This window comes from Carassius auratus, chromosome 21, assembly GCF_003368295.1.
Source record: "Carassius auratus strain Wakin chromosome 21, ASM336829v1, whole genome shotgun sequence".
Lineage (NCBI taxonomy): Eukaryota > Metazoa > Chordata > Actinopteri > Cypriniformes > Cyprinidae > Carassius > Carassius auratus.
In genome coordinates this window covers 18,894,420-19,182,777 of record NC_039263.1, presented here as the reverse complement: position 1 = coordinate 19,182,777, position 288,358 = coordinate 18,894,420, and the positions used below count along the sequence as shown (strand labels likewise).

The 288,358-nt window shown below is 36.9% G+C and overlaps 14 protein-coding genes across 27 annotated transcripts; 7 read left to right on the top strand and 7 right to left on the bottom strand.

The window, feature by feature from the left end:
- Nucleotides 1-54,304: 54,304 nt before the first annotated feature.
- myorg (myogenesis regulating glycosidase) lies at nucleotides 54,305-61,792 on the bottom strand. Its single transcript, XM_026196512.1, has 4 exons — nucleotides 61,644-61,792; nucleotides 59,682-59,764; nucleotides 59,304-59,573; nucleotides 54,305-58,702 (listed from the first exon to the last, which is right to left on the bottom strand). Exons 3-4 carry the CDS (start codon nucleotides 59,564-59,566, stop codon nucleotides 56,908-56,910), a joined length of 2,058 nt encoding a protein of 685 aa, XP_026052297.1. The 5' UTR covers nucleotides 59,567-59,573; nucleotides 59,682-59,764; nucleotides 61,644-61,792; the 3' UTR covers nucleotides 54,305-56,907.
- A 575-nt stretch (nucleotides 61,793-62,367) lies between these two features.
- Nucleotides 62,368-66,178, bottom strand: LOC113038821 (uncharacterized). 2 transcript variants are annotated; one of them, XM_026196511.1, is made up of 5 exons: nucleotides 65,203-66,178; nucleotides 63,951-64,068; nucleotides 63,631-63,790; nucleotides 63,288-63,372; nucleotides 62,368-62,652 (listed from the first exon to the last, which is right to left on the bottom strand). In XM_026196511.1, the coding sequence occupies exons 1-5, from the start codon at nucleotides 65,323-65,325 to the stop codon at nucleotides 62,650-62,652; spliced, it is 489 nt and encodes a 162-aa protein (XP_026052296.1). In that variant the 5' UTR covers nucleotides 65,326-66,178; the 3' UTR covers nucleotides 62,368-62,649. The 2 variants fall into 2 exon arrangements, with proteins under 2 accessions (XP_026052296.1, XP_026052294.1); XM_026196509.1 differs by having other exon boundaries at nucleotides 63,241-63,372; nucleotides 65,203-66,177.
- A 908-nt stretch (nucleotides 66,179-67,086) lies between these two features.
- LOC113039213 (nicalin-1) lies at nucleotides 67,087-76,078 on the bottom strand. Its single transcript, XM_026197099.1, has 16 exons — nucleotides 75,862-76,078; nucleotides 75,005-75,179; nucleotides 73,614-73,804; nucleotides 73,287-73,431; nucleotides 72,374-72,471; nucleotides 72,183-72,260; nucleotides 70,944-71,047; nucleotides 70,726-70,814; nucleotides 70,237-70,376; nucleotides 69,958-70,136; nucleotides 69,339-69,426; nucleotides 69,180-69,218; nucleotides 68,817-68,989; nucleotides 68,498-68,551; nucleotides 67,898-67,976; nucleotides 67,087-67,731 (listed from the first exon to the last, which is right to left on the bottom strand). The coding sequence occupies exons 2-16, from the start codon at nucleotides 75,159-75,161 to the stop codon at nucleotides 67,675-67,677; spliced, it is 1,671 nt and encodes a 556-aa protein (XP_026052884.1). The 5' UTR covers nucleotides 75,162-75,179; nucleotides 75,862-76,078; the 3' UTR covers nucleotides 67,087-67,674.
- A 472-nt stretch (nucleotides 76,079-76,550) lies between these two features.
- Nucleotides 76,551-91,483, bottom strand: LOC113038820 (protein FAM219A-like). The gene is made up of 6 exons (XM_026196508.1): nucleotides 91,241-91,483; nucleotides 84,560-84,659; nucleotides 83,069-83,171; nucleotides 82,862-82,942; nucleotides 80,857-80,911; nucleotides 76,551-79,703 (listed from the first exon to the last, which is right to left on the bottom strand). The coding sequence occupies exons 1-6, from the start codon at nucleotides 91,298-91,300 to the stop codon at nucleotides 79,545-79,547; spliced, it is 558 nt and encodes a 185-aa protein (XP_026052293.1). The 5' UTR covers nucleotides 91,301-91,483; the 3' UTR covers nucleotides 76,551-79,544.
- An 853-nt stretch (nucleotides 91,484-92,336) lies between these two features.
- odf2a (outer dense fiber of sperm tails 2a) lies at nucleotides 92,337-100,817 on the top strand. Its single transcript, XM_026196506.1, has 19 exons — nucleotides 92,337-92,906; nucleotides 93,764-93,883; nucleotides 94,038-94,142; nucleotides 94,270-94,443; nucleotides 95,269-95,456; nucleotides 95,543-95,681; nucleotides 95,790-95,921; nucleotides 96,009-96,083; nucleotides 96,181-96,252; nucleotides 96,356-96,472; nucleotides 96,633-96,818; nucleotides 97,479-97,588; nucleotides 97,681-97,816; nucleotides 97,971-98,081; nucleotides 98,251-98,514; nucleotides 99,449-99,549; nucleotides 99,920-100,082; nucleotides 100,170-100,295; nucleotides 100,378-100,817. Exons 1-19 carry the CDS (start codon nucleotides 92,904-92,906, stop codon nucleotides 100,549-100,551), a joined length of 2,496 nt encoding a protein of 831 aa, XP_026052291.1. The 5' UTR covers nucleotides 92,337-92,903; the 3' UTR covers nucleotides 100,552-100,817.
- Nucleotides 100,818-101,143: 326 nt separating this feature from the next.
- Nucleotides 101,144-102,882, bottom strand: LOC113038819 (THAP domain-containing protein 4). Its single transcript, XM_026196507.1, has 4 exons — nucleotides 102,866-102,882; nucleotides 102,271-102,464; nucleotides 102,014-102,197; nucleotides 101,144-101,852 (listed from the first exon to the last, which is right to left on the bottom strand). Exons 2-4 carry the CDS (start codon nucleotides 102,459-102,461, stop codon nucleotides 101,538-101,540), a joined length of 690 nt encoding a protein of 229 aa, XP_026052292.1. The 5' UTR covers nucleotides 102,462-102,464; nucleotides 102,866-102,882; the 3' UTR covers nucleotides 101,144-101,537.
- Nucleotides 102,883-107,752: 4,870 nt separating this feature from the next.
- Nucleotides 107,753-135,801, top strand: sptan1 (spectrin alpha, non-erythrocytic 1). Of its 5 annotated transcripts, XM_026196501.1 has the most exons (57): nucleotides 107,753-107,777; nucleotides 113,433-113,672; nucleotides 114,056-114,181; nucleotides 114,553-114,693; nucleotides 114,793-115,073; nucleotides 115,165-115,309; nucleotides 115,491-115,645; nucleotides 115,760-115,895; nucleotides 116,073-116,174; nucleotides 116,289-116,426; nucleotides 116,526-116,636; nucleotides 116,733-116,810; nucleotides 116,944-117,099; nucleotides 117,184-117,388; nucleotides 117,529-117,710; nucleotides 117,838-118,081; nucleotides 118,170-118,292; nucleotides 118,432-118,649; nucleotides 118,887-118,979; nucleotides 119,080-119,214; nucleotides 119,318-119,466; nucleotides 120,019-120,078; nucleotides 120,493-120,691; nucleotides 120,795-120,899; nucleotides 121,418-121,450; nucleotides 121,581-121,616; nucleotides 121,792-121,839; nucleotides 122,515-122,606; nucleotides 122,720-122,864; nucleotides 123,280-123,461; nucleotides 123,581-123,680; nucleotides 124,194-124,391; nucleotides 124,476-124,622; nucleotides 124,729-124,832; nucleotides 124,926-125,088; nucleotides 125,338-125,352; nucleotides 127,338-127,469; nucleotides 127,560-127,697; nucleotides 127,806-127,910; nucleotides 128,006-128,214; nucleotides 128,310-128,430; nucleotides 128,501-128,622; nucleotides 128,787-128,919; nucleotides 129,030-129,128; nucleotides 129,268-129,427; nucleotides 129,539-129,615; nucleotides 129,705-129,914; nucleotides 129,998-130,294; nucleotides 130,382-130,494; nucleotides 130,992-131,009; nucleotides 131,330-131,392; nucleotides 132,392-132,446; nucleotides 134,349-134,545; nucleotides 134,734-134,787; nucleotides 134,873-135,019; nucleotides 135,100-135,247; nucleotides 135,345-135,801. In XM_026196501.1, the coding sequence occupies exons 2-57, from the start codon at nucleotides 113,436-113,438 to the stop codon at nucleotides 135,468-135,470; spliced, it is 7,506 nt and encodes a 2,501-aa protein (XP_026052286.1). In that variant the 5' UTR covers nucleotides 107,753-107,777; nucleotides 113,433-113,435; the 3' UTR covers nucleotides 135,471-135,801. The 5 variants fall into 5 exon arrangements, with proteins under 5 accessions (XP_026052286.1, XP_026052287.1, XP_026052289.1 ...); XM_026196502.1 differs by lacking the exon at nucleotides 131,330-131,392 and having other exon boundaries at nucleotides 107,757-107,777; XM_026196504.1 differs by lacking the exons at nucleotides 120,019-120,078; nucleotides 131,330-131,392 and having other exon boundaries at nucleotides 107,757-107,777.
- Nucleotides 135,802-139,392: 3,591 nt separating this feature from the next.
- Nucleotides 139,393-142,727, bottom strand: setb (SET nuclear proto-oncogene b). Of its 2 annotated transcripts, none has more exons than XM_026196499.1 (8): nucleotides 142,465-142,727; nucleotides 141,429-141,486; nucleotides 141,202-141,344; nucleotides 140,997-141,100; nucleotides 140,799-140,912; nucleotides 140,552-140,722; nucleotides 140,331-140,471; nucleotides 139,393-140,168 (listed from the first exon to the last, which is right to left on the bottom strand). In XM_026196499.1, the coding sequence occupies exons 1-8, from the start codon at nucleotides 142,535-142,537 to the stop codon at nucleotides 140,148-140,150; spliced, it is 825 nt and encodes a 274-aa protein (XP_026052284.1). In that variant the 5' UTR covers nucleotides 142,538-142,727; the 3' UTR covers nucleotides 139,393-140,147. The 2 variants fall into 2 exon arrangements, with proteins under 2 accessions (XP_026052284.1, XP_026052285.1); XM_026196500.1 differs by having other exon boundaries at nucleotides 140,336-140,471.
- A 1,946-nt stretch (nucleotides 142,728-144,673) lies between these two features.
- Nucleotides 144,674-174,028, top strand: specc1lb (sperm antigen with calponin homology and coiled-coil domains 1-like b). 2 transcript variants are annotated; one of them, XM_026196498.1, is made up of 16 exons: nucleotides 144,674-144,862; nucleotides 152,335-152,515; nucleotides 152,668-152,812; nucleotides 152,976-154,618; nucleotides 155,508-155,715; nucleotides 155,996-156,069; nucleotides 156,160-156,335; nucleotides 156,459-156,622; nucleotides 156,873-156,988; nucleotides 159,767-159,845; nucleotides 160,137-160,226; nucleotides 161,149-161,314; nucleotides 162,335-162,437; nucleotides 170,273-170,389; nucleotides 170,591-170,650; nucleotides 171,939-174,028. In XM_026196498.1, the coding sequence occupies exons 2-16, from the start codon at nucleotides 152,372-152,374 to the stop codon at nucleotides 172,026-172,028; spliced, it is 3,375 nt and encodes a 1,124-aa protein (XP_026052283.1). In that variant the 5' UTR covers nucleotides 144,674-144,862; nucleotides 152,335-152,371; the 3' UTR covers nucleotides 172,029-174,028. The 2 variants fall into 2 exon arrangements, with proteins under 2 accessions (XP_026052283.1, XP_026052281.1); XM_026196496.1 differs by lacking the exon at nucleotides 144,674-144,862 and adding an exon at nucleotides 151,875-152,069.
- Nucleotides 174,029-176,084: 2,056 nt separating this feature from the next.
- Nucleotides 176,085-183,472, top strand: adora2ab (adenosine A2a receptor b). The gene is made up of 3 exons (XM_026196495.1): nucleotides 176,085-176,444; nucleotides 178,699-179,407; nucleotides 181,887-183,472. The coding sequence occupies exons 2-3, from the start codon at nucleotides 179,085-179,087 to the stop codon at nucleotides 182,902-182,904; spliced, it is 1,341 nt and encodes a 446-aa protein (XP_026052280.1). The 5' UTR covers nucleotides 176,085-176,444; nucleotides 178,699-179,084; the 3' UTR covers nucleotides 182,905-183,472.
- A 3,056-nt stretch (nucleotides 183,473-186,528) lies between these two features.
- snrpd3l (small nuclear ribonucleoprotein D3 polypeptide, like) lies at nucleotides 186,529-188,300 on the top strand. Its single transcript, XM_026197098.1, has 4 exons — nucleotides 186,529-186,628; nucleotides 187,268-187,401; nucleotides 187,533-187,725; nucleotides 188,058-188,300. The coding sequence occupies exons 2-4, from the start codon at nucleotides 187,276-187,278 to the stop codon at nucleotides 188,123-188,125; spliced, it is 387 nt and encodes a 128-aa protein (XP_026052883.1). The 5' UTR covers nucleotides 186,529-186,628; nucleotides 187,268-187,275; the 3' UTR covers nucleotides 188,126-188,300.
- Nucleotides 188,301-188,975: 675 nt separating this feature from the next.
- On the top strand, nucleotides 188,976-210,779 carry LOC113038812 (calcium/calmodulin-dependent protein kinase kinase 2-like). 2 transcript variants are annotated; one of them, XM_026196493.1, is made up of 17 exons: nucleotides 188,976-189,114; nucleotides 195,404-196,025; nucleotides 197,618-197,665; nucleotides 199,277-199,330; nucleotides 200,398-200,449; nucleotides 200,599-200,732; nucleotides 201,765-201,801; nucleotides 201,948-201,969; nucleotides 202,067-202,155; nucleotides 203,046-203,245; nucleotides 203,324-203,377; nucleotides 203,517-203,590; nucleotides 203,669-203,756; nucleotides 204,598-204,729; nucleotides 204,911-205,011; nucleotides 207,103-207,153; nucleotides 207,793-210,779. In XM_026196493.1, exons 2-17 carry the CDS (start codon nucleotides 195,447-195,449, stop codon nucleotides 207,863-207,865), a joined length of 1,788 nt encoding a protein of 595 aa, XP_026052278.1. In that variant the 5' UTR covers nucleotides 188,976-189,114; nucleotides 195,404-195,446; the 3' UTR covers nucleotides 207,866-210,779. The 2 variants fall into 2 exon arrangements, with proteins under 2 accessions (XP_026052278.1, XP_026052279.1); XM_026196494.1 differs by lacking the exon at nucleotides 207,103-207,153.
- Nucleotides 210,780-211,681: 902 nt separating this feature from the next.
- On the top strand, nucleotides 211,682-230,153 carry LOC113038811 (dual specificity testis-specific protein kinase 2-like). Its single transcript, XM_026196492.1, has 10 exons — nucleotides 211,682-211,861; nucleotides 212,464-212,530; nucleotides 219,241-219,434; nucleotides 220,579-220,700; nucleotides 221,994-222,042; nucleotides 222,307-222,456; nucleotides 226,469-226,642; nucleotides 226,984-227,067; nucleotides 228,554-228,640; nucleotides 228,840-230,153. Exons 2-10 carry the CDS (start codon nucleotides 212,497-212,499, stop codon nucleotides 228,939-228,941), a joined length of 996 nt encoding a protein of 331 aa, XP_026052277.1. The 5' UTR covers nucleotides 211,682-211,861; nucleotides 212,464-212,496; the 3' UTR covers nucleotides 228,942-230,153.
- Nucleotides 230,154-242,910: 12,757 nt separating this feature from the next.
- nsmfa (NMDA receptor synaptonuclear signaling and neuronal migration factor a) lies at nucleotides 242,911-274,082 on the bottom strand. Of its 6 annotated transcripts, none has more exons than XM_026196485.1 (16): nucleotides 273,708-274,082; nucleotides 260,465-260,523; nucleotides 259,428-260,237; nucleotides 257,187-257,253; nucleotides 256,957-256,962; nucleotides 255,760-255,828; nucleotides 252,139-252,191; nucleotides 251,317-251,406; nucleotides 249,648-249,775; nucleotides 249,223-249,306; nucleotides 248,782-248,815; nucleotides 247,912-247,982; nucleotides 247,570-247,649; nucleotides 247,375-247,477; nucleotides 245,135-245,210; nucleotides 242,911-244,046 (listed from the first exon to the last, which is right to left on the bottom strand). In XM_026196485.1, exons 1-16 carry the CDS (start codon nucleotides 273,776-273,778, stop codon nucleotides 243,949-243,951), a joined length of 1,899 nt encoding a protein of 632 aa, XP_026052270.1. In that variant the 5' UTR covers nucleotides 273,779-274,082; the 3' UTR covers nucleotides 242,911-243,948. The 6 variants fall into 6 exon arrangements, with proteins under 6 accessions (XP_026052270.1, XP_026052272.1, XP_026052271.1 ...); XM_026196487.1 differs by having other exon boundaries at nucleotides 259,428-260,189; XM_026196486.1 differs by having other exon boundaries at nucleotides 260,465-260,518.
- Between the last annotated feature and the right edge of the window lie 14,276 nt (nucleotides 274,083-288,358).

Below are 288,358 nucleotides of genomic sequence, written 5' to 3'. Positions count from 1 at the left end.
CTGGTTTAACTGACTGTGTAAATGTAACTTCTATGTGTTTTTGACATAACCTTGTGTGTATTTAACAGTTTATGCGCAATAAGACATGAAAGAGAAACTTAGTTTAGTGCTCACATGCCGAGTGACAGCTGTGTCTGTGTACGTGCTTCAGATGCGTGCAGAAAACCGTTTATCAGAAATGTAAACTGATGTGGCTTTAATACGCATTTTTCATCGTGATAGACATAAATCAAACCAAACAGATGACTTCTTTCAGCAGAGTATCCCAGGTACAGCTATAAAGACATAGCCCTACTCTGGAAAAGGGGGCGTGGAACAGTGGATCATTTCATTTTAAAATACAGTCATGAAAAAACGGTGTGTTCCTGTTTTCACTCAAATTATATATAAATGATCTGTGGGGTATTTTGAGCTGAACTTCACAGACACATTCTATGGAACACCAGAGGACTTGTAAAAAGGACAATAATAAGTGTCCCTTCAAGAAAAAAAAAGGCCTAATCCAATTTGCTGGTCTGAGATGGTTACCAGCCTAAAACCCTTTTTAAAACCATCAAAATTCAGATCAGTCTGAGCAGCTTGGAGACCAGCAACCCAGACTGGTTTACACTTTTTTTTTAAGCAGGAAACATGTACACCCGAGTCTACAGTGGATGAAAGAAAATTGGAGCATTAAATCTGGTGGATAATAATGATAAGTCCAATAGTTATAATGCAGTGTTTGTTGAAGATAAACCTCCTTCAAGTCTCAATAAAGCATTAGCATGTGAGTGAGAGTGAGAGCAAGTTATGGCACAGAAGAAATGGAGAACCGAGAGGATGGGGTATGAGTAAAGATAGAAGACTAAAAATGATATCAGTGAACGTCTCCAGGGCCAGCACAATGCCACCGTGATCGAGGATGACAGCTTCCTGCTTTTTAATCTGCCATGGTTGCGTGCTTAGCACCTAGGGGGACGGAATGAGGCTGATACAGATGTCTCTAATGAGTATTAATCTAATCATGCACAGACACAAACACAGCCAACACTCATAATCACGTAAAACCCCCAAACTCTGACATTTAGGTAGGGGGGTTATTAACGGATAGTAAAAATCACACACCGCTAAAAAAAAGTTTCACTTTGAAGTGTGGAGAAAGAGAAAAAAACGAGTTGAAAAAGACAATATTTACCTAACTCAGCTCCAAAACATCCAATAATTGCAGTTTCATCAAACCGAGGCGACTAATGTTTCGCTGTTGCTGCGCAACCAGTTCACAACGTTGTCAGGTGAGGAAAAAGTCTGAATGTCGAAGCATAATCCAAAACATAAGTCACCAAAATGCCATCCTCAAATCCGCCAGTGCAATATCTAAATCAAGTGGAGACACTACAGCATCCCATATTAAAAAATAAACAGCGATAGATGTGAGGTATTCGGTGTTCTGCAGCGGCCTTTCAGGTCTTTTCACATTCGCCGTTACTCTAGCCAGGAGTCTGGAGACTGTAAATATCCCTTCACAGCCACATGATCTAACGAACGCGGTCCTCCAGCTTGAGCGCAGTAGTGCATGCTGGGGTTTTTATTTCTTTATAAGTCTCATTTACCAGTGTTGGTTTATTCATAAACTTTCACTCTCTTGATTTTTATGAGAGGACAAAAAGCCAAACAACCAAGAGGAATAGCACCCCAAATACCCGCCGTGTGTTATTGAATTGTAAATAAACCAGGAAAAAGCACATCTTTCTGAAACACGGAGGTGAGTAAAGCACTGGCTTCTGAAAGCGAGCCTCCATTATCGACCTGTCAGGATTGTTTGGTGTTTTTTCACACTGTTAATTCATTTACAATGCAGATGGAGAGTCTGGTCATTAAGGTGCTGGCTATACAAGAGTAATGCACCGCATCTGTACCTGTTTCCCAGTGTCACAGAACTTTGGAAACAAGCCGTCTAATTATAGCGATTAGTATTTTGGAAGCAGTTCCGAGCTCACGGTCCGGCCTTAACAAATGAAGGCTGGGATTATCCAAACAAATAGGATGTCTGCCATCTTGTTGTACATGTTGATGCTTTTAGAATCACATTACAGAGTGCTGGTATCTGGTTGTGAAGTTTTAAAAAATGAGAAAATACATTGACATTGGACCTTTGTTTTAGGGTCAAAAAACATATAGTGCAACAATATACTGGAATATTTAAATACATAATAATTCTATGCTACATATGACAGTAATACTTTGATAGACATTTTAATAAATCTACCTTTACACACACACACACACACACACACACACACACACACACACACACACACACACACACACACACATATATATATATATATATATATATATATATAATAAGTATTTCTTGAGCAGCAAATAAGCTTATTAGATTGGTTTCAGTATGATTATGTGACACTGAACAATGGACTAAAGGCTGTTGAAAATTAAGCTTTGCCATCACAGAAATAATTTTGATCCAATAAATGCAGCCTAAGTTGGAGAGCATAGGAAACAGATCTTTTGAATGATAGTAAGTGTAGCTCAACTGTAGCTGTCTCTGTACTAGACTGAAAAAGGATAACACATTTTAACAAACACACAATTGGTAACACTGTATATCTGCATTGTTTTTAACATCTGACTGGATACTAACCTAAGCCAACAAGAACAGCCTTCATTTTTGTGCAGCCAGCAAAATCCATGGATGCTACTATTAGCGCTAACTATTTGGCAGTTAGCAACTGCATCGTCACTTGTTTATTGCCTCTCATTTTGCTTCATTTCCGAATGTGTCATTTACCTCGCATTAAATAGAAGCCTACCTCCCTTCCCCTGGCATGAAAGCTCACTTTTTCATCCTTACGCCCCACCATCATGAGGGAGTGGCTAATTGGTAAAAAGCACCAATACAGAGGCTAATCTTAGCAGTGTTTAGCGTGAAACAAAAGGCCCCATTAAAGAATGATTGCTTAAAATAATAGTCGCACAAAGTGCCCAGCTTGCTTAACAGGTGTATTTATATTGATTGTGCAGCCTCAATTTCCTGCAGTGAAAAGAAAGAAGTAAACAATAATTGCTAGTGCTTTTTAGCGTTTGCCGCGCAGGCAATTATTAAATAGCACTTTAGCCATTCCGTTAGTAGGAAAATAGCACTTAGGACATCTGCTTGGTCATTGCCAATGGCCCCTATACGGTTGGGATTATCTCTCCGATGAGCCTTGTCTATGCGTGTAGTTTCATTCCGTGGTCATTTCAGTGATGTGGACCATCCATTTGCCTCTTTTCATTTCCATAATTGTTTTCAGAGCGCAAGGCTGTCCCGCTCTTTGCAGAGGACTAGGTGTGGACTAATGGATGCTAGATTGGATTCTGCCTTTATACATGGTGAAATGATTTCTTCTTCATTCTCTGTGCTAGATCACGTCTCTCTTTTGGACTCATGAATAATGGATGGGTTTAAAGTGTTGCCCTGCCCAGGCTCTCTCTTATTGAAATCTGTGCTCAGAGAGGTGCTTATTTACTGAGACTGATCCCACATCATTTGAGTCAGTTTCTATGCTCCTCTGCTCTGGCTTTCTCGCGCTCTTTCTCTCACTATCTCAATGCTGCCCTCCATCTCTTTCTGTGACACTCTTTCTGTTTATGACCCCATTCATACCCTTACAGTCTCCTCGTAGGTCGCTCTTGCTCATCTCTCTCTTATTAAAGAGCCACAAGTCTTTCAAATGTATCCTATCCTTGGTAGCACTAATAAGACCGCATGAAATCAAAAGAGCTTTGTGGCTTTTAGTCCAATTCTATTTTCTTTGAAGCCTCTATACTGTACATGCACGGCTTTCATAGTCAGTTCACACTGACTGTCTTAATGTTTGGAGTCCATATGTGCATACATATTACATGTTTAGTCTAGAGGAGAGGGTATATGTGCAGGCATGTAATGTTTTTTATAAAGTTACATTGCCAACTACTGGCCTGGCATGAGGGGAAAAAAAACACACCAATAAAGCAAATTCTGTAATGGAATCTTTAGCTGCTGCAAAGAATACGCTTTTTCACAATGACCTAAGTCTCGCATTGGATTTCTTCTAAGCAACATAAGTCAACTGAGGTTCTACAGCAGCATGACGCACAATGAACACTACAATTACCCTTTGCTCATTGTTGCTTTTTGCATAACCACATCCAGCATTTTATGTGACAGTCCCTGCATTGCCTTCACTGAAGAGCTTCTGCGTCAAAGCCTAACATGTCCTTTCTAATCATGCGACTGCGCATTTCATGCTCTATAAACATTTACCACACTGACTGAGCCATAAAAGCAGAGAGCATATCAATGAATGGAACTAGACATGTTCCCCTGAGAAGCCATTGTTATAAAGTCACCTTCCCTGGGCATCTCCCCTTGAACTTTTAGCGAAAATGCACCACGCAAACCTGGGAATTATCTTCAGAAATACCACAAATCCTATCTCTTCATGGCTAATGCTTTTACAGCTTTTTTCTTCCTTTCTTTTATCTTGTCCCCTTTATTTTCCATGGAAATAACAGCTTCCATTTAGGCTGCCCTGCTCTTATGCAGAGTCGATCAGACCCAGCCTTAATGAAATGCTGCTACCCAGAATCCCTCTCACTGGTGGAATCGGGACCCAGGGCCATTACTTGGCTGTCTTCGGGAAAAAGGCACATCTACATAAGTTATTTCATTATCTCCCTAGGCTGTGAATGAGGCAGCGGCGTACTCACTCGCTCTATCTCTCCGTGTGGATTGCACCATGGGGAGGTCACTGGAAAGCCGGTGGAATAATCTGCAAAATAAGGGGAGGCATTCTTTAATGACATCCCAGTCCAAATATTTAAAATGATCACCTAAACTTCCATTGGCTCTTCCATTTCGGCTGATAGAGCTCAAGTGAGTTTGTCTTCATCTTGCCAGCAGCTTACAGAAAAATTGGAGGGAGTGTGTGTGTGTGTGTGTGTGTGTGTGTTTTGCACATCATACTGCCAGCAAGAAAATAAGGAATAAAAGTCTGCTTTGCCTTTCTCATGAGACTCAGCCATAACATCACAATGGAAATCAGCAGCCAGAGTAGCCTGTTGAGAAATTAAAAAAAATTACAAATGTACAAAATGTAAAAAATGCTAACATTTCTTCTTGATTTAGGAATGCAAAGGGATGCATAATTGCATAGATAGAATATCTCTTCAATTAAATTGAATTTTATTTTTGTTAACTCCACTGCCAATGTATTTTAGTTTCAAACAAGTCAGAATGAGAGATTTTTTAAAAGAGGAACTTAAAAACGCAAAGCTCAAGGAATAAGGCGATGAAAAACACTTCAAGATACAGCATAACAAAGCCACACAAATATCGGTAGCACTTTATTTTACTATGTACTTATTATAGTAATTACAATAACTATGTAATAACTAGGTACTAACCCTGAACCTACCCCTAAACCTAACCCTACCCCATGTAGTTACCCTGTGTTACCAGAACTTTCTTAGATAAATACACTGTAAGTAAACTATAAGTACATGTTAGTACACGTACCGTAAAATAAAGTGCAACCCAAATATCTATAAAACACTTTTGCACATTCAACTTGAAATCTAAAAGATATTATCTCTAAATTTATTATTGAAAGTGTTACATTTTTTACAAAACCATTGCTTTGATAGCTGTTAACAGTGGAGCGCTAAAGTAGAGAAGATCAAAAACAAAACATCTCCAAATTTCTCCTTTAAAAAGCACCACCAATATCAAGCTAAAACCAAAATTACAAAAACTCTTGATAAACTAGCCCTCACTAATCAGCCAATCAGCCATCCAGACCCTTTGCTAACAGTAGCTAATTGGCTAATCGAACTAGAACATGCAATGTTGATCAAAATACCAACTAAGTCATAGCTAAATCTCTCCAGGAGGACTGAGCCAAGCATGGAGCTAAAAGACAATCCTCCTGGTAGCAGAGAGAAACAGCATGTTTTGCACTACGAAGCGTGGAGGCTGGCTCCGCGCTGCAGTTGGCTTTACAGATAAGTGAGAACAGACCCATCAGATACCAACTGCCAAGAGCAAGTTCTGCCGTGAAGCTGGCACTTTCTACATGTACGCCCGAGGAAAGACATAGAAGGCACAACCTATGCAAATGAGGATTCATTAGTCAGTGTATGGGGAAGTGTTTGTGTATGTAGAACAAGCAAAGGGTTTGTACCAAGGTAAACGCATGCAAGAGTGGGTAATCTTTCTTGCCTGAGTGAGTCTGTGCATCCTCGCATGCGTACGTCTTCCTCTTCCTCTGATCTGTGGCCATTCCCTTTGATTCGGGCACGGTGATCCGGCTTAAACGTGAAGCAAACACAGGATTAGGTCTCAGCCGTGCAGATAACGCGCTGATCAAAGTGCCCTCTGAGCGCCTACAGAGGGAGCGAAAATATGTTAAAGAAAGCAGCATGCTAGCCTCAATCCGCATTTTATCTCCACTCAGACAGGTGGAGATCACCCTCCACCCCCTTCATTCCAGAACTTTCCATGGCTGGCGGAGGATACTTCCGCAATCAATCTTTTCATGCCAACTCTCTGGCAGCTCGAGATGAAACAAAACAAATGTGATTTCTGATGAGCTTCTATTTTAGCCTTGTTGTCTGTGCTTTTCTCGCACTCTCCAAAACATGGAATCACACATTCAACTGCGTTAAACGGCCCTGTACAATACGGAGTGCATTTCATGCTGGGTGGTTTATTTCAAGACGTGCGGCTAACACGCCAACTCGTGTGGTTATGGAGGGGGGTCTTGGCTCAGGCACAAAATTGCACACTTTATATTGGACGTGCAGTCCAGAGGCATTCATTCTATGACTCAAAAGGGTCTTGTGTGCCTTCATCGGAAGCCTGCATTTGTGAGAACTAACAATAATTCACTAATCGATTCACTTGTCAATTAATTATTTGATTTTATTGAAAGAAGCCACATGTAAATGTAAATGTATGAATGTTAAGAGGAATAATTTTAACCTAAATTTAACTTCTGATAATAATTATATTATGGGCCAGATTTACCAATAGCTTGTGCCAGCACAAACCACTTTTTGGCGTTAAAATAGTACTGTCAAGACATGCAATGAAGAATTAGAGCTGAAATTTATGGGAGAAGACTATTAAAATGAATCACGCAATGCGATTAACTAACACTCACACTCGTCAAATTACTAGTATTTGCACCAAATAAAGCAAGATAGTAATTTGCGCTGCTCTTGGTAGATTTTGCTGGTTGATTGTGTAAATGATCTGTCTGCGCTGTTAATGTGCGCATTGTTAGTAAATTACCCGCAGAATTTCTTCCCTCTCATCGGCGCTTTTATGGAATTTCGCTCTAGTGCTAATTTGCCCTGCTTTGTAAACCTGGCCCTGTAAGTGAATTTCTGTTAGATACATACGTACATTATGCACACACATGCTTCAAAAAGTATTTGACTTGTTTGCCATTAGGACCAGTAGCCTAGTTTTGTAAAATGGAAATACTTTGCTTCAAATATATAACATTTACTGCTCAGAAAGCTATGCACTGTGGTAAAACACCTCTAAAACATCATAAAAACCATAACCACTCTTTCAAAGCACTAAGTGAGTCAAACTGGCCATATAAAACTATATTCTTATGACCTTCTTTAAAGTGTTGGATATAAAGTGCTCGTATCGTTGGACTTTCTGGGTCATGCACTTTTTCCTCTGCAACTCATTGCATGGCTATGGAGGATTTTTAAGATTTCCTTCTTACAGATATTCAGTTTTCAATACTGTAATATGAAAAAGTAGCGCCAACTAACTAATTTTTTTACTTTTTTTTTTTTGTGACTATCCCTGATTTTACAGTTGTTGCCCTAATATAAACCTTACAGTAGCTTATTACCTACAGTCTACGTGACATTGCATCACCAAAGTGAAATCAGAAATGGACTGCAAGGGTTTTGTGCCCTTCAGCACCCTTGATGATTCACTTCAGGAAGCCACTGATTGAATGACAATATTTTAACAGAATAATACCTAACCACCATCCCGCATGCACCAACAAGAGTTGACACAACCGAATGAGTCAGAGAGAAGAGTAAAAAAATATAATATATGTAACTTTTACAATTAATTTCTCATTCTCATGTTGATCCAAACATGAATGACTTAATTTGAATAAAAGGAATCAAATTATCTTTCTGACTAAAGAAACTGATACTGGTTTAGATCACCATGATGGTGAGGAATTAATAACACAATGTTACTTTTTCCATAAACTACCCTTTAAAATGAATTTTATCCAACTGTATGGACAGAGTACCAGATCATGATATGGGCAGTCCTTCTCCACCTTCTCAACTGGTCGTCATTTACGCTGGTCGAGTTGAGTCTAATTAAAATACTTCCTTCGCACGGCTTAAACGCGTTTGTCGATGTGCAGAAGGGGAAGTGGTGCGTGACAACATGCTCCGCAAGTGCTTGTGACGTTTTGACAGGGAGCCTTGAATTCATCCATGCAATGCTAACTTTAGCTGAGTTCTTTGCCTACCTTAACTTCGCTACTTCTTGGCGCAGCGGCAGGAGGCTCAGTCGAAAATCAACTCCATTCTGCATCAACCTAGAGTTTTGAGTTTTAACAAGAGGAAGGTCTGAGATTTAAATCCTCCTGGTAATATTATATTAATCTCTGTTAAACATTTGCATTGCAGAATATAAACAACTGCAAGCATGATTATTTAGAGGTTAAGATTGTCTATTCTTATCCCAGTGGTCTTGGACTTTATACTTGCTGTGGAGATTGTTTAGAAAGTTAGTAACCGCTGCTACTTTATTTAATTTCTTTGTCTTGTTTCTCTTTCCCCTGTTTTTAAAAGTGCTACTCGTCTCTTTAAACTTTGTAAACAGCAAAAAAGGCTGAGTGAAACTTTAAAATTACAGGTAGATGAAACCTTCTGAATTTGCCAAACTGAGGATATAAAGTACAAGCTAGAACAAGGGTACTGAGATATGAAAACTTGGATCTTTTGTTGAAAACAAAAAACATAACATTTTGAACTCGTCTCAGTGGCACACATACAAAAAGCTCAGTCTGTGCGCTGACTGCACAATGCATTTTGCACACAAAATTGAAAAGCAAAAAGGTTTTTCTCAGTCTGTCTGGTGACAAATGTGTGTCCATGAAAAACAGGTTAGGTACATTTACTAAAGTTTGCCAGGTTATTTGTTACCAGAGTTTTATTTCTTAGTTTGCAAGATAATCACAACCTGTCGCCAGTGTTACTTTTAAAAGTAAAGCATTATAATATTGTGTTAATCCATAAAAATAAGAAATTGCTTTTTTAAAAAGTAACTCAGATATTTTGTTGTAAATTTAAAAAGTAATGCATTACTCGTTACTGGGTACGTAACTCCTATAAGCCCTAACAATGCCTGTAACTAGATATAATCACTAAATATCACAATAAAATGAAATAAATTCTAATACGTCAGTTTCCATGTCAGTGGGCGGTTCCCAGCTAGAATAAGCTACAATGTGGAAGTTCAGAATTCTGGACAAATGAGAGTGCATTTCCTCTAAACTTTGGTAAACCACCATAGAGAAAGAATCATTTGAAAGCTTACGGGAAGCAAAGCCCACAAACATTGTTTATCACCAGAGGAGCTGGATATTTATAACTGTATTCAATGCTGGTCACATCTTTACTGTTCCGACCAATTCAGTTCTCAGTATAAGCAATAAGAGGCATAGCAGGAGACATGGAGAGAGAAAGAGAGAAAGAGCTGTGAGATATCTTGGGTTGCAGAGCCACTTAGCAGACAGAGAGGGAATAGCAGAGGCAGAATCAGAAGAAAGATGCAGGTGATCATCATTTTGGGACCCCAGCGGTTCTCTTAGAGGTGATTTCAGTGTTTATACCCATCATCAACCACTTTGTTGCTCTTTTTATGAACAAGTGCTCAGAAGTAAATCTCTCCCTCTCCATCTGTCAGGATGGATATTTGATGGTTACAGAATAGGACACTTCTTTGATTTTCGTCAAACCTTTCCCTGTCAGTCCCAAAAAAGTGTATAAAGAAAACCTAGCAGTCATTATAACCCTCCCTCCCCAACTTTTAGCAATTTCTATTTCGTTCCCTCACTTTTCTAACCAGGCCTACAATGGTGCTTTCAGATGAATCACCAAATCCTAATTCCAGAAAGCATCACTATAATTATGACACATATTATTATCGTTCTGCACAGTCCCTAGGAGTAGTTTTTTGCTAAGGACGAGGATGATACCTAAATCGTGTACCCTACTTTTTGCGGAAACTAATTTTAACATTAATAATGAGAATTTAAAAAATGTTTCTCGGGCACCAAATCAGCATATTCGAAAGATTTCTGATGGATCATGTGACCCTGAAGACTGGAGTAATGGCTGCTGAACATTCACCTTTTCCATCAAGGAATAAATTACATTTTAAAACACAATCCAACAGAAAACAGTTATTTTTAAATGGTAATATTATTTCATAGTATTACTGGTTTTACTGGAAGTTCTGTGTACATATATTGAACATCTTATACAGTATATAAAATATGGCTATGAACAAGGTCTTTATCATGACACCAACACCATGACAATCATTTTAGCTGTCTAGACCCAATCATCGTTCTGCATGTACTGGTTTTAGCTAGGACCCCTCCAGGCCTCTTAACTATGTTTCTGACCTGGTTTGCTTTGCAAATCAAGCGCTGACTCAACCTGATGAGTCAGACTGTGCACCAGCACAGTGTATTTATTTGTGACTGCTGCTGCGCTGCAGGGGCGATGCAGAGTGGTTGAGAACGTGGGTGTTGTTTGTGCATATTTGTTTATAATTCATAATCACTCTGTCCCACCGAGTTGTTCACGGGTACTGTACTCCCCGAGGGTCTGCACTACTGGTCAGGAGAGGACGTGACCCTGACAGCACTCCCTAAATTAGGAATCAATAGGATCACATTAAGGATCAGCCGGGCAATAGAAAATTAAGTCTTGTATTGGAGATTAGTTTTACTGCCTATGTGATCAATCGCAAGAGAAAAAGGATTATAGTTAAAGGAATGGTTCTCACAAAAAGATCTGTAGTTTACTCACCCTCATGTCATTGCAAACCCTCTTCTGTGAAACACAAAAAGAGAAGATTTAGGTGAATATCTTGGCCACTCTTTTTAATTTAATGAAAGAGTTCCAAAATGAACAAAAATGAATGATGAAAGTATCATAAAAGCAGTCCATGCAACTTGTGCAGTATAATCCAAATCATTTTAAGCCAGAAATGTTATTCGCTAATCACAGAAAATAAAAATCTCATTATATATAACTGGTTTCTGCAAAAAATGCATGCAGACGGCCTGAAAGTTTTTAAAATCTTTTTTAGCCTGTTCATTAGAGAATTAACAATCCATGAATGAATCATTCTTTTGAGTCAATGAATCAAGCCAGTTCGCAGCTGATTGATTGGGTTCTCCAATTCGGTCATCCAGTTTTGACATGCTCCTTACAAAACACTGTCTAGAAGAAATGGAAATATAGTGCATGAGTCATATGAGCCATTCTGAGGGTGCTTTTTTGATGTTGTCATTTTTATGGAGCTTTTTTTTTCCCATTCGCTTGAATCCCAATCCTCATTCTCTTTCATTTCAAGAAAAGGAGCAACGTGAAGGAATACTTGAACATTGCAAGTTCATCAAAAAACCCTTAGCTGAGAGATGTCAAACTAAAAAACCCCAACATCTTTTGAATACACTGGGAATTCAGGTTAGGAATAGTTTTTGTTTACATATGGGTATGAACTCGCATGTATATATTTAAGAAAAATGATATATATAATATTTAAATGTATATATATGCATGTGTGTGTATTTATATGTACATAATAAATATACAAAGTACACATTCATTTATTATGTAAATAAAAACTTTGATTTTGGATGCGATTATTCACGATTAATAATTTGACAGCACTAGTTTTTTCACGTAAAGGTCCACTTTAAATTTTTGTCGGTTTTTTGTAATTAAAAATGTTGATCCCTTTAAAAGACTATTACCATCAGACTGCACAGTAGGCTACTCAACAAAACTCGGAGACGGATCTGCGGTAACCACAAAGCCATGAGAACAATCTCTACTGATGGCTTTGAAAGCCATTAACTGCTGCCTTTCCATTCAGAGAGGAAGTTAAGATGGTGCTTTAAATAAAATATACATCCCATTCTTCAACAACTAGTTAAGTAAATTTATACAGAGGCCCAAAGGCTTCTGCGATTTGTAATGCGAAGTCTATTTAAGGCTGAAATGCATGGTCTCGCAGTGGACGCCATTAACAGATTCCCAGGCCGTTTGAACAGCAGCTGATGTGTATGTATAGGTGGGACTCAAGCAGATAACTCACGTTTACTGTCCGGCCCACACTATTACAGAGCCGCAGGGAACGCACCCGAGGACGAGAACGAATGTTGAATCAATATATAGGAGAATAATATGTCTAAGGGAGGAGATGAGTACAGAATGGCATTTCATTACAGATCGATGCGAGAGTGCTTTTCATTGCCTTGATGCTATAGAACGTCCCACAGGGTCCACAGAACCAGACCGGCTCCCTTCGGCCACACTGAATGCAGAACACAGTGACGTTATGGACAGGCTGCTGTGGGAATGTGTGGGGATTGAATAAGTATCATAAAGTGACTGGACCTTAAACAATTTGCCATAATAACCATGTTTTGTGACTGAATAATTTGAAATTATACAGTTATAGTTTTTTTTATTAAACTGTTGGAACCTGGTGTTAGCAACGCAGTCATTAAAATAAACAAAACAAAATTATTATTAAATCTTAATCTGGATAGCAACTATATGCTAACTTAAATCAAATTAAAAGATATAATTAGTATTATTATAAAAGATTACAAAAAATGGTGTTCTTTTGAAACTGTTGTATTTTGAAAATAAAATGCATCATGCTTTCCGCAAAAATATTAAGCACCACAACATTGATAATAATAAGAAATTTTTCTTGAGCACCGAATCATGATTTTAGAATGATTTCTGAAAATTCAGCTTTGTCATCACAGAAATACATTTATAGATAAATTATATAAATAATTTATAAATGTATAAATTGTATGAAAATAAATAATATTAGTTTAATAACTTGTTATATTGTTGTTTTATTATTCATTGTTATATTTAATATAATAATACAAATAATACAATTCATATAACCTATAATAATATTTATATTATTATTTTATTATAAAACCTTTATATTACATAATTATATAATTGTAATATAAAATATTATTATACTTTATAATAATGGTTTTCATAGCTATAAATGATAGATCATTTATATATAAATGCATATATAAATGCTATACATATATACACTTACATATATTTGATATAATGATAGAAGAAATCTCCAAAGAAAAAATATCTAGTTTGCCGTCTTAGTTGGTCTCCCATGTCCTTAAGCCGGCTTTAGAATAGTTTCAGTACTTTTCAACTGGTTAGGCTTGGAGACCCCAACTGGCCAGGTAAGGCTCATTTTAGATTGCTATGGAGTTAAGTCACTTTGAATGACATGCTCAAAGTATTCTTTGCTTGTGTTCTCCTCAGCTCTTTCAGAGGCGCTTTCCTTCCCGTCTCACTTTAATTACACTCCCAGGCCATCCTGCCACCTCAGCCCCTGCCAAACCTCACCCTGTCCTCCCTCTTTCTCCCCCACCCCATCACCCTCCAGGCAATGGAACAGTCCACAGTTATGAAGCTTCCTCCTTTACAGTCTCTCTCATCGCCTTAGCCTGGTACAATGAGAACGACAGATAAGAGTTTTCATTATCTGGCCCCTCACTTGGGACTCTCCCCACTCTATCTCTCCCTCTCTTTCAGAGGTTTTTTTTTTTAATAGGGAGACAGTCCAGTTGATGGCCGTGGCATCTTTTTGTCTTTTGTTTTGATTTCCCACTCCCTTCGTTTCTTTCTTTCTCCCCCAAACAATCACAGCGAGAGGGCATGGGAGGGCTCTGCACTCTATTGGTTGTTCTCCCTCGTTCTCTTTCTAATTTTCATCCTGCTTTTCCCTTCCGTTTTCAACAAAGTGGTGAACGTGCGACGGCGATAACTGCGTGCAAAATGGACAACTCCCCTGTTTCTGCTCCTTTGAAATTCACCCCATTGTCTGGGCCGCGGAGTGATAAAGCCAAAGCAAAGGCAGCCTCTCTTATCTCGCTCTCTCAGTGAAAGGGACTTTCCTCCATCGCCACGGTTGTTGCGTGTGTTTGTTGTACGTGCGACGCTACGTGAGGATAATAGCCTCAGACAATGTCTCTCTATTCAAAAGACTGTTCGGACCAGGCTTCACATCTCCCCTTTGAAACGGCCTGTCCTCTCTCTAACAGACAATCAATCGCAACCAACCCTGTTGCATGCATTTTGTGTCTAATCAAGGTATTAGAATAATAATGGGAGGCTTGTTTCGGAGAAGTTTATTGAATTCGATAACGACAGCAGGCGAGTTGGCTCGGGACGGTGAAGGCAGCATCTGCTGTCAGTTTAGTTGGCCTTTGTGTCGTGGATGTGACAAAAATAGAGCCTTCTGCCATGAAATGTTTCTCGAAAATTTGCATCATCGGAAAAAAATGTCAAGAAGTTTGTGCAATAGAGCGCAAGTCGGTGACCTCCCATTTTTAACAGTATTTTTCACCATTCTCCATAGAATATCAGAAATTGGTTCAATTAACCAATAAAGCAAACCAACCAGGTGCAATATGCATCACAAGTTTGAAGGGGGAAAATTTAAATCTACATTTATAAAAAACAAACTGTGTACTAAAAATGTACTTTTGAAGAAATAAACTGCCCATAAAGCACTGTGAATGGTGAAATTAAAGTAGAAATAAGGTTACTATATGAAACAAGTGACTTAAAAGTCATTGAATTTTTACTGTTTTTTTTTTTTTTCAGCCCCATTAGCAGCGAACAATAGTGTTTGAAATATGTTTGAAAACAATCATACTGTAATTTTAATCATATGTAGCTTGCTAGTAGGACAGAAAACAAACAAATAAATAAATGAATTAAATCCTTAAATAATTTACAAATAAATTGCAGTAAATAATTTAGTAATATCATATTTTTAACAAAAACATTACTTTAATCATTTATATTTTGATAGTGGGACAGAAATGACATGCAGTACTTCATCTTTAAGTTTATTGCCAAGTAATATTTATTTCATGTATAGTTTGCTAGTGGAACAGAAATTACTTCACCTTTAAGTTTATTGCTAAGTATTAAACAAAAAATAACTAAATAAATACAATCTTTAATACTGTATATAAAAAAATAATATATAAATATATAAAAGAATGTTTATTTGAAAGTAAATATAAAATAAAAATAGGGAAACTGAATATATTATGCCATTCATAATGCTTTATAGATCTTTCTTCAGGAAAGTGTATAGTTCTCCTGTATGTTTTCTAACACTCATCGTAGATCTGTCTTGAAAGGTTACGTTATCGTTAAAATCAGTCTCTCTATGGAGAAATCCAATGAGCACCACCCTACCGTAGAGCGTGATACCTGCTAGATAGTTACTTCAGCAATCAGTTTGACTGAGATAAAAAAAAAAAAAAAAGTTTGATTATGACGGGAATATCTAAAGTTCCAAGAAATCCCATTTTAGTATCTGAGGGTCTCTGTTTATTCTGGTACACTGGGTTTAATGAAATACCCAGTGATCCCTGAAAGAATGTTCTAGAATTCATCCGAAGCACAACAGCAAACAGTGAGAGATAACAACATATGTGAACTTCAAATGAGCTGAGCTCCGCTGGAGATGGTCACGTGCGTGGGCGACCTTCTGTCATTAATTTCATGTTTATAAATGTCTCGATGGCAGATGAGAGACGTCTTCAACCTCATCATTACATCCGGAGATATGGAGGAGTGTTGGATTTTGTCATTTATTAGCGTCTGAGCCGATTCCATCAGACAAATGTTATATTATGGAATCAGCGCTAACTTATTAGGCCTTCAATCGTTTCCAGAAAGCTGAGAGCATGAGGTGATTAAGAACAATTACCGAATACAGCAGCGATCATCCAAACAAGAAGGTATGGTCCTGAGGAGACGTACTGTAGTATGTGTGTGTGTGTGTGTGTGTATTTGCGCGCATGTGGCACACAGTCTGTTGCACTAATGAATCTCTGTGCTGATAGGTCTAGAGATGCAAGGTGACAGATCATAAATAATCATTTATGCCGTTGTGTCTCTGTACTGCATAGCAGGCCACCAAGCACTGACACACAGCAACCAACCACAGCTGCTCCGCTAATGTCACCACACTAGAGAGAGCGATGATGGGGGAAAGAAAAAAAATGTGTGCATTCATTCCAATACAGTATTTTCTACACAGTAAAAGCTCTACACACTTGATGGAATATTTTGGGTTATTTTTAGGGAATTTTACTGATGCACTGATGCATTTGCAGTATCATAAACATAGTAACACTATACTTGGGTTATACTTTTTTTTTTAATTTTTACATTTTACTGAAAAATACTATTTTAGCCCATAGTATATACTATATAAAAATACTATATCTCCCATTCGTTTCTTTTGTATCTCATATAGTGCCGTTTTATTTTCATTTTAAATGTTATATTACAATTACTTTTTCTTTTTTTTTTACTCTGGGCATGAAGGGGCTTCCATATGAAATAGCGTGCATATTTTACAAACTCACACTTGCATGCTGAGCTTCCATTATAAGTGTACTCACCGTAGCACATTTGTATATACTCACTGAGGGAAGAGTTTAAATAAGTGTCTGTGGTAATTGACAGAGGGACTTGGATGACGTCCAAAGATAATGAAGTTTAAAAGAGCCCGGCATATTCCTTTAATCTGAGGTGAGAGGACAAAAACTGTGAGAGATTGTCAATACACAGCACAGCAGGATAGCGAGATCTTCAAAGATACACAATCCAAAACGTAAAATATTTCTACAGGTTGAAGCATTATCAGTCCGAGCAAAAGACCTTAGAGAGAGGGGGGAAAAGAAACAAAGCAGATGAGGAAAATGAAATGGCCCCATAAAAGCCAGCTAGAAAAGAGGCGTAATGAGAGGTAAAAGAAAATCAAAGGCCTCTGTATTGTAATGTAGGTTATTTACACTATAATCAATGGTTGACATCCCATTAACGTTTAATGTGGACATCCGGTAGATGGCAGAAATTGGAAATAGCACAGAGGATTCCCCTGCGCTCGGTCATTAAGCAGAGAGATGTGCTTCTCACTACCACGATTATTAATTAAAAATGGAAATGCATTTAAATGCCGGTTTCTAACCAGCAGTTTATAAAAGTGCAGTGTTGATTTCTCAGAGGAGGCAAAGGAGACAGTACCTCAACATTTTTTTGGATGAGAAGTTAATCAACAACTCAAATATAAAATCCAATATATATTACAAATATGACATTAACAATGTGCAAAGTGTGTATCATTGTACAATCAGAGGACACAATGAAAAAACCGACTAAAGGTGCATCTGGTTCGTAAATCTGCCCTAACGGATCAAACTTGTTGAAATGAACAGATTAAGTATCAAATAAATAAAAAAATTACTTACTTAGAAGAAATTGTTGCAAATCCAAATCTAAATAAACTGTAATTTTAGTTATAGTGTTGTGATCAAGTGTTTGAGGAAACAACACAAGAAGAAAGTAATAACCAGAATAAATCGTAATATCTAAATAAAGTGAAATTATATTCTTACATTTTTAAATAAACTCACTATTAGTTAAGATCATTGCACAGCTTTCTCCAAAATCTTTTTGAGAAATTGCTTCCTCATGATAAATCACAGTTAGTTTGCATGGTTTTACATTGCCAATTCAACCATTTGATTTATATTTTTATGCCTGGAAAATTTGCTTTGGCATAAAATTAATTTTACCTGCCATGTTGAAAATTGACTCTGACATGCAAAAACTCTTTTTAAAAAAATGCTTATCCCTTTACTTAATCACAGGCAACTGTAAATGATGGAAATACATGGTGACATGACAATTTCTGCACAGTTTGCTGGATTCAGGGGGGCGACACATCTTAACCCACTCGCCCTTACCTTTTTTTATTTTCCCTTCTGTCTCGGGAATAGCTAGTTGAGATGCTGCAGTATGTGGGTATGATTCATTCGGAAACTGGATCACTCTACAAAGAGACTTTAAATGAGAGGAGTCACACTATATGAAAGAGAATCATAAAATTAAATGCAGTCAGGATTCATGAATATATTATGACGAGAGTCACAGAGGCTGTATTTGGAAAGCCAAGTTTTTACAACAGATCTCCTACCTCCCTCATCCTCTCCATTCCCCATTTATTTTGAAAACTATGCACCATCGTTCTCCTGCATTAATAAGTTTTCATTGTACTCTCTCATTTTTCCACTTCCTCTCCACCTAAGTGAAGTGAATAAGAGAGAAAAAAGGGTTCAGAGGAGAGAAAACGTTCTTCTTTAATTTATAGCTTCCGCCACAGTGGTAGAACACGCCTGACTACAGCGCTCACTGGCGTTTATGATGTATAAAATTAAATTACACAGGAACACCAGCACGCACAAAGCCCAACACACCTTCATTCTGTCTTTACTTCACTACCTTTTAAAAGGTGTCTTATTATTGCAGTGGATTATCAAAGTCTTCACTCCACTACTCTCTCTCTCACACACCATTCACAAACCATGCATTTTTACAAAGAAATCGGTCATCAGTCTTACGTATTTTAACCAAATTGATGTGCATTGTAGCCTGATCTGACAACAGTTTGGTACAAAAATGCTGCCATATAGAGCCTAAGGGGCCGTTCACACAGAACGCATTTTTGTTTTGAAAAACGTGGGATGTAGGCAGTGGAATAGGACAAAGGAAGAAATTTTAGAAAGTTGAACTACCGTATGTTTAAGTTGGCACCTAATTTTTTATGTTCTGTTCACTAAATGCGTTTTTCCATTCCACTATCCTTTTCCATTGTTTTTCTATGTGTAAACGAGCTAAATTAATGTGTTTGAGCATTGTATTTGCATCTTCTATGGGATCTTGCACGACACGCCATTCCAAAAGTGCTGTCCTCAATTTAAAAGAAAAAAAATATATATAATGTATATATAATATATACTGTATGTTTAGGGATATGTTTCACCATTTTACTCATACTCTTCAGCAAAATGTGGTGCTCAAGTGAAAAGTAGTTCAACTTTTTAAAAAAAAACAAATTTTTCCCAATTTCACTGACTGTGTCTCGCACTTTCCAAAGAAAAAATGCACTGCGTGTGAATGATCCCTTGTGTGAGATGCTAACAAAAGATGTGAGCAAAACTAATCTGTCTAGTGCACTTACATAGAATACAACTGAAATTGAATAATGCTTTCTGAGTGAACAGCCCCTTATAAGGTGTTATTGTACTTGTACTAAGGATACGTTTACAAAAAATGACAAATGGAAAACATATAAAGATCAAATGACACATGACATACAGTACAACAATGGCAAAACGGCCTGCCACACACTGAAGCTACAGTTTTCTATAGCTTTCAGCGTTTTTTTCTCACTATCAAGGAGACCTTATGGCAAGGTGAAATCGCAAACCACAATCTAATAAAACAGAACCATGATGGATCGTAAATATTTTTGATTGGGTGATTACGGGACAAGGGGGACAGCCCTTGACTCAGCGTCAAGTAATATAGCAAAACATCAGTTCTGACTCAATTGACAGCTCGTATTGATGGAAACACCAACATTTGCACAAATCAAGCCTGAGCTGTGATTATGACAAGACTGACAAAAGATGGCAAAGTTATCGTATTAGCTTAACACAAGTTAACGCATTTATTTAGTTTGATATAAGACGGTTATTAGTTGTGGTCGTTGTTGTAAGACTTATTTCATATATTACATAATAAGAATATATTTCATTTTTAAGCTCTATCATTTTCATGTTCTAGTTTGTACCCTGTTTTCGTAGAAATCCATGTATCGCTCTGTGTTTTAACAGTGATGTGAAAAGCATTTTTAAAGCTAATTTTCTTTTAAACCTACATGAGACTTTTAAAATGAAAAAAATAGTACTTTTAGCAAATATGTGTAAAGTGAAGTACACTATGTCCTACAAAGCAGTTCTCTTCATAAAGGTGATCCTCCTCTCAGGTGGCCACCATGTTCAGATCACATGACCAGCTCAATTCTTCTCGCTTTATCTTGGTGATTGCACTCTTGACTGCACAAAAAAGCCAACCAAACATGAACAAAAAATTACTTGGTTCACCTTTAACAAAAACAATCATTTGCATTCTTTGCATGATGGAATTTAATTATCATCAGGGCTCACAAAGTATGAAATATCAACTACAAGCAAATCAAAGGTTCATTTAATTCCTGTGGCATCAATAAAGTTATCTTTGTTACGTATAATGCTATTGTCATTAATTCAAAAGGAATTAAATGTGTAAGCGCAGTAGTTGTCAAATTTTCATGCAAAATATCTACATCTACATCAAATTAAAACATCCACCACTCATATAACAATATTCACTCTACTTAATTTGTTTAAAGTACAATCTTAAAGGGATAGTCCACCCCCAAAAAAAGCCAAGCAATTTGGTTCCCATTGAATTTCATTGGTCAATTAGTCAAAAGTGTACATTAAAAATATGTCTTTACATTTTAAAGACATCTCTTTTAGAACAATATAAGGGTGAGTATATGGCCGAATTTTTATTTTTAGGTGAATTCTCACTTTAAGGACTTACCATACACTTTAACATAGCATACACATCGTACCATTTATTGATTAATATTAATTTTCCTGTAGTTGCTGTCAGACTAACCCATGTCCGCATCTGGTTTAGTACATAAATTAGAAATATAAAGCAATATTACACTGAAACATTACAAAATAGTAACAAATAAAAATACAACAAGCGTTTCATTTTTTATATATTTTTGTGTTATATGCAAAAGAATTTCAAGGGTTTCAGACCCTATTTTGTACCCTTTTTGTAAAAAGCTATTGTATCATTCTGTTCTTTGTTGGTGATGGAGAAAAGCCATCAAAAACAGCTAATTTACTTTTAAATTAAATCTAGACGGGACCTTTAAAAGTGCAGTATTTATATTTTGAGAGACAAAAAAAAACCTGAAAACATAAGTAAAATAAAATAAACCAAACCAAACTAAACTAAATAATATAAATATATTTATATTAAAGTAGAGTGGCACCTGTGGACCACTGATGATTTACAAGACGTGTCGTGCTCATGACACTTAGTGTGGGTGGATTGTAAAGGTGGCTTTGGGCCAAAATGACTAAGGTGTGAAGTAGACAGCCCATGTCATGCACTGCTGCTGTAAAGGCAAAGGATAAGATTTCATCTGGCAAAACCCTGTCTGATTAACACCCTGTCTTATCCTGTCACCCTCCCCGTCTCTCCTTGTCTCGCTTACCGCAGGCCACTTCCCTGCCACTCTTTCAAAAATCTGCTGAGTAATTCTCCCTCCCTCCGGTGCCCAGTTGGAGAGTAAAACAGAGAGAATGTGAAAGAGACCGAGAGACAGTGAGTGAGAGAAAAAGAGAGATAGAAAGAGAAATGGAGAAGTGGGGGGGGGGGTGGATAAGGAGCGGACAAGGCCGACATTACCCTTCTCGCAGGACTTGGCCGTAAATGAACTCATTTTTCATCCTGCCTCCGCCGTTAATGACTGGCACTTTCCTCACGCAGAGCGCGGGCCTCTGAAGAGCGGCCCAAGTGACAGAGCTCCATTCATCTTCACATGACGGGAGCACAGGGCCACAGGACACAACGCCATGCCGCGCCATGCCGCGCCATGCGGCCAGACGCACCCTCACATGCGTCTGGACACGGACCCAGCGAGGGACCGCGGGGACAGTTGGACAGGAGACACGCGGACAGACTGGCAGGGATGCGATCGCTGAGTACAGCTGCACCAAAACAAGAGGGAGTCTGTCCAAGAGGCAGCCACTTCCTGTTCTCAGCAGGAAGAACCAGTCATTTATACTCTTATAGAGCAAAGATTTAAAAGAGAAAGAAAGAGAGAGAAGGAAATTGCAGAGATTGGGGTCATTTCCTGTCTATTGATATTTTTTTCTCTAAATATTTTAAACTGGTCTTAAGACAAAGCATCGCAGGTCAGTAGGGTACAAATTTTAGCGAATCGATCTGAATTGTTAGGTTTAAATATTCAAATGAGGCATTATCTTATTAAATATAGATCAAGGATGGAAAGGTTTTCAAGTATCGAAGCGATTCATTACATTAGAATGTGTTCTGTTTATTTTTTCTCAGCAAAAAAGAATGACTATCATACATTTTTACCATGATTTACAGAAGATAAATAATAAAAAAAACAAATACTTTATGTACCAAATTTTGATGCACAGGAACAAGAAATTTGATGTAGTCTGCCAATCTTGCCCCATCCTTCAAATCACTTTACCCATTTGCCTGCACGTTTTTAATTATTTACTTATTTATATATTTAAAAAAGGGAAAAAAAATGATGAGCACTTTTTCATTTAAGTTTGTTTTTCATTTCATTTGTACATACATATATATATATATATATATATATATATATATATATATATATATATATATATATATATATATTACACTAAATGAGTATGGAACCATATTTTGACATTTCATTTTCACAAAAGTTATTTGAAACATTAAACTAGACACTTGCATTAAATATGCATTCTTTGAATATAAATTCCCTTTTGTGAATATGAACTGACACCAAATGGACGTCTCATCTTTTACCCATTTTACAGCAATCTCTATACATTTCCAGAACAGAAATCTGAACATTGCCAGACAGGTTAAAAATTCTTGTTACATTCTCTTAAAACACATCATAATAGTGTACATAAAAATGTTTCTTTATGTTTTAAAGACATCTATTTGCTCACCTAGGCTGCATTTATTTGATCAAAAATACAGTAAATGAGTCATATTGTGAAATATTATTACAATATAAAAGAACCGCTTTCTAATTAACATTTAATTTATTCCAAAGCTGAATTATCAGCAGCTATTACTCCAGTCTTCAGTGTCACATAATCTTTCAGAAATTATTCTAATATTAAGATAATAGCACATACAATGCAAATTAATATTAGCATTACAAAGTTAAAATTAGTTTTACAGAGTACAGAGACTTAATCACGGGGCTATAATATTATCTTTGTATAACCACACATTATATAGCACACCAAAACAATATTTTCATGAATAAATCAATGAAGCCAGATCACTCACTTAAATTAGAATAAGAAATTATGAGCCAAGGCTTTGCAGGACTTCGATTCCATGTGCACCTGCATAATATCAAGCATTTTATGAGAAAAAATATTAAACATGCAATAATAGTAATTCAAACCTGATGACAACAGAACGTTATTATTGTTAAAAAAAAGGATTATCACCAATTGTAATATCATGTTTTGAGATCTGGCTCATCTGGGCCCTCTCAAAGTAAAAGTTTCATCCGTCTAATATTTGCAATTACGCATCATTTGAATATCTAATAAATGCTAATGACAAGGTCAACCACTGATCTTATTTTAGACCATCCTTGGCTTTCAAGTGCAGGCCGAGAGTTTCAAAGACGTCTGTCAGCGTGGGAGCGGTACTTGTATTAAGTATGCAAGTGTGTGAGGGAGACAAACATCTCCCACTGTCAAACACAAACTTAATTGTGCCGCCTGTAGGTCCTCGGTATTGTATTACCTTTTGGGTGGGTGATGAATCACTGCCATAAAAACAATGTTATTATGGGATGACAATAGCACAGGTCAGGGTTGAGGAACGTCAAGAGAAACAGCATGCAATTCTTTAATTTGGGAGCTGCACTCATTATATCTAAGAGCACTTCGAGCTTTAATGCTGCTTTAGTCTTTCTCTGCATGTTGACGCAGTGCATTTGTTGCCCTTACATCTGTTCCTACAGGATGCTTGTAACCACAGATGACAACAACAAGGGCTTGCGGTGCACTTGTAAATGATAGAGTTCTGCAAATGCAAATAACAGAGGCGAATGCAATACTGTACTGTATGGACTCGCATCATCATAATGAAACGATGCGGTAATCATGCTCTTTTATCAGTTTCACTGCCATTTGTGTTCATATGTTTTACAAAAGCTTTCTAACCAGTGAAACCCATGAGACTGTATTTACAGCATTTTTTTTTTTTTTTTTTGCCCAGGTTTTAGGACAATTTCACTATTGTTTACAAAATTATTCACAACTCTGGAGCCTTTGAAGACATGTCTCTTTGAAATATTAGGTAAATTCATAAGTAAAAGGATAAATAAATAATTACTTTTTTGAATTTAAACCGAAAAGACAAACATAATTAATAAGTATATAAATAAGTAAATAAATAGTATATTTATATACTTCTCTATATATATCAATACTTAGAAGCATAATAAATAAATAATTTAAACCTAAAACACAAATATAAAGAAAATAATTATAATAATTGTGTATTATTATTATTTCTTGATATTTGTGTTTTTATGTTTATTTATTTGTTTGTTTGTTTTTACATTAAGGTTTGAAATGGGGAATATTTAATAATAATAATAATAATAATATCAATAATATTAATAAACTACTTACTATTACTTTATATTTGTGTTATATTTCTTTAGATTATTATTATTAAATATTCCTAAATTGAAACCTAAATGTATAAATAAATAAATACAAAATATAGAAATAAAATATTCCTAAAATGACAAATATGTTGTTGTTATTGTTTTTGTTATTATTATTATTTTAATCTTTATTATGTACATTCCGAATATAGTACTAATCAATTTGTATAACATACCTCTTGAAATATGTGCATTTGTATTGTTAAACCCATTGCTATCAAAGAAAACATTTGAGATACTGATGAAAACTGAAGAGTAAAACTGCTTTATATCCTGTCTATGTGCTAAATCTGGTGGATAAACGGACATCATCCCTGCATGAATGTGACAACCAACGAGATGAAAGATCGAGAGGAAGAAAGCAAACAGAAGAGGTTGGGAACTACACGACTATCCGTGGCAGATGGAAGCGTCTCAGACTGACACTCAGCGGTGAGGTTACACCTGGAGGAGAGTGACTGGCCACAACTGCACCTGTGGCCATCAGGAACGGTCGCTGGCATGCCATCCGCGCTGGCACCGGGGCCCGCTAGGGCCATGCCAACCTGGAGCGGGTACGTGCCAGAGCACATGGCAAACAAATCAACACTGAAATGATGTTTGAAATACATTAACAGCTGTGGTAGGGGATATAACACACACACACACTGAGAGCTGAGGTGTAAAACCATTCAGACAGGGTACACATTACTGATATTTGCTCTTTGAGCACATGTGTGCAATTATGATTAAAGTGGAAAACGTGTATCACAATGGATTATGGGTACTGGTCACCGTGACTCACAGCTGTTCGATGATCAGTCACATCTTGCCAAAGAGACTTGAATCATTCAAATCGTGAAATCTATTAACTGAATACAAAAACACGGCGGCTATTAGATGAGGTTACCTCAAATATTTTTAGCTGAAGTGTTTTGAAAAAACTGAAAAATTCCTCACTTTTGCTTCATGTTAGAGTTTTAGTGAATTATTTGCAGCACTTTATTCACTTTAAATTCATGTAAAATCAAGTTAAATTAAATGGTAATGCTATACTTTATGCTGTGGATTAACGCATAATGATTTGTAAAACTAACAAAAATATTGTGTACATTAAAGCACTTAAATTTGATGTCTATGGAAAAGTAATGCTACTTTATTAACATTATCATGATATTAATAAAATATTGAACATTTATTTATTAACAATATATTGATATTTATAAATTACATACAAAATATAAATATATATATATATAAAAATATAAAAATTATAAATAAATAATAAGTTAACACATACATATATATATATATATATATATATATATATATATATATATATATATATATATATATATATTAATATGCAGTAGTGTAAACATGATTTTTGTTTCATTTATTTTTTATTTCTTAATTTAAAAAGAAAAAAAGAATAAAGGAAAATGAATATCATAACATCGTTATTTAAAAAAATAATATATTAACATTAACTGCATGTACAAAAGCCCATTGTCATCATAGAATTAAAATAGAATTCATAGAATCAGAATTCTGAGTTTTCATACAACAATTCAGTTTTTTCCAACCACGGAATAAAAAAGGTAACTGCGAACCATCTCATATTTTGGACATTTTTCATCGAACAATTCTGACTTTTCCTCTCAGATTTGAGAATTTATATCTCACAATTCTAACTTGGTATTTCACAATTCCGCTTTTATATCTCGCAATTCGGAATTGCAAGAAAAACTATAAAATAAACACCCAGGTATTTGTATTAACGTGACTAGAGCATTAAAACGGTTTGGTAACTTTATAACCACATCACACTGGTAAACTTGTAAATATTTAATATAACTGCCCGTTTTATGATTTTCATTGTACATGAAATACTGTCAGCACAATATTTGCTTCATAATTGTTCATTCATCCATAAGAAAGCCAAAATATGTTCTTGCCGCATGCATTTTGCAGACAACAGAGCTATCTTTCCATTATTAGATTGTTTTTTCTGAACTTTGGCCTTTAGTCCTTATCTACACACAAAAAACGAGTTCTCCATTGCTTTTATTTCCTGTGTGATTTGGAGTGGCTGATCTGTGTTCAGATGGCTGTATCTACACAGAGGACATGCTGCTGACAATCGAGTATATCCACCGGCTGACTAAACGGACAAAGTGTACCTGATGCCCACAAAGGCATCCCTCTCAGAACAAAGGAGCACATTAATGTAGACAGGAATTGCCATTTGATTTCTTTCAGGTCTCTTTCTCCTCTCGCGGTGGGTCAGATAGTTCCCTGAATAAAAACAGACAAAGGCAGCTTTTCCTCGATTTTGAAAAGGAAGGGACTGGAGAGAAAGGTTACAGGCAATGATAACATGTTTAATAAGACAAGGCCACAGCGGCAAGCTCTGTTATCTCACAGAAGACAGCAGAGAGAGGCAGAGGGAGAGAGTGAGCGAGTGTGGAGCCGTATGGTGTGCGTTAACCCCTCCCCACCCCTGCTCCGGTGGCCCAGCCCGTGGTCCACTCCAGAGCCCGGTCAGTCAGAAGCCATTACACCCACTATTAACTCCTGCTCAGCATCATTAAGCATGCAAATTGAAGGGGGACGACGGCTCGGAAAACTTTTTACTGCCCCCCCTCCCCCCTCCCCATCTCGCCGTCGTCTGGCGCTCTGCAGAGCCGCGGATCTTGCCCCGATCACTGTCAGTCCAATGTTATCCTTAATTTAACTCCGCTCCCGCTCTCCTTCTGCTCCTCCCTGGCTCTTCTATGAGATCTGACCTTCTGCGATAAACACGAATCAAAGCGTCGACTGCAGAAAAAGTGAAGCATCAGAACAGTACAGCCTTTTGAGAACCAATATATTGATTGCTTACACATTCGGCCTCTTTTTTTGGGGGGGGGGGGGGTTTGGCATTCACTTTAAAGAATCTAAGCTTGTCTGGTGCAAAAGGGATTCGTAAGTTTACCCTTTGAAAAGGTTCTGCTTGTGAGAACCTATACAGAAGGCTGGTGAATTATGAAATATCTGTATGATAGTTTATCAACAGCTAACAGTTCAAATCTGTACATGTATGTATTGTTATAGTTATATTGGTATATTAAAAAAATTATGTATTTTTTTATTATATATTCTTCATTGAGTGCATGTAATAAAATGGCTAGGGCAATATATTCTGATTATTTTAAACTTAAATTTTATTACATATATTATCTATTTTATTATTTTAATTATGCACACACACACACACACACACAATATTTATATATATATATATATATATATATATATATATATATATGTATTATATATTTATATATATATATGTATTATATATATATATATACACACACACACACACACACATACATATACATATACATATACATATATATATATATATATATATATATGTATTATATATTTATATGTATAAGTATTATATATATATATATATATATATATATATATACACACACACACACACACAGGTATGTATGCATTCTATTGTCTGCAAGTAATGATGCCAAATCTTGTTTTCCATCCAAATATGTATCTGTCCATTGTTTTTTAACATAATTCATCTCTACATAGCTGCATCTGTTGGGATGCTGAAGTTGTTTAATGATATCATACTAATACATTATTTCACGGTTGTCGTTACACATCATGGCTCAAAAACAAAACGGGTCAAAGGAAAATGCCAACATGAGCACCTATTTATGCTCCACACCTCCATAAATACAGAATATACATCATCAACAGTCAAGAAATAAGGACTTCATCAACGATTTGAGAACATATTATGAGGGTATTATGGTAATATGCAAGCAGTTTATAATCAGGGGAAACAACCTTATTGACTTATTCTTTCCATTTAGCCTCATTGCATTGCATTTCATGGGAAACATCGCCCCCCTTTGGTGGCTTCTGGAAAGGTTAGATATAGTATAAGTTAGAAATGATAACAATATTGACAAAGATTATGCTGAATTCTAATGACGGTTACTTTAAAATGTTTTTTTCTCATTAATGGACAATAATAGGCATAAACAGAGGTGAACTTTAGTTTTGGGCCAAGTTGGGATTTCATCTTTGATGAATTTGTTTTCTTGCTCTTATCTCATGTTAAAATCATTTCCAATCTTCTTTCCACCATTCGCATTATAAGTGAGCTTAATTATTTATGGCTTCATTAAGGCAAATGACCTTTTAATATTTCTGTGCATGCTTAATTTTGACGATAAGCAAGACAAACCGAGCTGATTGGAATTGCAGACGAAAGATAAACAGCTTTCAAGGCAACAAGGCAGATAAGTAGCATTTAATTTACTTCACTGACAGGTGGAACTTCCTTTGAGAGAAACTCTTTGAGTAGATAGACGACAATTGATGTCGGTGGCCCCGCCTTTTACTGATTCGTAAAAACACTTTAATTAAATGGTTTAAATAGCATCTAATTCATCTTAAAGTAATTTCACTCACTAATTAGTTATTAATTATCTGATTAAACTATCGCAAACTTTCTCTAACCCCATCTTCGACCTATATTTTGGACGAGTTCACAAAATTCGGACATTATTTACTCACCCTCATGTTGCCCCAAATCTGACTTTCCCGCTGAACACGAAATGCAACCTTTTTCAGTGCAAATTTTACTCAAGTTTTGCACTCAACTCACATTTTGCTCTCTTCCTCCCACAAAACTTTTGAAGACTTCGATTATATTAAATATGACATATCCATAAAATTGCAATCTATACACTAGTGCTCTTAGCTTCATTGACAAACAAGTGTAACTTTGACAAGATCATCTGTCTCTGCTTTAAAAAAAAAAAAAGGATAATGTTGTTCTCCTTTATCTGATTGCTTGTTTACCGCAACAAGTCAGAATGATAAGACTAAGCGAATTTACAAAAGTGTTTGGCATTTCGAACTCATGCCACTTACAACAGGCGTCACATTTGCAACAAATGAGGGCCAGCCAGATTATTTGGCTCATTGGTTCATTTTACAGGGGAGAAATTAAAGGCCTGGCGCAGGTCCTTTCATTCTCTAGTAATTTGGTTGTGTGCCAAAAGAAGCCTAAATAATATTTTGGCAATATGAGGGTTATTATGCATAACATGGACAGGTTTCAATATCAAATTAATCAGAGATGGAACTGGAAAAAAAATAATTACCAAATGCATGTTTACTTGAAAGCAACACAATTTCTGTTTAGAAAGCCACCATGTATGCTACTAAAGAAAAGAGTTCAATAAATGCACACAAAACAACATGTATAACTAAATTAATACATTATTCTTCTATCAGTCTTTCAACTTCATATTTTAATTTCATTCTCCCTTTTCGGTTTCAAAATGGTGTGACTCAGCTAAAAACTTGCTGGTGTTAATTGACGGTGTGTTTGGAGCCCAGGCGAGGGCCAGGGGCCAAGAGCAGGACAGGTGGAGGCCTAATCATGCAGAAAATGAGGCCTTTGGTGGAATGGAGGAGGAGAACGAGGAGGAAGAGAGGAGTAGACAGATGAGGGGGCGACACACCTGGGACCTGACCTGACTGGAACAAAACCAGCTCCACTGCTTCATACCCTCTCAGTTCGGAGATGATCCCAGCCCACCAGCATCCAGAAGTCCTCTTCCATCCGTCCTCTGAAGGTCTGACAGTGGCTGATACAGCTAACTGCACCAAAAAAACTGCATAAAAGAACAAGACAAAAGATGATTTTCATTCTAAAAGTGCAAATCACTTCTGAAATGGAATCCTCTGAATAAGCAGACACAGTTACTACCAAACTAAGGGTTTCACCTAGACTTGCAATACTACAGCTTGACATTACACAGCTTTCTCCATTGTTTTGTTTCAACTGGACCAACAAAGACTGAACAAAAGGAGATGAGAGGTTTAAATTCACAGTGTATAATTATAAACAAAAACCTGCAAACTTTACAGTTTTCAGAATTGTGAATGTGACTAGCATTCTATTTATCTATTTTATATTTGATCTATCTATCTATCTATCTGTCTATCTGTTTGTACGTGTTTTCTGTATGGATTTATTCTAAATTATGTTGTTTCAGAATAAAATGCTACTTTTTACCTTTTTTAATTAACATGCTTAAAATTAAATGAAATGGACTTGAGAGAAAGGGCTCAAAACAAATTTATTTAATTAAACGTACTTGATTAAATAAAAAAAAGTAGAATTTAAAAAGTAAAATTTATTTTATAAACTTTTTTTATGTAGTAATTATCAGTAAATTATAATTTATAGTAAAAAAGTGAATTGCAGGAGAATAATAATAATAATTATTATTATTATTATTTATTATGATTATTATTCATAATAATAATTATTATTATTATTATTATTTTTACTGTTATTCTATTATTATTTATATTATTAACAATAATAATTGTAAACAATACTACAATAACTAAAATGTAAGTGTTTTTGTATTTCATTTTTAAGGGCAGGGACGGTGTGAACACAAAAAGTCCTGGGGTTCTTTGCTAATTGGTTAATTTTGTGTCCATCCAAAGAGGTTTGGGTTGTTTTCATTAAACAAGAATTCAGGCAAAAAAAGAAAAACACTAAGAATATGAATTTGCATCCATATTTGCCACCATTCGCATTCATTATTTACATAGTTCCCGCCAAGTCTATAGTACATTCGAAAATGACCCCAGCCGTCTGCAATCCTGTCACGCTCTGCATTTCTTCAGCAGCTTGTTTAGAGTGTTGTACATGACATCATATTAATCAGAAAGCTAAAAATCACACCAGCTATTGGGTTCTATTACATGAGCTGAGATAGCACATTTCCAATATGTGCAGAAATATTCTCCGAGATGCCATATGCATTGAGAGACCGTCCTTATTGGTGCAGAGATGGAAGTTGACAGCGGTAAATTGGTAATCAGCTTCCTGGATATTGAAAAATTTCTCATTTATCAGGTGGCAATAGTGGAAATCTTTTGGCTGCATGTTTGTTAGTGTGTCCCGACCGAGAGTATGCGATGCTGTTTGAGGGGATATTGTATTATCCTGATAAGGTCTTTCTTCACACGCTTTGGGTTTTTACAATGGCTGTGAAAGTATTGATTTTTACAATACGTAATATGGAAGGAGATCTTTATCAGTGTAAAAATCCCAAACATAAACATACAAGATGGCACATTAAGACAAATGTGGAAATGTTTTTGTAGCTAATGTATGCATTGTCTATGAAATAAAAGCTGACACATTTTGGGCTGCCAAGATGAGGGATTAAGAAAAATATTGAAAAAATATGATATATTTGGGGTGGGGGGGGGGTATAAAGGACGACAGAAAGGAAATCAACTTCCTCGGCTGTGGCCATATGTTACCAAGGTGATGTTCCATGAAATCGATCCCAGTCTTAATATCTGCCAGCACTTGGGCTTCCAGAGTCTTAGCTGGCTCTTTGCATGCTGATCTGGGCTTGGCTGGAAAACTGTGAGTAGGTGTTACAGGCTACTGTGAAAAGAAAATATCCATCTGTGTTTTTTCATCCTCATTTTAAGTCATGTTAGATGTACTGATATCTCGCTTCGAACATCTTCTGAAGATCCCTTTTATATGAATTTGGAATAAGTTTCTCAAGCAGTTTTGTTGCAAGGATCATCCGTCATACTTTATATATCAATGCATAGACACAGAGATAGTCGGAGTAATTTCCTGCCTCAGCATTCAAAAACACCCTTGCCAAGTCAAAAAAAAAAAAAAAATCTGTTTTTTTTTTTTTTGGTATAAATCGTAAATAGTATCACTTTTACGGTAACAACTGCAAACTTTACCAGAAAAAAAAGAAAGCATTAATTCTGGGGCCCTATTTATGACGTACAGAATCATGTGTATTAATGCTTTTTCTCTAGTGAATACACGGAGTCTTTTTTTTTTAAACCAGAATTCTTGTTAAAAGAAACCAATCTGAACCTCCTTTGATGGATCCAAAATTAACCGAGAAACAAAGAAAACCATTGTTTTTGCAATCATTTACCATCCCTGCCCATAAAAATGGATCTGCATTTTGAGTTAAGTTGGTATTAGTTGTTAATAAGTTGATATAAGTGTTAAGTTGTAATGTTTTTATTATTGTTGTTGTTGTTATAATTTTTAGTATTTTTAAAATATTTTAATAATAATAATAATAATGTATTTAAGATTTATGACCATATTATTATCATTATTTTTATTAATCATGAAGGGCTCAGTCAATATTATGTAAATAAATAAATAAATAAATAAATAGTTGTTGTTTGAGAGAGTTTGAAAGTCAAGAAAAAATAAATATACTTATAAGAAAAAATTATTAATAATTGTATAATTATTAAACACTGAATTTCTGAGTGTAGGTTTTTTTTAAAAAACCTGTCCTTCCTTATAAATAAAAAATGCACCACATCTTGTTGCATGTCATCATTACCTCTGCATGGTAACCTATAACATCCAAAAACATTCAAATTTATGCAAATGTACGAATGAAGTGAACTTTGAGGGTTCTGCATCCACAATGGCATTTAACACAAACCCCCGCACTTTCTCTCGGAATGATCAAAACGGTCAGTTGGATTACACACCCTCAGGAAGTTACAGCGCCTCATTCCTTTATATTGCACCGCTCTCAGAGTTTATCAGATTCAGCAGATATCCGACAGTACATCTCATCACAATGCTAATACAAGGAGCTTTTCGACGCGAGTCTGTAGGAGGCATGAGAGACGCTGTTGGGGAGAGCCAGGGCCTGGAGACATGCAGCCAGACAGAGCAGGAAACAGCGGGAAGGAAACAGCAGGCAAAAAAAAGGCCTTTTGTCCCCGTCCCGCTATTAATCTGAAGACTGTAGAGAAATCCAAAGGGTTTAAATGTGTTACTCCTAAAGCTTTTTTTTGCTCTTGCCAGTCTGGATGCAAATTAAAGATGGGGAGGGGGGAATAGTGAACAGAAAGAGGGACTGTTAATTGCTCGCCAATCGATAATTCTATAATTACTTTGTGACAAATGGCTGGCTTGCAGTGCTGGAACTTGCGAGGAAAGGGAGGGTTCAGGTGTCGTGGGGATGTGTAGAGGGGGTTGGGTACGACCAGGAACGGAAATATTTGCTTTTGTGCCTGCAAGCGCCGTCACTCTGGGCATTGTGACATGGAATTTGTGTCAGGTTTAAGCAAGAAGCGAAAGTCTCCAGGGAGCTTCTGTCTGGGGCTTCAGTGAGAGTGAAAAAGGAGAGAACGGCAGCAGGCCTGCATCCCTGATGAAATCACAGGTTAAAATTCATTCACAATGAGATCCGAGGTGGATTTAAAAGGAATACGCAAAATTGTAAACTGTGTCATCACTTACTCACCCACATGACGCTCCAAACCTGTATGACTTTTTCAAAGAGCTTTACTGCGCTTCTCTGTGCAATTAGTCTCCACTGGAGCGGAGGCTCGTACACTTCAAAGACCCTGCAGAAGCACTATAGAGAAGGATCATAAAACTGGTCCACAAGACACAAACCCTATATATCCCTGTAGGTCTTCTGAAGTCATATGAACAATCTGAAAAAGAACCAACATGAGATTTCGATAGAAATGCTGAAAAATTATAATTGAAAAAAATATATATATATTAAAATAAAATACATACATACGTCTACAGGTTTGTTATTTTTATTTATTTATTTTTTGCTTTAGTATATTAAGCTGAACTAAATTAAAATGAGAAATGTTGCCTTGACATAAAAAGTTTACATTTCAGTTTACATTTAATTTTATTTCAAGTAACCACATTTTTCTTTTTTATGGTTTTAATTTTAATTTCAGTTTTAGTTAACTATAATAACCCCTGATATGTTGTTATTTAAATGTGTTTATATTTCTTAAAAATTCATATTTAGATCATCTGGTTCTCCAAAAGATAAAGACTATATATGATTTAAAAAAGTATTTTGTGAACCTTTAGGAGTAAAACAGCATATAATATAGATTATATATAGTTCGTTTTTTAATTTATTGAGTCTTAAAAAGTGATTAATTCTTCCAATGGAAAAGATTATATTGCAAAACATTTTTTTTAGAAACTCAGTTGGTCCTTCATAAATTACTGGTATAATTTAATATTTAAAGATTTAAATGTATTGTTTTTATTTACTTTTAATTTATATATATATAAATAAAAGTAAAATATCTAAATCTGGAGGGGATAATTGTGCAGTTTTATTTTAAATCCAGGGCCTATATTTCCGTGGCAAATCACCTTTGTTTGTCTTTGACACCAACTTCATTTTATTGCTTGTCACTATTAACCTTGAATTAATTAAGATTTATTTACCTTCCCTTCAAACTGGACACTGACCTTTGCCCATTGTTACCAAACCCGTGTGGATTTGTGTCTGCCTTTTTCCTTTCAAGGTTACATTTGCATTATAACAGCATAGAAACGGAATATTTTCAATACGAAACCATTTAACTGAACGCAAACCTTTTCAAGGCACTGATTTGCATTCCTTCAGCTGACTCTTATGCATCTCTTATGTTTCTCAGCAGGTGAAAAAGCTTTTTGTGCCTAAAATCATCTCGATTTCAGAGTCGCTGGTGGACAATTCTTTTGAAAGAGCCTGAAAACAAGGAAAGACGTCAAATGTATGAAGCCAGCGTGAGCCAATTGATCCTGGGCTTCTAAAGACTGTTCCAATGCCCCCCGTCCTCACAGAGCTGTTTTATTTAGCACCACTGCCGAGTCTGTGTGTTTGCGCTTAAGTATCACAGGGAACTAATGAAGTGCGGTGGGAGGCAGCCGCATACACTGTGGCATAATAAAGCCAGGCATGGACCACCGATCTCCTGACTGCCAGAGAGCTGCAGGAAAGGGGGGCACTGCTTGTCATTTAGCGCAAACCCTTTGTGGAATATATTAGCCATATTCTTACAGCTCAGACAGCAACATAAACCTCCCACAGATTCGGAGGCAGTGACTGTACATTTTGAGGCACTGAATGTTTTTTGTACCAATTAATCATATATAATGTGTGGTTATGTTAGTATGTTGTGTATGGAATAGTATTTTAAAGGAATGGCTAACCCAAAAATAAAAATTTGCCATGAATATACTCACCCTAAGGCCATCTAACAAGTAGATGAGTTTCTTCATTGGACCAGATTTGGAGAAATTGTGTATTACATCACTTGCTCACCAATGGATCCTCTGGAGTGAATGGGTGCCGTTAGAATCCAGACAGCTGATAAAAACATCACAATACTGCACAAGTAATCCACACCACTCCAGTCCATCTTGTGAAGTGGAAAGCTGCATGTTTGTAATTGTTTTTTTGTTGTTGTTTTTTTAACTCATCTTGTCTGAATCAGGAGAGAAATCTGCACAAATCAAGCACCAGCCAGAAGTGCCTGTTTTCCACTAGTCTGATAACTTTCAGATCGTTAAAATAGGGCCCAATGTGTTACTTGCATTTCCTTGTAATTATTTGTGAAATTTACTAGCCATTTCTAAGGGAAACTTTTTCAAAGTAATTCCAACACCGCTGTATGATGGCCAAAAACTGAAACAGAGGAGCTGCAGTATTAATAGAAAAGTTTACAGCAGTCATTTCAAAGCCTTAAGGACGTGGAAATGTTGAAATGAAGGAAGAAACAGTATTGGAAAACTGAACGAGGTTATTTGAGGCCAGTAGGTTGTGTGCTTAGTGTAGCAATGATCAAAGACCCTCTACCAGTGATTCCAGTGACTGAAATCTTCTCACAAAACAAAGAGGCCAGCTCTTGATGGATACTGATTAGTGTGAGCGTAAACACCTCCACACTCCTGGCATGATCCCTTTGTATCAAACCCAAGATGGAATGATTTTCTCCAATTTTTCGCAACTCCTTTGATCCTAAATTGCGCCACCTTTGGTTCTTCGGTCCGATTACTGGACATTATTTTATCTCGCCTGTCATGGCTCCTTTGAAACGTCTTGGTTTGTGTGACATCCTTAGAACTCTAACTCACTTCCTCTGGGAAACCTCTTGAGCTGCTGCGTGCATCTGCACATGCATTTTTCTAGCTTCTTTTTTTCACATACTGTAAGTTTTTCCTTGTCAAGGTTACTCTTGAATTAATTGGTTCTGGCTCAACTTGTTAAAGAGAGTGAGCTGATAAAGTAGTGATTTTGTTTCTTGCTGAACAAGAGATTAAACGTCCTTACAAGTTCCTTGTCTGCCTGAATTAATTACTGCATTTCCATTAGAATACAGTGTATGAGAACTGCAGCTAAACACTAAATCAAGAAGTGGAGTTGCACTGCTTAATATGTTTGTGGACAAAAATACTGAAATTGTTTTACTTCTATCTGAAACACGAATATTTTATAACCCTATAATGTAAATGTCTTTACTGTCCCTTCTGATCAATGTAATGCATCCTTGCTGAATAGAAGGAAATTTCTTATTCATTTCTTGAAAAGAAAAGAACACTGATTGAACAGTCTGCATAAAATTTTGTATTGTATTTTATTTTATTCTGATTTTGATATTTCCTAAAATATTAAAGCTGTTTATTTTCCAGATTTTCAGTGCAGTCTCAGACTTCTGGACACCACTTTATACAGTCTTACTGCTCATTTCAAAGAACTTACTTCGGTTCCGAGCATCAATCATTGACCTTTACACTGTATAGGTCAATATTCCCTGCACACCTTAACAAGTGCCTGCAGATGACCTAGCTCATTAATGTCAATAGTCTATTCGCCTTCTTCCTGGAAAACATAATGAAAAGCAAACGATGTCTTTTACAAATAACATCTGCCTCTTACGCAGAACGTACTCAAAGACCTTATAATCATGCAGCGAAAACGTACTGCGCAACCGCAAACCCAACAACCTCAGCAGCACTGACTGTACATGCAGTATATTTAGAATGTATGCAAATCAACCTTATCTTCCCCTACCTGGTGTCTTTTCTCTCGCTCTCTAAATGTAACATACAGATCGGAGTTTCCTATGAAGTTTTAATTGGAGCCCCAAAAGCTTCTTAGTTCCCTTGCAGAGTCGTTCCGCAATACATCTATGGTGCAACTAATTACTTTTCCGAGCCGGCATAATCCCCAAGACAGATTCTCACGCATTTTGAAAGATATTTATGACCTTTTTGAACACAAAGTGTTAGGTCACAGTGCCACGGACAGGTATCATCTAAATATTCAACACCCTGGAATTAATTGAGGAAGAAAGTACGTTTTTTAGGAAGGCTTGCGAAAGTCGACGGCAACACCCGGCATCTCTCAACAGAGCGGTCCTTTGTGCTCTAATTTCCATTTCCTCATTTATCTTTCGGATACATCTTGTAGACTGACATGACATTAATGAGCAAAAAATACTCTAAAACTAATTTGAGCCTCAAAGTTATGGGGGGTTTTATGCTAGATTTAGATAATGATGGAAAACCGGTTTTGAGTGGCACATCAAACTTCCCCTGGCTCATTTGTGCTCAGATCAGCACAGAACTCTCATTAAATGGCTTGCGTGCTGCAGACCGGAGTCTTTCATTGGCACGGGCGACCAGCAGACAGCCTGGAAAATAGCAGCTCAGAAACTGAGCGAGTGTCGAATTCTGGCAATACTTACTGTCTGAGTCACTCTCTTTAACTCTGGAGATGATATGCTTTGCTCTGACACAAATAATGTGGCTGGATCCACGATGGCGTGAATAAAGAAACCCTCTTATTGAGGTTTCAATTCATTTACAAAGTCGAATTTGAATTTTCTGCTCACCCTGAAACGACGACATCAAACATGGCCATTTAATGTGGACCAGAGCCACTGCAAAGTACCTCATCAGCTTCTGATGAAAGTAAGCAGTCATTTAACAGAAAGGACAATCCCGCCGGATCGTTCCAAGCTGAGCTCGAACCTGCAATGCTGATTTGCTGCTGGCACCACAAAGATGCAAACAGTCCCAGACTCTTCAGATGACTTGTGATATGAAAGATGAACGACATACATTAGACATACTGTAGATTGGGGTCAGGGATTTTGTTTTTTTAAAGGAAAAGACTGGAGGATAAGACTGCTTTTGCTATCACAGAAATAAATTACATTTTAAAACATAATAAAATAGTAAACAGTTTAATTTTAATAGTACAAACAAATGCAGGTAAAAAACATTATTAAAAGCGTTATTTATAAAAAAAAAATTAAAAACATTAAAATCTCATAAAAGAAATAGATCTCATCATAAAAAATAAAAAAATCTAATTGACCAGAAACCTCTGAATAGGTGTTTTACAATTCAAAAAGTACATTTCATGTAGTTAAGTGGATAATTAATTTAAAGAATTTAGGATTGTCTTCGTTTACCCACATGTTACTGGAACCAGGGTTATAATAGTGAACTAAAACTGACTTCAAAATAAAATACACGTGAACTGAAATTAAATTATTATATTATATATACACATCTAAAAAAAAATTGAATATCGTGAAAAAGTGTACTTTTTTCTGTAACATTTCAAAAAGTGAAACTTTCATATATTCTAGATTCATTACATGTAAAATAAAACATTGAAAAAAAAATAGTTTTAACTTGAATGATTAGAGCTTACAGCGCATGGAAGTGAGCTCAAAACATCTATAATAGAACACAAAACACTAGGAATAGGCATGTTGTTTGTAAACGTTTCATTTTATTTTTTGAATGCCTGTCAATGGGGAATAATGCTGCTCCCAGATGGTGTAGGTACAGGTTTAACCAGCAAGAGCCAACTCATCAGTTAAACCTAGACCCCTTGGACCAGTCTTCACAGGGACCACAGGTGGGCAACTTTCAGGAAAGGAGGGTGAGGCGAATTCTGTTCAGAGCAATGTGGCACAACGGGAGAGGAACTGAGCTTGGAGCGGCTCGTTCAATATGTAACGCAGTCATGGGAAGCATAGCGAGCTAAGTCTCTGGGCGCAAGGTGCCATCTCTGAGGGTCCGAAAGCAGATGGATGGGGGGTGGGGGGTGCAGGGAGGCCTGGCAGACAGACAGAGAGCTCAGGCTGTCACACACGCAGAGCTAAGTGACAGCCACCAGCATGCAGGACCAATTGCTACAATATGGCACCTTGGCCCAGGCCATCACGGGCAGCCTGGCAGGCCGTTCATCTCTAAGGAGATGTACGGCGAGACAGAATGGAGCTTTTTTACTCCAGCTTTCCCTTAATACAACAAATGCCTCATAAATGCAATCCTACTTGGCTTCAAGTTCAACCTCCATTATCAGCTGTACAGATTGACCGCTAGTGTATCCCGCAATCTCCCCCTCTCAATAAGTGGTTTTAATTATATTGAGTGAACAAAAGAAAACTACAACAGATGTTTGTATTGTGCAGCAGGGTGTCTGAATGAGGGTAGGAAATTGAAAGGGGAAAAATCTCACAAAAACAAACACAAATTACATAAAATGTACTCCAAAATAAAATGTTTTGAATTAGCTTAATTCGGTTAGGGGAAATTCTTCAATTAAGTTCAAATACGCTTCTTAATCAACAAAAAAGGAAATTTAGTCTTGTTGTTAGAACTTGGATTTTGGAATGCCAAATATTTAATATATTTTTTAAGCTTTTTATCCAACACTGGCAGCTGACATATGATAAAGAAAACTGAAAGCATGTTTTATTTTAGCAGAACACTATATCAAACTACTTAATGAAAAGGACAGTTGACATTAAAGGGGGGGTGAAATGCTCGTTTTCACTCAATATCCTGTTAATCTTGAGTACCTATAGAGTAGTACTGCATCCTTCATAACTCCAAAAAGACTTTAGTTTTATTATATTCATAAGAGAAAGATAGCCTGTACCGATTTTTCCCGGAAAAACACGACGTGTGGGCGGAGCTAAAGAATCACGAGCGGCAGTAGGCTTTTGCGTTGAGAGCGTTTGGAAGCTGTGACATTACCGTTAGGAAAAACACATCCAAAACAAACCATGGCTAACAGTCAGATTCAGCGTATATTTATGATCCAGAATCAGATCCAGAGGCTGAAATTTAACAAGAGCAGCATCAGCAATGACGTCTCTATGTGGTATTTACGTCCTTCGGATGAGACGTTAAACCGAGGTCCTGACTCTCTGTGGTCATTAAAAATCCCAGGACATCTTTCGAAAAGAGTAGAGGTGTGACCTCGGCATTCCTGGCTAAATTCGCCCATTGGCCTCTGACCATCATGGCCTCCTAACAATCCCCATATCTGCTGATTGGCTTCATCAATCTGTCTCCTCTCCACCAGTAATGGTGTGGGGCGTTCTGGCGGACTATGGCTGCCGTCGCATCATCCAGGTGGATGCTGCACACTGGTGGTGGATTAGGAGATACCCCCTGACTATGTAAGCGTTTTGAGTGTCTAGAAAAGCGCTATATAAATGTAAGGAATTATTTATAATTATTGTTACTGAAACTGTATATATTTGCTTAGCGGTTTTGGAAGATGACTAAGTTCCACTTTGTGTCGTCTTTTTGTTTTGTTTTTTTAAGCTGTACATGTGGAAAGTGCAGTTTGATGACAACATTGCATGTTGTTTTCTTGATGTGCTTACGCGCCGATAGCTAAGTTAACAACACAGAGATATTTGAAGCAGTTTTACTCACCGAATGCGGTTCCAACACACGATCGTGACCCTTTTTCGTTGGGGCTGCATTATCCTTAAGAAATAAACGATGTGCAAATCTGGCGTCAAACTGGGCCTTGTTTGTAAAACAAGCATCTTCGAAATGCAGGGAACAAACACAAACACTTGCACAACTCCGTTGATGCTCTGTAAAAATAAACTCCATCCACTGGAGTTTTTTTTCGGTAATCTGTGCAGGGTTGTCTTGCCCTGGCAACCAAAAACACACTTCTTTTGTGACATTTCGCGACGCTCTCGCTCTGGTCAGTGAATGTCTGTGCTCTCAGTGCTCTGCTATACGGGAGCGTGCGCTCTTCCGGCAGAAGTTCCTTAGAACCCATATAAGGAAATTCCGCTCCATCTAACGTCACACAGAGCCATACTCGAAAAAAACTTTCCGAAACTTGTGACAAACCGGAAGGAGTATTTTTGTTCACATGTGTGTGTGTGTGTGTGTGTGTGTCTGTGTGTATACATATATTAGTAGTAGTAATAGCAGTAATAGTAGTAGTACACACCTACTTTCTAATGATCATCAATACATTTTTTTTCTTATTTGTAACCCATTGGTCATGGCAATGTATATTAAAATACAGTATGTACAAACATCATATTGAGACCAGATGTTTAATGGTTTCTGAGGCATGAAAACTAGCAGGGTGCTATTCTAATGATTAATTGTGGGCAGGTGGGGTCTTAGTGGCACTATGGTGTTGCGTCTGCCTGTTTATTCACCCTCTGCTTTCAACCAACCTCATCCTCTCAAGCACGTCATTCGTTCAATTTACAGCCATCCACAGAGCAGGTATGCTAATGAGCTTTATCCACAGGCTCTTTGGAGGAAACTCCCACATGGTTCATCCTTAGTTTTAATCCGCCTGACAACTGTCATTCCATCAGCATGCGAATCCCACCCATTGGCGTTTACCTAAAAATAAACAAGGTGGAGAAGGAGGGAGACAATCAGACAGATGGATGGATGATGGCACGTCATACATTATGGGGTGGGCACCACTGTCCTTGCAATAATCAGTCTGCGGACAGGACAACCATGTTCTGACTTAATCAGCATCACATACTGGCAAAGCAGGAAAAGGGGCTACAGTCACAATGTGATCTAGCACTGTCTTACGGTATTATTAGATATAATAATAATAATATAAAAACACATCATCTTAGCCATCAGAACGCCTGAATCATTCATTAAACTCAGAGTGTTTCCAGAGTGCTTATTAAAGCCTCATCAAATTAGCGTATGCCCGCGGAGAGCGCCGTCTCAGCTGAGAGATGCTCACTCAGTATGCAGCGCTGAAGTCATTGCTAAGTCTGTTGCCTTTTATTTCGTGGCTTGCCCATCGATCCCCTGCGCCGCTGAACCTTTGTTTGGCCTGCAAAGCCAGAGACATAAATCAAGGTATGGCTGCAGAAAGTTTCTCCACAGGAAGTGGAAGATGGAGGGAACTGCATGGGCCTGCAGCTACGATAGAAACAAAGCAACCACAAGCCATTCTCTGGAATAATACCGTCAGCTTTTTATAATGAAAAACAAAAGAAGTACTAGGTGCCCTGACAACATCTGGTGAAAGCTGCGGAGTGGTTTTTGCTTTATTGGTTGAATCCAAAAAAACCTGTCAAGAAAAACTCATATTTTAATCCAAATATAATTTTTTTTAATAAAACAACAACTACTACTACTATATAATAATAATAAAAGTTCTAATATCTTTACTGGAATGCAAAAAAAGTTATTTATGTTATACAGTAAAGGTATTTAAACTTCACTGTAGAACTTAAGTACTTAATTACTTGGTTTCAATTTTTTTTTTTTTTTAATAAAAAAAAATAGTGAAATATATAGTTGTGAAAACTGAAAAATAATAAAAATAAAAAAAAAACAACTTAATGAATCACTCATAATAAGAATAATAATAAGAATAATTAAAAATACATAAAAAAATATGGGATTATTCAAGTTAAAGTCAATTTAATCAACTTTGAACTGTGTTTTGTTTTGTTTTGTGTTTTGTTACCTGGACATGATTTAGTGAGATTCATTCTTGAAAAGTTGCCCAACAAGCTCCTTAAACAAACAATTCAAGTCATAATTTACACACATAATTCACCCTATACTTTCTTCTTAGGGATAAAAGTATAATTCTAAAGAATATGTTTGCCACGCAATGAAAATGAATTCAGAAAATGAGGCAAAATCACCATAAAAGTATCATTAGGTGACCCATACAAGTTACGTGCTATACACCAAGACTGCCGTAGACATATGATTGCTTTCAAGGAGGAATGTACCAAAACTGAAAAACATGACAGGATTTTCATTATTTACCATCCCTTTAAGTGCTTGTGAATTCTGCATTTCCTATTCCAAAACTTCGGACAGCATGATTACAAACAACAACAGCAGCTCCAGTACCCGTTTGCACATTTCCCCAATTTGCATTGTTTCACATGCAAACTAAGGTTTTTATCTCCTGTGCACCATCCGCAACACAATTCACCACTGCTGAAGCTCCATGAGCTATAAAATCACCATTATGGCACAAGTTGAGCTGATAGGAAATTCATTTAAGAAGCACATTAAGTTGGAATGGTATGCATGTGTTCCTCCCCCCGCAACCCCCTTCCTGGTTATCTTCAGCTTTGCTCAGTAGGAAACTCATTAGCTTCTTGTGCTGGGCATGGAAATAAAACTCTGGCACACTTTGTCTCCATTTCTGAGAAAATTAATTAGAGAGAACAGACACCATCGCCGATGTGCCAGCCTCTATTCTGACAGTTGCTCCTTTTTTTCCCAAGTATCATTATTTGCCTCTGCTGTTGTTGCTTTAGAAATGCTCTGTGCGTCTAAGGGATTGCGGTATTGATCCACTCAGACCTGTTAAAAAACTCTGGATTAAATTTGCTTGTCTCTGTGTTTGCCGGTCATGCTTTTAAAAAATACTGTTTACTGTGTGAGGGGAGATGGTATTGAATTTTAGTGTCTTGGTAGTATATTGGCCCATTTACACAACGCGCACGCTCCATCTCTTTAACACAGGCGGGCAGAAAATTACATGGGATATCTTGGATCTCTTGTTTATTTATTTATTTATTTATGGGTGTTAACAGAGAAGCTTGCAATGCTACACAAATTGTGCTACACCTTATCTTTTTGGTCTGTAATATTCCTTACTGGATACACCAACTCTATCTGTGAATGCAATACATGTTTTCCCCCGTATCGCCAAAAACAATCACATTGCCTCCTTCCTCACCGCGCGTGTGTGCACTTGTTAACAGATAAGGCCAAACTCCTTCACCAAAGGACAATCATAAAGAACTAACAGCATTGTCTATGCCTAATAATGCAGACACAGTCAAACTTAGTTTGTATTGCCGATCAGAAGAATATGTTAATATAAAATGACTAAGACATGCTTTTGATTTAAAAAAAAAACAACTAGATATAGCGCAACAGAATGAAACAGAATGTTTTTAAACTTGAGACACCGTCATGGAAATGTGCTGTTCATGGCAATAGATGCTTGCAAAATAAACAATATAAAAATATTTAATCATGGCTAGAAAGAATTTCTCAGAAAATGTTGATGTATGTGATTCACTAACATAGTATATGTTTAATATTAGTTATTATCAATGGACAAACTTAGACCAACCTTCTACATGCCTATTGAGTGTCTTCAGCTTCTCCTTATTGTTGTCCTCTTTTCTCACTCTTGATTGAGGGTGGAGTGGGTTATTGAACTCTGGGTAAAACACCAGAGGGACTTGACACCCTCTTGTAGAAGAGGTGATTGGGAGGTGGTTTTTTTCCCAGCCGGAGCAGGTCGAGAGGAGCAGCATCTTGGTGATATAAAACATTGATCAGCATTGATTTTGTGTGTCTGCAAGTGCACCGCCCTCTCTGTCTCTGCTCGCTCGCCTCCTTCCCACCTTTCAGGCTAAGCTATGAAACGATGTTTACTCCACAGTTTCTTAGTGGGCGGCATTTTGTCTGAACCGAAGAAGGTGGAAAAATCTATACAATAGATAAATAGACGAAAAAATTTAACCTTCTCCGGGAATGAAGAAAGAAGAGGGATCCAGGGATAAGGGGAGGGAAGAAAATAGAACAGGTCCATTTTCTGCTCCATGCCACGAGGCGTGCAGGGGTCCTCTTAGCATCGCTCTGCAGTTCATCCTCCAGAATGTACGAGTTCCATCGACGCCATGCTAAAATAGGCATTAATCAAAACAATACTTCAACAGAATGTTTACTGCCAAACATGCAGCGGTTTTGTAGTTGCATTCGTGTTAAGCCTCAAACTGTTGTCTTAAAGTTAACATCAGGAACTTACTGGATCGTGAAAAGTGAGAGTCATGTACCAGAATGGATCAATTTGGCTGGAGAGGAGGGATAATGAAACAAACTTTTTTTCAGGAATTACATCCAGTTATGAACTGTCTGCAATAAGACAGAAAACCCTGGATGTGTTTCCCAAAAGGATCTTAAGCCTAAATTGATCGTAGCTTCATTGGTTTCAATGGGTCTACGATGAACTTAAGCTGACGATGATTTTGGGAAACTCAGCCCTGGACTAATAAAGTAAATAATATTCATTTACTATTCTTTATTTAATATAAAATAATATTAGTACTGATAAGGTACTAAAATAGTACTAATAAGGAAGTTTTTATTTCATTTTGACTTCAAATTAGAATTCTGTCAGATGTGATAAGTAGAAATAGAATCTCTTGTTATGGCCAAAAGCTGATAATGGTTAATATTAAAATAATATACTATTTTGTCAAAAAAATTTAAAACAAAACATTAAAAACAAAACAAAATCTCTTATTTCAAACACTAATACTGATTGTAAGTATCATGTTATAATAAACAGCAGGGGTGAAAAATTATATTCATTTTGAGATTTGCTAAAGTTCACATTTAACAGTGTTATTAAATTATTAGTGTTTTTAAAGGTTAACTTTTAATGTTGTAAGTGAGTGTAACATGATGGCACAGGTCATTTCAATGTAAAAACTAAATGATAACAGATTTATATCTATCTATTCAACTGGACCATGTTGGAGTCTGGCCAGAGGCCCATCAGGTAATTTGAGTTTGAGCCCCTGGGTTTCAGACATTCTTTTGCATTCTACAACCGCAGAAAATGTGAAGTTGCATTTCATTCCTCACTCTTGCAGAGCTATTAAATCCTGTGCTCTAGATTTTCTTCTGCAAGTTCAGGTAAAGGTGGCGCAGTGTTAAGGGAGTCCAAGACTAAGCGAGGGCATCAGCGTTTTGCCGCAGAGCTCAGGAGCCTGGCCTTAGGCCCCCCGACCGCTCGCCGGCGAGGCATGGAGGCCACAATGCTGAAAATCCCATCAAGCCTCAGTTCCAGGTCCACGCGCAAGAAAGATGAAGCATACTAGCTCATCAGGGGACATGGCCAAGCCCTGATGCCTCTCCACTTCTTGTCCCCCTCCCCAAAACCCTCTTCACTTCTCTTTCGCATTCACTTCCCACCACTTCCCTTTAGGGAGAGTGTTGCAAGGCCAACAAGCCGGAACCCCATGCGCTGGCCTCAGGGGCTGTCGCTCGCTTGTTGAATAAAGGAGCTGACTGGCTGATTGATAGACCCGCACCAGTCCATGCCCCTCACACGTTTCCTGGTTCACTGCCTTAAATAAGAATCCTTTGCCGGGCAGCCCCGTTTCAGCATTCGTTAAATCTGGTGCTTGATGGATGGCACCAATTTTCTGCCAAACCTGGATGAGCCACCTAAGCATCCACCCTTCCCTTCTCTGCCTCAGGTAAATCCCCCGGAGCCCCGGGCAAACAGGAGTACTCTAAAATGGTATCAATCACACCAAAGGCCACTCTGCCATGGCGCAATGTTTCAATTATACCTCCCGCTCCCTCTCAACCGTATCGCCCTGTTCTGACACCCCCGTCGTGCCCTCTGGCCAAAACGGAGAGCTCTCCGTCTCCTCGGCAACAGGCGCCTCTTTATCTCTTTTAATTCATTTCAGGGTTATTTATAAGCAAGTCTATCATCCCCCCAAGGGCTGTACCAACCCCAGAGCTGACAGATGCTGCCAAAGCCAGAGTAAGCCGCTCTCGCCTGCTAGTGCACCGCTCGGTCCGAAAAGAATCGTCTGGAGCCCACAGGGCCCTGAGCTTTGTCAGTCTGGCGCGATGGGAAACAGACGGGTGAGAAAAGTTAAGCAGGTGCAAGCACAGAGTCTCTGGTGTGTCAGGGTCATTTGTTACCCAGCAAGGACAGACAAGTTCCCCTCAGACACGACTTGGCAGATGGGAGGTCACTCTTGCGATGGTGGGAAACCTTCGACTCGGAGTGGTTTAAGCAGCCCTGTGATGTTACAAGTCTGACCGTTAGTTTTAAACAAAGAAATTTGAAACATCTTCAGGAACAATAATATCAGACATGACAGCTTATTCAATTCAGTTGTTATTTACTTACCATCATTTAGTTACCAAACTTAGAGTTGCATCTCTTCTATGGAGCACAAAAGGAAAATGAAAGTTAAAAATGTGATGTTATAATTTCCTCACCCACTTGTTGATCCAAACTTATTAGACTTTCCTTTATCTATTAAGATAAGATTTAGATATTTTGAAGAAATCTGAGAGATTACACTCCCTACATTGAAAGTCCATTCCACCAAAACTTTGAAAAATGTTCCTAAAAATATTATGAAACTAACCCATATGAATTAAGCTGTTTACACAAGTCTTCTAAAGACACAAATCACTTCATATGAAGAATGAAATTCTTTTGAATGACATGAGGGTGGATAAATTATCACAGAATTTTCATTTTTGAATGAACTAACCTTTTAAGCTGAAATTAATTCACTGATAACATTCTCTGCCGCAGCTCTAAAATCTCATTCAACTTTGTGTATAGTATTTAACCAATTGTAAATGATGATGACATTTTAAATTCTGGGTGAGCTAAAATTATGGTCTGGCTTAAAATTAAATTGCATCAGTAGAACTGTGCCTCTGGTTGTTAGGAGAAATTAAAAGCTCCCCACCCCACCATCTGCCTCTACCTAAAAATGAATAATAATTAAAAGGGTACATTTAGTTAGAAAATTTATAATCCACCATCAAAAAGAAAAAGAAAATATTATCCATTCAATCAAATAAATTCCACCATTACATCAGTGTAATTCTGAATGTCATAAAATTGTATAATTAATGAAACAGTCCGTCTTCTTTCTCCATTCCTCCCTCGGCTAATCAATGTCACATTCAATAAGCACTCATTTATGACATTTTTCAAAGTTTCAGCTTCAGAAATGATGGCTAATTTTTCTCAATCTCCTCATTTCTTCAGACACTGATTTTGAGAGGCATCGCAGTTGGTGAACCAGAGTTTCACTTCGGCACAGTTCATAAAGTATGACATTACTCAAGGTCAAGCAGCACTAGGAGCAGCCAAGGTCCTGTTTCCAGCCGTAATCCCTTCCTTCCATTCCTCGTATCAAAGCTTAGCGTGCTCGTCCATCAGAACAGCTGGGTCCTCAAACAGGAACGATCCACTGTGGAGATCCTGCCCATTACCAGTGTCATTAATTAGCCTCATCTTTATTATCTCCATCCAGCCATGACTATTGATTAAAAATTCTAAAGGAAATGAAGCTAGATCGATGCACCTCTCATTAAATCATCAACCCTTTGTGACCGAACTACCAGAACTTAAGTTTACCTTTCACACAAGGTCTGGCATGCGTCATAGCTCAGGGAACTCATGGATGTGTAAAGATGCTAAATGTGGCATGTCCCCACAGGGGATCTTCATCTGTAACTATGAAGCAAGAAAAGAAATCTATTCACTACTCATTAGTGCCTACTTCAGAAAAGAGTCCATGTATGGAAATGGTTTAGCAGGGCCACAGGTGCTCTAAAATGTCTCCACACACAGGAGTTATCATTTAATGTACTATTTCAGCAGATGAGCTTTTTTGATAGTGATACTCAATTTTCATTAGCTTGAGTATCTCATTCAGGGCTGCTCATTTATTTTATTTGCTATGCATATTCGAATGTCCACTGATTGTAAAAAAAAATGTATCCATAAAAAAATAAGTCAATAAAATTAAAGATTTTTTTGTCAGAGGAGAATGGGCAGACTGGTTAGAGATGATAGAAAGGCAACAGTAACTCAAATAAAAACTTTACAAACAAAGTATGCAGAATACAATCTCTGAATGCACAACCAACACATCGAAACCTGAGGCAGATGGGCTTCAGCAGCAGAAGACCACACCAGGTGCTGCTCCTGTCAGCTAAGAACAGGAAACTGGAGGCTACAATTCGCATAGGCTCACCAAAATTGGACAATAGAAGATTGGGAAAAAGTTGCCTAGTTTGATGAATCTCGATTTCTGCTGTGACATGGTAGGGTCAGAATTTGGCATAAAGAACATTTAAGCATGGATCCATCATCCTGCCTTGTCTCAACGGTTCAGGCTGGTGGTGGTGTAATGGTGTGGGGGATATTGTATTGGCACACTTTGGGCCCCTTAGTACCAATTGAGCATCATTTAAATGCCACAGCCTACATGAGTATTGTTGCTGACCATGTCCATCCCTTTAGGACTTCAGTGTACCCATCTTCTGATGGCTACTTCCAGCAGGATAATGCACCATTTCACAAAGCTCTAGTCATCTCAGACTGGTTTCCTGATCATGACATTGAGTTCACTCTACTCAAATGGCCTCCACAGTCACCAGATCTCAGTCAAATAGAGAAGCTTTTGGATGTGGTGGAATGATAGATTCACATCATGGATGTGAAGCCGATAAATTTGCAGCAACTGCGTGATGCTATCATGTCAATATGTTTCCAAAACCTTGTTGAATCTATGCCATGAAGAATTAAGGCAGTTCTGCTTTAAAGGTTATAGAGGGTTTTGGCCACATTAGGGCTAGCTGTTCTCGATGCAAGGTTAACTAAACCACCAACCTGGTTTTCAGCAGGGTCCTCACAAATTGGCACTTCCACAACTTAACACAGCACAAACTTATAGACCTTAAATTCAACATTAAACTATTAAATATTGTAGAAACGTAATTTTCTGTGAAGTTGGTTTGCAATGATTTGTATCATAAAAAGCGCTATACAAATAAACTTGAATTTAATTGAATGCTGATATATTCCTTGAAAAAAGAAATACATTAAACTAAATAATGAAACAGAACATAAATCAAAGCATCAGTATCTTTTTGAATAATAGTTAACATTCCACTGTGCACAATACGAGCAGGAAAGTGTTAAAGTAAATCAGGTCAATTTTCATTTCATGTTGACTTAAAGGTCATTTTAGACATTTAGGCATGTGGTATGAAAGGCATTTTGTTTTGGGGGAAAAACAAGTATATGTGACATATCGGTCTTTGTATATTGCATATACATATATGACATAAAGACATAATCACTTCTCCCTTTGCTTCTCTGATGGCATTTAAGTTAAGAATTATTCCTTTTTCAAAGCTCTGAAGCCAAAACTGTATTTGGACCAGCCAGCACACAAGTTGGTATTAAATACAGCAAGTGAACTTTTGGACATCTGATCACTGATTCCTCCCAGAAAAGCTAGTAGTATGCTCTCAGTGGGGGTTTAGGAGGGGGACACAACCAGATACACACCTGGGAGTAGAGCCGATGGGCTTGATTCACCCTGGCACACAAACAGAACAACTGGCGGGGCTCTTCTGCAGATGGGCACGCAGGTGGGCATAAGGCAGGGCAGGAGGGAGCGCAGGGGGCCTCTGCCAGGTTTGTGTCGTCCTTGTAGCTCAGAGTAGGTGCACTTCTTTTTCCAGTTGATCACATCTGGGCTAAGGTCCACAATGGTTTACAACTAAACAGGGGAAAAAACGTGAAGCTGTACTGCCCCCTAAAGGAGCTTCACGCAACTGCCTGGAACCACCAACTAGCAAACACTGTATTTATAATACATATATATTTCTCCGCGCAAACTTTACGCCTCCAGATGAAGCTACCTTGAACTTCGTGGAGAATTTATGCAGTTCCACAGCAAACAAATCCATTTATAGCGGATGAAAACGATATGAATGCACAGTTGGAGTAAATGTTGAACAGATTTCGTCTAACAGGTCATTCCATCACCAAGCAGTGGAACGAGCGCTTCAATTGGGTCTAAATGAGAACAGCCGCGTTGTTTGTTGTTTTTGGGCACAAGTGCGCTTACTCACAATGTGTCACCATGAGTCATTGAGCTTCTGCTGGTATAAACAACAGCCGCGCGACGGCAAAACTATTTATCAGTGACGAACGCGATGGCACGTTATCGAAACGCAGACTCCGCCCACCTCATCAAACCACGTTAAGCTTAACCTCAAACACTATTAGAATGCTGTCTTTAATCCCAATCGCTTCACAAAAATATATCATTGCAGACTGGCAAAGCCACAAACAGCATTGATTTCTGAGGAATGGAATAGAGACAGCTAATCGATACGAGTGTGTCTTCTGCGCAGGCCGTGAGTGCAAATCAATGTCGTGGAGGCGTCATTGACAGGCAAAGTAAACCTGCTCTAAAGCACAGTTAGTGACCTGGTTAGCGCCAACATTTTAGAAGAGCCACATGTTGTCCAAATCACCATGGAACTTAAGGTGAAAACACGAACGCTCCATTCACAACAAAAATTGATCGTTTTGGGCAAAATACTTTCTGAGAGATCGGAAGATCAAGCGATTGGATCAGTTTCTTACATTTACCGAAATAGTTCAGCCAAAAATGAAAATGTCGTCAATTTACTGACCTTCATGTCGTTCCAGACCTGTGACTTTTTCTTCTTTCTGCAAAATAACTTTAGTGTCACAGCAGGTTTGGAATGGTATGAGGGTAAGTACCTATGACAGTTTTCATTTTTGGGTTGAACTACCCTTTCAAGTAAATATCAAATGCTGTTGAATAATATTTTATTTCTGTAATGTGCGTTACAGAGGGAAATAGGATATTCAATGCAAGACTGGACTTAATTTTATCCTGAGGCATCATGCACCTTTTTTGAGGGGGCAGCACTGGCTCTCCTGGTGCCCTAGGCAAGATAAGACGTGACAGGAGGAAAAAATACTTTAATAACATGGTAGTTCTCCATATTAGTCTATGATGGGACTGTGTAATGGTATTGGACTGAGCAAATTTAAACATCCAAATGTGTGATTCACACACATGTAAATTGGGCTACAATCGTGCAACAATCTTAAAGATTTATTTTATTTTTTGGAAGCTGCATTTAAAATCAATATGCTTAACATTTGAGTGGTAAGCGTTTTTCTGAATTTATCCAATGAGAATTGATTGAATCATGAAAAGGAGTTTCAAGTGTACAGAGCCCCAGTTGACATAAAAAGTATGAGATGGGAGGATTATATTCAATTATATATAAACTTTCTCTGTGGAATGCAGATTCTTTGGGAGAGACCACGGAGGCATTGGAATTTTTCTCTAATAGCCATGGGGTTTCATACAAATGATGGGTAGTCGAAACAAAAGAAAAAAGCATTGGTGCAAATAATTATATCTTTAGACATTATGAAGACAAACCATTTTTTCTTTTGCAACAATAACCCATGCACAATACAACACATTAAATTTAAAAAAAATCTTCAGTTTCCGGTCTAATTACATGTTGTTTTGTGTATTCAGTGTATTAAATCATTTTAAGAGAAATGCTATAACAGAGAACTAAATTCTCTTAATGTGGTATTGTGTTGTAAGTCTTGTGCAACGGCTGCCCCCAACATACTGTCAGGCCACCCTTGGTCTTTGCCCTTTCCTGCTCATCAAATCACTGCTCCGCCTCTGTCCCAAACTCAACTAAATGATTTATTGATCCAGGGCAACCTCCATATAACCTGTAAATTACTTCAACACTGTGTCATTATCTACCAATGATGAGCAGGGCCCAAAAAACCAAGAAGATGCCTCTCTGAGGAGACTTCATTCAATGCTGGACCAAAGTCTGATTCAAACTTTGATCAGGCTTAACCTGCTTTGCAATAATTACTATTCCTGTGAGGGGCTAGAGGAGGTTGGAGGTTCAATGAATCCATGGACCCATGACCGCCCTGCATGAAAGCCTCGTTTGAACTTAGTGAAGAGATGCAGCCCAATCCGCCAGTAAGGAAAATGAGGTAGAGACGGAGCAAACCAATATTCAAGACATGCTCTGTAAAACCTGTGGACAGTGGTCTTAAAATATCTCACCGACTAGATCTAAACTATTTGTATATGTAATTACAAAGGGCTATTTGGAAATTGAAAACACAAAGGAGTCTATTTTGTTATCATCTCAAGTGTAACCATTGAGTAATTACTGTTCTTAAACCTTTTTTAATTACAAACTTTGTGCAAAATGGTTTTGATTGATTTTGAACATTGATGTTGCTGTTCAAGCTTCCCTTATTCCTGTCATTCTGTAGTCGTTCAGAAATCCTACAGCCTGCACCAACTTTACAACAAAAGTCTACAAAGTTGTTTCATAAAATCATTCATTAACTTTTTCATTTACTGCCCACAAATTAGTAAAACGATGGAAATCCATACTGAACTACACAGAGGACTGAGGCTGGCAGAACCAACTGCATAATGCCAAAGAAACTAAACTAATAACCACTGGAAAGACGAGCCAAAATTGCATCGCATATCAGTGCCAAAATCCATGTGCTGTTCAAGTCCAGAAACACTATCAAACTGGAAAATAGTGAACTGAATAGTGAGTGGGTGGCATCATTCGACCACTGAGGACACATTCTATTGCTAATGTAGGGCAGTACAATAAATGCAGAGGAGAAAGTACAATTAATAACTCATAACTCTTGAAAGAGGTCAAAAGTTTAATGGTACCATTTTACTTCAATATCAGACTAATTATATTCAATGAGAGAAAAATAAGTGAAATAAATACAGGATTTTCTTGTGCCATGTCAACACATTATAAAAGCAGGTGAACACTGCCCTCCTGTGATGCTCTGGAGAACGATACTCTGTTCAGTGCAGCTGGTCAAACCAGGGCATGTGAAATGCAGTTTTGTGCACAAAATGAAGAAATACTTTCACTCACTACTGTTTGTTTTAAAATACAAACATTTTGCATATTGTCATACATATTGACAGCTACACACAGATGACTGTGAAGGAACACACACACAGACAAAGTCTATGAGATGTACAAACAAAGCATTTTTTCTTCTGGGAATTTATGTTAACACAATATCAATCTTTATGACAAAAAAAAAAAACACATGAAATTCCAGTCTGTGGAAAGCTGACGGTGGCTATGCTCTGGTGAGTTTCTGGAACATCAGCAGTCTATAGTCTGTTTAGGTCAACCAGGGGCCCCACACTGTCAGGGGCCTATTAACAAGATCTCCAACAGTGAAAAATCCACAAGCATATAGTCCCAGTAAAGAAAATCACCCCAAATGCATCTCCTCAGAAAAGATATTAAAATACCATGAGGCAACACTAAATGGTTATTTGAGGTACACGAGTACTGGAAAGGCAGCTGCCATATGTCTATACGTACTCTGTAGCTACTTTTAGAGCAGACACTTTGCTTGACAGATTCATTGTTTCACCAGAGTAGATGAGTGTGCTTTCACAGTTGTGTGAGAATAGCTAAAAATAAGCTTGAAGGTTGTAGATTAGAAAAAGCTTGCAGTGGGAGTTGATTGTCAGCCTGCTGGAAGAGCGTTAAACAAACACAAAGGTGACCCTTGCACAGCAAAAAATATAATCTGATAAAGATCAACTGACTAAGCATTTAGTGTTGTGCCCTTATTGCGAAACACAAAAATTAGACAGCACAGCATAATATTCAAAACAACGTGAGCAGCACACATCGATTTCATATGAAAGACAAACTGTTTTTTATGTGGAAGGAAATGATTCTGTAAATGTGGCAGTTATGCTTGAACAAGGTCTGTTGGTGATGTACTGTATTTGGCACTACATAGCAAGTAGAGTAAAAAAAGACTGCTGGTCAATTCCAATGCAGCCACAAGCACTCATTACACATACAAACTTCTAATTTGATTATATCAAGTATTGGTGCTTACGAGACAAGAGTAGGACAGATTATGAACAAATGTGCTGCATGCATGACCTGACTTTACTGAAGTGCAGCACTGCTACTGCTTGCAGTCATAAAAAAAAACATACACTGTTTTAAATGCACTAGCAAAATTGTTGATTTTAAGAACATGAGAAGAACATTTGAAAAGTAATTAATATTCTATGCTTTGCAAGAGGAAGACTTATGTACAGTATTGGTAAAATTTCCCTTGTTAAAAAAAAATGCAGATTAGAGAACACAAAGCATGCATTGTGCAAAATTACCTGTCACAGCCCATTAATACATCCTTAGCATCCTTAAAGTTAGTTTATTTGGCAAGATGCATATATAAAAGCTTAATTGTGTCAAGGTTTTATCTCAAAGACATTCACTGTTTAAATGCAAGGCACGGGTTAAGACATTAGCTTCAGATATCGAATGCATATTTAATTGTGATGGCACAAAACATCACAGCCAAGCTGATGAAGAATGTCAGAATGTGCTAACGGAAGCTTACTTCTTAAAGGGATAGTTCACCCCCCAAAAAAAAAAAATTATGTTTATCTGCTTACCCCCAGGGCATCCAAGATGTAGGTGACTTTGTTTCTTCAGTAGAACACAAACAAAGATTTCTAACTGAAACCATTGTAGTCCAGAAGTCATATAATGGAACTGAATGGGAATCTCAGCTTTGAGAGTCAAAAAAGCATACACAAAACCAAATTAAACCCTGCTGCTTGTGACGATTCATTGATGCGTGAAGACACAAAACGATTGGTCAGTGTGAGAAATTGAACAGTCACTCAAGTGTCAATGGTCCATTTGAGAAATAGGTGGCTGTAATGCACTTAAAGTCTGCGATCCACCATAAAGCAAGAAGAAGACGATGACCAGTCACTCACCAGCTGTTGAGAACACGCTCAGGATAGTTCAGACATTGTGGTGAATCAGAAGTAAAAAAAAAAAAAAAAAAAAACAATATAAATGTGGTTCAGTTTCTTGCACAGACTGATCGTTTTGTGTCTTTACACATCTATGTATCGTAACGAGCCGCAGGGTTTGATTTGGGTTTGTTTGTGTATTTTTTAAGCTGTGATTGCCATTCAGTTCCATTAAATGACTGACAGAATGCAACGGTTTGAGTTAAAAATATTTGTTTGTGTTCTACTGAAGAAACACAGTCACCATCTTGGATGCCCTGGGGGTAAGCAGATAAACATCAAAGTTTCATTTTTGAGTGAACTCTCCCTTTAAACAGTCCTGTTTTATATTGTAAAATTTAAACCCTGAATGAATAACTTTAGTTAATTTCCCTGAAGAAAAAAAAATCAAAACTCAAAACTCCAGATGCTTGCCATAAGTCTTACTGAACCCATTCAAAGTAAGCAATTTCATCAAGATCAACTGGATAATCTGTTAGATGTATTGGCTCTTTGTTGTCAAATCGTTCTCCTTTGTAACTTTTCCAGCGTCCAGCAGGTAAATAGATATCCCTTTCTTGTTTGCCCGGCTCCAGTACTGGTGCCACCATCAAGTCATCTCCTATCAAAAACTGTGAGTCAACTCTATAAGCCGTTTCATCACTGGTGGCGATCCACCATAATGGGCGAATTATGGGGTCCCCAGTGTCCAGAACTTCTCCAGCCAGTTCTATGACCCTGGGAGCCACCAGTGTCTCATGTAGTTCAGTGAACCGTTGAGCGATAGCCACCACTTCATCATCATACTCCCATGGAGGAATGGAGAACTGCATGGAGGGCATGAAAGCAGACAGCTCCAGCCACCGAATATAGAGCTCACGGTCTGGTAGCTTGCCGTTTCCATCGGTACGATTGGGATATGCATTGCCTCCAATCATGTCTGGCAAGATAAACTGGTAGCCCAGGATGCTAATGGTGAGGACAGTTGGAATCAGGGACTTGAGGCCAAGTTCATAGCCCCACACAGAGTCCCGGTCAATTAGACGGAAAAAACAGGAGATATTCTGAGAGCTGTAGCCGGACCGAAGTTCAGCACGTTCGTTGAAAGGAATGGCCATTTCGGTGTAGCGGCGAGTGAAGGTGCTTGGGTCCGGGAGGTGGACTCGAGTTCTGAACTGCCAGGGCAAGTAGCTTGTCTCGCCTGCATCCAACTTGAAGGAAGAAATGCCATATTTTTGGCGTAAAGAGCGAAGATGGGACGTGAACCAGTTGCGAGCTTCTGGATTGGTAAAATCGAGGATTCCACCGATGCCATTCCACCACTTAACCAATGCAGGAAGTTGGCCTGTTGGCTCCATCACGAACATGCCTTTCTGTACACATGGCCCAAAATTAGCAGAATCATAATTCACAAAGGGATGCGTCCACAGGGATATCAGGAAGCCATCTGCCTTGAGCTTTTGAAACATGGCAGAAGCATTTGGGAACTTGTGGGTATCAAATTCAAACTCCCCGTATTTACTAGTATAACGATCATCAAGTTCTAAGTGGCTACAGTTAAAACCATGTTTGCGTATATTCTCTGCATAAGTTAAAAGCTTTTCCTGGTCGATGTCAGTCTTATGTAAAGCCCAGGTGGACCATATTGGGTGCCGGAACATTTCTTTGGCAGGCACTTTGTTGGGTTTGGGGAAGTATCGACGAACCATGACCTTGTGGATAGAGGTCACATCTGGGCCAACGCAGACTCTGTAACTAAGCTCAGCATAGGGAGGTCTTCCAGGTGCTGGTTTGTATGGACTGTTCTGATATCGTGCCTGAAAGTACATGGTTTTCTCTGTATCATTCCAGCCCAGGTGAAAGGGCACAGAGTCATTGATCTTAATGGCAGTTGCATTGGACGAAAGCCAGTAGCGCTCCAGGATGCCACCGAAGTCATGTCGATTGGAGTACACGTCACTAGTGACAAAAGGTTTGGGTGCCTGCTGGCCTGAGATGGCAATAGGCCAATGCTGAACAGCAGTCTCAGCACCACCATACCAGTGCGATTCATTGTAGTACATGGCATGTTGCACAGGTCGGTCTGACTCCAACTCTTCCCAACGCACACGGTAACACACCACCGTCTCTTTTGGTTTCACAGTCATAATGAAGAAGTTCACCTTGCCAGCAAACGAACGCGAACAACGAAGGATCACTCCCTCCTTTGAGCAGGAGTCGAGATCAAGTGTGCCAGATCTGAAATCAGTAAGCAAAAATCAGTTTCTTTTAGGCCATGTCCACACGTACATGGGTATTTTTATAAACAAGTATATTTTCCTTCTTCAGTTTAAAAAAAAAATCTCCATCCACATGAAAACACAAAAGCATGCAATAAAGTACCGTCAAGAGCATATCAAGCAAAGAGGTGTCAATATAATCTCACACGTAAAGCCTTGTTGGCCAATCAGAAGCCTGAAAAAGTTTCCAGTAGGCGGAGATAACAGTGCATGCTCTGACGTCACAAGCCAAAATCTACACATTAACACTGCAACCAGAGTTTTTGAAAATCTTCACCCTGGCAGGAGTTTTCATAAATGTTTGGTTTCAGTGACATGGTGCTGCGTTTGCGTGTGGACGAACAACCAAACCGCAAAAAATACCCGCATTCATGTGGGCAGGGCCTTAATTATAACTCCCCAAAAACAATGGTATGTATTAATTATTCAATATATTTGAATAATGATTTGAACCTGGCACGTTAAACTACTTTTTCTCTTTTTCTCTGACCCATTTTCCAGGCGTCTGTGCTACCAGAAAGTTTTGCGATCATAAGAATATAAGCACCAAGCATACTGACCTGAAACCCATCTTCAGGACAATCCCCCCAGCCTGGTTACGGATGAGAAAGCCATCCTTATTCAGATCAAGCAATTCTGTCTTCAGCAGGTCAGCTTTACGAAGGGAGGCAATATAGTAGCACCATGCAGTCACTGCTGCAATAACCAGAATCGCACCAATAACTCCAGCCCCCACCAGAGGGCGACTGTCCTTGTCTTTCTTCTTGATGGGCCCGCCATCTGTAATTGTTCCTCCTGCTCCTCCTGGGACTACTTGGTACATTCTGAGTCTTAGATTTTAAATTCACAGTTGAAAAGAAAATTAAAACTGAAGGCTAAAATTGTATACAGTCTATGGAAGACATTTAACAGACAGAGAACAAAAGTGAATAACTTGCTAAATTTGTGCAAAATGGAATCATGCATCCATTTTTCTTCTCTCAGTGTAGTATTTTCCTCTTGTTCACCATCCCTTGCAGGCCTGTGGAAAAAGGAGTGGCAGAAAGTGTCAATGGAAAAGGTTGAAACAAATTCCAAACATAAATCTACTTGTTATGCATATGTTGGAATCACAGTACACATTCTAGCATTAATTATTCAAAAACACTATCATATTAGATTTTATATTGGTCTGAATTGGTCTGCTGGGAGGGAAAGGCGTAAACAAAAGCAGTTTATTCATGCTGCCAAGGTTTCTCACTGTGGCAGTGTGTGAACTGACTGCACCAGAGGACAACACAAGGGCCTCTGGGTCTGCAGTATGCAACGCCACCTGCAAAACCTTGAGACTGGCTAAGTGCCACCATACACACTTGGTTCAAATGAAAAGCACAGTTAATGGACAATGTTTTCTCCTGAAGAAAGACCTAGAAGAGCTGAACTGCCCATGCAGAGGCTCTCTCTTTATGTTTTTGAGGGAGATGTACAGCACACTAATAAGGTGCAACAGTGGCTGCCCACCTTTTCAGTGGCCTTGGGAAGTCTTATTTTGTCAATAGTCACAAAAAGATTAATAAAGAGATTTGAATAAATAAAAAAATCTGCATATTATATTTGAGAAGTAAAAAAAAAAAAAGGTTGTTCTTGTAATCATGCATTTATACTTGTCCCACAAAGCACTGTAAATGGCGCAGCTAAATCAATTCAGAAATAAATGGCAAAAAATATTTATACACTTTAGTTGTTTGAAGGTGTATGCATTGACTCAATGTCCTTCGCAATGCTTTATGGAAGTTGGCATTCAATATTCTTCTGTATTCATAATATGCATTTACAATATAGATAAGGACCATTTGTTTTGATGCCGATTTTAAAATTGACTAGTACGTCTGAAGCAACAATGCTGAAGGAACTGGGAAAAGTGAAAGAACAAAACTACTCCTAAAAATACAAATAATGCTATCAAAACTGTAATACAACAATATGATTTAAAATATCCTACATTATTCTACTGTTCCACTCTATTCAGTACTGCTGATCATGGACATTGTCACTAGTAACAAAAGGCATTTGATTCTCTGACCACAGACACTTTAGTTCTTCCCTAAATGAAAGATGATTTTGTAAAGTAGGTTGAGTAATTGTCATGCAGGGACACTGACCGAAGAACAAACAGTGACTGACGACAAACAGGAAAGTTTAACAAGGATACTTTGCCAAGTAAATTAATCAATCTAATAGTTAAATGCCTAAGCCTCTACCTAACAAGAAATGTTTTTGAAGGGATGAAGCAATCATGTATTATCTCACAGCACTCAAGTAAACAAAAAACTGCTGATTCGTAACATGCGACTAAAAAAAAAAAAAAGGAAAAAAAACTGGTTCTTCAGTCTTTGCTTCCTTAATTTATTCAGCGGGACACTGACAGTACATACATTCACATGTAAATAGGTCAGAGTTGTATCACCACGGTGTACTGTATGATGAGTGAACTTTTATTAAAATAGCCAAGCACTGTATGATGAGTGAACTTTTATTAAAATAGCCGAGCACTGAACACACGATCAACATTGGCTGAGGCTTGCATGCTTTTTATTTTAATAATTCAGGGCAGATGAGACCTAGCACACATATATAACCTCGGTCAAAGTGTAACATAGCCCTGAGGCATGCGGTAGTCCCCACAATAACATTGTGACTGGTCTAAAACTGCTTAAATTGTTGCATTACTATAGAATAATGACAAAAAAACTCCTTGCAAAACAGTTATTTTATCACAAAAGCAGATATTTGAAACAAGACAAGACAGAGCCAGTGGTCAGGGGGTCGACTGTAAAACACATGCAGTGTATTACCGAGGCTGACAGAAGGAATTCGCTATTTAAATGCCTAAAAATGAATAGTTACGTGAAATAACATACCGTACTCAGCAGCTCGAAGACTGTTGGTTTCGTGTCCTGTTGACATGTTCCCTCGAACAGTTCAAGACGTTGAACTCCTCGTCTTAATATGGGAGGAGTTTATTTAGCGACTCGCTCTTCACACAAACTCTGCAACTCTGGGAAATTGAGTTTTATAGGCTACTCAGCGAAAGTGTGAATATTATACGGATTGAGTTTGTTCGGCTGTCAGCAACTAGTCTAACAAAGAAAACAACGCTTACCAAGTTTGTTTTCTGTGGATTTAAAAAACATACAAAAATGTAACTTTACCATGGTAACGCATCCCGCAAAATACCTGGTAAGTTACTAAGATCACTAACGTTATTTTAAAACTAAAAAAAATACTTTATTTTAATATGTGGATGGTTGAAGAATGTGGTATAAATATAATTAAATAGTTTTTTTCCATGTTCTTATTTTTAAGTACTACATTTTATTTGAAAGGAAGTAGCCTATATTTTAAACATTTAAATGGTTTTGTATTCCGTGACTATTTTAACCAGTTGTTAAAATAGTATTTGAAATAGAGGTATTAACTGATTTAACCAGTGTGAGATTTAACAAAAGTTAACTATTTTAATATATTTGACCTATTTTATGAAAAAGCTTGAGGCTCAAGATTGAATATGTTGTAGGGACTACTATGGTCCCCTTGGTAATGTTTGTAAGGCAAAATAACAAACATTTAACAGGCACATCATAAACGTTGTTTATTGTCATGTAAGATGCAAAAATACATTCTACAGTCAATAAATTGAAGCTGCACCCAAGCATATTTTACAAGGCAGGATCTCCAAACACATAACGTACTTCAATAATACACTGTAAAATGGCATAATTAAAATGACAATAAATTAAAATAAATAAATATAAAATGCCCAAACAATGTGGTTTTTAGTAGTGCTTTGCTTCTGACACAAACTCTGGGTGGATGATGTAGTGTCCAACTTTATATGGCTTCACCACATGGAAACAGCTGTGTCCTTCACTGCAACCAAAACATCTGGATTTAAAAGGGATCATCTCAGCATCTCAGACATTCAGATGCATTAACAACAGAGCCATGTTCATGCTCAAGCACACATTTACAGCTTAGCAGAATGGCATGATTACATTAAAAGCACTGAATCAAAATATCGAGTTATGTTTGAAATGTGACCAATCTCTAGTGCTAGTTAAAATTGGATTTGTAGCCCTATTTATTTATGTACTTGATTTGTGTATTTATGTATTTTATTTAGTTAGTTTTATTCTTATAAACTTTTTTAAATAAGAAATGCTGCTTTAGCACCAAAGAATATTAGAATGATTTCTAAAAGATCATGACCCTGGAGACTAATAGCTGCTGAAAAGTTAGCATTATCATTACTGGAATAAATATATTTTTTAAATATAGTAAAATAGAAAATACATTTTTAGTTTAGAAATAATTTACAATTTTACTGTTTTGCTGTATGATCAAATAAATGCAGCCTTGGTGAGCAAAACAGACTTTTTAATTGATTTAGTTGTTATACTATTATTTAGATTTATTTGTTTGCTTGCTTTTTGCTCTCAAGATTTTGCAATAAAATACCTGCAATCAGTAGTGGATTTTGAGCGTGATCTGTGAGGATGGGTAACCTGGTGTTTGAGGGTTTTTAAAGATGGCATGATTTCCGTCTGCTGGTTCCAAGCTGATCTGATACGATCTGTCTCTGAATATTTCCTGAGTACAAAAAAAATATATATATATTCTAAAAAGTATGGCAGATGTGAACTTGAGGACAAAATCATAGCATGATCTGTTCATAAACTGAGAGTGTAGTAGTCAGAAAAATACTGCAGTATTGGTTTGGATTGAATATAGATCTGGTTTATTCAAGCTTAAAAACACAAAACAATGTCATAAAATAACATTTAGGTTAAACTAAAACTAATTATGCATTGCCCATGCATTTCAAACATAGAATTGCAAAACCTTTACCCTTGACTGTTTGAGATTGTTGCATGAGCAAAGTTGTTTGTCTGTGGTTTGAGAAGCCAGGCAGCAGGTGGCAGTGTACAAACTGCAGTCGAGATCACAGGTGGTTTGGAGTCTCTTTGTGATGAGCTCTGCATTGACTGTCCATGTGCTGTTTGTACGTCTTAAAGTGAATACAAAGCAAAAAGGAAATAGTGATATATTGTGTTCCAGTATATGCAGGTACTATACACTCAAATATTTGCAATACACTGATTAGATCGATAATGACAGTGATTTTTTTGACTCAACCTCAGCTGTAGTGACACAGATTGTATTGATACCTGGATACTGGACTGATATGTGTCTGACTGGAGGTAGAAAAGAGGTAGAAGGAGTAGTTGTCTGAAAGTATTTCCGTGAGCCATATCCTGTCTGCAGCATTCTTGGCATCAGGAAGTCCTGGGTGGGAAAAGGGATTCAGAAAACTAACGCTAAGTGGCACTTAATAGCCTGTAACACTGACCCAGCAGAGGTTAGATTGTTTTGCTAACATAGTGAGAGTCGATCCCAACCTCTGATCCCCATGCAGTGGTTTGGAAACAGTGTAACCGGAGCCTCCTGTACAAGGCCCCCACAAGTAGGTTGTTTTGCAGAATCAAGCGGCTTCAACACTCTCCAGGCGGGTGAATTATTAATGTTTCGTCGAGGCAGTCAAATTCAAGTTAATTGAAAAATGTTGATTGTTATTTACAGTGCTTTTCTTACCTCAATATTGCATTTTATCCCAATCGTTTTTCTCATTCTGATGTAAGTCATTCATACATTAGCAGTGAAATAATACTAATTGAGGGAATGGAAGCAAACAAACACCTCACAAAATTTCAAAACAAGTAAATAATGAATGTAACACACTTTAGGAGCTATACATTTCACTTTACATCCTTTACGCGACATAACCTCTACATGTGGTTAGAAGCTTAGAGCAAAATAATATGGTATAAATGCTTAACTTAAATCCCTAACTTCTAAAATATAAATTTGCAATTATATTTCTTTGATGTGATAAAAAACTTAGATTTGAATGCAATGAAATTAATTTAATTAAAAGTGTGTAAAGATTTATATATGCTGTTCTTTTAAACATGTATTCATCAAAATATATGTTCAAAATATGTTCACCAAAATTTGAAGCAGCACAACTGTCTCCAACATGTATAATGTTAAGAAATGTTTCTCAAGTAGCAAATCAGCATTATTAGAATGATTTCTGAGGGATCATGTGACACTGAAGACTGAAGTAATGGCTGCTGAAAACACAAATAAATAAAATGTTAACATATATTAAAACAAAATATTTATTTTTAATTATAATGACTGTTTATACTGCTTTTTTTTTTTTTTTTTTTTTCGATGAGCCAAAAACTGACCAACCTCAAATCAAGGGAATGTACAGCTCTCTCTATGTAAAATGACTACATTTATATTCAAAGGTAATATAAATCCCCTAATGCTAAAAAGAGATCCATATTAATAGAACAAATGCTTATTTCTAGTGATGATCATGTGTTAAAGTATTTTTAAAGAAACTCTTACCGGCCGTGGATGAGGATTGTTCTTGCGATACGCAGAGGACGGTCTGGGCCGGGTGGGTTTGACCCGAGCCGGGTAACTGAACTCCTCTGAGTAGGTGCTGCTGAAGTGTAGCTGAGGACCCATTTCCCCTGTGTACGGTAAGAGTGTGTCTGCAGCTCACAGACTGATTAACCCTACCTCTCTCCCTCCCTCTCATAGCGCCTGTGTTCCAGTGCTGTCATGCTCCTCTTCCTCTCTTCTCTAACTTAATCCCTCAGTCCTTTCATCTTTCCATGGGGTATTCGGATTTATTGTCTGTCACCAGGATTGAGCAGCCCCAGGTTTCATTCCCCCCTCAGCCAGTGATCAATAATTCAAGCCTTAGATCCTGTGTGTCTTTTGTGGCCCCTAACTGGGAGTTAAACAGGTGAGGTGAGATCTGTTTGTTGGTCTGGACAAATCCCAGAAACATTGCTGGAAAAATAGGGATGTTGCTTTTACATAGACAAATATATACGTAAATAAAATTATATAAAAAGAATCCTACATTTAAAAATTAAAACTATGGATTATTATTAATATGAAGCCCTAACTTCAGAATGTTAATGTTCAGACATTAAACCGACATTAAACTCCACAGTAGAGTGTAACGATATGAAACCTTAGGATACATTAATTTGCTCGTGTCATCATAGTAGGTACTATATTGTGGATGCTAGTAATGAATGATTAATCCTGTATGAATGAAAGGAGTTCTTCATTATAAGAGATAATCAAGAGAGTCATCATTTAAATAAGCATTTGGCACTTATCCACAGTCACTGTGAGCACCACAAAATATCCTCTGTGGCCGTGCCAACACAAGTAAATCAAATGTCCCGTCAGTGGCCTATTATGCAGAGGACAGTGTTTAGGTTACTCAGATAGTTCCACAGGGAAAAATGTTCCATAAATAATTAATGGCACGAAATGGGTCTGAAGGGCGGTTCCTGTCAAGTTCTACTTTTTTTAATAATCACTGACATGGAGAAAGTCCAAAAAACTGACAAAAACATCACAATGATCCACATGACTACAGTTAATCAGGTAAAGGTGCTGTAGGGAACTTTTGTAAAAAAAAATTTTTAAATATTTATTAAACCTGTCATTATGTCCTGACAGTAGAATATGAGACAGATAATCTGTGAAAAAAATCAAGCTCCTCTGGCTCCTCCCAGTGGTCCTATTGCCATTTGCAGAAACTCCATCGCTCCCGGTAAAAAACAACCAATCAGAGCTGCGGTCCGTAACTTTGTTTGTGTTCAAAATGTAGAAAAATTTAATATGATAAGTGAGTACACCATGAATCCATTTTCCAAACCGTGTTTTTGGCTTGTCCTGAATCACTAGGGTGCACCTATAATAAGTGTTTATATTCGGACTATTTTAGATTGCTTCGGGGGTACCGCGGCGGAGTAACCAAGTACCTTTGTGATTCTTCATAGACATAAACAGAGAGAAGTAGTTCCGGCTACGATGTTCTTCCGCAAGACGCAAGCAGCTCTGTTTATTAACCGCTAGAGCGTCAAAAGTTCCCTACTGCAGCTTCAACACCATGTGAAGTAGAAAAAAAAATGTGTGTTTGGCCATAAATCATGATAAAATCCATCTATATATTTGTTTTGGGCTTATTTTGTTTCTAAACAGTGCTTGATCTGTTGCGAGATGACTTTTTCACTGGAGAAAACAATATTATGAAAAATTAATGATCGATATGTTTATTACAAACACAGCTTTCTACTTCATAAGACATTGATTGATGGACTGTATTACTTGTGGATTATTGTGATCTCATCATCTGCTTGGACTCTCATTCTGATGGCACCCATTCACTGCAGAGGATCCAATGAGCAAGTGACAGAATCTTAAACTTCTCCAAATCCGTTCCAATTAAAAAACAAATGCGTTGACATATTGGTAACTTGAGTTTAAATTTTCGTTTTTTGAGTGACCAGTCATTTAACAAAACAAGTTATATTAATCCTTTGAAACATTATCAACTGGTTTTCATAAGCTTCTTTTTCATATAGGTGTTCAGTGACAATAATTCCACTACATATAGGTGACCCAGTCCCGCTCACTCTTACTTGGCATCAGGTTCCTTTTTTAAGTGACTCATAATTTATCCATGAGTTCCGTTCTACTCCTGACATATCATATTTAATTTAATTTTGTCTCTTTGCCCTCATTGACTAAAGTGTAAATATACAGTCAAGTTCCAAAAGGATTTCTGATTGCAGAATGTAACCAACTACTAAAAGAGATAAGTGATCTTTAATTTAAAAAAGGTAATCAAACAGAAAGAGACTGCAAGGGAATTATAAAATACAAGGTATAGTCACTTTAAATTCTAGACGTGAATTCCAAAAATGTTCAGTCCTCACAGGCATTGCATTGCCCATTTTTTAGACATCTCTGTGTACTGGTTCTTTGATGTGTCTGCTTTACTCCAGTTTATTGGTGCTTGGCTTTCACAGTTGCTTTCAGTTTAGTGTAGACATTGCCAAAGGTCTGCAAACAAAAATAAATTATTAAAATAAATTAACCAAGCCCTTTCAAGAAATATGGGATTACAGATTCTGATTACTGATAGACTTTCAATTCTAACCTTTGCAAGTATAATTAGAAGCTGACCACAGCTCTCTAATTAGTTTGGTATACATTACCCACGGCTCACCTGGATTGCATAATAAACTATTCCAAGGTATCCAGCTATACAACCACCCAAAAACAGGTCAAAGGTGGCAGGCTTCACCCTAAACAAAAAAAAAAATGTGAATATTAAAATGAATAGTAAAATGACAATTAATAAAAAAATTTACAAACTAAATTAACACTAACTAAAAGAAAAAAACACTATTACCAAGAGAGAGAGAAAAACTTGCACTAGAATACATTTAAATGTTTAAATTATTTCAGAATAACTCTTTCTAAAATAATAATAAATTAATTCATTTTAGTTATGAATACATTTTATTATAAAAAAAGTATTAAACTAAATAAACAAAAATAAAAACGAATATACTCAGTTAATACACTGAATGTAGAAATTGGAAAATACAAAAACTAAACTTGCCAAAGGAACAAAAAAAAAAATAGAACAATAACAAAAGAACAACAAGGGATTTTAAGTTAATCTTATTTAAGTTTCTTTTTGAATGTCTTGTTTCATTTGGAAATGCACCATATTACCAATGTAAAAAGGGTTTTTAATACTGTTTCAGGGTGACTTTAAAACCATCTTCAAAGCCTCAAAACAACAAATGAGAAGACTCACCTGTACATCATCATTGGTTGTTTCATTTGATCAAAGAATGTGATTTCAGGATCCCTAGAAAAGTCAGACAAAACAGGCTAAATGTGTCTGTATCGGTGTGTGTTTGGGTGGGTGTGTGTTTGTAGTTTTGCTGTTTTCAGAGAGTGTGTTGGTAAACACTGTTTGAACTTTTGCTACAGGCAAGGTAAAAAAAAAAAAATGAAAGCTGGCTCTGTGAATTTCTGCGTCTTTGAAATCTGCATCTGTAAAACATCTACAGAAGTCTTGCTCCAGGCCATTGATGAGGTGAAATATTTTGCTCGTGTCTGTGTGTGCGTACCTGCGGTCCAGGTGGAATGTGTGTCTATGGACCTGCCGCAGATAGTGTTTGAACTCTTGCTCCAGGCTGCTGATCAGGAGTGTGTGTTCTGGCTCTCGGTCCATCAGCTGAACGGCTCGTGGAACAGACGTTATCATGGTCATCAATGCAGACAAACGGTAGTCTTGAATATCCTACATGGCAAATAAGGGTGCACAGTTTTAGGTTTACTTTATAAAATGAGTGAAGTTCAGACATTAAGGGTCAGTAATTCATAAAACTTAGCACATTTATATAACAAGGTTACATTAAATTGATCAAAAGCGACAGTAAAGACTTGTTTCTTTAGCCTGATGAACAACAGAGCAGAAAAAAATTTATTACCAAACTGCCCTTGAAAACCTGCATGTCCTTAGCAGACCCCTACAGAAAAAAAGTATGTATTAATGAAAAGTGCAAACAAAGACAAAAGTGGTCTGTGTGTGCTTTCAAAGTTAGCGAGAACGTATACATTTGGTGAGACACTCCAAATGTTTGCCTCACCTTGTCTGAAAGATTGTACATGAATCTTGCCAAGGACTCAGCAATAATAACGGTGTTCCGCTTGAGTTTTCTGATGTCCACCTGTGCCCTGAACAGCCAGAAATAACAGTGAAATGAGAAGCAGTGCATCTATCATTTCAAATGTATTCTGAAATACAGTATATGCTTTAACAGAGCCGCATTGGATAGAAAACTTAATTTTTCAAGGATTAAAGAAGTCTTAAAGGTACGAAAGGAGATTCATTATGGAATGGCACTGGAAAATATACATGTAACTCGAAAGATATCACTAAATTAGTAGAAAATAATAATAATAATAATAAAACTTTGAATCTTTGAATCAGTAAGTCAGAAGATTTTGAAGCTCTTTCCACCAGTCGATTATTTCACACATTCAAAATGTAGCCATTAAATGTGAAGCAGGAAGCTAAGTTAAAGCAGGTTATTCAAGTTTACACCACATTTAGCTTCAAGCAGGTTTCAGTTGTTCATTTATCATGCAGGAATTCTATTTCTATATTTTGGTGGGATGGAGTGGCTAATTCATTTACTACATCTGACAGAAGTTCCAGAATGGAATTTTCGAAACTTTTGAAAACATTTGTTAGGTTCTTCTCACATTGTGTCTAGTATTGATCCTCTTAGCTCTGATTTAGGGTTCTCAATGTGCGACAGAGTGAATCCTGGGATACGTTTCATTCCGTAGCGCTCGTGCTCCCAAGCCAAGGTGGCCTCCTGCAGGTTGATCTTCTTATGGACAGTTCCAAATCTAACCCAGGGGAACCTGGCAGAGATGATCTGAAAACACAGAAAGGGAAAAGGATGTACAAGAGGGTCAACTGATAATCAACATTTAACTTCAAAACCAACCGAATGCAACTCTGCAATTCAACTTAACCTGCTCCAGCTGCTGAATAAAGCTGTACTGAGGTGTTCCAGGCTTAGGTGGTCGTGAAACATGTAAGAAAAGCTCGTCTCCAGTGGCAAGAGAGTCCAGACATAGAACAAACGCCACATTATCATGCAAAAGGCTAGATTCTGTAAAGAGAGATCCAGACTTCAAACTTTGGTGTTTTTATTTTATTTTTTTATTTTAGGGCATAATTCTTACAGTGCGATAGAAGACCCATTTTTGGATCCCAAAGAATCTTTCAGAAAACAGTTCTTAAAAGAACCATTTTTTCTTAGTGTGAAGAACATTATAATAAATCTAAAGAACCTTTTTCTGCTATAAAGAAACTTTTTTGATTGCAAAGTTTCCATAGATTTTAAAGGTTATTTATGGAACCATAGATGCCAATAAAGAGACTTTATTTTTACAATAATTTTATAAAAATAAAGACAATGTTTTGACTTTGGGAGTGTAATATGTTTCAAGAATACACACCTGCATGGTCCATATTTTCCTCCAGCCAACGCTTGGTGCCCAGGAAATTATATTTACCACCACCAGTCAGGGAGAATAAAAGATGGTACCTAAAAAATGTTGATAAAAAAAAAATGAATATGAATCAGGTAATACAAGCTACTGTATTCATGTTACCAGTTTCTTACTCATTTTCCTAACACAAACATTTAAGTTTATAAACTACAGAAAGTACTCACGGAGCTTGGCTTCGTGGGTCGCTGTAGAGAAGATGAAAGAGTCGAACCAGCTCGAGAAGAACGGTGACGCCACTGCCATTAGAGTCTGCACCATACGCCAGCCACTAAACACACATAAACGTATCACTCACACATACAATCTAATAAAACACACTAAAATGGAAAAATAAAAACCTTTTCACATACTTTAAGAATTAAAATATCAAAAGTATTCCTATTCTTTTTGTAAATAAGAGATGGCTCAAGTATCAGCAATATACTAAGCATACAGTCAAGTACATTGTTTCACTTTATGAAGCACCAATGGATGTGATCTGCCAGGTAGTGACTGTAAAACTCATTATTACCAGTGGGAAATTTTACCATCCGTACCCGTAAAAACACAGTGGTAATAAAATGCTTTGCTGTGATTACAAGATTACCACAGTATCATTACTGGTACTTAAATTAAATGTACCGTATTTAAGCATACTGTAAATTCAATTACACATGGGAATCATATGGAATTCGATGATCAAGATTTCCAATTTATTTTTTAGTCAAAGAGTAATTGGTTATGGAATCTGTTGGACTAGACTAGTCATGTTGCATAGATATGATTCAATAAAATACAAAAATTGATTGATTGCGCTGTATGTTTCTGATTAACAAAATAGAACCAACTCCTATGTGTCATTAGTTGCAAATCATACTACATTGATAATGCTTTTTTGATTTGGTTGTGATTCACCAAAACGAACCGGCTCATAAAAGTATTTGTTCAGGAATTGGATAGTTTGCATCTTTTTTTTGAGTCATTGAAAAGAACTGACTCATAAGACTCATTCTTTTGGCAATTGGAATTGTTGTGCAGCATGTTTTTGATTCACTAAAATGAATCATTCATTCTGATATACAGTACTGTATGTTTCACACTGAATAAAGCTTTGGCAGTTCTGAATTACATTTGTCAGTTCCCAACACTAAATTCAATATAGTTTTCCCTGGTTGGGTTTTGAGAGGCCGGCAATGTGAATATGTTCATTTTTCTGATCAAGGTGTTTGAAAAGGTCAATTCCCACAGCAAGTGAACCATGTGAATTGAAAACATACATTAATCATTCCCAACCATGTTTGGGGGGAGTGTGATGTATTATGTGACCAAAAAAATGATTAAGCATTTATAAATATACGATCAGGAAGGTTGTTTCAGTCTAGTTGTGCTGGGTGTGTGTGTGGGCATTAATAAGTGTTACTTACAGGAGCAAGACCGAACGAGTCATAATGGGCCGTAATTACAATAGTGGGTGGGTCTTCTCCAGCTCCAGGAAGTACTCCCTTGAAATGAAGCAATAAATCGACTTGACTGACAGGTTTAATTATAGCCCAAACTCTATTACGTTGTAGAGAAAAGGATAGAGTTGCTGTGTGTGGGTAGATGTCATTCTCACCTCTAAACTAATGATGGTGGTATCAGTAATAGGCTTGATGGGGGAGTTGTTGCTTGCTAATATTTGGAAGGCAGTAGTGGTGATGATACTACGGAGAACTGAGAAAACAGAAAGATGATTCACACGACTATGAATATTTACAAAGTATAGCGCTTGGTACACTCCAAAAATACGTAGGCCTAAGATTTATGTATGTATAATTAATGCATATATAATTTCCATTTGGATTGCACAGTTTTATTCTAACTAATAAACTAAAACAAAAATCAAACAAACCGAGAAAAACAAAACAAATCAAACAGGTAAGATTTCTGTAATAGTACTAATAAATAAAACAACGAAAATTTGAATATTTCATTTTAATTGTATATTGCTTGTTTCATGTCATATTTTAATCATGTTCATACTTTTTAACAGATTAAACAGAATTATGCTAATTCTAAACCATCTCAATAAATACATTTTTTAAATCAATTTAAATATTTAAATAAAATCAGCTAGATGCAGAGGTAATAGTAACCATTGCCTTTGAAAAAATAATGCAGAAATATCTTTTCTGTTCCACGAATGTATTACTTAGAATTTGTTTTTGAATCTTAAATCACGGCATTAATATTTACTTAGCATTGGTGTTTAATTAATAATGGTGTAATTTTTTTTAGCTCTGTTAGGCAAGTCATTCACTCACATGCACCTACAATGATATTTTTAGTTATTATTATTTTGTATTTTATCTTTAACCAATCAAACTTGAATAAAACTTTAAATAACCCCCCCCCCCCCCCCCAATGTTTTACTAAATATGTCATACTATAATGCATAATTGTAAATGCGAGTGGCTACAGCAGTTACAGCCAAAGTGTTATATTATTATTATTTTTTTTTATGACTTGTACTCTGCAGTGTCCCTCACCTCTCACTAGAACAGAAGCAGACTTAGTTGCTGCAGCCTGAGTGACCTCTTCATACATACAGAGCAGCTGGTCGTCCTCTGGGACCACATATACAGGCATGAGGGTCTCCTTCTGCAGGACCTGGGATTCAGCCACCATAAAGCCCTAGAGACAGGAAATTCATTTTCTGACCTTTAGTTAACCAAGCTGGGGAATTGAGAGGTATTTAATGTAATCTACTTCCTTCATTGATCACAGATAACCTACAGTTACTGGAAGAAACAATGAATCAACAGCAATACATCAAACGTAATTGTGCATAACTGCATGAGATGTCCCTGAATGACCTGCACAATATCCTCTGGTACTGAAGAGATGTTTTGGGGTAGCAGTATCAAAAGGGCTGCTGCATTCTGCTTTTTGGCCTCTAGGTAGCGCTCTGTGGAGAAATCAGGCAGCTTCATGATCACACATCTGCGAGTCAGACTTGTATCCACAGCTGATCTTGCTTCTGCCACCACAATAGCTCCACGGCAACCTGAGGGTCAAGGTCAGAGGTCAGAGTCTAAATATCATGATCACCTTTGATACAATGAAATTAGTGTGTGCCCTTTTTCAAATGAATGCATTCTTAATTAAAACAGGAAATTAGATGGAGTGTTTTTCACGTCTGTCTAAATCAGTAAGTAATTCAGAATTCAATTCAAGTTCAATTCTGTGGTTCAGCATCTTTTAAAAAATATATCAAAGCCATTGCTGAATTCAGAACTGCATTCTACTCTTACTATTTTGACCTTATGTTTCTATGGAGGAATAGTATGAGTATTATTCAGTTCTGAATTCAACAAAGTTTGAAATAGCATACTGCCTATTTCCCACAATGCATTGTGTTTGATGTGTTCTTCCATTTTAGTCTGCCAAAAGCAGTCATGTTCAAAATCAAGATTTTTTATTAAGTCTCTTGTCTTTTTTAAGTCTCGTGTGCTCACCAATGCTGCATTAATTTGATCCACAATACAGTAAAACAGCAATGTTATGAAATATTATTACAATTTAAATCTATATATATTATATATATATATATATATATATATATGTGTGTGTGTGTGTGTGTGTGTATATATATATATATATATATATATATATATATATATATATATATATATATATATATATATATATATATATATATAAAATATACTTTAAATATATAGCTGAGTTTTTAGTTAAATGTAAAAAAAAAATGCTACTTAATATTAATGTTGATTCCTTGATGAATAGAAAGTTTAATAATAAAAATGGGATTCACAAAATGGGATTAAAAACTAAATTTATTTTTCACTTTTTATTCTTCTCATCCAGTGACAAAAGTATTATTGGGAAAGAAATGAGCAAATAATGTTTTGATGTAAATGCACAACTATAGATATTAAGATACACTATGACTATTTTATAATTAAAATTTAGTAAAACTAAAAATGATGCAGTAATTTATTCCTCACTCTCATCTCATGTCATTCCAAACCTGTATAACTTTTCTCTTCTGTGCTATATAAATGGAGATATTTTGAAAAATGTTTCAGTGCATTTTGTCCATAGAATGTAATTCAGTGGGCACCACAATTTTTGGGTTAGCTTCTTCAGTATTTCCTTTTGAGTTCGGCAGAGGAAAGAAAATCAGTCTTAATAAGAGAATAGCAGACAGAATTGTAGTTTTTGTGTAAACTATGCCTGTTACCATGTTTGTCCTGATGTAAATTGTATTGCTGCATCCTGTATGCTTTGAACTCATAAGAGGACGCAGCTGGCAGGGCAGACGCATGCAGGAGGTGCACTGACAGCAGCAGAAGTGCCACCACTTTTGAGGTTTGAAGACTCATGCTGACACCCCACATTTGAGTCCTAAAAGATGTCTATGAAAAATGCAAGATGGAATATTAAAAACAACTTAAGCTGCATGTGTATATTTGTAGCATTAGCCAATAATACATTGTATGGGTCAAAATTATTGATTTTTCTTTTATGCCGAAAATCATTAGGATATTAAGTAAAGATCATGTTCCATGAAGATATTTAGTAAATTTCTTACCATAAATATCAAAACTTAATTTTAGATTAGTAATATGCTTTGCTAAGTACTTCATTTGGACAACTTTAAGCATGATTTTATCAATATTTAGATTTTTTTTGCACCCTCAATTAATTTCAGCCAAATATTGTATCCTATCCTAACAAACCATACATCAAAGGGATGCTTATTTATTCAGCTTTCAGAATATATAGAAATAATTCACCCTTATGACTAGTTGTCTTCCAGGGTTACGAAACAGCAATACATCTAACAGCAAAAATAAATTTGTATCCAAAAGATCCAGTATTATGCATCGTGTAAGTTATATAATCATGGAGAATATGGACAAAAGGTAACAGTAATTGCTGAGTATCGACTGCAGCCTTAGAACTTCACATCAATATGCTAATTATATTGAGATGTGCTGCCATGTGTTAAACTTGATTAAATACATACAATAGGTGTAATGAGATATTATAGCAGTACTAGGCCAAACATGGCCCTAGTTTGAGACTGGAACTCACCCAAAGTCCACGTTAGGTCTTCCTCAGTTTGGTCAAACGATCTGTCTTGTGCTCGGAGCAGAATGTGATGTCCGAAGCATGGCCGGGACAAGGCTTAGAGAGGCCCGCAGGTAAGCCTAGTGCACCATCTGGCCCAGACGGGATAAAGCCAGGCTAATCAGTCCTCTCCTCCAATCCTACACAACCTACAACACTTCCACACCCCGCTTTCCAGTTGTTACAATTCCCTGTTTTAAGTCACTGAACTCTAGACACCAAAATTGGAAGAAATATGGTTGAAGATGAGCCAGTCAAAAGTTTTGACACACCTACCCACTCTGTTTTATGACTATTTTCCCATTAGTATAATATAATTCTCAATATATATATATATATATATATATATATATATATATATATATATATATTACTCAATTAATGTGTAACTGAAAATGGTTGATATTTTGAACACTGCTTTTCCTTCACTATCTCCACCAATTCACACCTTTTAAATACATTTATAAAAAATAAAAAATAAAATTATTTGTATTAAAATTGATTAAAATAGATAAATTATTATCCATTTTATTTCATAAACATTGTGTTTTCTAATTACATTTCAATATTCAAATTTCAGTACAGAAATTCTATCAAGTCACTTTTTTTTTCTGGTAGCATGCATATGCATAATAATACGCAGGACAAGGGTGTTGCAATTGTAATTTCAGATGTATTTACTCATATGTTTCACTACACAGAACAACAAACATTAATAAATACTGCTGTGGAAACGGTTCATGTCTTTACAATCATATTTATCGACAGAGGGGGAGAAAATGTAGGAAAGAAAATAGACTAAAAATACAAAATGTTAAACAAAATCCTGTATACCAATAAATTAAAAACATACCGCCAACAATAAACAGCATGACCCATTGTATAGCTTTACTTAAGGCATACTCTACTTCAGTGTAGCAACAGAAAGTGAATTAGACGTTACACAATAGAGTTTTTATCTTGAACCAAATAACCAAAGCATTGACACGGGATGACAGACATCTTCATTCATCACAACACAGATCTGTCGGTCTTACGGCACATCTGTAAAGTAGCATGACAGCTTAGAGACGGCGGTCTTAAGAGGACTTCTCCATCTACTTTAGGGTAGGTCTACTGAACAGGCCATTCTGTAGGTTAACTATTGCTATGCTAAGGGCTATACCACTGAAACATGGCCATAAGAGGACATTTTCTTTTGTGGAGTACATTAATAATGGCATTGGCGTTTGTGTAATGCTCATGCTGGTGTCGATGACACAACATACACAAAATACTGAGTGAATGCACCTTTAAACGGCAGTGTAGTAGGAAATATTTGTCTGCATATTATTATAATGAATATATATAAGCATTTGGGAAATGGTCTAGGGGAGTTGTTGTGTTTTGTATCCATATGAGAAGCAGTAAAAAGAAAATATGTAACTGGCTAATGACATAGCACTGTTCTAAATTTGTGAGTCCAATACACAATATTTAAAACAAAAAGCCTGTCAATTCATACATCATGTTCAAAAGTTTGGGGTTGGCAAGATTTTTTTTTTTATGTTGTTGAAAGTCGTCTCTAATGCTCGCCAAGACTGCATTTATACAGTAAAAAGATGAATACTGTGAAATATTAATACAGTTTAAAAGAACTGATTTCTATTTGAATATATATTTTAAAATTTAATTTATTCCAATGATGCAAATGTAGTAAATGATGGAAGCTCGTTTCATCAACAGGATAAAAATAGTTAAAGGTAATTGCGACTTTTTGATTATACAATTTAGACTGTTTTTACGTCTCAATACAATTCTTTTGAAAGAAAAGTTGAAATTGTGAAGGAAAAAAGCCTCTCAATTGCAAGAAAAAAACTGAATTGCAATAATGTCTGAATTGTGTGATAAAAAGTCTCAATTAACGTATTTATTTTTGCCATGGCAGGAAAAATGTTTCCATAGTTGTTGAAAGAAAATAATTTGAAATAGAAATATTTTTATATTATGAATGTCTTTACTGCCAATTTAATGCATTCTTCCTGAAAAAATTAAAACATTTAAAATAAAAATCCTAATGATCTCAAACTTTTGAACAGTAGTGTAAGAAACAAAATATTAGATTTCTATACTATTATATATTGTAATCTCTCTTAATACATTCTTTTAATTTGCCAAATAAGATGAAAACTGGAGTGTTACTAGGTTGTGCTTGGTGAAACTACATCCAAATACAGCTGGCAATGACAACTGAGTGACGATATACACGCAAGACAATAAAGTGCTCTTAAAGCTGCACAAAACAAACAACAGCTGCATGACAAAAAGAAGACACAAATACTGTAGAGCACAGTGCAGTCTTCAAATCAATGCAAGGACCTTCATACTATGAGTGTTTTTAGAAGTGATAGTGATTTGGTCACTGAATGAAACAGCTGAGATGAATTAATAAATACGTTTTTAAGGAAAGGTATCCCACTGAAGCAAAACATCAAACGCAGAGCATCCTATTCCAGAGTACTACATTTAATGTCTCACAAAATGGTATTGCACTTTAAAATTACTATAAAGACGAGAGCACTAAAGTGTAAAATTGATTTTGAATGCAGGCTGTAGGAATTTCATGCATGTCCCATCTATAAAATAAAGGAACAATGCATTTTATGCATTTGGCACAAGCTAATTGAACTAAATGTATAGTATTTTTGTCCTGCTAATGACAGAGATGATGGAATATTTATCTGGCAGCTGCTATTACATCAACACAAGCTTTCTTCCCTTCCTAATAAATCACAACGTTCCTCGAAACAAAGAGCTCTCAAAAATGAAACACACTGAATCAGGAAATAGTACCGGATTATCTTGTTTGTCCTATGTAGAGGTACATCTTTAGTAACTAACATTTAAGTGTTTACAATTTCCGGTATGGATATCTCAATTTAAGAGTATTCCCTTCATTAGTGTTTGCTACAAAGCTACTCATAATATATTAATATGTAAGTTTGCAATGAAAATTATGAGAAACAAATTCACCCGGTCACTATACATTCCCTTTCATTAGAAAACAAGCACACCTTTCCTAATAACATCAGAAAGCGTCTAGAGCAGGCAATCCCAAAACGGGGAAAGAAACTGAATTGTTGATTTTCATTTGAAAAACTTATAAAACAGAAACGGAGTTATAAAAATAAAAATAAAATCATAAGGTCTGCTGATATTACTCTTTCAGCTTTTTTTTCTCAAGTAAGTAGGCCTATTAAGTTAAATGTGACAGATCTCTCATTTGGCCAAAAGCCAAAAATGTTGGGAAAACTATTCTGTAGAAGGATGAAATGTTCAGTTTTGTTCAATTTTAAAAGATATTTAAGCAGTTGTATTCTTCTATTGTTGCACCATGCATGTATATACAACTCAGCGCATCTTAAAGCTATTCACACCTAAGTCTAGCGCCCTCTGGTGATACAAAGACTCGCATCCTACCATAGGAGGAACCAATGACAGTTACATACTTGTGCATTTTCATTCATTACATTTCACTATTTTATGTTCATTTTAATACATCCATTCTATTGTTGTTGTTTTTTTTTAAGTTCTTTAGTAGTTAATCTAAAGCTAACTGTGAGCTTAACCCACAGGGTTGGGACTGGGGGGTTCAAGGGAGGCTGGGGTTACTGAATTTGACAGGCTGTGGAGGAAGTGGCTTGGCAGCACATGCAGGTGGGGTTGACTGATTTTGGGGGGATGAGATCTAGGTCTTCATCATCTGGGATTTCATCCAATCTGTAGCCATCCTTCAGCAGCTGGATGTTCAAGTCTTGGTTTATTTGCTATAGGAAAAAAATAACAAAATGGTTAGTTATCAGCGAAGTTATGGATATATATATATATATATATATATATATATATATATATATATATATAGGCTACTGTAAAGTTATATATGCTACTGTAAAGATGCTGCTGAATTAGCAGTTAATTTATTTGAATGGTGTACTGTAGTGACCAGTGTAAGTCTAATGCATACCTTGACTCTAGGGGTCTAACAACTAAAAACCAAATCGAGAATCTTGGTGTGATTCTGGAGACAGACCTTAGTTTCAGTAGTCATGTCAAAGCAGTAACTAAATCTGCATACTATCACTTCAAAAACATTGCAAGAATTAGATGTTTTGTTTCCAGTCAAGACTTGGGAGAAACTTGTTCATGCCTCCATCACCAGCAGGGTGGACTATTGTAATGGTCTCCTCACTGGCCTTCACAAGAAGACCATTAGACAGCTGCAGCTCATCCAGAATGCTGCTGCCAGGATTTTGACTAGAACCAGAAAATCTGAGCATATCACACCAGTCCTCAGGTCCTTACACTGGCTTCCAGTTACATTTAGGATTTATTTTAAAGTACTTTTACTCATTTATAAATCACTAAAATACATTGCAGATATGCTCACTGAACATAAACCTAACAGAGCACTCGGATCATTAGGATTGAGTCAGTTAGAAATACAATGGGTTCACACAAAACAAGGGGAGTCCACTTTTGGCTGTTATGCTGCTTATAATTGGAACCAGCTTCCAGAAGAGATCAGATCGTAAAACATTAGCCACATTTAAATCCAGACTCAAAACTCATCTCTTTAGCTGTGCATTTATTGAATGAGCACTGTGCTACATCCAAACTGATTGCACTAAAATATTTGATATAATCATTTCCATTTTTTAACTGTTTTAAATTCATTCTAAATAATATTTTAAATAATTTTTAAAAGTGTTAATTCCTTGTATTATTGTTGTCTTATTGTATTATTGTTTATTTTATATGATTATTTTATTTCCTTTTATGTTAAGCACTATGAATTACCATTACGTGTATGAAATGTGCTTTATAAATAAACTTGCCTTGCCTTAATGAGACGGCAAAGGGTTCAAATAGTTAAGTGGCTTTATTTCAATGCATAAGTACCTGGTCCTTTAGACATCTTACCTCGGCTGAGGAATATCCAGATGATGAATATCTGGACATATCAAAGTCATCATCACTAAAAGACAACAGAATGTAAACAGTCACAATCGGGCACCTTCATTTCAGACAAACAGCTACAGACCAACGATATAATACGCCTATAATATTTTCTAGTAATATTTATAAAAGAGACTTTGTTTAGTCACAGTAGAGCAAGAAAGAGAGAGAAAATGTGTAGATGACATTGCAGCCAAATGAATTTATCAGGAAAACCCAACAGCAACAGTCCAGAGCCTTCTGCTGATTGCTGCAGTAATTACAAGTTGTTTTAATGAAGCTATGCTTTCCAAGAATAAGTATGACAGGAACTAGTACAAGCATGTGATGGCCAGAACGCCTGAGCATGTGACAGACAGTGGGTGTGCGTACTAAATGTCAGGGAATGAGTGTTACATACAGAGACTTAGCGAGGCTGAAATAGAAAAAGAGAACCAGAGAGACAATGAACGACGAGTGACCAAAAAGATGACTTGATCACAACTGCAGGCAGCTGAGGTCACAGAGATCCAGCAGACAGCTGGCAGCTCAGAAAGCATTAAGTTAAGAGACCCATCTGTGTGAGAAGCTGCACGCTGTGCCTGATCATCTGAACCGAACAGCAACCACGCTATTGTGGCTGAACACATACTGCGACACATCACATTACAGAAGGGTTTGGGCTACACAAATGATACCGGTGATTTCAAGTGCTTTGGACTTCTGTCAACAAACATGTTTTCTTGCTTTTTTCCAACTCTCAGGGCAGGAAACTAAGAAGCAAGGCAAATCTTGATTAGAGAATTATACTGTAAATGGTGATTCTGCACTAAGAGCATGTCAGAAATCTTTAAAGGGACAGTTCACCAAAAAAAATGACAATTCTGTCATCATTTACTCATCCGTGTGTTGTTACAAACATCTATGAGTTTCATTCTTCTGTTAAGCACAAAAGAAGATATTTTGAAGAATGTTGGTAACCAGAAGTCAACAAGCTGTTTGGTTACAACAATTCTTCAAAATATCTTCTTTGGTGTTCAAAAGACACTTATACAGGTTGGAACAAGAAAATGGTGAGTAAACGATGACAGAATTTTCATTTTGGGGTTAACCATGCTTTTAATCTGTATTAAAAGGACAACAAATGAGGTCAAAAAAACTGTATTTTACACTTATTTTTCTAAATAGAATTCACTCTTACAGATTCATTTTTATAAGTAAACACATCATTAAGTAAATGCATCACAGTACGCATGTTTGCATACACTATTGTTCAAAAGTTAAGGTAAGGACTTTTTTTATTTATTTTTTTTATAAAAAAATTTATTTATATAACATTATTATTGGCGGTTTCCCTTAAGCAACAAATCAGCATATTAAAATGATTTCAGAAGAATCATGTGACACTGAAGACTGGAGTAATGGCTGTTGAAAATTCAGCTTTACATTACAGAAATAAAATGCACTTTAAAATATATTGAAATAGAACAGTTCATTTAAACTGTAATAAAACTAAGACGATATAAGATAATGACACTTGCTTCTGCCTTTCTAGACAATTTTGTTCATATTTAATTGGGGTCTCTGCTAGGTGAGAAAATCTCTGAAGTGACTTTTTGCTTTTGTTAGTAAGAGCAAATATTGATTCATTTTGCCAAAGCTGGTGTCTGGCTTTGCATTCAGAAAAGCACATTCATTTTAAATCTTTTATGCTTTGTCAATTTTTCACAGCAGTTTTAAGAGCACCAGCTTTACTCGCTTTAAAATTAGCTGGTATTTGATTAAATGTCAGGTCCTTTTTAGATGGAGATGGCTGGCATTGTGTCTGCTAGGAAAATGGCACAAAGCTTTAATTAGAGGATTTATTACCATTTCTCAGCATTTGATACATTCTAATCCTTCCCTTGAAGTAAAGCATTCAGAAGTATTCACAAAAGGATTCTAGAGCACTTCCCAGAGAATAACAGAATGAGGTTTTAAGTGTGAATACCTGTCAGTGTCCAGTGCTACAAGCGGTTTCTCATCTGGACTCTGGTCTAAGGATGAATAGCCTTTATTAGGGACAACCAACCTGTAATAAGAGTAGAAAAATAGAAGAGACTGACAGACCAGTTCAATCAAACATGTACATCTATGCCTGAATGGGAATGTGAATGTAGGTAGATAGATAAATTAAAGAATAAAGTTATTACTTTACCTTGTTCTGGCCATAACGTTATTTTTCTTGGGCTGCTGATTGACTGGACTACCCACAGTTCCATTCTTCACCGAGCCCTTCCTCGCAAGCTCTCGCTGTTTCTCTACCGAAAGAACAAATTCAAAACAAATCACATATCGTAAGTCTCCTATTGATAGAACGTTCAGCATTCGAAATGTAATCAACAGCGATGGTGCGATTGTAATATTTGCATACGGAATTGTTATTGGTCTTCATTCTCATATTCATTTGCATACTGAACACTTGAGTCGTCTTTGCATAAATTCCATGAACTGCAGTTCTTTTGAATCCAGATAAATACCATGGCAACACACAAAGTTTTATCATGAGTTGAGACTACAGTCTTATTAATATTCTCCGTTCTGCGTGGTTCTCTGGCTGGAGAACTGTTTCTTCAGGCGTGAAGTCTGAGCTTGACTTCTGTGTGACTTACACACATTGATCTGTGTGTGTGTGTGTGTGTGTGTGTGTGTGTGTGTGGGAGATTTCTCTGTGGTGCAATAAGTAATAAGACTGTCAGAAGGTGGACTTTAAAGTGAAGTTTAATTAACAACAGAAAATGCTGTATTTCAGGATGCCCAAACAAAGCAACACTGAACAGAGAGTGATGTGAGATACAGATGCAGGATAGGAGAAAGAGACAGTGGAAGAGAGGACTGAGCAATAAGCAATGTTGTTTTTGTTTTTTTCTGTTATTTGGGGGAAAATTGACTTTTTTCTTATTTATTTATTTATATATATATATTTATATATATATTTTCTCTTTTTTTGTGTGTGGAAAGGTACAGTTCCTAAAAATTCAAGACATTATTGCACTTTAATTCTAAACCCTCAAAGCTTAATTTTTGCTGTCTTTTTTTATAATATAGATAGCCATGTTTGCATTAATGTTTTTTTAACTAAGACTAAAATTATTGAAATTTGTTTTAAATAATTCACATGACACTGCAATCAAAAAAATACAAATATTTGATGAAAAACTCTAAAATAGAAAAAAGACTGAAATATTAATTTTATATAACTGAAATTTATAACTTAAATAATACTAAAATGACTGAAATAAAAGTAAATTAAAGCTAAATGTAAATCTAAAAAAATATATTACTATTTAGATGGTTTTGAAACCTGAAGAATTACATAAGGATGTTTTTTACACAGAAATTATTATGCTCATATTTCAAATTTCTTATTAGAAAAAGAAAGCCCAAAAAGGTTCAACAGTTGTATTTAATGAGCTGTAGATACTTTATCTGAGAGAAACATTCAGACTTGAAGGCTCATTACACTCCTGCTTATCGAAAACCACGGTCATCCATTTCACACGGCCTCTGCTAATCGCTTCTTAGCTCTCGCTCCAAACCGTATGCTTCACAATCACAATATCAAGTGGGAAAATCAATACAGTCGTTTTTACACTCAAATGAACAAATTACACTGGTGACGATATGCCATAAGTTCAAAGTGCCTCACCTATCTTCACTTGTAGCGGAGAGGGCTTGTAGTTGATGGCAACTGTCTCGGATTCTCTCGTTTCTGTTTCAGCCTCCAAAGTAGACGCTGCTGCAGGATCCTGGAGACAAAAACACAATCACACTTATCAGGTAGATGCAACACTACATTCTCACTACATGAGAAAAAAACACAATTCCAATATCGAGTAGCTGACAAATGGATCTCAAGAAAGTTGTAGATTCAATAAGAATTGAGAGTGTAAATCGAGAAAACCCTTTCAAATCTGAAAGCGTGTAATGTAGAATGGATCCCTCTGGTACTAAACTCCAACCATGCTCGGTGTGCTGATGAAAAACAGACAGCCAAATCGGTTGTAAATAATGGCATCTGGTGAGACAGGCCATGTATCAAGGGAGTTGATTTTGCTGGGGTTGGGTGAAATAACACGAGTCAGCACAATGTCACCATGTTGTCACCAGAACGGGTCATTTTAATACATCTCTCTCAAAACGTCTCAGATTTGCTTTCACAGCTGTGCTCCAGCGATTTATTGATTCTGGGAGCAGAGATAGATGTAGGGACTGTGCAGTCGAAAACTCCCAATGTACTGTAAAGCTACTGGTTATCAGATGAATCCAGATGTTGCCTGAATTTATACAAGATTTTATTCCTAAAAACATCGTGAAAATATTTTTTTTTCTGATGGTTATCAGTATTTTCTGATTTATGCAAAAAAAAAAATTCCAATCGTAATTTTACAAAGCTACAAGAATACTTTTTGTGTGAAAATAAAACAATTAACAACATAATTTATTCAAGCGTTCTTTTCCCCGTCTTTCGCCATTTTGGAGTGTACCCAGAATGTAATTAACATAATCTGCATTGTTAATGTTCAGTAGACAGACCGAGTGCGCATGTTAATTTTTTATACGTTTTCTTTGCGCAGCTTCTCGTAGCTTCGTAAAATTACGGTTGAACCCCTGATGTCACATGGACTATTTTACAGATGTCCTTGCTACGTTTCTGTGCATTAATCACGATAGTATCCTTGCTGTCTATGGAGGGTCAGAGAGTTCTCAGAATTCACCAAAAAAATCTTAATTTGTGATCTGAAGATGAACGAAAGTCTATCAAGGAAAGTTTCTAACGACATGAGGGTGAGTAAATAATGACAGAATTTTCTTTTCTTTTTTTGTGAACTGTCCATTTAAAACATTTATGTAGAATGCATTATAAAAGGTTATTGAAAAGGGTATAATGCATTATAATTATTCATAATATCTTGTCGTTGTAAATAATTATAACCGGATTTAAAATGAATAGTCTAACAATTAACTGATATGTGTTATACCCCTGGTTTCATTGACTGAAATAAACTTGCACTGACTGAATTTAAAATGTTTCATTGTTAAGTATCAAGATGCACACCAGTAGCATTATTATCTAAGGCATGTTAATAAAAGCTACTTAAATGTCCTAACTGAATTATGGCCTAAACCTAGCTTAACCTAAGCCCTGTCTGTAAAACCGAGCTATTGTGTATTAACTGTGGTTACATTATTCATAAGATTATAAAAATACATTATAACGTTCATTACAAGGCATAATTAATGCATAAAAACATTTATACTGCATTATACATAAAGGCTAAGTAAAGTGTTTCCGAAACATCTATTGAAAACATTTCTGAACAAAACTGCAGTATTACAAAAAAAATAGTTTTTAAAATTAAAAGTATGACAGTCCAGTAAAATATGTTTAGTAGTTAAAGGCCTCTTACAATATTTCAAGTCTTGATTTTTTATTAATTTCATTTAGAAAATATAATGGCACTGAAATTGGACAGATTGATAAACAAATCTTACGGTCTTGTACAATATAAAATTTACAACAAGCTTTTATTACTACTCAAAGTCCGAGCCAATACACACCCTATCTTTTACACAACCTCTTTTCTGCACAGCTGTTTGGTGAAGAGATGGATGAAAGGAGGGAGATTCTAGCTGTCATAGTAACCGCCGGGTACTTCCTGCATAGTTGGCTCGCATGACACCAAGCATTTTTTGTAGCTCAAGCCTTCAATATGTAGGGTCAGATTGCTCTGTGACATCACTTGGGATGGAGAGAGGCAGAACAGAGGGAGCTTGTTGGAGGAATGTTGACAGCACACCCAAACTGCCTATTCCAACAGAGCGCCTATTATGACCTAAAAAGCCTGCCTTTATTGGATGAGGCCCATGTGGCCATCTGAGAGTCTTTGGGCTGTCATCATGAGCCCCTAGAGTCATGCGATTATAGCAATGCTATGTCTTTGGAGAAGTTCATGACATACCAGATGACTAACTGAAACTTCAAACCACAAACAATCTGGTCAGTAGATAGAATGCTGTGAATTGTGAAACACAAGGGTTTTCAAACATTCTGATGCCACAGAAACCCAAACATAATGAAACCCTTAATATGAAAATATAAAGGCCACTATATAATTTCATACATATATATATATATATATATATATATATATATATATATATATATATATATATATATATATATATATATATATATATAGCTCATGAAAGTCAGTAATCCAGTATTTCAAAATAATAGAATATTTACATTTGAGTTTCATTCAATGACAATAGTATAAATTCTGGGTATTGCTTGTTCTTTGAAACCACAATAATGGGGAAGACCGCTGACTTGACAATGGTCCACAAAACAATTATTGACACCCTCCACAAAGAGGGTAAGTTACAGAAGGTCATTACTGGAAGGGCTGGCTGTTCACAGAGTGCTGTATCAAAGCATATTAAATTCAAAGTTGACTGGGAGCTAGAAATTGGTTAGGTAGCCTTCTTTTCAAATAAAAGTAAAAAGTAGTTTTGCTTTTCATTTGAAAATCAATGTCTGGAGTCTGAAGGAGAGGCACAGAATCGAAGTTGCTTGAAGTCAAATGTGAAGTTTCTGAAGTTATTGATGATTTGGCTGCCGTGACTTCTGCTGGTGTTGGCCTATTGTGTTTTATCAAGTCCAAAATCAATGCTGCCATCTACCAGGAGACTTTGGAGCACCTTATGCTTTATGGAGATGCTTATTTTCTTTTTCAGTGGGACTTAAGCACCTGCCCACTGTACCAAAATCACGTACAAGTGGTTTGCTAACCATATTACTTACCTGACCTGAACCCCATATGGGATATTTTCAAGAGAAAGATGAAAAAAGTCCATACAACAATACTGATAACTTCAATGTCGATTGAATATATATATATCCTCAAATAATATAATAAAATATAATAAATTATTTAAGTAATAAAGACTACTATATACAGAGATATTTGGGGAAAAATAAAACTTAACAAGGAAAATAAAAGAATATAGCACAAACTACTAAAACTAAAATCAAAAGAAAAAATATAAAAATGATAGCAAATTAAAATGACTATAAAAACATATATGATACCATAATGTAAAAATAATACTAAAATAACATTGATATGATTTATGAACTTTTCCACTAAGCACCTATTAGCAATATCAAATATCAGTATCAAAATATTATATCAATTGTCTGACATTAACAAAACAAATATGCTTAGCTCATGTCAGCAGAATAAAAGATGCTAAAACCTTTGGAGGGGTCACTAGATCTGTATCATAAAGAAATCCACTTGGGGAACAAACATGAAGTAGACTTGTTATTGAAGGAAACCTCTTTGCCCACTGATTCAGTCTTGGCATAGTGCCAGCTGTAGGCCTGGCAGGGCTCTCACAAACCCTTTAAGCTCAGCACCAGCTAAAGAGACCAGCAGGGGATTGTGGGTAATAGCAGGATACCATCAAGCTCCTGAAGCATCTAGTCATATGCTGGGCATAAAGTCCACTGTGATTCATCTTTATCTCCAGCTGTTGCTCGTCCACAATGTAATTTTCATTTTTTCGAGCATCAGGATACAGCTTCAAAGCAAGGTAATGCTTCACGTCAACATAAATGTAAAAATGCTATCTGTTTTTGTACTTCGTGGTCTACAAAGGACTCTGTTGAGTAATCCAATGTTATTGAGTTGGACTACACATGCTACACAAATCTCAGAGCAACACCACAAAGAACAACATTAAAGTCATGCATATTCCAGCTACATGTACAACTGCCCGTGAAATTTATGCAAGATCTACTGGAGAAAACCAAGCCTCAGAACATACACAACCCAATCTGATGCAACCCTAATCTCTGGTCTCATTGTTTAAAGCTGATCTACAAGATTAAGGTGATCAGAAATCTATAGGAACTGAAACACATAAGCAAGTCTGAATTGATCTAGAGCAGAGCAAGTTTCACACATCCACAGAACCACATCAAAAACAAGGTTACTATGATGAATCTGACACATTGACACATTGTACACCTGTAGATCTCGTGTAAAATCTCTCCCAAGGACTAATGTTCATCCTCATGAATGTCAATGAGGTCAACTTTTAACAACGGGAAAAGATTATAGATTAAATATATATTAATATATATTAATGGCATCGTGTGGGACACTATGATCTGAACTTCAGGACCTTTATGCCCCTTCTGACCACATGTTATGTCAATATGGCATTTTGGTGATGTTGGTTGATGAAGGAGATGAAGATGAGCAAATGCTGACACAGCTGAGGTGATAAAAAGGATTGGTGGGATTACATGACAAGATGTACTCTGGACCAGTCACAGCAAGCATGATCCATAAGGTGACTACCATGATAACAATAACCAACATATAGTGTTGTCACGGTACCAAAATTTCAGTATTCAGTAGTAAACAAACCATTCATTCATTCATTCACACAGAGACGAGACGCGAAGAACATGCAGGATTCAGATTTCAACCAACTTTTGTGGCTTAACATTTACAGATACTGGTCCATATGGAGATTTGATTTGATTAATTTATGCTAACGTTGACAAATTCCGTGACTGTCCATATTAAAATGTAAGTTTAATTTTCATGACTGTATTTTGAGATTCTGTCTGCGTTTTCTGCTTCACGGAAATTATAGCACTGTATGCATCAAGAACTTAAAGACACCTGGTACCAACACATTTTCATTTTTTTTGTACCAAGTTGGTACCGAAGTACCGGGTCTTTTGACAACACTATCAACATATATATTCTATAGCCCTATATTTTAATTTATTTATATAAAATAAAAGGGGTGGGATGGGGTATTTTCTGAGGGGTATTTACTGGTTAGGGTTTGTGTCAGGACAATGTTTGTTCGACAAGTATGTTTTCTATAACCAACAAAAGATGCTGATCCAAGAAAATCGCCTACCTGGCAAAATTACAGTCACCACAAACCGACAAGCGCTGTGGCAGCTAACTGTTATTGCAGCCCTCTTTTTATCCACATGGCATTCTGAAATTAAACTGGCCATTTTTTTCTTATTTATGTAACTTAATCTATGTATGGTACAACAAATCAGAAAGCCAATAACTAGTAAATTCATAAAAGGATGGAGACATATTGCAGTCGGTGTATATCATTTTCTGTCCACAGAAGAATGAATTGCAATGAGAAAGCACAGTATGTTGTATAGAGTAACAGCTGGGTCTTTGCCACTTTGGGAATAGTGGGGCGCCTATGAAAAAGGAATGACATTATCAAGCCGGCCCATATCTCACCAGTCCAGCATTTTTTTAAGTGCACACTTCAGTCCAGCCAGATAATGCAGGCCTACTAACTGAATGAAAACATACTTACTTCACTGGAAATCGATGTGTTTACACAAGCTCTGAAACAAATAATACATTCAGGAAATTCAAGATGTGTGTGTCTGACTGGGCTGACGGGTGCAAATCTACTCAAGTCAAGTACTTTACGGCTTGTATTCTTTCTATGAAAGCACAAGGACGGTAATTACAACTTAAATTGTACAGTATTTGTGTTATTTTAAGAGTTTATTTGTTATTGTACTTTTAATTTTATTTAATGTACAAATTCTAATTCAGTTTAAGCTTAAAACAATAAAAACATTTAGAGACTGGTTTGCGTCATCATAACGCATCATTGCGTGGTCCTGATATTACCACAACAAAACATTGCAAAGCAGTTAATTTGCTAAAATTTTGCTATTTGATTTTGTAAAGTAACAATTCCACACAATCACTAAATTGAACTCAATCATTTGGTTCTCGGCGATTCATTTGAACAATACCCTAAGCGTCTTTTCCAGTGCGATACACAGGGAGTCGACCTGATTCAAACTCAATAAACAAGAAGACCGATTAATTGAAAAGCTCCGATTCAAAAGAACGTAATATTCACGAATCGGACAGCTATTAACAAACATCCATTTCTGTCCTTCAAAAAAATTATATCATCATCAGTATATAACTTTTGTTGTGAGTGATTTATTTGGGTCTCATTAAGGCAGGTTTAACATAACATAACATTAACATAAACGCGACTGAGTACATGTCAGTAGCCTACCATAGCAACTGGCATAGTATCAGCATAGATATGTCGGTTTTGTCTAAATAACCCCACCGATCCTTTAGATGACATCTGGTAAGTTAATGTGCCTGACCTTTGTGGAGCAGGTTCGGTTAGGTAATACAAAATTACTAGTCTTCTCACACAGTGTCATTTCCCACGACCTGTAAAGGTACACAGTGTTATTCTCTACGTAGTGCGAGTGAGTGATACTCACCAGCAGCTTCATCTCTGGATTTACCGGTGGCACTTGAAATCTGTCAATTTCTTCCATCATTTTGATAAAACGTCAGTCTTGTAAAGTAAAGCACAGATGCTCGAGGTGATATCCTAATTGAAAAACACATTTATTCCCTCTCTGGGACGGTTCAAAGATGCCAAGCTCTCCAGCATCACCTCTAGCTGTTTTCCGCTATCTGCCTATTACCAGTCAGGGGTGACTCAACAGCAACAGCAACATCTGACTTCCGGGTCCGGGACCCTCCCATAATGACGTAAGATGAATAATTAATAAGGCTGAAAGTTCGATAAGAGCGTGCAGGCGAAAACGACAGCGTCCAGATAAACTGAAATATGCGGTAGATTTGCAGATCAAAACCAGCTTTGTATTATTGGCAAATTAAATATGGTACTCGTGTAGATAATGTTATCATAACAATGTAATACTTCTACAAGTGCTAAAATATTACCTTTATAGTTTATTATTGTTTAAATGAATGATTTGTTTGTTGTGTTAAATACTGTGGTTTTGTTTTATATTTGTAAATCAAGTTTTTTAAAAAATGGCAAGTGGCAACGTTGTTGTTCTTGTTTTTAATAAAAATACTTTTTGTATGTGTGGGCTTTTATGAAACTTTTGAAACACAAGTGTCAGTGAAAAGGGTCGCTATCACCATCTTGTGGTGTTTTAGGCATGATTGCTTAAATTACGCCTTTGCATGACTTTTATTTTGAAACTGCATCCACAAGAATCCAGTCAAGTCTCTTCAGAGATCTACAGCAAACCCATACATTGTATAAAAAGAGCAACTTTGATTTTGTTGATGCCAAAGATGTGAAATTGTCATTATTTATATTGTGGAAAACATTATAGTAAAAAAAAAAAACTAGATGTGTTTTTTTTTTACCGTGAAACGTACTTATAATCTTAACGTTAAAATTGGTTGATTTAATCAAACAGATTACATTTGTAATATATCCAATTTATTTATTTATTTACGTTTTTATATTGAAAGCTTCGCGGTTTTTAGGCTTCTTGACGTTTTCAGAAGGCAGGGCATAATGTTACCACAAAACTACTGGGCATGCGCATGTCAATATAGCGTACATTTTCTCACACTGTACAACGTTAATAACTATTTTTGAATTATTGTAAGGGTAGGTTTATGGTTGGGGTAGGTGTATATGTTAATAAAACACAATCTACTAGATAGAAAATTTGTATTGTTAGCTTCCGGTTTTTGTCACATGGCTCACCAAACCGATGCTGAAACAAAATAATAGATAGCATTTCCACAACTTGTTTATAGTTTCTGGTCGAACAAAGATCATCGCTTGGGTGTCGTTAAACAGAGATTCTACGCTTTTGTTTGTATTCTTGACAACAACTGAAGCTTGGGCTTTTGTTAGGCTTGGTTTCTAGGGACACCGTTGCTATAGACCACGTACTAGACAACGTTGACCAAGGTCAGGCGATTTCCTCCAATCACGATCACGCACTTGCAACGAAACCTTTTGAATCAGCCAATCAAATGAAAGACCGATTACCCACCGGAAGAAAGGGGTTTCGGGACTCTGGGATGAAAAGAAAGCTGAAGTAGTTCGCAACTATTTTTATATACATTTTATCCGTATCGACGCTTGAATGTTTGTAATTTCGCATGGTAAGATTGTGTGCAAATAAATAAGTTTCGCTTCATGTTTTAACGACTTTGTATTGTAGACATCTTCAAACCATACTTCTACTGATTAATGGACCATTCTCCTGCTATATTTGCAGTTTCTCTGTCTTACTCATGATTTCTGTGTCATTTCTGTTTATGTGTCTTTGTATTTATGTGTCGTAAAAGCTCGTTTCAGCTTCCTCTGGAGGTTAATTGCCTATTAGCTTGCAGCTCAGTGTCCTATTTGGCTTTCATTCACTTCTGAGTCCATTTGTGATGTAATGGTGGTATATGGTTATGAACATACATGTTCTTGGATATAGAGAATTTGATGTAACCTTTACGTTAAGCAAGATGTAAGTCATAATTTGTAGGAGGGTCTGTTGTGGTGGTCTCGGTTTACCTCTGATAGTCTTGAGCACTGTCCTCTGAAACATGACCTGAAGATGTAAGACCAGTAAAATGATCCTTCAGACATGTGTTCCCTGATCCATAAACACAGACCGGTACATAACTTGTGTAGTTAGTGTGTGGTTATGACTGGATGCATTTTTATTTTAATTTAAAATACTAAAATGTATGTGTGTGCGCACATATATGTTTTTATACCTTTTTATTTATAATGCATTTTTAATTTATTTGTTAGATCATCAGACATCCCATTTTTAAGAGATGTCAAATATTACATGCCACCTACTTATTAATATCAGTGATGTAGAACATGTATATTAATCATGACCATGCATTACATGATATACAAGATTGTATGTTTCTTGGTTCTAGCAGTCGTACAATCTGGATGTTTTTATAAAATTAATTCATGAATGCCTATTTATTGATATTTATCTTTTTTGCAGAGAAAATCAATGAGAACAAGCTCTTCTTCCCCACCTCTGCACGTGCATGTGAACGAGACCACACCTGTGCACGTGCATGTGAAGAAGAGCACAAAATGCAGCCCTACAAAGACAGCCCAGGTATAACCATCCTCAAAATATTATTAAATGTATAAATACAATGATCATTACACAAGAATAAAGAAATGTCTATAGAGGTGTGGAGCTTCAGTTCTATAAATGCTTCTGAGAAATAAAAACCCATCACTCATCATTTATGTCTTTTATCTTCCAGGTTAAAACTAAAAGTAGCTTGCATCCTACGGCTAAGGTGAAGACGAGGGTCCCATGGATCCCACCTGGCAAGGTCTCAACACGAGAGACTTCATATAAGTGGGAGGTCAATTAAATATTACAGATAAATTCCCTTTGTGCTTGTGCACAATTTGTGTAAAATATTACACACTTTGCATGAAAGAAACGTTTTTTTGTTGTTTTAGATGTTTTGATATTTATGTATATTTTAGGGGCCATCTCATCGTCTGGAGATAACACCTCCACAGGAACCAGAACGTTCCCAGTCTCCTCTCCGAATAGAAGATCTCTCCACGGATGAAGAAGAGGCACTGCATGGACGCATCAATCAGTACGAGAGGAAGATCGACAGCCTTATGACAGAGGTCAGCTCTCTGAAAAATGAGGTGAGAAATAAGAGATTGGAGAAATAGAGACATTTTTCAAAGGCAATTTTATTGTCATTCTTTTTTTTTTTTCACCAAAATTATATCCCAGAAAATATTCATCCACTAATTAATAACAAATACACCACATATACACTATAGTTTTAGGTCTAAAAGATATATTCTTTTGTGGTTATGATTTAACACTATCATTAAAGATTATGGATGAAGTTTCTAACTGTCACTCAAGGCTGCATTTATTCGTTAAAAAAATACAGTAAAAATAGTAATATTGTGAAATGTTATTACAATAACTGTTTTCTATTTTAATATAGCATGTCAAAGCTGAATTTTCAGCAGCCATTCTTCCTGTATTCAGTGTAACATGATACTTCAGAAATCATATGAATCTAATATTTATCATCATCATCAATGTTGACACCAGTTGTACTTCTTAATATTTTTGTGGAAACCATTACTGTCATTTGTGATCAATTTAATGCATCCTTACTGAATAACTGTCTACTTCTTAAATAAATAAATGTAAAAATGTAAAATTCCCTGGGAACACATGATAGGTAAAAATTGATAGCCTGAATGCACCGTTTTTTATTTTTATTTTTTGTTTTTTTAAAGTGTAATGTATTTTTATATATATATATATATATATATATATATATATATATATATATATATATATATATATATATATATATATATATATATACATATATACATTTCAATAAATTATAATATGATTATTTTGCACTCACACACATTTATATAGTAAATAGAATAGTGTTTCACACATGTGAAATAAATAAAGTGTGTGATGTCTGTTTGCAGGTAGAGCTTCGTAAGAAGGAGCAGCTGCTAGAGCGTCAGTCGGAGAGATTGAGCGCATCACAGCGCGTCATCGCTGAGCAGGAGGAGGAGCTTGCAGAGGTCGCCCGGGAGCTGGAGGCCACCGAGCAGGAGAACTCCCGCCTACGGGAGTCTATGGAAAAAATGCTGGAGGGGAATGATCTTGGGAGGTATGATGAAATTGTTGACATTTTAACATTTTGCTATTATGTATAACAAATTTAAAATTCAGTTTGCACCATTTCTTCTTGTCTAGATTAGAGAGAGACAGTTTGCAGCCAGACAAAGATGTTCTCCTCAGGAAACTGCTGGAAGCAGAGATGGACAGCAGTGCAGCCGCCAAGCAGGTGTCGGCCCTCCGTGAAACAGTCAGCAATATGTCCAGGAATCCGAGTGTGAGCAGAATACACCTTCCAAAACATCTCTGATTGGTTTTTGTAAAAATGTGAAAATACAATATCTTGAAAAAGAGCCAGAAACAACATTTTCATACCTTTGTCCAGGAGAAAAAGATGTCCGGATCCGATTCAACAATCTTGACCCGACAGAAAGAGCTCTTGCTGCAGAAGCTGGAGACTTTTGAGAGCACTAACAGAGCCCTCAGACATCTTCTGAGAGAACAGCATAGTCGAGAAGTACTGCTCTGCACAAAATAATATTATTGAACAACTTCATTTTAATGTACTTAAAACACCTTTCTATACTACTTTGTGTTATAACAGATGGAATCACTAAGACTCTTAGAGCAGAAAGACGTGCTTCTGAAAAAACTTTCTGATGTGGAAGCAGAAAATTCGGTTTGTGTTATGTTTGTGTAAAGCATGTTGCACTGTAAACGGGTGTTTTTTCGATTTATTTATATTTTATAACCATTAACTCCTTTCTGTATTCCAGCGTATTCTTGTAAAGCTTCAGGACAAAGACAGAGAGATTAACCAGCTCACTTCCATGTTAGAAAGTGAAAAGGTAAACTGTATTTTTAAGCATGTTTTTTTTTTTTTTTTTTTTTTTTTTTTAGACACGACACTGACAATTATTTGTGAACCTTTATAAATTTCCATTTTAACAGGACAGTGCAAAGACCACCACTGAACTGTCCAAAGTCTTGGAGTCCACTCGAGCACATCTGCAGGGTCAGCTTCGCAATAAAGAGGCAGAAAATAACCGTCTCAATGTGCAAATCAGGGTAATGCATACAGCATTGGCTTACAACTTAATGGCATGTGCCACTGACATGTTATAGTGTTTATTCTACTTGACATGTCTAGTTGATAGCTGAATAACTTGATAGAATCAAGTATATGTGGTATATTATGAATGTATGAAAGTGTGTTGATTTGGTTCAGAATCTAGAGCGATCCATCAGCCAGCAGCAGGGGGAGGTAGATCACCTGCAGAATCAGTTGCGTGACCTCAGACAGCAAGTGGAGGCTGATAAGGAGGCCCTGAAAAAAGCCACACGGGCACAGAAACAGCGGGCACAACGCAGTGAAGACACTGTGGGACAGCTCAGTGCCCAGCTCTTGGAGATAGTGAGTTGAATGAGCTTAATGTGCACTGCTTACCCATGTTCTTAAATATCAGTTTGCTACAATAAATGTTTCAAGAAGTATTATGCTGTTGAAAAAAACAGCTCAGTAATTCGCATCTCATATCAATCCTGTGGAATGACTCTGGAAATGGATGGCTTACTATATACAGTAATGTTTGGGGACAGTTCGTTTTATACAGCAAGACCACATTAAATTGATCAGAAGTGACTGATGTGAGATTATAATATAACATTTTTATTCTGTTCTTTTGAACTTTCTATTAATCAACAAATCCTGGAAATATCACGTGTTACACAAAAAAAATATGAAGCAACATAGCTATTTTTAACATTGATAATATTAATGTTTCTTGAGCAAATCAGCATATTCGGTTAATTTCTGAAGGATCAGGTGACACTGAAGACTGGAGTAATGATGCTGAAAATTCAGCTTTGCCATTTTACAATATAATAAAATAGAAAACACTTATTTTAAATTGCATTAATATTTTACAATAATATATTTATTAACTGCATTCACTAGCAAATAAATGCAGCATCTGTGAGCAAAAAAAAAATTAACTGACCCCAAACTTTTTAATGTTAGTTTAGATTTTTCAATGCCAGTATATGATATCAAATAATCAAATTATCTTTACAGGAAGCCCAGCTGGCAGATGCTGTTTCAGCCGCAGAGAATTGGAGCAGTCGCCATGCAAACGAGATGAAGGAAAAAGGACAGCTAGAGATGGAGATCACATTGTTGAACAGGTCAGTGGTGATTTGTGTCCTCCGTGTTATAATGCAAATCATAATCCTGCATCCCAGAAAGCCATGCAAACCATTCTTATGTGTTCCTTTAGCCGTATTACAGACCTTACGGAACAGTTGCATGGGCAGGAAGAGAAAGCCCGAGCAGAGAGAGATGGCATTTTAGATCGCCTTCATGAGTTCACTACAGAGAGCACTACTATACGCCTGGAGAACCAGAGCCTTAAGGTTTGTCCCATTGCAGTTGCAATGTCCAAGTCACCAATTTTTTTTGTTTGTTTTTTTTTTACAAATGAGCACCAGTCACATTTTATCCATAATCCCTCCTTATGCCTTTATAATAAATATGATAAATGAAAGCTGAATTGTTGTGCTTGTGCAGGCCACATTGTCTGCCTTGGAAGAGAAGTTGACGTTGTCCAAGTCTGAGGTCCAGCAGGTCAAAGTTTCAGTGAAACAGTATGAGAGCTTGGTGGACAGCTATAAAGCCCAGGTGTGATCATAATACTCTAACATACTCATTAATCACAATTATGAATTCCAGATAATACTCTTCTAAGCCAACGTTTGGAATTATGTTAATTATTTTCATTTATTTTGATTAAAAATACACTAATATTGTGAACGTTTTGGGGACTTTTTTTTGTTTCTCATGAATGTAGGTTCAGAAGACCCGCGCCGAAGCAGATGAGTATTCTGCACGTCTGCAGGTGGCTGAAAGTGAATCCCAGGCTGTAAGAGACGAGATAGATCAGGAGATCCAGAAGGTCAGGAGGCAGCTTCAAGGTCGTTTGGCGGAGCTGGAGCCACTTCCTGAAGCTCTGAGACACGCTGAACTCCAGTTGCAGGAAGCTCATGAGAAAGAGCGCTTGCAAGAGAGAAGAAACACAGAGCTTGGCACCTCCCTCGCAGAGCTACGCATCAAGGTGTGTTAAAAAAAAAAATAAAAAAAGTTAGTGAAGTGACATTCAGCCAAGTATGGTGACCCATACTCAGAATTTGTGCTCTGCATTTAACCCATCCGAAATGCACACACACAGAGCAGTGAACACACACACTGTGAGCACACACCCGGAGCAGTGGGCAGCCATTTATGCAGCGGCGCCCGGGGAGCAGTTAGGGGTTCGATGCCTTGCTCAAGGGCACCTAAGTCGTGGTATTGAAGGTGGAGAGAGAACTGTACATCCCACAATTCCATCCGGCCCGAGACTAGAACCCACAACCCTTTGATTGGGAGTCCAACCCTCTAACCATTAGGCCACGACTTCCCTAAAGCATAAGGGAAGTATAATTTTATTAAGTATAAGTCCTTGAAATAGGTATTTCTGCATTTAATGTTGAAAACATGCAGATAAACTGGTTGAACACAAATGCCTTAGCAAAAAAAGCTGCAAAGCTCTTTAGTGTTAACAACACTTCTGTGAACATGTGACTGCCAACATTTACCATATCAATGGCTATTCAGTGTTCAGCAACTTGGCGGGCTATGTCCTATTTAATATGCAAATAGGTTAGCAGTTCCTAACAAAGGTTGTAAAATTTACATATTGAAGTGTTAAAGATACATTAGCAAGACGAGGGTCGGTTTTAAAGAACAGTGTGGAAAATCTAAATGATGAAGATTCTGATGCAAGAAACTTTGACTATGAACATTAGTGGGGTAAAATAAGATTTTAAGAAAGGGTATAATATGGCCAATTTGAGTTAATTGGGGATTTTTACTGTACTTTTTAATTTTTCCGATTAAAACAAAAGCAAACACAAACTGTAAAAGGACGTTTTATTTTTAATGATCTCCAGTATTACATATATTATGTTTTTAGTGAAAGAATTATATTTGTTTTGGTGGTTTGTGTTTAGGCGGAGCAACAGGGAAGTCTGGCAGAAATGTTGAGACACAAGAACATGTTGCTGCAAGAAGAAAACAAGCAGCTTCAGCACAAAGTGGAGGGCCTTGAACGGTCTGTCACCTTGTCACAGATTTTCTGTTATTAATTCAAATGTGTTTCATGTTTTATAGGGATAGTTCAACCAGAAATTAAAATTTTGTCAACATTCTCTCATGTAATTCACAAACTGGAGGAATTTCTTTCTTCCGTTGAAAATAAAAATATATTTGAATTAATGTAGTTCTTGTTCATGGGCTCAAATGTTGTTTGGTTGTTGTTTAAACATTCTTTAAAATAAATTTATTTTGGTCTTAAAAACATAGAGCAAAATTCATAAAGTAATGGCATTAAAAATGGCATGCATTGCTTAAAATAATCGTACATGTTTGGAATGACGTGCGGTTTTTATTTTGGGTTTCATTTTATCTTCTGTTGTCAACAGGAAGCTAGAGGAGGCCAACTCCCAGAATCGAGACCTCATTCAGGTAATTTCAAAACGTGAAGAAACAATTCATAGCAACCAGGTGCGTCTGGAAGAAAAGTCTCGAGAGTGCAGTATTCTGACTCGACAGCTGGAGGAGGCCCTGAACGATGCTCGCCAGCAGGTCTGTACCACTACAATCTTGAAAAACACATGGATTTAATCATTTGCATTGCTCGGTTTTTTTTTAAGATACCCTGTTGATTAACAGGTTACCCAGACCAGGGAGCGAGCAGCCTCTAAAGAGCGTGTCACACAGTCCAAAATTGTTGACTTAGAAACTCAACTAAGCAGAGCAACAACTGAGCTCAACCAGTTACGACGAGCCAAAGAGGAGGTCAGCGAAAATCCTCCATATATGAAATTCTGTTCGATATTTTTGTCAAAAAATTGTCAAAACTACCTTTACTGTCTTACAGGCTGAGCGGAGGTACCAGAGCCGTTTACAAGATGTCAAGGACCGACTGGAGCAGTCTGACAGCACAAACCGCAGCCTCCAGAACTATGTCCAGTTCCTCAAATCTTCTTACGTCAATGTGTTTGGAGATCCTGCTCCCACTGGATCCTCTTTCCGCACACCTTCACCAATCTGAAGCTCTTTCAGGTGTCTTTTTAGACTTCCCTTACATGGACTGGCATGTAATTGGTCACTACTGATGACCTCTTGACTTTGCTGTGCTTTGTACTTTACTCTTGAAGGATTATTAATTTAACATGTTCATTTTACGTGCTACTGGCGAGTACCAAGAAGGATCTCTTTTTAGTATGACATATCCATCCTAGAATGAAAATTCATATACAGATTGTGTCATTTTGCCGTCTCAAGGTGGCCATTATCCAATAAAGAGAGTTCAAGATATTATCTTCTTCTTGCAGAAATTTGACCTTTAATTTATATTTTAAAATGACAATTGTAGCTACTATGCTTACAATAATTTGGATATCAAGCTTTTGCTTGTATACTTGTATTTAACACATACACATTGCTTTGTTGTTGCAGTATGTGATTGTCAGTTTAAATAATAGCATTATATACTGTATAATGATGGTTGTATAAAGTACAGTAAGATCTTGGAATTAGTAATCTCATATCCATAAAATACCATTTAAAACATCACCATCACCTTTTAAAATTTGTATTAGCATAGTACTCGAGTTGGTTTAAGAGACAAAATGACAACAAACTCAGGATTTATCATTTTATTTTTCAGCCAAAGTTGTTTTTAATTATAGCAGGGTCATTATGTGAATATATCTATATCGTAACAATGCAGAAACATCTTTTTATTCAATGTTACATTGTTGTTGTCAGTAGACTGACAGCATAGAATTTCTGTAGTAAAATGTCCGTTGGTGCTATACATTTAAATTACTGTAACCATTATTCTTTTTGTGTAAAGTTAAACTTGCACTTTTTTTGTCTTTTATTTAACTCATGACCTGTCTTGTGTTCACTGTTGCTTATGTAAAATGCAATAGTACGTGTATTTTTTAATTGGTAAGAATATTTTGTATACATATAAAGTGTAAATTATATGTATAAGTATTTTGAAAATTGCTGTGTGGACTATGTGTTCTTTCAGTCCAAATGATTGTTTTTAGGTGTAGATGTTTTTCTTGAAGCAGGTATTGACCCCCTTTGTTTCATTGCTCTGATAGCGCTCTGCAAAACTATTGCTCGCTTCTGCCATTGTGCTGCTTTCCGTGACTCCTCTGCTAGATTCTTCTTGTACTCTTTTATCTGAAGCTGAGCAGCAGCTAATTTCAGCTGGTAATTTCTTTCCGCGGCCTGCAGATGCTTATGGCAGTCAGAGCAGGATGATCTGGAAGACTCAGAGGATTCGGTAGATCCTTGCTGTGGTGGGAGAGTTTCAGTGTCCTTTAGCATCTGATTCTGAAACAAAAAAAGTTGTAGCGTTTTTAAATATAATTGTTGATGGTTTGTTAAAATTTTCTGTTGGAAGGTTAGGCATAAAAAATTAAGGCTCTAAATAACCTAATTTTAAGTATGTGGTTTGTAGATAGAGATAGATAGATAGATAGATAGAGATTTACCTTAGACTGTGTGAAATTAAATAGAGTCGGAATCGCGTCTGAGTGTAAACGCGCTGATCCGGATTCAAAGCAATCTGGAGTGAAATGAGCGGAGCACAGAGACGAGGATCCAGATGGAGTCCATTCCGCGTCCTTCCCCATATTCACTATCCAGTGACGACGATGTTCCTCTTTTAAAGGGAATCTGAGAGAACAATATGATCAGTAACTGAATGGTTTTGTTTTACTGCTAAACGGCAAACTGCTCGCAAACTTACTTGAATGAGACACCGTGGGTATTCTCGCCAGGGCCGTATCCGCAGAAATCACACGATTGCATCTCTTCAGCTCTGTTTACAGACCAAAGTTCCTGACCTGAGTGATGAATGATTCTGCATGCAAGGGCTTTATAGTGCGGTGATTGCTGGTTCTCGGTCTTGTAAAAGGTGGTAATGGGCGATTTACACATCACCTGTGAATAGATACATTTGTGTTTTGTTTACATGATGGTTGTGGGATGGGCTTTTCTTTGCAGCAGCATTTAAACACCTCCCAAAAAAAGAATAAAACGTCAACTTACTAGCTTATATATTTTGGTGATTCTTCATTGTAGGGTTTCTGAGATTTAACTTAAACGAATTGCACACCAAACACCAAAAGTTTTAAATAAATAATAATATGTTCAGCTTTAGATTTAGTCATCCTTTTATTATACACTTATTATTTTCCTTTTTCCTGGAGCCAAATTTTGCCACATTTCTCCTCTCTGCTAAATCTTCTGTACCCTCCCCTTTTCTCTTTCAGAAGAAAATGGACATCGACATTCAGAAAATGCCAATTATTTGTAAAACTGTTAAACAGAACAGTTCTCACCTACTGGGCTGGGAAAGAAACTGGTTACCACCTTGAACGGCTCTTTTGGAAGACTTGGGTGATTTGCAAGCCATTAGCTGCCAAAGTCAAAAGAATAGGCCGTTAAGATAGCCTATATAAAATGAGGTCTGAGTTTAATTTAAAACATGTATTCTATTTACTGTGTGCCATTTTTATTTTTGTTTACAAAAGCACTCTTCTCTCTCTTTAGGATATTTATATTTTCCTATACTTGATTATTAGATATATATATATTTTTAAAATATCTCCTTTAATACCTGTATTACTCTGTTCTATTAGGTACCAGAAAATATAATTATGTCAGAAAATATAATTATCACTGTGATCATCTCTGTCAAGCTGTTTTTCAGAAACTGTTTACTTACAAGGCCCTTAATGGTTTAGCTCCTAACTAGTCTTCTGTCATGCTACAATCCATCACGCTCCGTAAGTCACAAAACTGTGGACTTTGGTATTACCAAAGTCCACTAAAGGATGTCTTTTGCGCATTTGGCTCCAAAACTTTGGGATAGCCTTCCTGATAACATTCAGGGTTCAGACACATCTTGTTTAAATTTAGATTAAAAACATCTCTTTGGAAAAGCATTAGAATATCTCATAATCTTGCACTGCAGTTATATCTGATCAAATGCACATAATTATTCCATGGGTTAAACATATAGTTTTTGCTTGGTCGAAACAGCAGCTACACTAATTATGTCTCTAATTGTTTGTCTGATTCTTGCAAGGGATTGACATCCAGGAATTACAGTGTGGATCCAGCCCTTTCAAAGACCTGAGATTTAACTCAATTTTGCCATACATTTCTGCCATATTTGACATAGTTACCACTGATAAGCTACTACTAAATACATTGTAGAACCTTAATTTTCTGTAAAGCTGCTTGGCAACGATTTGTATCATGAAAAGAGCTATAAAAATAAACTTGAACTGAACTGAACTAAATGTAATTGTTCATTCATCAAATCAGAATTAGCTATATTGCCAGGTATGTTTAAACAAGGAATTTGTTTTAATGACAGAAGCTTCCGAAGTGCAACAGACTGATAGCAACAGAACAAAAAAAAAAAAAAACAGAAAAAAGTAAATAAGGAATAACAATATACAAATTTACAATTGTATGTGCAGGTATATTCCAATTTATATCAGTCATTTGGTCTTTTTTGATTATTGTCCTGTTTTATATAGGCATTCTTGCAAATTTAATTTTTCAACACCATGATACAGCAGAAATCTGATTTATTATGGCAGTGTTTTCCAGACCAGGAGTACAGCCAGGAATTTAACAAATAGACACAGAATCAATTAAATTCACTACAGTCAGGAAATTCACCCAATTAAATTGATAAACTATCCAAAATTGACGTTCATCAGCAAACTAAAAAATCAAATGAGGCCAGCATTTATTTATGTTATACACAGAAATAATGTTTTATGTAGAACGCAGAGATTCAAAGCACAATGGGGCGCACTAGACAGCTTCGTCCTTTTCCGTCAACTTTCGGCTCGTTGCTGCAGTGAATGATGTCACCGTCTCGCGCAGCTCCAGCGCGTTCCATTCGATCTCTCGCGCTACGCTGCTATTTCATTCGTTGAGGTCGCCACCCGTTGTCCCCCAGCTCCAGAAAAACAGAGCAAATCCTTCGGCAAGGTAGGACATTATACAACATCTCAGTTTTACAGTTGTGTATTTTTTTTTTTTTTACAAAGAAAACACAATACCTTGACGTGTTAGTTCAAAACTAAGGGAATGCTTGGGTTTATGTCGCGTTTCTATGCCGAGGGCCGTGCTGGGCGTTTCAACGACCATTTTCATCAGTTTAATAGTATACAGAACAGCACGCCTCTCTCATTTGACTAAAAATGTACTGTTATTACTTTGTTATGCCAATATCATGACTTAAATACGTTTTCAGACAAGCTTTTCGTTGCCCTGCCCAAAGGAGTCATTAGCTGCAGAGAGCTAAGTTAACCTATATTCACAGCTAGATATGAACTAAACATGCGCGGATACAGAACGTTGTGCGGGATTTATTTAAATCTGTGTAACTGCATAGGGACATTTAATTCCAAATGCTCTGCCAAAAGAAAAAAGAGAAAATAAATTCGTTTCAACGGTGTGCCTTGTTCCGTCGATTCAGAATACACAATTTCGGTATTTACATTGGCTAATGTTAATTTATAGACATATGCATTTAGGCTGTTGAGGATCCACCCAGCGACTGTTACTCTCTTGGTCTGTCAATGGATTAATTCTCTGAAATGAGGCCTGGGCTTTTGCTTGGCTTTTATTGTTTACTGATGGTCTTCTTAAATGTACAGTGTTTATTATAAACATAGCTTTGAGTTTTGGTTAGTTAATGGTTTATTCCTATAACTTGTGAATGTTGGAAAACCTCTGGTATAACAATGTTTGGACTGTTATTAAAATAAAATATATGCTGTATAAACTCTTTCAAGGTGGGTCATAAAGATTTTATTAATAATTCAGTTGCACTTTTCTGGCTAAACTGTGTAATGGATAGTGTGTTATGTTGTCACTATATTATGTTCTGTACTGCACTTAAGTTCTGGCTTATGCAAAGTGTTTAAAAAAATACCTGCAAGATTTTAACGCTTTGCACCATTGCTTTTCGAAGCTGGCATAGACTTTTCTACAGTGAAGCAGTGACTTAATATGCACGCCCACTTGCTGACATGCCAACAGCCCTGCTGAGCAAATAAAAAAGCTCCTGAAGTCAAAAAGATGAATGTTTTTGTGTTTAGACATTAGCATGCATTGCATATAAATTGCAATATTCATATTGGGCCCCTTATTCATTATAATTTGTAGAGAAAGTCATTTGTTTGATATTAAAATCAGATTGATATTAAAACCAGACCTGATAATAATAAATTAAGGACAAAGCTTGCAAAAATAATAAATAAATGTAATTATAAGAAAATAAAGGAATAAGTGACATGCTCAAACAAATACAAATACAATAAAATTTTTAAATAAATTTAGTTCTGGAAAATTATTAGTAACTGGCACCAGAGATGAAAATAAATGTGAAAAGCAGTAAACCAGTAGTTAAAATGTTCTGAATGTTACATAAAATGTTATGTTCTTAAAATCAGACACTAATCAGAAACTAATCTCTATGAGACCTAAAAGCCATATCTCTAATAATATGACTTTTCCAGTTACATTTTTAGTTGCCCTTAATCAGCACTTGAGGCCTATTTTCAGATCTGGTACCTCTGTGCAACCGCGCATTATGAAATAACCTGGCTATGCCTCTCATATCAGCGTCTGGGATTTAACCCTTTTGTTGGTCTCTTTACAACAGTGTAGACAGTCTAGTGTGTTTCAGAAACAAATACATTGATGGCCATTGTTCTCCTCATCCTGTTTCTTCAAAGGCTGATGGCATGCATTCTGAAATGGTTGAGAATCTTTCAAAGGGTGTGGTCTTCTTTTTCATAACGTAACTCATAACATGCATGGTCTTCATAAGGGAGGGTGGGGGTTTCCTTTGGGACATGTTGCCTTTGTGCAGCTGTGTAACTATTTTAGTTGACCCCTCCCAGTGTCAGGGTCCTCTCTCTTGTTTAGTTTTGCAGTTAGTTTTTGCATATAAATAAGGCAAGAAGTTGCTCAAATCAACCATATTTTAGAAATCTTCTTGGTTCACGCTGTTGCATCAATCCTGAATTAGAAATTAGTTAGTGCAGGTCATTATGGTGCCACTGAAATAAACAAGCCAAACAACTCTTGATTATTGAATTCATAGCAGCCCTGTGTCTATAATGACGCAGATATTATTCAGAGACCAGTTACTGTTGCCTTAGGATGATGCCTTGTAAGGCTGATAGAAAACAGTCCAAAGGCTGTGTGTTGTGCCATTGTCTGTTTTGGTTTCACATTGCATCCTGATGTAACACAAACCTGCCTGAAGAGGTCTACTTTATTTACCAGGCTCTAAGGGACACCCTTATTTTGCATTCAGGTCTATTCTGTCACTTTGACATGTATCATTCAGATGGTCTCTTTCCTGTGGTCTGTGTTGTGTTATTGCATGAACTGATATAATACTGCATGCTCTACCCTGGCTCAAAAAGGCCTGAATTTAACCAGACCTTGATTGTATTAAATGGTTTATGTTAGGGCTGCATGATAATGGTTGACCAGATAATCATAATCAAAATGATTGTGATTTTTAATCATGACTGTTCTTATTTGAGATTTTAGTTGTGTTTACATTTGATAAGAATTATTGCACATAATTCCAGAGAATGTTAACATATACACAGTACCTTTTCCATTTTGTCCTGAATTATTATATTTATCATATGTACATTATCACACTAAATAAATTATGAACTGGTAAAACCTTTCAAAAATATTTCAAAAGCTGAAATGGAGAAATTCCTAATATTAACTTTAATAAAGCTAAATTATATTATTGCATTTATATAAAAACATCAAAGTATTTGTATTTTAGCACAGGGATTACATAGCTGCTTTTATTCTGCAACCACAATCACAAACAATGTATTCAAGAGATTCATATTTGGATTGAATACAGTTCAACATTTGTAGGTTTTGCATCAAATGGCACTTCGGCCTCTTAAAGGAACACAGACTGGCTGTATGCCACTTCCGTTTTTAGGAAAAATATATCCAGCTGGCCAATATTGCAGACGATCATGATTGATTAATTTAGAGGAGCAGAAATCATGATTAAAATACTATTAATCATGCAGCCCTAGTTTTGTATATTTGTCCCAGTTCTATTTTTATTAACCAATTTCAACTTTTTACCAATAATGTTGTTTTACATTACGCCATGTAGCCACCCCTGAGACACCTGTTACCATGTCCAAGTTTCTTAAACCCAAACTGAAGGTAAAATATGTGAGTTTGTGTGTGTGTCTGCCCTGGTTTGCTGTGTAGTAGCAATAAGAAGATAAACTGAAATTTGTCAATGTAAGAAAGGGAAAAAAACAGTTTGAAGTGTTTTTCTCCCTATTCTCTGGAAAAGAGAGACGCATGGGCTGGGCTCTACCTTGGCTGTCGCCCCACACTGGCCTGTCACTGCAGCGCTGATGCTTTTGTCTGCACTGCAGCGAGAGGCAGAGGAGATGGTTAGACAAATGCAGTCAGAGAGAGCTTTTGTTTTCTGCATACTCATGCACTCATCATCATCTTAAGAAGCATCATCGCACTTACCTGTACTGAACGTAAGTGGTTGGATATGTGACAGGAGGATATTTTTGAGGTCTGTGGATGCTCTTTTATATATAATGCATGGAAATGCTGATTTATATTTCAGATTTTGTGTGTTTGTTGCATGGTTTGTGTGGGTGTGTTCTGCATGATGAAGCATAGTTGATATGCTGCCATGGATTAAGTCATATAAAATCTGACTGAGTGTGACGTTTTGATCCATGGCAGCTGTGATGGGAGAACCTGTTTCCCTGCAGCAGACGATAATCATAAATATTAAATTTTTTAAGATGGACACAATTTCAGTGCATTGTCATTCTCAAGGTTAATTTAGATATCAGCTCTTATTCATTAAAGTAGTTTTTAACAGGATATGCTTTAAAGGTTTAGTCAACTCAAAAATTAAAAGTAACTTACCTTTCAGTCGTTCAAGATATAGATGAGTTTGTTTCTTCATCAGAACAGATTTGAAGAAATTCAGCATCACATCACTTGCTCACCATGTGAATGGGTACCATCATAATGAGATTCATAATGAGCTTAAAAAAATATTGTAGTAGTTATAATAGTTCGTAATAAATTTCCCAGGATGTTTTTTTTTTATTTGTTTTGTTTTTTACTTCAAACCACTACATCTGGGTAAAATTCGAGTCCTCCATCCATAACATTGGTTTCTCCAGTGTGAAGGTAATCTTGTCTGAATCAGAAGATAAATATGTACAGATCAAGCACCGTTTATATGTGAAAACAGTCCAAAACAGTTCTAAACAAATATGTTGGTGGATTTTGATCCCTGGAGGAAGTGTTGTTAGGGATTGGTAAATTCCTAAGAAGCAATGGTTAACAGTAAAAATATAAGAAATTTACTTCTTACAAACAAACACATTTTAATTTCACAAGATATTAACTGATGGGCTGCAGTCATGTGGATTACTTGTAAATTGTTGTGATGTTATTATCAGATTTTTGTGAGTTTGAATTCTCATTCAGATGGCATCCATTCACTGCAGAGAATGCATTGTTGAGCAAGTGATGTAATGCCAAATTTCTCCAAGTCTGTTCCAATAAAGACCAACTCGTCTGCATTTTGGATAGCGTGATGGTGAGGTTTTTTTTTTTTGCCAATTCTTTAAGTGTAAGGGTATAAATAATATATATCGCTTTTATCTGTATCTGTATCGCTGTTATTTCAGCTTTTTGGTTTCTTCAAACAGCTACTATTAGCCAAGCTAAATCCTTGTAGACGGCCCACCCATTTCCTCTAAATTCCTTAAACCTCCATCCGCCCATTCAGACGTCAGCTCCTCTCAGATACAGCTGTGTTACCATGGAAACTTCCAGGCTTTCAGTGTGACCTCACTGAGTTCTCAGTATTCCCAGTTTGATAGTGGGAGTGCATTTAATAAGTGCTTCACTTGAGCTGAACACTGATGTTTGGAGTATGGTATCCATGTTATGAAAAATGAACACTTGAGGAAATAGGTGTCTTATTGCATCACTTCATTTTTCATGTCAGCTGTGATCTGATAAGAATCTGATCTCTTTAGCAATTCAGCTTCATGATTGACTCACTTTCATGTTCTAGTTTTCCTGGTTAGTGGTTCTTCTTTTTCACACAGATGTCTTCTTTATACTGCTTTGAAAATCTGTGTCACCTTCAGGCTTGTGGTTAATATCCTAGATCTTCTCCAAGAGAATCTTACGAATGTCTGTCAGGACAACCTTATTTTCAGGACAGAGCACGAATAGGAGCCTTGATGCTATTAGAGAATCCTGATTGTCTGATTGAATTGGGAATATTGTACAACAGTAACAAAGGGTCTTATAGGCTGCAAACAACTGGTTAGGGATACACTGATATTACAATTCTAGTCATGTGATATGTTCAAATCCAGTCATTTTTGATCAATTTAATTCAGGCCTACAGAATAAAAGCATTGATTTCATTAAAAAGAAAAAAAAGCTTACTGACCACAAAGCGGTAGTGTATCCAGTGTCAACCAATACTGATATATTATTTTATATCACTATTATATATAACAAATGCAATTCCAATATATTGTAAATTTCCAAAAGATGGTTTATTTATGTTTTTATTTCTTGACTTCTCTTCCTTTTTTGGTTTGTGGTCTGTGGTTTTGACCATAATGGTTTTTAGTGGGACTATAACATGATGGTTGGTTTTACTGAGTGTTTTTTTTATTACACAAACCTCAAGAACATAAAATGGTTTTCAGCATGTCATATCTCAAAGCTCTTGTAATGGTTACCTGTTCATAAATCATAAATGGCCACTGTATTGCAGCAGGGCGAGAGGTTGGACTTTGCCTGTGTCATCATGTGTTGGGAATGCGAGAGACAGTTACTGAAGCGCTCTGCTCAGTGAACAAGCGTGTGGGAAAAAGAAGGGAACATTCCAGAGTGCCACTGGACTGCTGTATTCATTTGGATTTAGAAGCAGCAGACAAATGATAGAGAGGAACAGGGAGGGAGAAGAACGTGTGAGTTTGTGTTATCACTAGTACGCAGTCGCGTTTAGAGGTGCTATCTGTTGCTACAGCTGGACTGCAGTGAGACCCTCGTGAACACGTAGCTTTATATTCTGGTGAGTTTTATTACTTTTTGGGGATTTTCATTTGCGACTCTTTAATTTCATGCTTTAGCATTTTGAAAAACATCACAACCAAGATATTGAGAGTTCATGTTTATTAAAGACTCATTATGGGTTGACATCTGCTGACTTTTGATCTGTGTATGGGTGTGGCTTATTGGAATTTTCCCGACGCACATTTGCCGGCTTAATTTAACAGTACAGATCCGTGGTCATGACATCTATCCACGCAGAGCTGTCTGAGTAAAACCAAGCTGAGCTGGTCGAAATCCCCTGTCTGATATAAGCGGACATTGAGACGGGATCGTTTTGGGAGAGGCAGGGTAGGGGGAAGGGAGGAATGCGTCCAGCTGATCTGGACAAAAACAGGACATATTCACAGTAGAGCACAAGCTGTGCATTAGATCATCAGTCATTCATCGCATTTCTCATCTGGATGTTTTATGCTTTTTTAAGAGGTTATGATTGAGTCAAGGACCTCACTAATGGATCAGCCATTAGCTAATAACTTCCTCATCTGCTTTCTCTTTTCCATCCTTCATTATCATGAAGTGGATGTTTTATACAGGGCTGATCTTCTGCAGTTAATATCAAACTTCATGAAACTTGTCTCTTTTATATTAAGCATGATATTCTCTTTGCTCTTGTTCCACCATCTTTATTTTATTAATTCTATGTACATGCATAGAGGGTTATAGTGGAAAGATGGCAGTTTTGGCCAGCAAAACAAAAGACTGTATTGATCCATGCTGACAGTGCATTACATGGCTGACTCCATAGTCTGGTCCCTCTTCAAATTGTTAAAGTGCTGTTTTGTTAGTTTTCCTGAGCTTGGATTAGCCTGAACCCTTTTCTAAATGCATCCTATGATGGATTCGCTTCAGCAAATGGAGCACACCATGTGATTGCCAGACCACATTCACATGCAGTCACACAGTAATGCTATTGTTGAATAAAATCATAGATGTATGTGGTAATTGAATTAGCTTAAAGATTTATTTAAAAATAAAAGCTTTTTAATGAATGTTTTTAACAAGGGAAAAGTTATACGGTTTCTGTTAAATATTAAACCATAATGTAGTTTTGAATATTGTTAAGGCTGGAATACACTACATGATTTTTGCACCAATTTACAGTCTGGACTAGTCAACACTGTAGCTGCTGGAGGTCATTGCTAATCTGAAGATTCTGGGTAGTTAGAGTTTAAAGATTTCACAGAAAATCACGTAGTGTATGATGGGCACAGACTCATTTTTTAGGTTTAGACTTCAATTCCACACAGTTGGAGGATATCAAACCTGTCTGATATTCTGTGCTTTGTCTTGTGTCTCCTATAAACAAGGAGCATGTTTTTGGTAGTGTCTTTTGTTTGGAACAACAGCAAGAGAAGAGTATAATGGCTAGTTTTTTTTTATTCTTACAGTTTAAAAAAATATGTATATTATTGTAATTTAAATTACAATATTCTGGTCAAGAAAATAATCTTTATCATTAGATGAATAAATAAATAATAAAATAATCCTCACAGAAAGGGTTAAAAAGTTGCCATGTTAGTTCTAAAACAGATGAAGAATGTTCAGATGCTCACACATCAGTGTGGAATAGCTCCATTTGTTCACACGCATGTGTGAAGTGAATTATTCTACTCTTTGTCCTAAGTTAGCTTTTTATCACCACTTTTGAAGATCATTTAAATTTGAGCCAGTTGTGTCTGACTGCATTAACAGGATATTTATTATCCTATCCTTATACTCTTCTGAAATGGACCAAAAACTTGACCCTGCATTCCCAGAAATCCAGTTAGTCTGGCGCTCAAAATCAGCAAGCATTTTTGAGAATCAGCTTACTATTCTCCTGACTTAACTGCTTTTGTCTTTATATTACCTGATTACAGTAAACACGACAGATAATGGTCTTTATTTACAAGAATAAAGATTTTTGAGAATAGTTTGAGTCATTTCCCAGTGTTTCTTCTTATAATGAGAGAAGTTTAGTTTTGTTTCACATCAGAACAATGTTGTTGAGATTATTCCATCCCCCAACCTCTGACGTTAGCAGTTTTGTGGTGACAACTGTTCTAGAAGGGATCAGTTCTGGATCATAAAATGGTACACTTTTCATAGAAAAAGAGCATAACCTCGTCCCCTCCACCCTCGAATACAGCTGAAGTCACACAACCCCCTCCCCACTGACAGTATGGGACAGATGCGGTTGGATTGGGGTGGATGTAGCTTTGGATTGATGGGGGTTGTGTTCAGTGTCAATGGGAGGCTGATGGCAGCACTCTCTTTGTGACGGTTTGCTCAGAAGGGTTAGGAATTTCCGCCGGGCCCCCCATGTGCTCAGCTGTTGGCCATTGCCGGGGAGAGTTGTGTCTTTTAACTCATAAAATGTCTGCCTGGTTTTAGGTAACTCCCTTGAGTGAGTTTTTGTTCCACACAGACTTAGTGATATATATATATATATATATATATATATATATATATATATATATATATATATATATATATATATATATATATATATATATATATATATATATATATATATATATATATATATATATATATATATATATATATATATATATATATATATATATATGGAAAACATACTAAGGTTCTTCAAAAGTGTATGTAAATTTTTGCTTATGCTTATTAAGCCCAAGTTCATGTGGAACTTGGAAATTTGGAGATTTATTCATTATTTTTTCCCTCTTTTAGAAAATGGATATCAGTGGAGTTAAAGTTCTGGAGTCAGCCGAGGACATCCAGGAGCGCCGTCAGCAGGTTCTTGACCGGTACCGTCGCTTCAAGGAGCTGTCTGTTGTGCGCAGACAGAAACTCGAGGACTCTTACCGGTTCCAGTTCTTCCGTCGAGATGCAGATGAGCTTGAGAAATGGATCCAAGAGAAGCTACAGATCGCCTCTGACGAGAACTACAAGGACCCCAGTAACTTACAGGTGAGAGTAAAAATAAGCTTCATAAGCGCCCTTTCTGAAATCATATTTAGCAAAAAATGAGCTGTCACCTGTGTTCTTGAAGTGACTCCTCCCTTAAGCTGTAAATTCCTCAGCTGGGTTTGTCTGCTGTAATCAGCAGTGAATTTCTTTATAGAGTCATCAGATTGTTATAATAGCTGAATACAGTGAATGAACACATGCATGCAGTGACTTTGGTCACAAGGTTTGTGTTGTGACTTATGCCAACTTAGAGATTATTCTACAGTTGGTTGAAATCAGGTCTTACAGAGTTGGAAACTTCTCATGAGGAATGCATTTACACAGTATACAGTGTTTATTAATAAAAATCTGCTCTCATATAGCATTTTCTCCCCATCTCTTAGGGAAAGCTCCAGAAACATCAAGCCTTTGAAGCAGAGGTGCAGGCTAACGCTGGGGCCATCATTAAACTGGACGAGACTGGCAATCTCATGATATCTGAGAGCCACTTTGCATCTGAAACCATTCGAGTAAGTTTTTTTCATGTTTAATACCACATGCTAGAGTTCCATAATGGAGAAAAGTTAAATTTATAGTGTTTTAACTTTATCCTATATGGATCAGTCTTTCACGCCTTACCGGACCGCTCAGCGACCAATAGTAAAAAGTGTCAATTATGGTGCTTTTATTCCAGTAGGTACTTGAGTGCTGTGAAATTTTCATTTGTTGTAGTTTGTTTTACAGTGCATGTACTCTTTAAAAGAACTGAGTGCTGTGTTCCTTTTCATTCTACCTTAAGTTCCTTATTCTGTCTTTCTATTACAGTCCAAGCTGACTTTGAATAATGTTTTTGTAATGTTTTGATCCTAATTGTCTGTCTTCGTCCCCTCTTAAAATTCAGACCCGTCTAGAGGAACTTCACCGTCTGTGGGACCTGCTGCTTCAGAAGACTAAAGAGAAGGGAGTGCGTCTCCTGCAGGCCCAGAAACTGGTGCAGTACCTTCGTGAGTGTGAGGATGCCCTGGACTGGATCAGTGACAAGGTGAGAAATCATAGATTACTCTGTTCATACGTTGGGCGAATACTGCAGTATAATTCCATCAAGTAGATTTGAAGATACAATAACAATATTTTATTGCAGGAAGCTATTGCCACTTCAGAGGAGCTTGGCCAGGACCTGGAACATGTGGAGGTTTTGCAGAAGAAGTTTGAAGAATTCCAAACAGACCTGGCGGCCCACGAGGAGCGTGTGAATGAGGTGAACCAGGCCGCCGGTAAGCTAACCCAAGAGAACCATCCCGAGGCTGAGCTCATCCTGAAGAAGCAGGAGGAGGTGAACGCTGCCTGGCAGAGGCTGAAGGGTTTGGCTCAGCAAAGGCAGGGCAAGCTATTTGGAGCTGCTGAGGTGCAGCGGTTCAACCGGTGAGTTATTCAAGACATTAGTAATCACTACTATACAAATTGGTTGGTTTGAATGTGTTTAGTCAGTGAAATGTTCTGTTCTGACCTTCAGCGATGTGGATGAGACAATCAGCTGGATTAAGGAGAAGGAGCAACTGATGGCATCTGATGATTTTGGTCGTGACCTTGCCAGCGTTCAAGCCCTGCTCCGGAAACACGAGGGGCTGGAAAGAGATTTGGCAGCCTTGGAGGACAAGGTAAGACACAGCATATCCACAAACTCTCTTTTTCTGTCCCTCAATACAGACCTGCCCATCACACTTATACACATATTCTTTTATTGTTTTATTTACGTGCATTTAATTTGTTGCAGAGATGTACAACAGAATGTGCAAGTCATTCAGTTTGTTTGATATAGAGATTCTGTTCTGTCTTTAGGTAAACACTCTTGGCGGCGAGGCAGACCGTCTGCAGCAGACACACCCCCAGAATGCCTCTCAGATCCATCTGAAAAGAGACGAACTCATTACCAACTGGGAGCAGATCCGTACCCTGGCAGCTGAACGACATGCTCGACTCAATGACTCCTACAGGTAGGCTAAGACACACCTTTTTGCTTTTGGTCACTACTTCAAATTGATTGGTTGAGATTTTAAATTCAGTTTACACAGTGCTTACTTGTGATCTCATGGTTGTCTTGCTTCCAGATTGCAGCGCTTCACTGCAGATTTCCGCGACCTGACCAGCTGGGTGACGGAGATGAAGGCTCTGATCAATGCAGATGAGCTGGCCAATGATGTGGCCGGTGCGGAGGCCCTGCTTGACCGCCACCAGGAGCATAAGGTATTGAACTTTGAAAATCTAAACAAGTAGAGCAACATGGGAAAATTATGTTTGGATAGTAATTATAGGAGCTTAAACCTTTCTTTCTTTTTTAAAACTGATTTGCTGATTCAGTATTGAATTTATAGTATATCTTCCAAGGATGCTTGACATTGAAAGACCATAATGTTTTACCAGGGCGAGATTGATGCTCATGAGGACAGTTTCAAATCTACCGATGAGGCTGGGCAGGCTCTGCTGAACACCGGACATTATGCTTCTGAGGAAGTCAAGGAAAAGGTGTGTCTGACCTTGGACCTGTGTTTTTGTAGGCTATTTTCAAATCATCATTCATGCAGTTTTAATACTAAAGTGAGAATCTGAATGATCCTCATTTTGTGTTTGTTGGTGTAGCTGGGCATCCTGTCTGAAGAGAAGGTGTCTCTTCTGGAGCTGTGGGAGCTACGCAGGCAGCAGTATGAGCAGTGCATGGACCTGCAGCTCTTTTACAGAGACACCGAGCAGGTCGACAACTGGATGAGCAAGCAAGAGGTACTAACTCATCTAGGCTTTTTCTGAATCGTGTAACGCTTTAAATTTGTTTACAACAGAGAGCAAAGATTTAAACATTTCAAACGGATTTTCTCAAAGGCTTTCCTGCTGAATGAAGATCTGGGTGACTCTCTGGACAGTGTTGAAGCTCTTCTGAAGAAACATGAAGACTTTGAGAAATCCCTCAGTGCCCAGGAAGAGAAGATCACCGTAAGAAATCAGTTTGACATAAAATCCAATGCCGGTTATAATCAGGTTTACAAATCTTACTTCGTTCTCTTTTTAATTCTCCACTGAAATACACAGGCCCTGGATGAATTTGCCACCAAACTGATCCAGAACAATCACTACGCCAAGGAGGATGTGGCCACCCGCAGAGATGCAGTAAGTGGAGATTAGCACCCTGAAACGTCCTTCATTCCAACCCCGCAAGCACTTTCCTCCCCTCAGTTATTGCTGACAGAAGTGCTGAATCACTGGTAATACTATGACTTAAACACCTTTTTTTCTACTTCAGCTGCTGAGCAGACGCAACGCTCTTCACGAGCGCGCTCAGTTTCGCCGTGCCGCCCTGGAGGACTCTTTCCATCTGCAGCAGTTTTTCCGGGACTCTGATGAACTCAAGAGCTGGATCAACGAGAAAATGAAGACTGCCACTGACGAGGCCTACAAGGTATGTTGTCCTAGAGTTTTAAACCTTTAGAATCAATTGTTTTTATCTGCTTCTTACTCTCACCCTCTATTCCTTCTGTATCAGGACCCATCCAACCTGCAGGGAAAGGTACAGAAGCACCAGGCCTTCGAAGCTGAGCTCTCTGCCAATCAGAGCCGCATTGATGCACTGCAGAAGTCAGGCCAGGAGCTGATTGATGGAAAACACTATGCCTCCAGCGAGATGTCCACCCGGATGGATGAGGTCAGCTCTCAGTGGAAGAAACTTCTAGAGGCAACTGAACTCAAAGGTAAGAAAATGGCACATTACTGCCTATTTCACAGGAAGAGAGTTGTCTGTAGTTAAAAACTATGTTTATCTGATTTATTATTGGTTATTATGAAACAAAAGTCAGATTTTTCAGCAGTATCACGTTATTTACTCATTCAGGGATTAAGTTGCGTGAAGCGAACCAGCAGCAGCAGTTCAATCGTAATGTAGAGGACATCGAGCTGTGGCTGTATGAGGTGGAGGGACACCTAGCCTCTGATGACTTTGGCAAAGACCTGACCAGCGTCCAGAATCTTCAGAAGAAACATGCTCTGCTGGAGGCTGATGTAGCTGCTCACCAGGTAACAACGTCTGAATGATTTTCAAAGTAACTGATATTAGACATTTACACTGTTTCTTGTATGATTCTGTGCAGCTGGCAGTATTTGTTTTTAAGCATCTAAACTCATTCATCTGAACTCTCCTCAGGACCGCATTGATGGCATTACTATTCAGGCCAGGCAGTTCCAGGAGGCTGGCCATTTTGATGCTGATAACATCCGCAAAAAACAAGAGGCTCTGGTGGCACGCTACGAGGCTCTTAAGGAGCCCATGGCCGCCCGCAAACAGAAGCTGTCAGACTCTCTGCGCCTTCAACAGCTTTTCAGGGATGTGGAAGATGAGGAGACCTGGATCCGAGAGAAGGAACCCATTGCTTCCTCCACCAACAGGGGTTGGTGTGATTCAATTGCATGAATGAAATCTGAAATGACTATAAACTGTTGATATTCTTAAAACAACGTTTTCTCATACTCTATCAGGAAAAGATCTTATTGGAGTCCAGAACCTTCTGAAGAAACACCAGGCTCTGCAGGCGGAAATCTCTGGGCATGAACCCCGAATCAAGGCTGTTACTCAGAAGGGGGAGGCCATGATTGAAGAAGGTAATATTTAATTCTTGCACTCTTATAAGACTGACTTTCTATTAGTCATCAGTTCAGAACACCTATAGTCATTATTAAGTAGAAACAATAAATTAGAAATATTCATGGAAAAAAAGCTTATTTTTTTTTCAAATTTCAGGTCACTTTGCAGGGGAGGATGTGAAAGCTAAGCTGGAAGAGCTGCACAATCGTTGGGATGGACTTAAGGGAAAAGCGGCCCAGCGTAGACAGGATCTGGAGGACTCCCTTCAGGCTCAGCAGTACTTTGCTGATGCCAATGAGGCTGAGTCTTGGATGAGAGAGAAGGAGCCCATTGTTGGAAGCACCGACTACGGCAAGGATGAAGACTCTGCAGAGGTAAACAAGAAAGAGGGCTGGATCTAGAATGAAGTTAGTTAAAATATTACATTGCATTTCTAATAATATTTGAGCAAAAAATGCAATGTAAGGCAAAAATAATCATTTCATGTAACATCCCTCATACATAATAAGATGTTTAACGTGCTTAATTGGCAGAACTAAACTCATCACAGTCATCGCAGTTTTGTATAAAAAAAGGTGGATGGCTCTAAATGTCAGTGTTATCATTTACAGGCTCTGCTGAAGAAGCATGAGGCACTGATGTCGGATCTGAGTGCGTATGGCAGCAGCATCCAGGCCTTAAAAGAACAAGCTGAGGCCTGCAGAGTAAGATCACATAACAACTCTTTTGCATTGACCAAAAGCAAATAACACGTAAAACCTTTACATTTTATGGAAATGAAAATTTCATTGATTTAATCATCAGCAACAAGTGGCCCCTACTGATGATGAGACTGGCAAGGAGCTGGTTCTTGCTCTATACGACTACCAGGAGAAGAGTCCACGTGAGGTCACCATGAAGAAGGGCGACATCCTCACTCTGCTCAACAGCACCAATAAGGTAATTGATAGGGCACACTACATGTGTTACTTAGCATGCCAGGTTGAATCTAGATGAGTGCTTGGACTTATGTAAGTAATATATATCTGTATCTTGTTCTCAGGACTGGTGGAAAGTGGAAGTGAACGACAGGCAGGGCTTTGTTCCCGCAGCCTACGTGAAGAAGTTGGACCCGACTCAATCTTCCTCTCGTGAGAATCTGCTAAATGAACAGGGCAGCATTGCTCTGCGACAGGAGCAGATTGACAATCAGTAAGAGTCACTCTGCTTTTAGTTTTCATTGAGATGATTGAAGGCAGACTTCCTACTTTGTCTTAAATGCATTCGGGCTGTCAATGTTTGAGGTCAGAAATAATCTTTTTTTGAAAGAAAAAATAAATTAATATATTTATTCGTCAAGTATTCATTAAATTGATCAAAAGTGGAAGTAAATACATTTATAATGATAAAAAAGATTTGTTTCACAAAGACAAAGGCTCCCTGAAAAAAAGTATTAGTTTCCAGAGAAATTGTAAGATATAATTTTAATTTTAATTGATTGATGGCCCTTATGTGAACATTTTTGTAATAATTTTTCAACCTTACTACTTACGTTCCATCAAAATCATTTCTTTTTAACACAAAGCCTCTTTAAGATCTTTGCATCTTTACTTGCATCTTGCAGCTCAAATAAGGCATCTGTTAAAAACTAACTCTCAATAATGTTTCTGACCCCTCGTTACTCCTCTTTTTCCTTTCTTTCTTGTTTTCTTTCTTTCTTAACTGAAATGCTTGCATGTGTCTGCTTGCCCTGCCCCGTGGCAGGTCTGTGGTCACCAAGGAGGTGTGCAGCGTATCTGTACGCATGAAGCAGGTGGAGGAACTGTGAGTAGGCCCGACCAATGTCATTTATTTGATCAAAGAAGCCTCCATCATTGCAAAATGTTCATCCACATTCCCCCTCATCCATCTCACTGTTTTTCTCATGCTTTAGGTCTTTTGTAATTCTATCATTCTCTGTCCATCATATCATTGTCTCATTCTTTCTCCTCTTCTATTCCATCAAGGAATAGACATTCACATCTCTTCTGAGGATGTTGTCATTCTGAGCTTTTCCTTTCGTAGAGTTGGTGTCTAGATGTTTCGCACTGCATTTTCGATTACTGACAATGCAGATTTCTCGCTGTTAGATGAACCCCTGTCCGTGTTTCCAGCTTGTGTTTCCTCTCCTTGAATGAGATGTTTCAGTCCCAGTGTTGAGGTTGGAGTTGCATGAAAGTCTCTGATCTCTCCTCTTAGGTATGGTACACTGCAAGAGTTGGGAGAGAAGAGGAAAGACATGCTGGAGAAGAGCTGCAAGAAGTTCATGCTTTTCCGTGAGGCGAACGAGCTGCAGCAGTGGATCAATGAGAAAGAATCAGCGCTTACTAATGAGGAGGTCGGCTCTGATCTGGAGCAAGTGGAAGTGCTGCAGAAGAAGTTTGATGACTTCCAGAAGGTATGTTTCTCATACATTTATGGCTCCTTTATCACTGGATGCTAGCATTGGCTAATAAGTGTTCGCTGATTCTAAACTCGCTGATTTTTTTACTGTTTGCTAGGATCTGAAAGCGAATGAATCTCGGCTGAGGGATATAAACAAGGTGGCATCTGAGCTGGAGTCTGAAGGACTGATGGCTGAAGAGGCTCCTGTCATGCAGGCCCAGGTATGAAGAAAAACACTGAACACACACAGTGAATTTAATTAAACATACATTGCCATTGAAAGTATGGGGTCAATTTTTTTTTCTTTGCCAACATGCACTGAATGTCTAAAAAGCTATTTTAAAGACATACTTAATCATAAATATTAGGCAGTACATAATATATGCAAAAAAATTGTTATTTTTCAATATAAATATTTTACAATATTAATGTTTTACTGTATTTTTTGTGTTCATATAAATGTATCTTCGGTAAGCATAAGATATTTCTTTCTAGAACTTAAAAATCTCATCTAACTTTTTGGCAGTAGTATACATCAAGATGTTTTCTAGATTTTTAGTCAATCCACTAATCAATTTCATGCTTACATTTAAATTTGGAAAGTGTACATCAGAGTAGTTTTCTTATTTATATGCCTGAATGTATAAGATTTATAGATTTGGTGATTTTACCTATTTTTCTCGTTTCTACTTCCGACCCTCCATTCCATCATCACACCTCCTCTTCATCCCACCATCAGCAAGTAGAGATGCTGGGCTCAGCTCCTGGCAAGGTCATTATTGTTTTATACCATTCAACTCGTCTCAACAACAGTTGGGATGTCTGCATGAAACATGCACATGAATATTTTTTCCTAAATTAAACTGATTCTATTTATTTATTGTATATATTTCATTTCACAGGATGAAGCAGATTCCAAAGGTGCATCTCCATGGAAGGTAATATAGCATGCTGAATTTGAAATGCTTTTAAATCTGTTTTTTGGTGACTGTGATTACAGAGCAACAAGAGCAGTCTGGTTCTTGTAACTCCTTTTGTGACATTCTCTTGACTGGTGTATTTTTCTGTTCTTTTCTGCCCTCTCTGTTTTTTGCACATTTTTACTCAATATAGTCTGTTCGCTTGGCTGTTCAAACAACGGCCAACTTTAATACTATTAAGGTAAGATTCTAGGTTCTTAGTTTCAATCTTTAAATCTTCCCTCAACCAATCCCACTAAATCCTGCATTGTGCCTCGTGTACCTGAAGGACTTACTCATAATGGTGGTCCTGTGCTCTTACCATGGTCTCTTGTTCCCTGTCCTATTACTGATCATCAACTTTGCGGTTGCATCCCTCTCCCTTTGTTTCCATTCATGAGTCTGTGTCAACCATATGAAATAACTCCTTTATGTCTTCAAGCCATATGTTTTGGTGGAGGTAAAATAGCCATTCTAGAATGCATTAATGCTTCTTTTTCAGTTTGCGGCTGATGCACCCACCCAAGTTTTCCATATTTGTTAACTGTCATCACTTATCCTATGTGCTTTAATGTTTTAGCCCTTCTGTTTATGCCACTTACCCATACTTTTACTTTTGCTACTGATATGAAGAGCAAAGTATGACGCAAAGGATATGGAACCATTTATGTGACTCTGGATTGTGGTTTGGGTGTTAAATGTCATGTTTCTGAAAGCAGATTGCCAAAAAAAAGGTTTGTTTCTCATCAGTCATTTTATATCAATTAAGACATGACCTCAGGGAGTTAAATCTGCTGTCAGGGATCATATCACTGTCTAAACTGGACCTATAACCCGCCGTCTGATTAGCTGCTAATGGTTGTATGTTTGTGTATAGGAGCTGAACAACCGCTGGAGGTCCTTACAGCAGCTGGCTGAAGACCGAAGCAACATGCTGGGCAGTGCTCATGAGGTGCAGAGGTTCCACAGGTACATATATGCCACTGATTAACCTCAGAATTATACTGTTATGTTCATGTTATACTTGTGTGATGTGAGCCACATGAAGTGCAGAGGAATTCAGCTCAGTGTGTGATTTACAGGGATGCAGATGAGACCAAGGAATGGATCGAAGAGAAGAACCAAGCTCTGAACACTGATAACTACGGCCATGACCTCGCCAGCGTGCAGGCTCTGCAGCGTAAGCATGAGGGCTTCGAAAGAGACCTGGCTGCTCTAGGAGACAAGGTAAAATGTTCATTGTTGGTTTAGTTTTTGGTTATCAAGTTACAAACAGGCTGATATGTTCTTTACATGCAATCTGCTAAAAATCCCATTATTTACTACACAGCACAAGCTCATTGTCCCCTGCTGATTCTTTAGCCAGTGAGCTTGCTTGCTCAACATTTAAATACTGTAAATTAGTTCGGCTGCATACTATCAGACTTACTCTGAAATCCTCCACCTCCCCCAGCACCACCTGTCTAGATCTGTAAGGATTTATATGTGCCTATTCATGCAGCAGCAGCATGTCTTACATGCTTAATCTGGTGAAGCAGGTGTATCAGATCTAGCCCGCCAAGACCAAATACATTAAGACTGTCATATCCGTTTACATGCTAAAACTTTTCATGATTGATATATAATGTTCTTCCTGTGGCAGGTGAACTCTCTTGGTGAGACCGCAGAGCGTCTGATTCAGTCTCATCCCGAGGCTGTGGATGACATCCAGGAGAAGTGCACTGAGCTTAACACTGCTTGGAGCAGCCTGGTGGGTCGTGCTGACCAACGCAAAGAAAAACTGGGCAACTCTCACGACCTGCAGCGCTTCCTCAGTGACTTCAGGTGAGGAGGAGGAAAAAAGAGGGGTGGAAAGAGTATAAAACATGCAAAACGAACAACTCAGAGAAGCTTTCTGAGCTATAATATAGAAGACTAAACAAATTTGTGCTTCTCTCTCCCAGAGACCTCATGTCCTGGATCAATGGAATCAGGGGGCTGGTGTCTTCAGATGAGCTGGCCAAGGACGTCACTGGAGCTGAAGCCCTGTTGGAGAGACATCAGGTACTTAAAAACCACTATGATATGTACTTTCGCTAGTGAAAAATCAGTAAACTAAAATGTAATTGAAACACATTTATTTCAAGCTAACTATACTATAGATACATTTACATATTTATTTATTTATTAATTTAAAAAAAAACGTAAAGTCTGCTAAATTGGAACAACTAATTTTGCACTTAATGCACTTTAAAATATATACTGAATTGAACTAAAGATATACTTGATATTTGATTATTTTGAAAGTATACTTTAGGCTTAATAATATGAAATATGCATTGTGCTCAAGTACTACTCCAAATAAAGTTGTAAATCTTTAGTGATATGTCAAATAGATAGAAATAGATAAATATGTTAATAGATTTGAACCATACTCAGTATGAAATAAATGTATTTTAAATATATTACTAAGGTTGTTAGAGTTACTGTTTAGAAGAGTTTCCTTTGAAAATATTTGGCAAAATCCTGTTCAGCCCATGAACAAATGTTAAACTCTCACATATTCATATTCTGTAGGAACACCGCACTGAAATCGACGCCCGTGCAGGCACCTTCCAGGCTTTCGAACAATTTGGACAGCAGCTGCTTGCCCGTGGTCACTATGCCAGCCCTGAGATCCAGCAGAAGCTGGAGGCTCTTGAACAGGAACGTGCTGACCTAGAGAAGGCCTGGGTCCAGCGCCGGATGATGCTGGATCAGTGTCTGGAGCTGCAGGTCAGCAAGGACCATATTTACAATTTAATACACAAAACTTAAAGAGGGCAGATGATATCATATGTTTATTTTTGTCTCCTGTAGCTATTCAACCGTGACTGCGAGCAGGCTGAGAACTGGATGGCAGCTCGCGAAGCCTTCTTGGCCAGTGATGACAAGGGAGACTCCCTGGACAGCGTGGAGGCTCTCATCAAGAAACATGAAGACTTTGATAAGGCTATCAATGTGCAGGTCAGCAAGCGCCAATGTGATATAAAGCCATCAAGCTTGAGATTATTCGATTTTGAATCTAGAGGGTTTTTTGTGATTAATTATTTAAATTTGTCTTTCCTCACAGGAAGAGAAAATTGCAGCACTGCAGTCTTTCGCTGACCAGCTCATTAGCGCTGACCACTACGCCAAACCTGAGATCTTTAATCGTCGTAATGAGGTCTTAGACAGGTCTGGGTTCTTCTTTTTGATGCTGCTCTCACTGAGTGAATCTGTTCAGTTTGTGTCATTTAAGTTAAAGCAGTATGTCCTTTTGACCTCCAGGTGGCGCCGTCTCAAGGCTCAGATGATTGAGAAACGCTCCAAGCTGGGTGAGTCCCAGACTCTGCAGCAGTTCAGCAGAGATGTAGATGAGATCGAAGCATGGATCAGTGAGAAACTCCAAACTGCCACCGACGAGTCTTACAAGGACCCCACCAACATCCAGGTAATGTCACATTCAGGCATCACTCTCAGGACAGATATGTCAATATTTTTGCAGATATGCTATGTTTTATGTTTTAAAGGTGAATATCCCGCTTAAGTATAACCTTGTAAATATATTAATAGGATAATACGCTCAAGTGCAAATTAAAATGTGTTTCTCTCACTGTCCCCACCTCAACCAACCCCGAGTGTTTTATTATGTAGGAAATTAAACTGAAACTCTGTCTGTGTTCCCATTGTCTGTTTCTAGCTATCCAAGCTGCTGGTAAGTGCAGTAGTGTGCCAGAGCTAACTAACACCAATAGGGTCTCTCTCCGTTGTCTCATTGTTTTTGTCTGTAAATGTGTATTTGAGTTCCGTATGTCTATCATGTGTCTCGCTTTGTACAGCATCATCAGTTGTTTGTCCCCTACCCGTGTCCCATCGTTGCAACATTTAATTTTTTAATTGCTGGGTGTGGTCTCCATTTTCTTGTTGTGTCACTGAAGTTGGGATGTCTTGGTTTAAATTTGGTCCACACAGAAAAGCTGAGCTTCTCACAGTTGTGGATCTGAGAGCAAACTTTGACAAAAAGTAGTATGCGAAGACATATTTTTGGCCGTGTTCAGAATAGCATAGTAGAATTATATCCTTTATGCTGTACTACTGTGTGAATCAGCATTGCATTGCAAATATAATGGCATGTACTGTGTGTTATATACACATATAGTACTGTAGCATTTTGTTACAATTTCCTTTATTTCGATGGCTTAATGTTTCAAAGCAAAGATATTAAGAGAGACATAAAAATGTATTTTGTAACTGTTTAAAAAACATTTTTCTAAAAAAACTAATTAATTCTACAGTGAAATATAACATTTATAACATTTATTACTTTATTATATATTATAAATATATTTACCACTTTTTTAACCAAATTGTGCAACTACAAAGAAGCACTTTTTCATTTTTTCATAAATATCACAAGTATTCTTTTCCAAAATCATGCAATTCTATTATCACGTGAACGCTTTGTTTCAGTTTCTAGCCCAGAATTTTTTTTAATTTTTTTTTTATTTAGTGTACATTTTCTTAGCTCTCTCGTATTCTAGTGTGCCCCTAAAATGTAGGAAGTCATCCAGATATTAGATGCATACAGATATTTCCTAGTACATCTAATATGCATCCTGTAGTATTGTGCTATTCCGAACAAATCCCCAATTCTGTCAACCCAGAGAGAGAAGGTGGAGAGGTGCTTTCAAACAAGTAATTCTGCTTTGCTTTTTTGTGGAATACCACCGAGTTAAAACAACGGTCAAAAGAAATGGTTACATGTGTGCTATGGCAAGAAACCATATACTGGTGCATCTCAAAAAATTATAATATTGTGAAAAAGTTCTGGAATTTGTGCTAATAGTGCCCTGACGAAGTATTGAGTGCATAAATGAACATACTTTAAAGAACTTGAACTTTTCTGTTTTGCAAATCCTTTTTTTGATTGATCTTAGGAAATATTCTAATATTTTGAGATACTGGATTTTTTGACCATCATGAGCTGTAAGCTTTAATCATCAAAACAAAAAAATCTTTTGAAAGGTTTTACTTTACATGCAATGAATCTAGAATATATGGACATGTCACTTTCTGAATAAGTTTAAAATAAAACATTTCAAGAAATTCTAATTTTTTGAGATTCACCTGTACAGTTAGAGCAGCCCGGCTTCCTTTGAGTGTATCAGCAAATGCTTCATATAAGCCATTTGGAAGTGCTTTTTCCTTCTTCCATTCTCTCTGGGTGATATAAAATATTAAATGATCTCAGACAAAACACCCCAACTCCTCTTAGGTTCCTCACAGAATTCATCGTGTGCTGGATCGTGTCCAGTTCATTTTATTGAATGCTCCATCAGGCTTTGAATGCGTCCTGTTCATAGTATGAGTTCCACGTTACATGTTCGGTCCTTGTTTGGTGGTTTCTAAATTCACAGTTGCCTCACTTTTTTTCTCTCACATTGATGTGTTGAAAAGGTTTGCTCTTTTGTGGCTACAAATAATGACAAACTTTCACAAACAGTCTACACAAAGGGAAATACATAAAATGCACACACATTATAATAGCATTGAATATGCACTGCTTTCTGCTGAAATTGAGTTTTTACACCGAGACATGTGTTAGATACAAAACCAGATATTGCTTTATCACAGCTGCACCCATGCATGACTTCACTGTGTGGCTCAGTTTAGCTTATTTCGCTTTCTTGCCACTTTCAGAGCAAGCACCAGAAGCACCAGGCTTTTGAGGCTGAGTTACACGCTAATGCTGATCGTATCCGCGGGGTGATTGACACGGGCAATGCTCTCATCCAGAGAGGTGCCTGTGCAGGAAGTGAGGATGCCGTCAAGGTAACAATTTCAGAAGTATTTCAGAATAGGCAGATGGTGAGTTACGGTCTGTGCTCATTTTGCTGTGGTTGTGCTCACATTTTCTCTCAGGCTCGTCTTAATGCTCTGGATGAGCAGTGGCAGTTCCTCGTCAACAAATCTGCCGAGAAGAGTCAAAAACTGAAAGAGGCAAACAAGCAGCAGAACTTCAACACTGGCATCAAGGACTTTGACTTCTGGTTGTCTGAGGTACTGAGATATGACTAAGTAGCTACTTAGGATAGTTACTGGCTTGAATGTAAATGTTGAATTAATATTAATAATAATAATATCCACTACATATTCCTGTGCTCTTAGGTTGAGGCTCTTCTTGCTTCTGAGGATTATGGCAAAGATCTGGCCTCAGTTAACAATCTCCTTAAGAAGCACCAGCTTTTGGAGGCTGATATATCTGCTCATGAGGTAGCTCTTCAGACATTCTGATCAGGGATCACTCGTTTAGAGCATTTCCAAAATCCAATATGTCCTGATCAATGCTTGTTTTTGTGTTCTTATAGGATCGTCTGAAGGATCTCAATGGCCAGGCTGACAGTCTGATGGCCAGCAATGCCTTCGACACCTCTCAGGTTAAGGACAAGCGTGATGCCGTCAATGGACGCTTTGGCAAAATCAAGAGCATGGCTGCTGGGCGCCGTGCCAAGCTGAACGAGTCGCATCGTCTGCACCAGTTCTTCAGGGATCTGGACGATGAGGAATCTTGGATCAAGTATGGTTTACATTCTTCTGAGTGATTTATAATTTTTCATACCAACTGCATTATTTGAGGCTGTAGACCCAATTGAATTCATTCTCTTCCATTAGGGAAAAGAAGTTGTTGGTGAGCTCGGAGGACTATGGACGTGATTTGACTGGAGTACAGAATCTGAGGAAGAAACACAAGAGGCTGGAGGCTGAGCTTGGAGCACACGAGCCGGCCATTCAGGTGAGAAGCAATGAAAAAGTCTTAAGTGAATCGTCATTCTGAATGCTGACAGTATTTTTCTGGCTTGCAGTCTGTATTGGAAACTGGGAAGAAGCTGTCTGATGACAACACCATTGGACAGGAGGAGATCCAGCAGAGGCTGGCCCAGTTTGTGGAGCACTGGAAGGAACTGAAAGATCTGGCTGCTGCTCGGTCAGTACTGTATTTTACTATTTAACTGGTCTATTTTTCTGATCACCTTCAAAAGTATGAAGCAATAAGATGTTTAAAAAAAAAAAATACATTAATAAAAAACTTATGATTATGTATATTGCCTAGAATAGGAATTAGAAAATTCTTTGGTTTCTGGTTTTTAGTGGACAGAGGCTTGAGGAGTCGCTGGAGTACCAGCAGTTTGTGGCAAATGTGGAGGAAGAGGAAGCTTGGATTAATGAGAAACTGAACCTGGTCGGAAGTGAAGATTACGGTGATACTCTGGCAGCTGTGCAGGTGTGAAAAAAGAAACCACATTTAGCTGATTATGGCTTGATCTTGGACACACCTTCACACCTTTTTTTTGCATGCATCTTAAGTTTCTTTATTTGGCTCTTCTTTTTCAGGGCTTGCTGAAGAAACATGAAGCATTTGAAACGGATTTTACCGTGCACAGGGACAGAGTGAATGATGTTTGTTCCAATGGAGATGAACTTATCAAAAAGGTATAGAGTACAACTATTACAAAGTCCATATACTACAAATTTACCCCTTTGACCCTTGAATGCTTTATTATAGACCTTTCCTTTGAAGTAGGATCTGACCTGATAGCAATATCATATCATATTGGGACTTTTTGTGCAGGAAAACCACAACGTGGAGAACATCATGGCTAAAATGAAGGCCCTGCGTGAGAAAGTGTCAGAGCTGGAGAGAGCTGCAGCTCAGAGGAAATCTAAACTGGATGAGAACTCTGCCTTCCTTCAATTCAACTGGAAGGCTGACGTGGTGGAGTCCTGGATTGGTGAGTAAATGTTTCCTCTCATGTGCATCAAACCTCATTTAAAAGATGTGCATTTAAAACTTCATTTATATTCTCTGCTTCTTTGTACTCTGTGACTCAAATGTGTCTTAGGCGAGAAGGAAAACAGCCTGAAAACCGATGACTATGGTCGAGATCTTTCCTCTGTGCAGACTCTGCTCACTAAACAGGTTTGACATAGCATATGGAATAATATAGCCATAGCACAGCATATCCATTGACTGTTGTAAATGACTGTATTGATTCCACTCTGTCATAGGAAACCTTTGATGCTGGGCTTCAGGCCTTCCAGCAGGAGGGCATCACCAATATCACAGCCCTGAAAGACCAGCTGTTGGCTGCCAAACATGTACAGTCCAAGGCCATTGAGGCTCGTCATGCCACCCTGATGAAACGCTGGAACCAGCTGCTGTCCAACTCAGCCGCCCGCAAGAAGAAGCTTCTGGAAGCCCAGGACCACTTCAGAAAGGTGTGAAGAATTAAATTGCACCTCGAGTCAGGAAAATACGTTTTTGTTTTGTGTTTTTAACTGTTGTTCACTTCTCCATCCAGGTCGAGGATCTCTTCCTCACCTTTGCCAAGAAGGCCTCAGCCTTCAACAGCTGGTTTGAGAACGCTGAAGAAGATCTGACAGACCCTGTGAGGTGCAACTCTCTGGAGGAGATCAGGGCCCTGCGGGATGCCCATGATGCTTTCCGCTCCTCACTCAGCTCTGCAGAAGCCGACTTCAACCAACTGGCAGAACTTGATCGCCAGATCAAGAGTTTCCACGTGGCCTCCAATCCATACACTTGGTTCACCATGGAGGCTCTAGAGGAGACCTGGAGGAACCTTCAAAAGATCATCAAGGTAATTATGGAATCCTGCAACATGATTGAGTGTGTAAAAAGTAGATTTAAAAAACTCTTAATAATTATATAAAAATATGATTTATAGGAGCGAGAGCTGGAGCTACAGAAGGAACAGAGGAGACAGGAAGAGAACGATAAACTCAGACAAGAGTTTGCCCAACATGCCAATGCCTTCCACCAATGGCTGCAGGAGACCAGGTACAGAGGACCAGCATGCACTACTCACAGTGCTGTGTTCTCTAGAGTAGAGTTTCATTAGAGTAGAGTTATGCTCGAGGGTTAAACACTACACGCAACTCGTTTGTTTCCATTGCATGACATCACACACACATCCATTCAGATTTGATCAAGCTTTCCTGATTTTCATGTAACTTTTTAGATGCCCATTTTCATTTGTGTCATGAGCTGTTTTCGTGACTGCAATCTTTAAGTCATTGTCTGCTTTGCCATGTTGTCCGTTTATGAAGATTTTCACATTGATCACACAACTTCAACCCACCTGGGCTTGATATGCTGCAGCAGGGCTTTGTGCTGGTCACATTTTCTTTTTATGTGAGTGTTGAGTAGTGGCATTGATGTCACCACTCAATGTTTTAACTGTTTCTTTCTCTCTCCCTCCCCTATTTGTCTCTCTTTCCCCATTCCTTCGGCCTTCTCGCTGCTACCCTGATGCTTGGAATCATTTCTCTAATCAGGACATACCTTCTGGATGGGTTAATATCACATTTTTTACTCTTTTACTATAGTATGTTTGTGTGTGAGTGTGTATGTATTGTTTAATAGCATGTATTGGAAACATTACGACAGAAACACATTTGGTATAAAAATAAAACAAGAATTTGGGAGTTTCAGGTTAGAATAGAACTATGATTTGGACAGAAATAATACAGGGTCTCTCAAGAAGGACTCACTTTGCATATATTTTGCGTATTTTATCGTATGTTTTGACTATATATTTCCAGATGTATTCCTTTGTTTTTCACACTCTTTTTCCATTCCCTCTTCATCTCCCACCTCCCTCGTCTCTGAATAGCATAGCCTATCGGAGGGTAATCCGTGTCTATCAGTATGAAGTCGATGATGATCTTTCTGGAAGGTCTTCTCCCTTTTTTCTTCCTCTGATTGGCCTCTTGCCCCCTCACCCCACACCTTTTGGGTTTTCTTCTCCTCATGCACTTGAGTCTGACCCCCACTGTAAAGGCTCTGTGTGTGTTCAATTCCCTTTTACTAACATTCACTGCGATGTGAGGCTTTTTTTTTTTATTTAAGATGAACCCTTCCAGCTTCTTAATCAAACAAGCCTGGCTACATTTGGCACTGATGTTGAGGAGTGTGAACACTTCATCTCATTCTTTCAACTTTTTTTTTTTTTTTTTTCATGTAACAGTTATTTTTTTCTTCATTTTGAGGAAAATGTTCATGCACCAGATCCAGGGTGGAAACTGCAATGTGATTTCCATGATTGAAAAGTACTTGTACACATTTTCCATATCCTGATCTGAATTCAAATAACTGTGCATTGACATTTTTTGGACATTTATAATATGGCTAGTTGAGTCCAACTCTGGAAATCTTTGATTTTGCACATTTTGCTTTTAAAAGTGTGCAAGTCAAAACTAAAACTAAGCAGTGGTACAAATATAGCAGTTTCTAACCCTGTTGACAGCAGCCCTAATCAAGCATGGTCTGGATTACCATGAATATAATTTGGCTACGTTAGCATGACTTTGGTTATTATAGTTGCCTTCTGGGGTGGCATATAGTTTGAACTCCATATCTACTACAAAATTGGTAAGTCCTATTATTATGTACAAGAAATTTAGGAAGATGCAGGTTACAGAACTAAAAGTAATGGTTATGCAAACCATTTAAACAATATCGTATAAACCCATAGTCATATAAAAAATAAAAAATACCCTTTTAAAGTCTACTCTGCCCAAGGTTTTGTTCTTTGACCCAATAAGTGAGCTAGTCTAGTAAGAGCCGCTCTTGTAAGGTGTAGACTGGCATGTGGAGTGAGTGAGATGAGTCTGGGTGGATGTGCCATGTGCTCTCGGGCTCCTGCTGCTGGTTTCATCACTGTGTGTGTGGGCAGGTCCTGCATGGTGGAAGAATCCGGAACTCTAGAGTCACAGCTAGAGGCCACTAAGGTGAGTTTCAGAGCAGTGAATGGATTAATGAGACCCGTTTGGTGAAGCTGATCGATTATGAACAACAAAATGAAGCATTAGTGTATTAAACTATATAATCAGTAAAATATTGTGAAATATTATTACAACTCAAAATAACCTTTTTGATTTTCAGCTTTTTCTGATTATTATCTACGGTGGCCCAGTAGTGCACAATACAACAAAATCTCCACAACACAACGGAAACAAGCTGCAACACAACAAAATTAGCACAACACAATGGAAACAAATCGCGACACAATGGAAACAAGCTACATCGCAAAGGAAACCAGCCACAACACAACAGAATTAGCACAACACAATGAAATTAGCACCAAAATAGAATCAAGTCGCAACACAATGAAATTAGGTGTGGCTTTTTCTTTGTTATGAAGATTTCATTGTGTTGTGCACTACTGGGTCACCATAATTATCAATGTTGAAATTAATATATTTAAACTGCTACATTTTTTTGTGATTCAAGATACATTTCTTTCAGGATTCTTTTAATGAATAGAATGTAGTGTGTATTATATAAAAAAAAGTAAATGCATTGATTCTGCTAAAAAAAAATTGCTTAAGAAAAATAACAAAAATTGCATTTTATGTGCAAAATGGTATATTCCAGGTCTAGTGATACAAATTGATAAAATCCTTATATATATATATATATATATATATATATATATATATATTTTTTTTTTTTTTTTTTTTTACCAATTCTTGTAATGTTGAGCTCTAGATTATTTAATCTTCAAGACATTTCACTACAATATACAGGTGCTGGTCATATAATTAGAATATCATCAAAATTGTATTTATTTCACTAATTCCATTCAAAAAGTTAAAACTAGTATATTATATTCATTCATTACAAACAGACTGATATATTTCAAATGTTTATTTCTTTTAATTTTGATTTAATTTTGATTCATTTAATTTTGACAACTAAGGAAAATCCCAAATTCAATATCAGAAAATTTGAATATTAAAGTTGGTCAGCAGCAGGAAGCATGAAGTGATCTAAGACTTCCTGGTATAACGGCTGTGTTGACCTTGGACCTCAGAAAACACAGTGGACCAACACCAGCAGATGACATGCCATGTGGAGACTTTACACTGGACCTCAAGCAACGTGGATTGTGTGCCTCTCCTCGCTTCCTCCAAACTCTGGGACCCTGATTTCCAAAGGAAATGCAAAGTTTACTTTCATCAGAGAACATGACTTTGGACCACTCAGCAGCAGTCCAGTCCTTTTTGAAGTGAGACGCTTCTGACGCTGTCTGTTGTTCAGGAGTGGCTTGACACAAGGAATGTGAAGCTGAAACCCATGTCTTGCATACGTCTGTGTGTAGTGGTTCTTGAAGCACTGACTGAAGCACTGACTTTTCACAATATTCTAATTTTCTGATACTGAGTTTGGGATTTTCCTTAGTTGTCAGTTATAATCATCAAAATTAAAATATATTAACATTAGAAATATATAAGTGTGTAATGAATGAATATAATATACAAGTTTCACTTTTTGAAAGGAATTGTGAAATAAATCAACTTTTTGATGATATTCTAATGATATGACCAGCACCTGGCTGTATATAGTAAGTAAAAAAAATTATAGTCATGCTGTTACTTTTTTTTTTTTGTGAAAAATTGCTATGTGTGTGTCCTATTTCTATAAAGTGGTTTCCAAATACCCATTCATTATAAACTACTAGAAATCATTTAAAAAATCATTGGAATTCATCGGCCAGAAAGTGTATTAACATTTCACTTGAGAATACTGTTGACAAGAACTCATTAAGCTTTAAACCCTAGACAGTAATACACACTCTGAGCTATAAGGCGCTCTGTTCTCATGTCTTATCCCTCTGGTTTTCCCTGCAGCGGAAGCACCAGGAGATTCGTGCCATGCGCAGTCAGCTGAAGAAGATCGAGGATCTGGGAGCAGCTATGGAGGAGGCGCTGATCCTGGACAACAAATACACAGAGCACAGCACCGTGGGTCTGGCCCAACAGTGGGACCAACTCGACCAGCTGGGCATGAGAATGCAACACAACCTGGAACAACAGATCCAAGCCAGGTGACACTTCTCAAACCAGTCCTTAATATTTTTACATTATATGACATTCTTTATAAAAAATAAAAAAATTAAATGTTATTATAATACAGTTTTGTTGTTTTTTATATATTGGTGTTTTATTGATATTATTTAATAATTCATTTCGTATTGTAATTTGACTTATTCTATTTCTTGTACTCCTCTTTTAGAAACACTACAGGAGTAACAGAAGAGGCCCTGAAGGAGTTCAGCATGATGTTCAAGTGAGTAATCCACTGTAATGAAAACCAAATCATTGCAATGCGAAAATCAAGCATTCTTCAAAATGTAACAAATGTTTTGTTTCAGGCATTTCGACAAAGAAAAATCTGGCCGTCTCAATCACCAGGAGTTCAAGTCCTGCCTGCGGTCTCTGGGCTATGACCTGCCCATGGTTGAAGAAGGAGAGCCAGACCCAGAGTTCGAGTCCATCCTGGACATAGTGGATCCGAACAGGTGAGAAACATCATCTGTGGATCTGCTAAATATTCGGTGTTCTTTCTGTCATGGAGCTAACATCGGTTTGTTTTGTTCAGGGATGGAAACGTGTCCTTGCAGGAGTACATGGCCTTCATGATCAGCCGAGAAACAGAGAACGTGAAGTCAAGCGAGGAGATCGAGAGCGCTTTCCGTGCTCTCAGCGCCGAGAACAAACCTTACGTCACCAAGGAAGAACTCTACCAGGTACCACAATTCATACTGGATAAATATCAAACATTTGGCCTCTCTTTCATGTTTGGTGTAAAAAAGATGATCTTAATAAACTTCTGTGTGTTTGCAGAACCTGACGAAGGAACAGGCAGATTACTGCATTTCCCATATGAAGCCCTACTTGGACACCAAGGGCCGAGAAATCCCGTCAGCTTTCGACTTTGTGGAATTCACCCGCTCGCTCTTCGTCAACTGATTCCCCACCCCCTGCCTGCCAGTGACCAATCGGGATGCGTTTTCCCCCCTTCACAAGAACACACAGCCGAACTGCATGGATCTGAATTGAAATTCTCTAGCACCCAGTATAGCAATATCTGTATCTTGCTATGACTCTTAACCCTGCGTATTTATCTGACACGTCCTCGTGCTTCACTGACAATAGTGTAGTGGATCTGTCTGCATTTATTGTGGTTGTTTTAGCTGTTAAGTGCTTTGCTTTATTTAACAAACCTATAAAGAGGATATGCTGTAACATCACCTATGAGACTGCAGTGTGCTTAATTAAACGCTACTGGTTATAACTGGAAGGAGTTGTCTGTGTTTTATTTTACGGTGTAAATGTACAATTGAAGATATATAATGCATATATAACGTATTTTTTGGACTATAAGTCGTATCAGTCCAAAAATACGTCATGACGTAGAAAAAAATATATATAAATCGCACTAGGTCGCATTTATTTAGAACCAATAACCAAGAGAAAACATTACCGTCTACACCCGCGAGAGGGCGCTCTGTGTTTTCAGGTGTAGGCTACAGGAGCATAGAGCAGCATATAGCGCCCTCTCGCGGCTGGAGACGGTAATGACCTTAAAGACCTTAGACCCAAATCACACAACTGAACCAGTCCTAAAAATGATGGATGAAAAAAAAAAAGTAAAATGTAAAATTAAGAAAAAATAAAAATATAAAAATTACAGTTTGGAGAATTACAAACATCTCACCCTGTACTGTGGCTGCAGCAAAGACTAGAGGGCGTGTGGGTGACGACCGCACCCCAAAAGTATATGAAACAGACACCTGTAGAGACAGCAGGGGATGGGGCTGGAGTACACTGTGAAGATGAGCCAAACTATCTGTACAAACACTTAAAAACAGATTACTAAAAATCAGAAACACCAGATGTTACAATTACCAATTATCCTTAAAGTACTAAAAATCAGAAACACCTGATGTTACAATTACCAATTACCCTGAATTGCACTGGGTCCCGAAGGGTCACGCTCTCACCATTATGGGGCACTGCTGCCACTGTCTCACTGCTGAAAGAGCATTTGAGCACAAGGCCTCCCTCTGAGCCCAGAATGTGTCCAGGTCCCACGGGGAAAGTACAACAGAGGTTACTCCTATATTGCTGCTACCTCGAGTCTTAACTCATTCTTTTTTCTGATTTATGTGGGATCATTACAATAATGATTAGATATCATATCTAAACTGAATGACATTAATTTGTGTAAAAAGCATGTGGTTCATTAGGGTAATATGTTCATTACATCATCTTTACAAAGAAAAACTCACAGATTGCAATTTTTACAAAACAATTATTTGCCAAGACCATACTCTGACACCCTCGTTGCTTGCTTATTCACTCAGAGGCACTAGCTGTTGGACAAGAGCATATCCAGAACTCAAGATGAGTTTGGCTTTGGCTCCATCAACAGTCTCCTCCTGACCAGGCGCAAGGTAAAGTAAACTCATCTCTGAGAGCCCCCGGGACCCAGCTGACCTCTGCACACAGAAATACTCTGCATTTACAACTCACTGAATGCTTATTCATCATATTTCAGTCACAGATGTTTTATCTGACAGGTTAAATACCTGATAAACTGGCTTAAAGTGAGTATCTGCAAACATTCCTGTCTGCCTCCCTAATGACACCAGAAAGAGGACCACTGGAAATGAGCCATCAATATTGATTTTTCCCTAATAATTTAAGTTTTCGCTTCCACTTAGGAATATAATTGGCAAATACTGCAGTATTGAAATACATGGAGAATATTACTTGCACAAATAAAAAAACAAAAACATTTATTTTTATTTTTTTTTATATACATATATATATATATGTGTGTGTGTGTGTGTGTGTATATATATAACATATATATATATATGTTATATATATATATATATATATATATATATATTTTTTTTTTTTTTTTTTTTTTTTTTTTTTTGTAAAAGCATTTATGTAAAGCATTTGATTTTGTAAAAGTGAGTCCATACCAGCCAGCACAGACACATGACTGGAGTGACCATGTCTTTGATCACGTCCGGCCGGTTTGGGTTCAGGTTCCACATGCTCACATAAGCCTTCTCATCGCTCCAATCACCATCAACTACACTTACCCCTAAAACAGCATTAACATCACGACAGCAGGTGTTTTAAGTCTCTGTATGGGGAAAGGACTGTTACTGGCCGAATCCACAGCCTATGACCAAACCGGTGCAGTTCCAGGACACACTGCTGACTTGAAGACCCCTTTCCAGAGCATCAACACGCTAAAGACGGCACATATAGGACACCTGTGCAAAAAAAATCACCAGTTGTAAGATCATTAAAAAAATATATATTAATACAATTATTAGTATATACGGTGCCCGTAAGATGACATTTTTTGCATTCAAGGCTGTCACCGACTCCGATTCTGATCCTCACAGTTAACCTCAGCGCCAATTAAAGCAAGAGTTTCATCCGTGAACATGTTTAAAATGTCTCACGCTTTATCTCAGAAGTACAAGATTAAAAGATTTAAACACTAACACTCTCTACAACATGTTTTTCTCTCTAGGCGTTACAGTTAGCATTGAGCTAGGCGATTATTTTTCATAAAGCACGATTTTCTGGATATTCAACATATTTACAAACTGTTTTATGTTGGGAATCAATATCTGCTTCTGTGATGGGAAAACACTTCTTATCGCTAATGTTCCAAGTTACTGTTGTATTTGGCCAATGCACAATCACACATTGTTGTTCGTTCTTCCATTTCCGTGACGGCGCTGCCATGGATACCGTGAGCCAATCAATGATTAGCTGTCCGCTGTACGTCACTGGTGTTAGCTTCTGATTGGTCAACCTACTTTTTGCAGTTTCAGTGTAGAAATTTCTCCTGGGCCATTCTTATAATTAAGTAAATGTTAATTAAAAAAAACCTAACACAGTGAACGTTTTTAGAAGTAATACATAAAAAAACATCGTTTACAACTGACTGGCACAGGGAAAAATATATGAATACATGACTGTCATGAGAAAAAAAATCCATAATAGCCTCAGGCGTCTAATATAAGCTTTAACGTTATATACACTTTTTTTGTATTCATCATTAAATAATACAACGTTCTCTTTTTATATTATATACACTGATCCCTTAACATTTTGTTTTCTCACATATCCTCTTAAAACTCTTGATTTAAGTTTACTTAAATATAAAATATTAAAATAATAGGTATTGAGGTGACATGGTGACTCACAGATTAAATTTGCATGTATACATGGTGTGTCAATAAGCCATCTTAACGTTAAAATTATACTTTTACAAGTATATTTTATTATTAATAAATTTGAGTGTTAAAAAATTTAGTTTCCCTTGGATATCCTGTAACTTGGTGTGCATGATATGCTTCATTTATGATCAGCATCACTATCAGAAAACACAATAACCCTATATATATATATATATATCAAAATTACTCAATTTGAGTTTTAGGTCAATTTTTAGGTGTCATTTAAAAATAAAAGTTTCCTTTTAAGCAAACTCTTTAGACCTCTGAGCAGTTAAAGTGTTACCTTAAAAAAAAGCCCTAACTTGTTTGGAAGAATTAAAAGGGACTGAATTGTAGCAATAACCCAGCTGTCTGCAATACCTCAAAGTGTGCTATTTTAGTTGTTAATGACATACAATTCAACAAGTTAAACAAACTATAAAATTATACTTCTGTTTTTATATACGAAAACATTTAAATAAGTGTAAAAACCTTGTACATGTTTCATTTGTATGTCTCCAATAAAGAAACCGGTGGAGAAAAGACCACTTGTAGAGTTCTTTAAGATTCTACAGGCTTTATTATCTCATTTAAATAATCCTTGAATTAGCCAAGCTCAAAATTACAAGAGGAAGTTTTTTTTGTGTTTTGTTTTTATTAAAAATGTTTCAAACCTCATGGGTGTCTGTAAAACATTACAATGAAAATTCAAATCAACATAAACCCAAATGTTGATGTGTCAAATGCCCACTTGCCCCACCCAACCCCATTTGAACTGTCGACAATAATAACTGCCATACCATGATATTGACCCCAAAACATTTACAAGAGGTGACAGAAGCTAGCTGGTGCTTTCCTTTTGTCCAATATTTCACATGGGAAAAACAGTGTCAACTCTTTGGGGCCCACCTCTGCATTTAAGAAAATATACAAAGGAAAAAGAAAAGAGTGGCTAGGTATGTATGCTATGATTAGATCACTGCACCATGGCTTATTACTTCAACTCACAACCATTCACAGAAAAAAAAAATCATTTCAAATACTTAATATATAAAACTGCTATTTACTTCAGTTTAGTCTACAGAGGATGACGTGCAGATTGGTATTATTTTATATTTGTCTTTGGAGATGGTGGTAATTAAAGATGACGCAAGAGGCTTCAGCAACGAGATGCCACTAGTTTTCCAATGCAGGAACTGTGTGTGTGTCCAAGGAATTAACTGGGTTTAGACATGGTCAGGACAGGAAGGGTTCAGTAGAACAGAAGATGGAGCACAAAAAAACAAACAAAAAAAATTAATAAAAACAAAGCCTTTTGCTCCCGTGGTTGGAGGAGGATTTCAAAAAAGAAAGAACAGGTAAGAGTGTTGGAATATGTCCTTATCAGCCTTTAGTCATCTTCGCCATCATCCTGAAAATGACGAGAAGAAAAATTTAATTTAGGGGGCATAAATGTGCCAGTTTCTGAAGATATTACTAATACATTTTAAATCAAGATAACTGACATTCATTTCAATACAAAGTAACCGTAATCAGCCTTCAAATTAAAGCCAAAGCTTTAAATAATTCTCACCTCACCATCTTCTCCATCATCCTCCTCTTCATCTTCCTCTCCCTCATCCTCGTCTCCTTCTTCATCAATGTCCTCCAAACCCTCCTCTTCCTCATCATCTTCCTCCTCACCTTCACCCTCTTCATCATCCATATCCGGAACCTGAGGAGAGAGGAAAAGATAAGTAGAAATTCTGACATGTTAACACTAATATACACCTGCAGGAATGCAATATTTCTTACCAGGTAGTACTGCAGAGGGTTGGGCCAGATGTCATCTTTAATGACCTCCCCGAGTTCATCAGCCCCTGCGTCGGAGTGATCGGCGAACCAGGTGAAGAAGCTCTCAGGCTCTTCGTGTTGCCTTTTCTTCCCTGCCTTGTTCGGTGTCTGTCCAGCACGCTTCGTCAGGTCCTGCATCGTACAGAACCGGTTAACAGAGACTAAATAGGAAATGGCATCAAGTCAAAAAAATGAAATATTAACCCACCTTTCCAGCCTTCCATTTGATTTCAGTGGATTTTGAAGATGGGTCACCGCTCTCATTCAAGTGGAACTCTTTTGAGAGGACTTTGTTTTCAAAGTATGGATTTTCATCAAAGTACTGCAAGACAAAAGATACAATTACAGGTCTCGGTCTCACAGCTGTGCATTACTTTCAGACTCGACCAGACAAAAAAGTACTTACAAAATCTATTCTGTAACCTGATTTTATGTCCTCAAATTCTGTGACCTCCACTCTGGTCAGGTAATGAAGTGATTCTTCATCCTCCTCACCGAGCAAGGCTGAGACTATTAGTCAAAAATAAAAATGGTGAATACAATACATTAATCTATTTCAGGAGTAAACCATAATTTACATCAACTAATCGCAGTATAACACATCTTCTCACCTTGTGGATGGTTGACGAATGTTGTGACCCAGAAGTTTGGGATTTTGGCTATGAGTTCTGATCTCTTCTGGAAGAACGGCTGACGTAGCTTATTGTACTTCTGCTCAACTTTTAAAATTTCCTCACTTGCCTGCTCATTCAGTCTGAGGAAAAAAAATAAATGTATAATTAAAAAGCACATAAAATGTAAACTTATAAATGAGGCTTCAGAAACCCGGCAAACTTACCTGTCGATTTCATTCTGTACTTCATCAATGTGTTCAATTGCCTCCTGTTGCTCTTTTTCTGAAATGCAACAAATCGTAAAATGAACAAATGCGGATTCGATATGGCATTAATACCCTGCGAAAAAATGCAGGACAAAATTACACGTGCATGAGAACCTTATATACAGACGAACAAAAGCATGACTTCATAAATTACACACGTGCAACGGTTAACGTTACATACTAAACAAACACAATCAATGCATTCGTACAATGTAAACACGATCCATTTCCTAAATCTACAGAACGAAACAAAGCTAAATTATTTTATCCAGCCTCAACCTATATAAAGCAACAAATTTAAGTTAAAGTGAAAGCGTGGTGTTAACGCCAGTCGACCAGCTCAATCCGGTGCAGTTTCAGCAGCAGCTGCGCAAGGCCGCGAGGTTTAAACGGAGGAGGAGGCCACGCGCTGGGCCAGATTTACCTTCCTACAAACGAATTACACATTACTGCCGTGCATGCGAAGTTAGATTAGATCAGAATGCAATTCCGACCCGCTTGAGCGTCATTAAACACCTCAAGGGTGATTTGTGATGCAGTGGCGATGTGGTAGGTGACACATGCGGGAATCGCTCGTGATGGCGGGGAAGACACAATAACCAGTTAGCCTATTAGCACCCAACATGAGCGCAAAACAGCACACAAATTGCACTCGAGCCACATTGGTTTTAAAAATACACATCTGAGCACATAAGCGGAAACGACCGGGAAACGTAGTGTTTTCGAAAACTAAACGGCATGCGAGCGCTATGTTCGTCGCGCGTGGTAACTTACAATGAAGCCGCCGCGCGAGGAAACATGGCCTCCGGTGCGCGCAACATCACTTTACTGAAATCACACCGACTTCTGCTGGATTCAATGGGCACAAACTCGGGCTTCGCTTAAAGATTTAAATAAACGCCAAGCGGCTAGTTAAAACTGATATTCGTGCTTTAAACGCAATAAGTGTAAGTTACGGAAAATGGCGGTGCTCAGGAGGCCGCCATTACTTTACCCGAGGTCTCGTCCGCTCCGTCGTGATTCGAGTTCTGCTCCTTTCGGCTCACTTTCGCCGCCGACGCCGACATTATTCCCCCACAGCCGGTGATTTGCCTTCTTACTCCTAAAACAAAGACTCCGGGACGACCTCCTCCGATCGCGGAAAGCGAAAGTAGGGGAAATAAAGTTGGTTCTAGCTCAGTTTAGAAGTGCGAATATCACAACGTGTGTTGCGCTTCCCCTCCACACATACAACACACGCGCACTCACACAGCAGAGACGAGTATCACAGCACGCTCCTCCTCCTCTCTGACACCCGCCCAATGGAGATAAAGAGACACGCCTCCTTCTGGGCGAGCGTAATATAATGTAATATTTGGATAGGTTATATTTAAAATAAAAATACGACAAATTGGAGCCAAAAAAATATTTTGCACACTTAGTAAAAAATGTTATTATAAGAAATATCGAACACTGATTATTATACACACTGATACGATTTTTTTAATGTTTTGGATATAAATCTCTTTCCAAGCTGCATTAGTTAGATGAAAAAAACAATAGTAAAAAGCGGTAATATTGTGAAATGTTATTGCAATTTAAAATGACAGTTTTTTATCTGAATATATTTTAAAATGTAATTTATTAATGTGATTCCAAAGCTGAATTTTCATCAGTCATTTCACCAGTCTTCATTGGTCACATTATCCTTCAGAAATCATTCTGATATGCTGATTTGGAGCTCAATTAAAAAAAAAAAAATCTTATTATCAATGCTGAGAACAGTTGTGCTGGTCCTTTGTAATATGTGACCCTGGATCAAAACTAGTCATAAGGGTAATTTTTTTTAACACATCATCTAAAAGCTGAGTAAATAAGTTTTCCACTGATGTATGGTTTGTTAGGATAGGATAATATTTGATAATATTCATGAAGATATTACAAAATATCTTCATGACACATGATACTTAATATCCCAATGATTTTAAGCATAAAATAAAAATGTAGAATTTTTCATATACAATTTTTTGTTATTGCTATAAATATACCCGTGCTACTGGTTTTGTGATACAGGGTCACATATTGTCTTTACTGTCGATTTTGTCAATTTAATATTGCCTTGGTGAATAAGAATTTGCTAAATACATGTTTTAATTTGTTATTTTTGTTGTCCTTTGTTTGTCATCATTAAATTGAACATCGTGTTTTATATTTCACCTAATATGAGTTCAACAAAGTCACACAGGCTTGGTGGTAATACATAATATGGAGGTAATACATAATATGGAGCTGAAAAAACTGCAATCGTAATTCATTCATCCATTAATTTATTTGAATGGTTTTATATATATATATATATATATATATATATATATATATATATATATATATATATATATATATATATATATATATATATATATATATATATACACACACACACTGTTTTTGCCTCTGATTGCAGAATACGTTTTGATGAACATTTTGGAGTAAAATTGTGCATGTATCGGTGTTTATAAATATTAAGCTTTGCTAATCCTCGGACATAATATCTATGTTTGTTTTACATGGGTAATTTCACAAAGCGCGCGGCCATCCGAAAAGAAGACGCACACGTCAAGCTACTTTTTGTGAAGCCAGACATCATAAAGAAAAGACATGCGTGTTTTAAAAAAATATATAAAGGCGTTGTTCATATATCAGTTTAATCGATTATTCAGTATTCGTTCAGGTATATACAAAATACAGACTTTAGCAGTATTAACTGAGGAAAGATAGAGCTTAATTATGATTTATGCTTGTGGTTTTAAATTACGTCCATACATCAGGGAAGTGTCTTAATGAAAGAGATTATTTGTCTTTAATTAACTTTAACTAAGCTTTTCATCTAAAGTATCAGAGTAAAAAATTTCTTGAAGACTGCAACACTAGTCCTTTGATCTGGTTTATCCAAATTTGGGAATGTCCTGCTGCAACCTTTGTTTTAGTGTCCCCTGAGATTTTTTTTTTTTTTTTTACTGTTAAGCCACTACTACATACTACTACTACTACAAAAAAAAACAAATTTTTTTGTAGTTTAAAATGTTTTTCCTCTTCTTCCACCACACTTCAGTATACTCTACAGTATAAAACAAACACAACAAACGGAAAAATCCAATTTTGTCAAAGACTTTTATTTTGAAAATACTAAACATTACTCAAAAAAGACGTGAGCTAATATTGATTCGTGCTTCACAGCGCGTTGGGCTCTGCTGGGAGGACTGGGAAACACAAGCAAGCATCAGTCTGCTGCCGGAGAATCGAAAAGACGTGCTGCTTTTACTCTACAAAGACGTTTTTTTTCTCTTCAGTAATGAAGACGCCAGCCTCCGTCCATTCGGATACATCCTAGGAAGGTCTCCGAGGAACACAAGGTAAAAATGTCATTTAAGTCATTGTCCTCTTCTTGATCGATGTGGTTTATTCCTCTGGATTGTGTCCCAGCTCGGTTGTCGTCTGTTCTATCGGTAAAGAGCCATTTAGGCCCATCGGGAGCGTTTAAAACTTTTTTTCTAAATCAAAGATCATAGACAACAGTCAATGAATCTTCATTTGATGTCAATGCAAACTGCAACTATATAACTGATGACAAGTTTGTGTCTTGATGGAAATAATGTTGCGTTTGTCATAACATGAGTCATAATAACTTTTATGTATGTTATATTATGTAATTTATGATAGCAGCTGTGCCAGTATCAAGTTAAGATGCATGTCACATTTCAAAAATACAGTTCACTTTAGTTTCCCATAACTATTTAAGCTTAAAATACATAAATCCATTTTGTAGTGAGATCTATTAAGATCTGTTTGACAAACTAGTATTTTAAGCATGAAAAGTAACTAATTTTAAGAAGATTGTCCTCCCCTTAAAGTGGTGGTTTTGAGCCTGTCCCACATCAGAGGACTTCTGGTAAATGTCGTCATGTTGTTGATGTGTTTTACGAATAGATAATTATTGTATAGCATTTCACGCCACATGATGTTAACGTCTCAAAATTATTTTATGTAGACTATCTACATAGAGTAAATAAGAAGTTCGTATCATAATGGTAATTATTTAACAAAAATAAATCTAGAATGTGTCATTAATGGTAAGAGAATTTCCTTTACAGTTGTTCAGAATCGGATCTTCTGAGTCTATGGGATCCATAGCTTTTTCTCATGAAGGCATCTGATGAGCTGTTTGAATTGATTCTAGCAGGCAGCAGCACATTCCTGACATCCAAAGCATTTTGAGGAGTGCTTCAGGCTAGAGTATATGGATAACGGCAAACCCTTATAGCTGGGAATGAAAGATTGATTGCATTTAATACTTTGCTGATTGGGCTGTGTGAAGTACTTCTCTTCATTTCTTATTTATTTTAAAGGACCATCACCTGAGGAATATTTTTCTTGGTCCGGAACAGGTTCATCTGTCACTTTTATTGCTTTCGGATTCAGAACTCGACGCTTTCCACAGCTTAGCAGGGATTGGTTTAGTCATGCATTTTAAGTGCTGATTTTTATTATTTAACTTTCAAAATGTGTGGACTTTGGCTGATCCTCCTCAAAACCGATCTATTTGCTTTCATCATAAATGTTCCTGGACTTGTGAATGATTCATTCAGTGTGTTATACAAAAAAAAAAATATATATATACATTTGTCTTTATAAGTGATGCATCAAAATTATTATTTTTATCTAAACCTAGAAATCAAAATCAAACCGCTGACACACTTTATTGGAAATTGTTTCAGTCAATAACCTATTTCAGCCAAAACTAGTCTTTATACTCTTTCAAAATGTAAACATCCCTCCAACCACCTGGCTTCATTCTAGTATATAAAGCCACTTTTCACAATCCAATTAGTTCCCATTGGATAAAATCAGGTACCACTCTACTTTTTTTCTTTTCTTCTCATTGTATATCCTTGTATTGGAAATGTGGGTTGTGAAACCTGTTTTATGTTGACTTGATTTCAACATGTCATTTATGACTTCAAAGAAACCTTTATAATGGCTCATTAAAAAAATGCTGTAATATTTTGCTTGCTGCATGCTGATTTTTCTGATATGTTTTTGTCCTTTGAGCACTTCATTAGAAATTTGTATTGGTTTCAACAGACTTGTGTGCCCAGTGGGACGTCCTGTGGACGCTGACCCAGTTGTATCTCTCTTGATCAGACGGCACTCTGCTTGAGCACATTAGCAGCTCTCAGAGGAATGATTTCATTGAATGGAAGCTCTTATTAGTAGCGTCATGGTTCTTATGTCTCAGACCTTTGGCAGAGATTGGGACTGAATCTCACTCAATGGAAACCACCTTTAAAAGTAGTGTTTTTTCCTCGCTATGAGTAGTTCTGAGATTTTTTTTAATATAGGCTTATTTACAAGTTTAGGCCTCCTGCTGTAATAATTGCAGACTGTTCAGTGTGTGTGTAATCAACTATCCAAACAAACACATTCCTCCTAACAAGCGGCTGCTGTGTCAGGTCTGTGAGGAATTTCCATTAGACGTGTGGCTGAAATATCCCGCTGAATAATCCAAACACCGGATTCATAGGTTTGTGTTGAGATGCGGTGAAGAAATCGAATCCCTTGAACTCCACAGGGCCGTCTCACCTGTTTTGCATATCAAACGGTTTGTTCAGGCTGAGCGTCAGAAGGTCAGGACTGCGGTCACCGTTTAGAGATTCCTGGATTGTTCAATGGTTCTTGGATTCCCTCTCGAGAGAATATCTTCTTGTTTTTGTTTTTCAAAAGGTCTGTATTATTCCCCATGAGGTCTATTTTCTTTTAAAGTTGGGGCGAAAAGTCTGAACTTCACTGTGGCTTTCCTTTCGGACCAGAAGGTAACCGATCAACGTCTTTACCACATGGATCTCCCTCGACAAAACAGCATCTGTTTTTCTTGAGCGCACCACTCAGGGCTTTTGAGGATTGTTAGTTTCTATGCTTCTTTCTGCACATTTCCGTCATGTTTCACAAAGAGAAGTGTCCATTTATTTTTCTAACCAACAGCATTGGATACATTTTCTCATCCTGCATACACAAGGGCCAAATTACTTTTCACCATCTTGCACACATTTAAAGCATCATCACACTCTGTCGCTTCCACAGGCAAATCGACCACACAGGAAGAAATGTAAGCATGGGCCAATACGTCTAAAGGCCCATTCGTACCAAGAATGATAACTAAATAATAACTTAAGTTATTAAATAAATAATAACTACATTAGTCCACAGCAATTGGGTGATAAAACAGGGGCGGCTTTCTGGTTTCTTTTTTTCTTCGGCATTTGGTTGTGTGAAACATAGTTTCAGTTATGTCCTAAAAAAATAATCTAGTCAAAATGGATTCTGATTGGTTGCCAAGTTTTTATCATTTATCATCTGGAAAAATAAAAATTCTGAAAGTGATCCCAATGGTATTGTTCTAGTTCTGGTAGAAGATTAGAGTGCTAATGAAAATGTTTTAGTTATAGTTATCATTATAGTTAAAGGGTTACTTCACCCCAAAATGAAAATTTTGCCATTAATCACTTACCCACATGTCGTTCCAAACCTGTAAAAGCTCTCTTTGTCTTCAGAACCCAATTTAAGCTATTTTGGATGAAAACCTCGTGGCTCGAGACTGTCCCATAGACTGCCAAGTAAATAACACTAGGCGTTTCTCAATGTCAAGGATACTTCCTTGGCAGGACTGATCCTTCCAAGTCACTTCCTTCAGAGGCTAGGCGAGACTCCTCTTTAGCATTCCGAAAACACGTAAATGGAACAGGCTAGCAAGTGCACGTAATTGCGTCATTAGGTCAGTGAAAAGGTCCGTTTGAATAACGCTGTGAATGGTATCGTTAAATTACTTTGGACAACTTAACTAGTTATTTATAAAAGAAGTGTCGATGACGCAACCAAGTTAACAACTGTAAAATGACAGGTCTGGTTCAGTTAACCATTTGTAGTTTACAATATCAATATGGTAGTAATTTGTACTGGCATTTAAACTTTAAACTTTACTTATATTTACTACAGTTATAAAAAATGTTTGGTAACGTAAATAAAAACCGTTAACGCTCCGACTCCGCTAACGTTCGACATTTTTGAACAAGATAGCAAAGCTGCGCGCATAGGATTGTGTGTGATTTGAGAGCACGAAGAGCGCGAAAGATACACATATGCATCCTTTCCTGTGAATGGCATATTTTTCGAATGAAGGACTCAGTCCTTGGTTGAAATTCCTAGGATCCTCGACATTGGAACAGTCCTTCGACGGATGTCGATGACGTAGCATCCTCGAAATATTGGCTTCCGAGGATCCTTCCTTGACATTGAGAAACAGTCACTGTCTAGGTTCCTCCACACCACAAGGATGTGCTGTTTCTACATTTATTTAGCTTTGATTTAAAATAAAACAGCACATCCTTGTGGCGCGGAGGACACAGAAGAACATACGCAGCATATGGTGATATGGAGAGACACAGAGGAGACTGTTGAAAAAGGAATTATTGGATAATGTTGTTATTTCTGTTTTTTCGCTTACAAAAACTGTTCTTGTCACTTCATATAACCCAGATTGCACGTCTGATGGCAGATGGAGTATTTTGATGACAACTTTTTAAACCTTTTATGGACCTTGACAGTGTATTTTACATGGCAGTCTATGGGACTCCTCCAGGTTTTCATTCAAAATATTTTATATTTATTTTCTATGTTTCGAAGATGAACAGACCTTTTACAGGTTTGGAATGACAATGGGGTAAGTGATTAATGACAAATTTTAAATTTTAGGGTGGAGTACCCCTTTAATGTTCATGTTGTGAATGGGCCTTAAAAAAAGTGTTGTTTTGGTATATTTCAGAATTTTGATGTATTTAAAAAAAAATTGCTTCGTGTTCTATCTGACTGTGTCTGATTTTGTTTGGACATCTGTGTAGAAGACCACCATCTGAACAGGTGCTCGAGAGGCTTCTTTATGTACCTGGAATGACCCTAGACCTCAAGAGACATTGAAAGACATGCACGTTCTTGGTCGTTCATAGTCCGAGTTGACTTGAAAGACATAACCACCCTGTTCTTAAAAGCTTTGAAAGCCTCTTTTTTTCTATAACTTCTTTGGAGTCCTAGAGTGCGTGTGTTACATGCTCTCAGCTCAGAATCCTGTTACCTGATATGAATTTTCTTGTGTGCTCCCTCATGGTTGAGGCTCTGTGTTTTTGAATCCTTTTTAGAGGTGTGTTGAAGTGTTGTGGTGCTGTCCCGCACTTAAATGTCCGGTAGCTGTTTGCATATCGAGCACTAAAATCTAATTTGGATGGAATGTTTTGAGTTTGATAGAAAGTTGTCTGCAATGACCTCTAATGTGGGAAGTTAACTCTACTCAGCAGAAGAATTTTACTGCATGGCGTATTTTTTTTCCTCCAGGTTTGTTCAATAACTTAAGATTTTATAGTTTCCGAGGTGTGCTTGACAAAAATGACTGTAATGCTTAGCTTCATTGCTAATGCTTGTTAAAGTGATAGTGCACCCAAAAATTTTAATTCTGTCATCATTTACTCACCCTCAGGTCATTCCAAATCCTTTCTTTTCTTTTCTAAATCTACTTTTGGTGGAACACAAAAGAAGATATTTTGAGGAATGCTGGTAACCAAACCATTTCGCTATCATTTGATTTCCGCTGTATGGCCAAAAAACATCAGTTTTCAAAATGTCAAATTGATTAATCATAATTAGTTGCATCCAAAATTCACAATAAATGTGGGTGTACAGTCAGTGTATAATTATAAATATGTTGTATAAATACACACACACGGGTATATATTTAAGAAATATGCCATTTATATGTGTTAGATACACGCTACCAGTCAAAAGTTTTTGAACCGTGCATGTGCATGTTTTTTTTTAAAGAAGTCTCATCTGCTCATCAAGCCTGCATTAATTTGATTCAAAGAACAGCAAAAACAGTAATATTTAGAAATATTTTTGAAATATAAAGTAACTACTTTCTATTAGAATATATTTTAAAATGTAATTTATTTATTTGACGAAAAGCTGAATTTTCAGCATTATTACTCCAGTATTCAGAGGCTCATGATCCTTCGGAAATCATTCTAATATGCTGTTTAATGATTTTTCGTGCATCTCTAATACATATGAATATACACAATTCACACACACACACATATATATTAATTAGACAAACTTTTATTTTGGATGCAGTTAATCATGATTAATGGATTTTACAGCACAGAAAAAAAAACATACAGATTTTGAACATTTGTGAGGTTGAGTAAATGTTGACAGAATGTTACTTTAAGGGAACAATCCTTAAGAATGCTCATAATGGAATTTTTATTTTATTATTATTATTATTATTATTATTATTATTATTGTCTGTTCAGAAAAACACTGTAGCACTTTGCCCAAGACACATTTCCCTTCAGGAACAAATAAAGCTAATTTCTGAAACTTATTTTCATTGTTTTTCATCCTTTGCGCACTATTATTGAATCCATAATAGAATAATTTTTAAGACTTATTTTAATTCCTATTCTAATTTATTTGTGTTTAGTTTCAGCACATGAGTCATTTAATATAAAGATGGCTACATTTTACAGAACCATCAGGTTTGCCTTCATAATCATTAAATATCAGGACTATGAGTTGTGGTCTGCAGTTGGGTGTGGTGCTTTTTGTTTTGACTCCTGTTCAAGCGTATCAACTTAAAAGGCTTGCGGGGGGAAATAGGGGTGTTTAGGCTTGTGTCTATCTGGGCATGCCTCATCTGTTTGCCATCAAAGTATCCAAATCGCCATAGTTTTAATTTACAAAATAAGGCCACATATGGGCAAGAAAAAGGTCATAGTTCACTAGCTGCATGAACATTGCATGAAGTCTCTTGTTTTAGATTTCTAGAAGTTACATCAACATGTCAGTACACTTATACTTGCACAGATCTCTCTTCTAGACTTCTTTTCTTCTTAAAATATGAATTTCATAGCTACATAACTCTATAGCCCATCTGTAAGAGTTTTTACATATTAAGACATAAATATATAGACATAAGATAAAAATGAATTCAAGAATCTTTATTTATATAAAGTAATAATGTATAATATACATACATGTAAATCTTTGTTTTTTTTTTAACCCCCTCTGACCTTACAGTTAGAGTGAGGGATGTTCATACCCACAAAAACAATTTCATTTTTCAAACAGCTTTTTTTTCTCTCTCTCTCTGTACTACGTATAGCTGTTGTGTTTTTTCTAGCCTCAGGCCTAGCGCTGCTGCTCTGGACTTTCAAAGCCTTTTAAGGCTAGGCGCAGTTGGTCAGCTCTTCCAATGGCTTGGCCTCCACCCATGATGATGTGATAAGAAAGGCAGTTCCATCCTCTTCTGACCCTCCTCCAATCACACAGTCTTGTGTGCATTCAAACACTGGCCAATGACTGCTTTCCCCTAAAGTGTCTGAGTTTACAGTGTGTGTAAAGCTGCATAAATAGAGTCCTCGGGGACTGTAATGTTACATTCCAACTGCCTCCTTGCAAAAACATAGACTTGTACACAATGTGTTCCCCGAGGAAAATAACCAGTGCTGGAGTAAGGTAATGAGATATTTCGATTAAAGCTCTGCATGATTGAATGCTACAGGACAAAACGATTGTTTTGAAGAAAAAAAATGTTGTAGCGATGTCTTTGTTATGCAGTTTTTCTACGGCTGGGTTTACTTAGAACTGCATGCTATTCTGTTCAGAAACTGCTCTGTGTTTTCTGTATAATACTGAATTGTCATTCATTATTAACTGTATTTTTTCCACTTAAAAGTGTGTAATGTGCCAAAATGACTCAACTGCCATCTCATTCATTTAGATTACGCTGTAAATGTATCAAGAACCTGGAGCCAAGCATGAAAAAGGCGACCAAGCCCACGGCCGCCACCTCCAGAACCTCAGCGGGCACTAAAGCCCCAGGCAGACCTGAGGGAAACCGTAACATGGGCACTGGTGGCAAGATGACGAACAAAACCCAGAGTTCAGCTCCACTGTCTAAGGTAATGGTTTAATTAATATGGAAGAAGCTGAAACATTTGTATTTAATCATTATGAATATATTGAACCAAGTCCAAACTAAGAATTTAGCTTTGTGTTGCATTGTGATTGGTCTGTAGCAGATTATTAACTTAATGTTTTGCATGCTAACCAGGCAAAGAGCAATGATGATCTCCCAGCGGTGAGTGCAGGAAGTGGACCAGTATCTGTTAGCAACAGTAACACTACTGCTAGAAACAAGAGAGGAAGCTCCTCTCAGAACACCAGCAGCACTGAGACCAGGTCCAAGACCAGTTCAGGTAACACTAAGCATTGCTTTGGTTTTGAAGATGTTTAAGGGGAAGTGTTTTGTTTGTTGCAAAAATAGTTTGAAGCCCACAGCTACTGAAATATCCATAACAGTTATTTGGTTATGGTAATATTTCTGCTAAAACCTATTTCTTTCTTCTGTTGGTCTTTCAGGAAGACGTGTATTGTCATCCACAGCCAAGGATCCAGGTACGACCCGAGAAAACGTGCGAGAACGTTCCAGAACTAGTGTTGCCAAAAAGCTTGCGGGACCCAACGATGCCATGCCTCAGAAACGATCACGATGCCGTAACGTAGCTGAGACTGATTCTCGGATGAGCAAATCTCGCCCAGACAGCCAGATGAGCCAGAAAGCAGTGCTGGAGTGCCAAGTGAACGACCTGCTGGACTTATCCAAAAGCAAAGACCTGGAGATCCTCCATCTCCGCTCTGAACTTAGAGGTATGAGAGCCCAACTTGGTCTTGAAGAACTTGAGGCCCCTGATGCAGGACAAGCATCTCAAGAGACCAAGCAGCCTCGGGAGAAAGAGATTTCTTCAGTGATCAGTGCCACAGATGTGGAGTCCACTCTGCTCCTCCTTCAAGACCAGAACCAGGGCATCCTTGATGAGCTAAATATGCTGAAGAGCGAAAACCGGATGCTGAAGGATCGTCTCAATGCTCTTGGCTTCTCTCTGGAGCATCGTCTAGACAGCCCTGACAAAGTTCTGCGCTGCCCATCCTTTAGTCCTGAGCCTGTATCTGGTGGAGGCAGTGGAGGTCACAGCGAAAACTGTGGGGGTGGTATGCCTGCATCTTCTGCAGAAGGCTCTGCCCAAGGCTCTACCGAGGACCTGCTTTCAGAAACGAGACGTGTAGGCTCTTCAGATGCACTGGACAGTGAGTGCAGTGAGGCCTACCAGCCCATCACCTCCAGTGATGATGCTCTGGATGCGCCCTCAGGTTGTGGATCCTCTTCTGAATCAGAAGGAGGGCCACCGAGCCGGGAACATTCCCGCAGGGGCAGCAGCGGGAACACCAGTGAGATTTCCGTGGCCTGCCTGACTGAGCGCATCCATCAAATGGAGGAGAACCAGCACAGCACAGCAGAAGAACTCCAGGCCACTCTGCAGGAGCTTGCTGACCTGCAGCAGATCACGCAAGAGCTGACCACAGAGAATGAACGCCTTGGCGAGGAGCGTGGCATTCTGGTCGACTCCATCTGTCAGCAAGGGGAGCGACTAGAACTGTACGGTAGACAACTGGATTATTTCCGAGGCCTTCTTGACGAGCATCGGGTGGCCTATGCCAAGGATGATGAAGATGCCAAAAGCGGTCGATATGTGGAGCTGGAAAGGCGCTACGCCGAGCTGAACGAGGGCTCACATTTTGAGCGGGAGCAGTTGTTGGGCGTTCAGCAACAGCTAAGCAGTGCACTCAAGATGGCAGAAGAGGAGAACGCAGAAGCCCAAGGACTGATGGCGGCATTGAAGGAGCGTGTCCATATGGCTGAGAGAGCTGTGGAAATGGAGCGGAGGGAACGGGCTGTCGCTAAAGCAGAATTGGAAGCACTGAGGGTGGTGTCCGAAGGGGAGCAGGTGGAGCTGAATCGCTGCAGAATCCAACTTGAGCAAGAGAGGCAGAGGGTTGCCCAGCTCCTCTCCATTCACAATGCAGGGGATAAGACAGACATACGCCACCTGCTGGACAGCGAGAGATTAGACAAAGAGCGAGCAGAAGCCAAAGCAGCTCAGTTACAAGAGGACCTGGGGCACACACGCAGTGAAGCTGCCCAGCTCCAGGAGGCAATTAGCAAGGTGAACCTTACAAACACACTCAGATAACTTATAATTTTGATTTTCTTGAGTTGTTTTAAAAGGATAGTTCACCCAAAAATGCTAATTCTGTCTTTAATTACTCATTTCTCATGTCGTTCCAAACCCGTAAGACCTTCATTCATCTTCAGAACACAATTAAGAGTTAAGAGAATTAAGATATTTTTTTTTTTTTATGAAATTTGAGAGCTTTCTGACCCTCCCTTAACGCAACGGACGCGCTCAAGGTCCAGAAAGGTAACAAGGACATCGTTAAAATAGTCCATGTGACATCAGTGGTTCAACCTTCATTTCATGAAACTACTAGGATATTTATATGCGCAAAGAAAATAACATAATACAACTTTATTTAACAGTTTCTTCTCTTTCGTGTCAGTCTACATCATACCTTAGCATAGTATTAGCATTAGCATATTAGCTATGTAGCTGGATGAAATTTCAACTTCTTGCAAGTTAAAGTGTTCCCCAACATTTGTTTTGAGTATTGATATTGAACATCTAGTTCCCTAGTAAAGTGATTGGACTACATAACAACAACATAGGAATGCCTTAGCAACCACCCAGATCATCATAGCATTGTGATATCAAGTTTTGAACAGCCATTAGCATAGGTAATATGTAGTTTTCAACTTCAGGAAAGTCAAACAAGAGTTCCAAATGTATTCTTTCTACACAGATTTTGAACAACCAGTAACTAGTAGCAACATGCTAACAACCACTCAGAATTCCTAACAGGAATATAAAAATGGCCTGGCATTGCATTGTGAAGTTTTGAACAGCATAAGCATATGCTTAAAGCACAGATATTGAAGCTCCAGGTTAAGTAGTAGCACAGTGCTAATGTGTTATGTGTATCTTTATGTTCCCAAAGCTGGAGGGTGAGTTCCGAGCGTTTCGTGACGATGTCCAGGCACAGTTAGCAGAGCAGAAGCATCTCCTGGAGCAGCAGTGCTCTGAGCTGGAGGAGAAGGACACCGAGATCGCCGACATGAAGGAGACCATCTTTGAGCTGGAGGATGAAGTCGAGCAGCATCGTGCTGTCAAGCTTCATGACAACCTCATTATTTCTGACCTGGAGAGTAAGTGATAGTCACTAAGCTCTATATTTAATGTATATATGTGTGTATGTATAGGCAGATTGGCATAAATGTATATATGTGTGTAAAAAACGAATTTGGTGTTGATGACCAAATGTTCTGTTTTCATTATCTTGTGGTTATTCATGCTTCTGTCCACATAGAGGCGTCATTGAGCTACCAGAGTAGACAATACACAGACATTATTTTCAAAGATATTTCAACTTTCTTTATATATTAATATTAAACGTTTATAAACCTAAATAAACCTTTTTCACTTTAGATTCCATCAAAAAGCTTCATGATCAGAAATATGACATGGAGAAGGAGATTAAGGTTCTTCACCGAAAACTGCGGGTAAATTTTCCCTTTTTATTTGTTTCTGTTTTATGTATCATTATACCATTTATTGATTGATTCATTCTTCCACACACCTGTCACTCACAGGAGGAATCAGCCGAGTGGCGGCAGTTCCAAGCTGATCTGCAGACAGCCGTCATCATCGCCAACGACATCAAGACCGAAGCTCAGGAGGAGATCGGAGACCTGCGGCGCCGCCTGCAGGAAGCTCAAGAGAAAAATGAGAAGATGAACAAAGAGCTGGATGAACTAAATAGCAAGAAGTAAGAGATTTAATGCAAATTTAGAATGCAATGCGTTGTGACACCAGGGATGTGATTGTTTTTATATGTACGAATATTTGCATATGCTGGAGATTTGTGTGAAAGAGTTTGCTTGCATTACAGACAGGAAGAGGAGCGCGGCCGTGTGTATAATTATATGAACGCAGTAGAAAGAGACTTGGCTGCGCTGAGGCAGGGGATGGGCCTGAGCCGACGTTCCTCCACTTCCTCTGAACCTTCACCCACTGTCAAAACACTCATCAAGAGCTTCGACAATGCCTCACAAGGTTCATAAATTCCTTCAGATTTATGATGATGCATGCTCACATTTAGGGTGTTGTGTCCCGGTGTTTATAAATCTATACTGGTTGCTAGAAGGTTGTAGGTTGTTTGAACATCACAAGGACTATTGAGCCATTTTTCTAAAGGGGTTTACCCTGACGTGTACTACAAGATAAAACCCTTATTTAAGACAGATTAGCAATCTGATATGTTGGAATGCAACATCTGTTTGTCCATCTTTTTCTCTATACAAAGGTCCTGTTTCAGCCAGTCCTGCCGCTGCTGTTGCTGTTGCTGCTGCTATTTCCAGAACGCCCCTCAGTCCCAGTCCCATCAAAACCCCTCCAGCCGCTGCCGTCTCTCCCATGCAGGTATACATAAATAGAATTAATGGTTATACTTTAAAGTAAGTTATCATATGTTAACTTTAGTTAATGTATTAATTAAAATGAGCAAACAATGAACAATACATTTATTACAGTATGTATACCTCTTTGTTAATGCTAGTTAATAAAAATACAGTTGTTCATAGTGCATTATCTAATGATAACAAACACAACTTTAGATTTGAATAATGCATTAGTAAATGTTCAAATTAATAGGAATTAAGATGTATAAATTCTGTTTTGTATTGTTAATTCTTAGTTCACTAATGTTAACTAAGGAACCTTATTGTAAAGTGTTACTGATAATATGAATAGGTGAATGTATATAACCAACATTTTATATGCCAGGTCATGAGTAATAATGTATTAAGATAGTGGAATGTATATCACATTGTAGTTGTGGCCTATTCTAACCCCAAATGTTTCATATATGTTAATTATATAGTCATAATTAATAAGTTTGACATCATTGCAAAAACAAAGTACTTAAAATCATGATCATACCGTTCAAATGTGTAGGTCAGTAAGATTTTATCATGCTTTTGAAAATTTCTCATACTCACCAAAGCTGCATATAATAAAAACAGTAATATTGTGAAATTGTATTCATTCAAAATAACCGGTTTCTATTTTAATATATCTTAAAATGTTAGTTAATTTATTATTTTATTCATTATTTTCAAGCAGCCATAACTCCAGTCTTCAGTGTCACATGATCATTCAGAAATCATTCGGATATGCTGATTTGCTGCCAAATTAGCATTTCGTCTTATTAGCAATGTTGAAAACAGTTGTGTTTTTGTGAAAACCGCAATACTTTTTTCTAGATTTTTATTTGAATAGAAAGTAAGAAATAACAGGATTTATTTATTTTTTGTTATTATTCTTTTAAATGTCGGATCAGTCTTATACATCCTTGCTGAATAAAAGTATTAATTTCTTTAAAAAAAAAATCATACTAATTATACTGACAAAACTTTTGTAATAACCTTTGGTAGTTTATTTGTCATAAGTATAACTGAATATACATTTAAAGCCGTTGTAAAAACACATCATAAAAGTAAAAACTGAATTTGTTAGATGGGTCTCTGATCACTCTAGCAGATGTCTGCATTCTTTCTGACCTAACACCCCTGTCTGTCAGATGAGATCTCCAGACTTGCTGTGCGTGGCTTTCCTTCTTGTTCGCTCGCTCTGTCCTCCACGGATGTCCTTTGCCGTGTTGCTGTTTTTGAGGTCATGCAAGTGTTCTCAAAACGTGCCAAAACAGGATGTTTTTGTACGGAAAGAAAATAAAATTTGACGTACTTTGAGTATGAAACTTATGCAAGGCACAGAGATCTTTTAGTATATTTGTGGTGTATTTGAGTTTATTGTTGCTGGTTGTTCAGAACATGATGTGCTGTGGTCATAAAATCATGCTGCATGTTGAGGAGGTGGCTCACATTTGAGCATCCAGTTTTAACATATTGACTGGCACTGAGTGTATTGCTGTAACTTCTTGCAGACAGCTAATATGTTCTTGCTTAAGCATCATTTTATTTGTGTTATTGGGCACGAGAGAGCCTTCAATTTTTTTTAGAAAAGGTAATTACCGACAGTTTTTCTAAGCCAGGACAGTAGTGCCTATCCTTTTAGACTATGAAAAACAAAAGAGTGCTTTAAACGCATCAACAGTTCACACCTAACTGTGTTGACCACCTGAGCTCTAACTTCATTGAATTTATTATACAAGTTGTACTGTTAACTAGGGCCGGATATATATTATATTGTATATTGATGATATATTCTAAATTATTTTGCTGGTGATATAAGATAGAGGATAGAGTATTATACAGGTTTCAGTGCCTACACACTGTCATAAGACTAGTCTCGCAATCTTTACTTGCCTCGTGAAATCTGAGTCGTTTTTAAAATTGAAAAAGTAACAAGAACAGTTTTTGCATCATTAAGTTTGATTCTTTTCTTTGAACCAGTTCAAACTGTCTATTTTAGAGAGTTGCTTTCAAATGGAAAATTGTGTTAAAAATTGCTTGCATCGTCATTTACAAATGTTTTTCTGGACAAAAAAAGTCCCTGTATAGTATTTTAACATTTTTTATTTTTTATTATTATTATTAGTAGTTATTGTCCACTTTATCAGTATTGACATTATGAGCTCAATAATTGAAAGAAAGCTGAAATAAAACATAAATATTAGGGGGGAAACTAAATTATAACAAAATAATAATTAAATGATATAACTTTTTATAAAATATATAAAACCATAATTTGTTTTATATATATTTTATGTTATAATAAAAATTTAAAATAATGAAATGATTAAAACTGAAATAAAATAAAGTTTAATTAAAATATGACAAGGCTAAACTACTAAAATAACAAAAATACAAACACCAAAACTGAAATAAAAAAACTGAAAATAGCTGTAATAAAAGCTATTGATACTATAATAGTATATAAATAAAGCTAAAACAAAATTGGTGCATAATAATGAAAATTATTCAATATTATTCATTCTTCATTTATTGACAGTTTTATTTTATTTTTTTACGTCCCAAGATTTTTTTATGATTTATTTTTAATCTGCTTGCCAAAAATGGTTTGGTTGAAATGAAGGTCACCTCTTAATTAATTGTATTTAATAATAAAAAAAATTACAATGTAAAAAAGGCTAAATATATACAAAAAGTGTTATTAATTTTAGCTGTTTTGCCCAGCCCTGTTTTGACCACCTGTATGTTTTTTTTCTGTATATTACAGAGGCACACCATCAGCTCAGCCAAACCTCTGTCATCAATGCTGGACAAGAGAACGAGCTACACAGACCTGAGCATACCAGGTGGGCTGACATTAGTCACACTTGAAATCTAACTCCTTGGTCTTTTGGTCTTCCCTCACACCGGTTTGATCTAGTTATCCAGAGGTGAACTCGGAGTTAAAGGTCATGTGTAATCATGCTGTACCATTTCCCTCAGGCTTAACATTTGCAGTTAATGACCACTGAGATTTTGTGCTGGGCCTTGAGAAGGAAGCAGGATATTTATTTTAGAAGAGCACAAGCTCAGTCATGCCACATAAAGCCTGTTATTCTTTGTCATGATTGTATGTGTGTTTTTATGTAATTCAATAGCGGACCACCACCTCCGGACCTCACCTGTAACGCGACCCAGCTGCAGCCTCCAGAGGGTGACAAACATAGACTCGACTAAGTCTTTATCAGGTATGTTTAGACCTGTTTAGAGTATTTGTTCTGCACCAGCTATAGTCAAAATCTCATCTATAGAGTCATTCAAAATAACATTTATGTGTTGTGACATCAAAGGAATGGTTTAGACAAAAATGAACCTTTTACCCTCAGGCCAGGTAAGATGCAGATGAGTTTGTTTCTTCATCAGAACAGATTTGGAGAAATTTAGCATTACACTCGATCTCAGGTGGATACACTGCAGTGAATGGGTGCCGTGAGAATGAAAGTTCACACAGCTGAGAAAAACATCACAATAATCCACAAGTAAACCCCATCACTTTTATGTCTTGTGGAACGGAAAGCTGCAAGTTTGTAAGAAACAAATCCATCAAGGTGCTTAAATGCTAAACCGTCCACCTGTCCATAATTCATAATAATGCTTTCTTTAGTCAAAAAGTCCATCTCCTGTTGTTCTCCCACATCACAATCCACCGACACTTTTGTTCAGAATTGTTTTGGACTCTTTGCAAACCGTGCTTGATCTGTCTATATTTCTCTCTTGATTCAGACCAGATGACTTTTACACTGGAGGAAGCATTATCATGTATAGAAGACTCATATTTTGGTGAGAAGTGACGGTTTAAAGTTAAATTACCTGGATAAGTTTCTTACAAACATGCAGCTTTTTATTTCACAGGATGTTGAGTCAAAGCTTATGGCTTATTGTGTTTTTTATCAGCTTTTTTGACTTTCATTCTGACGGCACCCATTCACTGCAGAGAATCCAGTGGTGGGAAAGTGATGTAATGCTAAATTTATCCAAATCTCTTCTTATGGAAAAACAAACTGGATGCCCTAAGGGTTAATAGATTTTCAGCAAATGTTCATTTTTGGGTGAACTATTCCTTTAACAGCACACAGATTTTGTAACGTCCATGCATCCTCTGCCTGTCAGTTTCTCGCAGAAGCAGTGAAGAGTTAAAGAGAGACTTGTCGGTAACAGACACATCAACGCCATCATCAATTATTGCGTTAGGCTCGTCTTCTCCTCAGCTTTCTTTGTCGTCCAGCTCCTCCTCCCCGACCGCCTCGGTCACACCTACCACACGAGGACGTTTACGGTAAGGGACGGCCCTTCCTTGTTCATCTATTTGCCTCCGTCTCTTATATGTTCATCTCTGCTCTGGCTCTTCTTTTGTTGACTTTCCGGAAGACTCTTTCTCTCTGTCAGGTTTGCCTGATCTCTCTATGTTTCACACTCTATCTCTGTCTCCGTCTGTTTGCTGCGGTGTCGACACTTCAGTGTTTTGATAATGAATGTCACTCATTTGCCTGTCCTGAAACCTGACCGTGGGTCCAGCGTGGCTTTTGAATAGGCCATTGGAGGAAGACGAATCATTCTGCACTTTCCTTGATTATCAGTGCATTTCCTTCTGGTCATAGCATTGACTTCCTTGCTGGAAAAATCCAGCTAGAACCAACTTCTGATAGTAGCTGGTTTTACTCACATGCTGGGTTATTGAAACTGGATTTAATATAAACAATTTTTTTAAATAATTTTTCTTATTATAAAGTATTTTTTTACCAGCATTACAGGCTGTATATCAATGGGGGACTGTCAGTTTGCTAATTATTATTCTTTTTTTAAATAATTATACTCTTCAGTGGAGTTAGTTGACTTCTCTACCAAAGAGGATTAGGGCAAAGTAATAATAAAAAATATCAAGATTAAAAGTCATTAAATTCTCAATAAAAAAAATTAAATTACGAGAAAAAGTAATTAGATTTCAAGATAAAACTGGTTCTGTTTCAAGAAAAAAAGTCAAATTAAAATGCAGTGAATAAACACACTTGTGTCAGGTTCATTTCATCTCATTATTTATTTTAATTTCATTATTGCTTGTCCCTAATCTTCTTCCGTACTTTTCTGTGTAGGATGATCTATTTTTTCAATAAAGAATCAATGATCAGTTTATAAACGGTTACAGTGGCAGTGTCAGAAAGATCTTAAAGCTGGTGCATCTATCATGTCAATGCATCTTGGTAGAATTTCCGCTCAAAAAATGAAGAATGGTTTTTGCTATTAAAGTTGAATCCAATATAAAGGAATAGTGTTGTTAAAGTGATTGATGTCTCTCCAGAGAGGAACGGAAGGACCCTCTGTCTGCATTAGCCAGGGAATATGGAGGATCCAAGAGGAATGCTCTGCTCAGGTGGTGCCAGAAGAAGACTGAGGGTTATCAGGTACAAATCTTTTATTTATATATATTTTTTTTTTTATTACCATACTGGTATCAGCCAATTGTAGCTTTTTTTAAGTGGTCATATTATTAAAATCTGCATTTATAATATTTTCCATAATATTAATTATTGTTAAAAATATTAAGTTATATATGCACCCCTATTAATAATCTATTGGCCTGTGAAGTAGTAAAACAGATTACTTCAAACTTCACATTTTTTAATCTTTAAACAAAAATAATAAAATGTAAATAAAAACTCACATGCATACACAAGTAACTAACTTTTCTGTTCTTCAACGAATCCTGAAAAGATGTATCACAATTTCAACAATAATATTAAGCAGCACATCTGTTTGCAACATTGATGATAATAAGTAATTTTTCTTGATCTCCATATCTGAATAATAGAATGATTTCTGAAAGATGTGACATGTGACACTGAATACTGGAGTAAGAACTTCTAAAAATTCAGCTTTACCGTCACAGGCTATTTATATATATATATATATATATATATATATATATATATATATATATATATATTACAACAGAAAGTAGTAATTAAATTGTAACATTTCAAAATATTACTTTTTAATGCAGCCTTATTGAGATTAGATGTATTTAAAATAAATGCATAAAAGAAAATGTGTGTGTATATATATATATATAGAGAGAGAGAGAGAGAGAGAGAGAGAGAGAATGTAAAAATCCTTTTTTATTATTATTCATTCTGACCTGTTATTCATTTTCAAAACCTGTTTATTTCCAGGTTTAAATTAGATTTTGAATTTTATATGTTGTCTCCACCTTATTTGTTAAACAATAGAAACATTATTTCATTTATTTCTGTGTAGCTTAAAATCTTTACATTCAGTTGGGCAATTTCACGGTTCTCAGCGTTTAGGTATTCTTGTGTGAGTGCGTTTGCTTTTTAAATGGAACGTGACCGTGCATAATGTACAGAATCGTCTTCTATCGCAATTACTCTTCTGCTGTCAAGCATTTAAAATGTTTACCATTCAGAGAGGATTTTGGACCATGATGTTACCATGGTTTCCCTCAAGCCAGGAAGTGTGCTACATTTCTCCTGCCCCATGTTTTGTTATTTTGACACCACGTTCCCATAACCCCACCGTCTCTATGTGATTTTTGAGCACATTCTCAAGTTATACAAAGATCAGACAGATTTCACGGCAAACTCAAAAAGAAGTTATGTCTGTTTTTGAAGCAAGTGATAGTACAATTTTGGAAGAAATAGTACAGCACTTGAAATTGTCAACCTGCTATCTTGACACACTTCCCACATCTTTTTTCAAAAGTGTGCTTAACTGTTTAGAAGCAGATCTCTTAGAAGTGGTGAATGCCTCACTTCTTTCTGGGACTTTTCCAAACTCCGTGAAAACTGCAGTTGTTAAGCTCCTTCTGAAAAAGAGCAATCTTAATACCACCATATTGGGGAACTATAGACCAATATCAAATCTTCCTTTTACAGACAAGACTATTGAAAAGGTAGTTTTTAATCAGCTGAACAACTACTTTAACTCAAATGTATATCTGGACAATTTTCCATCTGGTTTCTGACAGCATCACAGCACAGAGACAGCACTCATTAAGTTAATAAATGATATTCCCTCTGATTCTGGCAAAATATCAGTGCTGGTACTACTAGATCTTAGTGCTGTGTTTGACACTGTCGATCATAACATACTTCTAGAGAGACCGGAATCTGGGTCGGGTTTTCTGGGATAGTAGTCAAATGGTTCAGGTCATACTAGGTTATTATGTGAGTATAGGAGAACATAAGTCTAAGTAGACATCATGACGTGGAGTCCCACAAGGCTCAATTCTTGCAACGCTCTTATTTAGCCTGTATATGCTCACACGAAGTCAAATAATGAAAAAGAACCAAATTGACAATCAAAGTTATGGAGATGACACCCAGATTTAACTAGCCCCATCTCCAAATGACTACAGCCCCATGGACTCCCTCTGCCAATGCATTGATGAAATTAACAGTTGGATGTGCCAGAACTTTCTTCAGTTAAACAAGGAGAAAATTTAAGTCATAGCATTTGGAAACAAAGATGAAGTTCTCAAGGTGAATGCATACCTTGACTCAAGGGTCTAACAACTAAAAATCAAGTCAGGAATCTTGGTGTGATTTCTGGAGACAGACCTTAGTTTCAGTAGTCATGTCAAAGCAGTAACTAAATCAGCATACTATCACTTCAAAAACATGGCTAGAATTAGATGTTTTGTTTCCAGTCAAGACTTGGGAGAAACTTGTTCATGCCTTTATCACCAGCAGGGTGGACTATTGTAATGGTCTCCTCACCGGCCTTCACAAGAAGACCATTAGACAGCTGCAGCTCATCCAGAACGCTGCTGACAGAATTCTGACTAGAACCAGAAAATCTGAGCATATCACTCCAGTCCTCAGTTCCTTACACTGGCTTCCAGTTACATTTAGGATTAATTTTAAAGTTACTCATTTATAAATCACTCCTAGAACCTAAATACATTGCAGATATGCTCACTGAACATAAACCTAACAGAGCACTCAGATCATTAGGATCGAGTCAGTTGGAAATACCAAGGGTTGACACAAAACAAGGGGAGTCCACTTTTTGCTATTATGCTGCCTACAGTTGGAACCAGCTTCCAGAAGAGATCAGATCGTAAAACATTAGCCACATTTAAATCCAGACTCAAAACTCATCTCTTTAGCTGTGCATTTATTAAATGCGCACTGTGCTACATCCAAACTGATTGCAATGTATTTATGTATAATCATTTTCTATTTTAAACCTTTTTTAAATTCATTTTAAAAAATCTAAATAATTGTAAAAGTTTTTATTGATATTTTTAAATTATTATTTTAATTCATTTCATGTAAAGCACGTTGAATTAAACTTGTCACCAGTGGATAAAATCCAATAAACACTAGTGGATAAAAGCTATTTTTCAATGAATCTCTAATGTGTTCATTACAAGTGGCCTGGTTTACTTGGAGTGCACTTTTTGCAGCGAGCAGGCGTCTGTTTCTCAGTTTTCAATGTCATTAGCTTAATGCTCTCTCCCCTGGGCCTTCCTGTTTTTTTTTGCACACAAGACCTCTTTTGATTACCCTCTCGCTTTGAACACAGGCGCACAAATGAGAGAGGACACGGGGAGCACGTCTCGATGTCTTCGTGACCCTCTCTTCACACGTTTCTGTTGTGCTGATGCTTGTTTGGCTGCAGTCAACATGGCTGCAGTTTTTACTCTGAATTGTATGGGAGAGTTGTGGACTAAACTGGCTGGTGAAGAATGAAATGACAGGGAATGTTATTTAAAGAATTTACAGTTGAAGTAAAAACTAAATTGACCTTTTAAACTCTATTTTATAATTTTATCTTAACATTTTATTTTCATTGTCATTTTGTCCTCAATTTGAATTAAATTGTTATAATAATAAAATTGAATTTATGAATTTGTTTGGTATCATTAAGTTTCTCATGCTCACCAAGGCTGCGTTTATTTAATATAAATACAATAAAATAGCAAAATTGTGAAATATTTATTATAATTAAAAAATTTATTTTTCAAAAGCCACTACTCCAGTCTTCAGTGTCACAGAATCCTTTATAAATCATTCTTATATGCTTATTCAGTTCTCAATAAATATTTCTTCTTATATTATGTTGAAAAATGTTATATATAATTTAAAATACTTAATGAATTGAAAGCACAAAATACCAGTATTTATTTTTTTATTTTTACATGAGATTCAGCAAAGACACTTTAAAAGTAAAAATAGATCAAACAAAATATATAAACAACAGTCGCTTTTAAACAAATTTTAATCTGATTAATAATGTTTTTTTTCCTTTTCAAAACATTTGCCACTTGGGTTGAGATTTTGTAACATAATTACAATAACATTCACACATGTTAAAGTGTAGCTAAATAACACGGATGCTTTTTGGGGACATTTACTAAGAAAAGCACTACCACAGTGCATAGTCAGTGGTCAGTGTTCTAGCCCAGATCTTTTGATGAAAAACAGGGCATCATTATCAGTGTGGGACCACTCTGGTGCTCCACAGACCTGGGTCTGTTGCTGTCTCTCCATCCCCTGCTGCTGTGGCCCACTCTGATGAGCTCATCACTTTTTTTCACTTCACTCTTTGTGGGTTGCCACAAAGCTCTGCCAATTTACGCTGTCACTTTGCACGTTTACACTGGCCTGCCACATCTGATAAAGGCTGTTACTCTTTCTTTCAAATCTTTTTGCTAGAAGAAGTTGATAGCGTAATCTGAAAGAGTGCTTTTGTTTCTTTTGGAAACTCTGGAATATAGATCCGAAGAATGGGTGAACAAATAATCATTTCCAGTAAATTGCCACCATACAGCCTACGTATTTCATTCTGGATTCAAGGTACAACAAACAAAGCAAATTTTGGCATCAAAAAACAGATATAATACAAAAAAACACTAGATAATGATCCTAGCTAGCTATCCGTTACTGTGCCTCTTGCACCTCTGTTGTACTCTAATTGCACCTATGAAATCTGTTTTATTTTTTTCCCAAATTCTATTTTATTTTTTCCAAATTCCATTTTATCCTCTGGATTGTGTTTTTAATGGTTAAATTAAATTGTATTAATCAAAAAGCATGTATATTTAATTAAAATCTTGAAACTTATACAATTTCTCATCAATTTCCTAAGTTAAACAAAAGTTATATGGTTAGTGCTCTATGAAATGTTTTTTTTTTTTTTTAAGTCTGTAATTATACCCCCAAAAAATATAGTTTGTTTCATTATAGTAATAGAAGTAATCCATTTACAGTCTACTGGACAATACAAATGTATTTCTGGTACAAATATCTTTAAATTAAAATTATTAACAGTAATTTAAATTAACATTCTTAAATTAAACTGGACTTTTTTATTCTGTGTGTAAATGATATGACACTCGTGAAGTGACTCTCAGAACAGTTTTGGAGATGTTCATGTATATATGTCCTCATTTAGTAAGACGACAGACACTGAAATCACTGAGAGCGTCGCGTGTTTCAGAATGTGTTATGCAAAACCACGTGTCTGTGCCATTCATTTACACACACACACACACACACACACACACACACACACACACACACAGAGACACACAGAACATGCAGGATTCATATTTAAATAGTATATTTACAGATAGTAGTCCATTTAGTGGTCTGAATTCAGTGTAATGACCTACTTTTGATTCATTCATTCAGAATTTTTACAAGTTCCATGACATTCTGTGTTATTCAGTAAATTCCGTTTTATGACTGGATTCCGTGGTTCCTTCTGTGTCTTCTGCAACACGGAAATCATAGGGCCCTACACTAGTTCAAAATCTGTAAAGGGATCTGTAAAGAAGTCTCTTATGTTTATCAAAGGAGGAATTTATTTGTTGAAAAACTGTGAAAACAGTAATACTGTGAAATAAGGTTATTACAATTTAAAATAATGCTTCTCTATTTGATTATATTTTAAAATCTAGTTTATTTCTGCAATGGCAAGCTGTATTTTCACCATCATTACTCCTGTCTTAAAGAGTCATTATTTACTCACCCTCCTTTCATTCCAAACACACAAGAACTTTGTTTATCTTAAGTGTTTTTGATAGAATCCGAGAAAATCCAAATCTTACCCTGCAAAGAAAGCAATGCAACTACCATGTTCAAGGCCTGGAAATGTACATCAATAAAACAGACCATGTGACATCAGAGTATACTACGAGAATAACACTCATGTAGTCTTGTGAACGCCCAATGAAGGCTGACACGAAATAGAAGAAATTGTTGAATAATGTTGAATAATTGTTGTTTTATTTGCGCACAAATAAGTATTCTTGTAGTTTCATGCAATTAACATGAACCACTGATTTCACATGGGCTACTTTAACAATGTCCTTACAACCTTTCTGAGCCTTAGGCCCTGCCCACACGGAGATGGAGCTCACCCCAATCCGATCGTTTTTTCCTCATCTCAAGAAATATCCGCGTCCACACGAAACCGCAAAATGATGTAGTATACATGCCAGACCAGTATGTGGCGCTGTAATTCTGCCACAGAGATACACTAAAAACGGAGAAGAAGACTTGGACTATGCTCATAAACCTTGCGCGTGGTACACAAACGGACATGGAACAATACATTTATTAATCTTTGTTAATGTTAGTTAATAAAAAGACAATCGTTCAGTGTTTGTTCATGTTTTTGTTGCTGTTACGTGACGTAGAGGTGTCTGACTAGGGGGGAGACGTGGGCTGATGACGTCATCGTTTCAGAAAATATATGGATTAGCCGTCCAGACGAAAACACAAAGATGGCGTTTTCAAATTTATCCACTCTGGGACCCGGTTTCAAAAAATAGCAGTTTCACCTTACGAAAACGCCGGATCCGTGTGGACGAAACGCCCATCCGATAAAAATGTGTGCGTATTCACAGAAACGCGTCTCCATGTGGACTGGGCCTTAGACGTGTCAGTTGCGTAGCTGTCTATGCAGGGTCAGAGAGCTCTCGGATTTCATCAAAAATATCTTAATTTGTGTTCCGAAAATAAACAAATAATCTTACGGATTTGGAAAGACATTAGGGTGAGTACTTAATGATTTTTTTATTAGATTTTTTTGTTGAACTGTCTCTTTAAATGTCACCTGATCCTTCAGAGATCATTCTAATATGCTGATTTTGTGCTTTAAGAAACATTTCTTATTATTACCAGTGTCAGAAATTCAGCTGAATTGTTTTGTTTGAGGAATCCATGATACTTTTTCCCCCCAGGATTCTTTTGAAGAACAGCAATTAATTGAAATATCTTTTTGTAACTATATAAAGTATTTACTATTACTTTTTAATTAATCCTTGATAAATAAAAGTATTAATTTGTTTTTAAAAAAATCATACTGACCACACACTTTTGAATGGTAGGGTATATGTGCAAATGTGACGTGAGAGCTGTCGATCTGAGGAGGAGGGCATTCGTTGGCATTAATGAACGCAAACCCTCTTTCCTGGTCACAACAAAACCATAAATGGCCCACATTGAGTCAGATGGATGGCTACTTCCGTGTTTGGATTGAAGCATGTGTGAAGCATGCTGATACAGATAAGCAAGGCTGCAGAACAAATACTTCAGCATGAGGCGAGGATGTCTATAAGCGAATATGCTCTCAGAAAAGATTTAAAGTTCAATTCGATCACATTTTGTGGAAGTACATGAGAAAATGGTTGTGCAACAGTGTACCCAGAATACATCTCATCCATCAAATTCTAGGTAATGGAGAGCTTATAGTAAACATGTTATTTTAGAAACGATTTTTACTTACAAACTGTTTCAGACCCACATTTTATTGTATGCAAGTCTACGCAGAATCTGACATTTTCCACACTTTCAGTGCTGATTATGAGCAGAATTTTGCTAAATATTGTATCATGTGTCTGTAAAATGATCTGCGGCTGAAAGCACTAAATAGGCAAAATATTTACTAAGCAAACAACGTAATGCTGCGTGTAATGTAAAATATGTAGCAAGATAAGGTTTTTGGTCAACATTCACTTTAAGTATCTCCAAATAAGATGCGTAAATGAAAAGCAATTTTTCCAACGTTTGTGTAAACACTGAAAAAAAGACATTTAGTTCTGTCTAGATTTACAGCTGTTGCTCTTAACTACAACCATAATGTCACAGGGGCACGGAAAGATACACTGCTTCATCAGGCCCTCTGAATCACCCACCCAATTCCCTCAGTTCATCTACTGAAATTGTAATTATTGATCTTTTTTTCTCCTCCTCCACACACATAGAACATTGACATCACCAACTTCAGCAGCAGCTGGAATGATGGGCTGGCTTTCTGTGCCATACTTCACACCTATCTGCCGGCACATATCCCCTACCACGAACTCAACAACCAGGACAAGGTCTGTACCCTCAACACAAAAAAAAGGCACGAAATTCACGTAAATTGAACAATTTTTAATTTGGCCCAGTTTATCTGAATTCACTGATCAGTCAGTATATATCAGATGGCACAATAAAACATTTTTAGAGAAGACTTGCATATACTTCCCAATAATTACAGTCATTTATTAACATCATTTCTTCTTGCTTGTGTTTTGCAGAAGCGAAATTTCACTTTGGCCTTCCAGGCAGCAGAAAGTGTGGGAATTAAATCGACACTGGTGAGTTTAATATGAATATCACCGCTTATTAATATATATGTCGTATTACAGTGCCTCAGAACTCAATTAAAAATGAGGCAAGGATGCATTAAATAAATCAAAGGTAATAGTGGAGACATTTATGTCACAAAAGATAATAAATGCAGTTCGGTTTAGTTTTTTTTTTTTTCATCGAAGAATTCTGGAAAGAAATGCATAACGGTTTCAATTAAGTTATGAAGCAACATTTTATCATCTATTGATAAAAATAAATGTTTCTTGAGTTGAAAATCAGCATATTAGAATAATTTCTGAAGGATCAAATCATGTGACACAAATTCTGCTTTGCCATAGCACCGATACATTTTATAAAAAGAAAAATATTAAAATAGAAAACAGATTGTTTAAATTATAATATTTCACAAAATTACTGTTTTTACTGTATTTTAATAAAATAAATGCAGACTTGCTGAACTCCTTAAAAAAAATCTGTTTTAATAACTTTCCTGTCAGAGGAGGCATGTTGTATCCATGCCTTTTTTTCTTTCCTAATGAAATTCTGTTAAACATATGATATCTCAGTATGATGTACAATCTCTTTATTGATATCGGTTGAATAAATCTTCTAAACATTAGTAGATCATTTCCTAATTTTGCTCTCCACCCTACTTGCAGCTATAAAACATTAACGCAACTAGCTGTGACTTCACATTCCAGAAAAAAACATCTCAAATTGAGAAACATTCAACTATGAATCATCAGTGCTCCTCCATATTTGTGATCTTTCAAGGGTTATCTTGTCATAGCCTGTTTTATACAGCTAATTTAACCTTTTAGGTGTGTTGTTAAAATGCATGTTTTTATTCTTATGCTTTTTTTTTTAGAAACTCCTTCCATTCACTCATGCTGCGTTCCATTACTATTATAAGATAAGCCTTTGTTGTTTCATCATGCTGCAATGTTAAAAAATCATGTCATGTGGTAAAAAGGGCAACACATACTGTGCAAAGAATGAACCAAATACTTAGATAGCATAGTAATATCACATTATTAAGCAGTTTTAGTGGATAAAATATGTTCCCTATTTTGAAAAGAGGCCGCAGTATTTAATGTAATGCCTTCGTAAAGCTGATTGCAGTAAAACCATGACTTCTAGTTTTGCTGTAACAGTTGTGTTGTTTGCTCACAAGCTGTGGCAAGATAGTTGTGTAACATAGCACACAACGTCACGTAGGTTGACACAAACATCCTTTTTTCTGACCAATTCCCCTTGCCTTCCCACATCTGACTCATTGTCTCTGTCTGACAGGACATTGGTGAAATGGTGCACACAGAAAGACCTGACTGGCAGTGTGTCATGACCTACGTGACGGCCATCTATAAGTATTTCGAGACCTGAGGATCTTCTTGAACGTCTGCAGTCGGTTCACTTTCCTTGCTGCGGCCAAGATGCTACAAATTTCCCAGATGCCTTAGCTGCGAATCCTTACGGTTTCCTCCAGTCTGTTCCCAGAATCCTGTATAGCTGCTGAAACAGGCCAGATCCTACGAAGCTTCTCCGAACTGCAGTGCTTTTGAAGAGAAGTGGGAAGTCGGTGGGATCATGAGCCAGCAACTTGCTTTAAGAACATTGCTACACTAATTAAAGTGTATTGTGCCCACCGAGCAACACAAATGTGTAATTCTGAATACGATTGCCTTTGAATGTTGCCTTGTTTTATAGTTTTGTCATAAGGATGCCCTCTGCATGCCAGTATTGGTCTTAGATTATCAGTATTTATTCCATAGAGTGATGGCACAACAGGCTTCGCCCTCACAAAGATGCCCGAATAAGCTTAAATCTGACAAAAAAAAAAGGAATATTTCTCCCTAAAATACAAGTTTGCTGGCAATTTACTCATCCTCAGGCCATCCAAGGTGTACATTAGTTTGTTTCTTCATCAGAAAAGATTGAGAGAAATTTGGCATTAAATCACTCACCAGTAGATCTTCTGCAGTAAATGGGTTTGTTTCTTACAAACATGCACTGTTTTCTCTTCACAAGATGTTAATTAAAGGATTACTTGTGGATTGTTGTGTTATTTTTATCAGCTGTTTGGACTCTCATTCTGACGGCACCCATTCACTGCACCGAATCCATTGGTGGGCAAGTGATGCGATGCTAAATTTCTCCAAATCTGTTCTAATGAATTTGAAATGAAATGAAATTTAGGTTTTTGAACTACTCTACTCTTTTAACATTCAGCTTGGTTTTGTTGATATGTGTTTTTTTTTTATACACTAAACGAAAGCTAATTATGAATCTAATATGTAATTTGTAATGAAGCTGTTTGACAATTTTTTTTTTTTTACTCTATGCTCATTCCAGCTCATCTTTCATCACTGAAAATGCTGCAAGACCTTTTTTCCGCTTGAAATGTCAGCACAAATGAAATGCATGGCTGCTTGTTTTCTGTTTTACAGGATATTTTTCAGCATTTCAGTTCTTTTTGTCTGCACTACTAATCCTTATTTGACACCTAAAGCCAGCTGGGTTCTGGAAGCTTGCTGATTCAGATTGAGTTTGTCTTATGGGTGTAAAAGCACAAATAAAAAAGGCTGAATGTGGATTCACTGATATGAATTATGAAATAAGACCACTACAATCCAGCCGCACTGTCAGCACATGGTTAAATCCCGTATTGTACCTCTCCCATTATATACTTTACGTCTGTCAATAAGCCTCCGCACACAAAACCCAAGCCTTACATGGAAAAGAAAAGGCCAATAGCACAATTGATGTTTTAGATAAACTTGCTCTGCTGTCTTCACTGCACTGCTGTTTTAACATTTTTGTTTTGTAAATTCTTCGAAGGGATCAAGTGGGTTGCAGCAAAATGATTCTGCCAATCACAACAGTTCAAAGTGAATTTTAGGTCAAGGGCACGTCTTGTTTTTGCTAAACTATAATTTATTCCATTTAAGCTACGGAGAGCCCTGTCGTGTTTTAAATGATAGATTTAGTTTGACAGTCCTCAGTGGTGTATTGGTTTGTTTATATGTGGAAATGTCATTGACACTGACATTGAATTACCTAGAAAAGGTCAGTAGTGACAAGGAGTATTTTTGTTTGGATCTTCTTGTGAGATGTAGGTTGTGACCTAATCATGTAAGGTTTAATATGAAGATTTCGATTTGAACCAAATCATGTCATATCATACTGTGCTTTTCTTTAAAACATTTTATAATTCATATGTGTATAAATCCTGGAATGCCTTTTTGACACTACATATGCTTTTTTGTTTCACAAAGAAAGATTCCTAGAGCACTGTATGACATATCAAGGGGGAAAAAAGTACAGTAAGGTTTTGTGAGAACAATATTTGTGTGCACAAATACAGTCTGATATTTTAAAATGCATTCAGTGTGTTGATTTTATGTCTGAATGGGTTTTGTTGTAAACCGTGTTGTTATAGCCTAAAACAAAATTCTTAAAATATTAATATTAATTGAATTAATATGAAAATACTAAACGAAAATACTAAAACAAAAAATGTGTTCCTGTGGCTCAGTGGTAGAGCATTGCGTTAGCAGTGTAAAAGGTGGTGGGTTCGATTCCCAGGGAGCACTTTAAGTTAAAAATTGTTAGCCTGAATGCACTTTAAGTTGCTTTGGATAAAAGTGTCTGCTAAATGCATGAATTATGCATGCAAGTATAGAAGCTAATTTAAATTACAAATAAATATTACAATAGTAAATAAATAATGTTACATTAACTCCGCTTGTTTACATAACCCCTCTCAATTGATTTTCTACCTTAATAAAACTCATGTTTATTTAAATACTGATATATTGATATATTGATCTCTTCTTGGTCTTTGGGGTCATTCCTTGCACCTGTAAACAATTTCTTTTACCGTAAGCTACATAAATTCAGCACATTTCTGCTAGGCTTGAGCAGGTTTGTCCTTCTAGATCGAAAATGGATCCAAAATCCAAGAGACTTTTGTGTACAGACATGATTTAGAGCTCAACAGCACACACCAATCTTTTAAATGAACCTGGTAGCAGGTTAATCCAAGGACACAAGAGCATGAAACCGTAGAATGGATGGTAATCTAAATTGAGTGTTTCTCTCCTACTTTTTTCTTTTCTTCTTTTTAATCCAACCTTTCCTGGAAGTCCTGCATAGCACTTATGGGAAGAATCAGAAATGGAATCTAAACTACCCCTTCTCTTGTGGAAAGAAAGGAGTGAGCCAGCAGAAAAGGTCTATTTAAACAGCTGTACTCAACAGCTTCCTCCTACTACTAAAATAACCTTTCATTTTCACACCGATTGTGTCTGGCACTCTGAGGTAAGTGTCTATATTTGTGCCGAGGGCTTTCTGCATAAACAAGGCTGTAGTAAAAGGTGAGCATGGAGGCTGTGATTTGATTTACTGAAGGGCCACAAAAAAGTCTTGGGCTTATGTATTAGATCCAAATCATTAAGAAATGTCATTGCAGTGTGTGCTGCGTGCTTTAATGAAGTCCTTGGTCGGTGGACCTCAGCCTCTGGTTTGCTGATTACATACATTTATCTTCATGTGGCCCTGAGGTGAAGCAGGATGTTTCGGTGGTACGTGAGAAACCACACAATCACACGGTACTCGTCAGGTCCCTCACTTCCTCATCCTCACGCACGTTTACATCCGCCATTGGACTAGCTGCGTATATTTCGAACTGGGTTTACTCCGATGAAGATAGATTCTAATAACTAAATTCCCCGGATGAAACATCGTTCGTTATGCAGACTTGTTTTGCTGTAAACGTCAGACGGCCTACTAAGTCCCTTCTTGTACTGTCATTAAAACAAGATTATAGATTATCTGCACGATCATCTCAAATGACTTAACTAGGTTAAGTTAATTTAATAAGTTAAAAAAAATCTCTTTTCACACATCATATTCACCTAAACATTTAGCCTATTTACGTCAGTTGCTTTAGGCTAATTTGCCTATTTTATACTTTATTTAATTTTATTATTATATATTGTATTATTATTATTGGATATTACTAGTAGTAAATAGATTTTATTTCATTAATTCATTCATTCATTCATTGTGATATTGATCTAGTTTTTTTATTATTTTATTTTTCCTTTATTCCTTTTTTATTTATGAGGGTTCATATAGACTAGAGAAAGAGATTATTAAGGCAGAAAACAGTGTGTAGTTATTTTTGTATTATATGTATTTAAACCGTTATACTGCTTTTATTTATTTATGTAGGCTAAGTTTTCTTTGCTGTTATATATTATATTTTATTTATTTACATTCTGTTTTATTTATTTAGCCTAGTTATGATAGTGCTGGCTCATCCATCTTTACTTTTATTGTAACTGCAAGGACTATAAAGAATGACAGTATGAAAGCATGATTAAGTTACCACCCACAATGATCCTGTAGGGAGGGAAACATCGTGTTTAATGCACTTTTCATAGTTCGAATAGATTAAACTACGAAAACCAATGAGGCGTGGGTCTCTCTCTCAGAGCGCGTGAGTGTCACTGCTGTGTAAGCGCGCGCATTGTCTGTGACCAGCAGCCACCAAAACTCCACAGAGCGGAGAGAAGCGGCGACTCAACTCGCCTTTTCCTTGACCAAACACGTTCAGAGTAGAGCTTTTGTATTTGTATTACTTAGTCAGGGTGATAAAAGGTGTGGAACGATTTGGTCTGTATTTTTTTATTATTATTATTCAGTTTTGCGGTTGGGAATTCAGAAATGACAGAATGCCTGCAGAGAAACCTACAACTCAGGTGCACCGCGGAAACACGCTTGTAAACAGCTAAAGTGAGTAACGGAAGTGTTTTAACAGTTCTTAAATATATTTGTTTATGTGCGATTTAACTGAACTTTGTCAACCTTTTAGATTTTTTAATGTTTTGATGTTTTGCTCATTCTAATCTTTAAATTCATTATTTTTTTATAATTAATGTCACAACTTTGCTCACGTTTTTTGATTTTATTGTATATTTTTACAGTCGGCATAAATAGTTCACATGACAAGCAGTCACAGAAGTCTCCAACAATGTGACATATTCATGTGATGTAATAAATACTTTTAAGAGCATTTTCTTTAAAAAAAAATGTCAATAAATTTTTTTATGCTATTTATCCACTTTTATGACCTGATTTTAACTGTGAAAATAATGTAATGTATTTGTTTAATTATTTATTTGTAAAAATATTTAATCATTTGCCACACCTCATGGCCTTAAGTGGATTAAAAATGGTAAAAAAAAAAAAAAAGATGCATTTTAATGAACCCCTTATCTTATAGATAAATACAGTTCTTAAAGATTTGGATGAATATTGCCAGCTATATAACCCACATAAAAGCTATTTATAGGTATGTAACCTATAAACCTATGCAACCTATTTATAGGTATGTAAATGTTTCATCATTCCTCTAAATGTCGAATTTTTCTTAAGAAAAAGTTTTGTAATGTGTTTCTCTACTATGACGTCATTAAAATGACTTGAGATGTAGTTAACTACATCTTAACTACACTAGAATTATGTTACAATGACCAAGATAACTGTTAGGCATGCTTTTTGAATGACAGATAGGCGTGTAGTACACACTTATCATAGACCCCCAAACCCTAAACATCATTTCCTCTCACACTGAACATGCTCGCTGAGCAGCTGTCATACGGTATTTCCACACACCCACGCTTTTGTTTTGTTTTTTTAATACAGACATGCATGATGTGTCTCGTGAGGGACTTTTTAAAATTATTTTTATTCTGGACCTCATATCGTTATATTACAATACCTCATTACGGTTTAACCAGTTTTGGAAAGTACCTTGTCTTAATGCACAGGAAGCATTTTGTAAACCGATGCATGCTAATGCAAAAGTTGTTAAAATGCAACATGCCAGACCTGTGCTTTGGAAACAATTTGTCACTTGAGGGAGTCAACAGCCATACCAAAGTCACGCTGAAATATAAAAAGCAAAACGGCAACACTAAAACTCAGAGGGAGAGTTATTTTTTGTGCCTGATCAAACAGACTGGAGCTAAAAGATAAGAAATCTAAAAAAAAGATAATGTGGCCTATCCCATGGAAGGCATGTTGTAGTTAGTCAATTCATTCTAGATAGTCCTACACAAAACCACAATAAATGACCCAAAAGAGTCAGAGGATTGTCAGACTGATTTAATTACACATACAAACAGACATTTTTAGATACTCTGTTTTGTTGTTGCTGTTGAAGCCAAACCTGAACAATTCAGACTGAGCATTATCAAGTATTAAAGTAGAGCTGAAACGGATTGGGATCTAACTAAAAGTAAACACATTTAACATTTCACAAAATAATTGTATTTCAAACAAACAGTTTTTTTTTTTACTAGAATAAAATGTCATGTTGTCCACAAAAATATAATAAATAATAATAATCAGCATATTAGAAAGATTTCTTAAGGATCATGTGACACTGAAAACGAAAGACTGAAAATTCAGCTTTGTCATCACAGGAATAAATTACACTTTTAAAATGTATGGAAGTAAAAAAAAATGTTTAAATTGTAACAATAATTCACAATATTACTGTTTTTACTGTATTTTAAATCAAATAAATGCAGCATTGGTGAGCAAAATAGACTTAAGAGACCCAAAACTTTGGAACGATATTGTTTGTTGGGATATAAAAGAAATAACTGATAATAATGAGCAATTATTCATCCAATGAAGAAGAAATGCATCTATTTCATGTAGAACGTCAATGAAACATGAAAGCAGAATCACATGAATAGGTACAAAAGAATACTTGTTCACAATTCACAATTAGCCAAGAATAGCAAAGGCATTGCAAAGTTCAACTGTACACATCCTAGAAACCAGTGAATGAAGTGCTGGCCTGGGTCTTGTGATAAATAGCAGGCATGCACAATTATTTTATTCATATTTGTGGAGTCTTTCTTAAAATAAAAGCTTATTGTTGGATTTAGTCTGTCGTCTTTTGATGGAGACCTCCTGTTTGGGCGATGGAAAGAGGTTGATCTTTTATTGTGCGATATGATTGTTTTTTCTACAGGGTAAGAAGTCCCAGTGAAGGTGTACCCGAGCCGCTTTATGCAGTCTAGTAGCTGTTTCCTTAAAGACTTTCAATGAAAGGCTGAGCTGGACCTAAGGGACACGCTGGTGAACGGGTAAATCGAGATTTACAGAGGGGTGTCACCACTGACCCTGCAGTCACATCAGTGTACTCCAGAGTGGTTTAGCAGCTGATGCCAGGTTATTTCTATCCCCTCTGTCCATTGAAACAAGATATTATTCATTCAAGAGAAATGGATGGACCGGCCAATCCTCACACCTATTGCTGTAGCCATTGAGTGGCGGAGGGAAGTCCCACTGAGCAATTATCGGGAGCACAACTATGTGTGTCCCTGAGGATGTCCTTTCACACCGGTTGATGGCACCATGTCTTCTCCCCTCTACATTGTTCTTGAGCTCCTGATTGGGGTTTTGGCTGTGGCAGGGAACGTTCTGGTGTGCTGGGCCGTTTGCCTTAACAGTAACCTCCAGAGCATCACAAACTTCTTTGTGGTGTCGCTGGCTTTGGCGGACATCGCAGTGGGACTCCTGGCCATTCCGTTCGCCGTCATCATCAGCACGGGCTTCTGCAGCCAGTTTCACGGGTGCCTCTTTATTGCCTGCTTCGTGCTGGTCCTCACACAGAGCTCCATCTTCAGTTTGTTGGCCATTGCCGTGGATCGTTATATCGCCATCAAGATCCCATTGAGGTGAGTGAATGGTTTTGTTGTGAGTTTAATGGTAATAGTTGAAGGCAGACTTTTGGTAAGAAGAGGATAACATAACTGATCACACGATTGCCTGTGTGAGTGTTTACATATGTATTTAATCAAATGTTATATGTTTGGAGAAATATTATTATCTAATCTGTATTTATTTGTAGTTTGCTTGTTTTGATAAGAGGTTAAAGGCTCCTAGATTGTGTGGCTCTCTCTTCCTCTCTCTTGATAATGACTTGATAATTGGCACAACATGGACCGCAATTCCCTTAGATACATGTAATTTCCCCTTTAATCACTCTTTCTCTTCTAGCAGTGAGGTGATTTCTTCAATAAATAGGCATGCAGCTTCACACTGTTGACACATGTTTCAAGAATAGTTCATTTCAGTAGAGCCAAATCAATAATCAATACCTAATCTGTCACCATGTTGTAATATAGTGACATACAAAGAAACAACAAACACATCTATCTATCTATCTATCTATCTATCTATCTATCTATCTATCTATCTATCTATCTATCTATCTATCTATCTATCTATCTATCTATCTATCTATCTATCTATCTATCTATCTATCTATCTATCTATCTTGTTACAAAACTTTCCAATCTATCTAATTATGACTTGGATCCATCTTGTAGTGTAAGCCTTGGGGATTTTCAGCTGTTATTGTCCGTCAGTTGTAAATTATAGGTCTGATCCTTTAAAAGAAAATAATAGCACACCTCTGCACAATAAGCCGCATGATTTGTGGCATCATTCATTGTCTGTAGCACAAACAGTGTGGGAGTTTAATACTTAGGTTTAGGGTTTTTTCCAAATATGTAGTGCAGTATATGCACTATTTACGCAGTGATTAAAATACATAGCACAAAAGCAATACTTGCCTTAGTATTTACTGCTAAGTATAGCTCAGGCCAGTGATATTTATCAAAAAAAGGGCTTATTTAAACATAATTTACTTAGAATGTAAAGGCTGTAGAGTCTTTAATGTGGGGCATTTTGCACTCCAGTTGAACATTGTAATGGTTATTCTTAAACGCTCTGGCCCAGCATCTCTTAGCCGCACTTTTCAGTAGCTGAATGGTGTGGGACTTTACCACCCGCCTGCGTAGAGGGTGTGATGCACATTTCTGCTCATGGTGTAGATTGAGCCGCCCGAAGCATTGTAAGAGAACAGCAGTGACAGCAAAAGCCCCGGCAGGTGTTGATTACATAAGGTCTGCCGGCTTCCAGTCTCTGTGGGCGTGTGAATGAGGTAGCAGTAGTACTGGAGCCCTGTAAGTCCTCTGGGTTTAATGAAGTAGCCCCTGTTGTTCTCGATGGGCCTGATATAAGCCCAAGGATTTTTGGAACAATTGACATTCGACCATCGTTTCCAACTGTTGCCCTTGGCAAAGGAAACATGTAGCAGGGCTGTCTGAATTATGGGATGTTTGAAATGCATAACGGCGGTGGATTTTGCACAACTGTATTTGTAAACTGATGCTTATACAGTTGCTTATGTGCCATAATTTATTATAGCACTTTGTTCTAGGTTTTTCAAACAGGGGCCTCAATATAGTAATGTTCTTAATTAAACTTTTTTTATATATATATTTGTGGTCTGTGAGTATGCAAAAATATTCACTCCTTCTGGCTATGTAGACCAAACACATTACCAATTAAGTAAAGACAGATTTTCCTGCAATACCTGTTTAACATCCTTGCAAAAATGCTACAGAATCTGCAGAGGTCAATGTATGACTATTGTGAGCCTGTTATTTTTAGTGAACCAAAAAAAAAATATAACCACAACACACAACACAACCAGTATAGTCTGACTTTCAAATAAATCAAGTCATTTCTTTTTAGGAAGTCAAAAACATGTAGTCTGGCCAGTGTGGTCCAAATCTTGAATGACTCAATTTTGTCTTTAATAGTTAAGGCCGAATAATTGGATTGCTTTTTTTGCCGCCTCTAAAAATACTGTGAAAAGTTTATTATCATTTCCAGCTGAAAAAAACACTGATTTAATTGAACAATTTAATTCTTCCCATGGTTTTCTAATTATAGCACTGAATAGATTAAGGTTAAATCGTACAAAAACAAGGCCTGCAAGTATTATTTTAAGAATAGGCACAATACAGGTGAAATATATGGTTCTTATTAGCACATATCCTGGTATTTTTTACTTTGGCAACAATTACCAAAGCTTACCACCTAAACAATGGACATTTCCCAGGAGCAAAGTCAGTGCATGCATGTGTTGATTCGGGGGAAAAATGGTGCAGCCTTTTCCAACCCTGACAGTATTCATGCACTGTGTGCACAAAAAAGTAAGCGTCCCACTCCAGGATGGACTTCAGGAAGATACAGTTGTAAAATATAATACAAATTTTGCATGCTTATCACTATATAGTGCTCCATAGCATACTTCCTTCCAAAAATGCTGTCTCATGTTTGTTTTTGTTTTGTTTTGCTAAGGTACAACAGCCTTGTCACAGGCCGAAGAGCCAAAGGCATCATTGCGGTATGCTGGATACTTTCAGTGGTCATCGGTTTGACCCCCATGCTAGGCTGGAACAGGCATGTCGCCGAGGGCACCAACAGCTCCTGTCCTCAAGGTATGACGGAGTGCCTGTTCGAGAAGGTGGTCACCATGGATTACATGGTTTACTTCAACTTTTTCGGCTGTGTCTTGCCTCCGCTACTTGCCATGCTGGCCATCTATGCACGGATCTTCATGGCTGCCCGTCACCAGCTCAGACAGATGGAGCAGAAACTAGTACACTTGCAAGGACATGCCCACAAGGAGGGATACTCATCCCGGTCCACACTGCAAAGGGAAGTCCACGCGGCCAAATCTTTGGCTATCATCGTGGGCCTCTTCGCTGTATGTTGGCTCCCATTGCATATTATTAACTGCTTCACACTGTTCTGTCCACTGTGTGATCGACCTCAGGAGTGGGTCATGTACCTGGCCATAATACTTTCACATGCTAATTCAGTAGTGAACCCCTTTATATACGCCTACCGAATACGTGATTTCAGACACACCTTCCGAAGGATCATTCGACGCCACTTCCTGTGGCATGGAAACAGACTGGCCACTGGTAACAGCAAGGGAGGCATGGCTGCTTCTTCTGCTGCAGTCAGTGTGATTGAGAATTCTTGTACAGTGTCCAGTAGCTATGTATTGGACGGCAATCCCATTCCTGGCATGGTTTCCTGTGACAAATTCACAAAGCAAATGCCACCAAGAACCAGTCCTCAAACGGAATTCCAAGACTTAGGATACAGTTTAAATGGAACTTTGGAACATTCCTTTCCCACCAATTCGACAAAGATTTTCTCATTACAAACTGGGGAGGAAGTTCCCTCCATCAGGGACCATGTAGAAATCATGACTGTAAAAGACTGCAGTGCTATTACTAATGGACATGTCAGATGTCTGGTGCCCATAAGGACAAGCAACTCATCTGATCTTGCAGAAGTGTCATGACGCACACTTCCATAAAAGATATTCCAAATGAAGCTTGTTTCATTCTTTATCACTGGTCTGAATTATTGTGCTAGTGATGGTGACTTCACTTACATACTAGCAAGGGTCAGGAAAGATAAAATTATGTGAGGATCATATAGCTCCTGTGGGAACCCTCACACCACAAATTCCAGGAATTTTCAGACCTCATGAAGAACTTGTTTGCTGACATTGTTGAGCGTTTCCAAAGCTTATATGTTTCCAAAGAGATTATTAAAAGAGCATTGTTTGCTGGTCAAAGTGGGAGAGGCCTGATGGATTTAATCAATATTCTGGGGAATTCAGCTAAATCTGTTATGACCATGCCATAAAAGACTTTGATGTGTGGCATGTTTTAAAGAAGTTTAATCTTTCTGTTCTTTTTTTTAGTAGGTGTTTGTCCAAACTGAGAACATGTACAGTCAATGCAACTGCCAGAGCCTCTGTAATGTAGGGCTGCAAGATTTGGGGAAAAAATCATATTGCAATTTTTCTGATAAAATGCTTTGAAAAAAAAAAAAACTCCAGGTTTTTGTTAAAATAATAATAATAATAATAATAATTATTATTATTATTATTACTACATAAAAATAAGAAATATTACTTAAAATATTTAACTGTTAATATATATATATACATATGTATATATATATATATATATATATATATATATACATATAAAATGCATGTTAATAAGTGACCTAAACTGGAGTTTTTACTATGAGCCATGCTGCTGAAAACACTGGATCATGAGCTACTTGTGTGTAAAAGTGCCACAATTCACTCTGAAACTATACATGCCGTGTATATGTATTTATATTAATATATGTATTTAATAAAATCACAGCCTTTGCAATCTGATAATCGTCATTGGTAAGCCATTTTGTTTCATTTCAATGAATCATGCAGCTCTATTAAAACATGACCAAACTGAATATTCTACTGATTGTAAGCATGTTATAATATTTCAAGAAATCTACTGAATAAAAAAAAGCTATACCGAATTTTGCCCAAATAGAATTTATGAATAGTGATGAATAAGATCCAATGTGCTTGATTAGAATCACATGCGGATATCAATAATCCATTAAATCAATATCAATTCTGTGCAACGTCAAGTTCAGTTCAATTCAATTCAGGTTTATTTGTATAGCACTTTTTACGATGCAAATCATTACAAAGCAACTTTACAGAAAATTACGTTTCTACAATATTTAGTAGTCAAGTGGACTTCTTGTTACTCAATAAAGTGGACTTTAATTCTCATTATAATGATCAAATTTTACAAGTATAAACAATAATGAGTCATAAATAGTACATCAAAAGCCCAAGCATGTGCAATTGATTTATTTAGTCTACAGCACAACATAATGATTAGGGATCATAAAATTGAGAATGTATGACAGTGCTGTTTAATCTCCTCTTCTGACACGCATGCATACGAGCGCAATCGTGCACTCTTACACAGACCAGCTATGATTGTATTTACAGAGAGACTGCTGACGCCAGCAGCTGGCCTAATGCAAAGGAAATCAAATGAAGAGGCATTTGATGATCCCTTAAACTGGACCATTACACTTCCTTTTTCCTCATTAAAAAGCTCTAGAGTGGGAAAAACCTGCACTCTGTACACAGTGCATGTATTTGACACATGGGAGTTGACATTTCTGTATGTGTAACTGTCCATTTATAGAAGCAGCGAGTCTAGAGTGACCATTCATAAAAATGGAACAAGTGAGCTTGACTTCTCAGGAAATGTTTTTTATATCCTTGATCATTGATATTGCCTCTGTATTTGGCCTATGTTGAAAAGAATCGAAAAATTAACACATCCATTACCATGTTTTAAAACAGCATAAATAATTAGACATTATCATATTTTATTTATGTATTTCTATATTATGTACATTTTCATATATACTAAATATAGATATACTGCATCTAATATATTGACAGAAAACAGTTATTTTTTAACTGTAATGATAATCCACAATATTACTGATCAAAAATACAGCAAAAATCATTAAAAAATATATAAAGTTATATTTCACAATATTGCTTATAAATTAAATATAAAAATATAATAAAATGACACTAATTATAATCATTACAACATTAAAAAGGAAAGAAACGGAAGTTCTTTCCATTGCTTAGAAGATGGTGCAATGTGTCCAGCACTTGGTGATAGTATATCAGTTCAGATCTAGAGGTTTGTTGGTTCTAGCTGAGATATTTCAGTCAGCTCAGCAGTGGCATGGTTTGATTTTGTGTTGAGAGCACCATTTTTTTGATGAGACAGATGTTCTTTACAAAAACGTATCTCTGAACTTACGCAGTAATTTATCTTCTTCCATCATGTATGCTTGTAGTGTAAATCAGCTAGGAGTGAAGCTAATAGACTGTCAGCTTGTCACATAGATCAGTAGCAGCTGGCAGGTTCATTCTGCTGCTAAAATGAGCTTTGAAGACATTGCTGAGAGTTACTGTGTAATCAACAGACACGTCCCCACTCATTCCACTATGTCACTGTTTGTAATTGGTTGAACTGACTGTTTCCTCTTTTGTGAGGAAAGTTCAATCTCATGATTGGACAATTTCAAGTTACAGAAAGATTCTTTTGGTACTATTTGATCAACACATGACAATTTCCTTGTTAAATGCGCACTTGTTTTTAAGGAAAATTAAAATAATAATAATAATAATCTAACCAATGATAAAATTCCTTAGATAACATATTGTAACATATCTGATACAAAATAAATAAAGTAGGTGAAACATATATTTTGGATGGAGAGGTGGGTTAATAGGAATTTACTGTTACAACATTATGTGCTAGGCCCATATTTAAGAGGGAAAAAAAAGCTATCGTTGACCCCCATTTCACCATTTCAGTACATTATTAGTCTTTTACCACTTCCCTTAATTTCAGGAAAACAGGAACATTCAATTGATTAACAGAATTGGCAGACGTAATACTTCCTGTCTTGGCACGTCAGTTCAGCCCATTTTTAAAAGGTCTCTTGTTCTGCTGTGATTTACAGACAAAGAGGAAAAGACTATTGCTAAGAATAGACACAGAATCAGTCTATCAAGCAGCAGGATGACAGAACAAATTTAGACCGTATATTGCTGCCTTGCACAGTTTCTCAGACTAGAGCAATAAATCTTGATGACGCCAAAACCAAACAAATAGCTTCTCAAAGTTTTTTCCCCATTGTTTAAAAATGTATTGTTTAATATGTGGCACATAGCTTACTGTATCATATAAAAAAATAGTTGTTTCAGAAAAGTTCATGAAATCTGTCAAAAAATGTATTGCGTGCACAAAAATATTAACGATTTTAACTAACATTATTTAAATTTAATTATATCAAGCAGAAATAACACTCACTGTAACATACTGACAATTTTTTAAACTATATTCATAACTGCTAATTGTGACGTTTAATTACAATATTAAATTGAATTACTTTTTTGGGATAGCATCCACAGTTCAATACTGCCCTCTTGTGTAATTCTGTGGTGTCTGATTCTTGTTTACTTTGAGCTGACGTTAACTTAGAAATAGGACTTCAACTCCCAAAATGCAACAGGGTTTCAGGAAAGGGCGGGGCTTCTGCTTTCAGCTGCATTGTGGGAGCCGGAAAACGCCGTAAATACTCACGTTGTTCAATCGAGTGCTTTTCTACGAACCCGCTGATACAAGGTACTGCAATGTTTTATGATACAAACCTATTATTTGTAGTCTAGCGTTTTGTCTTTCACGAAAGTATATATATATATATATATATATATATATATATATATATATATATACAGTCCTGTTGGATCTGTTCGATGCTGTAGCGGAGCAGCGTCTAATTTAAACGGTCATTGTTTGCTTGTTTTATGTATTCGACTCGTTGGATACCAATCTAGATATTCATTAGTAATATGTTAGTTTAGTTATTTAAGTCTATGTATGCTAACTTTATTAAATGCAAAAAACTGTATGGGTTTCATGACGTTCCTTTTTTGTGCTCGGATATGCAATATGCACAGAAGATGATTCTTCCTGAACGAGTGATTCTTATGAGTCGGTTCGTTTCACTGAATCAAAAGTATAAAGCGGGACCAGTGTAGTGCGATTCCCAAACGAATTGTTCTAATGAATTGGATCTTTTTAAGTGACTCGGAACATTTAAGAATTAATATTTTCCATGGACCGTATAAAAACGGGAATTTTCTCTGAACTTTCACCGCTTGTTATTTCTTTCATGTATGATTAGAAACCGTTCTAAAGTTGCTGTTAATTATATATGTGAATATATAATATACACACACAAATATATTTTTTTGTCTTCAGATTAAATCATGTCTATTGGTGTTCCCATCAAAGTCCTGCATGAAGCAGAGGGTCACATCGTGACCTGCGAGACAAACACAGGTGAAGTGTACAGAGGCAAACTGATCGAAGCAGAGGATAACATGAACTGCCAGGTACTGCTGAATCACAATTCATTCTTGATGCATTGTATCTACGTTATCCAAACATTTACTTTAAACTTAAATGTACATTTGCAGGGAGCCTTGAATAATGAAACTAACTGGGCTTGTTTTGTTTGAATCAGATGTCCAACATTACAGTGACCTATCGAGATGGCAGAGTGTCCCAGCTGGAGCAGGTATACATCCGCGGCAGCAAAATACGCTTCCTCATTCTGCCAGACATGTTGAAAAACGCCCCCATGTTGAAGAGCATGAAAAACAAAAACCAAGGTGCAGGAGCTGGAAGAGGCAAAGCAGCTATTCTCAAAGCTCAAGGTTGGACCTTTTTATAGCATCTTTGACTTTGACTATAGTAACAATGCTAGTGTTTTTCAGTGTTTGCAATGCTTTTTAGCCGCATTTTGTATAGTCCCATATTATTTTTATATTGGATTGTTGGAGGATCTGCTACATTTTAGTGCCATTAGCAATTAAAGCAGTTCACTTTAAATATCAATTCTATATAAATATTAAAAATAAAAAATAAAATTAATTTAAATGTCCTTAAAAAGCACTGAACACTGTTTGTGATTTGTTTAATCGGGATGCTGAACAAGTTAAAGCTTTTCATAAGATGAAACCACTAACTGTTTTTCCTTCCTTTGCAGTCGCAGCAAGGGGCCGAGGTCGAGGAGGGCCAGGAGGAAGGGGAAATATTTTCCAGAAACGACGATAATGTGAATCCTGTTTGTCACTGTCATTTTGTACAGGTTTTTTTTTTTTTCCTTTTTTTTTGTGGTTTGGTAAGTTTGGTGATCTTGTAATTTTGTTGAACAATTGATTGAAATCAATAGTTTGCAACAGTTATTTGAACTTTTCTCATGTAATAAAGCTGTTTAATTATATAAAAAGTCTGTTTCATCAATGCTGCTAAACCATTCCTTAATTTTATCGCATTGCATTTATAAACCGATACAAGTCTAAACAAGCTCAACACTTAAAATTTTCTTTATTTTGGTCAGATGAGAGAGAATTTTAAAGTTGGAAGAAATTTTACAAGTAGAATGTTGTGTATGATAAACATCTTCCAGTTGCTTCAGATATCACAAGATATGTTGGAGGAGGGAATCAGCTTCTCTTTACTTGTACGAAGATGTTGAAGATCATCTTGGTGCTCCAGCTGTCCAGGTTTTATGATCGAACACACTAGGACACACAAAATATTAAATTGAAAACCGTTAGATAATTTGTCAATCTTCAGCAATGGCTAAAAATGTAATTTTATTTCTTTAGGGGTAATAAATAAATGCCGTGGTTGTCTCCAAACAGGTTCCCACTGAAATCAATATCATCATTACGAAAGTTGTCTTGGCTTCGTGAAAATGGTGCTTTGGGCATTTACACGAAATTGAAACAATCGAAAGTTTAATTTTTGACTTGAGTTAGTGTCAAAATGCAGTTGAGTAACAGTAAAGGCATAAGAGTGAAGCACAGCGATGAGGTTCAATGAATCAAGCTAACGACCCCCTCCCTGCTCGTCCGTTCAACATTGGACGCAGTTCCCGTTGTGACCGCTAGATGTCGCCACTCCTCTCACATTCACTCACAGCAGAAGCACCTCCGTCCCCCGCTGTCTGCACATCATACCATATCATAAACCGCTACCATTACTGCCAGCGAGCTAACAACATACCCGTCAAAAACAGGATCTTACACACGGCCGAGGTAAGGACATACCACTGAACCAACGACTAATGTTATACCTCTATATGGCGACATGCGTGAACATGCGTGATCGCAATGATTTTATTAATCCTCGGCTGGATTTCCCAAACATCTGTTTCGTAAGAGATGCGTTAGCCAGCTTTAGCAAAATAACAACCAGCCTTAAAATTGCTCTCCAAACGGAATCTGCTCTTCGAGTCAGTGTTTAAATGAATCGTTTACAGATAACATGCATGAAATTGCGTTACATGGAAATTGTGAAGCGGGAGTCTATACACATCTAATATTCACATAAGATCAGTTTGGTTATTAGGAAGTTGGGTTGTTCTAAGAGATATGAGCATTTTTATCTTTAATAAGGTGTTTTAAAGTCACATTTCTAAGGCTTTCAGTAAGACAATGTGTCTGTGAATTGTGAAATTTATCAACTGTGATTCATGCTGGGAGAGAATTGATGATAAAAAAAGGGTTGACCGTTTTTAGTTGATGATATTACACGGTCGTGAAACTACAAAGTGATTATTATGAGGAGAACTTAATGCTGATATTTCAACAAATATACATTTTTCGATTTTCAAACATTTGCTACGCATATTCGTCTAAACAGACTTGAACCCTTTAAGATTTAAGTACTAAAAAAAGTAACAAATAGACCGTAAGTTGTCTTGATTTTTAGATAATAAATTATGCAAGGTATAGCAGATAATTTTGTATTAGAATATATATATATATATATATATATATATATATATATATATATATATATATATATATATATATATATATAAGCTTTTCAAGTTTTTATATTTAAAAACATTTTTGCTCATATTATAAATATTTATTTTTCTAATTATAGCGAGATGTTGGGCAGACTGAAGTGGTAAAAATGACTCATCTTTATGATGGAAGAAAAAAGCATTACAAAGTTACTGGTTTTGCTTATGTGTATAAATTCGGCATCATCTATTGAGTGTTAAAGTAATTTTTTCCCAGTATGCATTTGAGAGACAAAAATGGCACCTATTTTATAGAATGACCCAGTTACCAAAGAATTCAGCATCCTTAATTCATTTTCACCCTCTTTGTTTGACAGTTGACAAGTGAAACCCTTTAAAATCTCTGTCTGCGTATCAACATCTAGTAAGCTGCCTGCCTAGACAGTATTTTCAGACTTCAAAGGAACATGCAAATGGTTCTCATGTCCAAAAACACTGTCTAGGTTTTGACAGCTATTGTGTTATATTTTAATCCATATGGTTATAATGAAAGGAAATACATGCATACAAGTACATTACATGTCAGTTGTGATGGATTATTAACAAATGGTATTTTGTATCCACTGACTCGTGTTTTTTTGTTGCTTGGGTGTTTGGGTTTTAAATAGTTTGCCTTGTTTGGAGAGAGTGGCATAAGACGGTCTCTGGAGGGCTTTTCCTTGTGGAATGAGCCATTAGGGTATTATCTGATATCTAGCTGTGGGTGAGCTGGATAAAGTTTATTTATTTTTCAGGCCTCATGTACAAGAATGTGATTGAGGTTGGTGAAAGTATTTTTCATTTCTTAGTTTATGGATTGGAACATGATCAGATGCAACTAACAGCCAATGCATGGTAAATATCCTGACTTGCATGAAGTGTGGCGGACCAATTTGTTTTTAAACTGCTTTTACATTCAATATAACCTATTACGACAGAAAAGGATTTAAACTAGCCCCACAGTTTGTAAAAAAAAAAAGTATATATATGACACTTGCAACTGAAATCTATGGTAAATGGGACTTCATTGGGATAAATTTAAAAAGTAGGAGACAACATTTGTGCTCAGAAGGGTTAATTTAGGGACAGAAATGTGAGCCACTTTTAAAACCTGCTCAATATCTTGCCCCCTCACTTCCATTGACATGCCTTCTTGGCAAAGTGCTTTTCATAAAAACATAGAACATTTCAATTAGAATTACAACTTCAGTTTCTACTATAAAGCAGCTTTCTACTCATGTCTGACCTTGACGGACTGAACGGAAGAAATAAACTGAGCCCAGAAAGCGTTGAAGAACCAATTTGAGTTCCCCTTCAGTGAACAGTTCTTAAACTAACAGTTTTTTCCTTAGTGTAAATAACATTTTAATTATCCAAATCACTTTTTGTGTCTTCAAAGGGCTTATCGGATTCCCATTTTCCACAAGCTGATATGATTTTTCAGGGTCTTAATTAAAAGTCTATACATACATACATTGGTTAAATTGATCAATGGAAGAGTAAAACAACACCCTTTTTACCCTGTCAAAACAGCTCTGTTCACAGCGAGCCGTTTTGGTGCATGTCCCTTTAAATGCTAATGAGCTCTGCTCACCCCGCCCCTTTCTTCCTAGCAGTTCACTGAGACTGTAAACTTTAGCTGCATTCGTCGCAGAACTTGCTAACTAGCACATTATTAGCAAAGCCAATTTGCAAAGATTCGTAAAAAAAAATAGTACACTCACTTCTTCTGTAGGTGAAGCTGTTTCAAAAACAATTTACGCGAACATAGACGCATTTAGATAGATGTCCCAAGAAACACTTCAGTTCAAAAGACATGTAAAAAAGACATTTGCATCGATGACCCCTTTCAATGAACTACATGCCTATAAAGGACCTTTATTTTTTTAGGGTTGTATTATGTAATCGCCATGGAGAAATCGTAGTTTGAAGGTGTTTTTAAGAGCGATATTTCAACTTTGGCAGTCTGGTTTGAACTCCTTAAACGAATTTAAGACAGACAGCCCCCCGCAGGTGGTGTTGAGAGCGCTTAACTCGTTTTAGCCCAAAACTTGTCTTTCAAGTGTTAGGTACAACATGCTAGGTTAGCATTATATCAGTGTGTAGATTAATCCTGCTTCCTCTTGTCCACAGATTAGTACTTTGATTTTCCCTGTTAAAGCTAATGTTTCGAAGAATGCTGAACACTCCAGATGGTCCCATAAGGTCAATCCTCTGTGGACCCCTTTCCCTGTGGATGCCCGTGCATCTCACCATAATAAAGACAACTAGAGCGTGGAAAGTCATCTAGTGTAAGGCTGCATCTGTTTGTTTCTAGGGTAAGATTGGTTTCTTGCTGGAGTTCATCTCGACTGAAAACGGTGGGACTTTTTATACATTTGACGTTGACCTTTGTGGAAACCCTTTAACGTAAGACCCAGTTTGTTATACGTGTTGTCCGGACCGTGGGGGTCCAAGGATTGTTTGCTTGTGAGTCTGAGTCTCCATAACAAATGAGGTTTGGTAGATCGGGCACATGAAGGAGAAACACTCAGTTTGCAATCCATCAGAGATCGAAGTAGGTCACAGAAGAGTGTGGAAACTGCTCTCAGATTAAAATAGCGCAGCCTACCATTGCAGTCAGGCCACATCTTGCCTGCATCTACTGTGAATTTCCTGTTCTTGAAAAGAGGACCTGATACTCAGTTTTTTTTTGTAGATGCTTGCAAGGTACCTGTAATACTGCCCCATGAGTTTCAGATAGTTGCCTGACGCTCGGACTGGATAATGACACATCAATCCCTCTGAATTTCTGCACACTTTCATCATCCCCCCATCAGCACCTGAGCTGACAAATGGATTGGACATGCGTGGCTGCTCTGTGCTCAGCTGGGCTGTCTCTTTGTCACCGAGGTAGACAGGAAGTCACTAACGATGTCCACACCAGAGACATACCAGTGATTAAAATCTGATCTTACATTTAAACCGTCTCATTTCATCGTAAAATGTGCCTCTTCTACTCCCATATCTTAAAATAGGTGATTTATTTGGTTGTGTGCTGTTTTATTAGTCAATGTGTACTAATAATAGTGGACCATTAGTGCTGTGATGGCATCAGACGTCAATACCACGACACTTTGCTACACTGAATGATTACCTTCAGAGATTGAGCAGTAATCACTTCAACCAATAGCCTGTTTCTTCCCATTTTACCTTTTTAAATGAAGCCAGCTCTTACATACACTACCATTCAAAGGTTTGGGGCCGGTAAGATTTATTTAAACTGGGCCCTTAAATTGCTGTTAAATTGTTTAAATTTCATGATTTTAATTAATTAGAAATGCTTACATTTTTATAAAAATTATATTTAATCTTTAAAAAGGAGTCCGAAGCCATAAACCTTGGGGAAACACTGAATAAAATCGAAAAAACAGTGTTTACTTGAAATCTTACGTTTTTTATTTATTTTAAGTAACTGTGTTTATCAGTGTGCTTTCAATTTTTTTAATTAATAAATGTCAAATTTAAATATACAATTTGAGTCTCAAGATTAAGGTTAAATTGAACCTTATTTCAATTAGAAGTGTCATTATAAGTTTAATAATAAGCATAACCGTACTTTTGTGTGTTTTAAAGACGTTTAATTACAACACAGGATGTTGCACGTATCATCTTGCGTTACAATCACTTGTTTGTCACTTGTTGCCATATTAATGTCATCTAAAATCCATCAGTTATTCTCTTACTGGCTGAATCTCTCAGTAAGGTGAGGTACAGTTTTTTACATTTTACGCATAAATGTGAATAGTGCTTGCTTAACCATACAGAGGTTGTTTCTGAGATGTTCTGCTTGATTTCTAGCACATGGGTAGGTGTTTGTATTATGTTCTGGGTGATTATTATTAAGTGGTTTAATTTAAGAGCCTACCAAGTTTCTGTTATATTCTGAGTCTGTCCTCTAATGTGATTTTTGATCCAAATGGAGATTTTTGAAAATGGAGGTTATTTCCAGTATGCATGTGACTTTTTTTTCTTGTGAGAAAGTGCCAGTTTTAGCTAGATAAACTCGAATCCTCATCAGTGCGTTCTGATGTAGGGTGAAAATGAGTGTCAGGGATGTTATATCTCGGGAAATAAATGCGCGAGGGGTCAAAGATGAGGAATGCTGGGAAAAACAGGCTTTTTTCCCCCGACAGTGTTCTCGAATGAGAGAGAAAACACCGTCTTCCAGCTGTGTGGGTGTTTTGACAGGAGAACACATGGAGGCCAGGGCCCCGAGATGATATTACAGCAAAAAACATAAGTAGAGATTCGATCGCAGATCAAGAAATGTTAGGGAACGAAAGCGAGATAGAGAAGAAAAACCAAGCTGCAGTGGATCTCGGTGAATGCGGGCGATAGAAATGAGGACGCATGGAGGGGGTGGGCCAGCCCACACAAGTTCTCCTTTCTGAACCCCTCAGAGTAATGAATGTCTTTTTTTATTGTACCTGCTTATATTTCTCTCATTCTGCGAGACCCACACCTCTCCCACACACACACAGAGTCTCCAATGTTCAGAAAAGCAGCTTGCCAAAGAAACTACAGCTCTTTGCATGTAAATCAAGGCCATGAGAAACGGAGGCTCAGAGCAGAATGGAGATATGTAATCTTTCCGAACAAGCATCTTAAATTCATAAGCTTATTAGCTGTATTCACTCATTTAATCTGTACAGGTAAACCACTTTTCAGTGTAATATCAGTTCATAAAAATTACCTGATTAAGGACAAAAATGGTTGAGTATATATAGAGCAAAGGTTTTTTGAGTCAAGGGTTTGCTCTCAATTAGACTTTGTCCTAGAATCAGTGTCAGGGAAAACAAAGGAATTTTAAAATAGAGATTTTGTAGATTTTTAAAGGTATGTAAATAAGAAAGTCTTGTGTGTTGAAGTAGAGGTGTAGAGGTGTGTGTACAGTATGTGTGATTGTGTGTGTATATATATATATATATATATATATATATATATATATATATATATACACAAACCTCAGTTTAACCCACAAAATTCAATTTTATAATTTCCATACCTTTTAAAATTCTACAAAAACAACTGAATGTGCACTGACATTCTGTAAGGTGTGGTCACTCAACTTTATTTCCAGATGCAAGGTCCATTTGCCAAAAAAACAAGTAAATGCTTGTATATATCACAATAATACATGTCAGGGCTTTTTAAGAAGGCACAGACTTGTGCAAATCATGGGGGAAAAAATAGAAATGTAGTTACGATCAACTCAAAAATGTAAGAAATATTTTACATTTGTATATTTATGTAATACTTTATCTAGAACATAAATTTATAATTGGACACTAAAAACTAATGGTTTGGGATTGTATATATAGAATATTGAGTGGACAATATCAGGAAAGAACATGGAAAAAATTATAATAAAAATGTGAAGTGATCATAACGGCCGTTCCCAAATGATGCTCAAAGTAAAGGAAATGAATTGGTCAAAAGCACTGACATTCTGTATGACATTTAACATTTCCCAACTCTGTTTTTCCTGTCAGGTGTTGATGGAGGGGCTACTGAGAGGTGTTTTGGAAGGACGCTATGTTTCCCTGTGTCTCCTCCTGGCCCTCTTCTGATCCCCCTGCTGCTCTGGGCCATGCTCCGCCCATTCCCCCGGTACAGCCGCCCAATCAGCCACTGCCTGACCTGCTGCGGAGCTGTGTTGTGCTCCCTTCCCCGTCCGCGCGCCTGAGCTCTTGTACCAGTGAGATGGAGTCCATGATAGTGGTGACGGAGTACGAGCCCAGTGATGGCTCAGGGCAGGAGGAGGAGGAGGTGGAGGACATGGACAGCTCGGAAACGCCAGAGCCGGCGTCGTCAGGTCCAGTCCCGCCCTTCCGCATGGCCTCCTGTGATCTTTTATCCCACACGGTGGGCCGCCCGGAAGCGCTCTTCCCAGAACCTCAGGAGCACAGAGGTAGACTGAGCCTCTCTGACAGGAAGCTGTCGCTACAGGAACGCTCGCAGACGCTTTCATCACCTTGTGGTTCGCCGGGGCTGAACGGACGCTATATTTACCCATCGCTGCCCTACTCTCCAATCACCTCCCCTCACTCATCTCCACGCCTCCCTCGAAGACCAACCGTGGAGTCTCACCGTGTCTCCATCACAGACCTGCAGGTAGGGGGCCGGAGTTAATGACAGGTGCATCTGGAAGAGTAGGGAAGTCCCTTACATAAATACATTAATTAATTATATTTCAATGCAATTTTTTTTTTCAATTATTTATATAACATGTATTACATGAATTATTAATTTAAATTCATTAATAATTACACAATAAATCTAAATATTAAATATAAAAAATATATATTATATGGCTTTGACGCTAGAAACTTCTCTTTGTCATCACTACATTTTAAATGATATTGACGGGAAATAACATATAGAATTAATATAAATATATTTTTATTATTAATGTAATTCTTAATATCTAAATTATTAATAGCAATTAATTTATTTACACACACACACACACATATATATATACATATAGACAGTAGATAGTTTATAATAAATGTTTTGTGTAATATAAAATTTACATTACAAAATGCTTGTGTATATATATCAGTATAAAATATTTGAACTCTAAATTGTGACATTTGTAAAAGAATATTTTGTATTATTTATATAATATTCTATATCAGAATTTTTTATATCAATTAGTTATTATTTACATTATACACCGTAAATATTGTATAATAAATCAATTGTGTAGTATAAAATTCACATTATACTATATTTTGAATGATGTAGGCTTGTAATAGTGGCCTGAAGCCTTGTAAATTTCTTGGAAATAAATTATAGAAAAGTTTTATAGAAAAATATTATAAAATATTTATTTAACATTTAAATTATTCATATAAATCTAGTTGTCTCTATATTTTAAATTATGTAGGGCTGTAAATGAAATGGGGAAAAGTCTAATTATGCTCATCTAATGTTGCAGTTTTTTAAGAATATGTTTTTATTATTTATATAGTATTTAACATTTAAATAATTAGTAATATCAATTAATGTATATCTAGTTATTAAATATGACATATTAAATACTAATATGTATAAGATAATTTATAAAATAGAGAATTTGATCTTTCTGAGCTCTGTATTAGAGGTGGGCAATTTCTGGAAGGACTAAAACCCAACATCATCTATTTTGACACAACTCGACTGTCTGAACAACACAATGGTTACCAACAATTATATAATTACACCCAAAAAAAGACTATGTGATGCTGTGGCCTGAGATAATTTGAGCTGCTTGTGTGAGAACTGATATTGTCTTTGAGAAGAACGTTTCCTTTTCTTCATTCTCTGCACTGGCTTCAAGTCTGCAAGCTTGAGAGGGTATGTAAGGTAAGGTAAGGTTACAGACAGGAGCAATTACCTTTCTCTAAATGGCGCTTGTCAAGAGAAAGTTCCCCTATAGATGCTTCTTCTTTTCATCAGGACATGAAATCAGCGAGAAATGTGTGTAGCTTTAGCTTGTGTTTTAATGAACACTTATTTAGTTTTAGTGAACTATAAGAACCCTGGCTTGTAGTTGTCCTTCCGCTAATGCCTTTGATTCTTTGAACCTGGAATGTTACAAGCATCATTCTTGATGAGAGAATCAAGTTAGCATGTGCTGTGATCTTTGGTCACACAGGCTGAAGTAGTGACTACAGTTCCAGTGTCATTGATCAATATTATGTGTTTCTTTATCTCAAAAGGACTGCGTGCAGCTCAACCAGTACAAGCTGAAAGATGAGATCGGAAAGGTATGTCTATTTTGCATTTATTATTTATACAGAGATCATTTCCTGCTGAGCCTGGGATGAATGAACACTCTGCTGAAAGATTAATTGAGCTGTTTTCCTTATTTCAGAACAAACAAACGTCTCACATATTTGGTATGGTGAAAATATGAAAAGTAACAATACACGTATTGAGGCATATTGGTCATTATTATAACATTAGCCACATGAAATGATCACACTTTTCTTTGTCTTGGAAAATAAGTAAATAAATACACATGAAAAATAAATTCAAGTTTAAACATTTGGGGTCAGTAAAATGTTAAAATGTTTTAAAAAAAAGAAGTTTTTTCTGCTCACCAAGGCTGCATGACTGTTTTTAAAAATACAGTAAAAACTGCAAAAATATGGAATATTATTGCAATTTAAAATAGTGGTTTTCTATTTGAATGTATTTTGAAGTGACACCGAATGAGCATTTGAAAATTATTTATTTGCACACTGAAGACTGGAGTAATGATTAAAATGATGCTCATTTGGTGCCCAGGAAACATTTCTTAAGCAATGTTTAGTGTGCTATATTAAATCTGTTAGTGGATACAGTGAAAAAAAAATTGTTTATAAAATCATAACTGCCTTTACTGTCACTTTTGATCAATCCAAGCATCCTTGCAGAATAAAAGTATCTATAAAATAATCATATAATCATATAGTTAAAAAATTAAACTTTTAAACTCTAGTGAATATGAGAATAAAAAATATTTATACTAGAGATAACTATGTAGGAAATATAAATAGAAAAGAAAGATGTAAGAAAAATCCATATTTGACCACAGAATGTTGCTGTTGACAATTCAGAATCAGTTTTGCAGAGACAATACATTAGTTTTATATTTATTATAAATATTTTTTTCCTTTTCCTTTTCTTATGTAATTTCATAGTATATTAATTTTGTGACACCATAGGATAGATGAAAGTTTCATAATTAAAACAGAAAGAATTACACCTTTACAAAAGTACCAGGCATCATCTTTATGCTATGTTACACAGTATTTTGAAGAGTTCTTTGTGAACCATGTGTACCATAGTATTACCACAGTACTTTTCTCTAAGAAGAGTACATAAAAGCGCATGTAATGAAAGTTACATTTATAAACAATTATAAAACAGAGTATACAGGGTAATGCAGTAAAGTAAGTGAAAGGAGCATTGAGGTGTTTTCACTGTTGCTGTTCCACTAAGCTTCATCTCTATTCGAGGGCATGGAAAACTGTCAGTTTGGATGGGGAGATTCCTGCTCTTCTCTCATCTCTGTGTCTGAGGGTCGGATTCCCTGCTGGAACGGCAATCTGCTCTCCCAGCTGGGACCTGTGTGTGTGTGTGTGTGTGGGTTTGAGAGAGATAGAGACAGAACAGAAGTGGAATTATGCCTTTCTATGGCGATCATCATGATGCCGGCTGTTGCATACTGGCTTGATTTGGTTTACATGTTCTTCAGTTAATCAAACGCACAACAAAAGGCCTCTTTAGCCTCCTGTTTTCCACCGTTTTTGCATGTTACTGAGTGTGTTTGTATTGCAGTTTGATCCATTTACAAGTTGTCATGACTGACGCACCTTGTTTTCTTGATAAAGGGCTCCTACGGAGTTGTCAAGCTGGCGTACAATGAAGACGACAACACTTACTATGTGAGTGACTGACGCAACACACTCTCATGACCTTGCACATGTATATACACACTTCATGTTTGAAGAGTAAAGAGCTAACATCCTAGTGTTATCAGTAATCATTCAATTATAATTGACTAGTTGAGGTCATCTTCAGCAGCCATCGAGAAGGTCCTCCTAATGGGTTCAAAAATCATTAATCAATCAATCAAATGCATTATAGCACTAGTGCATCAAAACAAAGAGCAAAGCATACAAGAGAGAATGATGGGAAATGTAGAATTGCTATTTACTAACTTTACTAACTTTAATTAGTAAATATCCTATTCTTGTTTATTAGTAGTAGTATTAATATTATTATTAGTAGTAATAGGTGGTATTAACTTGTATAATAATAATAATAATATATTGCTCTAATATTTTGATGTTAACTTAATTTGGATATCTGATTATAATTTTTTCTTTAATTAAATGTATTATTATTTGTTGCTTATTTTTATCTTTTTTTGTGCAGTACTCTTCACACAGAACTGGTTTCTTGAATATACAGTACACTATGGCATCAAAATATAGAAGACAGATAAACTGATAGATAGATAGACTGATGGATAGACAGATATACTGATAGATAGATAGACTGATGGATAGACAGATATACTGATAGATAGATAGATAGATAGATAGATAGATAGATAGATAACTATAATAATAATATGTTGCTGTAACATTAAAATAAATTTTAACAGAAAATTGCTCAATCAAATTAGTATTATTATTATAATAATAATAAATTGCTATAATATTTAAAAAAAATATTGGGATTTGATATATAATTTTAATTTGAATATTAAATAAAATATCTTGAAAATGATGATTATGCACATGCTGTAATAACAACAACAACAACAATTATTATATTGTTGTAATATTGCTATAAATGTTAACTTAAAATTTTAGCAAAACAATATCATCCTAATTTTTGGGGCATTTGTAGTCCTCACTCAGTACTGGTTGTAGAATGGGGCATATGTCACCCAGCACCAGTAATGACACTGGAAATCTGCTCTCACTCTCACTGCTCTCCACAGGCCATGAAAGTGCTGTCCAAGAAACGACTGATGAGGCAGGCTGGGTTCCCGCGTAAGTGTCTACTTTAAAGCAGATGGAGCGCTCAGCGGGGTTTATTATTGTGTGTGTGTGTATGAGGTTGGGGGCACAGTTTCATCAGTTAGCAGAATGCCCAATACTTCGGCCTTTTACATGATTTCCTCTTGTGCTGGTTTAAACAGGCAGACCTCCTCCTCGTGGGGCAAAATTGGCCCCTGAGGGCCCCCCTCAGCCCAAAGGGCCTCTGGAGCGTGTTTACCAGGAGATAGCCATCCTCAAGAAGCTTGATCACCCTAACGTGGTTAAGCTTGTGGAGGTGGGTGCTTGTATTATCAATATGCAAACAGAAGTGTAATTTGTTCACCACTAGTGCCACCAAGTGGAATAAAAAAAAATTATAATTACTATTTTCAAACAGGTTTCCTATTGTATGGAAAAGAAAGTCCACATTTAAATCTATTAAACATTTAAATCTATTTAAATCTATTAAATAGGGAAAATTACACGCCACATAATAAATTTAACATTGATTAAAACTTACTTGTGAGGATTATAAATAGAGTTTCTTAAATGTTGTACACTTAAAAAAAATAAATAATAATAATTAAATGTGTAATTTGTGCACCACCAAGTAGAATAAAAAAATGATGGCTATTTTCACCATTTAAACAGAAAGTTTATCTATAAATGTATTGAACTGGGAGGGGGGAATGTATTTTAACCTTGAAAAAATTACAAGCATCATTTTAAATTTGACATGAATAAAAAAGCCAGTGAGGAATAGAAGTTTCTTAAATATTGTACACTGCAAAAATAAGTAAACAAAGCGCTATCTGTATTTTTACTTTATTTTCCAGTACAAATGTACTATAGTATAAAGATAAATAAATTTTTAAGCAAAATGACATTAAATATTCAAATAAAAAATAGTAATTAATTAAATACTATTTTTAAGTATAAATCTAACAATATTTAGTGTGGTTAATGCTGAAAACAAAACCAAAAAAAAAGAGTTGATTTTAGGATGTCTAGAAATATTTTTACTGGAAAGTAAGACAAATACTGATAACGAAAATAATTATTTGCAGTGTACTGATATTTACTGGGCAGTTAGTATTTAGCCAATAAAAACACTGAAAAATGTTTTTCCCTACAAAAAAGTCAACAAAACTGTAATAAATAGATGTTAATGCATGTTAATTTTAATGCAGTTTATCATATTGAATGGCCTGAATATCTATCTGTCAAACCCTTATTCTCATTTACATCAAATCAAATATGGCATAATATAAGGTCTATGCCGACTGGTTTCATTCCCTTTCTAAATCGCTTTGGTTTTTTTGTGCAGGTGCTGGATGATCCAAGTGAGGACCATCTGTACATGGGTAAGTCTGGCCAGATACTCATCCTGTTGGCAGATGCTACAGACTTGCACATGCACAATTTATTCTACTTTTCTGTGCTAAATGTATGTGAAATCGGAGAAGGTAATGCACAACAGTTTAACTCTGTTTCCTGTGTGCTTTCACAGTTTTCGAGCTTGTCAAACGAGGGTGAGTAAGCATGTTATTTCTGTTTGTAGCGCCGGCCCATGCTGTGCTAGTGTCACTCTGCTAGAGAAACTGTGTCTCATTCCCCATGTGTTTGCAGAGCAGTGATGGAGGTTCCTACTGATAAGCCCCTGGATGAGGACCAGGCACGCTTCTACTTCCAGGACTTGCTGAGAGGAATTGAGTATTGTGAGTGCGGGAATTTAGCTAATCAATATTCATGATTGTTGCTAATACATCCAGATAAAAGGACAAGGTACCTTTTCATGGCCTCACGCCATTGGCTTGGCTCTGGATAGTCTAATGGATTCAAACTTTTAGACTAAAGTCTTGTCAGCAAATCTGATTCTGGACATCTACCTACATAGCAGTGTTATTTTATTATCATTTATATTCTGTTATAGGATTTAGCTTTTATTTTTATATTTTCAGTATAATGTCTAGTCCACATTTCTAATTCTATCCAAGAACTGGCCAGTTAGCAGTGTTATTTTAGTATTATTTATACATTATTATTTATTTATATACTTTATATGAATATTAGTATGTTATTATTATATTTTTATAGTATTACTATATAGTAGTATGTTCAGTTTACATTTCATTAGTTTTATTTATTTAGATTTTTTTTTTTTATATTGTTTTATTTTTTTTATTTTTTTATATAGTTTTATTTCAGTTTTAAATTTGCTAGTAATTTTGGCAATTAAACTTCTTTTATTTCAGTTGTTTGGCAATACGTTTTTAATTTTCATTTAGGTTTTTCATGTAATATTTATATATTATTTTATTTCAGCTTTATATCTATCAATTAACAACTTTTTAAATACGTTTAGTTAATACGTAGTTAATAGATAACAGTACAGGACAGGAAGAAGCCATCTGAATGACATTTAAAGTACATGTGTGTACCTATTCTCTTGGAAACAGCATAAAATAGCCTTTAGATTTCAGAAAGTTCTTACAATTTTTATCTGTAATATACCTCATAATATCAGACTAGATGCAGTTCTTCTTGATAGTCATCAAAATGCAATGAGTGATGATTAAAAGTGAAGGCAACTATTCATCCTCAACAGTACATTACCAGAAAATCATTCATCGGGACATCAAGCCTTCCAACCTGCTTGTGGGGGAAGATGGCCATGTTAAAATTGCCGACTTTGGGGTCAGTAACCAGTTTGAGGGAGCAGACGCCCTCCTAACCAGCACAGTTGGGACGCCAGCGTTTCTCGCCCCAGAGACCCTCTCAGAGACCCGCAAGAACTTCTCTGGAAAGGTTAAAAACTCTGTGCTAATGTCCTGTCAGTCTTTCTGTCAAACTGGATTTAATCAGGCTACCATCGTGTTTTTATAGGCTCTGGATGTGTGGGCGATGGGAGTCACCTTATACTGTTTCATCTTTGGAGTGGTACGCCCTGTTTTGACCTTCATATATATCATGAAATATGCACTGTAAACAGTAACAATTCAGCAAAACTATTTTAAAAAAAGTGTATAAAATGAATTCTTTTTGTTGTGGGGTTTGACTTTATTTCCTCTCTCTACAGTGTCCGTTTATGGATGAGCGTATTTTGAGCCTCCATCAGAAGATCAAGACCCAACCGGTGGAGCTTCCTGAGAAGTGAGTGAGATTTCTCTTGAGTCGGAAAGACCTTCCCCTTCCTGATGTTCTGACACTGGTTTCTGTCCCACTTAACAGCGCGGACATATCAGATGACTTAAAAGACCTTCTGTTTAAAATGTTGGACAAGAATCCTGAAACCAGAATCACCGTCCCTCAAATCAAGGTGAGTGTGACACTTTTTATTTCCCTGATGACGCCACATTCAAGTTCGACAAAGTGCTTGTAATAAAGTACAACAATACACTAGCCCTCTTTTATGATTGGTCAGAAAAATAAACAGTTTTGGCTATTGGATGATGTTTGGTTGTTTTTAATTTTTATGAAACCATACATACTACCATTCAAAATGTTGGTGTCAGTAAGATTTAGATGATGGTTTTTGAAAAAATATCTTGTTTGCTCATCGAAGCTCCATTTATTAAAAAATACAGGAAAAACAATAATATTGCGAAATACCATTACAATTTATAATAACTTGTTTTATTTTAATGTACTTTAAAATGTATTTTATTCCTATGATGGCAAAGCTGAATTTTTAGCCGCTATTACTCCAGCCTTCAGTGTCACATGATCCTTCAGAAATCATTCTAATATGCTTATAATGAAATCAGATGCTTAATATATACATTTTTAAAACTGTGATGAGTGGGAAGTTTAAAAAATATTTTGTAAAAAATATACTATATTTTTTTTTCTTCCACTTTTGAATATTTACTTCCACTTTTGATCAACTTAATGCATTTGTGCTAAATAGAAGTAATAATTTATTTCAAGAGAAAATTTTTACTGACCCCAAATTGTTTGTACATGGTCGTGTATTTTTTCTTATGTTATAATTAGCCTCCTTACTTCAAATGGACCAAAAATAAAACCGGTCCTTATTCTTAAAAGATGATTTCAAAGCACTTCCTGTGTGAATATAGGACACACCAGCTGCCTAGACACAGTCTTGAGTTAATTAATGATATCAAAGCAGGACTTCTGTTCCGTTGTTGTTGTTGTAGGTGCACCCATGGGTGACGCGGCACGGCGCTGAGCCCCTCCCACCCGAGGACGACAACTGCTGCAGCCTGATAGAAGTGACAGAGGAGGAGGTGGAAAACTCTGTCAAGCACATCCCCAGCCTGGCCACCGTGGTGAGATTGCAAGCCCCTGGTGGCCTATTTAGACAACCCTAATTCTGTTTTTATGAATACACATAATGTATTCAATGCTAATAACCTCATCAAATGAATACACATATTAATGACCCACACAGATTACAGCCCAATGCCTGTTTTTGGAGTTCTTATTCTTGCTGCATGCTCTCTGCCACAGATCTTGGTTAGGACTATGCTGCGCAAGCGTTCCTTTGGGAACCCGTTTGACTGGGGCCGCAGGGAAGACAGGAGTCCCGCTGCACAAGGACACCCGCTATCGTAAGTCTTCCTCATTAGGGACGGGCTATATCTGAAACAAACTTCCTGAACTTCTAGAACATAGAGCTCTGGTTTCAGTGGTCACTGACACTTAGAAATGGTTTGCCTAGTTTGCTTGACAGTAATTTAATTAATTTAACTACACTAGGTTATACTGTAAGGATAGAGCTTAAGTGTATTTTCAGGGCAAATAGAGCTTAATGTCTATGCAACATTTCGCCTTCCTGGTAAAATAATTTCGACTAGTTTCTGTCCTTTTGTTAATACTTTTAAAAAGATTTTGGTTCCAAATAAATGTATCACACTTTCACAGCTCAACTGTTTTCAGTATTGATAATAAGAAGAAATTTTTCTTGTGCAGCAAATCAGCATATTAGATGCATACTGATTTCTGAAGGATCATGTGACACTGCAAACATTTTAAAATATATTAAAATAGAAAACGGCTCTTTTAAATTGCAATATCTCTCATATGTTACAGTTCTTTATATTTTTTTGACTAAATAAAATGTGTTATTTAAAGCGATACTCCATCCCAGAATGAAAAACTTGTCACTTAATCCCAAACACGTAAAAGCTTTGTTAGTCTTCGGAACACAATGTAAGATATTTTGGAAGAAAACCGGGAGGCTTTTTACTGACCCATAGACTGCCAAGTTAGGTACACTGTGTTCCGAACACAAATTAAGCTTTTACGAGTTTGGAACAACATAAGTGATTAATGACAAAATGTTCATTTTGGGGTGGAGTATCCCTTTAACCTCTTAAGTTGTCTAAATTATCTTTTTGAGATAAGACTACATTTCTTGGTGAATTAACTCTTTGTGTGCGTCAAACAGTTTGTTCGGGTGAAGTTTAATCCAATGATTTGCTAAAATAACTAAAATTCTAATAAAATGCATTATGAAGCCCAAGCTAACCGATTAGCCTGCTAAGCTAAAATACTTTACTCAGGATGTTAAAGGCCTTGTAAAAGGCATACCGTATTTTCCGGACTATAAGTCGCACTTTTTTTCATAGTTTGGCTGGTCCTGTGACTTATAGTCAGGTGCGACTTATTTATCAAAATTAATTTGACATGAACAGAGAGAAATTAACTAACAGAAAACATTACCGTCTCCAGCCAGGAGAGGGCTCTGCTCCTTGCTCCTGTAGACTACACTAAGCAGCATAGAGCGCCCTCTCGTGGCTGTAGACGGTAATGTTTTCTCTTGATTCTTGGATCTAAATAAATGCGACTTATATATGTTTTTTTCCTCATCATGACGTATTTTTGGACTGATGCGTCTTATACTCAGGTGCGACTTATAGTCCGAAAAATACGTAAATGTAAATGACTTAATGAACTTACTTAAAAAGTAATGTTCTATATAATAAGAGTGTGTGTAATATGAATGAAATCCAGACGTACTACATCTGCCAGGTTGTCATTGCTGTCGTTGCTTCACTGCCATTCACAAATCCTCTGCAGGTGCCTCATGGGATATTAAAGTGATCATATACACTGGAAGTAGTAGGTTATTTGGGTACTTTTCACATAATGTCTAACGAATGCTGTGAATTCAGACATCACTTACTGTTTCTCGTCTACTACATAGTGGGAAAGTATGCATATTTGAACAAAGCTATAGTCGTACAGTGCTTTGCTAGGTTGATGATAACTACCTAGCAAAGTAACGATATCTTATAATAATAGCTTTGCTAAGATTGTTAAAGGGATAGTTTACCCAGAAATAAAAAGTCTTACCTTACTTAGCCATTGACTTCCATAGTATTCTCAATTGCTTCCATTCTTCCATTCTTCAAGACACCTTCTTTTGTATTCAACAGAAGAAAGCAATTCATCCAAGTCTGGAATAAGTAGAAGTTTCTTTTTTGAGTGAACTATCCCTTTAACCTACTTTTTTGTTGATTTTCAGAAACCAAGGGACAAGCATAAATTATTTTCTGTGGTAATCGTTAGCATATCTGAGTTCTATTTAGCATGAAATATTCCTTTAAGGCTCTTGTTTAGTCATGATTTCAGGAATATTTGATAGAAACGTTCCGATTTAAGAATTCTCACGTATCCGCATCTCTCCTGCCGTCTAGAAAAGGGAGAGCAGGGAGTTTGAAATACTGCCGAAATCTCAGTACCCCCAGGTAAAGCTCCGCTAGCCCGTTAGCGCTCCACCTATGTCCTGTTCACTCTCCTCCACCTATATTATATGTAGGAGATAATGGTCATGCCCATTTTGAATGATCTGCACTTAAAAGGAATGGTGTGGTGTTTTTTTAGCATGCTCAGAACTGTCATTCAGATGGCTTAAAGAATATCAAGCTTCTCCGTTTGTGTTTTCCTACCTAATAAACAGCATATTTTGCATGTAATATTTAACAGATAAAGCAAGTTCATGTATGTCCTGTAAGTTCATGGGCAGCTCAGGATGATGTTTTCCGGGTCCTTCTGTATCTGCATGGCCCTCATGCATAATGTCAGCAACAAAAAAGGAGAGGAGCATCCTGATTGGTTTGTTGGACTTGGTGCATTTTGCATGTGGTGGCCTTCCCAGTACAACCCCTCGCAAAAACATCAGTCACTCTCATGTGCCTCCTTCCAACCCGAGCATATGACTGATGGGCGATGCCATGTACCAACACCCCCCCCCACCCGCGCTGACTTACATTCCCCGCTACCTAACAATTCTAGCCGCATTTAACAACAGTCTGCATTACCATAGACAGGTTGACACGCCTGGAATGTTTGGTTATTTTAAACCTCCACGTTTGTCTGTTTCCTAGGAAACAAGAGAGCGAGGAAGGCGTGCGGAGCATGGACCTGCCCTTCGTGGGCGAGGATGAAGTTCTTTCCTGATAGTTGTGGGCGTTCGGCTCGGGCGAAAGGCACAAGGATGGGGCTGTTGTGGCTGCCGGAAGGCCAGGATATGGACCTGGGGTTAGGGCGTGGATAGGATGATGGAAGGAAGAAGCTCGTGTTGGATTGTTAATGTGGAGGATGCCCACCCACTCATGCATGCATTTGTACAGTCCACAGCAGCATGCACTGTATCTGTCTGCCCAGGTCTCTGCTGTCTCTCAGGACCTGTTTTCCGTGTGCGCGTGTTTCTACTCTCCTCTCCGGCACGGAGACTCTGCTTTACTCCTCTACTTCCGTTAGGGGGCGCCACCGCGAGGCTAATCCTGTTTTATACAGTCTATGGGCTAAACTGAATTTATTAGGGAAATATTTACAATTTCTTAGGTTTGTCCATCACTCATTACTTAGAGATATGCTGCTTTGTGGCAGTTTTACAGATCTTATAGATTATTAGAACTGAATTTAAACACAATAAAATCTATTTATCTCAGACTTTCATCAGAAATTAATTTATTCTCAAAAATAAATACAAAAATCTCGAAAATCAGATTTGTTTGGTTTAAATAAAATAATTAAATATATATGAATAAAAATCAAGGCAAATAAAATAATAAATAGCCTTTGGACATTTACGGGCAATGACCTTTAAATAGTCTTGTATGATGTATATTTCTTTCTTGTCTATCGCTCATTAATTTGAGAGACGATTTGACAATGATAAAAGAAAAAAATGTTTAACTTAAAAATCTTGGAAATCAGGTTTATTTAAATAAATTATACAGAAGTTAACGCATGAAATAAATAGCTTTAAATACTTAAAATTCTTCAAAATTGATGACGGTTACATCTAAAATGTACTTATGAGAAGAAATTTATAATTTCTCCATGTTTTTCCATCACTGATTGATTAGAGAGACTTCATTTATAGTTTTACAGATCTCATTAGATTATTAGAACTGAATTTAAAAATGAATGAAAAATAAATAAATAAATAATAATAATAAAAGACTTTCATCAGGTATTTCAATTGAAATTCTCAAAATCACGTTTGTTTGAGTAAAATAAAAAAAAACTATTTTTCAATTAAAATTTGAAATAAAAATTTGCAGTCGGGATATATGTATAATTTTAGTAAGTAAAATACTTCAGGATGTCATTTAGGGAAAATGCACACAAGTCAAGTTTGTATATGTGGGGTTATTTATATATAAAATCACACAACTGTCTCTCTTTTTTTTTTTTTTTAATAACAAAGCCCAAAACCAAGAGATGAGAGAGTTACATAGCATGTTTTTGAATAGTAGGTTGATTATTTAGGGAACGAATAACCTTTAGGGAATGCCACAATAGGCTTTGTGACCGTTCTTCTTCTAGTATGTAACATGACCCTTTTAACCATGAAGCTAACTTACTGTAATTTCACTTCCCTTTCCTGTGTAGAATTAACAAAATGCCATGTAGTAGTGCATTTCCTTCTTCGTCATGGCCAGAGTGAGTTTGTTATCGGCATTTCTATACAGGACGCATACTCTATGAAGTTCTTAAGGAAATACAATAACTTTGTGCAATCTATGCATGACTTTTCACTTAAGGAATCAATGTTTGTCAGTCTGTTTTGACACAGATGTATGCCTTACATTTTCATACTCATAACTGTAGCATAGATCATCAGTACATGTGTAGAGTTTTTTGGTACGATAGAATTGTAGATAAAGTAGAATTGGGAATTGTAGACAAGCTGTTCTACACAGTGTAGAATTATAGTAACTCGCTTAAGCTTTAAGTTTTAAAGTTAGCAAAAATAGTCCAAAGCCCTGTTGAGATTTTCTCAATGTGCACTATAAGGTCATGTATCTCCCGTGTTGAATTTTTTTCTATGATTGTTTGTTTGTTTGCTCTATTTAGCTGTGGTTTCAAAATGTCGAAGTGATGGTGCTTTTCCACCACTGCAATGAATAACATAGTTCATGCTTCCATGTATCAGGGGAGTCTTTTCTGCACAAGTAGGTTGAATGTATGTTGTTGGTTTACCTTGTAACTCTACAAGTCAACTTTCTACCTTTTTTTTTTTTTTCATTTTTTTTTTCCTGCATGTTAAACTCTGCTGTATTTTATAGCACTTGTTTCCTGTGATTTTCTTTCTCTATCTTTAAGATTTCTCATTTGAATCTTTTGTGTAGGTACTATTACTATGCAAAAGAAATCTCACATTGTGGTGCAGTTCTGGACTGTGTAATCAGTCGGTTGGTCTCTTGTGTATGTTGGATGTTGATTATTGAAGGAATCTTGTAATATTGACTTAAATATGCATGTGCACCGACGGAAGCTGGTTACACAATATCACTATTGTGTATGTAAGTGGACATTTTAACAGATTTTGATGACCTTTAAATAATATATTCAGGGCCAGAGAAACACCGTTCCCCTTTTAAAAATTATTATTACTTATATATATTCTGAATAGAATTTAGATGATAAATATTTAGCAAAGGCCTCCATAACCATGTTTTCGTCTTCTGAACACTCAAAACTATGAGTTAAATTCACTATAGATGAAATCAAAGACAGCTTCCTATGACATTGCAAACGGTAGGTGTATTGTATATTAAAGGGAATGCTGTACTGTATATTTATAACCTCTTACTATCATTCCTCACTGTTTCTGCCCAGTATTTCTTGAAGGGCTAGAGTAAACGTTTGCATCCATCTCACACTAGCGACTGCATTTGAGCACTGTTGAGAGGGCTGTTTACAGGGATGTTACATAAATGCATGCCGTCACAATCACGCAATTCCATTCAGCATGTTTTTAAAGCATGTTTGAGATCTTTACATCATCCTCTGATCTCATTGCTGATCATTCTATATATTGTATCCAGTTGATTATTTGAATAAATTAAAGTTGCCTTTACTTTTGTTTCATTTGTATTTATGTATTATTAATAGCAGTAGCATGTAAAGTTGTAATAGTATTGTTTTGACATGGTTAAATACCTTCAAGTCTCTGCAATATTGTAACATTTGCTCTTAACATTTATCTTGGTAGTCATTAAAATTAGAAATAGTATAGGGATAGTTCACCTAAAAATTACAATTCTGTCATCATTTACTAACCCTCAAATTGTTCCAAACCTGTATGAATTTCTTTCTTCTGTTGAACACTAATAGATACAACTTTAAAGAAAGTTGGTAACCAAAGAGTTGCTGGTAGCCATTGACTTACATAGTATTTTTCTCCCTACTATTGAAGTCAGTGTCTACCAGCAAGTGTTCGGTTACCAACTTTCTTCAAAATATCTTCTTGTGTGTTCATGCAAAAAAAAAAAAAACTTGAAGGTGAGTAAATGATGACAGAATGTTTATTTTTTGAGTGAACTTTCCCTTTAAGAATAGTTCACCCCAAAAATAAATATTCTGTCATCTCATTTTGTTCTACACTGAAGACAGAAACCCATACAGGTTTTGATGGCATGAACATAAGTAAATGGTGATTCAAGTTATAATGTAATTATTTAAAGTCAAGAACTCTTCATGTGATTCATCACTAGAGGGCGTCAGAGGACTGTGCTCGTGCATGCTTTCGTTTGGCTAATTTAATATTTCGTTTTACGTGACACATACATATACTGCATATACGAGACCTGCCCTTTTCACACAGTCAACATTAAAATATGTAGAACATTCTGCGAGATATTTTTTCCTGGAAATTAAGAAAATCTGTAGCATTTGGGAGGCACCACAAGTTTGCTGTGTCTGCGCAGATATCTGGAGCATGTGATCAGCATGAAGGCTTCAGCTCGCAGGTTCCTATGGTAACTGATCAAAGCCTGTGCGCGCGTTCTGTGCTCGTGTACGGCAGAACGCAGTTGCGCGCGGAGTCTGTCTGCGACGGAAGCCTTCACAGCACTGGATTCATACTTTGATACACCTGCAACATCGGCACACTTTCGAAGAGAGCTGCCAGAAATTATTTTGAGGCAAGCAAGTGGATTTGTAAGTACATATTTTATTTTATTTTATTTAAATTAGATATTCCATTGTGGAATCTGTACAGTGTTGGATCATGTTTAACTATCTGACGATGTTTACTGAACAATAGTAATTATTTATTATAATATAATTATTATTTAGATGGTTGTGTTCATGATTTATACATAGATTTAATTAGAATATTTATAATATATATATTTAAAAAAAAATATTAGACTGCACTGTTCGTTCGTTTGCAGACAGTATAATATAAACCCGAGAAAAAAATATTTATTTATTTTAATTTCAGGATTTTCACTTTTATTTCGGTGTAAAGCTCTCGAAAGATGGTCGGGAATAAATCATGTCATATATGTTATAAACAAGGAATTTACGAGCAAATCATCTGTTTTCTAGTAATTTTAGTTAGAAGCAGTATCTAACACTGTTGCTTTATCTTTAGATTTACAGATGAGATCTAGCTTTACAAAAAAAAATAAAAAATGGTGTCGATAAGAAAGAAAATGCTGCCCAGTCAGTCAACACTTCATTTTGCTTAGTATGTTGTGATATATTGTAGTACATATTTCCAGTATTTCATGGTACCCTTGTGTGGTCTCTTCTAGAGGCATTCAGAGGAAGCTGACCATCACCTCCTCATGATGCACATGAACAGCTTGTTGAACCGATGGAGTAAGTATTTATCATTTCACTTGTAAAATACATTCCTTATCAGCTTTTTTGATGAACATGGCAACACCAAACATATGTTGGCTGCCTTTACGTATATGTAGCTATGTCACTGTGTATTTTGTTTGGTCTGAGAGGGATATGAACCCTCTAATAGCCAGGGTTAAAATTAGTTGGGAGTTAGGTCAGAAGTGTGGCTTGTACTGCCCGACTGCTCAGCTGTTACTGAATGGAATATGTTGGAAATTATTGCGGTTGGCATATATATTTAATTAAATACATGACAAATGCTAATGCATACAAGGATATTGTTGAGCGTGTCACTGGTTGTTAAAATCATGTTTGGTTGACTCCAATTTATTGCTTGTGTCTTTTAAGAGGATTTATAGTATGTTTTGTTGCGATTTGACACTTTGTTTAGCAAATTATGTAGGTGTGAAGAGCTGTTGAGAGGTTAGAAGGTATGAATGGAAAGGGAGGCGATAAATCAGATATTTATATCTACTGAGGTAAAAGACCTCAGAGTGTCTACCAGTACTGTCAGTTTAGCACAAACAGAAACATTGCAGATGGATGAGGCCAGGTGGAAACTAAAAATTCAAGAAACTTGTCATTTCTTGTGTAAGCATCATACACAGGATGTAGAAAATCAACTTTTATGAGGTTTACAGCAAAGATCTGTAAGAAAATGTTTGGATTTGATTTGCTTTGCTGTCAGTTAGTGTACAGGGAAAAAACGCGGAATCATTTCCTCATGTCAGTGCATTCTTTATTTTTACAAGCTGAGTCAAAGGTCTTTTATGATCACCAAGGCTGTATTTATATGATAAAATTACAGTAAAAAATTGTAATATTTTGAAATATTATTCCAATTTAAAATAATCGTTTTCTGTTTTAATACAATTTCAAAATGTCATTTATTCTTGTGATTGCAAAGCTGAATTTTCTGTGACCATTACTGCAGGCTTCAGGGTCACAAGATGTCTGTTTATACAGACAGTCAGTTTGTTTAAATCTCATATTGTCGCTAATGGGTTGGGCCAAACTTGCTACATCTCAGACCTGAGGTCAACGACCTTTCTGACAGTTCTGTGAGGGCAATGTTTGTTACCTCAACTGCAGAATCTCATAGTCATAAATGATTTGGACACAATGTCCAGGACATCTAACTTGGCAACAGGCCCTTTTTATTGCTCCATGTCCGTCAGTTAGTTGAAAAAGAAAGTTGTTGGAATCACTGTTGACCATCCAGTTTGCAGTGGAAGGTCTCAATAGACGGTTAAAGGTCATCTATGCAGGCTAAACAAAGAGAACAAGGGCTTTGATTCAGTTAGCCAGCTGTATTCTGGCAAATCAGTGGCATTCAACCCGCTAATGAACTCAGGCTGTAGCTAATCTCTCGTTTTCTTGATGTAATCAGGATACATTTCCTTTGGACTTTTTCCTTATGTTTTACATTTTACCGGCTGGTAAGGCTTTAAAGATTTGGCTTAAGATGCATGTGTTAACTTGGTAGATCCGTCTATACACGTGCAAATGGAGATCAAGTGTCTTAAAACCCTTGAATAACGGAAAAGAGTCTCGTTTTCACAGTTAGCCTAAGAGTTTCCAATCGTATCAGTTCTTCAGGCCACGGTTGTCGAAATTGCATTTCTGGGATTTCTTGACCATTCTGAATTTGGTTCGTGTACTCTAGTTTTTATCCATAGTCTCTTTTCAAAGCGTTATTTAGTGTGTTTTTCATCGTGATGTTGATTTCTGTTCTGGTAAGAACAGCAGATAGATGCTTCAAAATCTTCACAAAGTGTGAAATTTCACAGAATGGTGTCTCGGTATGAACCGCACCCTATCTGTATGTGTGTGTGTGTGTGTGTGTGTGTGTGTGTGTTTACACTGTCATTCAAAGTTTGGTGTAATATTGTTTCATATTTTTGAAAGAAGTGTTTTATGCTCAACAAGGTTACATTTATTTGACCCAAAATATAGTAAAAACAGCAATATGTGAAATATTATTTCCAAATAAATAAATGTTTATGTATTTTAAAATGTAACTAATCCCTGTGGTAGTGTACATGGACTATTAATCATGAACAGCAAAGAAACTATGAATACAGTTTGTATATAAACTAACATTAATAAGATAGTCTGCCAGATCTTTTGCTCTTCCTAGCTGTGAGACTGCACATGCAGCTCTGGATGATGTTACGAAAGAAGGTTTATTTTCAACAATGTTTCTGATCATGTCCAACCTTAACAGTTTGTGCGTCACATTTCAGAGCAGGTTGTTGTGTGAACCTGTCAGAATGTAATGCAGGGACTTGCATGAGGCAGTGCTAACTATTAACTCATTATAAATAATCATTCCACATGCAAAGTGCTCGCTTTCATATAGACATCCACAAAAGCACAGTAGCGAAAAGATAGCATGTTTTTATTTGTATCATTGGAAAGGTGATAAAAATGGAGAGGCTGGAAAATGGAAAAAACTAAAAACCTTTTTTTAAGGGAACGGTTCACCTAAATATGAACATTTGTTGGAAATATACCCATCTTTAGGCCATCCAAGATGCAGATTAGTTTAATGAGAACAGATTTGGAGAAATTTAGGATTCACTTGCCCACCAGTGAATCCTCTACAGTGAAAGGGTGCCGTCATCCATTGGTGAGCAAGTGATGTAATGCTAAATTGCTCCAAATCTGTTCTGATGCAGAAACCCATGTCTATTTGTGCTGTTATTTGACCTGCATTTATACAATAAGTTTCGTCTCGGTCCTGAATGCATTTAAATACTCATCACACCCGTCCTTAATATCTAAAACATTCATGTGCCGTCTGCATTGCCTATGTTGACTGAGACCTGCTTAACCCACGCATGACTTCAGGGTTATTATCGGCCAAATCAAAGCACTAGAGATGGTTACCGATCTGAAATGACAGGTTTTCACAGCTTGGGGTTTCAGTAACCATCTGTGAGATGAAATTGCACTGTATTTTCTACTATAATATAAAGCTTTGGGACGAACGTAGCCAAACTGTAATCCGCTCTCCTGCCTCTTTTAGTTTTTTTATTCACTCTTTCTCTCCATTCACACGCTTCAGATCTCACGTCATAGAAAGGAGAGATGTGACCCGGGGAGCTTCGGTTGCAACACAGACAGAAGGAAACTCAATAGATATCTAAAGGAGAGCATTCAAAGAGACACACATGAGAGTTCTCGTCTTACACTAAATTATTAACTGTTTTAACCCTTCAGCTGTGCCCATTTTTTCCTGTGTGAACTTGAAAGGGGATTTTATATGAAAAAAAGCTACACAAATAGAATCAAGTTCATTTCAAGGTAGAATAAATCAGTCTAAAACTCTTTTTCATTCCAAACAAACTTTGTTTCTGACTCTCTTCTTACATTTTCCTACTGAATCAAGAGGGGAAATTCACCATTTCAGTAGGAGCGCTGTGTAGCTGAAGACTAATTTCTTTCTATCCTTCACCCCAAGGTAGATCAAACAAATGCTTTGCGTCACACTACATCTGCATCCATTCTACACTGGCTCCCCAAACCGTCTTTGTTCTCTTTCCATGTCTCATTTACATTAACATACCCGGAGACACAGAAAGAGACACCCTCCCTCTCAAAGCCCACGTTAGTCGATCCTACGTTCACCATTCTCGTTTGCATGTGAGAGAGAAGGTACATCATCTGGTGAAGCAGGTTTCAGGTGTCACGCATAACGACAATGACATCTGAGGATGGCGTTAAGACTCGGTGCGTGCGTGTGCATGCGTTTTTGTGTGATTGTACATGATATCTTATATCAGCCAGTTATGCATTGGCAGTAATCACTCTCTCTCTCTATCTCGTTCTCTCTCGTATCGTACAGGATTAGTGAGTATCTTATCTTATCTGGTGTTGTATGAACTTTGATGGTTGGATGAGCTGTCTATCTTTGCGTGCTGTTTACTTTAGGCAATTGTGCTAATGCTCCCTTTAGATGGTAACAGAAATAACAAGATTAAGGCCATGATGGATATTATTACATCTTACGTACATGTGCCACCATAATGCATTCAAGGAAGTTTTCGGGATTTTTTTTTTTTTTTTGGTTTGTTCCATGCAACCACATGCCATGTGCAGTGCCAGCATTTAATATCATCCAAGCGTGACAAAGAAAATATGTCAATCAACACTTTTTGTTCGCATAGGTGCACTGCACATATGCCATAGTTTTCCCACAAATTATCTTTACAAAAAGTACTGTTGTGGTGCTGTGTGTGGTATAGCAGTGTATCAGATGCAAATACCATGGTATGTTAATACACGTTTGGTCAAATTTTTATTTCTACTATTCTGCACATTTTTTTAATAAATGTCATCAAAGCTATTAAATAAAACAGGTATCTTTTTTTATAGAAAGCATCTCTGTACAATGTCAATCCTGTGGCAGAAACAGAGAAACAAATAGAGGCATAATTAGCATATAGCTGCTGTTCCATCCAAGCAAACATGATTTGTTCAACCCAAGCTAAGAAATAATGATGTGCATTTGATCAGATATAACTGCAGTACAAGATTATGAGATGCATCGTTTGAATGCTTGGCCAAAGAGATGTGTTTTTAATCTAGATTTAAACAGAAAGAGTGTGTCTGAACCCCGAAGGTTTATCAGGAAAGCTATCCCAGAGTTTGGGAGCCAAATGAGAAAAAAGCTCTAACTCCTTTAGTGGACTTTGCTTATCCTAGGAACTACCAAAACTCCGGTGTTTTGAGACCTTAGGGAGCGTGATGGATTGTAGCGTGGTAGAATACTAGTTAGGTACGCAGGAGCTAAACCATTTAGGGCCTTATAGGTAAGTAATATTATTTTGTAACTGATACGGAACTTAATAGGTATCCAGTGCAGAGACTGTAATATTGTGGTAATATGATCATATTTTCTTGACCTGGTAAGGCCTCTAGACGCTGCATTTCCATGATGGTATATGTCTGAAAAACATGGTAATACTTTGCAGTTAGTGCATTATCATGGTGAACATTACATCAGTAGACAATTACAAGAACCAAAACAATGTCAAAACATTTTAATAGGTAGCTACAGTTAAAAATAAATTGACTAAAACATTTTAAAGGACTGAATTATGCAGACAAACATCTGAGCGGTGATCTAACCCAGTTATTTTATCCCTCACACAGCAAATCTCTTAGACTCTATAATGATTACAGCCTTTTCTCCGTGTGTGTGGCCAGCTAGTTATCTAACCAGAGTTTATGCTGAGCAAACACTGATATTATGGACTCTGCTTTCCAGAGCTTTCCAATACAGCAGGAATGCACCATCACCTTCGGGATTATTGCAACCAATACAGAGCTTTGAATATCTGAGGGTGATGTCAACACATACAGCATCTAATAAAGAGTGGAGGAGTGAGTGTGTGTCAGTAGCCTGGGGTCAGACGTTGAATGAAGGTTGTGGCAGGGCCATCACTGAGAAACCCTGTAGGGCGTTGCGTGCCAAAGCTATAAACACATTCATGGGCAGTGAGGACACCCAGTGCTCTGGGCACCAAACATGACCGCAGTGATGTAATCTCCAGCTGACACACTAATACACAATTCAATGAAATGTCCAGCTTTAGACACACAACTACACATACAGTAGGCTTTTTGCAAACTGTGTTCTTTATAGAGCTGGAAGTTTGTGCTATTGTAGTGCATAAAAGCTTGTGCAGTACACAGCATTATCTGTGTTTGGCATCCATGGTCTAAATATGAAGCTCATGTTGCCTCATGTTATGATATCATCCTGTGAGGACATTTGAAAGTTCTTAGGTTATGGTTATGTCATGTCTGCTTGGCCTAAATAAAGACAAACCATCCTTAAAGGCACACTTACAGGATAGCTTGTGTAGCTAGACCTTTAAATATGAAAACAAACTCACTGTGGTCAATTTGCCGTTTATTTAGTCCAAAAACTGCAAATGTAGATAGGAAAACATCTGGCCAAAATCCAGAGTGACCTACTGTACCACAGGTTGCTTTTCAAGGAGGGTAAATCTGAAACCGGATATAACTGTCAACAAAGGAGCAGGTGTGCTCAAGGGTGTCTCGTTGACTTGTTTCAAAGATCTGATGTCATCCCAAACTCATTGAACTCTATCGGCCTGGTACCTTGATGCTGCAGCAGGGGTGGATGATAGAAGCAAGATAAAAAGCAAGAATCATGATAATTATGATTATATATAGGTAATAGCATGTTTTTTTTCATATATGCTGAACAAGATAATAGTTTTTATGATAAAGTAATGATCAAATGATCTTTTTTTATTGTATTTAGATTTTTAATTTATATAATCGTAAGCACAGCAATGAAATGGCTAAATAAATAAATAACTCGATGCAAATGTATGTTTAATCCAGACGTAAGTATTTTATATAAAAGCATATTGTTATTTGAGCTATTGTGTGTTCTGACATTTTAGTTTTCATCAAAACGCATGCATTTTTAATTTAGCTGTGGATTATCCTCCGTATAGATGTAATCCTGGACATATGATTAATCTTAATGCAGGCTTTTCTGCGAAACTGGTTTTATGTCAGATGATTAAGGCTGTTAATAATATGATGAATTATTGTCTCTTTTGTTTTCATCTCCAACAAATAAGTCTCGGTTGCTTTGATTACTGCTGTGTAAAACGAAGCTGCTCTTTCTTTTGTAGATGAGATCTCCAAGATGTGTGAGGTGGAAGACACTCCAGAACCAGTCAGTCCCACGCTGCTCAATGAGTCCACAGACACCTACTGCCAGACCGACTGCTGGCACCGACTCCGCGCCACGGTCCGGAAGCTAGAGTTCTGGGAAGACTTCAGTGCAGAGCTTATCGGAACCGGCTTCTTCTCCAAGGTCTACAAGGTAAGGGTTTCCCCGCAGTAATGGAGGAGTGAAACAAATGTTTAGAGATTAAAAGTTTGCATAAATGTGCTAAAATTGCTAGGATGTCCTTAAAGCGGCATGTAATAATGGGCTGTTATTAAAATAATATTTTATTAAAGCATCTGATTGAATAATCTGCCCTGTAGCAAAGGTGCACTGATTTAAAGAAAGCTGTGCCAATGAGGCACTCTGAGATCTAATGCATTGAGGCCATCAGGATAAATGTTTTCGTTCCACCACCTGCTTCCTTTCAAGAGCAAACTTTTGTTCCGTATCTCCTTTATTAATAATTGTTAGGGATGTTGCACCCACCCGAATTCCGATGCCAAATTGTCTAATAATCTTCTAAACATTTTTCTGGAAGTCACGAGCTGTTAATCCTTACAACAAAACCTTACAGACATAACTCGTCTGTCGTCTCCTAAAAACAAGCTACGTCCTGCAGACAGTCTTTAACCCAACTAAGAAATACATGTTTAACGTCACGTACCGTCACCACCCTGTCAAGCTTAGATGATCTTGAAAACCTTCACAAACAAGAAAATAACTCGATGGTTTAAAAACAAAAATGCCTGAGGAAGCTAAAGTAACCACAGTATTTATATGCTAACGTTTCTTGTTTTGCAAAATCTCTTCAGCGTTCCTTTAACCTCATAGTTTCTAAGGAACACTAAGAAACCACAACGGCATTTTGTTACAAGTACTGCCAACACTCACAAAAATGGCATTATTATAGTGTGAAACGCTTGATACTATCTTGAAGGAAAGACTTTAGGGAGGGCTAAGATCACAGGAGAGCTTTACAATAGCAAAGCGATGGGACCTAGATAACGTGTTTAATATCAATACACAGAACGTGAAAAACTGTGCCACATGCCTCCACTGTGACCATTCTCACACCACAGGCCGAGTAATGACACCATTTGTAAAGAACATTGTGTCCTAAAGGAGACATGTACTGCACAGAATTAGCCCAGGGGGAAATAAGAGTGATGCTTCTTTTTGTTGTGAATGTGTTTACAGGATGTCAGTGAAGGAAAGACGTTTCAGGAAATCCCTCGTATTGAAACTTCCACTGTATGCACAGTATGAGTCAATGATGATGTCATTCTCCCTCGCTCAGGTGATGCACGGCACCACCAAGAAGGTGATGGTGGTGAAGATCTATAAGAACGACGTGGATCAGAACAGCATCGTGAGGGAGATCAGTCTACTTCAGAAACTCTCCCACCCCAACATAGTGAGGTGAGCCGCCTCTGCGCACGCGATTATTCACTTCCATCAATCCCACGCCGGCCCGATGCTCATAGTGCCCACTCATAACATGGGAAGAAAACAACTCTGACTCTGTCGGCCTAATACTGAGTAATAATACCCGACTGGGCTAAGATTTCCTGACCTTGAACAACGGGAACCGGTGAAATGGTGACAATTTAGATGTTGTTTTTATATCAAAAGCCTCAGACTGTGAGACTGTATTACCTACACACAGCCGTTGTTTTAGATACTTAGTATACTTAGTAATGTTTGTCTATCATTATGTATAGCTTTAATATCTTTACCAGGTTAGTTTGCAGATAGATATTAGATTTTTTTTATTTAGAGGATTTTTATAATTTAATTGTGCATCTTAGCACGTTCTGATATTACAGAGTTAGATGTGTTCCAGGGTCAACATATTTTGTTGACCCTGGAACAACATTTTACTCCAAAAATGTATTTTTGAACATATCCCTACACCTAAACCTAACCTTAACCATGAGTAATCCCTAAAATCAGAGGAAATGATAGATGAATGACACTGATGTACAAGCACCAAACACTGATTTTAAGCATACACTTCACAAAATCTATAAACTGCTTCTTCAAATCTGATTGGTTAATCACAATGTTGTTGCAGGGACAACAAAGATGTTGTCCCAGGAACATGTCTCACTTGTTAAAATCAGGTTCTGTGTGCATCTTAATTTCTAATATTTTTATTGTCAGATGACCTTTCCTGTCAAATAACACTGACAAAAGTTAATCTATAAGAACATTAATAATGTAATTACACCATTAAAGTCTTTAAAAAAATTCATATGAATATCCATTTTCATACTACACTCCTGTAGCATTTAAAAATAGTGTATATATATATATATATATATATATATATATATATATATATATATATGTATGTATATATTAATTATAATTGATTACTTGAAAATAATGTTTAGGGATCAGCCAGATTTTGAATATCCCTGTTTGATCGTATTTAGGGTAAGAACTAACATTTAACCCTTTGTATTCAGGACATATCTAGAGACCATAATATCATAAAATGTGGCTTCCTTTGGCTACCCAGAACAGAGCTTTGAGTTTGAGTATGTCACTGCATAGCAACACCCTTTTAACTGCCCTATCATGATATAGCAGCGAGTTTTAGGCATTACTTACATTTGGTTGAAAAATGCATTTGCACTATTAATTTGTTTCATTTATGAGTCAGTTCTCAGATGGATGAAGTGAATTACTGTGATTTTCATTCTGTAGGTACCTGGGGATCTGTGTCAAGGAGAATAAGCTGTACCCAATTCTTGAGGTGGGTGGCAACTTTTAGGATTTAGTATTCACAGTTCAGCATATCCAAGTTTTTGCCTAATCGATGTGCTGCCCAGAAAGTCTCGTGACACAAGCAGTGACTCACCATTATGTTTTTCTAATGTGTCAAGAGTATATAATTTTCCACAAAGAAAAAGTTTCCCTGATTTAACATGCTGTAAAAGTGAGCTGCATTTTCACTGTATAAATCATAATTGGAAGTGTTTTATAATATCATGTCGTCCCCTCCTCCTCCTCCACCTAGTATGTGAGCGGAGGCTGTCTGGAGGAGCTGCTGGCCAGGCATGACGTCAACCTCTGCTGGAGAGAGAAGATCGAACTGGGCTGTGATATCAGCCGAGGAATGACTTATCTCCACTACAAGAACATCTACCACAGAGATCTCAACTCTAAGGTGAGGACCAGTGAGTTGGCAGTCTTTAGGGATCAAAGTTGAGCAATTATGGAGATATATTATGAAATATCACCTTTCAGTGTTCAACCTAGATTTGAAAGTGTGTGCCAAGAACACGCCTTGCATTTAGAGCTAATCACAGACATTTGTAATGTCACTCCATTGAAATTACGGCTAATGTTTTTTTACGTCTAATGTTCTATAAGCTTGTCTGACTTGACTGACTTGAGTCATGTTTTGAGCTAAATTGGTTCAATACATGATTCAGCGAGTACCATGTATGCAGATAATAGCACAGATTTTAGTGTTTAACTGGTAGTTAGCACACTTCGCTTGTCCATTTCCTCCTTTCTCATATAACCTCATTTTTTTATTGCTTACAGTTTAGTTTCTGATATTAGTTGCGATTATCTCCCATAATCTTTCAAAGTAAAGATTGGAATACTTGCAAAAGTTGCTTAACTTTATGCTTAAGTCATACTTAAAATCAATAAAAAAAACTTTCATTGCATTATAGAAATATAAAAGTGATATCCGCAAACTATTGCAATACATTTTCTAACTTAACTCATTTTAGCCATTACCTTTTAACCAACTGAAGTGAAGTTAGTTCTGGAAAAGGTTATTTGCTTATGTAAATTCTGCAATGAATTTAAATTTACGGCATTTTGTGACAAGTTGCACTCAGTTTGACTTTTTCAATGTGTGAAACAGAGAGTTTGATATAATCTTGAGTGAAAGGCTTTGGTTCCTGAAGATTGATTTCCGTTATGGTTTCAATTTCGTTGCTTATGAACACAGTAGCAGAGTGATGGAACGTAGATAACTACCGAAACACACAGAACATGAAAAACTGTGCCACATGCCTCCACTGTGACTGTTCTCACACCGCGGGCCAAGTTTTTTCAACATTTTTGGGTAAAGAACATTGTGTCCTGAAGGAAACGTGTCTTGTAAAGGGTCAGGATCTGCCCAGGAAAATTAGAATGACGCTTCATGTTTTTCTTCAGAATGTGTTTATAGAAATCCAGTGAAGGAAAAAACATATCAGGAAATCCTTCCTATTGAGATTCCCACTGTAAATACACTGGCGTTTTAAAGTTTATATAACAGTTCTTTCTGCTCCTCGATTCTAATTGGCTGAGAGCGTTTTCCAGCGGTGCAATATTCTACTTATAACAGAACTCTTTCTCACTGTTTGTATCACTCTGCACACAATATTTCTCAAAGAGAGCTTCATGGCAGATGCTCAAATTCATTGTGATTTTATAAATAATACTTTTTTGTGTCACAAAATGTCCGTAGTTTTTAGTCGAGAATGTACTTGTTTAGACTTCAAATATGTGGTTTGTTAATAAAGATAATGTCTATTTGAGATTTTGCGCCGACTTTAACAGGGATGTGAGCTCAAGTATTACTGTTATTGTGATATATTTTTTCAGGTTGATGAATAAAAAGTTTTAAAAAAGCAGATTTGTTTAAAGCATAAATCTTTGGCAACACTATTACTGTCAGTTTAGTGCATCCATGGTAAATAAAGTATTAAAAGAATGAGTCACCCTCACTCATATTGCTGAAATGAGTAAAATACTTTTTTTTATTGTATTTTGGGAAAGGAACCTGTAGCCCTATAAAGCTGTCATGGTGAAAAACAGTGATGTCCTGACAGGTTTAACTGTGGCAGTTGCCAGGCTGCAGGCTGCAGTGAGCACAGGCCTGTGTGTTTGCTTTGAACACAGATGGGGAGGTCAGACCTTTATTATGCTAATGCTGAAGCCAGCATTCACCATTCCATAAACTCCAGACTCCGGCTGCTTTCACTCGCTAACCTTTTTTCTCATTTCCTTTCTTCTCGCTCTCATAAGAAATGACCCGCTGACTCCAGTCAACTGTCAAGCTTTTATCCACTCACCCTCCTCTAAAGCACAGACATGACCTAGCCATGCCATTTTAAAACACGTTTTATAACTAGATTTGGACATTTTCTGAAGCAGTGTTTGTCCATGCTAAAGTAAACTCATTGCCACAATGCTGTGTCGTTGCTAATCTGTTGCTAGCTGGAGCTTGTTTACTTACCCAATGTAAATCTGAGGGATTTTTTTATTTTTTTTATTTTTTTCATTCATCAGGAAAAAAAAAACGTACTCTCAGTGAATAAGCCACATGAAGTCCATAGCACAAATATTGCTACTATAGTTGACAAGCCATTACACATAGTGGAGGTAAAACATTACTCGTTCTGCTTGCATAACACAGCAGGGTCAATTTCCACGCCAGAGGTTACATGTGATTGTATAGCTGCCTTGTGTCAATGGGTTTACTTAAAATACATGGGTACTGTTACTGCCACACATGAAACCTCAGAGCATGATACCACACTCATTGCACATTGATGTATATCTCTACCTGATGCGCAGGTGAGTGTCTACTGTGTGTGCTTTAAGTTGAGCTGAAGTCAGAGAGTTTGCTCTCACCTTTCCACATATCAATTTGAGCATTTTACTTTGAACGAAATGCTTGTCAAGTAAAGCTGATTTGACACTTTGTTTCATTAAAACACAGGGTGAATTACACTGAATTAAGTTCACTTGGTTACACACTTCACTGAGGAACATGCACAGGAGAAGATTTAGTAGAACTCAAGTAAAAGTTAACTTGAGTGTACGAAATAAAGTTTTTGTTAATTAATTACATTTTATAGTTGTTGTTTTTGTTGTTAACGATATAGAATATTAATAGGTTTATTAACAATTAACATTATTATTAAATATGGTTTAATAATTAAATCACTATTGTTATTATATAGTATAATGAATTAATGCATCTATAAGAAAAAAGTATTTAACTATTAAACCAGATTATTGAATTATATGTATTATTATTATTGTTATTATAAATTTTTTATAATATTTAAATAGTATTATTATTATTATTATTAGCTAAGATGTAAATTAAATCAAATACATTAATATATCTATAGCACTGTAAAAAAAAATGTTTATACAAATTTTGTTTTCGCTTTTATTTATAATGTTTATTTATGAAGTTGTTCATGCTGAATGCGAAAATCACATTACTTTTTGTATCAAACTAAAAAAAAAGTAGATGCCGTCCACTTATACAAACTAATTTGTTGTTACTCATGCATAAAAATTACATAAACACTTACCAAAAGTGAGTTGTGTGTATGTATGAGTTTTGTCTTTTATGTTCCAGAAAGGATTAGAATATTCCAGAATGTTACAGAAATGCCTAAAATGCCTCAAAAAAAAATAACATGCTAAATTAGTATAAAAACTTATCTGTACTAAGCCAGTGTTTCATAATTATTGATAGAAGTTCCATAATTGACCTGAACAAAATGCTAATGTGTGAAAATAAACTGCAATAATAACGAACACCAATACAGAAGAACCATAAAAATTCGAATGAAATAATGTTACATTGTGTAAAAAAATGATGCGAAATAATGATTTATTATTATTATTATTATTATCATTATAATATATATGCAATAAATATAACTATAGAAATATTTTATCATATAATATATATTTTTAGTCCAATCATATGTTAGAGCCTTGACTTTCTGTTTATAATAGAGGAAAACAGGAACTTTAAAGTTTAAGAACTTAAACTCCACACAGCTTTGGAGTCATGTGCTGATGAAAAACTGTCCATGACTCCCCAGAGCTGAATAATTAAATGATCAGGTAGTGTCTGGGTTCTTCTTTAGGCTCTAGGGGATTTTATAATGGACAATTCGTTAGTGCTGCTCAATCTTCCTGTGGAGCAATACTGCCATCCTGTGGCACATTACTGTAATTGTCCTGCTTTGAAGTTGTGTTGTGGGTCATAGGATGACTCTGTCATTTTGGTAATCTGAGATGGAGTGAAATCTTATACTTTTTCATTTCCTTATTTTCACTTGCTTTCTTTCCTCATACCACATTGAAAGATGTGAGATAAAATCTTCTATCTTTCATGTGGAATCTTGTTTTTGTCAATCCAGAACTGCCTGATCCGCGTGACCTCGCGCGGCAGGGAGGCTGTGGTCACAGACTTCGGCCTGGCTAGAGAAGTGGGGGATCTGCCTGCAAATGAGCCTGACAGGAAGTTGTCTCTGGTGGGGTCGGCCTTCTGGATGGCGCCTGAAATGCTTAGAGGAGAGCCGTACGACCGCAAGGTACTGAGAACAGAATGCTGTACCAATAAAATAAGAGGAACGACTTTATGGTTGGATAGTCTTTTCCATGGAAATTAAATTACTATTGATTTACTGACAGATTCACAATAATCCACATAACATTGTGCAGTTGAGTCTTAATTAAAAATTAACCTTCTGATTTGATGCCAACCTTTAATAGGTCAGGGCTGAGGTACAGATTTGGAAAGTCATTTATAATGAGTAGCAGATATAATAAACTGTGAGCTGTTTTTACTTCATTGAGAGAGAGAGCCAGTGCCGGGGCTGATGTTATTAGAGTTTGAACTGAACCTCTGCTGTTTTTCTCTGTTTAATCACAGGTGGATGTCTTCTCTTTTGGGATCATGTTGTGTGAGATCTTAGCAAGAATCCCTGCCGACCCAGAAGTGCTGCCCAGGACAAAGGTAAAAACACAAAAACACAAAGAAAACCATTTCTCTTTTTTTCAGCATGTGCAAATGCATACTACTTCTTCATGTTCAGTATACCGTTACACAGAATGCATCATTTGGCACTTGCACGAGCGTTGGGATGGTTCCATACAACCCTTAAGAGAGGCTTGTTATGTTATGCGTGAATTAATATGGTTCTCTTTCCTGCATTGGGGATGAAAGTAAGGTCAGACAAAGTGATTGCTCTCTGGTGTACATCAGTGTGGTCATTTACGCTTCATTAATGCTGATGGACAGCCGATGATGTCTGGGGGGGAGAGAATAGATAGATCTGATCCAGTTCAAGGGGACCATCACACAGGGGACATTTCGATTCTTTAGTATGCTTTTATTCAGCGTGCTCTTCTGTCACATCAAGGATAAGGATTTTCTTGTCCATATACATTTTCACTATAGTTGTTAATATATGTATTAAACTAAAGACATGTGGTTGTCTTGTATACGCTACCAGTCAAAAGATTAAACGTTTTGGAAAGAAGTGTCTTATGCTTATCAATGTTGCATTTATTTGATTAAAGAAAGTAAAGTTTGCTTTGACCCTCATAACTGCGATATAGTTAGTTTGTAAGGTTTGTCTGTACTTTTTTAGTGATATATAGTTATGTTTAAAGTTATTTGCAAAGTATATGCTACTTTTAATTTCCAGGTGAAATATCGTTTGTTTATAATTATGTTCTTCTGGTGAGATTTAATTTATTTGTAAGGTTTGTGTTTTTTTTAATAAAGTATAGTTTATTAAGTTTGTGTTGCAATTTTCTGGTGAAATAAAGTGTGTGTGTGTGTGAGTGTTTTGTATGATTTTCTGGTGAAATCGTAAAGTTTGTCTTAAATTTTTACAGTGAAATATAGATTTTTCACAAAATTTTAAGTAGCAATTTTATGGTGAAATATATTTCATAAAGTGTTGTTTTAAAGTGTTTTTTATTATGTTTTTTTAAATCGTAAATTTTGTCTTTCCTGATGAAGTATAGTTTGTGTTGTAATTTTCTGGTGAGATAGTTTGTTTTGTATAGTATGCTTTTTTGGAGAATTGTAAAGTTTGACTTACAGTTTTCTGGCGATACACAGTTTTTTTTTTTTTTTTTTTTTTTTTTAAGTTTGTTTTGCAAATTTCTCGTGAGATATAGTTTGTAAAGTATTTTTTGCAGTGTTGTTGTGAAATATAGTTTGTAAAATTTGCATTGCATTGCTTTTTTTTTTTGCAGTTTATCATAGACGCTATTATACTTTTGCATTTTATTGTTTACGTTTGTCCTACACTTTCCTAGTAAAATACAGTTGTTTGTCTTTGACGACCCTAAAGAAATGCAGTGTGTTTTCAAATTGCCGTCAACTATTTTTTTTATGAGATAAATACTTAATACTGACAATGCCACATCTTTCAGTATGCAGTATTCTTTCAGTTGAAAGTTGACATCTGTGTGTGATCTGTTGTCAGGACTATGGGCTGGATGTGGAATCGTTCAGAGAGCTGGTGCAGGGCTGCCCAGAGCGGGTTCTGGAACTCTCTGCCAGCTGTTGTCAGGTATGAAGTAGCTGCTCGAGGGTCGTGTTTAATTTGGCGTGACTGTGAATAGAACTAACACCTGTCAAGAGAGAGATTTCACCTTCAGCATTCATAATGTGGCTCCTCAATCACCTGGTTAACTGTTCTGAAGATGTACTGTATATGTAACAGATTCAGTGAAACACCAAAGCTTATCCTGTTTCTGTCTTTCTCTCAGATGGATGCATTCCGAAGACCTTCCTTCTCTGAGCTCCTGGATGAGCTGGAGGACATCGCCGAGACCCTAGAGCCACCAGACAACATCCTAACCACGGGTTGATCTCACAAATCCATCCTAACAAACCCCTGGACTGGAGGATTTAAGGGACAGTGCTACATAAGAGTGCAGCAGTGGACCGTGAACGCACTCTGTTCTCCCAAGAGTTGAATATACAGGGGAATGTCTGGTAATTGAGGACAAAACCACTCAACTGAAGGTTCGCTCGATAACCAGTTCTGGATGCCCTCCATGCAGTGCGTGACCCTGAATGATTGCGAGAGTCCATTTGAGAGGCTGAATTTGACCTTTTCTCATTTTTATTTTATATAGATGAAAGTAATATGATTGTTTAGGGACCAAGTTGTCAGATTATTATTTTTTAAAAGACCAGATTCTGTACAGACCATTCCTGTTTTATATGGGTTACAGAAAATTAAGTTCCCTTTTTCTTTTTTTTTTAGGAAATTTTAAATACAGCAGAGGAACAAACCAGTCCAGAAAAACTTATTTGTCCTGTATTTGATTTCACCTCTTAAAACTTGCATACTCTTTCAAAATAATTGCACACTTTGCTTATTTGACATGTACTGCTAATTTCACCTTTTTATGCCTTGTTGTACTTGCCATGTCACCCATTATTCCCACTGTTAACATCCATGTCTGATTGATAGAGCTCTAAAATTATCCAGTTAAATATCTCAAAAACATGGTCATAGAATATGCATAGAGCTCAACTTTTAAAACAGTGTTTTAATAGATTTACAGTAGGAAATTTACAAAATATCTTAATGGAGCATGATCTTTACATTTAATTTGACCCATACAATGTATTTTTGGCTTTTGCTACAAATATACCCATGCTACTTAAGACTGGTTTTGTGCTCCAGGGTCACAATTACATAATGTATTACTGAATACTAATTTAGTCATAAAAGCTGAACAATCACAAAACAGTAAAAACAGAACAGAGCCGTTTGTTATTGTATTCCAGTAAGGGCTGTGGAATCAGTGTTTTCTCAGGTCATAAAGGGGTTTTAAATATGTGAATATTCTCATATTGGTTGGGTCTTGTGCTTTGTCCATGTACATATGTTTATATAGTCCTTTCACAGATGTCCGCAAATAGTCTTTCTAAACCAGAATCTATTTTGTTTACGGAGTTTAACTGAACTGTTTGTATTATTTCTGACTCTATTTGTGTATATGGTTCTTTCAAATATGTATATAGCTAGTTTATTAGTTACACCAATAAAAGCATACTGGTTAGTTTGACATTTTTTGACATTTATTGAAACAGTTGAGGTCCAAACCTGCAGAAAGAAAGCATGAATAAGTGACTGACTGACTGAATAAATGAATGTCATAACAGGAAAATAAAGAAAGAAAGAAATGGCTTGTTAAAAAAACAAATATAGTTCATTTTTAATAAAATTGAATTAATAGTTTTATTTTTATCATTTTCCTTTATTTTTATTACCCCATTCTTGTATTATTTTCTTTATTTTTTACATTTATTTTTATAATTTTTAACTTTATTTACTTATTCTTTCATTTATTTTTATATTTATTTTATTTATTACATACAATATCCATAAAACGGTATATTGATCAGCTTTCAGGTTTTTTGGCATTTCCAAAAAACACAATTAAGCAAAATCCATGTCCTTTAGGCTACATTAAAAAGCTCTACTTAAATCAAATCATGACAGTTACTCAATATAATAAGAACTTGGGCATGACAAAAACAAGTCTGATTTGTGTCTTACTGTGTGAATGCATTTGCTTATCCTTGTCATTAGTATTCAGGTACAGTTCAGGGTTCCTGCTTGGTTTCTCTGATATGGGTGTCTGTATTACTGCCCTTACTCTGTAATTGAGACGACGGCCTGGGTAATGTTAATTTATGATCATGAAAAATAAAGCGTGTAAAGCGTTTACAGCCAGAGGAATACGCAAGGGCTTCCTGCGAGGAAATGCATGTGGGTGACCCTGCTGTAAAAAATATATTGATGCAGGCCTCATTTTTGAGTCTTAAGTCACTGGGGTATATTTTTAGCAATAGCCAAAAAAACAGTGTAAAAATCATTAGGATGTTAAGTAAAAATCATGTTCCATGAAGAAATTTTGTAAATTTCCTACTGTAAATATATAAAAACTTAATTTTTGTTTCGTAATATGCATTGCTAAGAACTTCAGAGGCGATTTTCTCTGATTATTAAGCGTTCCTTAGATCAATAGAGTATTTGGGAAGGATTTTTTGTAGGCCCGAGCCCTGACACACAATTAGTGAACAACTAACTGTTTTACTGTCCAGTAGAATTAATATTAGTGGGCTTTAACACTTACTAAATAAACCTTAGATGTGACATGTCAGCAGTTTTCTAGGGTAAACTGAGGGCAGATAAATTGAGGTTCATAGAGTCACAAGCAATAAAAAGTGAAAGGGGCATCTGTAAACTGAACTTAATTGTTCTAAACAATTGTTCTCTCTCTGTAAAAGACCTGCATCAACAAAGAGTTAAAGCAATCATTTAGCAAGAATGGACCTTTTTTTCCATTCTATTGAAGTCGATGCTAGAGAATCAGAGCGTTTACTTGCAGGTCGGCCTTCACAAGCAATGAACAAATCAAAGTACAAGTGCTCGGGGTAAAGAAAGTGTGGTTTAAGAGTCAGCAAAATCATTTTATTCACTCTGGTCAGCATGTTTCAGGCAGAAAGAGTAATGGCCTTCTGTTAGCATTATCTATAGAAAGGTGAAACATCTAAAATTGTACAGCTGAAGCAGCAGCTAAAATTATTCACTGTGGAGTTCACGGTGTACACGTCATCACTGATTCTGTCAATATTTTGTTGACGCAGCTGTGTTTGTCATCTTGCACAGTTTTCTAATGCAGGTAATGTCTTCTGTATAAAACAATGCTATACTAAGAGCTTTCAGTAAATGCTACGGTTATGGGAAAAGGCATCATGTCAATTTCAGCTCACTCCGTAAGAAAGTAATATTTAAGGATCTTGTTCGTGGGCTCCTGTGAGGATTGAACCACATGTGGAGTTCATCCTCAAGTCAGCACACAAGATTTGCTGATTCCAGGAGTGCTATGTATCCAGACGCCATGTTTCATTGTTTATTCAGAGAACAGGTGCAACAACAAACATCTCCAAGCTCCTTATGAGGATTATCATCAGTACTCTACAACTCCTATTCTGTGTGTATATAACCCCTTTAAGTCATGTTTCCTTTTATCTAATACTGGTCTGTTAACAGCTTCATAGCATGCATACTTGTAAGGATAGCTCTTGAATGATTTATTTACAGCTTGATTATGCATTCTTGTCCTGATAGCCTAGAGGGCAAATACTTAATCTGTTAGCTCATTTCCGGCATGCTAGCACTAGCAGGTAATACAAGGACAAGGACAATCATGTGTTTTCTTTTGAGCTCTGTGATTTGTTGTTGTGATTTCAGCATAATGTACGAGCCTGCACACAATTCCACAAAACCTCTTGTCTACTCATTGCATTCACTTTAAGGTGAAAGAGAAAAACAAAAAGGCCAGTAGCTCTGGAGTGCAGACTTTTTCTGCATGTCTGGCTTCAAAACTTCAGTGCTGGCTGGTAGATCTGTATAAAGTTCCTGATTCAGAGCAGGTCATTACATGTAGGAAGCTCTATAACGTTTTTACTACACCACAAGGACACTGAAGAATGGCCCAAGTCATTAAAGCTGTTGGGATTAGAGTGTGTGTCTGTGTTTTATGAGGCCATTTTGGATCTTGTTAGTGCCTCTGTCTTCTTCCCATGAGATCAAGGTCTTTCCCTTAAAGGGGTCATATGATGCAATTTAATTTTTTTGTGTGTTACAAGCTCTTGGTGTATGAAGAAGTAAAGTGGTAAAGTTGCAAAGACTAAAGTCTCAAATCCAAAGAGATATTCTTTATCAAAGTTATGACTCTTCCACGCCCCCCTAAAACAGCTCATTCAAACACACCCCATATCTCTACATCTATGCAAATAAAGTCATTCTTACTTTGCTAGGACAATCTGGTGCTTCTGAATCAGCTACTGTAAGTATGTTTTGTTATTAGTTTAAGCATTTACTATTGAATGTTCAAATGCAGAGTTATACGTGTCGCATGTGTGTGTGTGTTTGAGTGTATATACATAAACTTAGGCAGGTGACTTGCTTCCTCCCCGCCATATTAGGAAATAACTTTGCAGGCAGCGTTATAAATAAATAATAAAGCTGATTTTGGTCAGGTTTCTGAGACAGTGTAGCAGTTCATTAGATCTACGGCAAAATATAGAGAGCTTTGGTGATAACTAAGTGGATATTTCATTACTGCAATATTAATTTCTCGCTAGAAATGACATCAAAAGTGGAAAACTTTGATCAAAAACAAACATTTACACACAAACTGACCACCGACCCCAACTTTCAGATGTCATCTTTATTTTTTGGCTTAACTGTCATGGAATGGAACACACAGGATTGTGGGATATCAAAGGCAGTGAAGGATACATCTATGCTGTGATGCATTCCTACCTTGGAATGCATCCTTAGAAGGCAGCATTTTTCAGTTTTCGGATGCAGCCTTATTCAAACAATTATGAAAATGTTTGCATTTCGATACAGAAGAAATTTGCCTGTTGAATATTAAAAACATATGATCAAACAAAAAAATCTGGATCTCTATGTCTGCCATACAAATCAACTGTTCCTGCTCATCTTCAGACTGGATCTCTTCTCTCCACTTTCCCTAATTGCAGATTCAATTATATGAAGCATTAATATTTTTATACTTTGATTTTTTTGGGCATCAAACTGTAACACCGTGTGTCCCAACCAGACATGACGCGACACAATAAAAAGTATTTTTCCATGAAGTTTTTGTCCTAACCACCAGCGACACGTGACAATAAGCTACACAGGTGTCTTGTCAATGGTGATGGGTGTGTGTTCTCTTCTCTGTCTCCTGAAATCCACCACCAGCTCCTTGTCCTTGTCAATATTGAGTGAGAGGTTGTTCTCCTGACACCATTTATTCAGGGTTCTCACCTCCTCTCTGCAGGCTGTCTCATTGTTATCAGTGATCAGGGTTATCACCGTTGTGTCATCACCAAATTTGACGATGACGTTGGAGCTGTGTGTGGCGCACAGTCATGTGTGTACAGGGAGTACAGGAGTGGGCTGAGAACACAGCCCTGATGAGCACCAGTGTTGATGCTCAGTGGGGATGAAATATTTTTGCCCATTCTGACCACCTGACTTCTGTCTGTTAGGAAGTCCAGGATCCAGTTGCACAGAGATCTGTTTAGTCCCAGAGTCTGGAGCTTCGCAACAAGTGGTGCAGGCACTATGGTGTTAAATGCTGAGCTGTAGTCCACAAACAGAATTCTCACATAGGTGTTCTTATTTTCCACCTGAAAGAGAGCAGTGTGTAAACAATAGCATCGAGCAGCCTTTGTCAATGATTATGACTAGTGAAAATTGGCCCGAAGCCTAGCTTGAGGGGCATAAAAAAGTCAGGGACCCTTGGGCCCAGGCTGAAATGCAGGGCTTAACCATTTGGACAATCTTGCTTACTTGCTCTGCGCTTTGCGACCGATTTCTGTACTTTTTTCCGATTTTTTCTAAGATTTTTACTTCTGCAGATGAGCACAGTGCTCAAACAACGAAGTTTTGGCTCAAACATGAAAACTACAAACTCTTTGGTACTGGAATAATACCACGAAAAAGAATTCCCACATGTGATTAAACATGGATCGTATCAGCCAGCAGCTAACATCGCTACTAACAGGCGCTTAAGGTCGAGCAGACAGCAGCATTCAGCTCAGAGCGCAGCCGAGCTCAGGAATCTGATAGTGGGCAACTCCATTATCAGAAACATCAGTAGCTGAAATACAACAATATACTGCCTTCTTCAAGCAACCGTTTCTGAGACGAACAAGGAAATGCATAAAACTGTAATGAAGCACAAGACTGCAAATCAAACCATCATCCATGTGGGGAAAAATAATATTCGGAAAGAGCAGTCAGAAATCTTTGAAGCACTTCGAAGACTTACAGTTAAGTCGTTCATCAGTGGACCACTCCCAGCAAGAGAATCTAACATATTTTCGGGTCGAACACATTGCTACAAAGAATCTGCAGTTTAAAAGGAATACGTTTCATTGACAACTTCAATCTTTTCTGGGGCCATAGACTGTTTAAACTGGATGGCCTCCACACAAACAAACTTGGTGCATGAGTGCTAAAGGACAATCTCAATTTCTCCCTCCGTTAACCTGTGCCAAACTACTCAACCTGAATGGCACACACACACCTGGACAGAGTATGAGGGACTACAGGACTTCATATCAGCTTCCGAGTCATCATGTGGTTGACACATCCCACAAGGACACAACAAGCAGTGCTCATGGACAACATCCCTGCTGAGCCCAGCCCACAAAACTCATCACAGACAGACTGTGACGTATAAGAACAGCTCCAAGACTCAGCACACAAGGACGACTTTCTGGAAAACAGCCAGTGAAGCCATTTGCTGTAGGTGAACCAAAAACAACTGATATCAGCTCTCAGTGATATGTGTTGGGTCCCAACCCAGTGTGCCTGTAGTTTTCTTTCTGTTTTATCACGTGATAGAAAGTCTAAGGCCTTCTCAAGCCATATGACTGACTCGTCTAATCTGCGGCCTGTTATGCATCAAACTAATATTGCTGTTGAGACTAAATGCAATGCCATCAAGTTAGCATTTTTTTAAAATTTGCCCACTAAAAAATAAATAATTTCTAATCAATGACTTAACCACAAACAACCTGGATTTTATGTTTACATTTTGATCTATTAACTGTTACTCTATTGTTAATTTTTACACAAACCTTTAATTCACTCTGTTTGTTCAAGGCTGTTAAACTGTAGCACATAAGGGAAACTCTCTAAAATACAACACATGCAGTGTGTACTTACCGTATGCCTTATACAAATCTTTTTTTAGGCTATTTTATGATTGTGTGGGTATGTTTTGTGACACAAAATTTTTGTCACAAATAATATACATAAAAATTTAAAAAAAAATCACAGAGACTATATGACGTCTGCATTTACATCTGCACATTTTTTTGTGTTTGCTCATCTTCAATACATCTATAGGACGTTTCCTATCAGATGTCAAATAGACATTTATTAGATGTCTTTAAGATGTTTATGATTTAGAATGTATGTAAAACTGACATCTCACACAGCAGATCCATATCAAACGATCTTTAACAGACATCTTGCAGAAGTTATGTGCTATCCTACTGTAGGCTAACAAAATCGACTAAAGAAACGTCTTTTTTTTTTAAAACACCCTTAATTAACTTAAAACGTTTATTTAGATAAACTAACTTTAAAATGTGTACCAAAAGTCTTTCCCTCACAGTCTCGTTTTCATCCGTGTTCAATTCAAAATGTCATCTAACCAAGGTGTAGAAGAACTTCAGGATAAAAGGTTTCTTTCTTTCTTTCTTCATTTTGTTAAAACACGGTCGGTAAGGTTCTGTGACGTGTGTTCCCCCTACAGCTCAAGAACGATTAAAGCGTCATACTCACCCTGTCCTCTGGGTGGCGTTTCTGTCGAGCCTTCCGTCAGATGGGTTCGTGTCCAGAGCAGCTCTCAGACCTAAATAAGAGAAAATGATAGATCCAGGACCATCTCTCTCATCTAGGTCAGTGGATGATAGAAGAGAAAACATATTGCCGCTACTGTCACAGCTGAAGGCTTCCTGGCATATGGTTGTTTGGATTGATGTTCTCTGCGCAGGGCCAGTCCTGTTCACTGCGTCATTCTCATTCTCATATGTGATTTTACATAAACACAAGCCTGTCCACACAACTTTTACTGCCTTGGCTAGTTGTCACAGTTTACTCCAGGGAATATTTCTCAGGCTATGTATATTTATTAAATTATTTTTTATGTAAATGCTATAGCCAACCCAATGCCCATTTAAAAGTAAACAGAAATATCAAACCAGCCCTTTGGATATTTCTTCGACATACTGTGCTGTATAGCGAATATATATATAGGTTATATATACTGTATATACTGTACACAAACATACACACATCTATCTATCTATCTATCTATCCATCTATATCTATCTATCTATCTATCTATATATCTATATATATATATATCTATATATCTATATATATATATATATATATATATATATATATATATATATATATATATATATATATAAATTCTACAGCACAGTATGCTGGTTTGATATTTCTGTAAATGTTTACTTTAAAAAAAATGTTTTTTTTTAAAACATGGACATATATAAATATTTATGAGCAATGAGAACCTAATTAATATTACTACTTCTGTTTTTAATGCTTAATAAAACCCTTCTGAGTCAAGGCTCATAAGAAATAATGAGTTTATTACGCATAAGGCTTATTAAATAATCCCTCCAAAACAAATATTTCATCTTGTTTTTGATGCAAGTTAAACCACAGGTGCTCATTTAGGTGAATGAATAAAGTTATAAAGAGACAGAGAGGAGAGTTCACTGATCCAAAGCACTTGTCTGCCTGGCGAACAGTAAAAGTGATAAATCTCTGCAGCTCAAGCCTGGAGGGCTGCAAGACGCACGTTGTGCTGTGACAAGTCATCACCGTCCTCACCGCAGCCTCGAGCTCAGCGAGGTCAGCACATCACGGCCCCCCTCGTCTCATGACTGCTCCTGTCCGCTCTCACCTCGCCTGTCCAGATGGCCTTCTGGGAAAGAGTGAAACACAGTGCCGGGTAAATCTAGTTTTAAATAAGCAGAAAATTTGAACAATATTTCATTTTCTTTGTGAGCAAATTTTTTATTGAACCAAATACCTGATTAAAACACCCCAATAAGCCACAAGTAATCCACATGACTCTTATGAAGTGAAAAGCTGCACCTTTTTGAGAAGCAGGATTTGTATCTTAGACTAAAGCAACAGTTGGATGTTTTAATGGACCATTAAGAAGTTTTACATCTTAATGGATTTGTTTCTAAACACAAAGCTTTTTATAGCGGAGTGGAGTTTTAGTAGAGTGAAGTGGTGTGGATTACTTGTGGATTATTGTGATGTTAGACTCTCATTCTGACGGCACCCATTCACTGCATAGGATACATTGTTGAGCAAGTGATGTAATGCTAAATTTCTCTAACTCTGTTCTGATGAAAAAAATAATCTTCATGAAGAAGACAGTTGAGAAACAGTGGAAAGAGCTCACAAAGCATGACTGAAACAACATTTTATTAGAAAAGAAAAGCATTAGAAACACTTTGCACCCGTTCAGTGCCAGCATGTTGGAATATCACCACATGAGTTCAATCTCCAGCACTAAATGATTCAGTTACACCATGAAATGCACAAGACACAAATCTGCAGATGTCGATATTTCAATGACATAATCAACACCAGATATATATTTGTTATGTAATTCATATCTACAATACTGACTTCATAAAAAAACAATAACATGTCATCATTATTCATGGGAATGACAAAAAAAAAAAAATATAATATCCTTGATGGTACACTCACTCCACCTCTCAAGTGGCACAGAGAACATGTTCATTCTCCTCTTTACTGAATAACAGATGAAAAAGGATGTATTTTTGTTGAATATTCATACTTGTCAGTTATAAAATACAATCTCCTATGATGTGAAGAAGTTGCAGTGTAATGTTCTGAAAAGCAACCATCTATCAAGTCTCTCATAAGGCTAATGAGCTCTGGCGCACCTGTGCTCCTGCTAATCTTTCAGCACACATGAATGGGATGAAGCGAGATGGCCAGGAAGAAAACATGAGTGTGGATGCAAGTTTATGGAGAAAGCGTAAGATATTTATGCTACTTAAGAGCATTTTGAGAGAATTTTGAGAAGGCCAGTCTGTAACTATGCCCTCGTTAGAAATTAATTCAGAATAACCAACCAGAGAACAATTAGAATGCATTAACAAGTGTGGTGCATGATCTTAAAGAGCTGAAATATATGAAAGCTCATTTGCCATCAAATTAAAAAGATATTTTCTGAAAAATAAGTTTTTTTTGTGTGTGTGTGTGAGAAATAAACTCAGAATTTGAACTTTCTCTCTCACAAGTTTTCATTTAACAATTCCGAGTTTATATCTTGAAAGAATTTTTTTTTTCTAGAATTCTGAGTTTAATTCTCACTATTCAGACTTTTTTCTTTAAAATTGCCAGTTTATAATTGCAACTTTTTATTTCACAATTAAAACGTTTTTCTATGAATTCTCAGAATTGCAAAACATTTCTCACAATTCTGACTTTTTTCCTCAGATTTCTGTTTATATCTCAGAAATCTGAGATTATCTCTTACAATTCAGATTTTTTGCTTTCAAAAGTTTATAATTGCAATTTTTTTTTCTCATAATTCTGAGTTCTTTTCTAAGTATTGTGTATTGTGAGAATTCAGACTTTTTTGCAAACAAGTTTCTATCTCACAATTCCTTTTTTCTCAGAATATTAAGCTAATATCTCACAATTTTGTGTTTATATTTTCCAATACTAATAATACTGTATATATAGGCTACATAATCTAATATTTTTCTTTGTGCTCCCACTAGAAGCACCAAATTGATTTGGTGATTGTAGCTGACCAATGCAGGATATATAAATATAAATATTGTACTCAAGAGGTAAAGGATCAGCTAGTTCCCGATAGGCCTCATTCAGCCTTCCATCGAGGCTGTTAGGAGCAAGGGAAAGATGCAGAACTGACTATGAGCAAAGTTGACGTATTTTTAAATCACATACTTTTAAAAAGTACAGTTGTGATGGAGGGAAATGCTAACAGATAGCTTTCTACAGATATTATAGACCTTCTTGATCACAATGCCTAATAAAGGCTACTAAAATTGTGAATAAAAATAAATACCGGCATTCTGTACTGTTATCCATAAAGTCTCATAAAAATACCTTGTATGCTTGAATAAATAAATCTTTTGTCTAAAAAAATTACAGCACCGCTCCTTTAATACATTTTTTTTTACACATAATTAGTTTAGGCCTAACAACAAAGGGAATACATTAGATGGCTAAACACTGTTAAAGCTGAGGCAATCTTCTGATCATGTAGAGTGACAGCTGAAACCGCCCATTCATGCACATCAATTAAACACATGCACTAACTAACATGTTGGTTAGCTGGTTTAGAATCAACCTCAACCACCAAATCTTTGAGACTAGCGGTTAGGGGTTGGGTTATTGATGACATTTGGGCAGGAGCTAAACTTGTCAGCCTTCAATCAAGTGAGTTCAGTAAGACTTTACAATAAGTTTAATGTCTTAACAGGACTGTTATGTAAAGGGTTTTATACACTAAAATAAACAATACTTTTACAGCATACTTATTGTTAATTTCCAGATATATTTCTACATAGTTTAACATTTTAAGTTGAATAAATCAACATTATTATACATTATCACTTTTTAGACATTATGTATATTATTATGAGGTAACAATTAACAAAAAATTATTTTTCTATTAAAATGAATGAATAAAATTAAGCTAGTTTCAAGAGTTGTTAACTAAAAATATATATATAAAAAAACTTTTATTTTTATAAAGTTGAAATAAAAAATAAAAAAACTAATTACAAAAACCGAAATAAAAACCAAACTAATGATACACACACAAATAAAATAATAAAACCTAAATGAAAAAAGAAAAATAATAATTTATATATATTATTAAAATAACACTGATTCATAAAAAGATGTTGTTTATTGCACCTAATGCATTAACAAATTGACCCTTATTATAAAGTGTTACTGAAAAACATTCTTTGAGGCTAATCAGATAAAAAGATCAATTCATAAAGCGGATTCCTCAGATATTGCCAAAGCTTTGTGTATTGAAGAATCAAGACTCTTCCTTAACAAAAAAGAAGGCTTTGCACAAACAGCCATTACTGTCCAGCACAAGTACAAAATGAACAGCATAAATATATAATAAATATAATAAATGAGTAAAAAGCTCAAAACATTAACATTTACATCACAGAGAAATAACATATATTGCTACATCGACAAACAGATTTAAAATACTATTCAAAAGTAAATGAATAAATCTGAAACATTCGTACAGAACGGTTGGAATAAGTGATTTGAGTGATACAATTGCCCTCCATTTGATGCATTCTGTTCATACTGGACGTCCCGAGATATCATTCACTCTCGCCACCAAATGTTCCCGCTATAGCGTGATGTTGCCGTCTGTAGTATAGTGATTGTAGATTCTCTCTTTTCCTCTGACATGCCAGGCTCTCTGACACCTACTGCGAGTCACAGATGGCCCCATAATGACTGGAATTGCTAAAGGATCAGGTCCAATTCATTTGCAACCTATTTTCTGGCCGGGGTGCAGCCCTTTAGGGGAAGCGGCGTGTCAGCTAGAATTGAGAGATAGCAATGTCCCCTAAGATAACAGAACCCTACTGTATTCTATATCCAGACACTTCCAGTACTGTTTTGCAGACTAATTACAGCTTTTCTTCACTAGCTTTTGTGTATGTCTGCCATATTGGATCACTTTTTGTACCTTTGAAATGAGGGCATGAATGGCTAAATAGCTTGGTAGTACATTGCCAAGATGTCCAATCAAAGTGTGCTTTTTGATGCATTTTAGATACACTGCAAAATATGTAATGTTTAATTAATGGTTAAATATGTCGCTAAAATGTTCCTTGTTGCTTTATTTGCAACATTTGTGATAAAAAATTTACCATATATGACCAGAAGTATGTCGACAACCAGGAATGTAACAATATGTTGTGTCACAATATATAATAATACAGAAATGCAGTAATTTGTCTTTTTTTGAAAAATTTGTCTTTTTTTGAAAATGTGAAAATTTGAAAATTTTGCTTCAGCTATGGTATACCCAGAAGGTCATTTTCCATAAATCAAATGTATCAAATGGACATATTCCCAGACGATGCACATCTTGGCAAGGTGTGTTGCTAACGTTCTGTTAACATGCTGTTAGTTGCATTCCCTCTCATAAGACATTGACACAGCATCCTTACAGCTTCACTTATTTTCATGGGGCAAGACCTCATTCTGTCTTTCAAGCAAGTTAAAGATTTCCTGAACAACACTAAGGGAGTAGCCAATTAGCAATGTGGATACATAAAAAAACAAGACGAGAAGATTCCTTCGTCGAACCAGCTGGAAGTTCTTCATGAGTGCCTGAAGCCATCCACATCAAAGAGCCATCAGTCTGAGCAGCTTACTAAAGAGGGTATGGCTTATTAGCTGAGTACATTAGAACATTCATAAAGATACACATGAGAAACAACTCCCGAGTTGCTCGGAACCTTTGAAAGCTACTAATGGAAGAAGAAGAAGAATGCATAGAGTTTACACCTGCAAGCTGCCATAAAATGGTTTAAATGGTTCTATTTTCCATGTATGACCATCAAATACCATCCTGCCCCATAAGGCAACGATGACCTACAGAATAACGCCTCTTCATTAGCCACAACACCAGTGGCTTTAGACTAAATAGATAGGGGCTGTTTTCACACTAAAGCTTATGATGTGAACCCAAATCCATTTGGTTAGGGTGAAATCATGAAAACAAACCCAAGAAACATGTGGGGTCAAATATAATTCACAATTGTTCTAAAAGTAATCCAGCCTTATTTCTGGATGCCAGAAGCTTTTGATGGCATATTATTTAGTATACATACACTAGCATTCAAATGTTTGGGGTTAGTTAGATTTATGGATTTAAGACTGCATTTATTTGATCAAAAATACAGTAAAAACAGCAATATTGTAAAATGTTATCACAAATTAAGTGTTTTCTGTTTGAATATATATTGAAATGTCACAAAGCTGAATTGTTGGCAGCCATTATTCCAGTCTTTTGAGTTTTACAGTACTAATAGCTGTATATTTCATACAGATTGAAGTGCCACAGTAAAATTTGGTACTAAGCCCAAACAAATTACTAAAAAAGAACTGGGTAACAATTCCTTTGATTTATTAAAGATGCAAATATACTGCAGCTTGAAGCCGAATACTATGTTTAAAGACAGACAGGTTCAAACAAAGTGTGAAAACAGCCTAACTGTTATGAACACATTGACACAAGCGCTTATTTTAGCAGTTCTGTAACATCTCCCTGTAATGCCATGTTCCTGCTGACGCTTCAGGCGCACATGGTGTAGATGTCTGGCTATACTGAGTTCAGTGTTTCTATTATTATATGACTGGAAGTCACGATTTCCCAGTATGGGGACTGTGTATGGTTATGTTTTGCAATGCGGGTCTGTGTTTTTTGATGGAGGGACAGATACTGGCATGTAATAAGGTCTGCTGGAAGCAAAATGTGACGAAAGATGAAGTATGTCGACAGAATGTACATTCTTTCCACCTAAATAACTTCCACACATCTGGATAGGGAGTAATTAATATATCCATAAAGCCTAAAACCTGAGTTATTCAAAATAGTTCATCAGAAAGACCACAACAATAACCATTGACATTTAGATTATTTGCATGACTATAGCTACTCTATATACTAATGAGATGTATATCCTGTATGTATACTGATATATTAGATGTTATTTCATATAGGACCATTTTTGTGTTCTGGTAGGTACGTTTCGGTGTGACACTTGTAAGCACAACGGTCTCGGCTAGTGATCGATAAGTTGGCGATATGTTAGTTTAAAAACAAAAGCAGTCGACAGACTGTCAACCAGTTCTGAGAAACGACTTCTCTTTTTCCATTAGAGAACAAAAACACCACGTATCAAGATTGTTCTTGTGTTTTGAACCATTTGCCACTGGTTTTAGTTTCTTGTGTGTTACCGTTCTGAAGCAGTCGAAGTCCACAGAAGTGAGCTGAAATAAACAATACTCATGACGCAAAGATGGCAGCGAAGTGGATGTTTCCCTCTCCAGTCCTCTTCCTCCTGAACTCCAAAATGAAAGCTGGTGGAATGGAGTTTTACAGTGGGACGTCCTGCCCGCAAAGCTACACACTGACCCGCAGGGGGTCACAAGAGATCTTCATAGTCGAGGAGTTTTGAGTGCTGCCGGGTTTTCCAAAGTCGAAACAGACGGAAGTCAAAGTACATCTCAATCATATCTTTGCCTAAAAGAGAGGGAGATATGAGGCTGGAATACATTTGGTGAATTCAATGTGAGCACGTCTCTCTATGATGAACAGACACTTCCATATAGATTTGCTCAGGCTGTAATTGGAAAACAGCATGCATTGTGAGACAGTATAGATGAAGAGAGATGAGAGAGAAATTATAGAGAATGAAGAAAGAAAATTGAGAGTCAAAGAAGGTCGGCCCAGGACAGATGAAAAAAAAAAAATGAAGAAAAAAACCTGTAAACTTCCTTTAAATGGTTTACTATAAAGGCATGTCAGTAAAGATGAGCATTACCCATAGAGTAAAAATGCTTTCCTTCATGCCATTTCAAACCATATGGGTTTGGTACAACATGAGGGTGAGCAAATGCCAAAATTCGATTACTTAATACACAAAGAGTGTCAGTAGACATACCTTCACAATTTCAAGGCTGATGACATTCTTTAATGTTTCTGAAACAAACCTCTTAAGTTTACCAAGGGTGCATTTATTTGATTTAAAAATGCAGTAAAATCCAGTAAAATATATGTAAAATTTGAAAGAGGTAAATATTATATTTTAAACCATAATTTATTCATGTTATGGCAAAACCGAATTATCATAATCATTCTAATATGCTGATTTTAATTATTGATTTTGAAAAAACTGGGATACTTTTTTTTTTTTTTTTTAAGGATTCTCTGATGCATATAAAGTCTAAAAAAAAAAAGGTATATATTTGAAACATTATCTTTACTTTTACTTTTCCATCAATTTAATGCATTCTTTGCAATATATATATATATAAATAAATATAAATTAATTTGTTCAAATTTATTCGTACTGACCCTGATCTATGTTATTTATATGATAAAAATAGAAAAAATAAAGTCTGGAATGACATGAAGGTCAGAATTTGCATTTTCGAATGAAAAATCCATAACATGCATGAGTATATATATATATTTATATATATCAGTATTGCTTTATTAACAACTGCTAGATATCAAATCATGCAAGGAAGAGTCTGTTTATGTGTTTATTTGTGTGTAGGAGTGTGAGCATAAGCACATTTCAGCAGTTTTACTGCAGACAGTCTCACCCTGAGCCGAGAGCTCCAGCGGTGACTCAAACTTGACAGAATAAGGCCTCATCAAGTTCTTCAGTTTCTGGAACAGCTGTTGGCACATGATAAGCCAAGACATTAATAATCCGCTTTTTTCTCCCCCTCACACAGCTCTCTCGCTCTCTCCTTCATTCGCTCTTTGACTCGGGGAGGTTAGTTAGGGATAATGGCAGCCTCTGTGTTTGTGACCCTGGATAAATCTCACATGGGCAACTGGCAAACCAGAACCTTCGAAAGAACTCAGTTAAGATCTTAACATCCATGCAATGCTCTGAGAGGCTTCAGAACCCGGACAGAGATTAAAGATGTTCTCTTCCGGCTCACCCTGTGAAGGAAGCCGTGCCTTACAGAGTGCATAAAAATTAAAATGTGAGCACAACGCTAAGGGGGACGCCACCAAAAAAAATGTTGCAATATTTATAGATTTCTCATTTGAGATCAACGTGCATTGATATTCACTTGCAAAGGCCAAATTCTGTCGGCAGATAACCCAGCATGCGTTCACGAACTCAGACACAAGTCAGTCATCCTCCGTGTGTCAATCACAAGCAAGCACGCAGATGCAGTTCTCGGGAACGGTGGCGCCTCTTGGGCAATGACGCACGGTTAATGAGATTTACGCCAAACCCGTCTCCATAGAAACGCATACATTAGGTTCCAAGGGCGGCATGGATGTGTCCTTTGGGCATAATCTCGGGGCTCCTGTCATATAACACTGGTCTGGCTACCAAACAAGACGGAACGAGCTGAAAGTTAAGTCTGACCCTAAAGGACAGATGGAGATCCAACAGTTCAGGAAGTCTCAGATTAGATGTTAATGATCACAGCAACTAGTGTGCTAGCGAGTGTTATACACACTACATTTCAAAAGTCTCCTAATATATGCCTAGCAAATATGCTAACCAAGGTTGCATGTATTTAATAAAAAAATACAGTTAAAAACAGTAATCTTAATGAGAATTATTTTTTTCATAAATATAATTGTTTAAATCTATTGTAATATTGTAATAAATCTATTTTAACACATTTTCAAATCTAAATCATTTCTGTGATGCAAAGCAGAATTTTCAGCATCATTCCTCCAGTCTTCATAGTCACATGATCCTTCAGAAATCACTCTAATATACTAATTTAGCGCTCAAGAAACATTTTTTTTATTATTATCAGTAATATTTTAGTATTAGTGCTGTAAATATACTATATATGCTATATGTTATTTGTATTTAAATGTATATTTCTGGTAAAGTTTTAGTAATTTTGCACTTTTTGTTTTTCCATTTGCATTAGTTTACAAAATTCTTTTTCATTTTTATTACATTTGTATTTAATTTTGTACTTGAAGATATACAAGTACTAAAATAAATAATTCTAATATACTCATTTGGTGCTCAAAAACAGTTCTAATGATTATCTATTTTAGTTTTGTTGATATTTTTAATAATATTTTGAATTCGTTTTTATTTTTATATTTGGTTAAAGTTTTGTCATTTTGTTGTGTTTAATTTTTATTTCAGCTATTTTAGTACTTCAAGGTAAACTAAAAGAAAATGTGAAAATATGCCTTGGCGACTTGCTGAAATTCATTTATTTTCAAGTTAACATTTTATTTCAAGTAACAGTTTTATAATGGTTTTATAATTACCCTGAATTGAATCAATGCTAAAAAACTGTTTTGCTACTTAATATTTTTCTTTCTTTTTTCATGATTATTTTATTTGAAATCGAAATATTTTGCAATAATCTAAATACCTTTATTTTCATTTTTGACAAACGTTTAAAAAACAACCAAAGTCAGTGTCAAAGTTGGGTCTATTCCATACATTAAAGAAGAATATATGAAGTATTTCCAAAAACTAAAGTGTACTTAACAGGAAAAAGTAAGAACACTTTCACAAACTGCAATGAATAGATGTTTACAGAGTGCTGGTGCATAAAATCAGTTCTATATCTATTAGAAATTGAGTACTGGACAGGAAAGGGTTATTTTAAGTTACATAACCAGAGGAAAAATGCTGTCAGGCATGATGGTGACAGACAGAGAGGTGTTATATAGAAAAATGGAGAGATGGAGTTGGTGCATGTCTGTGTCTAAAGAGATGAGAGCTGAACATGGCCCTAGCAGGCCCCAGAGGGACCATCTCTAAATATAATGCAGAAACTCAAGGTACATGCATTACGTAAACACTGGAGACTTGCTGCTTCAGAATATGACATACCTTCTCTCCATTAGGATTTCCCAGTACGTAACAACCCATGATGTGGATCAGGTTGGGCTCTGGATTCACTTTACTCATAAACCGGCTCAGACGTTTCCAAAACCTGCATGTATACCACAAACACATGAGCGAATCCCGCCGATAACAGTCGTTAAAGTTATATCAAAAGAAGACTTTTCTACGGCTCTGACTCACAGGCTCATGTCTTCCTCTTTCTCGACCTTGGCAAAAGTGGCCACTTTATTCTTCAGAAGGTACAGGTGACCCGGGCCGCCCTGAAACAGAAAATTACACATTTAAAACCTTACATAACATCAAACTCAAAGAAACAGAAGACCAGTGGTATTGCCCTCTAAACAGAGAGACCGACCTGTAAAATCCTGTCCATCTGGACACACAACCATTACGCAACATCAAACCCAAATCTCAGCAGTGAAGAACTGTATTATTCCCACAGACCCTGCTGATTCACTCTGGTGCACTTACAGTCTCCTTTCTTGTCATTTTGTTTGTTTGTGGGCTTTGTTTTTCTCTCACCTGACAGAAGATCAGCATGCGCCAGATCTTACTGCCCCTCCTGTAGGCTGTCAGTCTCTTCTCAATCTCCTCTGCACACAAAACAAACACTGCTGTAGTCGCACGGAGCACATATACTGTGCATGCATGATCTCATAGTGAATATGCATAAGTCGACAGTCTACAGTTTTTTTTATCGGGAAAAAGCCACGGCAAGCAAAACCTTTTGCATATTAGACTGATTTTACTATAATCACAGTTCTATCAGCTTATTCAAAATATAGCACTTAAGAAGTAAAAAAATAAGATAACGTAACCACAATTTCCATGCATTTTGCCTTTTTTTTTTATTCCCGAGGTTACCCTTTACTATATTATTTTATATAATATTTTATTCATTATTGCTTTATAGATTTGCATGCAATATATATATATATATATATATATATATATATATATATATATATATATATATATATATATATATATATATATATATATACACACACAACAAACAACCAACAAATAATTAGCATAACTACCCACCGGCATTTAAAGGGAAGAAGAAAAAAAGTGAATTTCTGAATTTCTGATTCTGTTTGACTCCAAAGCACATTGAATAAATCTTGATCCTCACAGATTTTATAGAGTCACTGTTGTAAAACAGTCACTAGAAAATACAGGCACTTCTCTGATCCAGTGTCATTTATCAGGAATCCAATTGTTTTTGTCTTTCTCATGTTGCCTGGTGCAAAAATCAATACAAAGCCCACCGTCGTTCCACAGTGAAATAACCAGGCAAGGGGTAAAATGCTCAAACATACACAAAAATAGCACACGGCCAGCAAACACACAGCAACAAACAACACACACACACACAAAGCTACATACCCAAAATATCATCAAACGTGGCATGCTCATGATCCTGAAAATAAAATTAATGAAAACAATTAATAGAAACACACAGATTCTTTCTATCATGCTTAACGTCTCTAATGTCTAATTCACACTCCAGATAACATTACTGGCTTCTGCGTTTCTTTGTGCTGTTGAGGACGTGTTGTCATTTATTATTGTGTTTGCTATCAATTTGGTCATTACTTGTCTGTTTAAACCTCTGGACAGTATTTTTTGATGTGTCCTCTTGTATCACATCCTATAGAGTTCCTTTGGTTCTATTGCACAGGACAAAGCAAACATTAGCTTTGCGTTTCAAATGTCTTTTCGATGAAAATCCATTAACTACTCATTTGTTTTATTGTAAGTGGTCAAAATGGATGTGTAAAGTATTCCTACAGTATGTGATGTAGAGTAAAGACTGGCTTGACTTACATAGAGAATAGGTATAATAGATGGATCGTCCCTTCGAATGATGTTGGGCACATATTCTGCTTTAGGAACTTTAGATGAGATCAGCTAAAGGACACAAAAGTGACAAAAGTTTTACTTTAATTATACAAATAAATGAAAGTCATATTCTGAAAACTACTCAAGATTGACATTGTAAATTTAATGTAATTAAGTCAAATAGAATTACTTAAGTAAAATAAATAAAAAGGGTCACCTAGAAATTAATTTCAGTCAATCAAGTAAATCGCAGTAAAAATGTTAATTACATTAAAATAAAATAGAATACATTTAATTAACATAATATTTACAATATAGTTATGTGAAGCAAAATTAACTAAAAAAAAAAAAAAAAAACTGAATTGCGGTAAAAACGAAAAAAAAAAAAATGTTTGCATTAAATTGCATACAATAATTTTAGGAGGGATGAAGTCATCCCCCTCACACGCCAGTCTCTCCATCTCTTTCTCCTCCTCCCAGTCCATGTCTTCACATCCGCCCTCCTCTGGAGCACCACAGCTCGTCTGCAGGTCGCCACCTGTGACATCACACACCAGCAGAGAGGGTTTAATGATGGACACAGAGAAAGCAGAAGAAAGACAGAGTGAAATGGAACAAGTGAGAGACAAGCGAGGAATGAGAATAGGAAAGAGTGGATGGAGAAAGAGAAAGGCTGAGATAGAGAGAAAAAGGATCAAAGATTAGACAGACTGACAGTGAATTTGATCACATGGACTGCAGTAATTGAGCTGAAAAGTCCACCAAAAAATGTTATTCCGAACCTTTATGCTGTTATATCTTATATGGAACATGAAGAGATTTTTTTAAGGAAATCCCGCAGAAGGATGGTTAATATTGACCACAACTGTCAAAAAACTGAAAATGTCAAATCAGAACCCGACAAAAAGCATCATAAATGTAGTTCACATAACTTTATGAACATTCAGTGTTGCCTGGAATTCCACAATATGTGCGGTAGTGTTATGACTGTTAACTAAAAACAAATTATGAAAAAAACATACATTTTAGGTTAAAAAGCACTTTTTTCAAGAAAATTTTAAATGTTGCCTTCGCCTTAGCAACTGACTTGGCCTAATTATTATTAAATAGTATAAATACTATAACAGTATACGTATAAGTATATATATAAATAATATTAATAAAACTAATCAAAATTTAAATTTTAATGAAAAGGATCTGAAAGTCCTTTTTGGACAGCTGTGATGAACTTTTCATGTATGGAAATTTTATTTCTTCATTTTCCACTAAAAATAACAGATTGTGGGTTTGGAATGACATGAGGGTGACAAAATGATGACATTTGGAGCATTTTCATTTTTGGGTGAACTATCTTTTTAATGGCTAAAACGGAGCTTTAATTTACTGTGAATTCCTCTTCACACTTGTTTGACTGCAGTCCGTTTAAATATACAGCAGTACAACTAACTAGAGTTATACATTTAAAATTGCAATAAGACCGTAGTAGAGTTTGTATAAGAGAAAGTAAAGAGAAAAACCAGGCAGCTATAGAGACATAGAAAAGCCAACATACATATATTACAAGTCATATGTTCACAATCATTCTTAAGGATCCCTGAAGACACAGGTGGCAAAAACAAACATGACAAATATAAGTCTAAAGACAAACTACACACAGAGTTAACATGCTGACACAGAATTGTACAGTGTGCACACTTACACACACACACTCACGCATACACACACACACACACACACACACACACACATACGTCTCCAGAGTCCAGACGCTCCAGGCAGGACAGATACTCACAGAGAGAGAAAGAGAGGAGCACATATTCAGGACAGAACCACGCTCAGAGGAAGACAGACAAACAGGATCAGCATCAAGAGCAGAGGAGGAACGTCACTGCTAGACTGTGTATGTGTGGGATATATAAGTGCTCTAGAAGAAGGCTTATGGTCCGAATGTAATGATTTTCTATACACTAATGTTAATGTTAATAACTAGTGCTGTCAATCAATTTATGCTGTGTTTATCTTGATGTGTTAAGTATGTCAAAGTTGCATGTATATGTGTGTGTGTACAGATGGACTCACTGTCTTTTGAGTCGTTTAGGGAGTCTTGTTTGACAGGGGTTGGATCACTCCAGGATCGGTTGAAACTCTTCGCTCTGCGCTCTGCAAATGCTAGTGAAGTGGAGAGATGGTCACACGCACACGCACACACACACACACACACACGCGACGCCCCATGATCCTCAAAGACTGTGGGCTGCATCACATACACTCAACCACACCAACAACAGCTACACACACATTTCTCATATGCTTTAATGTCCATTTGTTCCTATGCTACTCCTGAAAATCATATAGATGGAAAATGGACCAACACTCGTCCTAAGTTGCTGGTTAATAGGTCACAATGATGCAAAACTGACAATCATCTTGTAACAAACAAATCTCCATATTCATCGGGAAGAAGGAGGCGGGAACCGGCGCACAATCAAAACTCATTTTAATAATTCAAAAGATAAACACAAAACGGCGCACCAGCCCCTCACGGACGACTGGTGCGCATAAATAAAAACCAAAACATAAAATAATGTCCCAGGCCTGGTCCTCTCTCGTCCTTCACGGTCGTCACTCCAGTTTTATATCCTTCCATCTCCTACGTGGGACTCGATACTAGCGGTGGGGCTCAGGTGTAGCTCATCTCCAATCACTACACCTGGCCTCACTCCTCGCTCCCACGCCTCTCGGCCCCGCCCCACTCGCCACACATCTTTCAGACAAACATGCAAAAATACACATGCACATGCTAATCTACAGCACATGCATCAAATGTACAAACAAAAACACACAAAACTCACAAATGGAGCCGTGCAATCATTCATACTATACACTCACACATAGACTCACTTTGTGCTTTCATTCTTCTGCTGCCCACCATTCTTAAATGCTTCCGGAAATTTCTAGAAATTAGTAGAAGAGGAGTGAAAGAAAAAAGGAGAGTGAAAGGAAAGGAAGGTTAATCAGGTCATCAATATCTGCATGTGTGTGACACTACACCAAATACCCTTGTCTCTTATCTGCGCTTGGGAACGTTAAGAGATTTCCCTTGGTTGTTCAACAGCGCAGACATGTTTTTTGAAGGCCATATGAAGCCCATAAACATTTATTTATGGTAGTAGCCTACATAACTAAATATTTGCAACACATAGGCCGTCAGAGAGACCAGCAGACGTCCTTGCTTGTGTTCGCTCATGTGCAGTATTAAACCACCAGGTGTGTACTTTCTTTGAGCATTTGGCTTTTCTCCAGCAGACAGAGAAAAATGCCACTGCAGTAGAGTTAGTCCCACACCTCCAACAATAACTACCCTACGCATATCCATGACAACTGTACACTTAATTATGAAAGCTGAAACACTAGTAAGGGGTGGGTGGACAAAGGTGACAGAGAGGCACGTGAAGAAATAACAGCAAATTAGAAGACAGTGGAGTTCGGACAGAAACATACAGTACTCTACACAAGTACGCAAATATTGATGCTATGCTAACAAATTACAAGCATGCGGTCCTGTTGTACATACAACATGTTCTTGTGTTACTGTGGTAAATAGTTACCATCAAATATCTGAATATATGAAACCTATGAAATCCAGATTTGAGCTCTGAGGCATATAGTTTGTGTGTGTAAGCTTTGAGACTAACAATATGCTAGGATATGACTAAATGTTTACAAAATGCCAATGGAAATGCTAACAGCTAACTAGCTTTTCTTCAGGTATTCATCGTTTTCAGTCACATGACTGGTACTTAGACCGAGTGGACAAAACTTTCATAGATTTGCAGCACAGAAAGCATTTGTGTTTATGTACTAGTCTACATTTGGGGTCTTGTTTTAAACCAAAACCACACTCTTGGCTGGACTGCAGTGCTACACATGGTTAGCGCACATGGAAAGCATATCCTCATTAGTCAGTGTATCGTGTTATGAAAATGTAATTTCAGAATTTTATTGAGTCTGTTTCAGTGTTTTTCTCCAACAAGTGTCCTGTTTGTGACATAATTACACTAAAGATCATGGCTAATCGGAAGGGAAGTAATGAGACAGGAAGAGAGAGGCAGAAACATGGGAGGAAGATAGAAAATGTGCCTTGTTTACACATGTGACAGAGCTATGCCCACCTGTGAGAGGAGGGAGATATGGAGAAATCTCCCTTTTCTGTCCGTCTTACGGCTTATTTACACCCACATGCATTAGACAGAGAGAGAGAGAGAGAGAGAGAGAGAGAGAGAGAAACCTCCCTCGCCCCCGCAGCTGAGGATGAGTCAGAGGCTTTTTTCTCCATTGTCTCTTTTCATTCTCTCACTCTCTCTGTCCCATGCCTGCAATTTCTGCTCCTCTATTAGCTTTTGAATTTCATCACCACCTTTCTCACACTGTTAAATAATTCTATTCCCTCAATCATGCCCCTTTCCTCATGTTGAAGACAATATTTTACTATTTAAAGAAATAGTGAGATTTAGTATAAATAAATACATATTTATGAATTTATAATGCATTTATTATTTATTATGTTATTTATATCCTGGGTGGTCTTCTACTTGAAGAGTGAGTGGGGGCTGGAATGATCACCCTCCAAAAACTGATAAAAAGCACCAAAACATGGCATATATAGTGGATCTTTGGTATGTTTTAAAGCAACTGAAATATAGTGAGAAATGCCTGAATTATGCCATGTACATATGTTTTCTATGTTGTCTGTGCTTTGAACCGAACGAAAATAACGTATCCCCTGACACAGAACAGCAGTCACTGTTTATGTTCAGTGGAGTCTCTCCAATATGTCACTAGGGTGACGCAAATTACGACAAATTGTTGAATAAAGTCGCTGAATAAAGTTTTTTCTATTTTTTATTACCGTATTTAACAAATTAGAAGTTTATCAGTGATCAATGTGTCATTGGGTTTGCAACGACACGGGGACAAGTATAAATGATGATCAATTTTTATTTCAAGTGAACTGTCCTTTTCAGGGTTAATTCAGTCTACTGAAATACTGTATGTGTTATTTCAGGTCACCTCAGCTTTCAGCAATTACTCAGGTGTTTTACCATAGCATGTTGTGTTTCCACAGCAGCTGTGCATTGTGGGAGACATCTGGCTGGGAGGCTCCTGTCCAATATGACCTCTCCGGCTCCCAATCCTCTCAACCCACAGCAGCAAGCAAGTCTGATTACGTAATTGTCTGTTTGCCTTTTCTTCCTGTCATTCAGATTCTCACTCTCCTCCTTTGATCTCTCTCTCTCTCATTATCTCTCTGTCCTTCCATTCTCCTCCTGAATGTATGATTGCAGTATATCATTTGTCTCACAAGGTTGACTTTCCAGCGACGCATCACACCACCCCTGTCTAACAATACACTCCTGAATCATCTATTGCTACTACGACCATCTGGTCCTGTTTCAATTACCCCTGATCCTCAGAGAGAACTCTGAATGAAATAAACAAACTAAAAAACAAAAGCCAAGCAAAAAACAACCTTACTGATTATATAAAGAATATTCTAAAAGATCAGATCAATATCCTTAATGATAGATCCATACTATCATAAAGTATATGCTACCCCTGTTCTTTTTTTTCCTGTTCTAGTGAGTAAATCAGAGGCTTAGAAATGATCAGATGTGTTCGGGATGGGATTATAAATCTAATCAGCATTGACTCATGAATATTAATTAGGTGATGTAATGCTCATCCAGTAGTCAAAACTGATTTATTGAAAAGCAGGACACTTGCCAAATTATGATTACCACATACTGATTCACTCAACTGCTGATTTATGCAGCACTATGGTTTAGTATAATATATATATTTTTTTTATTATTATTTAATATACCTCAAACATCAATTATTACTCCCAAAAATTTGATTTGCATTTTAACATGGATATTTTACTAGCTAAATTAGTATTACCACAATATTACCAGCTAGCAAAGGCTGCACTATGGTGTAGTTTAAAAAGCATTTGATTAATTTATATGCATTTTAATGTTTATTACTCTGAACATCACTGACATTATTTAGCACTGGAAATGTCCAGAATTTCTCTTGCATTGGGTTATTATTCCTCTTTAAAAAAAAACTATTTCTGAGGTTGCAAGCAATTGCAATTTTCCTCTCAACTTCCATAGTTCAGTCACACCTTGATTACACAACAGTAAGAAAGTTGGTTTGTGGCTGTGCAAGAAGCAATTTCAAGGTGTGTTGTAGCCATGGAGGCAGGACATTGAATCTGACTCTCATCTCAGCCCAACCACACAGCAGATTGGGGGCTAAACTGCTTAGGGTGGTTTATGTCTAAGAAGAAAGTCCTCAGACAAAATATCTATATTGATATGGATACATATCTAAGCTTTAGATAAAATGAAATGTATAAATAGATAGATAGATAGATAGGGCTGTACTGCTAAAGCTCTTCCTCTACATCTGACAGGAATAAAAGCAGCTATAAATGACAGGCCTGCAACAAAGTACCTCTGGATGATGGCGGCTGACTTCACCTCGTTTTTTCTCCTCTTTCTCTCTGCTAGACTCCGGAAAACCCTGGCAGGAGGTTACACAACTTTAATGCCAGCGAGGAGGGCAAGAGCTCACTGAAGTGCGGTTAGAGGTTAGAGCCATGCTCATGAAAGGGCAATGTTAGGCTGGGGTTAGACAGGAGGAGCTCCTTCTGGGTAAATAAAGGTTCAGCCAATGAGAAGAGCCTCGGATTAGATCGAATTAATGGGACCTATGCCACCACACACTGGTGCAGAAAATCAAGAGCGTTTATTGTTGCTGTGTTGTTTTGCATTGATAAGAGAATATCTTTACCTTCCTGATAGCATAACCAACAGTGTCACAGATTGATATTTCTTTATACATCCAGAGACTCGATTTCTCCTTAAAATTACACAAAATTAGTTAATAACATAAAGGAAACACTGCAGATACACACCTGCAATGCAACATGCTGTTCAAAACCATATGAAACTATCTCAAGGGACACTTAACAACTCAACTCAAAAAAAAGATCGGCATCAGCATCTGTCAGCATTTCGAAACCATCCAAGACAGCTACATCTGGTTGTCTGGCTGAGGTAATCAGAATTATTCAGACAAGCCTATCAAATGTGTTTCTAGGCCATTTCTGGAATCAAAATGCATCGCTGCATTTCATACCACTAAAGCAACATCATCAATCTTTCCTTCAGGTTTTCAAACCAAGCACATTCTGATTCATTTCTACATCAAGGTGAAATGATTTTAATTCAGTTTCATCAACTCGACAGCGGTGAAACGGCGGTTTCCACGGTTCATACACACAAGGACTGTTTGAATGGGACTAGTTACTCTAAGAAGATCCAATAAATGCTTCGTAAACAGGTGTGTGCTTCCTCACAATCTCAAATTATGAAGCAATTACGAAAAAATTACAAAGCAAATTACCTCAGAGATCCTTTGAGAAATCTCATCCCTTCCGGATAGGAATGTTTGTGCTTGTAGTAAATTATTTTTTCTACTTCAACGCCTCTCATTTATTTCAAACACCATCAAATATTGTAAACAGAGCTAAATTTGTGGGACTGAAGGGATGGCAGGGTACGAGGGTAGGCTGTGCCTGGGAAGCTAGCGTTTGACATCACACACTGTCATTTTGTGACATTTAAAGGGTACAAAAGGGATACTCACGAAATCCTGTTGAGCGGAGAGGTGAGGCAGACAAAAAGCAGAAAGAAAGACAGACAGAATGCTTAGATAACAGTCATGTTTGAAGAAAGAGTGTGGTCAGTGTGTACTTGTCAACTGAGTCAGAATGTGTGTTAGTGGTGAGACACCTGTTGTGCCATCTGTACTTGAGGTCAATATAGGCATCTAACTTCAGTGTGTGTTAGTGCGTGTGGGATGAAGTGAGTACTCACGCCTGCATGGTTGTTGTAGCAGTCTGAAAGCTGAACATGTTTTCTTTAGGGAACCAACTGTTATCTTCTGGTTAGAAATAGACATAAGAGACCACATTAGTGCAGTTGAAATGATGTATCTGAATATATGAATTGCATAAAACTGAACAAACATATACAGTGGTCCCAAAAAGTTCTTAGACACATAAGCCACAATAACAAAATGCAGTAGTTTCATTTAGCAATTTAACTATATAATAATAATACACATAATATACATACACACATACATACACACACACATACTGTACATACCAACACACATATTGTATTAACAAATGTATAACATGAAAGGTGACCTTGTGCCATTTTAATAAAAATAAATGGCACTTGGTTGATCATCTGTCATCTAATGACACATCTACATTTTAAAATGAATGTTTGGGTTCAAAACAAGTGAAGCTCAATTGCAAGTATTTGTTTAAAGTTGATTACTACAGAAAATCATGGTTCTTATCCCTTAATTTTTCCTGTTGTTGTTTTAAAGAAAGCAAAATACATGGTAAAGCGAAGTGAAGTTAAATTTGAAGCGCCTTTTTTATCTGTAAAAATTAGTATTATTTGAGCGTCTAGTATTCTAGACAAATGAACTTCTCGTTATTCATCAAAGACGCATCTGTGTATCTGAAGGTTGTTGCGAGTACATCAACAGAGACATGTTGTCAGATGAAGGCATAGCAGATGACTTTGTTTCTGTCTGATTTTCAATTGTCAGACCTTATGAATACATGCAAACAAGAAAGAGATGTTTATGTCTATCTGCTGATTCTAGACAACTGGAAAACTACCTGCTTAGCTTGATGTTCAAAGGTTCTAACTTCCCTCAAAGTCAGTAAAGGATTCCACTAAATAATACTGAAGTGCCATGGCTTTACTGTACATGTGACTAAACTAAAAGCATTTTATTCCTGTGGCTCAAACAATAGAGAATGGCAACAAATGGGTTTGATTCCCAATGAAAGCCTGACTTGTATCATGGTAACATGTATAATATTTAAGTATCATTGCTGTAGCTACAACACTATTGGCTAAAATAAAAGCATTTTTCTATTCCTGTTGCTCAAACAGTAAAGCATGGTGGTAGCAACACCAAGGTCATCATGGATTTGATTCCCAAGGTATGTATGAACTTTTTTTGAAAATAGGCTCATTTTCCAACTCCCTTAGAGTTAAACAGTTGAGTTTTACTGTTTTCGAATCCGTTCAGCAGATCCAGGTCTGGCCGTAGCACTTTTATCTTAGCTTAGCATAGATCATTGAATCTGATTAGACTGTTAGCATCTTGCTCAAAAATGACCAATGTTCTATTTTCTCTGTTTTTCCTGTTTAAAACTTAACTCTTCTGTAGTTACATCACATACTAAGACCGACGGAAAATGAAAAGTTGCAATTATCTAGGCGAATAAGGCTAGGAACTATACTCTCATTCCTGTGTAAAAATCAAGGAACTTTGCAGCCGTACAATGGGTACAGCTGGCGCAGTGATATTACGTAGCACATGAATAAAGGCTTATTGGAAGCTAAAAAGCTGGGACTATTTTCAGGCGCTGCGTAATATCATTGTGTCTGCTGCACCAATGGCACAAAGTTCCTTGATTATTACATGTAACTACACTAATTGGAAAAATATTGAAACTCTTTGGTCATTTTTGAGCGAGACGCAAACATTCTAATCAGATTCAATGATCTATGCTAAGCTAAGCTAAAAGTGCTTCCGCCAGACACGGAGATCGGCTGAATGGATTTGAAAACGGTAAAACTCAACTGTTTAATTCTAGGGGAGTTGGAAAATGAGCATATTTACAAAAAAAAGGGTTCCTCACTATAACCACCATTTCTGCTTGTTTTTAAATATTATTTTCAGTGGTAATCAAAATTATGCCCAAATGCTGTTGATTGAGCTTTACTTTTGAACCTGAAACATTCCATTAAGTGTAGTTAAGCGTCCAAATACAGTACTTTCTGGGGCCACAGTTTAAGATCCACCAGCAACAACATACACACATGGTCCACTCCACAGAGGGAGAGAGCACAAAAGAGACACACAGGAGAGAAGAAGAGAGACACAGGAGAGAGGGAAAAATACAGACCACGGCACATCGAACACATCGACGCCCCCGTTGTTGACTGAACCCCACCCCTTCCCCTTGGCCAGAGCCTCTCTCTCTCTATTTCTCTCCCCTGTCGCTCTCCCCCTCTCACCTCGCTCCAGCCCAGTCATGCGGTCCACACTGCACATCCGCTCTAGTGGTGGCCGGCGTTGCTTGCCTGCCTCTCGGGTGCTGCTTTCCAGGTCCAGGGAGCCCTGGCTGCGTGAAGGAGCCCCGGCACAGGCCTCGCACGCCAGGCCGCATTCCTTTCCCTCCCCCCAGCCGCGGATGTTGTGCGCACTGACCGAGCTGTGCAGCGTCTGAGAAAGGTGATGGTGGTTATGGGGTACCCCATGGTGATGGTGCGACATTCCCGCTCCAGAGAAGTGCTGTTGGGGGTTTGATCCGGTAGTTCCACTGCTTCCACCTCCGCTGGTGTTGCTGTGATGGTGGTTGCCGTGATGATGGTTTCCGGATCCACCTCCCCTTCCACGGTGGTGGTGGTGCTGTGTCGGAGAAGAAGAGTTGGAGGATGTAGAGGGCTGGGCGAGCGCTTCGGCATGACATGCCTCCTGCGGCCCTTTCAAGACCTCGAGCTCCAGGTTCTCCTTGCTTCCCCGGCTGGTTCCCAGCATGCCGCTCTCTCCAGTGATGGTGTAGACCCGAGCAGGCTGCAGGGCACACTCCACACACTTCAGCTGGTCCTCCTCTGCCGAAAAGCTGCGTTCTAGGGACAGTCTGCTCTTGGAGGAAGTCGTCGGAGGCGGCGGTTCCAGAAGTCCCAGGGCAGGGTTGATCAAACTGGGGTCGGTGGCGACGGCTGAGCCCTGGAGGGTGCAGCTGTTGAAATCGTTGTTCTGAGTGCACAGGCTGTCTGGGGAGTCAGAGTCGTGGCCAATGAGGGTGTCAGACAGTAAGTGATCTTCAAATCAACATTAGAACAGATTACAAGAGAAAGAGAGGGGTAAGAGTGAGAAACAGCAAGAGATGCACAGAGAAATAGACATATGAGGTAACACACATATGAGGCTACATTAAGAAGTGGCACAGTTCCTCATGAAACATGAATGCACCTGGAGTGTGAGAACATCACAGGCTCTGAGTGGACTGGAAAAAGAAGAGCGGAAAGAAGGATTGGAGATAACTGACCTGATCCGTTGTGGTTCTCAGGATGAGTGTGAAGGTACTCTCCGAATGCACGAGCTGCTCTGCAAAAAACACACACATATTCGTCACTGGCAGGTGCACACTGTGACTACAGTCATGGATGGAGGATAGTGTTAAGCATGACATGCTGTGAAGTCACAAGCAAATGGCATGGTCCTATTAATGCACTGTTCAAAAAGACTCACAAACCATTACAGGCTTGAATCAGTATGACAAATCTTTCATCAAATTAACTCACTGAATTAGAGCAGTTAGATTCACTTACTGTAAGTTATCACTATATTCAATGCTGTCAATCTCAAAAGCTTTGAAAGTTTAAAGGGATAGTCTACCCAAAAAATGTCAGCATTACTCACCGAACCTTTTGAAATACAAAACAAACAAACAAACAAACAAAAAGATATGTTGGTAGCCAAACAGTTTTGGTGTCCACTGACTTCCAAGTCTACTAAAATGTTCACACAGGTTTGGATGAGGAGTATTACATGAGAGGGACTGAATTCTGGCATAATTACATTTTTTTCTGTAAATTATCCCTTTAAAACGTCAGTTAAAATCATTACTGACTGATTGTTTAATGACAATGTACTGCTAAAATATGCATTTGCAATAAATATTTTAATAATAAAAAAAAATGTTTAATGTAATGGAAAAGTGCTCTCAGTTTCACCACGTGATATCCATTCTGCAGAATTCCACACATTTTCTTCTGAAATCAGCTTAGTCATCAGGCTACAAAACCATAGAAGCATCACACAGTGTAATCCAGAACTGCATAATCCAATGAACCTGTCAGCAGCTGATCATATTTAACATTTACTGCAATCCTGTCATTACTTAAATCCTGTTTTAATGAATTAAGCCCACCGTGATGTCTCTTTTAAAAAGAGAACTTCATAGCATTCAAGCAAGCATTAACTCAAACTTGTCTTTTAAAACATGTATGCATTTGCATACATGTATATAACTATATTTATAACATTATTTGTGTCATAAATTATTCAGAATTTAGTTTTTTAATTCCTGTGACCATGAGGCATTCACACTGGCAACTAATGAGAATGTATTTGTTGTTGTGCCTTTAAGACTTCTATGTAAATCTACTTTTTTTCTTATAACATGCACTTTGTTTTGGCAAATTAAAACTAATAACAAATTAAACTCTTTTATGTACAAAAGTTTGAGTAAATTAGATTTCTGATGATATGGCCCCCTTTAAACAACCATTTTTCTCCACAAATGAACACGAGAAAACCATTCTAGACATAGTCTAGATGGATGGTGGTTCCTTGTATGCCCTACTTCTGGATCCGACTGTCAGTTTCTCTCACTTCTTTTTCAATTTGAGAAATGACAGGCCCAGAGCGGACTACTCTTAGCTTCTTAATGTCACCTGCTAAGCTGACACCAGCCTCGGGTATAAAGGGCTTTCACAGGGATATGAGTAATGCTCTGCATGCGGAAGCTGCCTGCATCCGGAGGTTTGAGAGCCGGACACCTCAAACTTGAGAATGTGGCTTGGCTTCTGCAGTGTGAAGGCTGAAATGAGGGACAGGCATGTGGAAATGCATGTGACTGAAAAAAAGGGCATGTGGCAGAAAGAAAGGTGGGAAAACAAGAGCGGGGAGAGGAAGGGAGAAAGAGAGAGGAGGGGGAACAGAGAAACGCACTGTGTAAATGTAATTGGTTGCTTTGTATTTCAGAGCCTCCCATAGATTCAGATGTAACGTTTCTTTCCAGTTCAATAGGAAGAATGTGGGAGAATGATGGATTTGTCACCTACTACATAAAAATACAATTAAATAAATAAAACAAGAATAGCATGTCCACTGAAGGTCATGTCAACTACTATAATATTATATATATATAATTTTTTTGTATTTTTTTTATTGTGATTAATCGCAATTAATCGCATTGCTATGCACAAAACTAATAATGCATTCAAAGTAGTGTATTGTGCACTTTTCTTTTCATTTAAAAGTAGGCCTACTGCAATATGAGCAAAAATAACATTTGGTTTGCAAACACTTTAAACAAATAAGGTGCTTTTTACAGCAGTGTTACTTTTACATAGTATCAGTTAAAATATTTATTGTAGCCTAAATCTCAACTTATAACATTCATGCAATTAAATTAAATATAAAACAAGCCATTTGATAAGTGCTGCATGACGGTGTGAATATTTATGTTGCATTCTTTTCTTTTAAAAATAACAGTGGACAATGGTTTGTGAATGTTAATGCTTAACCTAAATAATTTGATTGGAAGCATCCCCTCCTGTGACCCAATGAATTGTATATATGTGTATTCAGAGCCAGTGAGCAATGGACTTTTATAATAATAAAAAATTGCATTAACGCGCAAACCAATAATTGTTGTTGTTAATCATATAATGTATACTTGCTATACTATACAATATATAAATAACTTTTTTTTTTTTTTTTTTTATAATTCAATAATTGTCACTGCAGGTCATGTCAACTATAATAAAATAAGAAATAAAAAATTAAATAAATAAAAAGTACAATATTTGCATATGGTCACACTGCAGGTTACATCAACTATTATAATAAAATAATTATAAAAAACATTTAAAAATATTCTTTAAAATTAGTATAGCATATATAGCATACAAAAATATGCTAAAAAAAAAAAAAAACTTTTTATCACTAAAAATAAAACCAATGCCATTCTTTATACTTATTTACAATTGTGTTTAAAGTTTTTCTACACGTAATATAATTATGAAAAACAGTAAACAAGTTTCATGCAAATTTAATTTGTTTTTTAATTAATGAAATTTAAACACATTACATTTTTTTGGTAAATAAAGGGGATTTGCTATTAAAATTAAAACATGGAAGAAATATTGTGTGATTTATTTCTTTAAAAAGTTTTTTCTTTCCAACAGTAGTAGCAGTATCACATACATTCTAGTAAATAATAGTAATATTTCTAGCACAATGCCTTTATGTAAAAATTAACTTATTCTGATGGGTTACCGTGAATACCTTTAAATTGACACTGGTTTTACTTAGATGAAACGGTAAAATGCTTTTGAAGTGACTCAGAAAATATTCTGGTGATGTTGTTTATCTATTTATGTCGTCATTGAGACGGCAAATGCTGAAATTACTGCAAACGTCACACGCTTCAGTCTATGTAGTAAACAAACACGCATGTCTCTGGAATTCATTCATTCACACAGAGACGCGCAGAACATGTAGGATTCATATTTCAACTTTTGTGGCTTAACATTTACAGATACTAATCCATATGGAGATTTGATTTGATTAATTTATGCTAACTTTGACAAATTCCATGACTGTCCATATTAAAATGTAAGTTTCTTTTCATGACTGGATTTTGAGATTCCGTCCACGTTTTCTGCTTCGCAGAAATCATAGCGCTGTATGCGTCAAAAACCGGGTTAACAGGGTACTCGGTACCACCGGTAACTTACTTAAAGAAACCTTGTACCATGACATTTACATTTTTTGTTGTACCGACTTGGTTCAGAAGTACCGGGTCTTTTGACAACACTATAAAGCCTAAAGAAAATTATCTTCATCAGAACACGATAACAGCTTTGATTGGTTTGAATTAAAGACTCATGAATAACAGTGATGCAAATGATCAGGTACTACATAATTTCAAGAGATGCTCAAAACCTCATTTATAACAAAGTAAGCACTAATTTGACACTTAATTCACAGGCGGCTATACAGAAAGCGTCAATGGCGGAGAGAGTGAAAAAACGCATAAAAAATGTGAAACGACGTCACAGCACTTCCCACAGGAAGTATCTGTCACCACTGGCCCATTGTAAAGAAATACTAATTAGTTCGGGCCAGAGGGGGTAACGTCAGTAACAATCAATAACACCCACTGAGAATTATGGGAAATGATTTAGCCAATCAGAACAGACGATTAATATTTGAATAAATAATGAAGCCAGACAACCAAAGGCACTTTGGTGGTTCCCATTTCATACAGTAGGCTATACTCTTAAAAATGAAGATGCTTCACGATGCCACAGAAAGACAAAAAGGTTCTTCTGTTTAACAAAAGGTTCGAAAAGGTAAGAAAGAGATGGTTCTTTAAGTGAAAGTGAAAGTTGTGACATTTTGTCAAGTATGGTAACCCATACTCAGAATTGGTGCTCTGCATTTAACCCATCCAAGTGCACACACACAGCAGTGAGTAGGGAACACACACAGACTGTGAGTGTGAACACACACCCGAAGTAGTGGGCAGCTATTTGCTACAGCACCCGGGGAGAAACTGGGGGTTCAGTGCCTTGCTCAAGTGCACTCCAGCCACCAACCAGTGACCTTCGGGTTACAAATCTGATTTTCTAAACATTAGGCAACAGCTGCCCCTTTTAAAGAGCCTTTGACTGAATGGTTCTTTATATGGCATCACTGTGAAGAACCTTTTTTAAGCACCTTATTTTTAAGAGTGTCGCCTCGATAATAAAGGAACAACAGCTTATTCTGTTCCGCATATGGTGGCTTTGGCACTCGCAACTGTGTAAATCTCTGGGTGAGTCATTGCTTTTTGGGAAGCTGATTCAATCTTGTAGGAGACATGATTGATTAGTCCTTAATACGCTCTGCCTGAACCCGTTTTCACCACACAAATAACTATTTGCAGACAACAACACATGCTTTCTTACCTTTAATATATCTAATGAACCTGTTCTGCACAATATCCGGCCCACACATTATCACATCCATTCCCCACGCACGGAAAACCCACTCCGATCTCAATATTGCAACCTCCTCCACAGAAGCTGTCACACACCCTGGGATCGTTCCACAGGAATCCCTGGTGGCTCGCAGTCGCCCTCAGCACTCCTGACGTAACTTTCAATAACATGACACTTGTGACAGCACTTTAAATTATTCAGTTTTGCCATAAGAGCTCGTATTGAACCAAGTCGTTCTCACCTGCTTCATAGCAAGTATCCCCTAATGCAGCATTTTCAAATGTATTAGAACTGAACACAATAAATGAATAAATGAATGAAGAAACAAGTAATTTACTCAGTGTTATGTAATTTCAAATGTATTATGTCCATTAAGGGATACTACACCCAAAAATGAAAATTTTGTCATTAATCACTTACCCCATGTTGTTCCATACCCGTAAAAACTTTGTTCATCATCGTCAGAATAGTACATCTCCCATCAGTGGTTCATCCGTAACGTTATGAAGCGACGAGAATACTTTTCTGGACCTTGACAGTGTTATTTACTTGGCAGTCTATGGGACAGTCTCAAGCCTCCCAGTTTTCATCCAAAATATCTTAAATTGTGTTCCGAAGATGAACAACGCTTTACAGGTTTGGAACAAGATGGGGGTAAGTGATTAATGACAAAATTTTCATTTTGGGGTGGAGTATCCCTTTAAAATGAAAATCAGTGGGGTCCAAAACAATTCCGAACCCCAAGTATTTTCATTGCATGCCAAAGAGTTTTGGGACAACAGTATCATGTAGAGCAGATTTCTCAGTGCAAATGTTTTAGAGCTCTTTCTATATCTTCGCTTTCAGCAGTGTTACTCAACAGAAGCGGCACATAAAAGCATTGGCACAGTAGGAGGGGACAGAATCCATGACAGTACACTCACACACATTCACACACACACAGCAGGCACTCATGCATGAAACATACACACACACTAGAAAATTCACACTCCAAGCCACTCTCAAACACAGGACTGGCATAATGCAGTACACTACTGCTGTTGTGATTACACAAAATGCGATTTTAATTAATCACATGGCATTCTCAGCATTTAAAATCAATTGTTTAAAAACTGAGAACAAGAGCAAATATGGCACTCATGCCAACCTAGCATCTTCCATTGAGATGAATGCTAATACTTACAGATAGACGTATCATAATTAAAGGGATAGTTCACCCACAAATAAAAATTTGCACAAGTTTGGAGATTTAATATTTATTTTTATTTTTTTGTAATGGGATCTTCTGCAGTGAATGGGTGCCATCAGAATGAGAGACCAAACAGCTGATAAAAACATCACAATAATTCACAAGTAATCCATATGTCTCCAGTCCATCAATTAACCATCAAATCTTCTAGTGTAAAAAGCTACATGTTTGTAAGAAACTAATCTATCAATATGTTTTTACCTTCAAACATTGGTTTCTGGCTTAAATATGATTCCTCTATCCATAATATTGCTTTCTCCAATGAAAAAGCCGTCTTATCTGAATCAGGAGAGAAATAAACACCGATCAAGCACTGCTTAACAGTCCAAATCCTTCTATACAAATATGCTGGAGGATTTTGATGTGTGAGGACAATAGAGGATAGACTGAAAGAAGTGTTATTACAGATTATGGACTGGTATTTTGGGAAGAAGTGACAGTTTAAGGTTAAAGTGCCTTGGATGATGGATTTGTATCCAACAAACATGCAGCTTTACACTTTACAAGATGCTAATTGATGGACTGGAGTTTTCTGGATTGCTTGTGGATTTTAGGATGTTTTTACCAGCTGGCTTAGACTCTCATTATGATGGCACCCATTCACTGCAGTGTATCCATTGGTGAGCAAGTGATGTAATGCTAAATTTCTCCAAATCTTTTCTGATGAATAAACAAACTCTTCTTTGTCTTGGATGGCCTGAAGGTGAGTACATTTTCAGCTAATTTTAATTTTTAGGTGAACTATTCCTTTAAGAAATGATTTATGTAAACTTAATTGTCTAGACACTTCACCAAGCAGACACTTCAGTGGATTTTCTCCCCAGAGATCCTTATGCATTCGGTCCTTGAGAACAATTATAAGGTGAGTGGATAACATGAATTTAATATGAGCCTGGAGACAACCCAACAGTCAAGCATTTCTGATCCTTTCTGACATGTTTTCCTCTGATATATTCTGAGCTAGTAAAAACAACAGCACGGCTAATGGCATGTTCTTGTAGTGCATGTTTGTGGAGCATATGGGACCTGCGCTTTGGAACAGACTACAGATTAAAATGTCACCCTCCTCCCTCTTCCACGGTTTGAGAAGTGGGCTTAATGACTCCTGGCACCCTCCTTCGCCCTGAGAGCGCCCTCTTGCATAACAGCAGAGACAACAATGTCAAAGCGTAATCGCTAAGTGTCAGAGTCGTCCTGAGATCTGCATTATCTCAAACGGTCAGACTAATTACAGGACACGGTCTCATCTCCTCTACCAGATAATAAATAGAGCAGGAAGTGAAGGGGGAAGACACAGCATGTTCTGACTGACTTCTTATAAAAGTATATAATATGTGGAGTCTCTTCACAAAGATGTATAATTAATGATGTTAAAACTGTAAGGCAGGCGATTTAGCGGCTTTGCATAGTGGGAGGTATTATCTAGGATTTGTTCTTTTAGCATTTGGATAAAATAGGATTAGTTATGTCTAACCTACCGAAAAAGGGATAGTTCACTCAAAAACAAAACTTCTTGCATTATTTACTCACCCTCATGTCGTTCCAAATCTGGATGCAGTTATTTTGTTCTGTGGGACACAAGATAAGAAATTTTTAAGATTTTTTTCCATACAAGGACCATGTGAAAAGAAGTGCAGAATTGGAGAAGGTTATTAGAGAATAGTAAAATTTCTGGTCTGGTCTGGTCCTTACAGAAAAATATAAAATAATTTTTACTATACTTACTGTTGTTCATGAGTTATACTACAGGTCAATCAATATGGCATCTTAAAACAATATTAATTTAGACTTTTATTCAGTGATGATGCATTAAATTGATCAAAAGTGACAGTAAAGGTGATTAGATTGTTTAAAAAAAATTATGACTTTTAAAAAAAAATACAAATATTGAGCAGCAAAACTGTTTTCAACAATGAAAATAAAATGTTTCTTGAGCTGCAAATCAGCAACTATTATTATTATCAATGTATTATTATTATTATTAGAACGATTTCTGAATGATCATATGTGACACTGCAGACTGGAATAATGATTGCTGAAAATGCAGCTTTGACGTGACAGGAATAAGTTACATTTTAAAATATATTAAAATACAAAACAATTAATTTAAATTGAAACAACATTTCAAGATATTATTGTTTTTTGCATTTTTGATCAGATAAATGCAGCCTTGATGAGATTAAGACGCTTCTTTTCAAAACATTAGATAAAAATCTTACTGACCCCAAACTTTAAAAAAAGTATTTGACACAATGATTTTAAATAAAGAGAAACTTATTTTAGACAATATGTGCTCAATTATCTTAAAAAAAAATAGCTTATCATTCTACAGTGATTTTAAAGCACTACTATTAATTGGCGAAGTGGATAGGGTTTTTGATTAATGCTTATAATCAAACATTTGTTAGGATTTTCATTGTTGCAAGCAGACTAGCTTGACCAAATCAGCTATGATGGGTACTAGCCAAAATCTGCATATCTACAATGTACCTTGCAGTCCACAATTTTAAGATGGTCACAAGCTGATCCAATTTAGCTGGTGTTTCATTAATGTGAATAAATGGCTGATTTAAATGTTGACTCAATGCCTAAAAAACTAAACAAAGCTATTCATAAAGATCTTTATAAATTCCCTGCTTTAATATTTAATATGAAAATACAAGCTATTTTTAATATGCTGGAAGGAGGGTGACGACAGGGTTGCGGCTCTAGATCCTTTCTGGGAATCTATGAGCATATCTGAAATGCCAGCATTCGGCAGAATTATCTGAGGCCCAAAGATCAATGAGTCAGATCTCATCAGCCTGCAGTGAACAAAAACACACTGAAAAGAGCCTCACTTCTCACTCCACCACTCAGACTCGGCTTAAAGAAAGGCAGTGTCTTCAGATACTGCAGGCGTGAGAGAATATCTGGGACGCTTCCTTAAAAGGTTTCATAGAAGTCAATGGATTTCATGTCTGTTTTAAGTGCCAGAGTAAAAGATCACACTGCACTGATCTTACCACGCTTCAACAGACACATGAAACAGTTCTAATGATGTTTCTTTAAGATGTCCTGGTGCCTTCATCAGCCAGCAAAATCTTTCAACTTTGGCCCAGGGTCTGTCTGTAATAAAATTAATTTTCCTAATGTTCTTGGAGTCTGTTTTACTTAAAAATATTCCAAAATCGTCAAAAAATTGCATAGCACTTTTTTTTTTAGGTAATATCCTAAATGTAGTCATTTCCTACTTATTGGCAAATAATATATTCCTGTTTTCAGCATAAGCCTCACAAGTTTAGTTTAATACATTTATGGTTAAAAAGAACGATATTCCAATAGAGTAATAAAAGGAATTAAAAAAAAATTATTCTAAATATATAATAAAAGTAATATCTAAGCAAAGAAAAAAAATGTATGCAGTTTTGCTTTTTGCTTCTTAAAAGGTTTTTTTTTTTTTGGGGGGGGGGGGGGGGTATCTTACAGTAAGGTTGTTTTGAGAAGTTTTCACACCACACTGCAATCAGTTTGGATTTTAAGACACATCTGACTGCTTATCCCTAAATAACATCAAACAATACAGCAAAGGAATAACAAATGGATTTCTGAATGTTACTGTACATTTAAACCTCACGAATTCACACCTTAACCCAAAGGATTCACGAAATAGAAATATGCGTGTATGTATCGGAACGAGACGGCATGATAGCACGGCCGGTGACTCAGACTCTCGGCTCATAAATCAGAGTGGATGAGCATCAACTGGAAATCTGCAGATCGCTCATGATTATCATACAAACACTGGCCCTGAAAACATTCAGTCTAGAAATGACTCAGATACACACAAAAAGAAAGAAAGACCAGGAAGAACCCATTACATAAGCAATACGAAGTTATTCTGAGAAGAAAAGAATATTTAGCCTATTGCTACACAGCGACCTAGTTATTTATAATTCATAAACAACAAAAATGAATAAAAATACCAAAACCACATATTTTTAACTAGTATTAAAATAAAAACAGAAACTGAAATTATTAACAAATTACAACAGCATCTCAATGATTCTATACTGGTTCGGAATGAATGGCATACAGTTAGTAAATTATTACACAATTCACACTAAAAAGAACCCACTGAAGGGTTCAAAACTGCAGTTTTCTAGTAACCAGCTCAGATCATATTTAAAGAGCATGTTTGTTTGGTTTCCCACTTCTAAGGATCATGCAGAGAAAACCACTACGAATGCATGATGTGGTCAAGCTGAAAAGATTTTGAAAAGTAGTGCAGGATGAGTATTTCCTTTTCTGTAGTGTGTCGGAGTGGGCCGGGGTACTGTTGATCCTGTGTGGATTCACAAAACACGGTCCACCTTCAGATTTAGCTTTTGAACAGCTCAGTGGTCATGACCCAGTGTCTGAACGAGAGGAGAATACCAGAGACCGCCCTCACAGGTAAAAAAAAGTCCCCCGGACAGTGTGAGCACAAAGTGTGTACGTTATTCCAAACTGTGTTGAGAAAGACTAGCTTTTGACATAAATTTCCATTTCTTTGACAGTCAACGAATCGCAGTGTGACAATGATTTAAATTCGGCTTTGGCTGACAACTATTCTACAGCCCAACACCTCTTTCTTTGCTCAAAACATTATAATTTACAGGCTATAATAGCAGTAACAACTGTCACAGGGCAATGACTAATTCCTTTGCAAATGAGCAGTTTCTTCCTGCAGGGCGGCCCATTTTAACAGCGTCCACATCTGAAGTCTGAATACAGTCTAATTACTCCAATGCAGCCTGCTTTCATTTGAATTCAAGGTAGTTAAGAAGCCCTTTTGTTTATGTTGATAGAGACAGACCCTAGAGCATTGACTCCAAGATTTGAAGGCCAACAGAATATTTGCAATAGTTCTGACAAAGCTGCTCATTTTTTAAAAATTTCTTTACAAAAACTTGGGAGTAAATATATTAAAATTATATTATAAAATAATTTAAATAATTATTTATAGTTAACACGTATAAATCTTAAAATATTGATAATAATAAAAATGTCATTAGATTTGATTGTATTAATTTCCATGACCTTTCACAGTCTAGAAATCAATCTTTTAAAAGCCCAGGTCATGAGAACCATGGCTTTTGAAAAAAGAAAAAAGAGGAATGAATTAAAGGAACAAATAATAACAAATGTGATTTAAGCTCAAATGTGATTTTAGCCGATTCTAGACCTAGTTTATTCTTATTTTAAGTCATCTTTTCACCTCCTTATAAGTGTGCTGATGCCCCCTAGTGAGTGAAAACCACTGCCCTACAAGTTAATCAACAAAGACTTTCACCAATGAATTGGTCATAATTAATCAAAAAAAGATTCATATGTTCAGCAAACAGTATGTAGATTACTCATGCATTAACATTAATATTGCATAACTCAAAACTATGTATGAGAGCATCTTATCATGCCATTAACGTGTTGTGTCTGTTTAGGATTCTGTCTACTGTTACATCGGTCATTTCTACTCAGCATGCAAAGCCGTTTGCACAGATCTACCTGCCCTGCATACAGAACAGCCGCTCGTTCAGGCTTATGACACGCACACATAAATGCACCGAGGCAAAGGAATGCCATCCCATTCATCACTTCAGTCTGTGCCTGAATGCTTTACATCTACATCTGGATTTAGACAAGGTCATTTCAATGACCTCTATCTACAAGGAATGAGAAAAGTTTTTCTGCTCGAATGCAACAATCACAATCCATTCTGCATGTGAACATTAAGGATGCAATGACTCACAGCATCCCTGAGGCACCAGGCCAGACGTTAGGGTGAGAAGGTGAACCTCTTGCCATCTTATGAATTATGACAGACGTGATACACACGAGAGCTAAACAGACACTAGTTATGTAATAACAGGTCTGTAGGCAAGCTCAATATGAGCTTTTCATAAATAATAATGAAATCAAGCCAATATTGTGTTGTCTTAGAGTAACGTGTTGATTTAACACCTGTGGTGGCTGAATCATAGTCTTGGTTACAAGACTGTCAAGTCTGTTTTCCAATGACGATATAATTCACCGTGACACAGGAACACCAGGGGCAGTAAGAGTCAGTCACGGATGATTGACAGATAGAGTCCCGTGCACATTTGCTTGTTGCAAGCGTATCAACGGTGAAGGACAGTGCCAATGCTTTGATCTACAGACGAGAAGATGACTCGTTAGGCTGCCTTGCAGGAAAATCCATCTTAGGTTGCAGGGTCTCAAGCTGGTCTAACATGGTCTAAGTTAATCATTAGCACTGACAAGACCATCTTAGACCAGTAAACCAGCCTAAGGTGGTTAAGATGGCTTTAAGAATAAGATGGAAGTTTTAGATGGATTTGGCAACAGCATTCTCATATTTATGTGCTTAGGAAATAAACAGTTTACTGTGAGACCTAAGAGTTACTTACAAAATGAATTAATAATTGAATATATTAAGTAGGTTGTGGGACCCCTTACAGGGACAATTCACTGAGAAGAAATGTTTAACTTTCCCTTGCTGAACATAAAAACAGAAATTCTGAAAAACGCTTTAGGTGCAGACGCACCATAATAGTACAATGACAATATTATTGTATGAGGAACAGTCAGGTTATTCGCTATGAATAATGTTCACTTCTATTGAGCTGATTATTGAGTCACTGATAGGAACCTGAGACTGAGCCATATCTGTAATACAATGATTCACTGGAAGATTCAACACACATGACATTCTGAATTCGGTCATCTAAAAATATTTTCATTAAAACAGGGATTCACTGTCATTACGTTTCTTACATTCTGTATCACATGACCTCTAAAGACTTTTAAGATACTTTAAAAAAATATATTTTTATGAGGCTTGATACCTTCAGTCGCCATTCATTTGCATATAAAAGACAGATCTGTTGTTTTGCGCAAAATATATACAAGCCATGCAGGTCTGGAACAAAAAATGAGGGAAAGGAAATTATGACAGAAATGTCATTTTAGAGTGAATGATCATTTTAATGTGAATATCAATGAACGGAATATTCGCAGATAAATGGAACTATAACGCTACAAAATGCATTCGTTTTCGGGACGTCAGTCTTCTAAATGAGCGGTTAGCTCGGACAAATATCACGGCTGACCTTTCCTTTCTCGCATGAATGAGAGTTGAGATCCCCACGCGGCGTTTTGTAACTTCAGAGCTCTGAAGCCACACGTACGAATGCAGAGCTGAGCTGACGGGCTTCCTGCGGTGCAAAACCCAAAACGACACTCACCTAACTTTGGCTGCCACCGAAGAAATCGCATCATTCCTCAGATTTTTCCTTTTGGACACTGCAGTTCCCATGCTGGCATGGAAACGACGCTTGCAGGAAAACAGCACATTCCAGTTGTCAAAGCATTTGAGAAAGATGTGAAAAAAAATGATGGAACGGGTTGGTTTGGGACGCAGATCCTTTCACGTTCACATGAAGGTCTGTTTACAGCATAACGCAAAAATTCTGCAGCTGCTGCGGGACAGAGGATGCTGCCGTCTCCTCTTGCTAGTGTCAACTAGTTAGAAAAAAAATGCATGAGCAGATTCCCTCTCTCTCTCTCTCTCTCTCTCTCTCTCTCTTCATTGAGGTAAGAGCGATACGACGGATTGAAGAGTGTTTATGGTGGTGGAAGTGTGTGAGGGTCCAGACAGGAAACCCAGTGGGACCATATATGGAGCGACCACTCCTCCAGTACCGCCCACTCGTGAAGTGGGTCCAGCGCTAATATCAGGTGCAGAATGAGCTGGAGTGACTAGAACACACGCATAAATACAGCACTTCTCACTATGGTTCCAGAATCAAAATGTTTTAAGTGCCTTATATAGTTATAGTTATTTATAGATATTTATCTATCCGCTCATTCATCTCTCTGTACTCTATCTATCCTCAGTCTGTCTCTCTCTCTCTCAATGCATCTATCCCTTCATCCCGTCTATCGTCTGACCATCCATCCATCCACACAGTTTATCTATCCATCTACACATCTGTCTATCTATCCATCTACACTCTACTAGTTCATTTATCATCTATCTTCGATCCATCCATCCATATTCTGTTCATCCACCCATTTATCATCAATCCATCCATCCATTCATCCACCTATACCCATACATCCATCCATTTTTCATCGATCTACCATCCATCCATCCATCCACCTCTTTGTATGTGTATCTATCTATCTATCTATCTATCTATCTATCTATCTATCTATCTATCTATCTATCTATCTATCTATCTATCTATCTATCTATCTATCTATCTATCTATCTATCTATCAATGAAGCCTATACATCCATGTATCATCTATCCATCCATCTATATTCTCCATTCATTCTCTCTTTATCTATACATTTTTAAATCTATTTATACTGCAAAAAGTGTCATATAACCTAAAAAATGCTTTAAGTGGTAATGGACAAATGTTAATTGGTATTTTCAAAAATTTGATTCGGTATCACTGAATCAACCTCATACCATAGGTTAGATCAATTCAAGCAGAAATAGCTCACTGATCTATCCAATTCGTTATATAAAAATCTTTACCTCACTCTTCCACATTTGCAAACGTGTATGTGTATCTTCTCAGGTTTTCAGACAAAGCATGTAATTGTATCCCCATGCACACTCACACAGGCATATACACGCACATGTATGGATTATAGCAGTGTGCCCTCGCTCCATAACAGCCTGTTAACTATCTGCGGCTGCCTCACTGAAGCAGACAGACAACAGATGAACTGTTCCTCTGCTTTAGGACAGCTAGACAAACAAGTGCAGAGAACAGGGGCTTTAGTGTAGCATCATCAGTAGAATCACAAACGTGTTGTTTTACCTATATTCTGTGTGTTTAAGCAAACACATGGTCAGAAGTCAGCTGGACTGAAGAACAGTATATATTACAGTGCTTCTGGGTTTTTCCTGTGGTCGACACTGTTTTTTGAAGTAAATAATCCGTGGTAGCCCTGGGCTGCGAGTGTGCATGGTGGGACTGCCGATGAAGGGAAGAAAAACAGAAATGAAAGAATGACAAAATGCCGTTTCTTTAACACAGCACAGAGAAGTATAGCACTAGTTAAAGCATGTACTGGCAATGAAGCCAATAGAATTTGTTAATTAACCCCACACAGACTTTCACATGCACAGCTAAGCGTTACAGATTAATTATTAAAAAAAATTATAAAAAATAATTCCCCACCTCTGCATAATAGACTTCTTTTCCAGCTGAATAAAACATCTTGTTTACTGGCAACATAGTCTGAAACATGAAGTTTTGGCAAGAAATGTCCTCTGAAAAGACAAATGTAAAAGGAAAAAACTGATCACCTAATACACACACACACACACACACACACACACACACAGAGAGAGAGAGAGAGAGAGAGAGAGAGAGAGACCAGCTTGACATTGAATTTGTGCTTTTGTGTCTTATTCTTTCAGATGATGATGATGATGATGATGATGATGATGTTCCTCCGGACAGGATGCCCTCATCTGTACCCTGGACAAAGTCTCTCCTTTCGTCTCTCTCTAACACACACCTGGATCATTGCGATGGGGGGGCGCTGCTGTTCCCATCATTCTCTGTCTGTACCAACACAAATAACCTAACAAGGTCAGCCAAAACACTCGTACTCCATTACTCCGCTGGCTCACTGTGTGCCGGAGCTCCTGCCACTGCTGCATCACATTTGTGTATCGACAGTCGCTAATAACAGTATGGGAATTCTCATAAACTCCCACTGACACCAGCAAGGAGAGCAATCCTTAAATCCTCTTGTTAGATTTTGCATCAGTGAGACCCTTATCTTCACTGCTTTGCATAATTTGAAACTTAATTTGAATAACGCAGTAATTGGTAGTCGTGAAGGTACAACAGGAAAATGATAATTTAAATTGGCACAGCATCTGTTTCAGCAAATGTCTAGGAGAAACATGAATATATCTGATGGAATTATTCAAGAATGCAAGAAATTTGAAAAAATGGCCTAACCTTTCTGTGTATATCTATCAAATTGTATATCTTTGTTGCCCAGAATTTAGCCTGGAATATTCCTGCAAGTAATGCCTCTGCCAATTAAACATGTATATGTGAGAGACTAACATATAGATTTAGTATGGAGAGAAAATGAAACACTGATTAAGTCTGGTGTAGCAATGTAGGTCAACTTACATTGCTTTAGACTCAACATTACACAGCCCCTGCCAGTAATGAAAAGGCAATGGTGCAAATGAAAAGCCAATGATGCAAAAGAAATTATTATTTTTTAGCACATCCATTTACAGTAAAGTAATTGATTTTCGTGACAGGAAAAGTCACACGTATCATCCTCCAGATGACACCACTGTGAGGAGGCAGTGGTGTGGATTTATTTAGAAACCCAGGATGTACACATCATTAAACAGATGATTACAGCGCAGATCCCCCGGATACCTTTTGAGTCATATGCACACACCCCCAGACTCTCCACATCTCCTCTGAAACCTGTCACTACAGACCATCCTTAGTCACAAAGTAACGACGACAACGGAAGGACCACAGATTTTAACAACATTACTACATGGCTTTGCAAACATTTTAATGAGCAATTACAACACTGTTGTTATTTAGGGCTTACAGCTGTTCGCTTCTAGTTATTTAGGATCTTATTAACAGTAATAGTTCATCCCAAAATAAAATGTTTATCAACGTCAACTACCTACACTGTATTATTCTCTCTTCTCCATGAAACGCAAAGGTCAGGCAGAATGTCCGAGCTTCTCTGGTCCGTTCAGTTTACAACTGAATGATGATGAGTACTGTTCAACTCCTAAAATAAATAAATAAATAAGTCAAATGCAAGTTATTCACTAAAATCTAAATCTCTTTGCTACAGCTGTGAAATCTCATTCCCTTGCTAATATTTTAACAAACACATAACAATGGCCAAACATTCAGAAAATGCACAGCTCAACATGGGCAAGCAATTACTTGCATTTTTTTGAAAAAGAAAATATGAAAAAAAGAATTGTAGCAAGCAAGCCGTGTGGAGAACAAAAACAAAGAACCTTCCAGACAGCAGTACAATGTCTACGTCAGAGAAGGTCAAACTCTCACATTCACTAAACTCCACCAGAGTGATTCAGACTGACAAATTGACAAAAGGCGAAGCACGCAAAAGCACACATACACCTGCGCACAAACCCCAGCGCTATCGTCAGGATTTTGCTACACTTATGGGGATTTTCAGTACAGCTCAGCACAGCTAAATGACAATCTAAATCTCAACTAAACTGCCACTATCATTCTCCACGGTCACAGTGGTACACTTCATGGTACACTCAATGTATGAATGTACATGTATAATGTCTCAGTAAAATGAAGTTATCTTTCCAACTAAAAAACTCAGAGATTTGGTATTTTGTGTCTATTACAATGACATCCCAAAAAAGAGACCTACTGTATATGTCAATATGTGACCCTGGACCACAAAACCAGTCTTTAATCGCTGGGGTATATTTTTAGCAATAGCCAAAAAAAAAAACCAACAAAAAAAAACCTTGTATGGGTCAAAATTATTGATTTTTCAATAATTTAAATAATAATTGTTTTGTGGTCCAGTGTCACATATAGTTTATGGCACTAGGTCTACAAGTGCATCAATTTGAAGCTGAATGTGCTCTATAATGGAGACTATGAGCCCTGATCTAACCCATCGACTGATACTGTAAATCAATCTTTCTTTATCAATTCTCAGTGAGTAGACACAGATGCACAGATCAGATTCTACCTAAAGAAAAAAACGTGTTTGTGACATTAAATAACAGACCTGCCAAGCTAAAGTCTAACAAGCTTACTTTAGAGATGGCCATGAGAAGTGACAGCAATATTGAAAACAAACATTGCATGACTTTTGAAGCTTTCACTCCAAATACAATCCATAATCATACATAATGTAACAAACAGTACCTTGTTTTCTCCGATTAGTTATAGTATCAGTACCCTGCAGTCGTAATTCATCAGACAGCAATTTACATCAACATTGGCCCTGTTTCAAATGGCACTCGCTGCCCTCAAAGTCGCATAGTCCCTCCTTGACAATTAGACAAAGACTGTTGGGTAACAAGGTTTGAACTAGTGCATGATCAGAGAAAGGGTGCATTAAGGGCACATAGTGCATCCTTCTGAACCCTAAAATCAAAGATGGGAAATCCTACAGTCTTGAGGACAAGACAGCAACCTTCAAGACAACATGCAACACTTTCCCTTAACAATGTTCACTTTCTTTCAAAATGATTGTCTGCATTTTTCTTTCAAAAACAGAATGGAAGAGAATACAGTCTTTAATCCTGACATGCCATCTTAAAATGGGATTTACAGTTTAAAAAGAGGACAAAATGACTAAATGCCCACAGTTCATCATGCCAAAGCCCCAAAGGTCAAACATTACCGAACATGTCCAGCATGTGTTATTCTCCACAAGTGTTCTGAAAAAATCCAGCAATGTCATCAGTGCTGCAGCACCGGGACAGGCAACATTAGTGCCGGCCGGATTATCCTGAAAGAGTGAGGGAGCCCTCACACCGTACGTGAGTCTCATGCCTATCAGCTCCTTGTTTCACCTTGGCACATACCGCAGTAGCTAAGCACTATAGTAGGGTGACGAACAGTGCCATGATTGTGTGTGTGATTCCCGTGTGAATATTCACACAGTCCGCCGCCTGTATCTCACCCTGACATGAGGCTCTAGAAGAATGATGCATGTTGCAGGGTGATTATTGCTTTACACTCGCTCACCCCTGCCTGCTGTTGGCTGTGACCACGTGACCAGATTCCTGGCATGGAGGGAGAGAGATGGGAAGGAACAGCTGGGAGGGAGAGAGGGAACAATAGAACAGAGGAAGGGAGAGGGGGATACATTAAGGTATGTGGAGACAGATGGAGAGGGGTACAGGTAAGATGCTCAATACTAATGCATACAGTTTTATGAATTATGCATTCTCTGCTGTAATAATTATATGAAAATCCAGTTAAACAATAATGGGACTACTCACCAACTGTTTCATATTCATAAATACTGCATGCAAAAGTGGCAAGAGCTTTTAAGGGTAACAGGCACTTCACATTAAGGTCTTCAGGATTACTAGAATCTTCCAGACAGGGGATTTGGAGCTACATTGATTAAATGCATCAGCTCATTATTTAAGACTCCAAGACCTGGAATGGGCTGTCAAAGGAGCCATTCGAAATGTGCAGTGTTAGGGGTACTCCAGGAACAAGTTTGGAACTAGAGCAGAGGCAGACAACTTTTCATCTGGTAGGCTACCGTCCTGTAGAGTTTACATACAACCCTAATTAAACAGAACTGAACCTGCTGACTGGAGTCTTCGGGATCTTTCAGGCAGGTGTTGGGGCAGATTGGAGAAGGTTTGGACATCCCTCCTCTGCAGTCTCTAGAGAATGTAGGCTGTTCTGGAGTTTGACTTGCCTGTCCTTTAGTGTTTACTATGCCTCTATATCTCATCTCCAGTCACTCTCTGCCTCATCTCTTGTTTTACAGTTCCCCTTCAGAGATTTGAAATGGGCTGGCACTCATTTGTCTAAATGTGACTTGTGAGGTGAGGCAGGGCCGGAAGATGAGCATGCTGACTCTGCCAAGCCCTGGGAGTGAATGAAAGCCTGGCAGCTCTTCCGTATGCTGACAGATGAATTATTGAGCTATGTTTTCCCAAACTAGAAGCCTTGGTGTGCTCTTACAGGCTGGAGGGGACAGGGAGAAAGGAAAAACATGCCTCGGAGCAAACAACTGGATTCACTGTAATACCTTTACTAATGATGTCATCAAGGCTTTGTCTTGCTTAGTATATGCTTCTTCCACACATACAATGGCCCCAGAAAGTATCTGGACACTTAAAGGGATAGTTCACCCAAAAATGAAAATTCTGTTATTAATATCTCATGTTGTTTCCAAACCTATAAGACATTCACCTTCAGAACACAAATTAAGATATTTTTTTAATGAAGTCTGAGAGCTTTCTGACCGTTTCCTTTGCATGCAAAAAGTATTCTCGTAGCTTTATGAAATTATGGTTGAACCACTGATATCACATTAAATATTTTATCAAAGTACTTACTATCTTACTAGGTCTTGAACATTTGCTGTTGTTTATGGAGATTCAGAAAGCTCTCGGATTTCGTCAAAAAGTATCTCAATTTGCGTTCTGTTTGGGTGAACTATCCCTTTAAAGCACCCTTAAAAATATATAAATGTCATTGCATTGCACACCCAGAAAGTTTGACAAACAGATATGCTATTTTTAAATAAATCCTATTTGGTTTGATATCTTGTTATGTAATGCTGTGACATTAATTACTTTTAAAGAACAACATGAGCATCCAGATGCTTTTTAGGTCCAATCTATGTGGGTATTACAGACACTAACTTGCATAACTACAGACATCTAGGTAAGTGAACAAGTCTTTGTAGCGTTCCTGCTCATGCATGAAATACACAAGCTTTGATGCACACAAAGCCATTTGGGATCACAGTGTTCTTTTCATGTCCAGTTGTGTGGGTGTCTGTACTGTATGTGCAGAGAGGACTGCTCTGGTATTAAGAAATGTAGGTTGTGCTCATGTCCCTAGCAGTCTACTGAGAAAAAAACGTTGTGCATCCATGGTGACCCATATCCATGCTAGGACACCAGAGCAAGCAAAAGTACAAGACATTGACAAAAACCATGATAGCCATGAGTACATCTGAACTCATGACTCATTTCTCAAAAGTTTTGTTGTACAAAAGTTTGCAGGTTAAAGCTCCAGAAGGAGAGATTCATAATGCCATTGAGCAAGAGATTTAAAGTTGCCCCTGTTGTATTTTGCTTAGGATAAATCAATGGCTAAATATGATTTTGGATAGTGCTTTTCTACATGTCATAAAACATGAAGAGCAATGGCAACAACATAAGTTCTGCACAGCGATTTTTGCATATGCAAAAAAAATTAACAAGTAATAAAATCCGACAACACCATTTGTACTGATCAACACATGCACAGATGCAGTAGCCCTAATGATCAAGTAGACACAAAGAAGTGCAGTCAATTTAAAATGTTCAAGAACAACATGTCTAGTCGGTGACAGAACAACCTCACACATTGATTTTATCTATCTGTCATGAGGGCCTCAGGCTCCTGATGTCACGGCTCTTCAATAAACTGGAGCAAGAGATGCATCCTCAGTGCAAACCCAGAGCAGCAGTGGATTGGTGGTAATAAATTGCTGCCTCTCTCTGAAGTTCAGACATGGCGCATACACTTCAGTACGCCACAGGGAGATTGAAAGAGAAAGATCTGGCCACCGCAGAGTTGGGAAGACAAAATGTGATGGTGTGATGAAAACAACCTCAACCACTAGAGAAACCAAGACAGTGGAAACAATAAACAGTAGTATATATGAACAATGTATATTAATAGAGCAAAAATCAGCCACTTTGCTATGTTTTTAAAATCTCTACATAAATGAGTGTAAATATAAAACAAGCTGACCACTAGCAGCCCTCAGGGCAGACATCATGGGACTGACTTTCATATTTGAACTGCCATTCGGACGAAACCTTGGGAAGATAAAATGATAAAGAAAAAAAAATGGATCTGGAGAAAATACTGGAGAAAAATGAGGCCCCATTCTAACCTTTAATGTTCATATCTGTAAGAGAAGGGGGATACAAAGACATGCGCTCGAATGGCTCATGGGACCATGATCTTGCCTGTCTTAGTGTTGTATGGTACACTCAATCTCTAATTTCTTCATCTTCTTCTGTTTGGGGAATAACTGTGTCTATCCTACTTTCACTTTATTAATTAACCAAAACTGGAGGGATGTATAAGTCATCATAACAGAACAGATATTTCTTGTACTTTATAGTTTACAGTTAAACATCAAACTATTATTTCAGAAGATACTGAAAAGATTTGGTTTAATATGAGGCATTACAGTGGGATTCCTAGAGAAAAGTTTTGTAGTTTGTATTTTTTTTTTATCGAATACACAATTTTAAAAAGCATAATATATTATCAGTACAGCAACATTTCAGTGAAAAGTATATTTAAAAAGATTAATATAGTTATTTGATTAGTACATAAACAATCCCTAATACTATTCATATTATACCATTCATATAAGGATATTCTTGATCTAGGCACAAATAAATAAGTATAAAAGTCCATCCAAAAGTCTGAGACACTATAGAAAATGATTCAAGTTTGTAATTTTTCTATTACTATTTCTATTATCACCATAATAACACCTGAGTGAAAAACTGAATTAAAAAAGACATTAATATTATTATTTGTTTAGCAACCAAGAAATAAAGAATCTTGTGGTGAATACAAAATTCTTAATTTTAATTTTGTTTTATTTATTTTTTATTCGAAACAACAAATCTTGCTATATTAGCATTGTGAATAAGAAAGAAAGAAAGAAGAAAAGAAAGCTGGATCAGATGCACCCACTACAGTACAATGTAAATACATAAATGGAATGTTTGCAAACTTGAGATGTCTTAAGAATCTTTCATGAAATTATTCTAGTAACCTGCATCTTTCAATTTTGTAGTATTTTATTTGGATAAAAGTGCCAGTTATGAATGCAACAGTTTGGGGAATGACTGATTTATAAATGAGAGTGAGAGCAATAAAGAGAGGTAGCAAAATTGCAAGGAAAAGATATCAGCAACAATTTCAGAATATTACCCAATGTGTAGCCAAAATGTGTTTACTCGCATAATAATAAATCACTCATGATCACATCTGTCACAACTCCTCCTTCACTCTTTCTTCCACAACGCAGCCGTGGAGAACATGAACAAGCTAGACAGATGAATAATGATGTTAACGTAATGCAAATGACAAATCAAATGAATGCATATACACCTGTGCCAGAATTGAACTTCGCACCTCAGACAGAAACAACAGGCAATTTTATAATGAACACTTTATAGCGTAATAAAATAATCAGGTCCGAAATGTTATGAAATGTGTGCTTACGATGAAGTCGGCACCATTTTTATCTAAGAAAATATCTGGTATGGTATTTTTGTGATTAAAAATAGCAGTTAGTCTTTTTAAAGTATCTCACATGGTGTGTTGTGAGTCTGACTGCATGCGTGGCCACGTGTAGTGGATCTTTTTTTAGAAGCTGTATGCGCAGGGTGACGCACTCTCACAAGGGGTGAGTTCCCACCTTTCACAGCCCACAAAAATAGTCCCAAACCTGTAAAAATAGAGCAACTGCCTGATTTAATCTGCAGACGCACATCGACCTGCCAATGCTCCAACCTTTCGAGTGAGATCAATCAACTCTCTCCCTCCCTGCGCCTCCGCTATGAAGGGCCATACAAGCCATACAGTAATTCATTCTGGCACTCTCACACACATACATTCTCCTTACACATACATACATTTTTTTTTGCTTTCACACACATGCATTCTCCTTCTACATACATATATTTCTACCTTTTTTGGTATCCATTACTTCCTGTTTAAGCAGGAAGTCACTCTCAGACCAGGAAATACATGTGCAAGACTTCACAATTTTACAATGATGCTATTCAAAGTCATCCTTTTTTCTTTTCAAGTACGTATTTTAAGTTTTTTTCAGTGCTTACACTCCTTGTAAAGGGTGTCAGTGATTGTCAAAGACCATTTTGAAAGCAGAGGAAACCTTTGCAGGTGTTTTGTGTTGATTAGTGTAATGGAGGCCAGTGAGTAGGTTCGATGCAGGTAAAACCTCACTCCCCGATCTCAAGAGACATGCTAGTGACTGCAGTCACTTAGCCTCTTTGTTAGTGCGTCCGCCTCCCATCCTGGAGACCTGGGTTCGAGCCTCTGCTCTAGTTCTAGTGTGGCCCTAAATTGCCCTAAAGTGGGAGGCTGCCTAATGTGGAACACTTGAGGATTCGTGTTTGTAGCTCCCCTGTTAACACATGAATGCCAGTGACTCTGGGTTAAATCTGGGTTACCAAAGCTGGGGATACATGGTTTTCAAAATGGTATTAGTTGTGGATTTAATGTTTTGGTTACACACTGCAATATGTCACATAAATCTGAAATGCACAAATTTTCCCACACTAGGGTAATTCACCCTACTCCCACCCCTGTGTGTGGGAGTAGAAAGGTATATGTCTAAGGAGAATGTAAGTGTGTGAAAGCAAGAATATATATGTGAAAGCAGAATGTAAGTAAGTACGTGAGAGTGCCAGAATGAATTATATCTTGTACAGCCCCTCATACTCCCCTGGACACACACACACATATATACACACATACAGTCTAGACTAAACACTCAGAAGAGAGCAGCAGAGATAAACACAGACAGAGAGAGCGCGATAAAGAGCAAAACTCAAAGTCCCTGCTTTAAAAGATCAGTGATGTCCCAAGGTTCTAAAAGATTTATGAAAATACCATAATTTTTTTATTAAATAAGTTTCTGCAGCTGTTTTTGGCATGTCTTACATCTACATATTTTTAATCACATATTTTTACTACAATTAAATTGTCTTTTATTTGTATGCTTTACAGTTTAATTTGTTTAAGTTTTAGTCATTCTGATATGTGCTTTTGCCAGTTTATTAGTTTTTTATTATTTCTATGTAGCTTTAATTTTTTTTTTATATTGTCATTATTACTATAATTACTACTACTATTACAGTTTTTGTATTTTACTACTTTAACTTGAACCAATGCAACATTTCAACATTTTAACATTTAAGCTTCAGTTTAGATTTTTCATATTAAAGTTTAGTTTAGTTAAGCTTTATAGTTACTAAAAATGGTCGTTTTTTTATTTAGGTAACATGACAACACTGTCTATAAGTCATTCTTGAAACATAAGAACCATTTTCTGTGTAAATCATTTGTCAAGCTATTCTTATGCAAATTCAGTGCACATTTTTAAGCAAGAATGGTTTTACAAACAGTTTCCAGAGACAGCTCGTGTTTTGTGAGAGAGGCCCAATGGGTGTATGCAACTTAGATACACACACGTCTGCAGCAATTTTCTGTCCACTTGAAGCTTTCTCCACATCAGTGTCAACACTGGGGAGTAAGGAGACGCATTATCCTTTCTTTAATTTAATTATAATTTCCCTCATTTATCACAGCTTGAAGCTTCGACAGGATTGGACATGTTCTCTTCAAACTGAGAGCACTCGAGAAGGACTAGGGCAGAGTTTGCCACTCTTAAAACCAAAGGTCATGTGACACCAACACTTATCCACTAGTCTGCAAATTAGTAGACCGAACAGAATATTGTGGCTCTGTTGGATGATGTAAACTACAAGTCACATACATGCATGAATACATACAATATTATATTCCAATTTTTGAAGACTTACCTTCTGAAATGATTGTAACTCTACAGAGCAGGTCACTTGTTCAAGGTCTTTAATTTGTCCCTAGAGCACAGTAAACAAGGAACACAAACAACCAAAAGCCACTGAATCAGAAAATACATTACCAATGTCCTGAAAGCAAAACCAGCAGCTCTAACAAAATTAAAACTCGAGGTCAATAATAAATTGAGATAATTCAGGAAATCAAGCATAGTAAGGGAATAGGTCACATGAGAAAAAGCCATGCAGGCAAGAAGATGGTGATTCTATAAAACAATTCATCTTAAAGAAAACTATTTATCCTCATACAACGGGTTGCCAATGTCACTGGTGGGGATGCTCAGACAAACAATTGTTTAATATGACAGAACTGTGTCAGATTTGACTAACGTGTCTCTTCGTACTGAGCAGCATCCATTGATCCAGCAGATGTTAACACGAATATCTGAGCGATAGGCTGTTGCTGAGAGAAAGAAAATTGGATGTGAAAAGAGGAAAGGATTCAGGTCAAGGCGTTTTACATTCCCTAGTCTGTTTACTTTTGATAGGGGTTATGAGTCGAGGTTTAAACACATTTGTGTGCATGCATTCATGCAAATGTAAACAAACACTGGTACATCTTGTTGATGAATATTTATCAGAATGAAACCTAGAGACATGAGAGGAAACAAGGGCTGCTGAGCAAAAACCGGCACAAACACACAAAATAAAGTCAGACGTTTCATTACCCGCTTCAAGCAAACTGTGAATTGCTTCAAGTTAGCCCTAAAACGAACAAAAAAGAAATTACTTTGAAATTGCAGCAAGAACACTGACGGAAATTGATTTAGACATCTCCACTCATGTCAAAGCTTTAAATGAAAACATCTAATGATGCATTGGCTCCAAAATCAAATGAGTTCACTGATAATCCTGAAGCCACGTGGAAAAAAAATTGCTCCACATTTTCACCTAAATTGCTCTTTTAGCCTATGGAAATTATTTTCTCAATGAGCGTGCTTGGGGGATAATATACTAACACCAGTAGATCTTCTGTCCTATGGTTCACCATCTAAGCATGGTTAATGTTCCTCTCTGTGCTCCTAAATTCATCAAGGTGCCAAGTTCAAAACATGTTAAATTCTATGTGACAGATAGTGTCGATTGTGATGTAAAAAAATGTTTGATTCAGCCACACAGTTGGTAATAACAAACAAAAAATGCATTTATAATAAAGGATGGCCAAGCAAGACAAAAATCTTAAAGGCCGAAATTTGAAGGTTGTACATATAAAGCATTTATCTATTTTTCTTGAAAAAAAAAAGAAAGTTCAATTTAGTAAGAAATTAATACTTTTATTCAGCAAGGATGCAGAAAATTTAACAAAAGTGAAAGTAAAATGCTTTTAGAAAGTTAAAGAAATCGGTGTTCTTGTGAATTTTCTGTTGAGCAAGGAATATAAAAAAAAAAGAACAAAAGAAAAAGAAGCACAATGGCTTGTTTGTATTAAATAAATGCATAAAACCAAACTAAATAGTTTTGCGTAAATGGGCTGTGCAGTGAGCTCAGTGGAAACTCATTACCTGGGGAAATAAAAGGTCATTAGTTAACACAGAAAAATCTGTTCCCCTCTCAGAAACCGTGGACAGTTATTGCACGTGCTCTTTTCACATTGCCTACTCAAAGTCATCAGACACTACAGGGTTTTGTTTGTTTCTAAGAGTTTGTGCTCCCATGTGGTCTGCTGTTCCTAGCGTAGGTGTGTGAGTGTACATGTGCGTCAGAGCAGGAGGGAGATCCAACTTCTACAGTGCAGTGACCCATTTACCTGTTGTAAACTAAATTGCTTTTTAAAGCCAGAAGATGAATAGGGACTGAGAGAACAGGAGAGTGAGAGAGAGAGAGAGCATCAGACAGTAACGCCATGCCAGAGTGGCAGAAAGAAAATTACAGTTAAATGTACTGCAAAGTGTTACATTTGTCCGCTTGTGCGAAATCGTTTTTTTTCTGAAAGTGCCAAAAATTGCAACACTGTTCTCCGTCTCATACATTTTTTTGCTTTAATCTACACCAAATACTCTCTCGATCCATCCAAACCTGTTGAAACTCCCACTTAGATCAACCAGTATGATGATTCACACTCATACAAGTGGAATAGTTCAAGAAAAATCTGTCAGTATTCACCCACCCTCGTCAATCCAGATTTTTTTTTGCTTCTGTGGAACACAAAAGTGAATTTCTGAAGAATATCCAGGCCACTGTTTTCAATACACAGTAAGTGAATAAAGACTGGGCCTGTCGAGCTTCGAAAAGACACAAAAGAACCCCAAAAATTTCAATAAAGTCATTTTTATGTCTTCTGAAGCCATGCGACAGACTGAAATTTAAGTTTTTATTCCTTAAAAGTCTGTTTTGACTGAATCAACTCAAAACAAGGTCAGTTCAACTTGTGACCGAATCATTCAGATTGATTTCCCTGCGTTCCATTCGGAAGGGCTCATGCCTATGCCCTATAATACCTACAAAGCGTTTACCCTCTGTAG

Coding starts and splice junctions, on each gene's coding strand:
- adora2ab (XM_026196495.1), top strand. CDS start 179,085: ATGTCTTCTCCCCTCTACATTGTTCTTGAGCTCCTGATTGGGGTTTTG. Junction 179,408..181,886: donor GCCATCAAGATCCCATTGAG/GTGAGTGAATGG, acceptor TGTTTTGCTAAG/GTACAACAGCCTTGTCACAG.
- LOC113039213 (XM_026197099.1), bottom strand. CDS start 75,161: ATGTGGGGTGTCAGCATGAGTCTTCAAACCTCAAAAGTGGTGGCACTT. Junction 70,815..70,943: donor GACCCACGAAGCCAAGCTCC/GTGAGTACTTTC, acceptor AACATTTTTTAG/GTACCATCTTTTATTCTCCC. Junction 69,219..69,338: donor TGTACAATCTTTCAGACAAG/GTGAGGCAAACA, acceptor TTTTTTCTGTAG/GGGTCTGCTAAGGACATGCA.
- setb (XM_026196499.1), bottom strand. CDS start 142,537: ATGTCGGCGTCGGCGGCGAAAGTGAGCCGAAAGGAGCAGAACTCGAAT. Junction 141,345..141,428: donor GTACAGAATGAAATCGACAG/GTAAGTTTGCCG, acceptor TTTTTTCCTCAG/ACTGAATGAGCAGGCAAGTG. Junction 141,101..141,201: donor ATTCGTCAACCATCCACAAG/GTGAGAAGATGT, acceptor TTTGACTAATAG/TCTCAGCCTTGCTCGGTGAG.
- nsmfa (XM_026196485.1), bottom strand. CDS start 273,778: ATGGGAACTGCAGTGTCCAAAAGGAAAAATCTGAGGAATGATGCGATT. Junction 251,407..252,138: donor CAGAAGAATGAAAGCACAAA/GTGAGTCTATGT, acceptor CCACTTCACTAG/CATTTGCAGAGCGCAGAGCG. Junction 244,047..245,134: donor GCTGGAGCTCTCGGCTCAGG/GTGAGACTGTCT, acceptor CCTCTCTTTTAG/GCAAAGATATGATTGAGATG.
- LOC113038819 (XM_026196507.1), bottom strand. CDS start 102,461: ATGTGTAAATCGCCCATTACCACCTTTTACAAGACCGAGAACCAGCAA. Junction 102,198..102,270: donor ACCCACGGTGTCTCATTCAA/GTAAGTTTGCGA, acceptor TTGTTCTCTCAG/ATTCCCTTTAAAAGAGGAAC. Junction 101,853..102,013: donor TTAATTTCACACAGTCTAAG/GTAAATCTCTAT, acceptor TTTTTGTTTCAG/AATCAGATGCTAAAGGACAC.
- LOC113038812 (XM_026196493.1), top strand. CDS start 195,447: ATGTTTCCCTGTGTCTCCTCCTGGCCCTCTTCTGATCCCCCTGCTGCT. Junction 199,331..200,397: donor AAGACGACAACACTTACTAT/GTGAGTGACTGA, acceptor TGCTCTCCACAG/GCCATGAAAGTGCTGTCCAA. Junction 203,378..203,516: donor ACTGTTTCATCTTTGGAGTG/GTACGCCCTGTT, acceptor CTCTCTCTACAG/TGTCCGTTTATGGATGAGCG.
- LOC113038821 (XM_026196509.1), bottom strand. CDS start 65,325: ATGGGTCCTCAGCTACACTTCAGCAGCACCTACTCAGAGGAGTTCAGT. Junction 63,791..63,950: donor CATATCAGTCCAGTATCCAG/GTATCAATACAA, acceptor ATTCACTTTAAG/ACGTACAAACAGCACATGGA. Junction 62,653..63,240: donor AAATCCACTACTGATTGCAG/GTATTTTATTGC, acceptor TTTTGGTTGCAG/TGAAGGACACAGCTGTTTCC.
- LOC113038811 (XM_026196492.1), top strand. CDS start 212,497: ATGATGCACATGAACAGCTTGTTGAACCGATGGA. Junction 219,435..220,578: donor TCTTCTCCAAGGTCTACAAG/GTAAGGGTTTCC, acceptor TCCCTCGCTCAG/GTGATGCACGGCACCACCAA. Junction 228,641..228,839: donor TCTCTGCCAGCTGTTGTCAG/GTATGAAGTAGC, acceptor TCTTTCTCTCAG/ATGGATGCATTCCGAAGACC.
- myorg (XM_026196512.1), bottom strand. CDS start 59,566: ATGTACCAAGTAGTCCCAGGAGGAGCAGGAGGAACAATTACAGATGGC. Junction 58,703..59,303: donor GTCCTGAAGATGGGTTTCAG/GTCAGTATGCTT, acceptor TACTGATTTCAG/ATCTGGCACACTTGATCTCG.
- sptan1 (XM_026196501.1), top strand. CDS start 113,436: ATGGATATCAGTGGAGTTAAAGTTCTGGAGTCAGCCGAGGACATCCAG. Junction 121,451..121,580: donor TGGGCTCAGCTCCTGGCAAG/GTCATTATTGTT, acceptor TTCATTTCACAG/GATGAAGCAGATTCCAAAGG. Junction 132,447..134,348: donor CACAGCTAGAGGCCACTAAG/GTGAGTTTCAGA, acceptor TTTTCCCTGCAG/CGGAAGCACCAGGAGATTCG.
- LOC113038820 (XM_026196508.1), bottom strand. CDS start 91,300: ATGATGGAAGAAATTGACAGATTTCAAGTGCCACCGGTAAATCCAGAG. Junction 84,660..91,240: donor ATCCAGAGATGAAGCTGCTG/GTGAGTATCACT, acceptor TTTTGTCTCCAG/GATCCTGCAGCAGCGTCTAC. Junction 82,943..83,068: donor AACGTTATGGCCAGAACAAG/GTAAAGTAATAA, acceptor CTCTTATTACAG/GTTGGTTGTCCCTAATAAAG.
- snrpd3l (XM_026197098.1), top strand. CDS start 187,276: ATGTCTATTGGTGTTCCCATCAAAGTCCTGCATGAAGCAGAGGGTCAC. Junction 187,402..187,532: donor AGGATAACATGAACTGCCAG/GTACTGCTGAAT, acceptor TGTTTGAATCAG/ATGTCCAACATTACAGTGAC. Junction 187,726..188,057: donor AGCTATTCTCAAAGCTCAAG/GTTGGACCTTTT, acceptor CTTCCTTTGCAG/TCGCAGCAAGGGGCCGAGGT.
- specc1lb (XM_026196496.1), top strand. CDS start 152,032: ATGTGTTCCCCGAGGAAAATAACCAGTGCTGGAGTAAG. Junction 161,315..162,334: donor ACCACACGAGGACGTTTACG/GTAAGGGACGGC, acceptor ATGTCTCTCCAG/AGAGGAACGGAAGGACCCTC. Junction 170,651..171,938: donor TGGGAATTAAATCGACACTG/GTGAGTTTAATA, acceptor TCTGTCTGACAG/GACATTGGTGAAATGGTGCA.
- odf2a (XM_026196506.1), top strand. Junction 95,682..95,789: donor ATATGTCCAGGAATCCGAGT/GTGAGCAGAATA, acceptor ACCTTTGTCCAG/GAGAAAAAGATGTCCGGATC. Junction 96,819..97,478: donor GTGCCCAGCTCTTGGAGATA/GTGAGTTGAATG, acceptor TTATCTTTACAG/GAAGCCCAGCTGGCAGATGC.